We start from the raw sequence: 288,358 nt of genomic DNA, 5'->3' as shown, positions 1-288,358 counted from the left end.
ATTTAACTTAGAATTTTTTTCTCTCCTTCTTTAAAGAGACTTACTTATTGTTTATGCTCTCTTATCTTTGTTTATGTGGAGTATTTACCATATTAATGGAATTTGAAATATATAAACTTTTGAATTTACATTGGTGTCTTCTTCTTCTCGAAGGAAAAGTGCTTAATTGTTTATGTTCCCTTTCCATTTGTTGGCATTGAGTTGTCAGCTTAGTAGTGGAAATCAGAACATAAAACCTTGGATTCTACCAAAGAATTTTTCACATAGTGACATAAATTGAAGATAAAACCTTTGAATCTGCCTGAGAGTTATCTCCATAATAATGGAAATGGAACATAAAACCTTTGAAACTTGAATTTACCCAGGTGAACTCTTATATCCACTGCCATGTTGCAGTGAGAAAAATCACAACATTGCATGATCTGAGTCTTGAGATTGCACAAAACGAGGGTGTACAAAGTTTCGAGGACTTGGGTCTTGGTCCAATCTCATTATTGCCACTAGTTGGTCAATATTTTGCTCCTGCGGGTGGTCCAGAAGTCCACAAAATAACTACAGAGGATGTTCTCAATTATCTAGCGGAGTATACTAACAAATGTAATGGCAAAGTAGATGTGGAAGCCTTTCTATCTTTCATATCAAATTCGCGTTCCATCCCATCACCACAACACTTGTGTGTGCGTATGCAGAACTTTGGGTACGTAATATGTATAGATGCATTTACCTTGAACGTTGTGATATGGATATGCAGAGATGCAAATTTATGCCTATCCTCAGAAGGGAATGGTGTTCAGCATTAGGAAACCACTCGTGCTATTAAAAGAGACAATCTGGTTTACAGTTCTCCTCCATGTTAATCAACGTTCTTTGTCATAATAGCATGTGCTATACCCAAACAATCATCATCTTTAGCCAAGTTTTCATGTTGAATTTGCTTCTCAGCTAATATGTTGGTATATTAAAAAAAGAAAAAAGAAATCTGTTTATTGGTAAATTCATGCATTACATGCCATGGAGGTTTTGAGAAGTACTGCAAGAACATATACTACATGATTCATATTTCTATATATAAAAACTCTCATATATGCATATATTATATGTAGATACATGCAATATATTTTCAGGCTCCAATGCAAGTCCATGTCACATAAAATTCGAATTACACATCGCATCACATAAAGTTCATATGAAAGGATTAGTTTAAGAATCTGTATTGTTCCCACTTGTTTTGCTGCAAATTAAGATTAATGTACCGTGGATCTTGTTAGGGTATATGTTTCTTATATTCGCCGCGAGAAGAATGCAGAAAGGGAAATGGCAAGTCAGAGAGCACATTTGACTGCTCTCAAGGAATCTGCAGCCAAACAAAACATTCAAGACTCTAATATTACAAATAGAATTGATGCATTTCTAGCATCAGCCAGGAATGATAATACTCCAAATTTCCCCCTTAGCTCAGCTGCTCAATCTTTGAAGGACATTACGACCCTAAAACCTGATACCAATATGAAGAAAGCTGCTTCTTTGTGTAATAAATTAAAAATTAATAGCTGTCCATATCCTTCAGCAGCAGAGGAACAACAGCGTGTCCGATCACACAAGGAATTACCTCTTGATGAGTACACATTGTCACGCAAAGAACTAAGTGATTTTGTCTCTTCTTGGAGAGGCATTTGCCAGAAGTCCTCCATGTTAGAGGTATAGCTTCTACCGCATGTTGATTTTCTGGAAAAGATGAATGCAAGAATATGTTTCAGTTCATCAATCATGATTTCTGTAAGTGATCGCATTTGTTTCTTTTGGTTCATCTGGTTGGACATTCAGGTGCTTACGCAAATGCTCTCTGAACATGAGTTGAAGCTGAATGCAAATCTGAAGAAGAAAAGGAAGTTAATGAAGCTTTTCAAGATTCGCCCTGTCATTGGTCTGCTGAATGTTGCGGTAGAAATGTCATCTCAATTTTGATAAACTATGCAATGTTGTCTCTATTGACTAAGATCTTATTTATTGTGTGTGTATTTGATCATCATAGTTGGCTGCCAGTGTGAAAATCTTTTCCGCTGTTTCTAGTGTTCTTTTGCTGGTTCAGTTTATAAATTTAATCCACCTACTATAAATTCTATCTTCATAATATAACAAACATATTTTACTATATGGAAAACTAGAAGGTAATGGGTTCTTTCCAGGTTTTGATGTGGACACGAAACAGAATATTTAATTCAGTAAAAAATTAAACATATTTATAGCATTATGACTATATATCAGAGTCTCCTCTATGACGCATTAATAACTACATTGAAATAGAAAGAAAATATTATCATTCTTTCAAAATTTACATTACTTTGACTACACATGTTGCAATTTACACTGTATATACTTTATTGTCCGATTTCATAAGACTTGTAAGAGAAGCAGCATGTAAGAGAACCAAACATAATTTCATAAGATTTCTAAAACCAAAGTAAATTTAAACCTAGTAAAAGTAAGGGGACTACCAAAATAAGAGAAAAAGGAAAAAGTCTTAAAAATCAATCAAGAGTCGAAATATGTATATAAATACATGAAGAAAAGTGGCTGCATCAAGGATAAAACCATGACAGCAACCTCAATTGTGTATTGCTTTTTGCTGTTTATTGTTTGGTATCATTCAGTAATCATTTTTTAAAGCTACTTCTCCTTTGGATTTGAATTAAATACAGGTGCTATCTATGAAGGCTGGGCATTGGACGAGCCTTTATGATGCCCTCGAAGCTGCTGCTACTAAAGATGTCCATGAGAATAAAGGTGTATATTCTATAGAAGCAGTTGACAGAATAGAGGTGACAACGAGTGAATCTAAACCAGAAGCACTTAAAGTGGTCAGTGAAACAGGTATGAAGATACTGTGAAGCTTCCATATTTATGTGGAGTTTGTGAAAACTTTGCTAATTGATTCCATGAACTTGCCTTCATCTTGCCTTTTTCCATCCATCATAGGAGTTAGTGCCAATATGTAAATAACTAAATCACATGATTGTTAAAAAAGTATTGTTTTAACTGTTGAGTTTTGACAGACAACGTCCAATTTTCCTGGCCACACTCCAACATATTAATCATCATGGTTACACATGTCTGTGATAAATTGTAGCATTATTGAACTTATTTTTAATCTTGCATTTTGTTTGGAAACTTGAGCTTCTATAAAATCATTATCTGCTCACATATATATATTTAAACCTTGATTGTTGAATTATAATAATATATGTTCACTGCTCATCCATTATTCTTCTCGATCAAGTCCTATGAACTGTGCCACATTTAAGTTTGTATTGAATATCTGGTTCTATTATCTGCAAAGCTCCATGCAGTTAAGCAAATTAAGTACTGGAGTAACTCTGTTAAAACTCTTTAATAATCCTCAAACTTTGATGCATCAAATTGGATTTAATTTGTATTCATTGTTCAATCATCTTTCTTCCAGATCAAATGTCTCCAGGCTTAGAGAAGTTCCTCGAAACAGTTCTTGAGATTTTGAATAAAGTCTACAAAGATCTCAATGACAGGCCACGAAACAACTCAACAGAACTCTCTGGAAAGGAAACAGTTGATTTTGTAGTGAGTAAAATACTGCAATGTGAAAAGACATTATTGGAGCGGCTTATTTCTAAAGAATCAAAAAGTTCTAATTTTGTAGAGCAGTACTTGGCTAAGCTTTCAAAAATTTTCTCTGGCATGACAGACAATCTTCAAAATAATTGTGTAACACCTTTTCCTGAATCAAGGATGCAAGCATTTATTTCCCAGACAGTCATGGCTGTCGAGGATGTCAGTAAGCTGTCTGAAAATTATGTTTTCCAGTTATTACTTAGGCAGTTTCCTTCAGAAAGTATTAGTGAATGGTATTTCCATTTGGTAAAAAAATATATGATCTCATGCTCAGAAGAAAAAGTACCTAATCACTCAATCTATTATTCGTGTGCTCTTCTGGCAACCAAGGCCGATAAATCACGAACATCTGGGTTGAGGGTTTATGATAACTCTATGATCAAGGAAGATTCTGAAATGCAGGCAGTACACAAAGTTGGCTTACTTGGGAGTATGACGAGTGCAGATGCAACAAAGTGTCTCTTAAAAGCACCCATGCTTTGCAATCTCCTTGAATGGTCACATTGGGATGCCATATTTTCCCCTTCTTTGGGTGAGTTCTTGGATTGGATGGAAAAGGATGCGTCTGTGAAGGACTTAGCATGTTTGGTAACTGGTGAAGGAACGATACTACGGATCGACGGCTCAGCTACGGTTGACAGCTTTTTGGCTGTGGCTGCCAAGGGCTTAGGAAAACAGGCAGCTCTGCAACTAGTCTCACTTATAGCCAATTATGGTGGTGTTGATCGTGTCCCTCAATCTCTTCTTAGGTCTTATTCTTTAAAGGCTTTAGAGGTACTTGCAGGGAGATCCCATATGGCTGGAAAAAAGAGAAAGACTCTTCAAGGAAACCACCCTAATAAAAGGTCTAAGTGTCAGATGATTGGCTCTGCTTCAATGTTGATACACAATCAAGCTGAAATTGATAAGTCCTCTGATATATACATTTGTGTCCTGGAGTTTGTTTTGGAATTCTTGTCATCTATGCCCTCTGAATTCCTCATATATGGTGCATCTACAGTCATCCCAGTTCTTATGGAAATTGTTCCCAATGCTGCTGTGGCACTGCTTGAACTCTGTAGTACTACTGAGTATCGCATGATGCTACATAAGATTGGAGTTTCTTTAGGGATTGGTGAATGGATGAAGGACCTGAAATCATTATGCTTTGAGCGTCACACTCTAGTGATTGATTCGCTACCACAATCCCCTGTACAGCAGATACATGAACTGGCTATCCCAGAAATTTCCCATCTTGGCAATTCTGAAAGTGTTCTTCTGGATCCTTTTGATCATAAGATGCTGGATACACAGAAAGATGAAATGCCTCTTATGTCCATTCATATTGAATCAAGGACGCAAAAGGATACACACGCTTTAAGTGAAACTGAGAATAAAGTTCCACAAACTCAAATAAACCTTGAAATTGCAGCAAGGGATGTGATTTCTAGTATACGTAAGGAAGAGTTTGGGATGGACTTGGATTTGTCAAGTGATGAGCAGAGACTTCTTGTCAAACAGCATGAGCGTATTGGCAGAGCGTTGAACTGCCTTTCCCGAGAATTATATTCACAAGATTCTCACTTTGTCCTGGAGCTGGTATGCATGTAAAACATCAATGTAATTAACCTTTACTTAATGGAATAACGTTTTTAAATACTTGGTGGCCCTTTGTTCATCAGGTTCAAAATGCTGATGATAATGAATATTTGCCGGATGTGGATGCTATGCTTGTTTTTATTTTACAACAAAATAGAGTGGTTGTGGTGAATAACGAGGCCGGCTTTACTCCTGCAAACATGAAGGCATTGTGTGATGTGGGAAACTCTACAAAGTCTGGATCTGGAGCTGGCTATATTGGGCACAAAGGCATAGGATTCAAGTCAGTTTTTCGAGTAAGTTTTGTAAATTCGACTTTCAAAACTACCGTGTTATCTTTTTGTTTTATGATGTTGATCTGATGCTTATTTTCTACCTGATGTAAAAATTGATTTTTATACTGAATATGTTTGAGAATATGTGGTCCTATATTTAAATACCTAAATTGAAAGGAAATCTTTCATGGGGTATGTAAGAAGCAGAGAATTTTGATTTGGTATGGCTATATGCTAACTTACTATAGATTTACTGAGATCGCCTCCTCTGCATTTTCATTAGAACACTAATCAACTCCACAAGTTCACTCTATGGATAGTGACAAATACAGTTGATAGAATAGCCATTAGTTGAGTGACAATTTACCTCTTTGGCTTCTTTTTATTCCCATCTCATTATTGGGTTCTTGTTTAGGATATTCCTGAATTGTTCTCCAATACCAATAAAACTCCCTTGAAGCATGACTGCTCCATCCAACGATTGCTTGTTCAAGGGGTACTTTACCAACGATCAAACAGTACAAAGGCTCTCCCCAACGTTGTTTTGTCCAGCCTCTTGTTTGTGCGATGTTGGAACTTTGTAGATGAATCTACCAGTTAGTCAGAGACCTCCCTCTGAACTACGACTCACATCTGATACAGCTTTCCATATGATTGAATAGAAACATTGTACTTTGAGCTATTATTGCGGAAGGTAGTAAGGAATGTATGGTACATTCAATCCCCATGCAGAAGATTAATCATCTGTCAAATATCATCAAATTGGATATGAATGGCACACTGCACAAGGTGACCCATTACCAGTCCCAATATGGTCTTGCTCTCTGGATGACCTTACGAGCAAAGCTTGCACACCCCACATTCAGTAAAGTTAAGAGGAACATCACATTTATCATTTCTCAGTCTACACGAGATCAGAGAGTAAGAAAGAGTTGGATCTCTTTGTAGAATGATTGAGTACAGAGGTATACGGTTTCTAGAAGTGATAGTACTGGAGTTATTATGTAAATAGGTTTAATGAAAATATTATCATAACATTGTTGAGAACCAGCCATACACTCCATGGAGTCTATCCTCATTGGCATAGATTGTCTGTGAAATGTAGCAATGGTTTGAGGCAGGGAGTATCAAAGAAGTATCTGAGTGTCAGGATACTGCCTCACAAAGCTTGCAAAACTCACCAGGAAAAGATTACCATCTGGCAGTAAGTCATTGCTTTTGCCGCACATGTTATCTATGGTGGCTCGTATCTCCCCATGTGGGCTTTTTACATCCGGAATCAGATAAGAGATAGCATCCCCAGCGATAGTCACAAACCTTATCACCTACAGAAAACATAAAAATCTTAAGTTTATTAAATCTCTAAACTTCTTAATTATGTCCTAAACCTTAGTAAGGTTGTGGTCTTATACCTCTAGCATTTGAACTTTAGATCTGGGCCCACAGCACATGCACTTGAACTTCTCACTAAATCAGCTTACCGCTTGCCCATCCCAACTCCCTCTCTCAACTCAGTCCTCTCACCCTCCAGCTCAGCCAACAATGGGAATTGCCCAAGTTTTCTATAACACATTTCAGCCATGACTTTGGTTAATCTATAACTGGTCTTTTGATGTTGTTACTGACTATTCCCACTCAGGCTACATGTGCCATATCCCCATGCTAGTTTTCTGATTGCCGTTAGGATTCCTTTTGTCGTGTTCTGTTCCCATTCCCTGGTTTCTCTGGCCCAGGTAATTGAGATGCCTTAGAAAGAAGAAAGAAAGATACATTAATATCTTTGTAAGAGGCCAAAATGGTCTATAAGCACAAACAAGAGATTACATCTCAAAATATTGTCTTGTCTTTGGGAAAAAACCAAGATAAATGTAAATAATTAAAAAATAAAATATAACAAAAATGTGACTAAAGAATCTCATTATCGATACATGTTAGACATGGTCATATGAACTTTATTTCGACTTCTTCTTCATTGGCAATTGTCTTTTTGCTGGTCGTGGATTGAGAGAACCTGGGCTGTTTGTAAAAGTTCCAATAGTGTTATCTCTTAAATGTGCACAGCCTTACATGGATGTCTTTTATAATCTGGAACCTTATAATCTATGTTATGTATCTGTATGTCTATATATATGCACTGAACACACACACAGAAATAAAAATTAACATAACTTGATCTGAATTTCAGGTTACTGACTCGCCAGAGATACATTCAAGAGGTTTTCATGTCAAATTTGATATTTCTGAGGGGAACATTGGTTTCATTTTGCCAACCATGATACCACCTTTCAAAGACTGGGATTTAATAGAAGAAGTGCTCACACAGGTAGAAAATTCAACAAATCATGGAAAGCAGATGTGGAATACCTGCATGGCTCTACCTCTGAAATCGTCAATTATGAATGGGCCTGATGTGCAGATGTTGTCATTGAAACTCAATGATGTTCATCCATCTCTTCTGTTGTTTCTACACCGACTATGCTGTATTACAGTCAAAGATGAGATGACTGGTTCGATCCACATCATGCAGCGGTACAATTTATCTGATGGTTTTGTGAGAGTGTCAGATAATGGGCACAATTCCCATTGGCTTGTTGTGAAGGAACAACTGAATGCTATTCTGGAGAGGCCAGGAGTAGAAAGAACTGAAATTGCTCTGGCTTTTCCTTTGCAGGAAGTTTCCAGTGGAGTCTTTGACGCTTGCCATGAGCATCAGCAAGTATTTTCTTTTCTTCCTCTTCGTTCATATGGCTTGAGGTTTATTATTCAGGGGGACTTTATTTTGCCATCTTCTCGTGAAGAAATAGATGCTGATAGTGCATGGAACCAGTGGTTGCTCTCAGAGATACCAAATGTCTGTTTGAAGGCAGTTGAAGTTATGAAGGAAGCATCATGTTTCAAGCAGAATAAAGGGAAAGCAACTTCTGTTTTCATGAGTTTTGTTCCACTCGAAGGTGAAGTGCAGGGATTCTTTTATCCGTTACCGCGCATGTTACTTTCTTCTCTACGTTCAAGCCAGTGTTTACCCACAGAAGATAAGGACAACCAATGGGCATTGCCTTGTACAGTTCTTGGTGGCTGGGATGAATCAATTAGGCGTTTATTACCCGATGGTCTCTTACAGATGCTACTTGGCCTTCATTATCTGCATACGGATGTTGTTATATCGCCTGCACTAGCAGCTGAACTCGGCGTACAGATGTATGGATTGAAAGTGCTAATAGATTTCATGGAATGCTTGTGTACAAGAAATGCTATTTTAACAGAATTGGGCCCAGAGTGGATAAGGTCCTGGTTAATTGCTCTTCATGATTGTGTTGTAAATGAATCTCAGAAAAGGTTGCACTTTTTTCAGAGAAAAACTGAAGTTGAAGATCTGAGAAGAGTCAAACGGCTTCCTTTCATCCCTTTATCAAATGGCAGCTATACATCGATATCAGAGAGTCCCATTTGGTTACCATGTGTTGACAGAACTAGTGCCAATGAGATAACCACACTTCTTGAATGTTTCCCATTGGTTTACTCTGAGTTGAGAACCGTGCATCCTTTGCTAGTCAATCCTTTAGGTGGTAATAGTGGCACTCATTTAATGCAGGCAGAGAACACAAGTGTAGTATGTTTAATGCTTGGGGAACTTGGGGTGGGCCGGATGTCAGGGCACCAGGTAGTCAAAACACATATCCTACCAGTTATGTTCTCTAATGGTATCTTGTTAAAGTCAAAACCACTGGTAATGCAGTACTTGGCTTTTATCATGCTACACCTTGAATCTAATTGTAAGGAATGCCATACTGAAGATTGGAATATGATGGGAGAGCTGCAAAAGAATGCTATTATAGCTACTAATAATGGTTACAAAAGGGTCAGCAAAGAGCCAGTGCATTTTGGTGTTGATTTTGGCTGTCCTGTGAACGCCAAACATATTTTGAAGGATCTTTCCATAGACTGGAATGAAGTGGATCCCACGTATATTAAAGTATTCCAAGGATGGACGCAAGATGTTGCTTGCATGAAATGGCGAACATTTCTAAAAGGTCTTGGAGTAACTGATTTTGTTAGTTTAGAAAATGTCAACAAGAATCTAACCGATTCTCGTTTTGAAGTTAAGAACACTCCTATTGATATTAAACATATAACAGATTGGGAATCCCCAGAACTGGTCAAAATTCTTGAGAACCTATGTAGTTCCAGTCTTAGTCTGCCAGATAAGTGTCGTGTGTCATCGCAATTATTATCAGCTTTTGATCTCTTCTGGGATGAATATTATTCTAAATGCACTTTAAGTTCTGGTAAAGTAATATCAGAAGACTGTAACCCACCCTCTTTTATATTGTGCTTGAGGTCATTTCCATGGGTACAATCAAGCTTTGATCAGAAGCTTTATCATCCAACTGAACTATTTTATCAATGTCCAGCAGTTGAATTAGTTTTGGGATCAAATGCACCATATGCCACTCCCCAGGTACTTATCATCAATGACAATTCATGAAAGAATTTTACTATACTATTGTTGACTTTAAAGTGTACGCAAAATGAAACTTAGTCTATTAGGTTGAGACCATGTGTAGAACAAGGTATGATTATCTTATTTATCAATTGACTGAGGTTGTTGCCAGGTGCTTATCATTGATGACAATTCATGAAAGCATTTTCCTGGATCCATAGGGTTGGTTGATCAATTCCTTGGTTATAAATTTTCATTTATAGGATAAGTAACATAGCTATGAAGATTATGAAACAAAGTAATACATACTTGTAACAAACTATTGGGATTGGTCAAGTCAGGCGTGCTTTGTTGGATTTTTGAAATTGTTCTGTTTTTTCATACCTAGTTCATGGCGAAGCATGTTTTCGTTCCAGACTGCTTCAGCCTAACATACCCTACATTTCTCTACCTGGTTTTGTTAAAACAAAGCTATAAAAATAAAGCATTTAGATATTTATGTCATTGTGATGGCTTGGGATACATGTTTGCAGCATCAAGACTCATATTTTCACGGCAGATAGACATTCCCAAAGTAAACATATTATGTTTTAAGATCAAGACTTGCATTTCTCTAAATATGTTTTGATCGATAGGTACAAACCATGTTCTCTACTGCACTCGGCCTCCAGAATTCTTTATCTGTTTCAGTTGTGCTTGATGTGATGAGGGTTTGGAATCAACGACCGATTGACTTAAGGTTATGCGTCCATGTTTTCGGCAGATATAATTATAATTTTGTACCTCTAAAAATAGTTTAATATAATGATTATGTGAAACTTCAATTTGCAGTCTTGCACAAATTACAAGACTCTATAGTTTCTTGTGGAGTGAGATGAGCAGTGATGGAGAAAAGATTCTGAACTTTTTTCAGAGTCAGGCATCTATTTTTGTGCCTGAGGTGATGAGTACAGATATTCATGCTCCTGTTTCCGGGCAATTCCTTTTCCAAAAGGATGTGATTTGGAAAGATGAAACAGGATGCCTTGATTTATTATTCCAGGCAGCTTCTGCTAATTCTGATGTCAAAAGAGCACCACAATACCGAGCTTTAAAAATCATCTACCCTAGTTTGCAAGGTTTCTTTTTGGAGGAATGTAATGTTCAGGATGTATTGAAGTTCTATGATTATTACAATGTCTTAAAACTTCTGTCGAATGCATTTTCTCCTTGTGAAATACTTGACCAGGTATCCTTCACATTGTCTGCCTCGAGTTTTGGTTTTTTACTACTCCGATCATATAATTACATAATTATGGATACTAATATGACTCTTCCCTTCAGGTATTGAAAGTGTTTGCAATCTGGTCAAACAGTATAAAGGCAGGTGAGATGTCCCAAAATGATATTTTAAAATTGAAGGAGTTGCTGAGCAAAAGAGAGGATCAAGTGCTACCAACTCTACAGGACAAGTGGGTTTCACTTCATGAAAGTGAGGGTATTGTTTGTTGGTGTGATGATGAAACCCTTGGCCAACAGTTTATGAAGTCAGGCAGCGTTTTCTATGTTTGTGTTAGTCCACATGTTTCTAGTCCTTGTATGAAGAATTGTCACAAGGGGGCTGATAAGTTGAGCTGTTTTTTGCAAGCTATGGGAATTTCTCCACTTTCCAAGGTACATCATCCATTTTTATCTTCTTATTTCTTCCTAGTAATTAACTAAAAGAGATTATAACTAAAATGAATTTATGCAAGAATTATTGTGAAGGATTGTGTGACTCTTGAGAAATGTCTCTTAAGAAAGGCTTTTAGGACCTAGTGACTTATATTTAACCAAATATACCTGGCGTCATTTATCTTGGGCAATTTGGTATTCCTTCGTGAATTAAAAAACGATTCCTTTCAAAAGATGGACATAAAGATCTAGAATACCAGTGATTCTTCGTTTGGCTAATTAGGAGGGAAGAAATTGGGTTGGTCCCTTAACAATGAGATTAGGGGCCTTATTTTTATAGGTTTCATAAACAAACCAGAACTTAGAGATGAAAAAGGGGAAAATTTAATGATGATAGAGGTCATTTGAATATGGAATGGACTGACATAACCAGCATATCACATGAGTCCACATTGTTGAGGCATATCCAAAACCTTGAATTTTTTTCATTCTCTGCAATATGTATTAGAATGTTGGACAAAATGTCTGCTCAATCGTAAGTTAATCTATACACCTTCTCTTCATATTGTATAGCAAAGTGTATTATGTGCTACATGTAAACCCTAAATATGTAAGGCATCATTATTGAGATCTATGCTAAAAGTAAGATTGCACACTTTGTTTTGAAGGTAGTAGAACGCGAACCTATTGTATATGGTGCCCAGAACAGTGAAGAGCTACTGAACCTCTTGAATTGGGTATTACCCTATGTGCAACGGTACTTACAAAAATGGCATTTAGATACCTATGAGAATCTACAACAGCCTGTATTTCATGGAAGACTGAACAATTTTCAGTGCATTACTTGTGAACAATTATTTTATCGGTATAAGCTACCTGGGAGGGCCACTGGTACTGGAACTGAGAGATTTGAATGTACCTGTCTATTTGAGGTGCTTTCTTAATCTCTTTTTTTTTGTATTTTTATAGTTTGAAAACTTATCTTATTAGGTTTTTCACCTATATGAACCATTTTAATTTGGCCATTTCGTTGCAGAATGATATTTTTTATACAATTGAAATGGATGATCTGAGCACCGTTTTTCTGGAGTTTTCAAAGTTATTTTTTAACGGGATCCCCAATCTGCAGCTTGCAAATTTCTTGCATTTGATAACTTTGTCTGTACAATCTGGATCTCAGGAGTCTGAAATTGAGACCATACTCTCTTCACAAGGAATCAGGTCTTTTCCAGAGGATGATAAGAGATGGACATTGATCAATCCTAAAGATTCTCAAGTGGTACATGAGAAGTCTGAGAAAATTGCTGAAGATGTTTCCATTCAGGGAGTTTCTAAAACTAGGAAGTCAGAGAGAAGTAATGAATGGCCTCCTAGGTCGTTTCAGCAAAAGCCTAAGATTATGCAGACAAGGCCAGAAAGGATTGCGGCATGCCAGCAATCACTTGATTCTATTCTCAAAGAGATAGAGACAAAGAAAAAGTCAAAAGTTCAAAGGGAACCTGGGAAAGAAATCTCACATTCTAACGATCCTCGTAATAGTATTCTTAGTTCTACGAGCTCCTTAACTGAGGTTTTCCACCAGATCAATTATGCCGAGGCTAAAATTGAAAATTCGAATCTGATTTCATTGGGGTGTACCACGACGGGCAGCCATTTCTCATTTTCAGATAGAGAGCAGCTCTCTCTAGGGGCGCCGAATGAGCAACAACAAGTTTTGACTGGCCGTCTTGGGGAGGCAGTTGTATATAACCACCTTCTAGAGAAGCATGGGCCAGAGAATGTGAAATGGATGAACGCTGAGGCGGAGACTGGTTTCCCTTATGATATTGTTATAGATGGAAATGATGGACAAAAGGTGTTAGTGGAGGTGAAGACAACATGGTCTGAGGACAAAGATTGGTTTGAGATTAGTAGCAATGAGTGGGAGCTGGCTTGCAAGGTACGGGAGAGATATATTATAATCAGAGTTTTCCTTGGGTCCAATTCTGGCTCGCCTCGGTTTCTTTGGCTTCCTAACCTCTCAAAGCTTTGCCAAGAGCACGTTATTAAGCTTGCTCTCGTTCTTCCTCAAAATTATTGAAGGAAAGCATTTTTAATCTATGTGATGATGCGAGCACAGATTCATGTGCTAGATCCAGGTCCAGAAGCTGACTATGTATGACCTTCAGATACAGTTTTTGTAAATGTAAATTTACTGAAGCAAGTTCTCTGATTGCCAATATATTTTGAGAAACCTCAGATTATTGTAAACAAAATTTGGATGTAATTGGTGTGAATGTAAAAATCCATTTAAAAAAAAATTTAATTGCTTATTTTTCCTTTGTATCGATGACTGAAAGTACATAGTCTGTACTTGCTCCGGTGTACACATTCAACAGTAGCTATAATTGGATGAGAATCACACTTGAAGTATTTATTTCCTTAAGTCATTGTGTTCAAATACCATCCAACTTTGAATAAATGCGCATGAAAAGCTGGAATTAGTTTTCCCCAAACATTATGCGGATCTTTCCAGAGGATCTTAGCTTTGGTTGATAATGTGGGCTCCTTACGTAACCATTCATTGTTGTGATGTGTCCAGTTGGAGTGTAGGGGGCTGAAACCTAAGAAAGTTATGCGATGATGAAAGAAAGAAAGAAAGAAATATTAATGTCTTTTAAGAGGCCAAAATGGCCTCTAAGACCAAACAAAAGATTTCATCTTAATTGTTTGTCTCATCTTTGAGAACAACAAATCAAAATAAAATAAATATTGCTAAGTAAATAAGATAAAAAGAGACTAAAGAATTTGGTTTTCAACACATGAGATTCTCAAGTTAAATGTATTATAAATTTTGACTTCGAAAGATTTCTAACATAGGCCGATCCAAGATGGAGAGGTCTTTGACGTGAGGGAAGCACCTATGATGGTGGGAGATAATGGCCTTTATCTATCGATGACAAGGGTGTTGGGGTCGTGGTCCGTGGGGCCAAGGCCTACATGTACGAAAAATTGCTATTGCCCGATCTATTGTAATCTCTTTGTTATGTTCTAGTTATAGGAGAAGAAACAAAATTCGAGGGGACAAGGGGAATTGTCGTAGATTGACTAATTTTCGAAGTTAACTGGATCTAGAAAAGTGAAAGAGAAGACGAGGTTCGTAAATTACCAAAGTTTAACGCTAGTCAAATCACGGACTAAAGTGAGTGTGAGTTGGTTGGAGTTATTCCAATGGAGGACAATACATGACAAATAGAGATTTTGAAGTGTTTGTAACTTTTGTTCATTCTCAAACTAATCCCAAAGTGCATCTAATCCTTGATGTAAAGAATCAAGAGATGGATTCTTGTGGAGCGGAATAGGTGTGAACTGTGTGTGTGTATAAGATAGAGAGAGAGAGACACACACACACACACACAGAGTATATGCAAGGTTTAGTATATTAACAAAGGAGAAAGACACGACATGATACAAGGTGGGAGGAGGGTGCTTTATGTAGTCACCCTCTTTCTTCATTAACTACAAGACTCATGGAGCATGGGGAATGTGAAAGCTCATAAGTTATGTGTCATAGAATATGATTCTATGACTCACACTAAATGCTAGAATACAAAGTGGTGACATAATGGTGACTCTTGACCGTTGGAGTGTCTATTCACTCTCAAGGTGAGTTCACACACTAGACCAAGTTGAGCTTGATTCTCAACACGCCCCCTCAAGCTCAAGTCGGGTCGGTTTCAGATGGTATCCGAAATCCGCTTCAACTCATGTTCCGGAGTCAGCGTCGACTCGCTTTATGCTGAGTTGCGGAATCTGTGCTCCAGCTTGCGTTGTGCGAAGTTACGAAGTTTGTGCTTCGGCTTGCGTGCATAGTTGCGAAGTCTGTACTTCGGCTTGTGTCTTTCTTCGCGGCTTTGCGCGGTAGATTAGCTCTTCGCTGCTTCGTTGTGTGGTTGCGGAATCCACACGTTATCGTGTAGTGCGCGGTTGCGGAATCTACGCGTTATTGCGTAGTGTCTTCAGTACTCCCCCTCAAGCTTGGCAGGTCAGGGATCGTCAATTCGAGATCGGTCATGAATTGCCATAGCTTGTCGGCTCCTAAGGCTTTAGTGAAGATGTCGGCCGTTTGAAGATTGGTGCTAATGTGTTGTAGGTCGACATCGCCAGCCAGAACGCGCTCTCGGATGAAGTGATAGTGCACTTCGATGTGCTTTGTCCGCGCGTGGAACACCGGGTTTCGAGCTAGATAGATACTGCTCATGTTGTCACAGTAAAGGGAAGTCGGATCCTTGATGGGTACGCCCAGATCCTTCAAAATCCTCTTGAGCCATACGGCTTCACACGCAGCTACGGCTGCGCCCTTGTATTCCGCCTCCGTACTCGAAAGAGCGACGATAGGCTGCTTCTTGCTACTCCAGGATATTGCTCCGCTGCCAAGGGAGAAAACAAATCCAGAGGTTGATCTTCTATCAGCTTTGTAGCCGGCCCAATCGGCGTCTGTGTACCCCTCGAGTCGTATTGGCATTGCGGTCTTGTAGAGGATGCCACAATCCATTGTGCCGCTTACGTAGCGTAGAACTCGCTTAGCGCAATCCAAGTGAGTATCACACGGTGTTTGCATGAATTGGTTGAGGGGGGCGTGTTGAGAACCAAGCTCAACTTGGTCTAGTGTGTGAACTCACCTTGAGAGTGAAGAGACACTCCAACGGTCAAGAGTCACCATTATGTCACCACTTTGTATTCTAGCATTTAGTGTGAGTCATAGAATCATATTCTATGACACATAACTTATGAGCTTTCACATTCCCCATGCTCCATGAGTCTTGTAGTTAATGAAGAAAGAGGGTGACTACATAAAGCACCCTCCTCCCACCTTGTATCATGTCGTGTCTTTCTCCTTTGTTAATATACTAAACCTTGCATATACTCTGTGTTTCTCTCTCTCTCTCACTCTCTCTTACACACACACACAACTCACATCTCTTCCGCTTCACAAGAATCCATCTCTTGATTCTTTACATGGTATTAGAGCGATTTGGTAGCTCGATCTAGCCCATTCGCCTCATCGTGATCGTGTGTTGTGCTCTACGCCGACGACCAAGAACCGGCTCATAGCTATCGTAGCTTCGCTACATAGCTCGCATTCGAAGAGAGAAGAAGAAGAAGAAGAAGAAGAATCGATATAATGAATACTCAAATGGGGAGCACTCTCCCTACCGAGAAGTTGGATCGAAACAACTTCGCATCTTGGGAGTACAAGATGCACCAATACCTTGTCGGACAAGGCTATTGGAGCTACATCAAAGGAGCGCATGAAGACCGACCCGCCGAAGCGGCTCTTGGATACGCGACATGGGAGCAAGCCGCAAGCCGCAAGCCGCGTGATGTATTGTTTGGCGACATGTGTTCACGACCACATGCTCGGTTACATTCGAGAAGCCAAGACGCCGAAGGAAGCGTGGGAAAATCTACGAAAGATTTTTGCCGACAACACGACCGCTGTCGTGAAGAATTTCGGCCAGAGGCGGAAACCGGGAAACATTGGCTACATCGGCAGGGTGCAGCGTGTGTACGCACCCATGTACATTTGGTGTGAATATCGGGGGCGCCTTTATGGCGCCGAAGAGTAGTTAAGTCGGGACAGACAATCCCATGTAAGTCGGGATTTGTCCCACATTGTAACGCATCCCTTTCCTTGTTCTATAAAAGGAAGGGAACGCCCTTTGGGAAAGGGTTGCCCATTTTGCATTAGAGGGTATACCGTTAAGTTTAGAGTTAGGTTTTCTTCTTCTCCTTCTTCTTCCCCCTCGTGTTTGCTTAGGGTTTGCTTTGGTTCGGCCTCCTGTGCAAGACCCCGCTTAGCGCGACGAGCTGAGAGCTCCCCGACGGCGGCTTGGCAGCTGACGACTACTGTAACCTACCTCAGTCCGGCTCGACGCCGGGAATGTATCCTTCCCTTTATATATACATATATATACGTTTGTTTGTGTATATTCGCGTCGTTGTTGGCGTCGGGTGCTTAACCTCTCCTGCGTTTTCTGTACATAAGGCGTGAGTCGGGTTGGGCTGTGTGTGCGTGTGTGTGCGTGAGTCGGTGTTAAGCTCTCTCTCTCCCTTCGGGTGCTTCCGGGATGCCCCAGAAACAGTGAAGCACGACTTCCTACGCTCTCTCTCTCTCCCTAGTCCAAGACCCTCGTGGTCCCGCCTTTCTCCACGCACGCGCGTAACAACGCGACATATTTGGTGAACCCGACGTGAAAGGCGGCAAGGGAGCATGGAGATGGAAGAAGACTTTGACTTCAAGGAGATGATGGCAAAGATCGTGATGGAAGCTGGATGAAAGATGGTGAAGCGAGATGCGGCTCAACAAGCCGTCGAAAGGGTGGTCGATCGAGTCGGCCGGTTCAATGGGAATGAGGTCCTAAAAATTTTGGGAGCCTAGAAGGCCGAGATGGCGAAAGGGGGCGTGGACGAGGCGATGCGACTAGAGTATTTTCCGCGAGTGGCGGCCGTATAGGTGCAGAAGGATGTCAAGGAGCTACGAGAAGCTCACGAGTCATGGGAGTCCTTCGAGGGAGCTTTATTGGAAGCGTACGGATACGCGAAACCGGAGTGGGTATGCGGGCAACCCGATGGGGAGCGGTCGGCAACAACATGGCCCACGAACGGCGGAGAAGAGAGAGCGGCGAGTGAGTATGCACTACCGCCGGAAGAGAGCTCAACGCAAAACGGTTCGGAGGAGCTTGACCTAGAAGCGCTAATACGGGAGGCATGCGAGCTTGTGAAGGGGAAAATCGAAGCCGAAGAAGGGCTTATTATGGAGTCAGGCCAGAGGCGATCGGAGGATGAGGAGGCCGAAAGAGAATGGTACATCGGTACCACGGGAGAGGGTGCGGAGCGAGCCACCCTCTCGACATGCGGAGAAAGATCGACCGAGGACGAGGTCGGGGACGGTGAGGCGGCGATCGCCGATTCGAGCGGACATGAGGGAGGTCGGGCATGGAGGCCCGAAACATCGAGCGGGGAGAAGACGGGCGGTGGTGCTGCGACCTTACGCACACCGGGCCTAGAGACTCTGGCAACCGGCCCGAGAGCCGTTGTGAGACCTAGAGTGACGGGCGGTGGCGGCAGCAAGGCGGGCGACCACGATGGCGACGATGTGGGAGAGGGTGCGGAGCGAGCGACCCTCTCGACTTGTGGAAAGAGGACGGCCATGGATGAGGCCGATATCTACGGAGCAATGGATGCCACTTCGAGAGTGGGCAAAAGTTTCGGGACGCGGTTGCCCGAAACGTTCTACGAGAATTTCGCGAGCATACTTGAGGCTTGCGAAGTCGAGGAAGAAGAGGAGACGAGCGGCGGTGCCGCGACCTTCCACACACCGGTCCTAGGGACTCCGGCAACCAGCCCAAGAGCCGGTGTGAGACCTAGAGAGACGGATGGTGGCGGCAGCAAGGCGGGCAACCGAAATGACGAAGAGGAGGTTTGTAGCGGACGGAGGTGAGATCCCTCGACACCGGGGCCGGAGACTTCGGCGGTTGCGTCTGAGCGCGGACATAAGACCGAGGAGATGGGCGGTGGCCGTGAGGATGAGAGGCCCGGAGTGGGCACGTGCGAAAAGACCGAAGGAGCGGTCCGGAGCGGCATCGAGGAGCGAGTCGGGAACCGACCCGACCGAAAGATGAGGCGGTCGGTAATCCGACCCGACCGGGAGGCGGAGCGGAAGAAGAGTGAAGCGGGGGCCGGTCAACCGGGCATGAACCGAAGGAAGCCGGCAAGACTGGGATTGTTTGATCGATTCGTAGCTGGCCGGGCACGGTTACGGTGGGAGCCGGTGAGAGCGAGAAGGAGGCCTAGTGGGCACGGTGATCACGGCTTGCTAGAAGACTGAGAGCGAGAGGGACCTTCCACAACCATTCTAGAGACTTCGGCGGTTGTGGATCAACGTGAGACCGGAGAGACAACGGGTGGCGGCGAGGAGTCGGAGGCCGAAGCGGACAGAGATATCAGAGTGGGTATCCGGTATGAGATGATGGACGAGAGGGTCCAAAATGGCGAGCTCGGGTCGGAACGGGCTACGGTGACAAAGGAAGAAGTGGCCGACGCGGAGGTCAGGTCTACGGTGGATGAAGGGTGTAACACGAAGCATGCACTATGGTTGGTGAAGGGCCCAAGAACGAGCATGCATCCGAGAGAGCGTCAACAAGTGACCGGAAACGGTGGACCGATTGAGCCTTTGAGAGGCGAGGACTCGGTGGTGAACCGAGAGTGGGAGGAACCCTCCACACCTACCCGTGAGGCATCGGCGGTCGCGGATCGAAAGGAGAACAAAGAAGCGGTGGGTGGCGGCGAGGAGTTGGAGACCGACGCGGAGGTCGGGTCTACGGCAGAAGCACGACACGAGACGCATGTAATACGGACGATGGAGGGCCAAGACACAAGCATGCATACGGCGGATGGGCGACAACAATTGACCGACGATGACGGTCGGGTCAAGCCTTCGAGAGGCAAGCGCGGGACGAAGGACGGCACGACGAACCACCAAGATCGACGACATGGGCCGAGCGTGATCGGCATGAGCGGAGAGTCGTATCTAGGAAAACGGAGGAGATGTGCGGAGAACAACGGGGTACACACCGGGAAGAGAAAGCGCGGCGGCTTCCCGGAGGGCATACAAGGCCAAGCGGGCCAAGAGGGCGCAAGTCGAGGTGAGGCGATAACGAGAGCCTCGAGGGACACCGACACAGAGGTCGGGATGACGATACACTGTACTACGAGAGAGCACGACGAAAAAGGGGAAAGCGAAAAACGCGTGATGGGGTCATCGAAGGACCGAAGCACGAGCACGCATTCGGAGGGCAACATCGACATACGGGGAAAGCCTACGGAAGGCAAGCGCGGAGCGGAGAGAGTCGGCACACCGAGGTGTGCGGCATGCAAAGGGCGGAATCCGGCATGCGACCGGGAGCGCATCCAGAGGATATACAAGGCGGACAAAGGAAGAGCAACCGAGTCGGCGACGACGTTCGGGAGGACCGAACGGGGAGGAAAACACGGGCATCGGATACGGCGGGTTGGATGTAGTCGGTGGTTCAAGGACCCACGGTGGACATGGCGGATCGGGTGGAGGCAACGACTCGGCAAACATCGTCGAGTGTGGCGGATCGGATGGTGCCGACGGTTTGAGACCATTCGGCGAGGATGGTGGGACGGAAGTCGGCGGTGGTTCGTGTGGACGGGGTGGTCTTACTCGAAGTGGAAGACAAAGCCGGGCGGGCCCACGAGGACGCTAAGGACTCGTCGGTCGTCGTGGCCGAAAATCTCGTGTTCTCTCCCGTATGTTTTGGCACATACCGGAGGATGTGCGGTTAGGTGGGGGCAGATGTTGTGAAGATTTTCGTCCACAAGCGGAAACCTGAGCAACGAGAGCCAAAGAGCAATGTGCAACGTTGCACACGTACATAATGTATTTGTAATAGTAATAAAGGTATAAAGGTGATGTGGTTGTACGCACATCCACGCGAGAGAGAGAGGTACTATGCGGTACATAGGTACCTAGTTGTTTGTGAGGAGGTGGGAGTTAAGGGGGCCATCAATCTCACCCTCCCCCAAATCAAGGCAAATATTCCCTTTGAATGAAAGGGGGATATTTTAGTCTCACTTTTGTAGACGGTCTTCCCTCCTTGTGCTATAAAAGGAGAGAGAAGGAACCATTGTGGGGGTTGCCTATTTTGTGTGAGTAAGGTATACCACTTAGTCGAGGGTTCTCCTTCTTCCCATTTCGTTTTAGGGTTAGGGTTTTGGTTAGGGTTTTCTTCTTGGGTTTTCCTTTAGGGTTTTTCATATAGTCGTTTGGTGCGGCCATGGCGGCCACCATTGTTGTAATCATTCATTTCTTAATAGAACTTTTTGTTGAGTATCTTGATTGCATCTTCTTCTTCTTCTATCATAATGTCATATTCGTTCTCTTCTCCTCTTGAGCTAATCTTTCTCCTTCACTCCCTAGTCCAAGACCCCCGTGGTCCCGCCTTTCTCCACGCACGCGCGTATCAACACGACATATTTGGTGAACCCGACGTGAAAGGCGGCAAGGGAGGATGGAGTCGGAAGACGACGGCCTTGCGGAGATGGTGGCTGAAGTGGTGTTGGAATCGGCACGAGTGGTGATGAGGCGAGAAGCAGCGCAACAAGCGGTTGAGCGAGTGGTCGATAGAGTCGGCCGTTTCAACGGGGACAAAGTCCCATCATACTTGGAAGCCTACAACGCGGAAATGGAGGAGTGTGGCGTAGACGAGGCATTGAGGCTGGAGTTCTTCTGCCGGGTCGTAGCTGTCCGGATGCATGCGGAAGTAAAGGAGCTCCGTGAGGCCTTCGAAGAGGCGCTCCTGAAGGCATACTGAGGACGGCGGAAGAGCCGGGGAGGGCACGACTTCGACCAGTGGGTAGCATCGGCAAAGACCCATCGGGGTGCGACGAAGGCGTTCTGAGAGTTCGAGCGACAGCTTGCTCGGCTCCCAGAGTGGGAACAAGGTTTGGTGGGGGCGGACAAGGTCCTATTGTTCGTCAGGTCGATCGACCGAGCGGAACGGGAGGCCATCGGGATTGAGCTTGAAGACGATGACGGAGCGAATGGGCTTACGGAGGACTGGTCAAAGGTCGGAAGGGTGTGCCAACGGTTAGACAAAGAGCGAGCCGAGAAGGCTAAGAGGAAGGGACGCGACGGCGTGCCATCACAGCGGGAAGAGGCCGAATGACAAAAAGAGTCGGCAAGGGTTGGCGTTGAGGCCAGGATTGCGGAGGTGTACGCAGCTCTCGAGGCGATGCTCGAGGAAGAGGAAAGACGGGAGCCACAAGCCGAGATTGAGAAGACGGACTTGCGCCACGTGACGGCGGAAGATAGGTACGACGGTACCACGGGAGAGGGTGTGGAACGAAACGCCCTCTCGACTTGCGGAGAAAGAACGGCCAAGGACGAGGCCGAGATACAGATCGCGGAACCGGAACGTTGGGACCGGCGGTTTCGGGCGTGTCAGCCCGAGACCCCGGTCGTTGGAGAAGCGAGCCAAGACGGGGCTTGTGTGATCGGTAAGAAGACGACCGCCGACCACGAAGAGTCGGTGGCTACGAACAAGGGCGTAAAACGGACGAGCGATTCTTTGTGTCTTCCCACATTTTCTCCCGAGATGATGGCAGTTGGGCCCGAGTGCCCACGTAAGTCCCAAGCGGAGGAAGGCGGCGGCGATAGACCAAGAATCACCGGCGAGATGATACGGGGAAGGAACGGACGAAAGCCCACGGACCCGATTCCGGAGATCTCGGCATTCGGGCCCGTATGCCCATGTAAGACCGAGGAGATGGACAGCGGTACCGAGGAGTCCTGGCACGATGCCAGCGAAGTCGGATGGGGAATGGCCTGCGAGGAGTCTGAGGACGGAAGCGGCACGAGGAGATCGGCATTCCGATACGTGTGGAGCGTAACCCGGTCGTGGACCGTTCGATCGAAGTCGGATTCGGCATAGAGGTGCCGATACGGGAGAGGGTGCGGGACGAGCCGCCCTCTTTTACATGGGGAGAAAGACCGACCGGGCGAAGGTCGAGATATGGAAAGAGAATGAAAACTGGTCCTATCGGATTCCTTACACCGATCCGGCTGCAGGCCCGAGCGCCGGCGTGAGTCTGACAAGAGAGGATGGTGGCGACAGGGGAACGGGACTCGGCAATCCGGGGGAAGACGAACGAACCCGAGTGAGAACCGGGCGGAGCGGACTCCCGGATGACCATTCCGGGAGGGAGGAAGAGAGCAGGCCTACGAAGAGGCCGAGGACACGGTACGTCGGTACCATGGGAGAGGGTGCGGAGTAAACCACCCTCTCGGCATGCGGAGAAGGACGACCCGGGACAGGGTCGGGAAGACGGCGGTCTACGGAGGATCCTTCACACCGGTTCTAGAGACTTCGGCAGTCGGCAACGCGCTCGACGTAAGACCAAGATACTGATGGTGGCGGCGAGGTGACGAAGGCAAGGAAGGGAAATCGGCGGTCTACGGAAGATCCTTCACACCGGTTCTAGAGACTCTGGCAGTCGGCAACGCGGTCGACGTAAGACCAAGATACTGACGGTGGCGGCGAGGTGATGAAGGCTATGGGCGTAAGGAAGTCTGGTCCTACGGGATCCCCACACTTAACCAGAGACTCCGGCTGTTCGGCCAACGTGGCGACGTAAGACCGAGGGAGAAGGAAGGTGGCGGCGGGAAACGGGACCCGGCTACGAGGAAGACACGAGGAGAGTCCGGGAGGGACTCAAACAAAAGTCACACGAATTTCGGCAAGCATAGAAACGGAGTCCGGTCCTATGGGACCCTCACACCGATCAGGAAACTCCGGCTGTTCGGCCAACGTGGCAACGTAAGACCGAGGGAGAAGGACGGTGGCGGCAAGGAACAGGACCCGACGACACAAGGGAGGTGCCGGGAACGAGGGGACAAGTGCCTAGTGGACTGCACAAGGTCGGAGTCAAGGGATGGCAAGAGAGGCCGGAGGAGGATCCTCCGCACTCGCTTCGTAGATCTCGGTAGCTCCGTCGAAGTAGCGAAGACTGACACGGCAAGCCGGGGGTGACAAGCTGGTGGGGCGAGGGGACGACGGCAAGCGGAAGACTCAAGACCTATCGCCACAGCACGAAGATGGGAAGGGCCAAGCGGGCTACTACGGGGTGTTCCTCGGATGCAAAGGACACCGATATGCGGGTGAGCGGCGATGCACGATCTGGCCGGGAAAGGGGCCGACGAGGCGTGCAATGAACCGGGGTACGGCACAGGCAGTGCCAAACAACGGTCGAGGGTATGTGGCACACTGAGGTGCCGGAGCGGGAAGGCAAGCGCGGAGAAGACCGGAAAAGGGACCCTCCACACCGTTCCGGAGACCATGGCGGTTCGAGCCGACGCGGCGATGTAAGACTATGGAGAAGGAAGGTGGCGGCGAAAGGACGAAGCCAACTCGAAACAACATCAGGACATCACGGTTGGTCAACGGAGGCCAAGCGGGCCACTACGGGCATGCCTCAAGTGGAGGACATTGGGCCTACGACGGGAAGCGGGGCGTTCATACGGCCGAACAAGGGCCAACGGAAGTACGCGTACTACGGAGATCGCGGCAGAGGACCTATCGACGGGTCGAACGAGCCTACGGGGAGGCGAGCGCGAAGGAAGACTCGGAGCCGACGGATCAAACCGGCAGCGAGCCGAGATGCGGATCACGGGAGACCGATTTCTCACCGGCCGAAATCTCTCACCCTTCAACCAGATTTGGCACATACCGGTGGACGTGCAGTTAGGTGGGGGCGGATGTCATGAAGAATTTCGGCCAGAGGCGGAAACCGGAAAACATTGGCTACATCGGCAGGGTGCAGCGTGTGTACGCACCCATGTACATTTGGTGTGAATATCGGGGGCGCCTTTATGGCGCCGAAGAGTAGTTAAGCCGGGACAGACAATCCCATGTAAGTCAGGATTTGTCCCACATTGTAACGCATCCCTTTCCTTGTTCTATAAAAGGAAATGAACGCCCTTTGTGAAAGGGTTGCCCATTTTGTATTAGAGGGTATACCGTTAAGTTTAGAGTTAGGTTTTCTTCTTCTCCTTCTTCTTCCCCCTCGTGTTTGCTTAGGGTTTGCTTTGGTTCGGCCTCCTGTGCAAGACCCCGCTCGGCGCGACGAGCTGAGAGCTCCCCGATGGCGGCTTGGCAGCTGACGACTACTGTAACCTACCTGCAGTCCGGCTCGACGCCGGGAATGTATCCTTCCCTTTATATATACATATATATACGTTTGTCTGTGTATATTCGCATCGTTGTTGGCGTCGGGTGCTTAACCTCTCCTGTGTTTTCTGTACATAAGGCGTGAGTCGGCTTGGGCTGTGTGTGCGTGTGTGTGCGTGAGTCGGTGTTAAGCTCTCTCTCTCTCCCTTCGGGTGCTTCCGGGATGCCCCAGAAACAGTGAAGCACGACTTCCTACGCTCTCTCTCTCCCTAGTCCAAGACCCCCGTGGTCCCGCCTTTCTCCACGCACGCGCGTAACAACGCGACACCGCGAGGAAGCTTCAACTCCGCCAAGAGTTGAACAACATTCCACAAAGGGACATGTCCATCACGACATACACCTTGAAGATCAAGGAGCTTTGTGACTCGCTCGGCTCAATAAGCATAAGTATAGATGATGATGAGATGGTGCAAATATGCCTCGGTGGCCTCGCACCACGGTTCGGCGCGATGCGAACCGCCGTTCTAGCACGGGAGAAATCTCCCTCCTTCTTCAAGCTCCAATCAATGCTATTGGTCGAAGAAAGCCACGTGCGTACAAGGAGCAATGAGTCGGAAGGCCACATGCTCTACACGCACTCTAATGGAGGAAGAGGACGCGTACGAGTGAGAGGCCGATTCGGCCAAAGACAAGGCGGACGAGGTCCGACCTACGACAACAACTCCCAATTTCGGCCGCAAAACGGAGGCCAACGAGGAACCTTCGCAAGAAGGGGGAGCTTCCAATCCGGCCCGAGCCGTCAAAACGCAACCGAATGCGGATATTGCGGAAAGCTTGGCCATCGCGAATAAGAGTGCCGAAAGAAGATGCGTGAATCGGCTTCCACAAGCTGACAACTCACGAATTACGCACACAATTCCAACTACGAGGAGTATAGTGCAATGTACGGGAACAACTCCGACTACGAAGATTGTGGCGGAATGTATGCATGGAACTCTGACCGTGGCGGAATGTTCATGATGAAACATAGAGCAAACTCTATGTCGGCCCCTACCTCAACTAGTGCCCTCAATCCGGAGGACGTATGGTTTGTAGACTCCGAAGCCTCAAACCATATGACATCCCATAAAGAAATTAGTACTAAGACAGAGAAGGAATTAGTACTAAAAGAAGTATTAGTACTAAGAGAGGTGAAGAACTCTCGAGAGAAGGAAAGAGTGAGTGAGAGGGAGGGAGAGAGAGATCGAGAGAGAGAGAGAGAGTGATGATAAGAAAAGACATATATTATGTGAAGAAAATGTACAGTAGCTAGGAGGCTTAAGACTGGCGTTGAACCGATTTGGTTCGAAATAATGCCTTGTGCCTCCTTTTATAGTGTTCTAAGGAATACTCCTGAAGTTTCTAGAATGTTCCAGAGAAATCTAGAATATACATCAATTTTCTATAATAAAACATAAATGAAAATAATATTCTATGTATTACAATGTATAGTTTAATGGTCAAGAGCTCGACCCATGTAGTATAAGGTCATGGGTTCGAGTCTTGCCATATCATGACACTATCCCCCCTTTAAAATGACGAGTGTAATGAGTCGTTTTGGATTGAGGACCCGGTTTGTCTGGATATTGACGATGGAAGTCTTCAAGAAGAGCACGAGCATTGGTGACATTCTCTATCGGTTCCCAAGTACGCTCGCTGGGACTATATCCTAGCCAATCGACTAGATAGTAGAGCTTGTTGCGAACAAGCTTGGAATCAAGGATGGCGACAACCTCGTACTCAAGTCCATCTTCAAGCTCAATCGGGGGTGGAGGCTGTGTAATACATCCTGGGATGGTGCTTTCTTGATAGGGTTCGAGGAGAGAACTATGAAACACCGGATGTATCCGAAGTTGTGGAGGTAGATCAAGACGAAAAGCGACATCATTAATCTTTCCAATAATACGGAAAGGACCTAATCACCGATAATCCAACTTCTCGCATGGGCGAGTAGTCTTGATGTGTCGTCGGAGTAGCCATACCCGATCTCCAATGTTAAAACTAGATGGGAGTCGATGACGATCCGCATAAACCTTGTGTGTTTGTTGAGCTTGTTGGAGATGAGTAGATAAATCCGCCTGTATCTTGCGTAACCTCTCCAAACGATCCTCTGCGCAAGGATTTGTGGACACCTCTGGGGTTTCAAGTACACACCACCGGGGGTGACATCCCTTATAAGCATAAAATGGCGTAACTTTCGTGGATGCGTGGATAGAGTTGTTATAGGCAAATTCGGCGAAGTGGTGAATATCTGCCCAGTCATCCTGATGATAGCTGAGAAAGCACCGCAGATATTGCTCCAGCGTTTGATTGGTTCGTTCGACATGGCCGTCGGTTTGTGGGTGGTAGCCGGAGGAGAGGTTACAAGTGACCTTGAGCATGTTAAAAAGGTGCTTCTAGAATTTTGACACGAACTGGGGTCCGCGGTCGCTGATGATACTATCGGGAAGTCCATGATGCCGACATACTTCACGCATGACAATTTCGGCAGTGTCTTCACTGGAGATCTCCTTAGTACATGGCAAGAAATGAGCCATCTTCGTATATTGATCGACCACCGTTAGAATCGCATTGAACCCCTTAGAGACTGGAAGATCTGTGATGAAGTTTAGAGCAATGGATTGTCATGGCTTGCTTGGAATTGGTAATGGTTCTAATAAACCATATGGATGATGCCTTGGCATTTTTGCTTTGCAACATGTATCACAAGTTCGAACAAAATCCTCGACAAATTGTCGCATACAGGGCCACCAGAATGATCGTTGTACTAAATGTAATGTTTTAGTACTACCAAAATGCCCAACTGTATATGTGTCATGACAGTTTTGTACTACTTGAAGGCGGCAAGAACCATTAGGAACATACAAAAGTTCTTTAAAGAAGAGTAATCCATCATGGTATTTGAATTGCCGATAGTCCGTACCTGGTGGTTGCGATTGTGAACACGACGCTCGAGAGGGATCAATTTGTGCTAGTATAGCTTGGGCGAACGCATCTGTCTTCAAGTCTTCGCGTATGGTATCAATAACGCGGGAATCCATGGGCATGTCAAAGATCTTTGTTGCTTGTAGTCGTGCCGGTCCCAAGATGACTTGTTTTTGGTTATCGAAAGCTGGCTCGCCGGGACGGGGTGCTAGGTACGAACGCCATGATAATGCATCGGCCTTCCCTTGGTGCTTCCCCGGATGATATGTAATTTTGAAGTCGAAACGCGTGAGGAAGTGGGCCCACCGAGCTTGATGTCGATTCAACACACGAGCATCCTGAAAGTAGGCAAGGTTCTTGTGGTCACGAAATACGGTGACCGGATGAGAGGATCCCTCTAGAAAATACCTCCATTGCATAAAAGAATCCACTATTGCCAATAGCTCCTTATCATGAATTTCGTAGTTGATTTCGGCGGCGTCAAACTTGCGTGAGTGAAACGCCACAGGATGTAGCTTCTCATCATTCCCTTGTTGTGACAGAATGCTCCCCAATGCAAAATCCGATGCGTCAGCTTCGATAATAAATGGTTTTTCCGAATCGAAATGAGCTAGAATTGGAGCTGATGTAAATGCCTTTTTAAGACTCTCGAAAGCCACGTCCGTTTCTTTAGACCAAATGAACGGTTGTCCCTTCCTGGTAAGTTGTGATCTTTGAGTAATCTTGTATGAACTTCCGGTAAAAATTGGCAAAGCCTAGGAAGCATTGCACATCCCGCACCGAACGTGGAGTCTGCCATTCTACCACCGTTTTGACCTTAGCTGGGTCCATGGAGATGCCTTCTGACGAAATGATGTAGTTGAGAAATTCCACTTGGTTGCACCCGAAACTACATTTTTCCAGCTTTGCATACAGACCATGTTCTCGAAGTCGTTTTAGTACTAATAGTACATGAGAATCATGTTCTTCTTGGGTCGTTGAATAAACCAGTAGATCATCCAAATAGATGATCAAACAATCATCCAATAGATCTCGGAATATATCTTTAGCCATGTGCTGGAAGACTGCCGGTGCATTAGTGAGGCCGAACGACATGATTGTATACTCGAAGTGCCCATATCTGGTGCGAAACGCGGTCTTCCATTCGTCTCCTGGTTGAATCCGTACGCGGTTATATGCTCCCCCTAAGTCGATCTTCGTGAAGAACCTGGCACCATTGATCCGTTCTAAAAGACTTGAGATAAGGGGAAGAGCATACCTATTCCTGATTGTAACCTTATTCAGGCCACGGTAATGTACAACAAGACGAAGCGATCCATCCTTTTTCTTGACGAAGAAAATGGGCGCGCCGGCTGGAGATTTCGAGTGCCGGATGAAACCATTTTCCAAATTCTCCTCTATATAGGCCCGAAGGACTTCCAGCTCGGTTGGTGACAAATTGTAGATCGGTCCCCATGGCAGCTCTTTTACCGGTTGTAAATCGATGGGGCAATCGTACGGTCGATGATGAGGAAGTGTGTTGGCTTGTACTTTATCGAACACATCGGCGTAATGACGATACTTCTCGGGAAGTTGAACGGTGGATCCTTCTTTAGTGGTGCTGGAGGGGTTTACTGATATTGCAAAGAGGAACATTTCCTCCTTGTGCCCTTCTTTACGCAACTGACGTAGCGAAATGGTTGCCATCTTCTGAGTTGACCCTTGGGTTTGTCTACACCGGATTTCTCTTGTTCTCCAATCTATGTCTGGGTTATGTAACTCGAACCACAGTAATCCTAAAACTATGGGATGTTCTGGGATACTAATAATATTAAATGATACTACACATGCTAAGTTATCTAGGACAATATTAATGGGCTCTGACTCTTCTATGATATTTCCGGAAGCAATGGGACGTCCATCAATGACTACTAGAGAGGCTGGACACTGGAGTTTTCTTAGGGATATCTTATGAGCTTGAGCAAATTTATTATCCATAAAGCAAGAGTTAGCTCCGGAATCTAGGAGTGCTAGGACATGTACTGGAGGGGTACTTTTAGTACTAACTATTACTTGGGCTACGAACACATCACTAACTTGCTTAGAGGGAATGGAACCACTAATGGGTTGCACAGATCTAGGGCTGTCCAACCAAACGGCTCCTATTTTGGCTGGACTTAGTTGTTTAACTCTTCTTCTAACTGACTAAGGACATCAAATCTGTTTGCTAGATCTGGGCTATTAGTACTATTAGGACTATCAGATATCCCTACTGAAATAGGCTCGGGTTTAGTACAATTAGAACTAGCGACTATTTGGTTTACCTGTCTTCTTGGCCTATGGGGGCAATTTATTGCAATATGTCCTGGTCCACCGCAGTAAAGACATAGTCGATTTGTACGGCGTCACTGCTTTTCTTCTTCGGATAATGGGCCTCGACGACGTGTAGTGTCAATCTCCATCAGAGTCGGAGTATTCGCTGGAGGCGCATTATATGACTCCCTCGGAAAAGGTCTTGCTACCACTGAGGCGTAGGTGGGCTCTGATCTTGCCCTCGGCATCTGTAGTTGTCGTTCCGAACGTCGCTCAAAGAGGCGGTTGTCACATCTCACCGCGCGACTGATTTCTTCTGTTAAGGACTTTGGCTCTTCGGGGAAGGTCAAGAGTAAATCCTTGACGTTGTTGCGTAAACCATAATGGAATTGCTCCATCAACGCTTGATCATCCCAAGGGATATCAGCGGCGAGTAGGCGAAAATCTACAGCATATGCGGAGGCTGGACGGTCACCTTGGCGTAATCGCCAAATTTTGTTGATTGCGGTCCTGATGCTATCAGTATCTCCGAAACATGCTTTAAACTCACCTAGAAACTCTTCAAAATTGTTGAGTAACGGGGATTCCTTTTCTAATAGTGGAGCGAACCATGCCAACGCTGAGCCACTTAACAAAGTGCCTACTAAACCCACTCGTGATGCATTGGTGGGATACCGGGAAGGATGCATTTGAATAACTAATCGTACCTGGTTAAGGAACCCTCTAAACTGCGATCACGTTCCATCAAACTTCGTGGGAAGGCCAATCTTGGGTTCTTTATGAATCCCTTGTGTTCCGGGCCCTTGTTGTTGCATCGCTATGATGGTTGCTTCGAGTTGTTGCACGCGTAACGCAAGTTCCCCATGCTGTTGTTGCGTTTGCTACTTTTCTAAGGAGATTTACTGAAGATCCCCCAGCAACCGTTGGTTTTCTTGTTCCAAAGCATGGAACTTCTCTTTGAAGCATTGAAATTCTGAGAAAACAGATTGATATTCTTCAGTGCTAACAGTGGCCATGGACTGAAAGAAAAGAGGAATAAGAGATTAGTAGGAAATGAGAGAGACAGAAGGTAGCAAATCGGTTCAAACTGTCAGGAACAGTACTAAGACAGAGAAGGAATTAGTACTAAAAGAAGTATTAGTACTAAGAGAGGTGAAGAACTCTCGAGAGAAGGAAAGAGTGAGTGAGAGGGAGGGAGAGAGAGATCGAGAGAGAGAGAGAGAATGATGATAAGAAAATATATATATTATGTGAAGAAAATGTACAGTAGCTAGGAGGCTTAAGACTGGCGTTGAACCGATTTGGTTCGAAATAATGCCTTGTGCCTCCTTTTATAGTGTTCTAAGGAATACTCCTGAAGTTTCTAGAATGTTCCAGAGAAATCTAGAATATACATCAATTTTCTATAATAAAACATAAATGAAAATAATATTCTATGTATTACAATGTATAGTTTAATGGTCAAGAGCTCGACCCATGTAGTATAAGGTCATGGGTTCGAGTCTTGCCATATCATGACATCGGCAATGTTCTGTTCGGCGAAAGAGGTAAGCAAACATACATTAAAAATGTCTTGCATGTTCCCACCATCACAAAGAATTTGGTCTCGGTCGGCCAAATGATTGAGCAAGGGATGCAAGTACGATTCGACCAAGAAGGGTGCTTCATCGAAAAAGAAGGCCGAATCATTGCACGCGGAAGAAGAGAGGGTCAGATTTTCATTCTCGATTCGCACGAGATTAAATCCGCCATGTTCGCGAAAAGCACGAAAGCCGACTCCGACATAGAGCTATGGCAGAAGCGAATCGGCCACATCAATCTCAACAAACTCAAAGCAATGAAATTGAAAGGAGTCGTTATCGGACTCCCGACATTCAAAGAGAAGGAGATTGAAGGTGTATGCGAAGCGTGCCAATTCGGCAAGCAACATCGACACCCATTCCCGAAGGAGCGAAATGTGAGCAAAGGCGTACTCGACGTAATTCATTCCGATGTATGGGGTCTGGCCCAAACGGCGACATTCGGCGGATGCCGATATTACGTGCTCTTCATCGACGACGTTTCTAGGCACACTTGGATCTATCCGATGCGGCAACAAAGCGAAGTGTTCGGACACTTCCAAAAGTTCAAGAATGAGGTCGAGAAAGCCACGGGCCGACATGTACGATGCCTTCGATCGGATGGCGGCAAGGAGTACTTCTCGGATGATTTCACGGCGTATCTCCGAAAGGAAGGAATTCGGCGAGAATTCACTTGCTGACACACTCCGCAACAAAACGGAGTAGCCGAGCGCAAAAATCAGCATATCCTCAAAGTAGCACGGGGCATGATGAACGAGAAGCATATGCCCAAGTCATATTGGGCCGAAGTGGCAAATACGGCCGTCTACCTAATGAACCGGTGCACAACATCTGGCGTGCACGAGGTCACTCCGCACGAAAAATTCTTCGGAAAGAAGCCAAACCTATCACATGTTCGGATATTCGGCTCCATTGCGTACGTGCACATCCCCGACGAGAAGCGTGAAAAGCTCGATCCGAAGTCGGAGAAATGTATCCTCGTAGGATACTCACTAGAGCAAAAGGGGTACAAGTGCTACAACCCCTCAACTCGAAAATCTTGGGTAAGTCGAGACGTCGTCTTTGACGAGTCCGCATCCTGGTACGCACCAGAGACAACTCTGACTCCGACTCCACTCGACCCAGAATCCGCTGAACAAGAGATAGAGGATGAAGATCATTCTACGGGCATGTTCAAAGAAAGTCCGATCACGACCCGACTAAGCGGACCACAAGAGCCTTTGAGCGATCAAAGCACATCACGGCCTAGCCCGAAGATGGACAAAGGCAAGGCGAAAATGACGGAATACGAAGACGATCGCTTCACCGACGATGAGTCAACTCACTCACTCGACAGTGAGTTTAGCGGTTTTGAGGTACCAATCGGAGCAAAGAAAGCCCTCATCTCTGCAAATGAAAAGCTCCGCCGATCCACTTGTGAAAAGAACCCCGTAAGTCGATTCGGCTACAACGATTACATGGCGTACCATTACGCCTTTATGATGAAGGTAGCAACAGTACGGGAGCCGGAAACCTTTTCGGAAGTTGCGAAGGACCCGCGATGGATCGAAGCAATGAGCGATGAGATGGAGGCATTACGGAAGAACGAGACATGGGATCTCGTTCCCACCTCACCACACAAAAAGGCGATCGGATGCAGATGGATCTACAAAGTGAAGTACAACGCGGACGTTTCCGTCAACCGCTACAAAGCTCGACTCGTAGGGAAAGGATACACTCAGACACATGGCGTCAACTACGAAGAGACCTTTGCCCCGGTGGCAAAGATGACAACGGTGCGGACTGTAATTGCGCTTGCCGCGGCGAAAGGGTGGCACCTCCATCAAAGGGACGTCAAGAATGCCTTTCTACAAGGCAAATTAGAAGAGGAGGTGTACATGATCCAACCACCCGGCTTCAACTCGAGCACTCATCCAAAAGCCGTATGCCGACTCAAGAAGCCACTCTACGGCCTAAGGCAAGCACCGCGTGCCTGGCATTCGAAGATAACACAATATCTTCATCAAATCGGCTTCCGTATGTCCAAATCGGACAACTCCCTCTACATACGAAGCGATTCCGCAAGTCTGATCGTCATCATCTTATATGTGGATGACCTAGTCATTGGAGGTGAGCATCTCGTCGAAATCACTAAGGTCAAATCCCTCCTTTCCGACAAGTTCGAGATGACGGACATGAAGGAGCTCCACTACTTCCTCGGCATCGAGGTAATTCGGACTCCAGCCGGAATCATGATTTCTCAACATCACTACATCCTCAACTTACTGTACAAGTTTAGGATGGCTGAGTGCAAATCCGTGGCAACCCCGCTCGATCGTAATCTCAAACTAGATGCGAACTCCGGCACCAAAGCGTGTGAGCTGACTCAGTATCGTCAACTCATCGGGAGTCTCATCTACCTCACGATCACTCGACCCAATCTTAGTTATCCGGTCGGTCTCCTTAGTCAATTCATGCAAACACCGCGTGATACTCACTTGGATTGCGCTAAGAGAGTTCGACGATACGTGAGCGGCACAATGGATTGCGGCATCCTCTACAAGACCGAAATGCCAATATGACTCGAGGGGTACACAGATGCCGATTGGGCCGGCTACAAAGCCGATAGAAGATCAACCTCCGGATTTGTTTTCTCCCTCGGCAGTGGAGCAATATCCTGGAGTAGCAAGAAGCAGCCTACCGTCGCTCTCTCGAGTACGGAGGCAGAATATAGGGGCGCAACCGTAGCTGCATGTGAAGCCGTATGGCTTAAGAGGATTTTGAAGGATTTGGGCGTTCCCATCAAGGATCCGACTCCCCTTTACTGCGACAACATGAGAAGTATTTATCTGGCTCAGAACCCGGTGTTCCACGCATGGACAAAGCACATCGAAGTGCACTATCACTTCATCCGAGAGCGCGTTCTAGCTGGCGATATCGACCTACAACACATAAGCACCAATCTTCAAACGGCCGACATCTTCACTAAAGCCTTAGGCGCCGACAAGCTATGGAAATTCATGACCGATCTCGGATTGACGATCCCTGATCTGCCAAGCTTGAGGGGGAGTACTAAAGACACTACGCAATAACGTGTGGATTCCGCAACCACGCAAGCCGAAGCACAGACTTCGCAACTACGCACGCAAGCTGAAGCACAGACTTCGCAACTACGCACGCAAGCCGAAGCACAGACTTCGTAACTACGCACAACGCAAGCTGGAGCACGGATTCCGCAACTCCGCATACATGCGAGTCGACCCGAGTCGACGCGGACTCCAGAACGCGAGTTGAAGTGGATTTCGGATACCGTCTGAAACCGACCCGACTTGAGCTTGAGGGGGCGTGTTGAGAATCAAGCTCAACTTGGTCTAGTGTGTGAACTCACCTTGAGAGTGAAGAGACACTCCAACGGTCAAGAGTCAACATTATGTCACCACTTTGTATTCTAGCATTTAGTATGAGTCATAGAATCATATTCTATGACACATAACTTATGAGCTTTCACATTCCCCATGCTCCATGAGGCTTGTAGTTAATGAAGAGAGAGGGTGACTGCATAAAGCACCCTCCTCCCACCTTGTAATATGTTGAGTCTTTCTCCTTTGTCAATATACTCTTACCTTGCGTATTCTCTGTGTTTCTCTCTCTCTCTCTCTCTCACTCTCTCTTACACACACACACAACTCACATCTCTTCCGCTTCACAAGAATCCATCTCTTGATTCTTTACATGGTATCGACCGGATAACTGAGATCAGGTCGTGTGATCGTGAGGTAGATGAGACTCCCGATGAGTTGCCGATACTGAGTTGGCTCACACGCTTTGGTGCCGGAGTTCGCATCTAGTTTCAGATTGCGATCCAGCGAGGTTGTTGCGGATTTGCACTCAGCCATCCCGAACCTGTATAACAAGTTGAGGATGTAGTGCCGTTGAGAGATCATGATTCCGGTCGGAGTTCGAATTACCTCGATGCCGAGGAAGTAGTGGAGCTCCTTCATGTCCGTCATCTCGAACTTGTCGGAAAGGAGGGATTTGACTTTATTGATTTCGACGAGATGCTCACCTCCAATGACTAGGTCATCCACATATAACATGATGACAATCGGACTTGTGGAATCGCTTCGTATGTAGAGGGAGTTGTCCGATTTTGACATACGAAAACCGATTTGATGAAGATATTGCGTTATCTTCGAATGCCAAGGACGCGGTGCTTGCTTGAGGCCGTAGAATGGCTTCTTGAGTCGGCAAACAGCCTTCGGATGGGTGCTCGAGTTGAAGCCGGGTGGTTGGATCATGTACACCTCCTCTTCTAATTCGTCTTGTAGAAAGGCGTTCTTGACGTCCATTTGATGGAGGTGCCACCCTTTTGCCGCGGCAATCGCAATTACGGTCCGCACCGTCGTCATCTTTTCCACCGGGGCAAAGGTCTCTTCGTAGTCAACACCATGCGTCTGAGCGTATCCTTTCGCTACAAGTTGAGCTTTGTAGCGGTTTACGGAGCCATCAGTGTTATACTTCACTTTGTAGATCCATCTGCATCCGATCACCTTTTTGTGTGGTGAGGTGGGAACGAGATCCCACGTCTCGTTCTTCCGTAGTGCCTGCATCTCCTCGTTCATTGCTTCGATCCATCGCGGGTCCTTCGCGGCTTCTGAAAAGGTTTCCGGCTCCCGTACTGTTGCTACCTTCATCATAAAGGCGTAATGGTACACCATATAATCGTTGTAGCCGAATCGGCTTACGAGGTTCTTTTCACGAGTGGATCGGCGGAGCTTTTCATTTGTAGAGATGAGGGCTTTCTTAGCTCCGATTGGTACCTCGAAACCGCCGAACTCATATTCATTGTCGATTCATATCGAGTGAGTGAGTCGATTCATCGTCGTCAAAGAGATCGTCTTCATATTCAGCCATTTTCGCCTTGCCTTTGTCCATCTTCGGGCTAGGCCGTGATGTGCTTTGATCGCTCAAAGGCTCTCGTGGTCCGCTTAGTCGGGTCATGATCGAACTTTCTTCGAATATGCGCATAAGGCGATCTTCATCCTCGATCTCTTGTTCGGTGAATTCTGGGTCGAGCGGTGTCGGAGTTGGAGTTGTCTCTGGTGCGTACCAGGATGTGGACTCGTCAAAAACGACGTCTCGACTTACTCGAGATTTTCGAGTTGAGGGGTTGTAGCACTTGTACCCCTTTTGCTCCAATGAGTATCCTATGAGGATACATTTCTCGGACTTCGGGTCAAGCTTTTGACGCTTCTCGTTGGGGATGTGGACGTACGCTATCACGCCGAATATCCGGATGTGCAATAAGTCCGGCTTCTTTCCGAAGTATTTTTCGTGCGGAGTAACCTCGTGCACGCCGGATGTTGTGCACCGGTTCATTAGGTAGACGGCCGTATTTGCAGCTTTGGCCCAATATGACTTGGGCATATGCTTCTCGTTCATCATGGCCCGCACTACTTCGAGGATGTGCCGATTTTTGCGCTCGGCTACTCCGTTTTGTTGCAGAGTGTGTCGGCAAGTGAATTCTCGCCGAATTCCTTCCTTTTGGAGATACGCCGTGAAATCGTTCAAGTACTCCTTGCCGCCATCCGATCGAAGGCATCGTACATGTCAGCCCGTGGCTTTCTCAACTTCATTCTTGAAATTTTGGAAGTGGTCGAACACTTCGCTCTTTTGCCGCATCGGGTAGATCCAAGTGTGCCTAGAGAAGTGGTCGATGAAGAGCACGTAATATCGGCATCCGCCGAATGTAGCCATCTGCGCCGGTCCCCATACGTCAGAATGGACTACGTCGAGTAGACCTTTGCTCACATTCCGCTCTTTACGGAATGGGTGTCAGTGTTACTTGCCGAATTGGCACGCTTCGCATACACCTTCAATCTCCTTTTCTTTGAATGTCGGGAGTCCGATGACGACTCCTTTCGATTACATTGCTTTGAGTTTGTTGAGATTGATGTGGCCGATTCGCTTGTGCCACAACTCTATGTCGGAGTCGGCTTTCATGCCCTTTGCGAACATGGCCGATTTCATCTCGTGTGGTTCAAGAATGAACATTCGGCCCTCTTTTTCGATGAAGCAACCGCCTTGATTAAATCGAACTTGCATCCCTTGCTCTACAATTTGGCTGACGAAGACCAAATTTTTCGTAATGGTCGGTACATGCAAGACATTTTTAATGTAATTTTGCTTACTTTCTTTTCCGAACGGAACATTGCCGATGTGCCGAATCGGGTGCGTAGTGTCATCTCCGGTTTCGACATAACCGGGTCGCTCCGGCTCTCAAAGTTCTCGGAACCATTCTTGATGCGATGTCATATGGTTCGAGGCACCGGAATCGACGAACCATACGTCTTCCAGACCGAAGGCACTAGTTGAGGTAGCGGCCGACATAGAGTTTGCTCTATGTTCCATCATGAACATTCCGCCACGGTCGGAGTTGTGCGCATACATTCCGCCACGATCTTCGTAGTCGGAGTTGTGCCCGTACATTTCGTCACGGTCGGAGTTGTGTGCATACATTCCGCCACGATCTTCGTAGTCGGAGTTGTGTGCGTAATTCGTGAGTTGTCGGCTTGTGGAAGCCGATTCACACATCTTCTTTCGGCACTCTTCTTCGTGGTGACCGAGCTTTCCGCAATATCCGCATTCGGTTGCATTTTGACGGCTCGGGCCGGATTGGAAGCTCCCCCTTCTTGCGAAGGTTCCTCGTTGGCCTCCATTTTGCGGCTGAAATTGGGAGTTGTTGTCGTAGGTCGGACCTCATCCGCCTTGTCCTTGGCCGAATCGGCCTCTTGCTCGTCCGCGTCCTCTTCCTCCATTAGAGTGCGTGTAGAGCATGTGGCCTTCCGACTCATTGCTCCTTGTACGCACGTGGCTTTCTTCGACCAATAGCATTGATTGGAGCTCGAAGAAGGAGGGAGATTTCTCCCATGCTAGAATGGCGGTTCGCATCGCGCCGAACCGTGGTGCGAGGCCGCCGAGACATATTTGCACCATCTCATCATCATCTATACTTACGCTTATTGAGCCGAGTGAGTCGCAAAGCTCCTTGATCTTGAAGGTGTATGTCGTGATGGACATGTCCCTTTGTGGAATGTTGTTCAACTCTTGGCGGAGTTGAAGCTTCCTCGCGGTTGTGTTGGCGACGAAAATCTTTCGTAGATTTTCCCACGCTTCCTTCGGCGTCTTGGCTTCTCGAATGTAACCGAGCATGTGGTCGTGAACACATGTTGCCAAACAATACATCACGCGGCTTGCGGCTTGTTCCCATGTCGCGTATCCAGGAGCCGCTTCGGCGGGTCGGTCTTCATGCGCTCCTTTGATGTAGCTCCAATAGCCTTGTCCGACAAGGTATTGGTGCATCTTGTACTCCCAAGATGCGAAGTTGTTTCGATCCAACTTCTCGGTAGGGAGAGTGCTCCCCATTTGAGTATTCATTATGTCGATTCTTCTTGTTCTTCTTCTCTCTTCGAATGCGAGCTATGTAGCGAAGCTACGATAGTTATGAGCCGGTTCTTGGTCATCGGCATAGAGCACAACACACGATCACGATGAGGCGAATGGGCTAGATCGAGCTACCAAACACACACACACACACACACACACAGAGAGAGTATACGCAAGGTTTAGTATATTAACAAAGGAGAAAGACACGACATGATACAAGGTGGGAGGAGGGTGCTTTATGTAGTCACCCTCTCTCTTCATTAACTACAAGACTCATGGAGCATGGGGAATGTGAAAGCTCATAAGTTATGTGTCATAGAATATGATTCTATGACTCACACTAAATGCTAGAATACAAAGTGGTGACATAATGCCGACTCTTGACTGTTGGAGTGTCTATTCACTCTCAAGGTGAGTTCACACACTAGACCAAGTTGAGCTTTATTCTCAACACTTGATAATGCTCTTGATAATGCAGAAGCATTTGAGCGTGATGCTCTTAAAGTAAAAAAAAATTTCCCGGCAAATGTCACATCATGGAAGCAATCAATGGATATGGGAATTGTTGTAGCTTTGAAAAAGAGGTACAAATAGCATTTGATAAGAGAATTTTGGGCATATCATGATAGTTCAGATTAAAAGTTGGTAACGGCTCGAATCAAGCCTATATCGAGTTGTTATACCATTTTAAAATGGTTTGGCGATTTGACTCCGCTAGGTTTCGGCTTGAGGTTCCCAAACTGGTTTGAGCTTGGTTTGGCAAGGTTCAAGCTGAAGCGAATCGTTTTGGGCCAAATCGGTTCCCAAACTAGTTAAGGCTTAATTGGTTTAGCAAAACCGGTTACTACCAGTTTAGGTCCTGGTTCGGCCCAAGTTTGAAAACTTCTAAACTGGTTAAGGCTTAACCGATTTGGTTTGGACAAGGCCAAACCAAACTGTTTTCGATTCCTCGTCTAGATTATGTTAAGATTCGTTTGGAGGATGTAACTAAACGTATGAGAAGAGGTTCTATTGGTTTAGCTTTTGGAATGTCGGCACATTTGCTAGATTCAACCAATCTCGTTGTTATTGTTGGGAATGAGATCAAGCATGAGATACTTTTTAATTGCTATAGAAAGGCGGATATTATTCTATCCTTTCATATTAATGATGTTGAAGTTGTTTAAAAGGAAGTTCAATGCATTGATGGTCTTGTTGCTTTCTTATTCAATTGCAGATTGCTTGAGACTGCATATAATGTAGATTGAATCATGGGATGTGTAAATGCAGATGCAAATGAATAAAAAAAACTTATTCAAAATCTCTTGAAGAGATAGATGAAGTTATAGCACAAGCTTCCAACACCAATGAACCAATTGCATATGGGATAAGAATTCAGATTCTAAGTTTGTTGAGATGCAAGATATGCATGAAAGCAGAAAGGAAGAAGATACTATTATTCCGGAACTATTGCAACATAGTGTTGATTAGTGAGCTCATGCTCAATTTGATCATGACAACAACTTATTTGCGTCTAAAGAAAGCAAAGCAAGTAAAATCAATTTTAATGGGTGCTTGTAGAATTATTCAAGAAGCAAATTCTGCGATTGTTTCTATGCATATATCTAAAAGTAGGCAAATGACCTTACATGAGTTTGTTATGAAATAGAGAAAGACGTAATAATCTTATTTTTGTTTATGAGTTTGTTGTTTTTTGAATGTTTGGAACATAGTTTCAATTTGTCTTGATGCTATTTTTTCATGAAAAAATGTTATTTGTTTGATTTGGATTTTGACCTCAATAGAAGCATACTTAATATATGACACATTTAAGAGGACACACACTTAACCAAATGGTTACTATATTTACAAGTACAAGTTCAGGTAAGAGAATCTGCCTCTTCACAAGGTTTACATTATCCCATAGTTGTCAAGGGAGTGTTCACAAGCATTTCCTTTATTGTTTCACCTTCTTCACTTTCTCAAAGTCATTCCATTTACCTTTCAACGTGCTCTAGCCCTAGACCTTGCAAGTTATCTAGTCATCTTTGCATTTTAATTCACATATATTATTTTTTATCTATTTGACTTTGAGCTGTCATTCTTGTGCATCATTTTCATTTTGTCTTTTGGGTTTTAACTTACAGTAATTTACTAATTTAGACAATGTTTACTTGACACAAGTTTCATATTAGATGGAGGCATTGAGCATGGTGACTACACATGAGAATGATATAACATCATCTAACATATAAGATCATCATGTTCCCAAATTCGGTCTATGGCCCTCCTAGTTGTATGGTAGTAACATGTTGTACTTGGTTAATGCATTTTTTGATAATGTGAGCATCCATGGGTCACCTCAAAATTTTGAATAATGGGGATAAAATGTTGTGAGAAGCCTACATTGCTTTTTCACGTAATGAACATGTTTATAGAGGCTTGCTACTTCGTTATAATATTGACGATGTATTTCAAGCATGTCTATGCATTCTTGAAGGCCTCTTCTAGGGAGGTTGTCAGAAGTTTTCTTGAATTCCTTGAAGCAACACTAAAAGCCATTGACCTTTGAACCAACTCTCTTTTGTGATGAAATTTAGTGGAGTGATCTTTGGTCTATGTGAAACTAAGTTTGGTCTCTTTCCCTTCTTCATTTGCCATCTACTTATCTACTTTCTCACAATTGCACCATAAATAAACAAAGCCTCCTTGTACAGTCTCTAGGTTCAAGAAAATGAGACTAGTTACATCGCCTTTCGACTGGCTATTTAATGTAAGTACCTATAGCTAAAAACGGTGCCCTTCAGTGATGGTTAGTACGAGACACCTCCTGGGGTCGACAACGAAGGGAGGGTGTGTTGTCCATTTAATTTGAATGGACTTATGAACAATTGCTATCCACTTATGAAGTCCAGATGTCATGTAGAATTAGTCAAGAAAAAAGGAAACCTTTGTATCTTGTTTTTGGAGCATTTTAATATGACTTGGAAGATGTGGCCTAAATGATACATATTATAGTGGTATAATGATAGCCCCTTTTTTGCAATAAGCACTCATACAACATTCATGGTTGGTTTGGAACTTAAATTTTCTAGTAGTGTAGGAAAATGAGGCTTTTGCTTGCAAGGCATTAATGGAAAATGTTGCATTTTGTGAGGAATTGGGGAGTTGCAACCTTACTTCATCATCATTTCTCAATCCAATGTCAATATCGAAGCACCAAGAAATGGCTAAGTTTTACACATTTGCCATGGATCTAAAACCAATATGAGACATTTTGTATAAGCTACTTACCACTAAAAATAAAATAAAAAGGTAGGGCATTGTTTCTTGTAGTGTTAACAACTTACCACTAAAAAAAGAAAAAAGGTAGGGCATTGTTTCTACTCTTCACCATTCATAGATGCATCCTCATATTTATTGGTACTAATAGTTGAACTTGACAATTTGGTGTTGTGCACATGGACCTTTAGGAATGGATTTGATGTGTTAAATTCGCTCCCCTTGAGTTAGGTTCATTAGATTTAGAAAAAATGCATTCAAGTTTTTCTTCCTCCACCAATGCCCTTGGGTTTTCCTTATCTCCTTGAATGCATTTGATGTGTTAAATCCAATCATTGATTTGGTTTATTAGGTTTAAGAAAAAACCTGGCATACACTCATATTTTTCATTATTCCCCTAATCCCGTTGACGTTTCCTTATTTCATTGAATGCGTTTGGTTTGAGAATGAGAGTAGGTTTCATCTCATTGGGTGTAACCATGGTTGAATATAATCATATTATGCATGCATGTAGGTGATCATCCCTTCAAAGAAACAAACTCATGCCCATCTCTAGGAGGAGAAAAAAGGCATGCATCCATTGATGCAATCATTCATCTACTAATCTATAAGCCAACTCAGTTTGTAATTGCTTGTTCAAGAGCCATCACGTTTTGTAAATATGAAAATATTTCTTGGCGTGTACAAAATCTAAGGAGGTGCATCTTTGTTTTAATAAGATTAATTAAGTAGTAAAAATTTAGTCACATTGGTGTTTCCATGGATATTTTAGAGCCCTCTTGATGTTTCATGATTCCATTGATGGATTATATCACTTTTAATCATGATTAGGTGATACCTAGTTTTATGTGGGTGCAAGACTAAAGTATAAAAGAAAAATGAAGCCAATGGTTAACTAGAGAGATGTTATGAACGAGGTTTTATACTTTAATCACAAAATTTTAGTTTTGTGACAGCGAGTTTATAGCAACTATCGAGGAAACATCGAGCGAATATTGGCCTCACCTTTGGGTCACATAAAAAATTCCAAGCTACCATATACAGAGAGAACCAAGCAATAAAGTAAATTGAATTCTACTTTTTCATTCGAGAAAGTAGAATTAGGAGAATGTACCATATGATAAAATACATTGAACAATGCCATTTTTCAAGTAAAACATCCTAATATCAACAAGTTTTATTGCTTAAAGTCAATGTGGGATATTGTTTAATCTATGCATATGCATAGACACTAATTAGTGTGTGTTGATAATATTCTAATATTTAAAAAACAAAGACTAGATTAGATCTAATAATACAAATATGTATGCAATGAATTAATATCGTTTGGATGATCGAAGATTGTTAGACCCAATAATTAGTATTACAATTTAAGTATCAAATAGTGTATATGAACTATAACCCCGAGATTACTGAGTGACAAGACACACAAAATAACAAAATACATTTTAAGAGGTAGTGGAAATGGTATGGAGAAAGAGTAAAAAGACAAAAAGAAAGAGATATGAGGTGAGAGGACTCTACTCAGGCTTTGTATGGCCATAGACGGAATCTCCACTTTATCCCTCTATTGTGAGGTGTTCTCTCTCTTGTTTTTTGGGTGAAAACAAATAAGAACATTAATAAATATGTGGGAAAAACACTAGAATGGTACCACAACGGAGTACGTCACCAATACATGGGTAGTGGAACAGGTTGAATTGCCGTTAAGCAAGACAATCCATTGAGGAAATAATTTCTACTTGCTCCAATAAACAAATTTGTCATTTTTGTACTCCCTTCAACTTACAAAGATATGCTTTGACTTCATGCCTACAATCAAATTGAAAAGAATTATGCATATTTGAATTGCGCCGCAATCCGTAATATCTTAGAAATAGGAAACTGATGTCCATCTCTAATTTTGGGTCAAGCTGTGTGAATTGTGCAAACACCTACTATCTTGATGTCAAATAATACGATGACAAAACTTGCCAAATTTGAGAAATGTAATTCCAAATTTGACAAGCAATTTTACATTGTATGAAGCAATCAGTACTATATTCCACCTGAACAATGCAAAAGACGCAACTATTTGTTGATAGTCCATGTCGCTTTATAGATAATCCCAAAGGTAAACCCCCAATCAAAACTGTCAAAATGAAGACCTTTGCTACAAGTGACAATTTAGAATCCCAATTACGTTTCAATATCTACCACCATCAGAGTTATTTACTTTCCATTCTTGTTCATCCTTAGATTGTAGTTGCCATCGAAGAGACTCTCAATGGAGAGATACTAGAGATTAATAGTCTCTTGTAAAAACGGTGTTTGTCATGATTGCTCTTCAATTTGTCGAGGTAAAGGACCTTGCATCAATGTCATATTTTGTAGTTGTTGCAATATAAACCCATAATTGGGTGTGCATACTAGTTGTTGAGGTCCTTTGCGATTGAGCATTAATGACATCTCCCACTTCTTTATTCCGCCAAAAATGAAACAAGTGATTCAAATGAGAGCACAATCTCTCCTTTCGAACCCAACATAATACCCGAGAAGACATGCAACGAATTACAATGCTCTCTCTAGATGATAGTTTCAATACAAATAATGGGAGCGCTTCACACAATTAGACAATCATATATTGAACACATGGAGAACGAAAAATCGTAAGTGGAATACATTAATTCTGTAATTGCTACCATGATGCCTTAATCATTGTCCTCCCATATGTTATACACTTCTTCTTAATGAAATATTGGACAATAGATATTCATGGTTGTGAGTCTAAGCACATGTCTTGCAATGATGAAAATTTACGAGCCATGATATGCATAGATACTTCCAACATTGTGACTCCCAATAAGCACGTAGAGCTTGCTAGATGGTTCCATGCAACCAATGTGATTACCATATTATTCCTCATTCTCCACAACAAACATCAAAGAGGTTGCAAAATGGAATATAAAGCTTTCTTTGTCCATAGTAACAATGGGAAGTAATATAATATCATGGATTCCATAATACATTGTACAACCTTTAGGCATATGTATATGAAATGGCCAAGATTATGTCTTCCAATGCATGAAATGTGTTCTCTCTCTAATATGTACTATGTGAAAATGTTATATTTTTTGTCTCATAGGTCATATTTGACCTCCTAAGATCATAATAAAATCTACCTATCTATCTCTCTATTTTGATGTGTTTCATACTCCTTTTATAAATTCTTATTCATTATCGTGTTTTCTTTGTGCTTCTCACTCATGTATGAGTTTTTCTATTTCCTCATATGTATATGTGTTATTCACACATCTAGACTCGGTGCTTTGAAGTATGAATATCCATTTTTTAGGAAGGAGACACACAATAAGAAAACTTTTGTGCTTAGGTCCCATGAGTCAATATTGGCCTATATGGACCCTAAAAACATCTATTTATCTATCTATTTTGCTTTTGTTTTAGCAGTTTGTTTGATCTCTTATGTCTCTCTCTCACGTTTTCTTTTTCTATAGATTCTGACTAGCTCTAAACTTAAGAAGATAGAAGTTAGTAAATAAAACTAAGGAGTTGTATAATGGAAAATGTTTCTTGTTACATGTTTGCATACACTTTTGATATGCTATTTGATTTCTAATTCATGATACTTGTAGCTAGGAACCTACATTGTAAAACTACAATCAAAAGTCATGAGTGCTCATTATATACTCATGAAATGTAATATGTTATCTTATGATTTGAAAGTGCATCTTACAATGTTACTTGTCTACAAATGAGGAATATATCCCCCCCTTCTCCTTTGTCCATGCTGATAGGTAAAACATCTTCATCCTAGTCCTATGACTTTTTCAAAAGACATCTATATGTCATGTGATGTTTTTAGAACCCTTATATGGGTGGCAGACGTCAAATCTTAACATTGTTTGGAAGGTATTCCTCACTCAAATTTGTAGGATCCCTAAAAAGCTGAACTATAATGAGAATATAGGTAGAATATTCACTTACTTAAGGGATGAATTATAAGTATATTGGAGAACTCATTTCATTTTCGCCAATTGGTCATATGTTTGATGGATATTGTTGTGGACACAACAAGGATATCTTCCAAACAATGTTAAGATTTGACGTCTGCCACCCATATAAGGGTTCTAAAAACATCACATGACATATAGATGTCTTTTGAAAAAGTCATAGGACTGGGATGAAGATGTTTTACCTATCAGCATGGACAAGGGAGAAGGGGGGGATACATTCCTCATTTGTAGACAAGTAACATTGGAAGATGCACTTTCAAATCATAAGATAACATATTACATTTCATGATTATATAAGGAGCACTCATGACTTTCGATTGTAGTTTTACAATGTAGGTTCCTAGCTACGAGTATCATGAGTTAGAAATCAAATAGCATATCAAAAGTGTATGCAAACATGTAATGAGAAAATTTTCCATCATACAACTCCTTAGTTCTATTTACTAACATCTATCTATCTATCAATGCATAGGGCAAGACTTAGGAACACCTTCTCAACCCATTTTATCCAAAAGACATCTATATTGCTTTGGATAAAATAGGTTGAGAAGGTGTTCCCAAGTCTTGCCCCTATGCATTGAGAGAAAAAATTAGATTACAATTTTGAGTATTATGGAGCACGTCTCTATGCTTGACTTTGCAAGATGCCCCTGCATATTGGTGGGCTCAAGAACTAAGACCCCATACTAGCCTTACTTAAAAGTGCGATGAATAATGGGAACATGGGAGCGATTTTCCATCATTGGAGAGGCATCTCATGCAAACAAACAAACAAAAGTATATAAAATATTGCATTAGAGAGGTGGCCAACTTTAGTTTTGTTGTATGTTGATAATGGAAGCACAACTATGTTAGCACATTCACACACAGACACATGTAATGCCTACATTCCTTTAAATTCTGTTATATATTGATAAACAATCTACTCGTCAAGATACAGACATGGACCCCACTACATAGCATGCATTATGCACACACATCGATTTACGTAAAAGTAATATTTTCTCTTGTTTCGAAAAATAAGTACCACAACTAAATATGTCTGTCTCATATACAGGAAACTAACATCTTGTCATGATTGATCCTACTTGCATGAGTGTTTGACATTATTACACATTGATGTGATGTAGGTGTCTCATGAATCAATGGCCAAGCCATGATGAGATAATAAAATATACTAAAGAAAGATTCATTTGACATGTTGCATTGTGACGATTAACATTACATCTTCGATGGCAAATGCATAGGACTATTGCTCACTTTCTAAACGATTCTCATGAAAGTTTAGAGGTGTGAATCTAATGAGACATTTAGGAGTAGGGTATACATAGATCCATTAACTTTAACTTGTCCTTTATGGAACACACATGTGTCCATGCACACACACAATGATACGATGAACCACAACCACCCACTTAAGCCCATATAGAGTATATGGTGTGCACACATGGCGTCATCCATGAAAGGAATTTCTCTGTGGAGAGCCAAATAACTTAGGTTTAGAGTGGATACACTCAAGATCACATGAGAGAAGAGGGAAGACACAAACACATCATAAACATGTAACAAACAAGGGGTCGGAACCATCCTTAACCACAAATGGAATGGTTGAGATGATCATGAAGCATCTCCCGTGAGTTTTGGATATGGTTCAAACATGGGCAATCTTTGTGTTGCTCGGAGGGTGGGATGAAAGAGGTTTCGAATGATGCCAAGGGTATATACCGAAACAATGGGCATAGTTTGCGGCTAGAGATGGGAGAGACGCACAAGGTTTACGTGTCACACATACGTACATACATACATACATACATACATACATACATTGCAAATCGATTCCAAAGGTTAGTCCATGACAAGTTTCATTGCCGGTAAAAATTATAGTCACGGGTGGTTCCGATGGTGTGGCCATGGTCGGGAGAGCATGTATGCATTGTCGTGTTCACACAAGGGGGGGGGGGGGGGGTTGGGACAAGGGACCACATAGAGTTAGAGACAAAACCATTGGGGCCAATGTAAAAAAATGAAGAAGGGCTTCTTCATTGATTGGAAGGAACGATAATTACCCACTAATTACTCTGCTAATTACACCTAGATAATTCCTTTTCCTCTCTTGCTTTATCTTCTTCATCCAAAAATGCATTTCATGGAAAAACCCAAGAATGAATGCGATCATCTTAGGCGACACACACATATATAATATGTTTATCGCCAATTGAATCAAATTTTATGCTTTCTTTATATGTGGGGCAACTATGTATTGATTAGCAGTGAAAAAGGAAACATGGTACTTGCTACTAATGCGCCTCGTTATGGACCATCCAATCGATTAATAATAATGCTTAGTCTCATGATTAAGAGTAGAGGGGTGGTCATCGTGGATTAATAATGCTTATAGTCATCTTCAAGACAGGCACACTGATATTAAACTTAGTAATTACTTAATCAGCTGGAAACATATGGTGTATATGTATATATATATATATATATATATATATATGTATGTATTATTATTATTATGTTAAAACATTTGAACAGGTCTTATATTTTGCAGCATAAATGGCAAACAGTAATGTAGAGATGACTTAATAAATGGTGTTTAATGATGGTGATTCTTCTCAGGAAGAATGAAGTGCAGAGAGCAGGGCGGAATTGAAGAGAAGAGGAGATGAAATCTGAGGGAAATGCCCACCACATTCTGTATCCAGAATGCAAAGAGATCCAACAATCCTATCCTTATCTTTATGATTCACATAATGATATGTTGTTAATGGATCGGTCCTACAGGCATCCATTATAGAATCTGTCATGTTGCCGTACTTATTCAATCTTTCTTCTCTGCATACAACTGATTGTGAGGGGCCCATGAACCCCATTAATCTCTCCTTCAAGTACACATTCACTTCCTGCGGAACCGCCATGTCCGTGCGCGATTGCACAATGTGAAGCTCCAATGGCTGCATTAATTTGATGAGATTATGGTGATTAGGGAAGGTCCTTTTGTGGTAACCATTACCAATTTTATGATCCAGATTGCTATTATAATGCATAGCATCACCATTACCATTACCATCACCATCACTATCACTATCACCATCATCACCATCACCATCACCATCACCATCAATAGGATTGCTAAAATTAGTGTTATTGTAACTGGCTATGGAGGCCATGAGATTGTCGAGGATTTGCCTGTTGTCGGTCTCGAAGATACATTTGGCCATCTCTATGGCTACCTCTTTCCTCATCCCTGACAAGCTCCTAAGGAACCAGTTTGCTGTTTCATGGTTCCCGGGACCTGCCGCGACCGGAGCGAATGATGCCGCCCACCCGTTGAAATCCGATTCCATCGCCTCATACATCATCTTCATGCCCTTCGGATCGAAACCCCCTATGTAATCTGTCCCAGGGTCATTTAAGTACCTATACAAATCATAATTAGGGTGCAGCTTAGCATATATGTTCTCATGAATGCTTACTAGCATATATGATCCCATGAATTTATTAGCATATTATCCCATCATTCAATGCTTAGCATATGATCCCATGAATGCTTAGACTGCATATGATCCCATGAATTTGAGAGCCATGTAATGTATCAAGGGAGGTTTTAATACAAAACCATGGATCAAAAGAAAAATACCAAAATGGAATATAGATTGGGAGGCTATATCAAAATGGCCTAAGATAAATCTGTGGATTAAAAAAGAAAAGGAAATGGCAGCTACTACTAGGTCAGAAGAATGTAGTTAGTAGTTAGTAGTTACACTTAATGTCACTTGAGTAGTGTGCAAATTCAAATATACATACATTGGAGATGAGGCCACGAGGACGAGTTTGCGGAAGAGGGACGGGCGGAGTTGGGCGGCCACGCATCCGATGAGGGCGGACATGGAATGGCCAACGAAGAATACATTGGAGTGGATACCGAGCCGAGAGAGGAGGGCCAAGAGGATGCGAGGGAAGGAGTGGAAGACATCGGAGAAGATGGATGCGCCACCATGTCCATCATGACAACTAGGGGGGTCGGCATTGCCATCAATGTCCGCAAGATCACGCATCGTGAGCCCATCGAGATGGCACGCAGTGGACGCCCCCCCGGGCCAATCGAAAAGCACGACCCGGAAATTCGGAGAGCTCGGTGGCTCACTAGGATGTGACAAGTTATTGGTATTTGCATGATGAGAGAGTAATGAGGGGTAGACTTCATCCCAAAGTGATTGTGTGGAACCAAACCCATGGGCTAAGACCACCACAGAACCACCCCCTCTTCCCACCACCCTTGTGTTCAATGCCTCCACTAGATCTAGCATCCCCATCCTCAAACTCACTAGTTCACACCAACAAACTCACTATCACTACTCTGGCTACTACTTCTAAGAGTAGCACTTGTGTTGTATGTGTTTTTTTTATGTTTGTGTGTTCTCTAGATGTGGATGTGTGCTTGTGTATATATACACTTCTTGTGTGTGTGTTTTGGGTTGGGTTGGGGCCAGGGTGGCTTTGGTGACCAAAGGTTGTGTGGAACTATACTCTCTTCCCATTGTTGTTTGTCCTACTTGTCTTTTTTACACCATCCCAAGCTTATACCTCATATGCATCGTCCCCGCATACTCACATGTTGGTTAACATGATCTCCATGGGACCTGTTGCACTATTGCATCACATTGTGATTCATACTTTTCCCCCTTGTTATGATATCCCAACATCAATCGAGCTACCTTGAGTTTGTTCCCATGTCATCGGTGGTATAATGCTACAACCCCTACCCATTAGCACAATAACAACCAACATATTCGATCATATTCCCTAATTCTTTTACGAGAAACATTAGTTAATCATGTAGGATTATTGATTCTATTCTTTCTAATGCGGGAGTGGTAGCGATTCAAAGTCACAATGTATGTTCATTTATGTCCCCAAAGTTAAAATTACAAATGACACAACAACCCCCCAATGTGGTCCAAACAACCTTGTTCGTAATGTGACTTGTTTGAGACACCATCACATATATGCAAATTTACATCTATCTAGGGTGTTACACCTTTATTCGTACGTAAACATACCATTATTTTACAGAGACACATAAATAACCTATTCTTTGATTACAATGCCTTGTTTTTCTAAATTAATTCTACAACATTTGCTTTGGCTAATTAGTTGATCTTGTAATTAAGACTACAATCGGATGTCTCTTGGCCTCTACTTAAATATTTCATTCCTCGTATCTCTAGATATTTTTCCTTTTGGATAATTCTATGCCATTCAAAGTTGTTGTCTTTCATTCTATATTTTTCTATTTATTTATTTGATTTGACCTTACAGAGGTTGATTAATCCAAGAATATTAGATACATGCCAATAATCATGGCGAAAGAGCCTTATATCTTACAATATAAAGCTCATGTAAAGGCAAGGAATCAAAGCTAGGCCCATGATTGTGCATGTCATTACTAAAGGATCTTGAAAGCAACCTTCAAATATGTCTTTGACGTTTGACGAATAAGAAGAAATGTAATTAATACTCAAAAGATTACAAATATTGATTGCAAATTGCTTCATGAGTACCGCTGCTTTGGAATCTCGGCCATTGAAACTTTGAAGGAGCAATTTGGCCTAACCATTTGTCAAATAATACCCTACTTTTAGGTGTAGTTATCATATCACTAAAATGGAACTGCAACCAATATTTCCCGTCACTTGTAATGTTCCCTCTCCCTTTCTAATTTTCACGCTCATAACAAACATCATTTCTAGTGAGGCCAACTAAGAAGTACATCCAAGTCAATGGTTGCCCACCATTCCATATCATCATGCAAGCATGTATAAGCCAAAGCAGAGGGAAACCAAAGTAATAAAATTTACCAAGGTTACCTCCAATCATATGCATTAGTGAGCTCAGTATATATGTCAACGTTTTGACATATTCATAGGGACAAACGATCACACTAAGATCCTTGTGAAGTCTTCATCGGTTACAATGTGTTCCCTTAAGAGTGTTCAACATCAATAAGCTTATCTAGGCAAGGTGGAAAAATTACACGAAAAGCGTTGGCTATGGATTTTACGTTTCGAAAAAACCAAATCCCAAAGTGGGGGGACAAAAAGGTAAATTGAAGCATCTTTTTTTAAGGGGAGGGGGCTACATTCCAAACACGACCTTTTCTACATTTCTCGCTTTTTGTCAAGATTGTCCATTCTTGATGTATAGATTGCTCACGTCTTTGAATTGTTTTTACACCATTAAAAAGGAAGGGGCCAAAACGACGAAACTTGTCTTTATGATAGTCACACATGGAAATACTTTACAGCAAATTACTCCTCCTTTATGAGTCATCAAAATTTGTACAATATGGAAGAAATAAATTACAACAAAATGCTGGGGCCCAAATATACACACATCACATGTCACATTATATTATAACAATACCAATAATAACTTTAATAAGTGTAGTTTATATTTGAATGAGTCTCAAAATCAATATCATTTTAGGATAGAAGTTTGCATCATCTTTTTAAGAGGGAGTACATTATCCCTTTCATTTGATGCTTTATGAAACTATGCTCATCTCTCCTTGACACGTTTCTTTTGACCATTGACAAATGAGAAAGTTTGGTTACATGGCACTTTGTCTAGCTACCAAAAATCTTAAGATGGCTTGATGACTAGCCAAAAAGGAAAACGTTAGATTATAGGGGTAGTTTATAAGGAAAATTGTAGGTTATAGATGCACCTCATTTACCCATGGATAAAAGCATAAACTCGCACTAGCTTTTTATATGGCTTTGTAGTACCATAGTGGTATGATGTTTGACCAATCAATATTTGTTAATATTCATATACATATTATCTTGCTTCCATTCCCTAAAAACGTTCTTTGCTAAAATTTACCCCATTGTTGGCTTTGTTAGCATTCTACCATCAGCAATAAGTGCTTTCGATTTGATTCGAAACTAGGATGGACTAGTTCAAAGTTTAGGTAGGATATCCAGAGGTTGTTTAAACTATGCATGGATATAGTTAGATGGAAATCATAACAATGGTGTATTATATGGTGTTGGTTTTGAGTCACATATTTGTACAACATCAATCTATATACACTTTATTCATATCTTGTCCATTTGTATAAGCCAGACAAAACCAACCTTTTCCCTTTGTTGCCTATCTTATTTTCACATATATTTCATACACTATGAATCACTTCTCTTAAACAACGTGTGGTTACATCTTTGTTAAACCATATATCACTTCTCTTAAACTACATGTCTTATTTGGTTATCGAAATAACAACCCCACTAGAGGGTTGACATTATCATATTAATTATGGCTTCTACAAATCATTACACAATATAGCACATCTCTTAAACTATATACCACATTAAATTTTGTTAGCCTCGTAGGTCACATGGTATCTCCAAGGATGATGGTAAAATCTCTCTCTTAAAATCAAACAATTATATTAATTGTATGTAAAATCCACTTAGTTACAACACTTCTTAGTCTCCTCTACCTATCATATGCCTATGTAGGGAGAGGGACGTCTTGTAATGCCATTAAAAAACCTGAATATGCATTTGAGGAAATAATCCTCACATGCTCTAACATCCAAAAATTCCACATAAGAATACCTTTCAACTTCTTTATATAGGCTTTCACCCCATGTCTATTATCAAACATGAAAGTATTACGCATATTCCAATTGTGTTGTAGTCCCCAATAACATAAAAATTGGAATAATATCTCCATCTCATCATTTGAACCATTTTGAACATATTGAGAAAAAACCCATTGTTGAGGTCTCAAACAACAATGGGTTAAAACTTGCCAAATGTCTGATTAGTACTTTCAAATGGTACACGCTATAGGACATTTAATGAACCTATGTGTACTATCCTCCAATGGAACAATGCAAAAGAAACATGTGCTAAACCCTAGTCCTCGTCTCTTTAAGGCCAAACCTAATGGGAGCCCACCAATCATGACCCTCCATATGAATACCTTTGCACGAAATGGTATATGGGAATGCCAACAATGTTGTAATATTTTTCACCACCTTGCATTTGACTTACATACATTCCAAAACTCCGCTGCTTTAGGTGATAACCAAGATAATGATGCCATTGCATGCTGATACAATATATTTGTAGTGACTTGTAACAAGTGTGTACCATCTTGTAACCGCCAAGCCACCCAAGGTATAAAATTTGTTTTCAATGGCAAAGATCCTTGCAACAATGATATATCTTTTAATTTCTCCCAAATAAATCCATAATTTGGGGGAATACATAACCATCGCTTGGCATCTTCAAATTCCGACAACCTTTGAGATTCATTATCAACCACATCTTCCAAATGTACAATCCCCAATCGAAATAAACGATTGAATTGAGATCTCAACTTCTCTTTCCCATGCCAAAACAACACTTGAGAAGAAACAAGCAATTCATTTTGTAATGAATTACAAGATTCTAGATCACTTGATGATCCCCATTCAAAAAGAGATTCTCTCTCTCTCTCTCTCTCTCTCTCATTTTTTTTTAAAGATTCATCCTGGTATTAATGGAAAGATGCCCAAAGGCTACAATGAACTCATACATGAAAACACAACCACCATACCCACATCAACCAACATGTCGAATAGCAAAAGCCTGCACGTAGCTACCTTAGAAATTGTATTTACACATCTAAAATTCGGATCCTTCCATACTGGGGGGCAAAAAAAGTCACACTTGGTGGAGCATAAGAGACATCTAATACTTGCCTTCCATTAGAGAGAAGAAGAAAATCAACACACTCCTTTTCATAATTCTATATTTCTTTGGCAAGCCTTCCCCATCTCACAAAACCCCACATGTACATTTGTTTACCATAAACAAGATATAGAATCCTCAACACAATTTTCCAAACTACTCTAGCAATAGGACATATCCATAATACATTTCTCTCTGTCTCTCGAGTTATGTCTCTCATCATTGTTTAGAGACCATTCTAATATTCTTTGTGTTATTCTAATTCTATCACATGTCCTCTAAGCATCTCTCTCTCTCTCTCTCTCTCTCATAGGTCATATTTGAGCTTTGAAGTCGATATATATATATATATTGACTTCAAAGCACTTGCTCTATTAATAATTAAACTACTATTACATGTAGCTCTCTTGGGCATAAATAAGAGGCTTTTGTAGGGATGACCCCTTAATTACATGCATGATGTGCCTCCATTGTCATACCTTGTGAAATCATGTCTCCTATATTGCTTTGAGGACCCACAAGGATGGTGCTAGGGAGCATCATAATCAATATTTTTTGTTCCTTCAATTGATGCAACACATATTAGAATATTATTGTTTGTTGTAGGTTGTATTAATATCATGTATAGTCACAATGTACAAATATAAAGTTGTTTCCAAACATTTTCTGTTATTAATATTTGGCAAGATACCTTCAAAGCTTGCAACACATGCTAAAAAATCATCAGTCAATACCCGTTCCACTATATGGTACTCATGACATGGTATTTAATTAACCTCCCATATACGATGATTCTAGTTTACGTTAATAGTATTAAGAAATAATTCCACCTTGTTCTACACATAAATGAAACAACACAAATTGGCTGTGGGTGTAAGTAGGGTTTGTCTTTTGCCTAGAAAGTGGGCTTACAACATGCAAATCAACAATCACACACAAAGGCTCTTGAGAATGAGATTCTCTTCCTTGCTCTCACATAAAAAAATGTCTAAAACATATCCGAGTACACTGAACCTCTAATACCCTCAAACAACGAGCTAATTAGGTTGATTTCAAATCCTCGATTGTGGATGCTTCTTGGTGTATTTGATCTCCACAAATCATGGGTTCTAGAATGTTTTTTGTCACCAAGTGCAAGCTCTCATGAATGTACCTTGTTTCTTCACCAATATTGTTATTATGTTGTAAACACGACAACAACTTCCAACTCCAAGATAGAAAATAGTTGCAATGTCACATTTGTACACATTATCATCGTAGTTACGATTAGCCTAATCATTTGGTTGAAAAGATAGCTTAGGCAGTTGTTTGCATGTAGCTTAACTTTCAAAGTGTGTAAGTATAAATATTATGGTTATGTTTACATTAAACATTCTTTAGCACGCAATGGATAATATTTTCTTAAGATATAATATCTAAGAGGGCCTTGACTAAAGTAGTAAGCTTATAGTCTATATAAAAAAGATCATATAACAAGATCAGGTGTGGTATCTTAACTATCTAGATTGTTGTGTACAAGATATAAATACCAAATTAACCTTAGAACCCCACAAACTAGTTTCAAAGGCAATATCATGGTTATAATATAACATGTCTCAAAAATATTTCCTCGCAACAAATATGGTCAACATGATTGCGAACCATGAATTAAAGTTTATTGGCTAAAGTTTTACGTCACCTATATTGCCTATTTGAAAAGAAAAACTAGGTATCTATGAGTTGGTTAACATATGCACATATTCTCCTATGGCCAATTCATTTTTAATTAGAGCAATCTATTAAATTCTCTTTTACAACTTCACAAAAATAAAAAAATGGCATTGCTTTCCCTTTGTGTTGTGTTTGTATAAGTAGTATTAAAAGAGAAACGTATTTGACATTAGAGAGATGCTGATAAAAAAACTATTATTATGGTCATGTTTGATATTTCTAATTTAAATTCATCAAATAGAGACATGTGGCTTTCTAATTAGGGAAAAGTACCAGGATGCCCCTAGAAGTTTGCCTATTTACCTGAATGCCCCTTTAAGTTACAAATTTACCAGAATGCCCCTTTAATATATGGGAAAAATACCAGGATACCCCTGGAAGTTTGCTTATTTACCAAAATGCCCCCTAAACATAGAGAAATGACCACATATAAACACACACACACACACACACACACACACACACACACACACACACACACACACACACACACACACACACACACACACAGAGTACTAACCTTCTATGGATCCTGATGATGAAGACGATTGATCAACCCAATGAACAAGAAAGAAAAAAAAGACTACACTGTTAGGTACAAAGGACCCAAAGAATCGTTGAAGTAAAGAAATTTGTGTTTGAAGGGTATTTTGGTAAATAGGGCTTGTAGATTTGAGTGTATAATTACTTTATAAAATGTATTTTTTTGGACATCTAGGTAGTTTGGTAAATTTGGAACTTAGAGGGGCATTTTGGTAAATAGGCGAACTTCTAGGGGTATCCTGGTACTTTTCCCTTCTAATTATTGGTGAAAAACATGCTATATATGCATGCACTTGATATATTTAGACAATATTAAATGTTAGCAAATGATTTATTTTAGATGGAACTGATGATGAGCAAAAGGGAAAGAGATAAATCATAAAGGAGAATACATAATGGATTAAGGGTGCACACACACACACACACACACACACACACACACACACACACACCCCACCACCACCTCGTTTCTATATCACCACCCCTTGAACATAAAATACCATTAGTGTTCTATATCACCAGTAATTACCTTATGTTATACTTTGGTTCTTGAATCCAAAGAATAGTGCTGAGCCGCACCAATAGAATCTCAACAATGTTTCAAGATGTTGTAATGAACGGGGTAGCTAGTACCCAAGCATTTAGCTTCACCAATAGAATCTCAACAATGTCTCGAGATGTTGTAACGAACGAGGTAGCTAGTACCCTTTATATATCTCAACACCTAAGGCTCCTAGACCACCATGTGTCATAGGTCAAGCTCCTAAGGTAATTGGTTTCCTGACTATCTTATTCTTAATCCATTATAATTAACTATATCTAATTGGTTCATAAAGTTATTGTTATGCACACATAATGTAGGTGAGGGTAGGTCATTAATATTTACAAAGGATAAGTGAAGGGTATATTCAATAATGATAGAAAGGGACTAATGTGTTTTGATAGAAGGAATGATAGGTGCATGCACTATCATGATATTGAGAACCAATGAATTATGATATTCAAGGAGCCTAGGAAGAAATATAAATATGAGGCCTAACTACCCTCATAAGGCATATTATGTGAGAAGGTAGAAGTCTTGAGATACCAGTGCTACAGACTAGGCTTTCATCTTGAGAAGGTATTAGTCATCCTAATATACGTTGGGACGTTGGTGGTAAGCTGGCAAAGTCTTGATTATAAGCCTCGGGTGGTTGAGAGGAATGGGTTTGTTTATCCAATCTATCTACCTTTCGATTACTTTAATTTGGTGTTTTAATTAGTAATGGTCTTAAAAGTGGTATCAAAGCGAACTTACTAACAATATTTTTTTGTGTTTTTTTTATGTTTTTGTGTGAGCAATGGGGATCTAACATGGTTTGTAATGCTCTTTTTTTTTTCCAAAAACAAATGAGTAGAAAAAATCCTCACCTTCTCATAATAATCTCTGACAACCCCCACTAACATCAGTTATTCTGATCACAAAAACAGAAAACCAACTTCCTCATGTCCACATCCACCCTCTCGATGTCTCCAATTATCACAGGAATTCCGCCTCTTACCAATAAAATCCTTCTTATACTACTCTGCTTCAGCACCCACAACATCATCCCACATCCTCATGTCTTCATCCACCATATGGCTATGTTCACTTGTCATCACCACCTTATACATTAAAATAGCCTTCGTACCTGCCGCAATTGTCTCCTCCATGTTGTCTCATGTTGTTCGCAATAAGAATGGTACCGGTGGCGGGAACAACCAACGAGGTGGTACATAGTTCCACCTAACCTCAGTGCCTACATCTAACATTATAGGAATAACTGACCAAACTCGTCATAATCTCCTTTTTCTAATAGATGTGTTTCCAGAGCCCCTATAACTGTCATACTCACCTTTAACTGTATGTACTAATAAGTTCCAAAAAGACTTTACCTAATCCACAACGTGATTGTCTTCATCATTGTATAACTTGGAACACCTAGCTTTCCAAAGAACCCATAGAGACAACGAGGAGAAAATATGCCAAACATAACTCTGCGAGAAGAACTTGATTCCCTGCAAGGAGCTTGAAGTAGAATATACCCGAAAACTTCTTACATGTAAAGACAAGAAAGAATGATTATAATGATAAAATGCCCTGTGTTGATCCAACATTCCCCAGAAGTCTGCACCCCACGTAAAAATAGCAGATCTATACTTATGACCTAGAAGCCTAAGAATTCGACACCAAAAACTTTTTGCGGAAACACATTCCCAAAAACATAAAATTCTTACCAAATGCCACTGAATATTTGAAGAAAGGAAGGACCTTAGTCGAAGAGTCAGACATGGACAATTTCCAACCATAATCCACTGGATCCCACTGCAGGTCATCAATTGGTTTAGAGTCTAACACCGAAATATGAGATGAGAAATTAGTGATTAGTGGACTAGGATTGATATATATATATTTATCTAATCTAACAATTACTCGCATTGGCAATTGCTTCACAACGGACATGATTGGAGACTCCTCATCCACTAGTATCAACCTACCATTGTCCAAAACTTCATAAAAATAGAGGTTGCCATTTTGATGATATAACCGAGCTCCTATAAGTATATTGAGTGTCGAGAACATACCGTACCAACTCTGAAAATGATCGAATTGCAATGTTGGCACTGTGACCTGATACACCGTGGACAATTGTAATAACATGATTTGAGCCCCTCTTAAGTTAGATAACCTATTACTTTGATCCTGCGTAGAGGATTGCATAAACTTTATCCAATCCGCAACCGTACGAGCTGGTCCACTTTCCATTGCAGCCCATGATAACCTAGGGCGTAAACCCAAAACACATGAAGCTTCATCAGTAAATAAAGGATTCCATATCAATGGTTGACGCATAAATTGATGATAGCTTTTCGGTGGCAAGAAAACAAGTGCTTGCCGAAGAGTTTCCCATGCCTGAAAAATTCCATTGAAGAAACGCAACAATCCTTCATTGGACTTAGGTAGCTGAAAATCTGCATTAAAGAACCATCTAAGACTATCCTTCCATTGACCACCTACTGAAGGCTTGACCTTATGTAAATGTTGCATCCATAGCTTTTTCCATAACTCCTCTCCTGGCAATAAACTCCTAACAACATGTTTAGTAAGTAAAGCTTTGCTTTGCATAAATGGATCAATCAAACCTAAACCTCCTTTTTGTTTAGATTATATCAGAACAGACCAAGCTACCTTTGCTACAAAATTGTCTGACCTATTGTTCCCCCAAATAAAATTTCGTACTAAACGTTGAACTTTCAACATTATTGACCTAGAAAACAACCATGTAGATGCTATATACCAAATTGAGGACAACAACACCGAATTAGCTACAACTACCCGTCCAGCTAAGGATAATTTTTCCTTATTCCAATATACTAATTTATTTCTTAATCTTAACAATAAGGGCGCAATCATATCTTCTGTCTTTAATCCCACACCCACTCGACAACCTAGATACCTAATAGACTGACCTTGAGGTATCCATGTGAATCCTAAGGAAGGTACATTAACTGGCGGATCTCCTAAAGCCCCAAAAACCTGATGATTTATCCCAATTTATCAATGCACCCGATGCATATGAGAAATCATCCATAGCCTTTTGCACCTGTCATATGAGAAATCATCCAGTGAAACAAATTACAATGTGAGGCCTGAACATATAAAGCTGTATCATCAGCGAATTCGCTATTCACACCAGCATTTGCCAATGGTAGTGCTAAACCTTTAATATTTACATATTGAGAATTTAAATGTATAGAGAATGCTTTAGATACTAGCAAAAACAGGAAAGGAGCAAGTGGGCATCCCTGCCGTACAGATCTTGAAATAGAAAACCGCTTACCAATGTCCCCTGCAAATAAGAGAGAACTATTTGCATTACGATAAAATGCTGAAACTCCTCGTATCCATTTGCTTGGGAAACCCATCCTGAAGAGTGTTCCCTCCATAAAATCCCAGTCCACTCTATCGTAAGCTTTTTCAAAATCAAGAAATAACACCGCCAGATCTTGCTTTTGCACTTCAACGAAGGTCACCATTTCCCAAAAGAGAATAATATTATGAAAGATACTTTGCTCTTGCAAAAAACTAGTCTGGGTATCATGAATCAACTCCGAAAGATAAGGTTGTAACCGTCTAGCTATCGTTTTTGCTAATATCTTATAAATAACATTCAACAAGGTGATTGGTCTCAAATGGCTAAGCTCTTCTAACTGTCCACTTGTTTTAGGAATCATATAGATTAAACCCTCCTTCCATTCTTGTGGCATATTTCCAGAATCTAAAATCTCTCGGCTTTGGTCAGCCCATCACCTATCAAATCCCAATACTGGATATACCATTGAACTCCCAACCCATCCAAACCAAGACAAACATCCTTTGCAAGGGGTTTTACTGCTTTAAAAACCTCTTGAGTACTTAATGGTTGTAAAAGACAACGTAAAATATTTCTAGAAACCCTATTATGAATCCTAGACCATATGATGTCCCTCTTAACCAGATCAGCCTCAGAAAAGGGTCTAGCTTTTAACAAAGCTTCATAATAATCAGAGGCTATTTGTTGCATCTGACTAGGATCCGTGGTATAGGAGCCATCAAGACATTTTAATCTAGAAATCCTAGCTGATGACTTATGATGATTATGCACTGCAAAGAACAACTTATTGACTTTATCTCCCGATTCTGCCCATGTGGATGATATATTGGGATAATTAAAATCAACAGAAATCTTTTCTAAGTCCAATATTTGATTCCCTACTTGAACCACTCGAGAACTTATATAACTCGAATGTGCTCTTCTTTCTTGCAAATGTTGTAGGGATTTCAATCCCCTACGAAGCCTACCTATTTTAGTTAAAGATGCATAAAATACTTGTTTAGCCTTCCCGTTAACAAATTGTTGTGTTTCACTTATAGCCTTCTTGACACTAGATAATGCATAATCAAAGGAGTAGTCATACTTATTCCAAATATTATGCAGAGTAGGAGAACAATCTGGGCTAAGAAACACATGATTCAGAATTCTAAACCTTGAGTTCTTATATTGCTCCTGTAAGACTATAACTAACTGAAGCGGTGCATGATCAGAAAAGGAAAATGAAGGTATGATCTTGAATACTCTAAGGAATCTTGTATCCTTGCAAAAGAAGACACATGCCACAAGTCCAATAAACCTAAAGAAAAAATAAAACGTTCCCATTCATATAGTTCTAAACCAGATATTGTTTGTGATGTGCCTCCTAACTATCACACCCCCCTCCCACATATTAAAATCACCCGCAATTGCCTAGTGGTCAACAACCGGTAATTGTGCCATTAGGCTCTTCCAAAATATCGTTCTATCTTTAGTATGATTCGGTGCATATATATTCAACAAACCCCATTTTTTCAAACCAATTTGTAAAATTACATATTCTCTACCACAAGTCAAGACTCCATAATGTAAGAAAGCAGAACACCAAATGTCATTTATTGCAATGCAAAGTCTTGCCTTCAGATTATTATCCCCAGTTGCAGGCACCCAGAACTGTCTCCACTGGCCTGGCAACAAATTTCCATATTTTTGTATCCTTTGTTCATTTAAATGATGCTCTTGAATAAGAAGAACATCAATTCTACCTATGCAAGACTTCCTTAACTGACGACGGAAAACACTCCTTATTTTAAGGTAATGTTTGCCTCCCAAGCCCCGTACATTCCATGAAATAATATTTAACCTATCCATCATTCATGTTTTGCACTCCTACTCTCATTTCGGCAAGTGCAACGTCTCTACCGTTCCTTCCATCCTTCGAGGCCCGTAATTGTCTCTTATTTGACCAAATGTCTTTCCCAATCAACTTATGTGCACGCACTGGCATATGTTTATCTATAATAGAAACCCTATTAGATGACTTATCAATTGTAGTAAAAGCAACTATATTGCCACAATTCATCTTAGCATGTGTGAGGTCAACCTTGACCACTTCATTTTTTTTCTTTTTAAAATCTTGCAAAGCTACGGATGTATCAATTTGTCATACTTGATCTAAAAATAGTTGTTTATCGTTACTAAATTGATTATTAATCTTAAAAACAGATTCTACATCTTGTACCTTCGAAATTGTGTCTTTCGAATTATGTTGCTCCTTTGTGAAAACTGGGAGGGAAAAACTGCCATCCACTTTACTAATCCCCACCTCCTTTTCCGTTTCCTGCAAAGAGTGATAAGGGTTAGCTTCAAGTAATAACACTGGATTAACCAACTTACTAGTCGGTTTAAAAACATGTTTAGCAGCAACTGTAGACCAGCCCTCATTATTAACATTCGGTTGAGTAGGTGCATGTGCTTCAACATTCGGCTGACGCTTCTGATAATCTCGACCTAAATGACCAAACTATCGACACACAAAACATTGATTAGGTAAACCTTAACAATATACCTTTTGTACAACCGGTGATTTATTTATAATTAAGTTAGGTAAAGCAATCGTTGATGGCAACCGAACAGATCTTGGTGCAATCAACCGAACAACAGATACCCCACCCACCTATCCCTGATGCGTAGCAATGACTTTACCTAACAAGGTCCCAATACGAGGAAGAACATTCCTCCATTCCTTCCTTAATTTGGGGAATACTGCTGTAAACACCATACTAGACTCTTGATCCTGTAATATGTCATCTACCTTAACATTATGAGACCATTTATGAAAAGATACCCATGCACCTTCCACGCCCGCCTCCTTAATTGCTAGTAGCCTTGTGACGGCCTCCTCGCTTGCAAATTCCACATGGTAACATCCCCGAGACATGAATTGAATATCGATTATTTTATCCACTTCCTCCGAGAAAGCCACGTACAAAGTATGCTGAAGTTCTGATCGATTTAATCTCAAACCCTGTACCTGCACTACCAAGGAGTAAGCTTCCAACCTTTGTACCTCACCCAAAACTACAGCTCGATCCTCCTCCGATAACACTAGGTCGACTGTCTCATCACTAAAATGAGGCGAAAATTGGGGGGGGGTGCACTGGACTCCCTTGCTCGCGTATGCAGTCCAACCGCAGATGAAGTAAGAGGTTGGTCCGCAATCGACCTCCTGATTGTGTTGGGATCACCTGTTTCGGTGGTCGCGCTGGTCGCGCCATACACGACCTATTCTTTTCCCGTCTGTTGCATCGTTTCCTATTCTTACGAAAAAAGAAAAGAAAAGAACATCAAAGTTCAGCCATAATCAACAAAACTCACACTACTCCACACAAAACTAAGCATAATCCCCATCCTACTATTTACAACAAAAGTATCCCGCTAACTCTTTTTACATGGTAACCACATAATTACATCTTCTGTCCACTAATGGAAGCCAATGACGGAAACAACCATCTCGGTGCTTGGTAGTTCCATTTAGGCCCTGACACTGAATTTACCATCATAGGAGAACGACCTCATTTCAGCAAAAACTTTGACCGAGCCCTTTCTGCTTCATCCGAGTTCCCTTCAATTGAGTAGGCACTGGTTTGTAATGCTCTTCTCAGGCTCAAAACAACATTCCAAACCCAATAGTTTTCTTTCTCGATCTCTTCTTTTCTATGATTCCTTATTCTTGGTCGAATGAAAGTTAATATTATGATTTCTTTTCTTTCTTTCGTTCTTCTTTATGTTTGCATGACATATTTTATATTGTTGGGAAATTATGGTAACAATAATAATTATCATTGTGCATGGGGTTGAGCATGGTTGCACTAATCACACATTGTCAACTCATGACCCTTTTACATATTGCATGTGTATACCACTCTCCCCACTATTGAGCCATCTCTTGGCCAATTTAATGGGACATAGTTGTCATCACGAGGTGCATATCTACCACAATAGGGCTTCTTACTATAGGGTAGGCTTAATGTTACACACACACAAACACCTATTTTATTATTATTAATTTTTCTAATTACATAGTTTGTCTTCCCACTTCCTTATGATTTTCTTATAATTGTCATTTGCTCATCCACACTTAACTCTATTTTTTACCCTTAATTCCATGTTTAACCCTATATACTATTCACATGTGTTTACCTATGAGTATAACGATACTATGTAGAGCCATTCTTAAGAAAATTTTGGCTAGAATTTAGGAATAGAGAGTAGGCATCGTGTCATCTTTTGAGCACTTGTTTCAAATTGTCATCTAGGTTAAGTAATTTAATTGAGCCTTAAGACTCTATTAAAAACACATGAGTTGAGTTATCTTATTCTTGACATTGATTTGAGTAATCTATCTTTGCACACAAAAACACCACTACTTGCATCAATTCGTGGCCTTACGTCCATAATTATGCAAATCACCATCACAAATTTTTTATGGATATGTGTGTACATCACACCATCCATTTAGATACTTGTGGCATTCTTCCTTTTATTTGGTAACAAATGTTTATTTTTAAAACCTAGTTTTCATCACTTGTTGTGTAAGGTTGCTAATTTAATATAGGAGTATCTAGGTTCTTGTAGCTAAAAATACCATAGCTAATTAGCTATTGTTTTAGGTATTATTTAGTTGGAAAATTTTAAAGATACATATAATTTATTATGTGAATGCCCAAAAATTTGAATATGGGCAAACACATAATAAAGCGGTCTACTACTATGAGAATAGCATCAAAACCCTTGGAAGGTGGGAGATTTGTAATGAAGTCCAATAAAATAGATTTCCATGGGATCTCAGGAATAGGCATTGATTGTAATAATCCATATGGGTGGTGTTGAGGGTTTTTTGATCGGCAACATGTATCAGAACTATGAACATAATCGGTAACAAAATGACGAAGTCATGGCCACCAATATTTTCTAGAAACTAGCTCAAAAGTCTTGTGGATGTCGAAATGTCTAGCCATTGGTGTGTCATGGCAGTGTTGCAAGACTTGTAGTCATGGAGGGCCATTCGGAACATACAATAGGTTTCGTTGAAACAATAACCCACCATGCCAATGGAATTGATGATAGTCCTTACGAGGATTCTTTGATTGCGAGCAAGATGCACGATCTGGGACGATATGATCCAAAACATCTTTGACGGATTCATCAATGGCCATGTGCTCTTGAATGGCATCAAGAAGACAAGAATCTCTAGCTATTGTTATGGCATTAGCTACCATTAATTGTAAACGAGCAGGACCCAAAATGACTTGTTTTTGATGCTCAAATGCTGGTTCTCCTGGACAAAGTTCCATATAAGAACGTCGAGAAAGAGCATTTGTTTTTCCTTGCTGCATCCTAGGGCGACATATGATTACAAAGTCAACATGAGTTAAAATTTGTGCCCAACAAGCTTGTCACCGGACTCAAGTCTCGATCATCGTGGAAATACGCCAGCTTCTTATGATCGTTGTAGACAATGATCTGCTAAGAAGAACCTTCCGGAAAATGTCGCCACTGTTGAAAAGAATCCACAATTGTGAGAAGTTCTTTCTCGTGGATCTCGTAGTTGATCTCTGCAGCTTAAAATTTTCGGGAATGGAAGGCGATAGGGTGTAGCTATTCATCATCTCCAGTTTGCGATAAAACACTACCTCGTGCAAAGTTAGATGCATTAGCTTCAAGGAGGAAGCATTGTCATAGTGTATTTCGTACACTATGTGAAAAACGTATAAAGTACCCGATTTAATAAATATGAAGAAAAAGAAAGAAATATTAAAATATATATTACATACATAGGGTAAGATTCAAACTTTGTCCCTCCATGTTAATACTTTGGAGCCTTACCATTATACTAACACATCATGAGTGTTGAAAAAGTAGATGTCTCATATAGAAAGGTAAGTTCACGCATATTTTCTAGGAAAAAGCTTTAGTTAGAAGAAAAACGCATGATAGAAAAAAGCTACATGTGCACATCTAGCGTGCATAAACACTATAGTCGATAAAAAATGCATGAGGTTAGAAAAAGCATGTTAGAGAAAGCATATAGTCTATAGATAGAGAAAGCATGGAGTCCATAGTTACAGAAAAAGCATGGATTGCTAAGACTCTCTCATCACTATATAAGGATGGGGAGCATAATGTAATGGGAGAGAAAATTATGGATGAAAAATCATTAAGGTTCAAAAATAATGATTAATAAAATAAATTATGCTTGTGGGATTCACAAGTTTTCTGTATCTCTCTCTTCCAATCTATTTTAATTTATTATTAAGGTTTTAAATATTAATAAAATAAATAAACTATACTCATGGGATTCACGAGGTTTCTATATCCTTCTCATTCAATCTAAATTCATATTCTTTTCTAAATATTGATTAATAAAATACATTATACTTGTGGAATTCACAAGTTTCTATCTCTCTTTCTTATAATTTACTCATAACTAGATTGCCTCAAATTCTTCCCCCTAGTCCAAAACCCCAGTGGTTCCCACCCGACTCATGCAACGATCCGACGCCGAAAGGCACGACAACGCTTTGTTGGGTTGCCATGTGCCAAAATAGGTGTCGTTGTAAACGCTCGTTTTAAATTGTCAAATGCCTCGGTTGTCAGAACCAAGGATAAAAGATAGAGTGATGGAAGAAGGATATTAGAGAACACAAGAAGAAAGGAACGAATAACTAAGAGAAGAATGGATGTATAAGATAGAGAAAGAAAGAGAATGGATACAAGATATGTAATGAGAGCTAAAGACTGGTGTTGATTCGAATTGATTTGAGAGTACATGTATGCCCTTATTTATAGGTTCCTATACAATAACTTAGAGATTTCTAGAATGTTCTAGAATGTTCTAGACCTAGAATGCTCTAGGACATTCTAGAACATTCTTGAATAATCTAGAGGTTTTACAATAATCAATGTAATACAAGAAGTAGCTTTTATTGTTTCATATAACAATAAGCTATCTTAATGGTTGAGGTTTTCAAGTATGGGTTACAAGGTTCAAGGTTCAAGTCAGGGTGATGCCATAATGGTCGTGTGTTCATGACACTATCCCTCCTTCGAGAACGCCGAGTGAAAGTCGGCGTTAACATTGTTGGGCCGGGCTTGTTTGGATAATGACGATGGAAGTCGTTGACTAGAGCTTCAACATTACAAACGTTATCAATGGGTTCCCAAGTGCGATCACTCGGAGGATAGCCAAGCCAATCAACTAGATAATAAAGCTTATTGCGCACAATCTTAGAATCAAGAATAGCAGCTACCTCATATTCGGGGCCGTCCACAAGTTGTACAGAAGGCGATGGTGGCATGACACGATTAGGAATTAAAGAGGTGCGGCAAGGTTCCAAAAGAGAGCTATGAAAGACAGGGTGAAGCCGCATATGCGCAGGAAGGTTAAGACGAAATGTTGCATCATTAATCTGCGCCATGATGACAAAAGGACCTAAGCGTTGATAGTCAAGCTTAGCACACGGTCGGGTAGTCTTGATGTGACGACGAAGAAACCATACACGGTCACCAACCTTAAACGGAGACTTAAGACGATGTTGATCGACATTGGTCTTATGGTGTGCTTGCACTTTCTGAAGATGTGACGATAACTCGAACTGGATTTGTTGTAGTTAGTGGAGGTGATGTGCCGCACTAGGGTTTCGTGACACCTCGGGAAGATCCAGTATACACCATCGAGGGTGGTTGCCAGTGTAGGCAAAGAAAGGTGTAACTTTGGTAGAAGAGTGGACCGTGTTGTTGTATGCAAACTCGGCAAGATGTAAAATATTACTCCAATCATCTTGTTGATAACTAATGAAACATCGAAGATATTGCTCGAGCGTTTGATTTGTGCGCTCTGTTTGTCCGTCAGTTTGGGGATGATAAGCCGAAGAGAGTTTGCAAGAGATTTTGAGGCCTACCCATAGGTGCTTCCAAAAGTGTGAGATAAATTGAGGACCTCGATTGCTAATAATATCATTCGGGAGACCATGATGGCGAAACACTTCACACATAATGAGATCTGCAGTTTCTTCACTATTGATGGTCTTTACACATGGTACAAAATGTGCCATCTTGGTGAACCGATCCACTACTATTAAAATAGTATCAAAGCCTTTGGAAGGTGGCAGATCCATAATGAAATCCATAGAAATAGACTGCCATGGCTTGTTGGGAGGGGGTAATGGTTGTAGTAAGCCATAAGGGTGATGCCGAGGTATTTTGGCGTGACAACAAGTGTCACAAGTGCAAACATAATCTTCGACAAATTTTTGCAAGTGAGGCCACCAAAACGAACGTTTCACCAGCTCAATGGTCTTGGAAATACCAAAATGTCCAACCATGGGGGCATCATGACAATGTTCCAACACTTGAAGTCGGGGTGATCCGTCGGGGACATAAAGGAGATTCTTGTAGAAGAGTAAGCCATCTTGCCACTTGAAGTCCTGATAATGTTGGGATGACCCTGGCAATGTGGAGCAAGATGGACGACTTGAACCACAGTGGGCTAAGACATCCTTAGCGAAATCATCTGAATGAAGTTGTTGCCGAATAGTGTCAAGAAGGGTAGAATCAAGTGGCGTGGCATAAATTGTTGTTACCTGTAGCTTTGATGGCCCGAGGAGAATTTGCTTTTGATTGTCAAAGGCCGGATCTCCAGGTCGAAGTGCTAGATACGAACGCCGAGACAAAGCATCTCCTTTCCCTTGTTGTTTTCCGGGGCGAAAAATGATCTTGAAATCGAAACGCGTTAGAAATTGGGCCCATCAAGCTTGGCGTCTATTTAATACTCGAGCTGTTTGAAAATATGTGAGATTTTTGTGATCACTATAAATGATAATCTGATGAGGTGATCCTTCTAGAAAATGACGCCATTGCTCGAATAAGTCGACCACAGCTAGTAACTCCTTGTCATGCACCTCATAGTTTATCTCCGAAACAATAAATTTTCTCGAGTGAAACGCGACTGGATGTGTCTGCCCGTCCTCGCTTGGTTGCGATAGGATACTCCCCAATGCAAAGTCTGATGCATCTGCCTCAATAGTAAATGGCTTTTCAGGATCAATATGTGCTAGGATGGGTGCTGATGTGAATGCCTCTTTCAGCTGCATAAAAGCCTTGTCCGCTTCGATACTCCAAAACAATGCTTGATTTTTCTTGGTGAATTGAGTAAGGGGCAACACAATGCTTGAATAATTATGTATGAATTTGCGATAGAAGTTCGCAAATCCGAGGAAACACTGGACATCCCAAACTGAGCATGGGGGTTTCCATTCCAATATTGTTTGGACTTTTGCTGGGTCCATGAAAACACCTTGGGATGAAATAGTGTATCCCAAAAATTCGACTTGTTTGCAATCAAAATTGCATTTCTCAACTTTGGCATAAAGATCATACTTCCTTAGGCGTTCAAGTACTTGCCGCACATGTATATCATGCTCCCCCTGTGTTTTAGAGTAAATCAATAGATCATCTAGGTAGATGATTAGAAAAATATCCAAGAAATCCCGGAAGATGTCATTTGCCATATGTTGGAATACTGCAGGTGCATTTGTGAGCCCGAAAGGCATGACTGTATACTCGAAATGACCATACCAAGTACGAAATGCTATTTTCCACTCATCTCCCGTCCGAATTCGAACAAGATTATATGCACCCCTTAGATCAATTTTTGTAAAATGCTTTGCCCCACCAATGCGTTCTAAGAGATTGGAGATTAAAGGTAAAGCATACCTATTCCTTATAGTGACTTTATTTAAGCCTCGATAGTCCACGACCAAACAAAGGGAGCCGTCCTTTTTCTTCACAAAAAAGATAGGAGCACCAGCTGGAGACTTTGAATGTCGAATAAACCCATGTGCAAGATTTTCCTCGATGTATTCTCGAAGAACCTCAAGATCAGTGGGTAATAAATTGTAAATCGGACCCCACGGTGGCTCTTTTCCTGGTTGGAGATCAATAGGATAGTCGTACGACCGATGCTTTGGAAGAACACTAGCTTTGACTTTGTCGAAAACATCAGCATAGTCTTGATATTTTTTGGGAATTTGGATGTCTGAATTCCCTTGAGTGACACTAGAAGGTGTCATTGATAATGCAAATAAGAAGAGCTCCTCCTTGCCTCCCACTTGGCACAATTGTTGCAATGTGATAGCTGAAATTTGATGAGAAGGATATGGTGCATCGGTAGAACTATATACTTTAGGAGGATAATCCCGAGTTCGATCCTTGACAATGATATTTTCCACTAAAGGGCACCTAATTTCTCGCTTCCTCCAATCGATTCTAGGGTTATGTAGCTCGAACCATGGCAAACCGAGGGCAATTGGATGCTCAAGACTACGGATTATGTTAAAGGAAACTACACATCCTAAATCACCCAAGAGTATGTGTATTGGCTCAGACTCTTCAAATATCTTCCCGGAAGCTATGGGGCGTCCATCAATCACTACTACGGAAACTGGACAAGGAAGTGTATGCAAGGATATTTGGTGTTTTTGGGCAAAATCTCTATCCATGAAACAAGAATTGGCTCCAGTATCTAAGAGGGCTTGGACTTGAATTTGACAACTGGGTGTCCTAACTTGTACTAGGGCTGAGAAGACTCTACTGACATGCTTGGAAGAAATGGAACCCACACTAGGTTGTACATATCTAGGGTTGTCCAACCAAATGGCTCCTATTTTGGCCGGACTTATTCGTTTGACTCCTCTTCTAATTGGCTTAGGACTTCAAATTTATTGGACAAGGGTGGATTATTCATAATATTAGATTCACTAACTACTTCTAAAATGTTGGACTCATTTTTATTGTCATAGTGAATTTGATTTACCTGACGTCTCGGCCTACGGGAGCAATGAATGGCTATATGTCCTGGACCTCCGCAATATAAGCATAGATGGTTTGCTCGACGACGTTGCTTCTCTTCGTCTGACAACGGTCCTCGTCGTTGAGTCATATTGATCTCCATGGGTGCAGGACTATCCATTGGGACTGGACTACATGTTTGCCTTGGAGATGGAGCAGGGCTATACATTTGCCTTGGGGATGATTGCGCAGTTACTGATGCATAAGTTGGTGTGAATCTTGATCTTGTTATTTGTTGTCGCTCACATCGACGCTCAAAAAGGCGATTATCACACCATATTGCTCGATTAATAGCTTCTGTAAGTGACCTTGGATCCTCGGGGAAGGTAAGAAGTAAGTCTTTGACATCACTACGAAGGCCTGAACGGAATTGTTCCATTAGGGCTTGTTCATCCCAAGGAATATCGCTTGCGATGAGACGGAAATTGGCAGCATATGTCGAAGCTGGTTGATCACCTTGACGAAGTGTATGAATCTTGTTGATAGTTGTTCTCGCCCCATCAGTATCTCCAAAACAAGCCTTAAATTCCTTGATAAATTCCTCGAAATTATTCAATAGAGGAGAATTGGTCTCTAGCAATGGAGCAAACCACGACAACGCTATGCCAGTCAATAAGGTGCCCACTAGCTCGACTCGTGATGCATTTGTTGGATAACGCGCGGGATGCATTTGAATCACCAACCGTACTTGATTCAAGGAACCTCGGAAATGCGCCCTCAACCCATCAAATTTAGCTGGGAGGCTAATTTTGGGCTCCTTGATAAGTCCCTGACCTTCAATCCTTTGTTGTTGTAACACTACGATTGTCGACTCTAACTGTTGCACTCGTCGCGTGAACTCCTCTTGTTGTTGTTGCTTCTCTATAGTAACCTTTTGTAGATCCCCAAGTAGACGTTGATTCTCTACTTCAAGAGATGCGAACTTGGATTTAAGGCTCTCCATTTCTGCAACAAGGGTGAGATATTCTTCTGAGTTAATGGCAACCATGGTTTCAAGATGGTTACAAAGGAGGATGAGAGAGAGAGAGAGAGAGAGAGAGAGAGAGAGAGAGAGAGAGAGAGAGAGAGAATTCAAATCAAACTGTCAGAACCAAGGATAAAAGATAGAGTGATGGAAGAAGGATATTAGAGAACACGAGAAGAAAGGAACGAAATACTAAGAGAAGAATGGATGTATAAGATAGAGAAAGAAAGAGAATGGATACAAGATATGTAATGAGAGCTAAAGACTGGTGTTGATTGGAATTGATTTGAGAATACATGTATGCCCTTATTTATAGGTTCCTATAGAATAGCTTAGAGATTTCTAGAATGTTCTAGAATGTTCTAGACCTAGAATGCTCTAGGACATTCTAGAACATTCTTGAATAATCTAGAGGTTTTACAATAATCAATGTAATACAAGAAGTAGCTTTTATTGTTTCATATAACAATAAGCTATCTTAATGGTTGAGGTTTTCAAGTATGGATTACAAGGTTCGAGGTTCAAGTCCGGGTGACGCCATAATGGTCATGTGTTCATGACATCGGTTGCATTTGAACTTCATATGAATGGTTGATTTTTGTGTGTGAGTTGAGTGATCGGAATCACGACCTTGGAATAATTTTTAATAAACTTCTGGTAAAAATTTGCAAACCCGAGAAAACATTGCACATCATGTACTACCAACCTAAAATTGTTTGGATCTTCGTGGGATCCATAGAGATACCATATGATAGAACATACCCCAAAAATTCCACTTGATTCTGGTTGAAACTACACTTTTCTAATTTTTGCATAGAGACCATATTCTCGTAGTCGACGTAGTACTTGACGAACATGTTAACATGCTCCTCTTGGGTCTTTGAGTAGATCAAAATGTCATCTAGGTAAATTATAATGAAGATAATTTAGAAAATCTTGAAAAATATCATTCACCATATGTTAGAAAACTACAGGTGCATTCGTGAGACCGAATGGCATCACGATATATTAAAAATGTCCATAGCGAGTGCGAAAAGCAGTCTTCCATTCATCCCCTGGATGAATCCGAACTAGATTATATGCACCACGAAGGTCCAACTTTGTGAAATATTTTGCTCTACTGAGACGTTCCAAAAGGTTTGAGATTAATGGTAGAGCATATCTATTCTGGATAGTCACTTTGTTTAACCCTCAATAATCCATGACCAACCGAAGAGACCCATTTTTTTCTTAACGAAGAAGATGGGTGCACCAATAGAGGATCTAGAATGTTGAATAAATCCATTTGCCAAATTCTCGTTGATATATTCCCAAAGAGTCTCTAGCTCTATAGGTGAGAGATTATAAATTGGCCCCCAGGGAGGTTCTTTCCCTGGTTGTGTGTGTTAGGAAACAGGTCCCTCCAGATGGGAAGAGAAGAGCTGAGTTGATGAGGAACTCGGCTGAGGCCAAGGCCGAAACCGAAACCGTGTAGACAACCAACTCGGAAGACTATACTTGTAAATAGTCTAAATATGCCCTTATGGGCTACACTTGTAAATAACCCAAAAGGTGTACTAGTATATAAGTACTTAGGGCAATCATAATAGTAAGTGGAGCGATTGTCAAAAGGTAATTAGAAGGTCGTTGCCTCTATAACTGTGTAACAGTAAGCGAGTGAGAGTGGTATCAGAGCGAACAACAAAGGAAATGGAAGAATCGTTCGGCGGCATGTTCAAGCTCACCGGCTCCAACTACTCAGTGTGGAAGTCGAAGATGAGGGATATGCGGGTGGTTAAAGATCTTTGGTTGCTGGTTCAGTTCGGGGACAAGAGACCAAATAAGATTGACGCCACAGTGTGGGAGGTGATGCACATGAAGACAACGACATACATCCGGTGCTTCATCGACATGAGCCTATGCAACAACTTCAATGAAGAAAGTAAGGCTCATGAACTCTAGGAGAAGATCGGCATCATGTCCCAGAACAAGAATGTTGTTAATCAGGTTTCGGTATTCAGGAAGCTAGTGAGGCTCCGATACCAAGACGACTCTAGTATGGCGGAGCACATGAATGCCTTCTAGGAATTGATAAACCGGGTAACCTCGTTGGAAGTACCTCTCGCCAATGAGGTACTCACATTACTCCTGCTTGGTTCCCTCCCGGATAGTTGGGAGACGCTAGTTGTCACGCTGGGTAATGCCGGGCCGGAAGGAAAACAATTGTCCCTAGCAAGAGTCAAATCAAGCTTGCTAGATGAAGAAGCTCGCCAAAAGGACCGGGAGTCCGGAACCGATCCGAAGGCCTTGGTTACGGAAGATGACCACAACCAGGGAAGAGGCTAGTATCGGAGTCCCCAAAACCGGGAGAAATCGAGGACGGGGTCGAAGTTGAGAGGAAGGCCGACGTGCTTCTATTGCGGGAAGTTGGGGCACTTTCAAAAGAATTGCTGACATTTCCGAAAGGAAAAAGGGGGAGCTGATGGTGTGCAACCGAAAAAAAATTCGGAAAGCAGGAACACGTCGGCGATCGCAACAAGTGAGGAGTTGTTGCTCATTAGTGAGCAGAACAAAGTGAACCTTGTCGGCCATGAATCGACATGGGTGGTCGATTTGGGTGCATCATTTCACCTAACCCTTGACCGGAAATGCTTCTCATCATACAGGGCTGATGATCTCGGATCCGTAAAGATGGGAAATGAAGGAGCATGCCGAATCGTCGGCATTGGAGACGTGTGTTTGGTGACCTCAACTGGCTGGAGACTCGTGTTGAGAGATGTTCGACACGTTCTGGAGGTTCGATTGAACTTTATATTAGCCGGTCCGTTGGAGGATGAAGGCTACACGGGTAGCATCTGGAATGGTGTCATGACGTTCTGCAAGGGGAGTCTAATCGTGGCTCGAGCACAGAAAACCAACACAATGTACGTAATGAATGCTCGATTATGTTGTGGGGAAGTGAATGTGGTAGCCGAAACAATCAGTGAACTGTGGCATAGGAGGTTGTGCCACATGAGCCAAAAGGGGATGCAGAAGCTTGCCGAGGATAACCTCATTCCGGAGGTGAAGAAAGTGCAACTTGAGAAATGCATGGACTGCTTGGCCGGTAAGCAAAACCGAACATCCTTCCGAACAAGGCCCCCAATGAGGAAGAGAATACCGCTGGAACTCGTGTATACGGATGTATGCTACGTGGACACGAAGTCGCATAGTGGTTCAGAATATTTCGTGACCTTTATAGACGACTATAGTTGGAAGTTGTGGGCTTTCGTGCTGGAAATGAAGGATAAAGTGTTATCCATGTTCAAAGAGTTCCAGACGAGGGCCGAGAGAGAAACTGGCCATAAGTTGAAGGTAGTTTGAGCGGACAATGATGGAGAGCACTGCGGACCGTTCGAAGAATATTGCCAGAAAGAAGGAATCTGGCTTGAGTATACCGTGCCAAAAACGCCAGAGCTGAATGGGTTGGCCAAGAGAATGAATCAGACCATAATGGAGAGAGTCCGAAGCATTCTTGCACATGCGAAATTACCGAAAACATTCTGAGCTGAGGCGCTAATGACAGCAGCTATGTGATAAATCGATCACCCTCAGTACCCTTGGACGGTGATATTCCACAACGAGTGTGGAGTGGCAAAGACGTGTCATACCGACATTTGAGGGTGTTCGGTTGTCTTTCTTTTGTGCATGTGGCAAAGGGCCAGAGGGGGAAATTAGACCCGAAATCTCGGCTGTGCATATTTCTCGGTTACGACGATGATGAGTTAGGCTATCAACTATGGGACTTAGTTGAGAAGAAGGTGATTAGGAGCTAAGACATTATTTTCATGGAAGAGAAGACAATGATTGATTGGGAGAATGAGAAAAAGTCTCCAACCACTGAATTGAGCCGAGTCGATGCTCGGCTGGATCGTGTAGATGACGGTTTGATCGAAATCGAACCCGTACCAGTCGATCATTCTAATACTCGGCAAAATCGAGAGACGACTGATGATCAAGGGGAGTTGGCTGAATGAGGAACCGAAATCGACTCGGACGAAGAGGCTGAAGACGAACTATCCGTACCGAACGTAGGCCGAAGATACCCCCTAAGAGAGTGAAGAGCCCCTCGAAGATTTCTGGATGAAGAATGCGTACTGCTAACCGATGAGGGGGAGCCGGAAAGCTACGAAGAAGCTAAGAAAGATACCCACAACTGAGAGTGGTTATGTGCCATGCAAGAGGAGATGGATTCCTTGCATGAGAACCACACATACGAACTGACCAACTTGCCGAAGGGGAAGAAGGCACTTTGAAATAAATGGGTATACAAGTTGAAACCGGGAGATGGCCGAAATCCACCCAGATACAAAGCACGAATTGTCGTAAAAGGGTTTCAACAAAAGAAGGCGTGGATTTTGACGAAATATTTTCCCCGGTAGTGAAGATGATATCCATCCGAACCGTGCTGAGCATTGCGGCCAACATCGATCTCGAAGTCGAACAATTGGATGTCAAGATGATGTTTCTGCATGGAGATCTCGAAGAGGAGATATATATGGAGCAATTGGAAGGATTCGGAATGAAAGGTAAAGAAAACCTGGTATGCCGATTGAGGAACAACTTGTACGGGTTGAAGCAGGCTCCATGGCAATGGTACCGGAAATTCGAATCCTTCATGACCGAAAACGGGTACCACAAAACTCAGGACGAGCACTGCGTATTTGTGAAGAAGTTCGATGGAGGAGATTTCCTCATCCTTTTGTTGTACGTGGACGACATGCTAATTGTCGAATGGGACCATATGAAGATCCGAGCATTGAAGAAGGCCTTGAAAGGGTCATTCTCGATGAAGGATATGGGTTCGACAAAGCAAATCTTGGGTATGCACATTGTTCGGGACAGAACAAAGAAATTGCGTATTTGTGAAGAAGTTCGATGGAGGAGATTTCCTCATCCTTTTGTTGTACGTGGACGACATGCTAATTGTCGGATGGGACCATATGAAGATCCGAGCATTGAAGAAGGCCTTGAAAGGGTCATTCTCGATGAAGGATATGGGTTCGACAAAGCAAATCTTGGGTATACACATTGTTCGGGACAGAACAAAGAAATTGCTATGGCTATCACAGGAGAAATATGTGACAAAGGTGCTATAGAGATTCGGCATGGAAGGCGCGAAACCGGTCGGCTCGACATTGCCGACGAACTGCAAGCTGAGTAAAGATCAATGTCCGAAATCGAAAACCGAAAAGGCCGAGATGTCAAAAGTCCCCCATGCCTCGGCGGTTGGAAGCCTGATGTACGGAATGGTGTGTACCAAGCCGGACATTGGATATGCCGTCGGAGTGGTCAATTGATATATGAGCAATCCCAGGAAAGAGCATTGGGCCACCTCAAGCGTGTGTCTTCGTTTTGGCTCAGGTAACTCCACATTGGAAGGTTACACGGATTCAGACATGTCGGCTGATGTAGATACCAACCGATCCACGTTCGGATACGTAATGACGTATGTAGGGGGAGCCGTCTCGTGGCAATCGAGGTTGTAGAAGGCCATGGTGTTATCGACCACGGAAGCCGAGTACATGGCCGCAACGGAAGCCGACAAGGAAATCGTATGGATGAAGGAGTTTATCAATGAGTTGGGAATTCGGCAGGAAGAATTTTGACTCTATTGCGATAATCAAAGTGCCATCCACCTTGCGAAAAATGTTGCCTACCACTCGAGGAGAGTAGAAGATAGCGAGTTTGCTCTAGTGAAGGTCCACATGGCCGAAAATGGATAAGATATGTTGACTAAAGTGTTACCAGCTGAAAAGCTGAGCACGTGCTAACGGAAGATTGGATTGGTGCAGTACCCCATGCCGGAGTGAAGGGGGAGTTTGTTAGGAAACGGGTCCCTCCGGATGGGAAGAGAAGAGTCGAGTTGATGAGAAAGTTGGCCGAGGCCGAAACCGAAATCGTGTAGACAACCAACTTGGAAGACTATATTTGTAAATAGTCTAAATATGCCCTTTGGGCTACACTTGTAAATAACCCAAAAGGTGTACTAGTATATAAGTACCTAGGGAAATCATAATAGTAAGAGGAGCGATTGTCAAAAGGTTAATCAGAAGGTCGTTGCCTCTGTAAATGTGTAACAGTAAGCGAGTGAGAGTGAGAGTGAGAGTGTGTGTAACTCTGTAGCCGTCTGTTGACAAAGTAGAATCTCGAGGTTTTTGCCTCGGAGCTTCTAGTTGTACTCCTCCTATTCGCATAGTGATTCTGTCTCTTGTGCTATTTCTGTTTTGTACTCTGTCTGAGCGCATTCTATTTTACGTTGTCGTGTTGTTACACTCACGCGTATGAAATACGACGGGACCGCGGGGGCCTTGAATCGAGGACTGCGAGAGAGAAGAGGAAGAGAGATTCGCAGAAACTCAGAGAGACAGAAACGAAAGAATCAATTCCAATAACAATATAGATTACAGAGCTTGCAATGTTACAACCGGCAAGCCGGAGACAGACTCTACACAGACGAACACACGCACTAAAATATGTAGTGGAGCCTCTACCGGAAGCACATGGGCTTTCACGCAGTAGAGGCCACTAACCTAACCCAAAATCCCTGCAGAAACAACAATGATGGTGGAGGAGAGAGCTTGGTTCCCAATCCGGCAACACTTCGTCCTCTGAAAATGCGCGATCCCTAGTCAGGCCCTTTTCCTCTCCTTTTATAGCACCATGAGAGAGCCGTTTATAGACTGTTATTCTCTATCCTTTCGGATAGAGATCCTCTTCGATTCCCTACTTAATGAATTAGTGCTACCTAGGATAATTACATCGCCGGCTTGTACTTAACTATGTATGTAAATATATCAAAACATGTGCCCGTGAGTAAGGACCAGTTCACGCACACCATCCACCGATTCGTCCTAGGGACGATTTTCTCCACGACATTCTTCCCCACCTAACCGTGCATCCTTCGGTATGCGCTAGAATAGACTTCTACTGGAGAAGACCGGCCCACGATTATCTTTCGCTCTCCGGTTCGTCACCCGCTCCGAAATGGTCATCCTCGCCATCCATGCCCTCTAGGTCCGGTTCGTCCTCGTGCCGCTTCTTGAACGCCTTGATCCTCTTCCCGGCCACCGGCACAGCTATTCTCGTTTCGTCGAGCTCCGCGAGGTGGTAGGGGATGTTGTCGTTGGCGCTTGTCACCGCATAAGGCCCGAACCACCTCCTTGCAAACTTCCGCATCGCCTTGTGCTGGTTGTCGAGGCTGCTGTCATAGACCAGAACCCAATCGCCTTCCTCGATTTTCCTTGGTCGTAGCCGGTGAGTCTGGTCGAATCGCCCCTTGTTCTTTGTCCTTGCTGCACGCAGCTTCGCCGTTACTTCTTCCACCTCCTCCGGTCTTTGCTCGAGCTGTTGGATTCGCACCGCTAACAGCTCCTCCTAGCTCATCTCATCTCTCTAGTCCACCGCGGCCCACGAGGAGATCGTTCTCTCCATTGGCATGATCAGCTTCTGCCCGTACATCAGCTTCGCAGACATGAACCCAGTTACCGAGATGTGCATAGTTTTGTCTGCCCACAATGCATAGGGTAGGAGCCGCGGCCAATTCCCGACTTGGCCTCCGTAGGCCCGTACCAATGCCTTTACGATTGGCCTGTGTCCACGTTCCACCTTCCCATTTGCCTCTGGGTTGTATGCCGTAGTGAGCGAGAGTTTAACCCCTAACCATTTAAACAACTCCTCGGCCTCTTGTGCATCCAATTCTCCACGGTCTACTACGATCTTCCCTACGCACCCTTCCTTGCCACCACCCGGAGTAGGACTCTGTTTCGCTTCTTCGGGTGCTTCCAAATGCTTCCGTCCTACAGGAAGAATTGGTACGCTTTCTTCTGGATCCAGTTAGCCTCTTCCCTTGTCCACGCCGCCCCCGACACCATCTTCTTCAGGAACCCACCGATCTGGAGCCACTCCCCGTTGTACTTGCTCTCATCGAACTCGTTAAGCACCGGAGTGCTCCCAGCCCTCGCCGCTATGCGAGCCGTCTTGAAGAAGTCCTCACCAACTTCTTCATTCTCCGAAACCATGTTGTTTTCATCGTCGAACCGTGCTCTTGAAAGCATATCGGCCATGGTGTTGTCCTTACCGGAGATGTGTTGTATCTTCGGATTTAGAGACTTGATGTATGTGATACACCTAAGCATGGCCAAGTCCAGAGTCGCGCATCCGGAAACCATACCGAGAATTGAAAGGCAGTCCATCTCAATTATTACTTCCGTCCCGATTAGATAGTCCTTGTCGGCCTTGATTGTTGAAACGATACCCCACAGTTCGCGCGGGCGTATCCTCGTTGTCACTCGCTCAATACCTTCGCCCTGAACCAGATCGGGAACCGCACACCCCTCTTGTTAAGAGTCTATTACTAATCAATAGACCAAATCAAGTAAAAAGGAAGAAAATAGATTGGATAGAAGAACCCGTTCCACCCGACCACCCCCGAGCTATGATCTAGACATAACCAACCTACCACCGACGTCCCATACCGCCGGATATTAGGATGACTAATACCTTGGAAGAGATAAACACGATCGTCGAGACGAAAGCCTAGCCCGCACCACCGGTGTCTACGACAGCAGCCTTCCGACGTGATCCCTATGAGGGTAGCTAAGCCTCATATTTATACCTTTTCCTAGGCCCCTTGAATAGATGTGCCTTTCTAAACGGCTCTCTATTCATTGGTTGTCTAAATCATGATAGTGCATGCACATATCATTCATTCTATCCAATCATTAGTCCCCTTTTTAATAATAGTGAACATACCCTTCACTAATGTAAATATTAGTGACCTACCCTCACCAACGTTATGTGTACATAACACCTCTCGTCCTCCTGATTGATCACCCATCCGATCACGGTCGGGCTTGTGTCTACGGTTACGTAGACGGGGACCCCCTTGCCGTAGAACGCTTTTCGAAGAGCCGGCGCTGCGGTAAGCGCCTCTTTTAATCTCCGGACCGATTCCGTATGTTCGTCACTCCATTCGAATTTTTGCCCTCTCTTTAGCAACCCGTAGAGCGGTACTACGACGTGTGCATAGTGCAGGATCCAAATGTGACAGAACGTGCATGCCCCCAGGAACCTCCGCACCTCTGTAACCGACTTGCATTCTTCCTTCATCGCGGAGATGGCCTCTACCTTTGCTGGAGACGGTTTCCGACAGTAAGGCCCGCACAGGTGACCGATCACAAGGATCTTTGACTGCCCGAAAGCCGACTTCTCTCTGGAGAAGGTGAGTCGCGCACTCTCTAGCCTTTGTAGCACCTTTTCGTAGTCTTTGATGTGGTCTGCAACAAACCTCCGGCAACCATCCGGTGCAACCGACTCATCCTTATCCTCCACCAGACACCCTTTTATCAGTATGTCGTCCAAAAACGGCATGGTGATGTCCGGTATGCAGTCTCTCAGCACTTTGTTCATAGTGTCCACCATGTGCGCTACTGAGTTTGTCCCTCCCTGGGACAGGGTACACATCCGCACTAAACCGAGAGGTATCCGCATCATCGTGACATCCCTGCTCTCCTCGGCTAGTTGGAACTGGTCATACCCCAGGTATAGACCCCCGACCGAATAGATCGACCTCCCGGCGAAGGCCTCTACAAACTCATCGATCGTCGGTTCGACTCCTGCGTTCCGAATGGTCATTTTATAGACCGGTTGTAGGTCCTAAATGAAGCGCAACGTGCCGTTCTTCTTAGGCACGGTAAACCACCGATTCAAGTATGGGGCATTCGATGGTTCGAGGATGCCCATCTCCACCTTCAGCTTCAACAACTCCATGAGCTTCGAGATGTGAGATCTAGGTACTGGAATCAGTTTGAGATTCCACGGCACATGCGGTACCGTAAAAATAATCATCGGCTCAACGATTGTCGGGTCCACACACCCGATCTCTTCCACGACAATGCGAAGGCCTTCTTGTTGTTACCCGGCCGGCAAAGGTGCAGAGACCAGAATGTGAAAGGGATGGTTATTCGGAATATAGTTTAATGAAGTAAAGTAGATTATAATTATGTAGTGAATGGACGGACAAGAATCGGTATGCCGATCTGGATCCGGACCGGTTCTGAACAGGTGCCGGTTGGCACCGTTTTTGTAAGCAGCACTGGTGACCTATATAAAGGCCCGGTTACAATGTATAACGAATGGAGAATTAATATAAGCTTCTTGTTTTATCTTCATGTATTGATTATCGTTCTGTATTAATTGTTATATCTTACGCGTGTATTAAGTGTATGCCTTATTGCTAAGTAGCCAATTAAGTCGAATTAATCGTAGTGTCTTAAGTTATCTCACCGTAACACCCCTTTGGTGAAGTGTCTTCCGGAGACACCCTGTGTTAGGCCATTGTCCGGCCCTAAGGATTAACACAGTTTTTGGCGACCACGATTATTGCACAATCGCAACGAACATCGGCGGGCATGGATGACGTGACCAACGAATGACCCGGTTACGCAGCGAGCAAGGAGACTTCCTGAACGGCTGAGGAAGCGAGAGGCTTTCCAGCAAGCGGCAGAAGAAATCAGAGCGTATTGCTCATTTTCCAAGGTGATCCGGAGAGTGGCCAAGGAGTCACTTCGGTTACCACAAAACGCCTACCCGGACGAAGGAAGCAGCCTAAGCATCCTTCGGGAAGCGGAATCCCTTCTACAGGCATTGGCAGCGGGGGAAGGTGAATCCGAAGCATTTTCGACATTTGAATCGGGTTCGGACGGGGAATACAACGCGCAGACGAACTACCGCAGCAATAATGACACCCCAGGCGGACCAGAGGACAAGGAGTCAGATACCTTGCCGACACCGGAACCAAAATTGACAAGGCTGGAAACTCCGATACCGGAAGTTGAGCATACTCCGAAACCAGAAGTCGAGGACGAGAGACCTCTGACACCAGAAGTCCAGGAGGAGAAGCCTCCGACACCAAAGGAGCAGGAAAGATCTCCGACGGCGACAGAGGACCGGGAAAAACCTCCGACACCAAAAGAGGAGGAACGACCACTGACACCACCGGCCCGTGTACCGACACCAGACGACGATATGCCATTCCAATATCCCAGATACCGGGATGATCCGGATGCAGAAGCCCACGTCCATGTGTTTCAGCAGACCTGGGAAGCGAACCATGTGTCTCAACGCTTAAACGCGGCCGAAGAGGAACGCTCAACAAGGGCAGAGTTCGGAATAACCTTGGAGGGATCGGCCGCCAAATGGCACCGAACACAAGATCCCAGCACCATCCCCACGTTTGAAACATTAAAGACAAAAAATTTGCATTTCTTTTATAAGGAGATGGACCAACGGGAAATGGTAGGCTTATTTTATAGTATCCGGCAGGAACCAACGGAAAACATTCAGCAGTTCGTCATCCGGTTCCAGCGCATACACAGTCAACTCAGCCGGACACCACCGGAGGAAGAAACAAAGGCCATATTCTTAGCAGCCCTCCGGGAACCCTTACGTACGGTGTGCACTGTTATTAATTTCTGCACCAACAGCATAGATCAAGTGATCGACCGAGTACGGGAAATGGAAACCTCAAGTTCATGGCTAACCATGGGCGCACTTCAGCGGGCACTACCAACGGAAGAGGAGCTCTGTTTCCGGCAAGCAGTTCAATGTACGACATGCCTGAATGCCGGACATTCAGCGCTGGAATGCACCATGTGTTCCCAACGCTTGCTCTACCACTCCAGAAGTCACACAATGGAACGGTGTGAGTATAACTTGTTAAATCGGCAAGCACCACTGGTCCGGCAAATTGAACCACGGAGCAACCAGGAGGAAGAAGAAGAACACTGGCGGCGAGAGGAGCACTACCGACCGGGACAAGATGTCCGGTATAGCGATCGAAGAGACGCTTATGACTGGTATGACAGACAGGATAGATACCAGGACTATAATGGATGGTACGAGAGATACAACCGGGATCACTCCCCTGGTTACAACCACCGAAGGGACGACTATGGCAAGTATGAAGACCAACACCGTCAAGGTTACCGCAACAAAAAGAATTTCAGTAAGAAACGTCATTTCAACAAAAAGGGGGGTCATCCACGAGAACTGGAAAAGGGCGCTCCCAACAGCCAACCAGACCAAAACCAAGCACTTACCCCCGGTCCTCCACCAAGCACATACGCCAAATCCAGCAATGCACGGAAGCCGTACTGCTATTACTACCGGCAAGAAGGCCACTATAGTAATCAATGTTCGGCGAAGAGCTATGACAAGCGACCAACGGTGAACATGGTAGACGCGGAAGTCACGGACATACAACAAGTCATGACCAGATCAAAAGGCAAAGCCACGGAGTGGGAAATTCAAGAAGCCATCCGGAAGCAGGCAACCAAATGGGTGAAGAAGGCAAATGAGCAGAATGCGGCAGAGCTCGAACAACAAAAAGAGAATGCCGGAGAGCTCACTAGCCCAGGGCAGCCTGAAAACCCAACTCAACAGGCGTTACAAGAATGCCAAATAACGCTGCCGTTAGGCCGGCTATTGCAACTGGTACTACGCTTCACGGAAGGACTGAAGACCGGAAGGACAGCAGTTGACACACCACCGGCTCCGGCATTCTTTTCAAATCCGGCGGAAGGACCGGCAGTGGTGGACACAAGCAGTCCTGCAATCACAGCCATCGTGAAGGGAGAGGAGCTACCGGGTACGATTATCGATGGAGGATCCGGCGTGAACGTGATCAGCCTCCGAACGTGTAACACTCTAGGAATCCCTAACTAGGAACCGTGCCTGTTTTGGCTTCGGATGGTGGACACAAGCTCAATACGATGACCGGATTAATACGTGATCTGGAAGTGACCATTGGGGGTCACACATTTCGCATTTCCGCAGTAGTTCTCCAGCTACAGGATCAGGGAGCTTACCCACTATTGTTGGGACGCCCTTGGTTAAAAGCAACACACATAAAGCAAAACTGGAGGAAGAATATAATTACATTCCGGCGTGGAAAAGCGAAAGTACGAGTACCGACTCAATCATGACCCGGTACCGGCAAGGAGTCAACGCCGCTATATGCAGAAATCGACAAGTTGCTAAGAGTGGGCTTCATCCGACCGGTAAAGAAAGCTACATGGCTCAGCCCGATAGTGGTAGTACCCAAAAAGAACGGTAAGATCAGAGTGTGCGTCGACTACCAGAAATTGAATGTGGCTATGGTAACGGACGCCTTCCCACTTCCATTCACGGATGGAGTCCTGGATGCGGTCGCCGGTCATAAGGTGTACAGTTTTTTGGACGGTTTCAACGGCTATAATCAGATCTGGATGCACCCCGCCGACCAGGAGAAAACCGCTTTTGTCACCGAATGGGGAGTCTTTGTTGCCGTAGTGATGATGTTCGGACTGAAAACGGCGCCGACAACCTTCTAGCGGATCATCATGGAGATCTTCGGAGAATTCATTCCGGCATTCATGCAGGTGTTCTTGGACGACTTTGCTGTTTATAGCCAGGAAGGGGATCACCTTCAGCACCTCCGACTATGTCTGGAGAAATGTAGGGGTTACCGACTAAGCCTGAACCCGACAAAATGCGTGTTCGGAGTAACCAGCGGAGCGTTACTGGGTCACATAGTAAGCAAGGACGGTATCGCAGTGGATCCGGACAAAGTAAAGCAATCCTGGAGGCACCGGCACTAGCCACGACAACGAAACTAAGCCGGTTCTTAGGTCAAATTCGGTGGCATAGCAGAATGCTCCGGTATCTGGCAGACCTGGCTACACCATTGCATGCCGCAGTACATCGGACACCGTTCCGATGGACGGACACAGAAGACCAGGCTTACCGGGCACTAAAAGTACTGTTGTCACAAGCGCCGGTGGTGCAACCTCCAGATTGGTCCAAAGAGTTCCGTAGATCAAGCGCCGGTGGTGCAAGAAAGAAACACTAAGACACACACACACACACCAACAGAGACATGAATATGCACAACCAAATGTATATGTATTTACAAGACAACGAGATTCAACACCGACTTCGAGCCGGACCTAGGTAGCATAGGATACAACTGTTGTCTACTGCCAAGCCGCCGGTCGGGGAGCTCTCAGGCACACTCGTTCGACTTCCAACCAGTCCTCGGTAAGGCCATTTGTTCTGTCGTCATCCTCGAGCTCAATTCCAATGGCCTCCCGTTCCACTCGGTCGATCTACCTAACGAACAACAGGACCTTGTCCACCCCCACCGATCTTTGTTCCCGCTCTGGGAGTCGAGTGAAGCGTCACTCGAACTCCTTGAACGCCTTCATCGTTCCCCGGTGGGTCTTTGCTGACGATATCCATTGGTTGAAGTCACGCCTTCCCCGGCCTTTCGGCTGCCCTCCGTATACCTTCAGGAGCATCTCTTCAAAGGCCTCCCACGAACTATGAGCCTCACGGAGCTCCTTTACTTCCGCATGCATCCAAACAGCTACGACCCAACAGAAGAACTCCAACCTCAACGCCTCGTCTACGCCACGCACTTCCATTTCCGCGTTGTAGGCTTCCAATTAAAATGGGAGCTTTTCCCCATTGAAACGGCTGACTCTTTCGACCACTCACTCAATAGATTATTGCGCTGCTTCTCGCCTCATCATCACTCGTGCAGACTCCAACACCACTTCAGCCACCATCCACGCGAGGTCATCATCTTCCGACTCCATCCTCCCTTGCCGCCTTTCACGTCAGGTTCACAAAGATGTCGCGAAGTTTCGCGGGTATGTGTAGAATTCCAGGCGGGACCATGGGGGTCTTGGATTAGGGAGTGACGGAGCGTAGGATCACCATTTCCGGGGCATCCCAGAAGCACACCGGAAACAACCGAAGGGAGAGAGAGAGAGAGAGAGAGAGAGAACAAGCACGCAACATTGACTCTCACACACGCACACAACATCGACCCAACTCACGCCCTTATGTACATAAGCAAGAAAGAAATACTAAGACACACACACACACACACACACACACCAACAGAGACACGAATATGCACAACCAAATGTATATGTATTTACAAGACAATGCGATTCAACACTGACTTCGAGCCAGAACTAGGTAGCATAGGATACAACTGTTGTCTACTGCCAAGCCGTTGGTCGGGGAGCTCTTGGGCTTGTCGCGCTGAGCGGGGTCTTGCACAGAGAACATGGCAGGAAACAGAAACACTAGATGCCAAGGCTCGACACACAGAACGACGAAGAAGAAGCGGAGGAGAACAAGAAGAAACCCTAAAACCAGAGAAAAAAGAGAGGAAGAGAGAACATTTCTTCCTCTAATGGTATACCCTACTACCAAAAAAAAAGGGCAACCCCTTCACCAAGGGCGCTCCCTTCCTTTTATAGAACAAGGAGAGGGATCCGTAGCATTGTGGGATAAATCCCTTATTACATGGGATTCTTGTCCTGACTTGATTACTCTTCGGCGCCATAAAGGCGCCCTCGTTATTCACACTAAATGTACAAGGGTGAGCGCACATGCTGCACCCCACCGATGTAGCCAATATTTCCCGGTTTTCGCCTCTGGCCGAAATTCTTCGTGACACCGGCATACAACATGCGGTAGCAGACTATTTAAGCCAGTTAGATTCCGGCGAAACCGGTGACGGAGTCCCAGACGACTTTTCGGATGGAGAGTTGTTTAGAGTCACAGCAGAAACGGCATCGGATAGTACAGTCGCAGCGGAAGACAAGTGGCTTACCAGCATGCACCAATTTCTGAGCACCGCTTACCTCCGGAGGAGATGAAAAGAGACGAGAGGAAACGCGTAGTAGCTCACAGCCGGCACTTCTGTCTATTACAGGACACCCTATACCACAAAGACGCAGATGGCATATGGCGGCGTGCAGTGTGCACCGACGAAAAGGAAATAATATTGCACGAAGCACACTGCGGCGTGGTTGAAGGACATTATGCCGAAGACGCTACGGCAAGGAAAATATGGCAGAGTGGACTATGGTGGCCAACAACATTGAAGGATGCAGTCCTATACGCTAAAGAATGCGACTTATGTCAACAAATGGGCCAACCAACCGAACAAGCCAGAATGCCTCACCAGCCCGTGCTACCATTAGAACCATTTCAGAAATGGGGGCTAGATTTTGTCGGTCCGTTCAAACCACCAACAATGAGAACTGGCAACCGGTACGTGATCGTCGCTATGGATTACTGTACGAAATGGGTGGAAGCCAAAGCACTACGCGACAACACCGCGGCATCCATGGAAATTTAGTGGAAAGTTTGACGACATTTTATGCGGTGGTGCACAAATGGAGCACTCCCTATTATCCGCAAGCCAATGGATTAGCAGAGTCAACAAATAAAATACTACAGAATATCCTGCGGAAAATCGTTAATGAGAACCGGACGGATTCGGATACAAAGCTGCACAGTGCACTCTTGGCTTACCAAACGGCATATAAGACAAGTATCCGCACAACACCGTTCTGTCTAGCATTCGGATTGGAAGCAGTAATGTTGGTAGAATTCCAGGTACCGAGTTTACGAATACAGATTCGGGAACGCCTAAATGAGAAGGAATCAGAGGCTATCCGGTTGGAGGAATTGGAGGAACACCGGCTAGCCAGCATCATGCAGCTAGAACTAGAGCAGCGGCGAAGGAAAGCGTTCGTGGATCATCACCGAAAAGGGAACGAAAAGATGTTCGGAATCTGTAAGCCGGTACTCGTGTTCCAGACCCGTATGGGTAAGATTCTAGGAAAATTACAGTTTCGGTGGACCGGACCATACTGGATTATGCAGGAATTCAACGGTTCCTACCGATTAGGGACACTCGTCGGCGAGGTTCTGGGTAAATGGGTCAATGGACCGATGCCAAGAAACCCATTTGAACAAGTGAAGGGCGACACAGAACTGGACACCGGTAAGTCGGAAGCGACGACAAACGGACCAACGGCTGGCAAGGATCACAATCCGGATAGGGGTCCAGTGGGACCGGTTGCTAATTAGCAAAACCATTTACAAAAAGAAAAAGAAAAAAAAAGAAAAAGAAAAAGAAATCAAATCAAATCAAATCAAATCATGCAAAGGCGAGGGGTGAACGGACACATGCAAAAACAAGGAGTGAACAGGCACTTTGAAAATGTACGTAGTGGGCTATTAATAGGGTATTAAACCACCGCCACATGGCATGACATTCTATTTTAGTATACGACGTACACATGTGTGGGTAAGAAAAAAAAAAACAGGCGCCAACATGCAACAAGAAGACCCCCGCCACATAGAAACCCTCACATTTCGCGAACAGAGGAGCACAAACGTAGACAGGCGATTGAAGATCAGCAGACACGAGCCCACACACACAGAGAATCCTCACAAACAACCCTCACTAGCTCGCACCGACCTCGACGAAGCCATGGACTGCCCTGAAGTAGCCAAGAAGTGGCTAAGGCAACACGGCAGATGAGGGTTTCCTCACCATCATGGAGGCGCCACCGCACCAAGAAGCGGAGAAGATAGTCAAAGAAATCGACATGGAGCTGATTACTGAGGAGGCCATCCATGCGTTGATTGGCCTTCCAGAAGGGGGAATCTTCAATATCGACAACCCTACCCCGGAACAACTCCGAAAATATTTTGGGGAATACTCTTTGGCAAGCAAGGCCTACTGGACATAGGGCGTCGAAGATCCTCTCTTTCGAGAGATTGCTCGGGTGCTCCATGAATTTGGACACGTATACCCTCGACCCCCGTGCATGCCCCAGAACCGGGCCGGCTTTCTCATAGCCACCTATGAAGACGTGAAGGTGGACTGGGCGGTACTGATTGCGGATGGCCTCTGGGCGGCCATCGACTCTGTCAGAGGAAAGGAGGGTCGGAAGATATGGACGGCGGTGGCGCAATGGCTCACCCTATTGGCGCCACCTATCGAGCCCATCAAGACCACAAAGAGGGGAAGAACAATCGAAGGCACCCCGAAAACGGCCTCGAAATGGCAACTACTGCTGGCTTCTAAGACAACTAAAGGGAAGGCGGCCGACATGGACCAGGCGGCAAAGGAGCGCCAGTAGGAAACGGCAGGCGGAAACGTAGGAGGAGCCACTAGTACGGCCAATCAAGATCACGCTTAGCCGACCGGTTCAACAAGCACTGGACCCCTTGGCAACGAAAATCAACATCGAGACTCAGGAGGAGGAAGCAGAGGAGGAACCGTTAGAGCACCTCCAGCGGCGCCAGAAGGCAAGCACCTCTGAACATGCCGAGGAGCGTTCGGACCCAAAGAAGGATGGAACGCATGTACCCCGCCCTGAGCAACCCACACCAAGGATGGAATCGGAACCGGTTCGGACAGAACTGGTCACAGAGCTGCCTGCACAACAACCGGTCACAGAGCGGCCGATGGGTCAACGTAAGACCGAAAGAGATGGAAGATTGAGGCAGGAACGCAGCAAGGAGAGCGACGGCAAGTTCAGGAGAAGTACGAGGGATGAAGAGGAGAATGAAGACCAGTCCCATGAGATCTTCACACCCATCCGGCTGTCGGCCCGAGTGCCGGCGTGAGTCCTATAGCAGAGGTCAGTGGCGACAGGAGAACGGGACCCGGCAATCCGGAGAATGACAAACGGACCCGGACGAGAACCGAGCGGAGCGGACTCCTGGATAACCATTTCGGGAGGGAGGAAGAGAGCAGGCCTACGAAGAGGCCGAGAACACGGTACGTCAGTACCACGAGAGAGGGTGTGGCGCGAGCCACCCTCTCGGCTTGCGAAGGAAGGAAGACCCAAGGTAAGGGTCAGAGATACGACGAGCTTGAGGAGGATCCTTCACACCGGATCCGGAGACTCCGGCGGTCGGCCTGAGAGCCGGTGTGAGACCTAGAATGATGATCGGTGGCGACGAGGGGACGAAGGCAAAGAACTACAGATGGGCGGTTTTGCGAAGATCCTCACACTGATCCAGCTGTCGACCCGAGTGATGGTGTGAGTCCTATAGGAAAAGGACGGTGGCGGCAGGTGAACGCGACCAGCCGAAGAGGCCGATGCGGAGGACGGAGGAGACAAGTGGCAGTGCCACGACCTTACACACACCGGCCCTAGAGGCTCCGGCGGTTGGCCTGAGTGCCGGCGCGAGGCCTAGAGCGACGACCGGTGGTGGAGGCAAGGCGGGCAAACCGAGGTCCCACGAAGATCCTCACACCGATCCGGCGGTCAGCCCGAGTGCTGGCGTGAGTCCTATAGGAGAGGTCAGTGGCGGCAGGTGAACGTGATCGGAAGACGGAAGCGGAGAAGGAAGGTATCAAGCTGGTTACGGTTTCGGAAGGAGCCAGTAGGGCCAAACACGGGGAGGTGTGTCGGGCCGGAAAGGCACACCTGGGACGGAACCAGAGTCTCGCAAGTGGTCATCGTGGGCCGGATCGAAGCGTGACTACGGGACAGTGTTCGGCACGGTCGGTGCCGAACAAAGGAAGCGGAAGACGGCACAAGGGAGGTGCCGGGAACGACGTGACGGGTGCATAGTGGACTGCACAGGGTCGAAGTCAAGGGATGACAAGGGAGTTCGGAGGAGGATCCTCCACACCCGCTTTGTAGATCTCGGCCAGACAGTGAGAGTAATGAAGATTGACATGGCAAGCCCAGGATAACAAGCTGGTGGGGGCGAAGGGACGACGGCAAGCGGAAGACTTAGGACCTGTTGCAGCAGCGCAAGACGGAAAGGGCCAAGCAAGCTACTACGGGGTGTTCCTCGGATGCGGAGGACACCGGTATGCAGATGAGCGGCGATCCACGATCTGACCGGGAAAGGGGCCGACAAGGATTGCAAAGAACCAGAGTGCGACACAGGCAGCGCCAAACGACGAGCGAATGGTCAACGGAGGCCAAGCGGGCCACTACGGGCGTTCCTCAAGCGGAGGACATCGGGCATACGGCGGAGAGCGGGGCGTGCATGCGGCCAAACAAGGGCCAGCGGAAGTACGCGTACTACGGAGATCGCGGCAAAGGACCCATCGGCGGGTCGAACGAGCCTACGGGGAGGTAAGCACGAAGGAAGAACCGAAGCCGACAGTTCAAACCGGTAGCGAGCTGGGATGCGGATTACGGAAGACCGGTTTCTCACCGGCCGAAATCTCTCACCCTTCACCGGATTTGGCACGTCCCGGTGGACGTGCGGTTTGGTGGGGGCGGATGTCGTGAAGAATTTCGGCCAGAGGCGGAAACCGGGAAATATTGGCTACATCGGCGGGGTGCACCATGTGCACTCACCCTCGTATAATTGTGTGAATAATAGGAGTTAAGTCGGGACGAAGAATCCCATGTAAATCGGGATTTATCCCACATTGTAACGCATCCCTCTCCTTGTTCTATAAAAGGAAGGGATGGTCCCTTGTAGAAGGGTTGCCCATTTTGTATTAGTAGGGTATACCGTTAGATGAAGAGACGTTCTCTGTTCCTCTTTCTCTCTTGTTTTAGGGTTTTTCTTCTTCTTCTTCTTCTCCTCGTCTGCTTCTTCTTCGTCACTCTATGAGTCTAGCTTGATACCTGCAGGCTCCGGATCTGCCCTGTCTGCTGTGCAAGACACCGCTCGGCCCGACGAGCCCGTGAGCTCCCCGACCGGCGGCTTGGCAGTAGACGACTATTGTATCTTGCTTTTTGTAAATACACTTATGGAAGATTTTGTGTTTTTGGTGTCTGCGTGGGTGTTTTAGTGTTTCCTTACTTCTGTTTCTGTACATAAGCGTGTGTGGGGTCGGCACTGTGTGTGTGCGTGTGTCGGCTAGGGGTGCGCGCGTGTTCTTCTCTCCCTCCTTTCAGTTGTTTCCGGCGTCCCGAAAATGGTGAATCACGACTTCCTACGCTCCGTCACTCCCTAGTCCAAGACCCCCGTGGTCCCGCCCTTCTACACGCATGCACGTAACAACGCGACAGTGGGCTGCTACTTCTTCCATCAAACTCTTCATTCCTCCCCGTCCGATATTCAGCACCCTCCCGTTCCATAGGTACACCACATTAGCCCTTATTGCTTTTGCGAAGTCCACGCAGTCCTTCCGAACGTGACCAACCGCGTCATACCACAAGCATTGATGTCCACCCCGAGGCCTTTGGTCACGAGGCTGCTCGCCGTCGTCCCTCCTCGCTTGTGCGATCTGGAGGTCTCGCACCATCTGCGTCAGTTCTTCCAGAGCCACTCTGCTGGATGGCCCCTTGACCACGTCAGACAAACCTGTCTCAAGCCAATCTCGGGTTTCCTCCTTACGCGCCGACGGGGGTCCCTCGAGGTTTCTTGCCACAACCGCTCCTCCCCCCACGAGTCTTTGTCAACCCACTCACACAGTTTGTCGAAACGGCCGTAGACCCCTTTTACCACGACCCAGTCGGCCGTCAGCCCATCGTCTGTCTCCAACAGGAGACCCACTTGCTCCCGATCCCACACGTCCACAACTTTGACAAATAAAAGAACACGGCTTGTGTCTAGTACGGTCATGTCCAGTGTTGAGAGGCGTGTGAAGCGTTCCTCAAACTCCCAGAGGAGTGCCAACGCATTCCTCCCCTTTTTTGGGGTCTCCACCCAATCCATAAAGTCCCACTTCGATAACCGAAGCATGTCATCAAGCCCGTACCATTCGAGGAGCCGAGCTTCAAATTCCCCCCAGGTCCGGCATCCAGCCTGCACCTTGAGCACCTCTGTGTGCATGCCCGGTGTCGCTACCCGAGGGAACCCGGCCAGACACCTCTCCTCCGGGATGTCCCTCATCACCATTTCGGCCAGGTAGGCCACCAAATAACTCGTGGCGTCCTTCCCATCGAACCGGCCTATTGTTCCAACAATTGCTTCGATGGCCCTATCAAGGGCGCCTATGCCCTCGCGAGCACTGACTATCTGATCAACTGCTGCCGCCATGGCTTCAGCAAGCTCTGATCCCCTCATTTCTTATTCCTCTGCCACCTTATTTCACGTCAGGTTCACCAATTTAAATGTCGTGTTGTTACGCTCATGCGTATGAAATAAGGCAGAACCGCAGGGGCCCTGAACTGAGTGCAAGAGAGAAGAGGAAGAGAGATTCGCAAAAACTCAAACAGATAAAAACGAAAGAATCAATTCCAATAATAGTATAGGTTACAGAGCTTGCAATGTTACAATCGCCAAGCTGGAGACAGACAAACACACGTACTGAAATACGTGGTGGAGCCTCTAACGGAAGCAAGCGGGCTTTCATGCAGCAGAGGCTACCAACCTAACCCAAAATCCCTGAAGAAACAACAACGATGGTGGAGGAGAGAGCTCGGTTCCCAATCTGGCAGCATTTCGTCCTCTCAAAACGCGCGATCCCTAGTCAGGCCCTTTTCCTCTCCTTTTATAGCACCAGGAGAGAGCCGTTTACAAGCTGTTATTCTCTGTCCTTTCGGACAGAGATCCTCTTCGATTCCCTACTTAATGAATTAGTGCTACCTAGGATAATTACATCGCCGGCTTGTACTTAACTATGTATGTAAATATATCAAAACATGTGCCCGTGAGTAAGGGCCGGTTCACGCACACCATCCACCAATTCGTCCTAGGGACGGTTTTCTCCACGACAATGTTCCATGCGCCCAAACATCAGAACGAGAAGCCAATTGTGGCCGGTCACGATTCTCGATAGTGTGGAAGAGTATATGTATAGATATGCATGGAAGAATATATGAGGACTTGCATTGATATGAACAACAAACAACACAGATGCGTGAGAAGAGGAGAAACAGAAGCTTAGACACATATTCGAGCTTCAACATAAGTTCTTCTTTTCTTTCTCTCTGTAACTCTTACACTCCGAGATTCAAGAACATTATCCTTACAATGTTAGGGTTGAGCTTATATACTCAAGCCCTAACTCCAAGATGTGTTCACACTAAAGATACAAAGTGGAAGGAGTCGGCCTTTGATGCCAACAAACTCCCCTGTAAAAGGACGACTTTATCTACATATAATGGTAAGGGGTTATCTCCCCCATAAACCTAGATTACAATTTTAATCTAAAGTTATATTTACAAGTCAGTTGGCATATAGCGAAAAAAGATTTTAGTGACTTTACAATGCTTGATAGCAAGATGAAACCTTTCTCTACCGACTCTTGATTTGAACCCTCAACTTCAACACCGAGAGAAAAGACACTTCCCCAAATGAGCTAGCTTCCTTGCTTGATAAATTATTTGATTTCTTACTTTCTCTTCATTCCCCTCTTATTTTCCTTGCCCCTCTTTATATAAGTATTGTCATGCATATGGTAATGTGTGGGAGGATGGCATGCATGCAATGCATGACTTTCATGTGATGCATGATCGCCATTTAACACACATGCATTACATGTGATGCATGATAGCCATCATGCTCATTTGAGCTCTCGTGTATGAAAATAGATATAGGATAAGTACAGTGATGGAAATATATATTAAAAAAAAAAAAACCTAGCTTAGTGGTGTATACCTTGTGCTTTGTATACACGGTTTTGAACTCTAAAATCCGATATCATACAAATAAGAAAATATGAGCTTTTTGAAGCATGTCGTCGCTCTTGTCGGTGTCTACCAGAATTGTGACACAACTTTACTTTTTCTTTCATGTCTGTCGCCCTTAATTTCAAAATTTAGATTTTATCATATCATATCATAGGCTACTTTGTTAGCTTTGTTTCACCTATTTGAACTCTAAAATTCGATATCATACGAAGAAGATATGAGCTTGCTGATGCATGCAGTCGCTCTTGTTTGCCTCTACCAGAATTGTGACACAACTTTAATTTTTCTTTCATGTCTATCGCCCTTAATTTCAAAATTTAGATTTTATCATATCATATCATAGGCTACTTTGTTAGCTTTGTTTCACCTATTTGAACTCTAAAATTCGATATCATACGAAGAAGATATGAGCTTGCTGATGCATGCAGTCGCTCTTGTTTGCCTCTACCAGAATTGTGACACAACTTTACTTTTTCTTTCATGTCTATCGCCCTTAATTTCAAAATTTAGATTTTATCATATCATATCATAGGCTACTTTGTTAGCTTTGTTTCACCTATTTGAACTCTAAAATTCGATATCATACAAAGAAGATATGAGCTTGCTGATGCATGCAGTCGCTCTTGTTTGCCTCTACCAGAATTGTGACACAACTTTACTTTTTCTTCCATGTCTCTCGCCAAAATTTCCAAATTTATGATAGCATATCATACGTTACTTCATTAGCTTTGATTCACCTATTTGAACTCTGAAATCCGATATCATACGAGGAAGATATGAGCTTTCTGATGCATGCGGTTGCTATAGTCTGTCTCTACCTGAATCATGACACAACTTTACTTTTTCTTTCATGTCTCTCACCCTGAATTTCCAAATTTATGATGTCATATCATAGTCTATTTCATTAGCTTTGATTCACCTATTTTGAACTCTGAAATCCGATATCATACGAAGAAGATATGAGCTTTTTGACGCATGTGGTTGCTATAGTCTGTCTCTACCTGAATCGTGACACAACTTTACTTTTTCTTTCATGTCTCTCACCCTGAATTTTAAATTTTAGATTTTATGATATCATATCATATGCTGCTTCATTAGGTCTGATTCACCTTTTTGAACTCTAAAATCCGATATCATACGAGGAAGATATGAGCTTTCTGATCCATGCGGTCGCTCTTGTCTGCTCTACATGAATCATGACACAACTTTACTTTTTCTTTCATGTCTCTCGCCCTGAATTTCCAAATTTAGATTTTATGATATGATATCATAGGCTACTTTATAACTTTGAGGGTTCAAGTCTCATTCTTATATCATGAGCATGTATAAGTATTTTTTACAATACTTTGAAAAATAAATAACTTAGCCTAGTGGTATGTTATTATACTTCGTATATAAGGGTGTGGGTTCAAATCTCTCAAATACTACTAAATGCAATGTTTAAGCTCATTTTTATATCGTGAAGCACATTCTTCATGACAACGGTGTTGGTGTTGGCTTCATGTTCTCCATGTTGAAGCGTTGTCATGAAGAATTCCGGCTATAGTGTGAAACTGGGGTGAAATAGGGCGAGTCGGTGGTATGCAACGTGTGCACATGTATAGTAGGAAACGGCGTATAGAATATATGGGAGTATTTATCCCACATTGTAATGCATCCCTCTCCTTGTTCTATAAAAGGAACGGAGCGCCTCTTGTGAAGGGGTTGCCCATTTTGAGTTAGGAGGGTATACCACTTAGGTCGAAGGTGTGTTAGTTCTTCTTCTTCTTACTTTAGAGTTCTTTGAGGTCTTCTTCTTCTTGTTTGTTTAGGGTTTTAGGCCGGTGAAGAGCTTGGATGTTCTGTGGAGGCTTACTTCTGCTCGGCCTCCTGTGCAAGACCCCGCTCGACGCAACGAGCCCAAGAGCTCCCCGACGGCGGCTTGGCGGCTTGGCGGCAGACTGCTGTTGTGACCTAGCCTACCTCAGTCCGGCTCGGAGCCGGAGTTGTATCTTTCTCTTGTACATACATATATATATATATAGTGAAGTTATGTGCATCTGTGTCTTTGTCGGTGTCTTTGGAGTTCCTTCTTTCTGGTTTCTGTACATAGGATGTGTGTGCCTAGTAAGTGTTGCATGCGCGCCCTTTTCCCTCTCCCATACGGTTGCTCCCTGTACGTATCCGGAAACGCTCTAGTTTGTGTCTTGGCCGGTCGCGGGAAGATGTAAGGCTCGACCTTCCATACTCCGTCTCTCTCTCGTCCGAGAACCCCGTGGTCCCGCCCCCTTCTACACACACGCGCATAACAACGCGACATATTTGGTGAACCCAACGTGAAGAGCGGCAAGGGAGAATGGAGTTGGAAGAAGATGACTTCTAGCAACTTTTTGTCGAAGCGGTGAGGGTGTTCGGACGAGCAACAACAAGACGAGGGTCGGCGCAGCAAGCGGTTGAGCGAGTGGTCGAAAGAGTCGGCCGTTTCAAAGGGGACAAGGTCCCATTCTACTTGGAAGCCTACAACGCGGAAATGGGGCAGCGAGACGTAGATGAGGAGTTGAGGCTGGAGTTCTTCTATCCGGTCGTCGTCGTCCATCACAGCGGGAAGAGGTTGAACGGCAAAGAGAGTCGGCAAGGCTTGGCTTTAGGGCCAGGATTGCGGAGGCGTACACAGCTCTCGAGGAAGAGGAAAGATCGAGCCCGCGAGCCGACTCCAAGGAGACGAACTTGCCCCACGAGATGGTAGAAGATCGGTACCACGGTACCCCAGGAGAGGGTGTGGAAATAAACGCCTTCTCGACTTGCGGAGATAGAACGACCGAGAACAAGACCGGGATACAGATTGCAGAATCGGAACACTGGGACCGGCGGTTTCGGGCACGATGGCAGTCGGGCCCGAGTGCCCACGTGAGTCCCAAGAGGAGGAAGGAGGTGGCGTGAGACCAAGAATCACCGGCGAGACGATATGGGGAAGGAACGAACAAGAGCCCTCGGGATCGATTTCGGAGAACTCGGCATTCGAGTCCTTGTGCCCATGTGAGACCGAGGACATGGATGACTATATCAAGGAGTCCTGGCACGATGCCAGCGAAGATGGATGGGAAATGGCCCGCGAGAAGGTTGACGCAGAGACCAAGAAACAACCCGACCGGGGACCGAACCGCGCGGCGCTCCGATTCAGATGGAGCGCGATCCGGTCGTGGATTGTTCGACCGAGGCCAGAATCGGCATGAGGGGACTGATATAGGAGAGGGTGTGGAACGAGCCGCCCTCTTTTACATGGGGAGGAAGACCGACCGGGCGAAGGTCGGGAATCAAAAGGAAGGTGATCAAGGGTTCGGGACGCGTCCGGCAGGATCGACATCGGAGCTGAAACTCCGAACATTGGAGAATGAAGCCTATGCGGGGCTTGATTGATCACAAAGCGGATGCTATCCACCGACACCACTAAAAGGGTCGGTGGCCCTGACAGAGTCGTCGCGAGCCGTTACGAAATTGGTGTCCCCACATCTTGACCGGAGACTTCGGTAGTTTGAGCCAACATGGCAACATGAGACCAAAAGAGATGGAAGATGGAGGCGGGAACACAGCAAGGCGAGTGATGACGAATCCGGTAAAAGTACAAGGGACAAAACGAAGAGCGAAGACCGGTCCTATGGGTCACCTCACACCAGGCTAGAGACTGTGGCGGTCGGCATCAGACCCGATGTAAGACCAAGATACTGACGGTGGCGGTAGGAGAACGGGACCCGACAATCCAGATACAGACGGACCCGGACGAGAACCAGGCGGAGCGGACTACCGAATAACCGATCCAGAAGGGAGGAAGTGGTAGGCCTACGGAGAGGCCGAGGGACACGGTACGTTGGTACCACGGGAGAGGGTGTGGAGCGAGCCACCCTCTTGACTTGCGGAGAAAGAAGACTCGGGATAAGGGTCCGAGATACGACGAGCCCGAGGAGGATCCTTCACACAGGTTCTAGAGACTCCAGCGGTTGGCCCGAGAGCCGGCGTGAGACCTAGAGTGACGAACGGTGACGCCGAAGGGGCGGAAGGCAAAGGATTGCGGATGGGCGGTCTACGGAGATCCTCACACCGATCCGACGGTCGGCCCGAGTGCCGGCGTGAGTCCTATACGAGAGATCGGTGGCGGCAGGTGAACCTGGCCAACAGAAGAGGACGGAAGAAAATGGCAAGCGGTGCTGCCACGACCTTACACACACCGGTTCTAGACACTCCGGCGGTCGGCCCGAGAGCCGGCATGAGACCTAGAGTAAGGAGCGGTGGCGGTGGCAAGCCAAGCAACCGAAGGCAGAAGGGGAGGTCCCACGAAGATCCTCACACCGATCTGGCGGTCAGCTGGAGTGCCGGCGTGTCCTATAGGAAGGGACAATGGCGGTAGGTGAACGTGATAGGACAACGAAAAGCAGAGCAAAAGGAGGTATGAGGCCGGTGAGGTGGCCACGAATCGGATACGGACCCGATCGGCAGAGTCGGCAAGACAAAGATCGGACGCGCTTGGTACGAGAGTCGATGACCCAACAAAACGGAGGCCCGAGAAGGATCCTTCATACCTGCCCGCAAATCGCGGTTGTTTGGCCGACGTGGCAACGTGAGACCGAGGGTAATGGAAGGTGGCGGCAAAGGGGATGAAGGCGATGGAGATCGGCGCAGGATGAGAACTGGGACGACGCGAAGGTCGACAGAGGCCAAGCAGGCCATCACGGGTGCTCCTCGGACGGAGAATACCGCGTAACCGAAGGAACAAGGGGCGTGCATACGGTCAAGAAAAGGGCCAACGGGGAAGCACTCGCACTACGGGATCGCAGCAGGGACCTATCGACGAGTCGAGTGAGCCTACGAAGAGGCAAGCACGAGGAGGAACCGGAGCCGACGGTTCATACCGACGAGGCCAACGCAGCAGCCGGAATGTGGATTACGGAAGACCGGGTCTCACTGGTCGGAATCTCTCCCCTTTTCTAAACTTGGCACGTACCGGTGGATGTGCGGTTTGGTGGGGGCGGATGTTGTGAAGGATTCCGGCTATAGTGTGAAACCGGGGTGAAATAGGTCGAGTCAGTGGTATGCAACGTGTGCACATGTATAGTAGGAAACGGTGTATAGAATAAGGGGAAGTATTTATCCCACATTGTAACGCATCCCTCTCCTTGTTCTATAAAAGGAAGGGAGCACCTCTTGTGAAGGGGTTGCCCATTTTGAGTTAGGAGGGTATACCACTTAGGTCGAAGGTGTGTTAGTTCTTCTTCTTCTTACTTTAGAGTTCTTTGAGGTCTTCTTCTTCGTGTTTGTTTAGGGTTTTAGGCCGGTGAAGAGCTTAGATGTTCTGTGGGGCCTTACTTCTGCTCGGCCTCTTGTGCAAGACCCCGCTCGGCGCGACAAGCTCGAGAGCTCCCCGATGGCGGCTTGGCGGCAGACTACTGTTGTGACCTAGCCTACCTCAGTCCGGCTCGGAGCCGGAGTTGTATCTTTCTCTTGTACATACATATATATATATATAGTGAAGTTATGTGCATCTGTGTCTTTGTCGGTGTCTTTGGAGTTCCTTCTTTCTGGTTTCTGTACATAGGATGTGTGTGCCTAGTAAGTGTTGCGTGCGCGCCCTTTTCCCTCTCCCATACGGTTGCTCCCTATACGTATCCGGAAATGCTCTAATTGGTGTCTTGGCCGGTCGCGAGAAGAAGTAAGGCTTGACCTTCCATACTCCGTCGCTCTCTCGTCCGAGACCCCCGTGGTCCCACCCCCTTCTACACGCACGCGCGTAACAACGCGACAGCGTCTCATCACCTTTCGGATGTAGTCAGATTAGGAGTCGGAGAGTCTTTGTCTTCGGATTTCGCCCGATCCTCATGCCCAGTATGTGTCGGGTTGGTCGGAGTTCCTTCATCACGAACTTGTCGTGAAGCCTCCACAATCAACATATTGTCAACATATAGGATCAGGTAGATCCGAGACTCGTTAGCCAGTTGCCGATCATACATACATGGGTCAGAGTCGGGTCGGCGGTAGCCAAGTTGTCGGATGTAAGTATCAAATTTTTGATACCACATTCTCGAGGCTTGTTTAAGCCGTAAATGCTTTTCTTCAATCGACATACGAGGTGACTTTCCTCCCCCATCGCCGTGAAGCTTGCCAGTTGAGATATATAGATGTCTTCTTCCAAGTGTCTGTGTAGGAATGTCGTCTTGACGTCCACCTGCTCGAGCTCTTGATCTTCATTCCCCACTACCTCGAGTAGGAGCCGAAGGGTGGTCATCTTGATTACTCGTGAGAATATCTCGTCGTAATCGATCCCATGTTCTTGTATGAATCCCTTTTCGACGAGCCGAGCTTTGTATTTGGGCTTCTTTGAGTCGGATACATATTTGTATCTGAAGACCCATTTCCAGGGCAAGGACTTCCTTCCAGCTGATAATTCAACTAGCTCCCATGTCTGATTCTGATGAATCGAGTCCATCTCGAATTTCATCTCTTGTAGCCATGTATCGGCGTCCGGTGTGGTTATGGCTTCCTCGTAGGAGCTCAATTCTCTTCTATCCATGAAGTTAACGTAGTCGAGGCCCGATTGATAAAACTTTGTCGGCCTTTTGACTCGTCTGGATCTCTTGGCTGCCGATTTTGTTTGTTTGATTACTTCAGTCGGCTCGGTCGGCCGACCAGTGTTATTTGAACCGTCTTCAGAAGTCTTGTTGGATGACTCGCCCCTGTAATAGGATTTCGGCGATGTCGAGTCATCGTCCCCTATTTCGGGATTGATTGACAAAGTGGCATTTGCCTTGGTCGGTTTAACTTTGTCCTTTTTGGCTCTTGGGAATCTCTTTGTCGAATCAATTTCGACTAGTGGACCTCTTGCCGATTCGGAGTCGGCAGGGGTGTCATTGGCTCAGTCGATTTCGATTGTTTGTCGAATCTCCAATTTGGCCCAGTGGGTCGTTCCTTCTACGATATTTCTGTCGGTATCGAAGGAGACCTTTTTACAAACTATTTTCTGCTGCTTCCTCTCAAAGAGAATCGAGTCTTCATTGAAGACTACGTCACTAGTTCGGATCAATTTCCAATTCTCTAGGTCCCACAACCCTGTAGCCAAATTCCACATCGGTTCCATAATAGAGAAATATACACTTTGTTGCTAGGGCACCAACTTGGTCCTTTTCTCCTTGGGGATAAAAGCATAGGCTTCACATCTGAATATACAAAGTATGTCATAGGTCGGCTCTTTGCCTGACCATAGTGCATGTGGCACTTTGAGTTGCATTGCCCTCAACGGTGATAGATTTATTAGATAGACTGCTGTCTACAGTGCCTCGGCCCAGAATTCTAGCTTCAGTCTAGATTGCTGGAGCATTGCCATCACCCTCTCTTGGATTGTTCGGTTGATCAGTTTTGCCACTCCATTCTGCATGGGTGTGTATGGAATGGTCTTTTGTTTGGTGGCGGATTTCTCTGTCAGACATGTATCGTTTGAAGGCTCTGGGGGTGTATTCACCTCTATTGTCGGATCTAAGTGTCTTCACTCTATATCCTGATCGGTTCTCCACTTCACTTGTCCGCTGAATGAAGACCTCGAGCGCTACGTCTTTCGACCTAATCGAGTAGGCCCAAACCTTCCGTGGCCAATCATCTACAAATGTGATGAAGTACCGGGAGCCTTCTAGTGATTGCTTGGGCATAGGCCCACATATATCTATGTGCACAAGCTCTAGGGACTATTGTATCGTCTCGTAGTGGAGAGAGTGCAGACTTCAGGTCTATTTCCCATATCGACAAGGCTCACCGAAGTCCTTCTTTGACTAGAGCTTCGGGATGTAGTCGATCACCATCAGCCCATCTAATCCGGCTTGAGACATATGGCCAAGTCGGCCATGCTGTAAGTTCGAGTCCCGCGATTTGACTATGTTCACTACCCCTTCTGGATTGCTTGCCATCAGTGGGTACAAATTATTGTACTTGTATCCGTTCCCGATTTTTAGATTGCCTTGGCTGATCTTCTATGTCGACTCACTGAGAGTCGTTCGGTACCCATCTTTGGCTAACATGCCGATGGAGACCAGACACCTTTTAAGCTCGGGTACATGCTTGTCTTGGTGCATGGTGGTCGTATTCCCATTCAGCAATTCGATGGGAACCTCTTTGATACTTGCAACTCAGACTATGCCGCTGGCACCAACCAAATAGTTCGAAAAACATTCGATATTTGAGGTCACGTGAAATGTGGCACCGGAGTCCAGTAGCCACGTTTGTGCGTCTTGCACACTCTAGAGGACTTCTCCGATCATCGAGTCCTCTAGAGAGGATTTCTTTTGATTGGGAGTCGGCAACTGGAGAGTGGTTCGAGTCGGATTGTCCTGAGTTCCGCTCGAATTGTCAACCACTCTCCTTTCTCTTGATCGACTAGTAGTCGGAAATATCGTGACTAGTTTTTCTGCAGTGTGTGCAGAAATCACTTGGTCGATTATTCCTGGACTTTGACCGCTATCAGTCTCCCCTCTTTCTCGGTCGACTAGTGTTCCAACCCGACTTTTTCTTTCGATCGGCTCGATCAATCGATCGACTCGTCGATGGTGAGTCCCATCGACTTTCGTCAAATGTCCTCTGTGAGGACTTGGACGATTGTCTTGTTCAAGTCAGCCTAGGAGAACTGTTGTGAAAGTAGTGCAAAATACCTCCCAACTCGTCGGCAAACTGGAAAGGAGGGCAAGGGCCTTAACTTTTTCTTCGAAGTTGATCCCTTGGGATATTTGAGGCATGAGAGTTTTGTGCTTTTGTTCTGGGACTCCTCAATTGTTCTTTTCATCCAATCAATCTTCGGGTTATGTAGTTCAAACAGAGGGAGACCTAGAACTAATGGGTGTTCTGGACTACGAGTAATGTTGAAAGAGATTATGCTTGCCAAATCACCAAGAACTACACGAATTGGTTCGGAGTCTTCAACTATATCACCTGATGCTATAGGGCAATCATCAATGACTCCTACGACTACTGGGTTCGGGATCTTATTCAAGAGGATGTTTTGTGTCTATGCAAACTCACGATCCATGAAACAAGAGTTGGTTCCAGAATCTAGGACGGCAGAGGCTAGGACTCGATGACATGTAGATGTGCTAAGCTCAACTTGTGCAGAAAAAACTCTACTAACTTGATTTGATGAAATGGAACCACGACTAGGAACTCACTCAACATATCTAGAATGGTCCAACCAAATGACTCCTATTTTGGTCGGAGTTACTCATTTACCACATCCTCTAATTGGCCCAAGACATCGAATCTATTCTCATGGCATGGACTATTAGGTTTACTTAGGTTATTAGAAGTAATCATTATAGAGCTCGAAGTAGGGTTATCATGTGCGCTTACTTCGTATACTTGACGTCTAGGTTTATGTGGACAATTCACGGCTATATGTCCCTGACTGCCACAATATAGGCATAGGTTGTGTGCTCGACGTCTGTCAGGAATAGTACTAAAACAAAGATGGAATTAGTACTAAGAAGAGTAGTACTATTAGTAATAAGAGGACGGGACTACGTAATATTCCCGAGAGAGAGGAAGTGAGAAGAGGAGAGAGAGAGATAAGATGATGACAATAGCTCTTATATTATATGAAAGATAAGTACAAATCGGCTAAGAGGCTTAAGACTGGTGTTGAACCAATTTGGTTCAACATAATGCCTAGTGCCCTCTTTTATAGTGTTCTCAGGAATAATCCTAAAGCTTCTAGAATGTTCTAGAGAGATCTGGAATATACATCAATTTTCTATGATAAAGCATAAATGAAAATAATATTCTACGTATTACAATTCATAGTCTAATGGTAAGAGCTCGACCCATGTAGCATAAGGTCATGGGTTCGAGTCTTGCCATATCATGACACTATCTCCCCCTTAAAGACGACGAGTGGAACGAGTCGGCGCTGATTGCGGACCGGGTTTGTCCGGATACTTCTGTTGGAAATCAGCAAGAAGTTCCTGAGCATTGGCAACATGCTCGACGGGTTCCCAAGTATGTTTGCTCGGACTATAACCGAGCCAATCGACCAAGTAATAAAGTTTGTTGCGAACAAGTTTGGAATCGAGGATGGCAGCAACTTCATACTCCGGGCCGGCGTCCAACTCCAGCGGGGGCGGCGGTGGTGTCACATGATCGGGAATGGTGTTGGCTTTATAAGGTTCAAGAAGAGAACAATGGAAAACTGGATGTATCTAAAGCTGCGGAAGGTGACATCATTAATCTTACCCGTAATACGGAAGGGACCGAGTCGTCAATAATCCAACTTGTCGCACGGTCGAGTAGTCTTGATGTGACGACGTGAGAGCCATACTCGATCTCCGATGGGAAAAGAGGAGGGAATCCGATGACGATCCGCATAAGTCTTTTGTGTGTGTTGAGCATGACGAAGGTGAGTAGAGAGATCCATCTGGATCTTGCGTAGCCTCTCCAAATGATCCTCGGCACGAGGGTTGGTAGGTAGCTCCGGAGTGTCGATCACCGACCAGCGAGGATGGAAACTGGTATAAGCGAAAAATGGGGAGACCCGAGTCGAGGAGTGAATAGCATTATTATACGCAAACTCCGCAAAGTGGAGAATCTCGGCCCAATCGTCCTGTTGATAACTCAGGAAACACCGGAGATATTGCTCGAGCGTTTGGTTTGTTCGTTCCGCCTGCCCGTCGGTCTGAGGATGGTAGCCGAAGGAGAGGTTGCAGGAGACCTTGAGCATCTTGAAGAGATGCTGCCAAAATTTGGAGACAAATTGCGGGCCTCGGTCACTGATAATATTGTCTGGGAGGCCATGATGCCGAAATACCTCACGCATAACAAGAGCGGCGGTTTCCTCGCTAGTGATGGCTTTAGTACATGGCACAAAATGTGCCATCTTCGTATATCGATCGACGACGGTTAGGATAGCATCGAACCCCTTCGAGACCGGCAGATCTGTGATAAAATCAAGACAAATAGACTACCACGGCTTACTTGGAATCGGTAAGGGTTCCAACAAGCCATATGGATGGTGTCGTGGCATCTTTGCTCGGCAGCAAGCATCACAGGTCCGAACGTAGTCGTCGACAAAACGGCGCATGTGGGGCCACCAAAAATATCGTTGCACTAGCTCCAACGTCTTAGTACTACCGAAATGTCCCGCCGTATGAGTGTCGTGACAATGTTGGACGATTTGAAGGCGACAGGAGCAATCGGGGATATATACGCGCTTTTTAAAGAATAACAAACCATCATGATATTCGAATTGTCGGTAGTCAATACCTGGTTGTTGAGACTGAGAACAGGATGCCCGAGAAGTATCAATGTGCGCCAGGATGTCTTGAGCAAAACTATCCGTCTTCAAGGTTGCACGTATGTCCTCGGTAATCCGTGAATCCATCGGGGTGTGAAAAATCCGCGTCGTGTGCAATCGTGTTGGTCCCAAGATTACTTGCTTTTGATTATCAAATGTTGCATCACCAGGACGAGGTGCGAGATATGAACGTCGTGATAGTGCATCTGCTTTTCCTTGCTGCTTCCCCAGTCGATATGTGATTTTGAAGTTGAAACGCGTGAGGAATTGCGCCCACCGAGCTTGCCGTCGATTTAGTACGCGAGCGTTCTGAAAATAAGCAAGATTTTTATGATCGCTAAAGACAATGACCTGATGTGGAGAGCCCTCTAAGAAATGCCGCCATTGTACAAATGAATCCATGATGGCTAATAACTCCTTGTCATGTATTTCGTAGTTGATTTCTGCGACATCGAATTTGCGCGAATGGAAAGCCACCGGATGCAACTCTTCTTTATCGCCTTGTTGAGAAAGGATGCTACCGAGGGCGAAATCTGATGCGTCGGCCTCCATGATGAATGGTTTTCTTGTATCCACATGAGCTAGAATCGGTGCTGATGTAAAGGCTTTCTTAAGATGCCGAAAAGCCATATCTGCTTCTATGGACCAAAGAAATGCTTGGCCCTTCTTCGTAAGTTGTGTGAGAGGTAAAATAATCTTCGAGTAATCCTGTATAAACTTAGGGTAGAAGTTAGCAAAACCTAGAAAACATTGTACATCTCGTACCAACCGTGGAATTTGCCACTCTAGTACAGTTTGGATTTTAGTTGGATCCATGGCGATGCCCTTTGAGGAGATGACGTAGCCTAGAAATTCCACTTGCTTGCAGTCAAAGCTACATTTTTCTAGCTTGGCATAAAGACCATTCTCGCGGAGTCGCTTTAGTACTAATAGTACATGAGAATCGTGCTCTTCCTGGGTCTTCGAATAAATCAATAGATCATCCAGATAAATGATCAAACAAATATCCAAGAGGTCTCTGAATATATCATTTGCCATGTGTTGGAAGACTGCGGGTGCATTGGTTAGGCCAAACGGCATAACAGTATACTCGAAATGCCCATACCGAGTGCGAAAGGCGGTCTTCCACTCATCTCCCGGTCGGATCCGCACGAGGTTATACGCTCCTCGTAGGTCGATTTTAGTAAAAACCTTGGCACCATTAACTCGCTCTAAAAGACTTGATATAAGAGGAAGTGCATACCTATTCTAGATGGTGACTTTATTCAATCCGCGGTAATCAACGACAAGACGAAGTGAGCCATCTTTCTTCTTGACAAAGAAGATGGGTGCACCGGCCGGAGATTTCGAATGGCGGATGAACCCGCTTGCCAAGTTCTCCTCTATGTAGGCTCGAAGGACTTCTAACTCGGTGGGTGACAAGTTGTAAATTGGTCCCCATGCTGGCTCGGTTCCTGGTTGTAAATCGATGGGACAGTCATAGGGACGGTGATGAGGAAGGGTACCGGCTTTTACCTTGTCAAATACATCGGCATAAGGATGATATTTTGCTGGAAGTTGTACTGAGGAGTCCTTCTTAATAGTGCTGGAAGGATGTACTAATATTGCAAATAGGAACATTGCCTCCTTGGGTCCTTCTTCGCGTAGTTGATGGAGTGAAATGGTTGAAACTTGGTGAGTTGATTCTTGGGGTGGTCGATATCGGACTTCTCTTGTTCTCCAATCTATGGCTGGATTATGTAATTCAAACCAAGGTAATCCTAGGACAATGGGATGCTCTAGACTACTAATTATATTAAATGATATTACACACACAAAACTACCTAGGACAACTTGAATGGGTTCTGATTCTTCTACAATATTCCCGGAAGCAATGGGACGACCATCAATGACTACTACAGATGCGGGACAAGGAAGTTTTCTTAAGGATATCTGAGAAGCTTGGGCAAAATTTCGATCCATGAAACGGGAATTAGCTCCGGAATCTAAAAGTGCTAGGACGGGTACTGGGGGAGTACTTTTAGTACTAACAATGACTTGGGCTAGGAACACATTGCTAACTTGCTTGGAAGGAATGGAACCACTAATGGGTTGTACAGATCTAGGGCTGTTGTCCAACCAAACGGCTCCTATTTTGGCTGGACTCAATCGTTTAACTCTTCATCTAATTGACTAAGGATTTCAAATTTATTTGAGATACTTGGGCTATTAGTACTATGAATACTATCAAACACTCTATTAGTACTATTAATACTATCAGACACTCCTAAGGGAAGAATTGACTCGGGTTTAGTACAGGCTACAATTTCATTTACCTGTCTTCTTGGCCTATGGGGACAATTGATTGTGATATGCCCTGGTCCACCGCAATAAAGACATAATCGATTTGCACGTTGTCGTTGCTTTTCTTCTTCCGATAACGGGCCGCGTCGACGCATGGTATCGATCTCCATCGGTGTCGAAGTATTTGCTTGAGGTATGTCTCGTGCAAACGGTCTAGCCGCGACTGCGGCGTAAGTGGGCTCCGGCCTAGCGCATGGTATCTGTAATTGACGTTCTGAACGCCGTTCGAAGAGGCGGTTGTCACATCGGACCGCTCGACTGATGGCCTCCGTAAGAGACTTTGGTTCTTCGGGGAAGGTTAGAAGTAGATCTTTGACATCATTTCACAGGCCATAGCGAAACTGCTCCATTAGTGCTTGATCATCCCAGGGTATGTCGGAAGCGAGTAGGCGGAAATCCACCGCGTAGGCAGAGGCTGGACGATCGCCTTGACGCAATCGCCGGATCTTGTTGATCATCGTCCTGATGTTGTCGGTGTCTCCAAAGCAGGCTTTGAACTCACTAATAAAATCTTCAAAGTTATTCAGCAAGGGCGATTGTTTTTCTAGAAGCGGAGCGAACCATGCTAAGGCTGAGCCGCTAAGCAACGTGCCTATTAAGCCGACTCGGGATGCATCAGTGGGGTATCGGGAAGGATGCATTTGGAGGACTAATCGTACCTGATTAAGGAATCCCCTGAATTGCAATCGCGTTCCATCAAATTTTACAGGAAGTCCAATCTTCAGCTCTTTATGAAATCCTTGGGGACTTGATCCTTGTTGTTGCAATGCAACTTCGAGTTGTTGCACCCGTAACGCTAACTCCCCATGTTGTTGCTGCGTTTGTTGCTTTTCTAGAGCGATTTGTTGCAAATCCCCTATCAGCCGTTGGTTTTCTTGTTCCAGGGCAACAAACTTTTCTTTTAGGAACTGTAACTCAGAGAAAACGGATTGATATTCTTGGGCGCTAACAGTAGCCATAGTAGAGGGAAAAGGGTAGGAGGATGAGGGAGAACGACAAGTAGGCTGGAGGAAAGAGGAAAATTGGTTCAAATTGTCAGGAATAGTACTAAAACAAAGATGGAATTAGTACTAAGAAGAGTAGTACTATTAGTACTAAGAGGACGGGACTGCGTAATATTCCCGAGAGAGAGGAAGTGAGAAGAGGAGAGAGAGATATAAGATGATGACAATAGCTCTTATATTATATGAAAGATAAGTACAAATCGGCTAAGAGTCTTAAGACTGGTGTTGAACCAATTTGGTTCAACATAATGCCTAGTGCCCTCTTTTATAGTGTTCTCAGGAATAATCCTAAAGCTTCTAGAATGTTCCAGAGAGATCTGGAATATACATCAATTTTCTATGATAAAGCATAAATGAAAATAATATCCTACGTATTACAATTCATAGTCTAATGGTAAGAGCTCGACCCATGTAGCATAAGGTCATGGGTTCGAGTCTTGCCATATCATGACAACGTCGTTGTTTCTCAACATCTAACAATGGCCTTCGACATTGTGTTGACTCTATTTCCATCGGAGTTGGGCTGTTCCTCGAAATGGGTCTGGGAACTTGTGGAGACGTTGCGGATACTGATGCAAATGTTTGTTCCGGTTGGCGGCGTAACATATCTTGGCGCTTCGCACGTCGCTCAAATAGGCAATTATCACATTGCACAGCTCAGCTAATTGCCTCTGTAAGAGACTTCGGATATTCGTGGAAAGTAAGAAGAAGATATTTGACATCGTTCTGCAAACCCTGTTGGAATTGATCCATTAATGTTGCCTCATCCCAAGGGATATCACATGCCAAGAGATGGAAATCTGTTGCGTAAGTTGAAGCGGGATGATCTCCTTGTCGAAGTCTTCGAATCTTGGTTATTGTCATCCTAGTGCTATTAGTGCCTCCAAAACTAGTTTGAAACTACTTAACAAACGCCTCAAAATCCTCCAAGAACAGTGATTTCTTCTCGAGAAGTGGTGCAAACCATGCTAACGTTGTACCATTTAACAAGGTGCCGACTAACCCCACATGAGCAGCTTCAGTTGGGTACCGATTGGGATGTAACTAAATCACCAAGTGTACTTGATTCAAAAAGCCTCGAAACAAAGATCTTGTACCATCAAACATGGCAGGGAGGCTAAACTTTGGTTCTCTAGGGGAGTTCTGAATCCCCATTGCTTGTTCTTGTAATGTCAATATAGTAGCCTCGATTGGTGAACCCGTTGTCGGAGTAGTTGTGGTTCGTGCGGCAAAGTCGCAAGGACTAAGTTAAAGGAAGTTGGCTACATATTTTATAAGGCTTGTGCGTTGATGTTAGAAAGATTGAGGATAAGAAGACAAAGTAATGTGTGTGAGAATGACATGCAAGCAATGCATGACTTTCATGTGATGCATGATTGCCATTTGGCCCATTTGCATTACATATGATGCATGATAGCCATCATGCTCATTTGAGCTCTCATGTATGAAAATAGATATATTAGGATAAGTACAATGATGGAACTATACTTTCTAAAATAAATAACCTTTAGCTTAGTGGTGTATACCTTGTGCTTGGTATACAAGGTTGAGGGTTTAAGTCTCTCAATTTTACTCAATACAATATTTAGCTTCATTGTTATATGATGAAGTATGTATTCTTTACAATACTTCTAAAAATAAATAGCCTACCTTAGTGGTATGTATATTGTACTTCATATATAAGGGTGTGGGTTCAAGTTTCTCGAATACTACTAAATACAATATTTAAGTTCATTGTTATATCGTGAAGCACATTCTTCACGACACCCACTGCCTTTGAACTTGCGCATTGGTTGTGTAGAGTTCATCCAACACTTATTCCAATTCTTTTAGTTCTTCTACTTCTTCATAAAATTAGGGCTCTAGTGGCTCCCTCCTTTTAAATATTTTAATCCTTTTTCTTGCAATTGGGATACGAATTTCTATCCCATCTAATTCATTGAGGAAATATGTGGCCTTATCTGTTATTTTCCTAACTTCATAAGGTCCAAACCATCTTTTTGTGAACTTCCGAATAGTACTGTATTGATTATCTAGGCTACTATCATATACTAATACCCAGTCTCCCTCTTGCACCTTCCTTGGTCGTATTCTATTTATCTTGTCAAATATGTCCTTATTCTTGATTCTTGCCTCTGTCAATCTAGTAGTTGATTTTTCTATGTCTTCTATCTTGGATTGAAGTTATCGTATCCGAATAGCAAGTAAATCTTCCCTACTCATTTAGGATTCCCAAGGCAACACAAGCCATGTAGTTATCTTTTCTTCAATTGGCATTATCAACTTTTGTTCTGCAATTAATTCTGCAGGCATATATCCGGTAACAATGTTGTGAGTTGTCTATCAGCCCACAATGCATAGGGTAATACTTTTGGCCAATCACTGACCCGTCCTTGACATGCCTTTGCTAAAGCTTTGACTATTGGTCCATGTCCCCTTTCTATCTTTCCATTAGCTTCTTGAGCTTTCTATCTTTCCATTAGCTTCCATTATCTTTTACTATTGGCCCATGTCCCCTTTCCATCTTTCTATCTTTTCATTGTCAAAGAAAGTTGAATCCCAATTTTATCGAAAAAATCTTGAGCTTCTGCAGAATTGAGCTCTCCCCTATCTGCCACTATCTTCCTGATACATCCATATCTACAAGCAATGTTCTCCAAGATGAATTGACATACTCCTAATGTCCCTTTTGTTCGCAATGCATGTCCTTCCACTTGATTTGTTAGATCTTCTCTTGCAAGAACCAAGTATCTCTTTTGTCCTACTCCAAGTGGCATTGTTACCAAATCTATCATCCACTTATAAGGCACCCCCGGTGAGTATGTTGGGTGTAACTCATCACAAAATTTTACATTTGAATAATATTGACAAGTGGGACAAGTTTCCACATACTTTTTTATTTCCTCATAGTATCGAGGCCACCAAAACCGTTCTTTAATTTTATTGAAACTAGCCCACACTCCTCGATGACCAACCCATTCTTTGTCATGCAACTCTCTCATTATGTCCTTTCTTTGCCCTTCAAAACCTATTACTCTTTGTAGGCTTCTTGCCTTGGTTTTTGGATGTCGCCACATATATCCTTCATGCAGGAAGAACTTATGGGCTTTCTTGCAAAACTGTGCGAATTCTTTTCCAGATCAACCTTTATACTTGTCAGGGATTTGCAGATATTTCACTATTTCCTTGAATTCTTCTTCATACTCCTGTTCTAGAAATTACATTCCTCCTTCCCCGCTAATGCTTGTGGTAAGTATTGAAAATATCGATGTGGAATAGATCACAATAAACGAACTACCCGCTGAAATACGAATCACAAGAATACACCAGAAAGACAAGATAAACAGATGTACACAGAGATTTACGTGGAAACCCTAAAACATGGAAAACCACGGGTGAACAGATTCTTCACTATGGATAGTGGATATACAATACCGAGAGGAATACAACACTCTGTTGAGTGTATCAGCTGCATAGGGCTCTTCGCGTCTACTGTTACTCACATAGCTATGGCGCAGCTCACGCTTCTCTCTCTCTGTTATACACTACAACTTCTATATATACACCTTTCTACACTCATAAAGTTTGCCCTAGTTGCGTATATACCTACACAACTTTTCTAGCTATTTACATACGTAGCCCTCATGGGGCGCACACTTAGACTATTTACAAATATAGTCTCCCGAGTTGGCTATTTACACGATTCCGGTTTCGGCCGAGGCCTTTCAGCTTGGGCCGAGTCCCTCATCAACTCGGCTCCTCGACTGTCGGCTTTCCGGACGGTTGGATCTTCCTCACACTAGAGGGACATATTTCCCAACAAACTCCCCCTTCACTCCTGTGGGAGAAAATTTGTCAATCCTGTATTTTGTCGACAAATTTTGAGTGTGTCCATAGGTAGGTTCTTCGTCAGCATGTCAGATCCATTGTCGTCAGTATGGATCTTCACAAGAGAAAAATCTCCATCTTCGACTCTCTCCCGCAACCAATGATACCTTCTTTGTATGTGCTTGGTTTGGGAGTGGTATGCCACGTTCTTGGCTAGATCTATGGCACTTTGGCTATCACAATGAAGCAAGAACTCCTTTTGCTTCATGCCGAGTTCGGTGAGAAAATGTCTCATCCAGATCAGCTCTTTTCCGGCTTCTACCGCTGCCATATACTTTGCCTTTGTAGTCGACAAGGCTACAGACTTCTGTAGTCGTGACTGCCACGACATTGCTCCCCCTGCATAGGTCATCACATACCCTGACGTGGATCGGCTCGAGTCGGTATCTCCAGACATGTCTGAATTAGTAAAAGCTTATATCACAGGTTTTCGAACACCATACCTTAGGCACACACCTGAGGTGCCCTTTAAGTACTTGAGTATCCATTTCACCGCTACCTAGTGTTCTCTCCCTGGATTACTCATATATCGGCTTACTGCTCCCACAACAAATGCTATGTCCGGTCTCGTACAGACCATAGCATACATTAGACTACCGACGACTGAGGCATATGATACCTTCTTCATCTCAGTCTTTTCCTTCTGCCCTTTCGGACACTGCTTCGCATTTAGTCTACAATTTGTCGGCAGCACTGAGCCGACCGGCTTTGCGTTCGACATGTTGAACCTCTCTAGGATCTTCGTCACATACTTTTGTTGTGACAACCATAGCACCTTTCGAGCTTTGTCTCGGGTTATGTGCATTCCTAGGATTTGCTTTGCTAGTCCAAGGTCTTTCATGGCAAATGATTTGCCGAGAGCTTTCTTCAAGCTTCCAATCTTCCTTGCATCTTGGCCGACTATCAACATATCATCAACATATAGCAAGAGAATCAAGAAATCACCTTCTTCGTACCTTTTGATGAACACACAATGATCGGCATGTGTTTTCTTGAACCGATGTTCCATCATGGAGGACTGAAACTTCTTGTACCATTGGTGTGGAGCTTGTTTCAGACCGTACAAGCTTTTCCTTAGTCGACACACCAGATTCTCTTTCCCTTTCTCCTCAAATCCTTCGAGTTGGTGCATGTAGATTTCTTCTTCTAGCTCCCCGTGCAAAAATGCGGTTTTCACATCCAATTGTTCGATCTCCAGATCCATGTTGGCCGCTATGCTCAGAACAATTCGAATCGATGTCATCTTCCCGACTGGTGCGAATATCTCATCAAAGACGACACCCTTCCTCTGTTGGAAACCCTTCACCACTATGCGGGCTTTATACTTGGGCTCGCTGTCAACTTCTCCAGTCTTCACCTTGTAGACCCATTTATTCCTGAGTGCTCTCTTACCTTTCGGCAGCTCTACTAGGTCGTAGGTGTAATTCACGTGCAAGGATTCCATCTCCTCTTGCATCGCGTTCAGCCATTTTTCTCTGCTCTCGTCAGCAATGGTTTCTTCATAGCACTCTGGTTCACCATCATCAGTCAAGAGGATGTATTGACTAGCATATGTAATCGGTGCCTTCCTTTCTCTGAGTGGGTATCTTCTTCCACTCGTTGTTGGCTCTATTTCGGATGTCTCGGCCAACTCTTCTCTTTGCTCGGGATTCTGCTCATCAATAGGCATCTCCAAGTTGGACAACTCCAACTCATATTCCTCAATTGATTTTAGCAGCTTTGTCGACTCCGACTCATAGTCTGTCAGTCTTTCCGAGTCGACCGACTCAGATTCGGCTCTGTCGGCCAACTGTCTCCTTACAGCTGTCGGTGATGACTCACTTGGCCTTAAGTCGATGGTAGTTGAGGTTGACTGGGGAGTCGGTTCCGACTTCTATTGCTTCCAGTCTTCAATTGTCTTGTCTTCTAGAAAGACTACATCTCGACTTCTCACTACCTTCTTGTCGACTAAGTCCCACAGCTTGTAGCCGAACTCATCTTCCGAGTATCCCATGAATACATTGCATGCTTTCGACTTGCTATCAAGCTTTGACCACTGATCCTTTGGTACATGCATGTACGCCAAGCATCCAAACACCCTCAGGTGTTGGTAGGAGACATCCTTCCCTGTCCACACCCTTTGTGGGACATCACCCTTTAATGGCACTGAGGGAGACCTGTTGATCAGATAAACAGTTGTGTACATCGCCTCAGCCCAATAGGATTTTGGCAGTTTCGCATGAGAGAGCATGTTCCTTACTCTCTCCATGATTGTTCGATTCATCCTCTCTGCAAGCCCGTTCAACTCTGGGGTCTTTGGCACTGTGTATTCGATCTGAATACCTTGGCACTTGTAGTATTCTTCGAACTGCCCTTTGTATTCGCCATCGTTGTCGGTTCAGACAACCTTCAGTTTCTGACCCGACTCTCTTTCGGTTCTTGCTTGGAACTCCTTGAAAACCGACAATACTTGATCCGTCAACTTCAATACGAAGGCCCATGTTTTCCGACTGTAGTCGCCAATAAACGTTACAAAGTATTGTCCTCCTCGATGCGATGGAGCATCCACATAGCACACATTCATGTGCACTAGTTCCAGTGCAACTTCTCTTCTTCTCGGTGGTCTCGTGTGGAATGTCGTCATGTTCTACTTTCTGGCTAAGCAGTTGACACACTTCTCCAGGTGTACTCCCATGACTTCTGGTAGAAGTTTTTGGTCGGCTAACAGGTGCATTCCCTTCTCACTCATGTGGCCTAGCCTCTTATGCCATATCTCCCCTACTGAGTCGGTTGCCACGTTTACTTCCAATTTGCACAGTCGGGCATGCATCATGTACCATGTGCCTTCTTTCTGTGCTCGGGCCACTATGAGATTTCCTCGGCAGAACTACCACTTGTAATTCCAAAAACTACCACTGTAGCCTTTGTCGTCAAGCCTTCCAATCGATATCAGATTCAATCTGATATCGGGGACATGTCGAACATCCTTCAACATTAGTCGACACCCTGTCAATGTCGTTAAGCACACACTTCCGACTCCGGTTATCTTGCACTCTCCACTATCACCCATCCTTACATAGCCATGATCCCTGGCTATGTAAGTCGAGAAATACTCTCTCGACAGAGTAAATAGAAGGATGCACCGGAATCAATCACCCCAGTGCACTCTTCACTTGCAAGATTCGCACTTGCCTGTTCACAGATGAACAAGAGTTCCTCATTGCTCGTAGCAATGGCCGAAGTGTTCTTGTCATCCGGAATCTTCCGGGGTTCAACATTGTTTCTGACACTCTTGTCTTTCTTCATGTGTCGGCAGTCCTTCTGGAACTGTCCAGGTTTTCCGCAATAAAAGCACATAGGCTTGCCTTTGGACTTCGATCTGGCATGGGATTTGTCTATTCGTTGCGGACTTCTTCTTCGCCGGTCTCTTCCTCTGTCCATATGGTGAGTCAGATTCGACTCCGTTTGGGACAGGACTCCTTTGTCTTTCCTCCTTGCCTCCCCGTTTAGGATGCTTGTCTTCATCGTCTGTAAAGACAAGTTCTCTTCTTGACAAGAGGTGCAGAGAGTAACCACCAGGTTCTCCCACCTTTCCAGCAGTGTGCACATCAGCAGGATGGCCTGCATTGCATCATCCAGGGATTGTAGCAAGTTGATTTACATACCCCATGAATGTGATGATGTGTTCGATGATGCTCTCACCGTCTCTGTATTTCAGTCGTACGATCTTTCTCATCAGTGAGGTTTAATTGAGGGTGTTCTTCCTCTCATATAGACCTGACAGCTTCTGCCACATCTCATGGGCATTTGTGTCCTTCGCCATATGCTGAAAGACACTTACATCGACACACTGTCAGATGGTGGCCACCGCCTTCTGTTAAGAAGTTTCCATTCCGACTCTAATACCCCCGTGGGTATTTCTGCTCTATCGATTGGCTCGTACAAGTCTTTGACTATGAGAAGGTCCTTCATCTTTATCTTCCAGTCTGCATAGTTCTGAGAGTTTATAACTATAATTCCTAAGAAACCACTCACACCTCCTTCCATGCTTGCACCTCAAGCTCTGGTGCTAGTTTGTTGAGCAACGAATCGTCAATCCACTAAGAAGAAATGCACTAAAATACACAGTTCGGAAACACAGAAAAAACAATGTACACAGATTTTATGTGGAAACCCTAAAGCGGGAGAAAACCACAGAGAACAAAGCTTCACTATACAATGGATATACAATGATGAGATTAGAGTACAACACTCTCTACACTGAGTGTATCAGCCACGCAGGGCTCTTGGCGTATGCTGTTCCAGAACACAACTATGGCACCGCTCACTCAGTCTCCATTCACATCTCTATCATTTTTCTACAATAGAGGATTACACACTTCTCTCTCTCTATTCTGTTTGCACTAGGTGTATTTATACTAATGCACAGAATGGGCTATTTACAATCTTGGCCATTATTATTATCCAATAATAATAGTAGTAGTAGTCTTACTAATCAACTGACTCATTTGTCGACTATCAGGTCGGTCCAACCAGTCGACCGGGTCATCGACCATCCAGTCGGCCTGACTAGTCGGTCGTGTCTTCAACCTCGATCAACTCTCTCTGAGTCGACTCCACAATCGTCGGCTCTCATCCAATCAGTCGGTTGCTCCCTATCTTTGACTGTCGGCTCTCTCCAAGCAGTCGGCTCCTCCCACTAGAGGGACATATTACTAACACGTCGACCCGTGCCGCACACGGATACGAAGGAGTCGAACGACGGAGACCTAGTTGTCTCCTCAAAGGCGAAGTTCGGGCCTATGCGGAGGCCAGAGGATGGTACATTGTTACCCGGCCGGCAAAGGAGTTAAAGACCAGAATGTGAAAGGGATTGTTTATTCGGAATAAATTATAATTAAGTAGTTTATGAGACGTGAACGGACGAACCGGAATCGGTATGCCAATCCGGATCCGGACCGGTTCCAAACAGGTGCCGGTTGGCACCGTTTTGTACTCAGCACCAGTGACCTATATAAAGGCTCGGTTACAATGTAAAACTTTGACGGATAATTAATAGAGCTTCTTCTTTGTCCTTAAGTGTTAATTACCATTCTGTGCTAATTGTTCTATCATACGCGTGTATCAAGTCTAATGCCATATTGCTAAGTAACCAATTAAAGTCTAAGTAATCGTTGTGTCCTAAGTTATCTCGCCGTAGCACCCTTTGGTGAAGTGTCTTCCGTAGACACCTTGTGTTAGGCCATTGTCCGGCCCTAAGGAATAACATACATCGGTACTACGAGAGAGGGTGCGGAGCGCGCCACCCTCTTGACTTGCGGAGAAAGAACGACTGACGACAAGGTTGGGGATGGTGAGGCGACGATTGCCAATTCGGGAGAGGACGAGTGTGTCCGGACACGGTTGTCTAAAATGTCAAAGCAAGAGCAAGGCAAGCACGATCGAAGCTTGCTCGAAAGGGATAGCCAAGGGCCAAGACGTCGAGGCGGAGGTGGCTAAGGACAAGTCGACGATGAGCGGTAGTGCCGAGACTTCCTCCACACCGGTTCTAGAGACCTCGGCAGTTCGGTAGCCGTGACAACGCAAGACCGAGGAGAAGGAAGGTGGCGGCGAGGAAGCAAAGGCTGAGCATAAGGCAAAACGACGATCCTCACACCAATCTGAAGACTTTGGCAGTTTGGGCCGAGAGCTGACGTGAGACCGAGAGAGATGGATGGTGGCGATACGTGAACGGGATCCGATGAATCAGGTCCAAAAAGAGCGGAAAGAGGTATAAGACTGTCGACGCGTGTTATGTACACATAACGTTGGTGAGGGTAGGTCACTAATATTTACATTAGTGAAGGGTATGTTCACTATTATTAAAAAGGGGACTAATGATTGGATAGAATGAATTATATGTGCATGCACTATCATGATTTAGACAACCAATGAATAGAGAGCCTTTTAGAAAGGCACATCTATTCAAGAGGCCTAGGAAAAGGTATAAATATGAGGCTTAGCTACCCTCATAAGGATCATCACGTCGGAAGGCTGCTGTCGTAGACACCGGTGGTGCGGGCTAGGCTTTCGTCTCGATGATCGTGTTTATCTCTTCCAAGGTATTAGTTATCCTAATATCCGGCGGTATGGGACGTCGGTGGTAGGTTGGCTATGTCTAGATCATAGCTCGGGGGTGGTCGGGTGGAACGGGTTCTTCTATCCAATCTATTTTCTTCCTTTTTACTTGATTTGGTCTATTGATTAGTAATAGACTCTTAACAGTGGTATCAGAGCTTTTACTAACAATTTTTTTGTTGTTTTGATGTTTTTTGCGTGTGAGCGAGGGGGATCTAACAAGGCTCGTCATGCTCTTCTCAGGATCAAAACAACACTCTAAACCCGGTATTCTTCTTTTTTGATCTCTTCTCTTTTGCTATTATGCGTTCTTTATGGTCGAATCAAATTGGTATTACGTTTTATTCTCTTTCTTTCTACCTCCTACTACGCTACGATTTTACTTATTATTATGCATCGGGCCGAGCGTGTTTGCACTAATCGCACACGCTCAACTCATGGCCTTTTGCATATTGCAATATATATCCCACTCTCTCCTCTCTTGAACTCTTACGATAATAATTATTCTTGTGCATTGGGTCGAGCGTGTTTGCTCTAATCGCACACGCTTATCTCATGGCCGTTTTGCATATGATGTTGAGTATACCACTCTTCCCCTCTATTGAGCCATCACTTGGCCGATTCTAAGGGATGATGTGGCCTTGACGAGGTGTATGTTGCCTACCTATGCCACTCTACTCTCTATTAAGCCATCAATTGGCCGATTCTATGGGATGATGTGGCCTTGACGAGGTATATGTAGCTTACATATGCCACTTTCCTTTTTAATTAGCCATCAATTGGCCGATTCTAAGGGATGATGTGGCCTTGACAAGGTATATGTCACTTACCTATGCCACTTTCCTCTTTAATTAGCCATTACTTGGCCGATTCTAGGGATAGGTGGTGGTCTTGAGGAGGTGCATGTCAACTAGCCTAGGGTTTCGTATCTTAGGGCATGTTTGATTCCATACACCTAATTGTTGATTATTCTAATTAAATTTTAATTTCATAAGTATTGTTTCACTTATATGATTTTCTAGTAATTATTATTTACCCGCCCACAATTAACTCTCCTTTTTCCACTTCCTTTTCATGTATAAAGTATTTACATCGTTTATTTTTAATGTAACCTTTACGTGTAGACTATTTTTTCGTATGGAGTGGCTTGTTGAACGATTTTTTTTCAACGGGTCATCTAGGTTTAACTCTTATCATCAAGCCTTAGAAAACGAGTAAAACCATATGAGTTCCCTTATTGATGTTTTACTCATGGATTTGAGTATTACATCTTTGCGCACAACACCGTCATCACTTGTATCAATTTGTGGCTTATGTCACAATTGTGCAAGTTATAACAATCATATTGGGATGTATATGTGCATACCTTGCACTTCCCATTTATTTGTGACATTGTTTTTTTCGTAGGTAACACATGGGTTCTTCTTTTTTTTACCCTTGTTTTCGACACTACTTAACTCTTATGAGTAGTGCCTTATTTTATCATTTTATCATCACGTTTGCTTATTGCTCGCAAGACTAGAATATTACTTGTGAGTGCACTTGTTTTTTCACGTAATACACTTTCTCGACCATATAATACATGATGGGTTGGCATTAATATAAGGCTATCTAGGAAATTTCATTGATGTAAGAACCATGGTTGAGCCTCGGGGAGCCGCCATGATTACTCAAGATAGAGATCCGAGAAATACATCTTAGCTATGTTTTCCCCCATGGTTTTTAAAACACCATAGTGTTACCATAGTTATCGGATCTCGAATCACATCTCATATGTCTAGAGGGGTAAAGACATGAGATACTTTCTTGGATAAAGTTCTTTCAATCAAAATTTCAAGCATTCATTTTGCTTGTGTATTTTTTGAACCTCCTTATTTTATTGCATACCCACAGCGTGCATCATGGAACAAGTTTTGAACGCAGTTGGAACGATCTCTCCAAATGAGACCTCTCAACCCCAATCCGCATCTCGCACACAAGCTGAGATCACTATTGAGCAATTGCTCACTACTACCTTGAATCAATTGGCCGAAATGAGACAGGCCAATATGGCATTGGAAAAGAAATTCCAAGAATTAACTATTGAGTCCAAGAAAGAAGGTGAACCTTCCTTCATAGTCACGCCTTTCAAGGGAGATAAGAAAGAAAGAACCGAGGAGGCCATTAGCACTTGGCTTGGTCGTTGGGAGTCTCACTTTGAGCTTCATCCCAAGCCCGATGCAATAAAAATTGGTTATGTCGGTCGTGAGTTAGGTGGCCGAGCTGCTGCTTGGTGGCGTGGCCTAAGGACCGCAAAAAACTTACCCACAACTTGGGAAGGTTTCGTTGATGTTTTTAAGAAACAATTCTTGCAGCCACCTTCTCAAACCGAACAAGCGCAACACTTGCTCACATTGTCTAGTAAGCCATTTACCTCTCTCGAGGATTATGTGCATCACGCTCGGACCCAGATCCAAAAATCGGGACTTACGGGTGAGAAATGGTTTGTCGCTTGTTTTTTGAATGGTATTCCCAATGGGGATTATCATTGGATTGTCCATGACAAGGACCCCACAACTTTCGAGGAAGTCGTCAACATTGTGCTGCGATACCATAGGACTTCCAAGAAAGACCACAATAAACCTGAGTTCGCCAAAACTCCGAATGTCAAGTTCATTGGGAAACGTAAGCAATCCAGTGACACTCTTGACCGCGACTCAAAGAAACCGAACCTCTTCTGTGCATATTGCAAGAAGCGGGGCCACACAAAGGATACCTGTCGTCGTCTTGAGAGGAAGTCAATGAACACCCCTCCTCAAGACAAATCTACGAGTCACACAGGTGAGTCTTTTGATATTGTTGAAGTTCATACCAATCACTTAAGTTTATGTGAATGCACTTTTCCTTCACATTTACTTGGACCTAATGATTTACTCCGAGCAGTCGGATATATCAATGGAACACAAGCACATTTCTTGTTTGATTCCGGTAGTTCTCACAATTTTCTTAATGATCACTTTGTGCAGCAAATGGAGCTCCACATAAACGCAAGTGATCATATCTATCAAGTTCACATGGCAAATGGAAACGTTCAATACATCAGTGGCATTGTTTGTCAACTGCCAATTCAAATAGATACTTATTTGGAGAAGCTTGACTTTCATGTTATGAAATTACAATCCGCAGATGTCATTTTAGGATATCCTTGGTTTTTTAATAAAAAACCCTTCTTTGTCCATTGATTGGGTTAATCACTCAATCACATTTGAACTTAATAATTGTAAACATTTTATTCAATGTTCCAAACTTCCTTCTCATTCACTTGTGTCTTCTAAATCTTTAAGTGAGTATTCTAGTTCATTAATTTATTCGTGTGTAATTGATCCTGCGGTTCAATTTTATTATTTTAATATTGACGCCACACAATTACCACATTTTGAGCAACGATTACTCGACTCTATTTTAGAGGATTTTCAAGATGTGTTTCCTACTGAATTACCGCTTACTTTACCACCTAAACGTAATGTGGACCATCAAATTGAACTCATCCCTGGGGCTGCTCCTGTGAGCATTCCACCTTACCGACTTAGTCGATTAGAAGAGGATGAGATCGCTAAACAACTTAAGGAATACTTGAGTATGGGCCACATTAGGTATAGTAAATCACCTTGGGGTGCGCCAGTTCTATTAGTCAAGAAGAAGGAAGGTTCGTGGCGAATGTGTATCAATTATCGCCGTTTGAATAAAATGACAATTAAGAATGCATATCCATTACCTCGTGCCGATGATTTGATTGATCGTTTGCACGGGGCTCGATATTTTACGAAAATTGACTTACGAACTGGTTATCATCAGATTCGCATCGCCGAGGATGATATTCCTAAAACCGCTTTTCGTACGCGCTATGGCCATTATGAGTTTTTAGTCATGCCGTTTGGGTTGACTAATGCTCCAGCCACATTCCAACAAGCGATGAATGATGTTTTCCGAGATCAACTCGGTGATTTTGTTGTCGTCTTCTTGGATGATATTTTGATATATAGCCGTACCTTGCAAGATCATGTTCAACATGTTCGATTTGTTTTGCGAAAGTTGCGTGACAACTCTTTCTATGCAAAACATTCAAAATGTGACTTCTTCCAAAAATCTATTGTGTACCTAGGTCATTTAATTACAGAAAATGGCGTTGAAATTGAACCTTCTCGTATTGAAAAGGTTAAACTTTGGCCCATTCCTCGTAATATTCGTGAACTTAGATCATTCTTAGGGTTTGTTGGATTTTTACGAAAATCAATTCGTAACTATTCCAAATTGACTACGCCATTAACTGACCTTTTAAAAGGTCATCCACGTAAGTCTGTCAAACCAATTTCATGGAATGAACAACTTGACAAATCATTTGAGACACTCAAGGAGCATGTGTGTCAGGCTCCCACTCTTCTATTACCAGACCCTTCTAAGCCTTTCTCAATTGAAACCGATGCTAGTGATTATGCTATTGGTGCCGTTCTTTATCAAGGTGGTCACCCTATTGCTTTTGAAAGTAAGAAGCTTGATGTTGCTCAATCTCGGTATTCGGTTCAAGAGAAAGAGTTGTTTGCGGTGATACACGCACTTAAAACATGGAGGCACTATCTGTATGGAAATAAATTTGTGGTTACAACAGACCATCAATCATTAAAGTATTTTTGTGACCAGCCCGATCTTGTTGGTCGTAAAGGTCGTTGGGCTGACCTTATGCAAGATTTTGATTTTTCCATACGATATCGCAAGGGTTCTATGAACACCGTTGCTGATGCTCTTAGTCGCATTAAAGAAGTTAACATGCTTAGCTTCACGGAAATAAAATCTGATCTTTTAGATCACCTTCGAGGGAAATACCTTGATGACAGTTATTTCTCAAAATACTGGACGAAAGCCGAATCTGGTTTAGATGCCGATACTAGCACCCTACCCTCGAAGGCGACCTTTCACATTACAAACGGTTTGCTCTACCGTAGTGGAAAGGTCTGTGTTCCAGATTTACCAAATGTTAAACAGAAAATTTTTCATGAATGTCATGATGCACCATCTGCTGGTCATCTTGGAATACAACGCACACTCGTTCTCATCTCGTGTACTTTTTTCTGGCCTAAGATGCGCTCTGACGTGCATAAATACGTAACTCAATGCTTACAATGTCAGATCAATAAGTCGGAACGACTTAAAGCTGCTGGTCTTTTACATCCCTTAGATATTCCCAACAATAAATGGGAAAGTATCTCGATGGATTTTATTGTTAGTTTACCTCGTACACAGAGGGGTCATGATGCCATATGGGTTGTCGTTGACAGGCTAACAAAATTAGCTAGATTTATTCCTACAAAAACCACGGTAACCGCTCAACAGTTGGCTTATCAATTTGTTGATGAGTTATTTCGTTTTTATGGATTACCGATGGATATTGTTAGTGATCGAGATTCCAAGTTTACTAGTGACTTTTGGACTCAGGTCTTTAAGAAACTAGAAACTACGTTGAGCATGAGTTCCGCAGATCATCCTCAGTCTGATGGACAAACTGAACGAGTTAATCAAATTATTGAGGACATGCTTCGAGCTTATGTAGCAAAAACCCCTTCTAAGTGGGAGCAATACCTTCCTATCTTAGAATTTGCCTATAATAGCTCTAAACATACATCCACTGGATATAGTCCTTTTATGTTGATGTATGGTTCTCAGCCACGTGCCCTAGTTGATGTCACGATTCATCGTGATACATTAGACAGTACACGCAATTTTTTGCAAGACATGAACCAAATGTTGCATATTGCCAAAGAAAATGTCAAGACAGCTCAAGATCGTGCTCGATTTTATGCTGATCAGGATAGACGTCCTCGTGCATTTACTATTGGTCAAAAAGTTTTTTTGCGTGTCCCGACTGATTCTACGTCATTATCTACGGGCAAGTGCGCTAAGTTAGCCCCACGATATTGTGGCCCATTTGAAATCCTTAAGCGAGTTGGGTCATCTGCTTATCACCTTGCCTTACCTCGTAACGTTGGTATTCATCCTGTTTTTCACGTCAGTCGTCTAAAACCATTTTTAGGCTCTGGTGATAACACCATCACAATCCAAGATCTTGTAACATTAGAGGATTTTTCTTACAAACCTCATGTTCCTGAACGAATTCTTGATTCTCGTACTAAACGTTTACGTTCTAAAGAGATTCGGCTATTCAAGATCAAATGGATGGATAAACCTATTGATGATGCCACATGGGAACGCGAGCATTCGCTTAAGGCACAATTTCCTCACTTTATATTGCAAGAGTGCAATCTTTTGAAGTAGGGGAGTATGTTATGTACACATAACGTTGGTGAGGGTAGGTCACTAATATTTACATTAGTGAAGGGTATGTTCACTATTATTAAAAAGGGGACTAATGATTGGATAGAATGAATGATATGTGCATGCACTATCATGATTTAGACAACCAATGAATAGAGAGCCTTTTAGAAAGGCACATCTATTTAAGGGGCCTAGGAAAAGATATAAATATGAGGCTTAGCTACCCTCATAAGGATCATCACGTCGGAAGGCTGCTGTCGTAGACACCGGTGGTGCGGGCTAGGCTTTCGTCTCGACGATCGTGTTTATCTCTTCCAAGGTATTAGTCATCCTAATATCCGGCGGTATGGGACGTCGGTGGTAGGTTGGCTATGTCTAGATCATAGCTCGGGGGTGGTCGGGTGGAACGGGTTCTTCTATCCAATCTATTTTCTTCCTTTTTACTTGATTTGGTCTATTGATTAGTAATAGACTCTTAACAATGCGGCCGTAAACCGAAACAAACCCAATCGGCAGGGTCCAAAGAACGAAGCGATGGGCGCACGAATAGCACGGGTTGGATGCGAAAAGGGCATCAAAGGCCAAAGAAGGATCCTCCGCACATGTACTAGATTCCCGGGGAGTTCAAGCCGTCATGGCAACGTGAGACCAAGGGAATGATCAGTGGAACGAAGGGGACGAAGGCAACAACGAGTGACGGCACCGAACCCAACCAGCGCGGCACAGAGATAATAGGGGCCAAGTGGGATGGAGAACATGGGTGATCCCCGTATGAGTAGCGACGTGAAAGGCTACCAAGGACACCCAAGTGGAGCACGGTGTCGCGGTATTCCGCGCGGATGCGTAGAAACGGGGCAAGACCACAGGGGTCTTGAACCAAGGAATCGAGAACAGAGGAAGAGGCCCGCGAGTTGTGTACACACAAACACCGTGAATCGGACAAAGAGGAGTAGGAAGGAGGTGGTCATAGGTTTCTGACTCAATGCAGTACGAGAGAATAGCAACGCGAGAACAGCACAAGGGGAAAAAAACAACATAAAGCAACGGAATAGATCATCAATAGTAGTTAGGATGCCCGCGTGAAGCGCAGGGAATACAACCGGTTAGAGCCAAGAACAGAGCTTCGAGCTCTAGAGCAAACACATAGAAAAAAGGGGACCTCTGGCCGAGAGCGTGCGGGCATCTGACGCGAGCCGAGGGTTCCTCCCAAGGTTTGGTCGTAGAGGGTCGGAAGAGAACGAGTGAGCGAGCTACTTCTTCCTGTTCGGTAGCGTCCTCTGCTTCTCAAGAAAAAAAAGGGATCCCTCAAACAGTCTGAGGCCGCACCTTTTATAGCACAAGGAGTAGTCATTACATCCGGTTTAATGACTCCTCGATATTCTCTCCTAGATTCTCTTCTTGATGTGCTCTCGCTATCTCACCTTTGTTTCCGCGCCCCTACCCACGCGATATTAAATCCTCTAATAGTGCCTAACTTCCTAGTAATCCACAAAACCTACCGACACCTAGCACTTACATAAATTAGTACAAAAGAAAGGGGGCGCACTTGTGCACACCCGCGTTCCCATGCATTTGGCAACGTTTCCCCGATGGCCTGGAATCTGCACGACAACGGCGTGCCCGCCTGAAAAGGGCATGCACTTAGGTGAATTGAAGGACATGCGTATGGCCACTAAGGGTCAAGGAACAAGCACGTAGGAGAGAACCAAAGTTCGGCATGGGATGGTGCTGAGCCGAGGAGGTGGTCGGACCGAGCCTTTCGAGAGGCGAGGTCGAGAAGGAGAGGACGACACACGGTAGTGCCGGGACGAGTGCGTGGACGTGAAGACAGATTGCATAGGTCAGTGGCGTCAAGAGAAGAAGGCCCGAGAGGGATCCTCCACACCGGTTCTAGAGACCTCCGCAGTTCAACCGACGCGGCAACGTAAGACCAAGGAGAAGGAAGGTGGTGGCGAGGGGACGACGGCACCGAACAAGCAATGAAGGCATTGCAGAGAACGATGGGGGGCAAGCGGGCCGGTGAAAGGAGGTGGTCCTCGGGCAGAGCAACGTATTGAACACTACGGAGGACACCGAAATGGACGACTGACACAGGTGTCGGGAAGGAAGTGTGCCTTCGTGGGAAGGCACACAAAGGACAGAGCAAGAGGCATGCATATGGTTGCTCAAGGACCAAAGGACAAGCATGCATTCGGAGGAGCCACGGTGAGTGACCGACAATGGAGGTTGGATTGAGCCTACGAAGAGGCAATTGCAAACCGAAAAGGAAGACAACCCGAAAGTTGACGGTTCAGGACCAATAGAGGCCAACAACACGACAAGCAGGTGTCGGAACGATGGAGAACCAGGTTGATCACCTTCGCTGGAATTCTCTCACCTTCTTTCCCTTTCTAGGCACATTCTAGTGGATGTGCGGTTTGGTGAGGGTGGATGTCGTGAACATTTCCAACTACGGTGAGAAAACCGGGTGGAATGGGCAAAGTCAGCAATGTGCACCGTGTGCACATAGACATTAAAAAATGTGTATAAAATAAAAGGGGATTTATCCCACATTGTAATGCCTTTCCCTCCTTGTGCTATAAAAGGAAGAGAGGGTCTCTTGTATGAGGTTTTCCCATTTCGAGTTAGGAGGGTATACCACTTAGATCTAGGGTATGTTAGTTCTCTCTTCTTCTTACTTTCTTTTAGGGTTCATTTAGGCCTTCTTCATCGTCATCATGTGGGTGGGGTTTCTCTTTTGAGTGAAGTCTTGTTAGTTTCCTCTATTAGGGTTTGTTGCTTCATCTCTGCTAGGGTTTGCCTAGTTCGTGTGCTCTGAGGTTCTGATTCGCAGTTTCGTCTTCTGTGCAAGACCCCATTTGCGTAGGCGAGCTCATGTGCTCCTTGATTAGTGTCTTGGCGGCTGACGGCTGCTATGTTTTCGGCGGGAAGGCCGTGTCCAGTGCAAGGCCCCACTCGCGTAGGTGAGCCTGTGTGCTCCCCGACTGGAGCTTGCTTGCGGATGATTCCCTTGCCTCTTTGGAATCGAACTAGCTCGTAACCGGCATTGTAATTTTTCTTGTAATATGGATACATACATATAAGAAAGCTTTTGTGTATCTATGTCAGCATCGGTGCCTTTAGTGTCTTTTATCCCACATCTGCATGTGTTGTGATGTGTGTGTGTTGGGTCGTTCTATGTCGCGACATGTCTCCTCTTTTGGTCTAGAGACTCGTCGATTTGTATATAAGAGGGTGCAAAGAGCCGGTGTGCGTGAGCGTGCTTTCCCTCTCTTCAATCTGGTTGCTTCTAGAACGCATCCGGACCCATCCGATCGCATACAAATCTCTCTGATTTGGTTGTTTCTGGCTTGCATCTGGAATCATCCCGGTTGGTGCTATAGCCGGTGTAACCGGCCTAGAGAAATCGGCCTTTCGGCAACCATCTCTCCCTGGTCTGTGACCCCAATGGTCCCGCCCGATCTAACACACACACGCGGATTTCCGCGACACCACGCTTTCACGAGCATTCACCATGTGGTTGACAGCCACCGCCATTGCTTTAGAAGCTCCCTCCCCCTCATCTTGAACTCCTTTGCCGCTCCCTTTCACGTCGGGTTCACCAAGAGATGTCGTAGTTTTCCGCGGGTGTGTGTTGAAACAAGGCGGGACCACCAGGGTCTCAAACCAAGGAGCAGTGAGAGAAGAAATGTTATCTGGATCGTTTCGGTATAACTTTTTCGCATCGGTTTTCGGACACGTTGTCGTGAAGAAAACCGTCCCTTGGTGCAATCGGTGAATAGCGCACATGAACCGGCCCTTCACGTGTGCGCGCTCTTAGTGTATATAATAGAGAAGTAGGTACAGGGAGAGATCCGGCCGGTAACAGTTACCTTATGCCTTGTGGGCGGACCGGACAACGCACAGTTCGGTAACTGGGTTCATGCCGTCAGAGCTCATGTTCGGACAAAAGTCGATCATGCCGATGGAATGGACGATCTCCTCCTGGGCGACAGTAGACTGGAGTGACGAAATGAGTCGGGAAGAACTTCTAGCGGCGCGTATACGGCAGCTCGAGCGGAGGCCAGAGGACGTGGAACGAGCGGCGGAGAGACTTCGGACGGCGAGGATGAAGAACAAAGCCCGGTTCGACCGAACGCACCGGCTCAGACCGAAGAGAATCGAGGAAGGCGTGCTAGTCTACGACAGCAGCCTCGACAACCAGCACCGAGCAGCACGGAAGTTTACAAAGCGGTGGTTCGGGCCTTACGTGGTAACGGGCGCCAACGACAACGGGACGTATCACCTGGCGGAACTCGACGGTACGAGGATGGCGATACCAATGGCGGGAAAGCGGATCAAAGCGTTCAAGAAGTGCCACGACGGCGAACCGGATCTAAGAGGCCTGGACAACGACTATGATCAGTCCGAGCCGGAGGACGAACAAATGGACAAGGAACCGGAACCCGGGCCGTTTTTCTCCAACCAGAACCCGATTTTGGCGCATACCGGTGGATGCGCGGTTAGGTGGGGGCGGATGTCATGAAGAAAACCGTCCCTTGGCGCAATCGGTGAATAGCGCACATGAACCGGCCCTTCACGTGTGCGCGCTCTTAGTGTATATAATAGAGAATTAGGTACAGGGAGAGATCCGGGGTAGTTAGATTCGGTAGGTAGGAAGTAAATGAGGGAGACGGCTCCCCTCTTGACGCTATAAAGGAGAGGGAGACGCAGGGGGAAGGGGATGGGGGAGGACGAAGTGATGTCGGACCGGAACCGAACGCTTCTCCTCTGTCTGTTCTCTGTTGCTCTTTTCTGCAGGTTTCGGGAGGCTCGCGCTGCTTCGAGGAACGCCCGTGTGCTTCCGGCAGCACCTCCATCCTATCCCCATTTCGTGCGCAGACGAACAGGCATCGGCATCTGTTCGCCGGCCTGTTCGGTCGTAGCCGCTCGCGTGTTCTGCTGTGTAATTATTATTCGTTAATATACAAACACTTGTCTCTCCCTGTCTCTGTGTCCATTCGCGTCTTTTTGTTGACGGGCCACGCCCCTGTGTTTCTTTGCTCATACGTGATCGGGCGTCTCTCTCCTTCTCTTTCCCCTTCTATCACCTGCCCTTCGGTTCAAGACCTCGGTGGTCCCGCCTCGTTTCTCCACGCACGCGCGTAATAACGCGACATTTTTAGTGAACCCGACATGAAACAGGCGGCAGAGGAGCAGAAGATGAGGGGGTCGGATCTTGCAGAGGCCATGGCTTCGGCCGTGGACCAGATAGTGAGCGCTCGCGAAGGCACCGGCGCCCTTGACAAGGCTATTGAGGCGATCGTCGGTACGATCGGCCGGTTCAGTGGAAAGGACGCCACGAGTTATTTGGCGTCCTACCGGGCGGAGATGTTGATGAGGGATATTCCGGAAGAGAGGCGTCTTGCCGGATTACCTCGAGTGGTGATGCCGGGCATCCATGCAGAGGTGCTCGAGGTCCGGGCGGAGAGCCGGACTTGGGAAGAGTTCGAAGGACGGCTCCTGGAGAAATACGGGCTGGATGACGCGCTTCGACTTTCGAAGCGGAGCTTCATGGAGTGGGTGGAGTCCCCCAACAAAGGAAGAAATGCGTCGGTACTCCTCCGGGAGTTTGAGGAACGCTTTGCGCGCCTTTTGGCGCTCGATCGGACTGTTCTGGACACAAATCGTGTCCTACTGTTTGTCAAATCGGTTGACACACGGGATCGGGGGCAAGTTGGCTCCTTACTGGAAACCGAAGACGGCCTGACAACCGACTAGGCCCCGGTAAAGAGAGTCTGCGGCCGTTTTGACAAACGGTGGGAGTGGACTGATACAAAGGCAACAGGGGCGGGACCTGTCGCAGCAAGGAAGCTCGAGCCGATACCGCAGGCACGAAGGGAAGAGACCCGGGAGTGGCTCGAAACCGGTTCGTCTTCGATCGGCATGATCAGAGGCTCGTCCGAGGGAATGGCTCTAGAGGAGTTGACACGAGCGGTAAAGGATCTCCAAATCGCCCAAGCTCGGAGGGAAGGCGGCGATTAGGCTCATGACCGACGGCCTCCGGCAGGGAGTAGGTGCATGTGGTGCAACGAGGTCGGCCACATCCAGAAAGACTGCAGGGACTTTATGGAGGCTTTGAGAAGCCAGGTAGTGTACCTGTGGGAAGGTCGGGTGCACGCCAGCGATACCCGGAGGGCCCTGAACCGAAACGACGAGAGAGGAGGAATGAAAAGGCTGATGGAAGAGGCGGCAGCCCGGCACGCGGAGACTGTCCACTACTCAGCGTCAGCCGGTATTCGGATCGGGGGCAGCGGGGCCCGAAAGGAGAGCAAAGCCGAATTCTGGCCGACGGTGTTGGAAGGCCTCGCCGGTGCCCGACTAAAGAGAGACGAGGTGGACCGCGCAGAGAAGCGGGTCCAGGAGGTAACCGGGTGGAGTGACCCGGTCGAAGAAAAGACGGGTTTCGTCGAAGCAGCTTGCCAGAACTACGAGGCTCTGGTTGAAGACAAACGGGTAGGTAAAAACGGAGGGGCCGGACCCTCACAGAGATACGAAACCCGATTCGGGCCGAAACAGAACGAGGCCGGCGAGTCCAGTGCCCGGGATAGCCACAAGAAGGGCGGATACCGATTGGGCACGGAGATCGAAAGGACCACGAACCTACGAAAGGTCCTGGAAGAACGAATCCTCGACAGCAAGGTGGAACTGTCTTTGCGAGAGGTGCTCGGGATAGCCAGGAAGGAATTCCACGACTCCATCGTGGACTTGGTGAAGAGAAAGAGGCTGTCGACGGAGGTAGAACCGGACAGGCCGGTGGAAGTGCGAACGGCGCACATAGAGGACATGGTGCTGGAAGACGAGTGGGCGGAGAGCCACTATTCAAGGCCACACTGGGCCCGAGCGACCACGGAAACCCCGGTGAAAATCGGAGATGTTCAGGAACCGGTGGTGGCACTAGTGGACCACGGTTCGGAAATAAACTTGATGTCCATGGACTTCTACAAAAAGGGGAAGTGGCCGATCAACACTAAGCACGGGTGGAAGATACGGGCGGCGACGCGCGCCACCGAGGAACTACACGGGGCCTGCCCAAACGTGCGAGTCAAGATCGGCGACGTCGAAATAGACCAGCACTTCTTTGTGCAGGAAACGTCCTCGCACCCAGTCATTCAAGGGATCCATACATTACGGCGGCGCGAATGGAGACCAAGGCGCTGGACAACGGGTCGGCTTACGCGAGGGTCAAGAGCCAGGACGGGCATCATTCGGTCCAGTTCCTGACGGTACGACCCAACCACGAGCGAAACCGCGAGTCCCTCGGTGGCGAGAACCGAGAGGATTTTTAGAGAGGGTTGCCAAGGCGTGGGGCCGCGACAGTCCGGACACTCCGGGAAAACCCCACAAATGTACGATAAAATCGAAAGCAAAGAATCCTTGTACCATAAGTAGGAAGTTTTGTTTCTCCGACAACGGAGGGTGTACGATAGTCGGCGTCGTAGGTCGAGAAAAGACAAGGGCGGAAGAGCGACTTCGGGCGTGCAGAGTTCTCGATTCCCAGCGAGGAAATCAACGGAGCCGTGGAGGCGGTCTCCTTCGACGATACCTTGGGAATACTGCGAGAGATGGTCGGAGAGGGCCTTAAAGAAGACCGGACGATACCGGTTTGTTCAGAAGAGATGTATGGAGTCATCGCGGACTTCAGTCGGGGGCTCGAGTCGGATCGGACGGCCTGGGTTAACACGAAGTACAAGACTGTGGACCGGAAGGTAAGGCCAGTCGCGGCAACCTTACCGGAGGGCAGCGAGTTGCGGATCGAAGGGGTCGCGTCAGACCGACCCCAGTTTACGTGATCCGGCCTGCATAGGACACACCTTCACCGACAGAACGCTACGGGAGCTCAAAATCGGTGGGGGCGGGTTCCTACTGCCGGCGGAAGAAGACCGGTTTCGGAGAATGCTCGAAAGGCACGGGAAAGCCTTCGCATTCTCGCCGGAAGAAATCGGGTGCATAGACCTGACAGTCGTGAAGCCGATGGTGATATTCACGGTACCGCATGTACCATGGAATCTGAAGCCAATTTCGGTACCAAGAGCTCACATCCCGAAGCTGATGGAGCTATTGAGGCAGAAAGTCGATATGGGCATCCTCGAACCGTCGAGTGCCCCGTACTCGAACCGGTGGTTTACTGTACCGAAGAAGAACAGGACGTTGCACTTCATTCAAGACCTGCAGCCGGTCAACAGAGTGACCATTCGGAACGCAGGAATCGGACCAACGATAGACGAGTTCGCGGAGGCCTTCGCCGGAAGGTCGATCTACTCGGTCGGTGATCTATACTCGGGGTACGATCAGTTCCAACTAGCCATAGAGAGCAGAGACATTACGACGATGCGGACTCCTCTCGGCCTAGTGCGGATGTGCACCCTGCCGCAAGGAGGGATGAACTTGGTGGCCCACATGGTGAATGCGATGAACAAGGTGTTGAGGGATTGTATCCCGGACGTCACCATGCCATTCTTGGACGACATCCCAATCAAGGGATGTCCGGTGGAGGAAAGGGACGAAACGATCAGACCGGACGGATGCCGGAAATTCGTGACGACACACACTGACGACTGCGAGAAGGTGTTGCAGAGGCTAGAGGACGCGAGGCTCACCTTCTCAGGGGAAAAATCGGCCTTTGGGCAATCAGAGATCATGGTCGTCGGACATCTATGCAGACCGTATGGCCGGAAACCGTCTCCAGCAAAGGTAGAAGCCATCTCCGCAATGAAGCCCGACTGTAACTCGGTCACCGAGGTACGAAGGTTCTTGGGAGCATGCGCGTTCTACCACATATGGATCCAGCATTATGCCCACGTTGTCGAGCCGCTATACGGGTTGCTAAAAAAGGGGCGAAAATTCGAGTGGCGAGACGAGCATACGGAGTCGGTACGAAAGATGAAGGAGGCTCTTGTTGCGGCTCCGGCACTCCGGAAGGCTGTCTACGAGAAAGGCACCCCCATCTACATAACGGTAGATACAAGTCCAACCGGGATCGGATGGGTCGTCAACCAAGAAGATGAGGACGGTATTCGGTTCCCGATCCGGTTCGGCGCGAAGGTCCTCAGCGAGCGACAGCGAGGATACGCCCAGGTTAAACGCGAACCCTGGGGTATCGTTTCGGCGGTAAAGGCCGATAAAGACTATCTGATCGGGACAGAGGTAATTATCGAGACGGACTGCCTGTCGATCCTCGGCATGGTTTCCGGATGCGCAACCCCGAACCTGGCAATGCTCAGGTGGATAGCGTACATCAAGTCCCTGGATCCGGAAATAAGACACATTTCCGGGAAAGACAATGCCATGGCCGACATGCTTTCGAGGGCGAGATTCAACGACGAGGGCGGCATGGTTTCGGAGGACAAGGAAGTCGGCGTAGACTTCTTCGAGGCGGCTTACGTAACAACCGAGGGGGGAAGCACTCCGGCGCTCAACGATTTCAACGAGAGCAAGTACGACGGGGAGTGGCTGCAGATTGGGGGATTCTTAAGGACAATGATGCCGGACGCATCGTGGACAAGGGACGAGGCCAACCGGATCCGGAAGAAAGCGTACCGGTTCTTTCTCCGAGACGGATACTTGTGGAAGCACCCGAAGAAGAGGGACGGCATCCCGCTCCGAGTAGTGGCGATGAAGGAGGAACAGGAGGAATTGTTGAAAGCCTACCACGACAGCCCCTGGGTTGGACACCGTGGGACGTGGGCCACGTTTGAGAAACTAAAGGGGAAGTACTGGTGGTCGGGACTGTACCGGGACGTGCATCGGTTCGTGACAACTTGTGAGAGCTGTCAGATGCACTCCATAGTCAGACATCGGGACGAGCTTCACCCCACTTACCCTCCGGCCATCCACTTCAAATGGATGGTAGATTTGGTGATGATGTCGATGGGCGTAGGGCAGATGCGATATCTGGTGCTGGCCCGAGAGGACCTGACGAATCAGGTGGAAGGCCGAGCCCTGCAGAACAAAACGACCACGGCCGTGTGTCGGTTCCTGATCGAGGACGTGATATGCCGGTACGGGTGCGTCGGAAAGATCGTGGCTGACCGCGGGGAGTTGGACGCCGCGAGGAGCTATTCAACCGGTTAGGGGTCAAGCTCTCGCTCACCACAGCGTACAATCCGGAGGAAAACGGGAAGGTAGAGCGCAGGCACGGGCCAATCGTCAAAGCACTAGTCCGGGCATGCGGAGGCCAGGTCGGGAACTGGCCACGGCTGTTACTGTTAACTCTTCGGGCCGGACAATGGCCTAACACAGGGTGTCTACGTGAGACACTTCACCAAAGGGTGTTACGGCAACCGGATTAGACTTCAACACTTAATCCGACTTAGTTAAGTTACTTATTAGGATCATCTTCATAACACGCGTAAGATATAACAATTAAGACAGAACGGCAATTGACACAGAGATATAACAACGCTTAAGCTTTCATTAATTAACCGTTAACTATTACATTGTATCCGGGCCTTTAAATAGGTTTCCGGTCTGTATTACAAAATGGTGCCATCCGCACCTGTTCGGGATCGGTCCGGATCCGGAACGGCATACCGATTCCGGTCCGTCCGTCCACACTCATAGCTTAATTACAACCACATTCCTACTACTTAATTAGCTCTCTGTTTCCCACTCTGGACTCCTTTGCCGGCCGGTAACAGTTACCTTATGCCTTGTGGGCGGACCGGACAACGCACAGTTCGGTAACCGGGTTCATGTCGTCAGAGCTCATGTTCGGACAGAAGCCGATCATGCCGATGGAACGGACGATCTCCTCCTAGGCGACAGTAGACTGGAGTGACGAAATGAGTCGGGAAGAACTTCTAGCGGCGCGTATACGGCAGCTCGAGCAGAGGCCAGAGGACGTGGAACGAGCGGCGGAGAGACTTCGGACGGCGAGGATGAAGAACAAAGCCCGGTTCGACCGAACGCACCGGCTCAGACCGAAGAGAATCGAGGAAGGCGACTGGGTGCTAGTCTACGACAGCAGCCTCGACAACCAGCACCGAGCAGCACGGAAGTTTGCAAAGCGGTGGTTCGGGCCTTACGTGGTAACGGGCGCCAACGACAACGGGACGTATCACCTGGCGGAACTCGACAGTACAAGGATGGCGATACCAGTGGCGGGAAAACGGATCAAAGCGTTCAAGAAGCGCCACGACGGCGAACCGAATCTAAGAGGCCTGGACAACGACTATGATCAGTCCGAGCCGGAGGACGAACAGATGGACAAGGAACCGGAACCCGGGCCGTTTTTCTCCAACCAGAACCCGATTTTGGCGCATATCGGTGGATGCGCGGTTAGGTGGGGGCGGATGTCATGAAGAAAACCGTCCCTTGGCGCAATCGGTGAATAGCGCACATGAACCGTCCCTTCACGTGTGCGCGCTCTTAGTGTATATAATAGAGAATTAGGTACAGGGAGAGATCCGGGGTAGTTAGATTCGGTAGGTAGGAAGTAAATGAGGGAGACGGCTCCCCTCTTGACGCTATAAATGAGAGGGAGACGCAAGGGGAAGGGGATGGGGGAGGACGAAGTGATGTCGGACCGGAACCGAACGCTTCTCCTCTGTCTGTTCTCTGTTGCTCTTTTCTGCAGGTTTCGGGAGGCTCGCGCTGCTTCGAGGAACGCCCGTGTGCTTCCGGCAGCACCTCCATCCTATCCCCATTTCGTGCGTAGACGAACAGGCATCGGCATCTGTTCGCCGGCCTGTTCGGTCGTAGCCGCTCGCGTGTTCTGCTGTGTACTTGTTATTCGTTAATATACAAACACTTGTCTCTCCCTGTCTCTGTGTCCATTCGCGTCTTTGTGTTGACGGGCCACGCCCCTGTGTTTCTTTGCTCATACGTGACCGGGCGTCTCTCTCCTTCTCTTTCCCCTTCTATCACCTGCCCTTCGGTTCAAGACCCCGGTGGTCCCGCCTCGTTTCTCCACGCACGCGCGTAATAACGCGACAACGTGTCCGATCTGAATCTATCCTCGGATGCCGGACAATGAGCACACAGGCTTGGAGATGTATATTGTTCCGGACCGGTTGCTGGATAGGAGCGAGGAGATCACAGGCTCACTCACTTGGATACACACACTCAAACAGGAATAGAACCAAGATAAGAACACGAGGATACCCAAACACACGGAGAGACTCATCAAAACTATTGATTAATAGAGGAAATAGATAGATTACAACCGGACGCGGCCGGCAATGGAGCTTCGAGCTCTACATGCACACACACAAACACAAAAAAATGGGCCTCTGGTTGGGAGCACACGTGCTTCCTACACGAGCAAAGGCCTCCACCTTCTTCCCAAACCCTAGCACAGAACTGAAACAGAGAGAACGACTGAGCTCGGAACTCAAACCGACAACACTTCATTCTCCAATTCCTAGATGCCCTACATAGTTCAAACCTCCCCACTTTTATAGTACAAACGGGGGGGCGTTACACCTTACATTGGGCGGTCGATTTTGCCTGTGATTCTCTCCTCGTTTTCCTTCCCCCTTACACGTTTCATTCCCCCCTTTATGTGGGACATCAAAGTACCCATCTAAATCATACTGCCTAGTACTTATTAATCTTCGGTTGTCCTAGCGAGACTGCCCGACATCCGGTCCGGAGGGGGAAATTATGATGTCGGTATTGTATGCACCAGTAGTTGGCTCCTTGATGTACGTGATGGTCACGACATGGCCTAACATCACTCCTGCCATAGGAGTCATCAGCAGATTTATGCACAATCCCGATCGATCGCATTGGAACATAGTAAAGCATGTGTTCAGATATTTGGTGGGCACAAAAGACTACAGCGTCCTATTCGGCCCGAACAACACTTCAGGTGTAGTTGGTTATATCGACTCATACATTGCCGACTATATAGACAATCGAAAGTCGACAACCGGATATTGCTTTAAATTCGGCAATGCAGCAATCTCGTGGAAGTCGAAACTTCAGGAGTGCACTACCACATCAATAACTAAGGCCGAATATGTTGCCGCATCCGATGCAGCGAAAGAGGCCTTATGGCTCGGTCGGCTTGCTCGCACATTTCAACACATCGATTCGGCCAATGCCTTGAAGCATATAGATGTGAGATATCACTTTGTTTGGGACTGCGTCATTTCAGGGAAAATTAGCCTCGAGAAGATACCTACATCCGATAATGTTGCAGATGGGATGACCAAGTGTCTTCCGGTGGATCAATTCCGATCCCTTCGGCACCATATGGGCGTAAAGAAGAATCAGTCCAATTGAGTCGGACATTCCGGATGGTTTCGGACAATCAGCATCAATAGTTTGACCCTAGCTGACTCAACCTTCTGTTCTCGGATTTTGTTGAATCCAATAAAACCGAATTGTTCGACAACCTTGTATATATCTGTAATTCTTGTTACAAATTCTCTATTGTATACACCCATTACAGGAGAGTGTCGAATACGAGTGTATAATGGACATATTCACATTGTCCCATTGGACACACTAGGTTTAGGCTATTCTTGTAAATAGTGGAAAGGGTAGTTTCCCTAAGTCGATTTGTATTTAAACTTACTCTTGTAACCTAGTGTTAATGTTGTTCATTTTTGTACATTGTGCTTTTGTAACTCTTTGAGAATAATATACTTACATTTTGCTTGTGTCTACTTTGTGGTCTCTCTTCCTTTTGTTCCGTTGTTGATCTTGTCTTATGTTTCAGTTATCCTATGTTATTAATATGTTTCCTTATACACACTGAGGATCTTCATCTCAAAGAGTGTTGAGATTGTTTCGCACCTAACGGTTGTTTACAATAGGTTCTTCTTTATTCGGTTGTTAGTGCTCAGCTCCTTTTGTCTCCTTTCACACCTTTGTCCCACCGGTCAACAAATGTTGAGATATGTCAGCAGCATTAAGGACTGTTGGTTGTTGTATCAGGCCGGTGTAGCCAAACAATTAGTCGGCTCACAGACGTTGATTGGGCCAGAAATTCCAGCAATCGTCGATCAACATCTGGCTATGCCTTCTCCTTGGGGAGTGCGGCGATCGCTTGGTACAGCAAAAAATAACTAACAGTAGCACTATCGAGTACTAAGGCCGAATATCGAGGAGCGGTTGTCGTTATGTGCAAGGCCATAAGGTTGAGGCTATTGAAGGATCTGCGGGTGGAGGTTGCCGATCCGACGACAATCTATTGTGACAACCTCAGCAACATCTAGATGGAAAAGAAAGGGTCTTCCATGCTCGCGCCAAGCACATAGAAGTGCATGATCACGTCGAGCGTGAGCGCGTTCTCAATGGTGAAGACAAACTGAAACATATTTGAACTGATCGGCAAGCGCCCGACATATTCACCAAGCCCCTTGGACTCAGCAAGTTATGACACTTCTTGGAGATGCTTGGTGTGCCGCATCTCGACATACCGCAGTTGAGGGGGAGAGCAAAAGAAGCTAATAAGGGGAGAACAGAAGGAAGTTGCTCAACTAGAGGGAGTCTAACTGACAAGGGGAGCAAAAAGAAGATGAACTGGAGTCGGAGCCAGTCAAAGGCAAGGGGAGAGCCGATGTAGAAGATGAATCGAAGACAATCGATTCAGATACATTCGATTCAGATAAAGGTGACAATTCAGACGAGCCGAAAAAGGATAACACCAAACAAGCGAGAGGGCATCCAATGCCAATACCAAGGCGAGAGAACTGACAGATCTAGGGGCGCCAAAGTCGTAGAGGTAGGAGGAAGGCTGACAAAGGCCTAAGGAGTAGACAAGCCAACTGAACGAGTTGAGGAGCGCGAGCTGGCAAGAGGAGCTGGAGCAAAGGGCAGGCTAAAGCAGACGAGGGGAGCCTCAAGTTGAGCCTGAGGGGGAGTGTTTAGTGCAAGCTCAAGTTGAGCTTAAGGAGGAGTGTTGAGTGCAAGCTCAACATGAACCGAACCGGCCAGAGGCCAAAAGGCTGAGTCAGCCGAAGAAGCCGAAAACCAAATCGATTGTGGAGAGTTGGCTGAAGAAGTCGAAAGTCAGATCAGTTGTAGAAGCCAACATGCCGTTAGGGCCTACTTTCCTATTTTAGTAATAGGAATATTATAGGCCATTTAGTTTTAGAGCTCATAAGTGAGCATTAAAGTACTAGTTAGTACTTGTGTTAGCCCATTGTCAAGGGCTTGTATATAAAGTGCACTATGAGCAGATTTGTACATGTATTGATCATCTTTTGTAATAGAAGTTTGTTGTTGTTGTCTGCTAACCCAATCTCTCTCTTAGTGTCTGTGTACTTCATTCTCTATGTATACCTAACTGTGTATTGGTGTCCGGTAGAGCTGGTTGTGTCTGGTGTGTACAAGCTTCCACATTATACTTTTTACAAGCATCAACTAGCAATGGCACCAAATGTGTATGGTTGTTCTCGATACACTTGATTTTTGATGGAGTACACCAAAGGCATTTGTCCAAGGTCATATTAATGCCTACTCTATCTCTACTCTGGGCAACACAAGTAGGAATGTGTATCAATTTTTCATAAGACCTCTAGCATTAATGTTAATCATCAATCATGTAAATCATAAGAACTCTCCAATAATGGTGTCAACTGTGTATGGTTTCTTTCCCAACACACTTATCTTTCGATAACGTTATATCTTTACCTTGAAATATTTCATGAGCATATATACAAAAGACCATAATCATCATGCCATGACATCACAAAAAGGTCATAGGGGAACATGATTTCATCAATATTATTATTTATTGTAATCTATCGTCGATAGTCTAGGCCATACACATAATATTATGAGATGTCTCCATCTCACACAAGTTAATGCATTAGCACCAAATGGCCTGCTTGCAAGAATATTAAGTGGCTATCATGCATGGATGTGAGGTGGCAAGCATGCATGTGTATAACCATGTTATATAAGTGTGTGATCTAGTTATTTCGGGCTCTTGTTCTTTTCTTGATTCAATATTGTTCTTGGTTACATCATTAACAAAATCATTCCTCAAAAGTAGGGTTGATGTCTACTCTATCGTAGACATCTCAAGAAGGAATGAGTGTCAATTGTTCTTGAGCCCTCTAGCCCTCTAACAGTATTGCTAATCTTTATTGGTTTAAATCTTTAACTTTCTACGTCAACTTAATCAAGAAATATATGCAAAAGACTTAATTATTAAATCCATGCATGTAATTAATAGAACATGAAAAGCATAGAAAGGCCCAAGACACTTTAATTAACATTCTTAAATCAATAGCCAACCGAATATTTAACGGGAGTTGTATAATAAGTTTGGCAAAACTATGTGCCAACAAATGGCTACCAACACAATTGGAAACTTAGCTAAACCCTCAAGTAGAGATAAGATGAGTGTCTCTATAGACAACTGCTTTGTTTTTATATAAATTGATATACATAATTGCTTCCATATGTATTAATACATTCGTAATGTAAGAAAATCACTATAATTTGGGATCACACTAGGTTAGCTCCTATCTACCACAAGTCTTCTGTACACTTTCTTCACTTATCTCCTAATTTAAAATCTTGATGGTTCCACACATAGATTCACAACACTGCTACATGATAATGGTAATTTTGTTGCATAGTTTATATCGAATGAAGATCAACATTCAGGAAGGAGAGGTGTTTGACCCATGCACATGGCGGTTTCTTTATCTTCCACATGGTACTCTTTCGAACACAAGTATATATGCATGTATGAGTTGTCAGTATTGCTCCAATATAAGTCAACTACATGTTCCTTAAATAATTACTTATTCTATTGTGTGTTCATTTATATGTCTAAATCTATAATTAGTCAAAATAAACCATGTGGTCTTTTTACATGTCCTAGTCAAAAACAACCGATAAACATGTTTTTTGTTGTCATATGAATGATTCTTTTTTAAGATTATATCCACCATAAAGAAAGATGAAGGGTTTACTTCTCTTCTTGCCATATTAAATTTCTTAATTTCAAGCCATAAAAATAAAATTTAAGCCACCTAAACATTTATAAAAAACAATATACTTATCAATTTTATGATGTTTTGATGGACCCTCTCTTTTCAAAAGTGACTTACAATGTCAACATTGCCAAGTAGGTTTGCCTTATATTTGCACTTTTTCTCCTATCCTATTGATAATGTTCATACTTAATTTATAGTTTTCAATTCATGAAGATGGTAAGTCTATTTCAATTTCTCAACAACATTGTTGAGGTTTTAGATGCGAGAATAATGGAGAGCATGTGCCTACATGAGAGCATTTTAGGGCCTTGGGAATGGACAAACAAGCTGCTGAATTTGGTATCGTCAAATGACATTAGCACTAATTAAAATTTAGTGGAATGTCAACACCTCTTGCATATCATGTCATGTGGGTCATGGTAATTTTAAGAAGTTTGAAGTTGTTGAAGGTGGTCCTTGGGGCTTTCTTTATTGGAGGTGCATAGTCTCCATCTTCATTCTAATTCGCCTTGAACCCTATAGATGGTATTGTCATTTGCATGCTATGTTGATGTTTCTTGGAAGAAAAATATTATCTCTATGCTTGCATTGCTAAAATACTAAACCTTCACTACTCAATGAAATCATCCTTTGAATAAAATTGATAGTTGTAGTTTTCCACTCTGTAGACTTGATCTTTACCTGCAAGCTAAAGAACACGTCATGTTGATGCATGTACATTTCAAGAACAAGTAAAAGGTATCTCACAAACAAAGCACTTCGATAAAATGCGTTGCCGCTTGGAAGGAAAATGACAATTCTAATTCAGAATTATTATAAATCTTGCATTGCCCTAAGGAAGACCATAAGCAAACATTGTGAAAAAATCCATCACATTGAAAGTATGCACAAGCATCTAGGAACAAAGAAAAAGCTCTTCTACAAAAGACAAGGGAAAGTTAGGCTCCTTGAAACGATATATTTGACAAAAAAGGTTATATATTATCATTAAGTTAATTGTAGCAAGAGGGGTTGAGAATGTATGATGGGTGCAAGTTACATTGATGAAGACGTGAGTGTACGCCACAATCATTGACAAACATAAAAATCCACTAGAAAAGCCATTGCTACCTTGTTATATGACCACTTATAACAAGCCATTGCTAGATCAAAACAAATCTCGAATGTTTCCACATCACAGGATAAGATCCTGTAATGCGGGCTCCCTCCCTCGTCATTATTTCTCATACATATATATACATATAGTTGCTAGCTGTAAAACAGCTAATGTCGAGCCCCCCCCCCCCCCCCCCCCCCCACATTATTCGAACAAAGTTTCTTCTCCTGTTTTTTTTATACGAGGATAAAGAATCGAACCAAACAAAAGACATCAAAATCTAATGCAAATATCAAGACAAAAAAAGGGTGTATTTCCAATATAAACATTGTCCTCTGCCCCACGTGCAACACGTTCGACCAACCCCCCCCCAAACCAATGAAAAACCTTAATCTATATAATAATATGTCTGATAGTGTCCAGTATCTATGTTAAGTGTGGTGAGATTGTCTTTGAATAATCCCTCATTTACTATCTCGTCCTTAATCTCCCGATTAGCGTGTAGTTAATACTCCTTAATCTCCCGATTAGAATGTAGTTAATACATAAACCTCTCTAGATTAATAATTGAATCTCGCTCGTTAGCCTCTCAATCAGACAAATACACATAATCTTACTTTTCATGATACCTTAATAAACTTAATAATCTCATATCCCGATTACCAAGCCCGTGATAAGCAACGGACATTTCTTGTTTATCCTCTTGATCGGCATGCGCATAATAATACAAGAAGTTTCTTTCTTAACCTCTTGATTAGTGTGACATTAGTACTTAATTGTCTTGATTAAGTGCTTGATTAGTGGGCAATTAAGATTTACTCTCCTGCTGTCTGTGTCGCTCTCTGTCTAGACGCGGTGAAGTCTTCATTATCTTCAGGGGCCATTCAATCTTTCTGCTACTGCTACTGCTATGGTTATGATAGGGGCTCGATCGATTCCGCAGAAGGATATCCAGAGGGGAAGTTTTTCATGGATTGCTTCTGACTATGTATTCTTTTGAAAAGGGAAGAATACTTAAAGATTAGGGTTTTGATCGATCCTTGGACCTATAAACAGGAAACGGCCAAGAACTCTGAACACTAGGGTTTACAGAAAAAAAAAAAAGACAAGACAAGACAAGACAAGACGGAGGAGAATCTATGGAAGCTAGCCATCGATCGGTAGCTTCTATCAGCCATAGTTTGGGTTTAGGGTTTCAATTGATCCACAGACTAATAACAGGAGAAACCGTATATTAATGCTGAACAATGCCGTGGAAAGGGAAGAAAACTGAAAATTAAAGCTTTACACTGACTGGCTGGAGAGGAAGCCATGCAACTTTGCGAATGATTAACCCTTTAAATCGAACTTTAGGCTAGGTTTTTCGTGGAAGAACAGGAAAAGTTGCCATATATTAATGCCTTGGAAAGAGAAGAAAACTGAAAGTGAAGGTGTTTTACTGACAAGAGTGAGAAGAAGCCTCGGACCAATACCAGAAAAGGAACAATTAATGCTTTTAAGAAGGGAAGAATCTTGAAGATTAGTATCTTATATAACACAAAATGGGGAAGATGGCATCGAATCTTCACTGATAATGGAATGTGCTGTACTGTTAGAACAGTAGAGGAGAGATGCATCAGGAATCAAGCGATGATAATCCTTCACAGAGTTCTAGTCTTTCTTCAGATCTTCTAGGAACAGTGGTAAGACCTCCTTCGATCAGAGTTCTTCCTGGATCTTATCAATCTACTCTCTCAGGAAGATTAACTCCCCGAAGCTCACCATCTTTCAGAAGGTCTCCATCTGTTCGAACTCCATCTTCTTCTTCTGCCTCTGCATCCCCTGCACGGGATTCTCGCTTCACTGCTTCCCTTCCACTTCCATGGTACAAAAAGCTTTTTATTCGTAATCGCTTGTTTCAATGGCTTCTTGTCTTTGTACTTTGGGCTTATATGGCCTTTGTGCTTCAGTCTCGTTGGACTGAACACACCGATGATGAACATAGAAATAGCTCACTGAACTCTCTATATAGTGCTGAAGATTGGGAAAATGGAAATCGTGTTATTTTCGAGGATCTTGAAGGTGAAGAGAAAAATTCTCTTAGGAATGTGTTTGATACTGATCAGGATACATCATCTTTGATGGTAGACGAAGGCCATTCTTATACAGATGCTGGTCTGATAAAGCCTCCTTTGATAGTAAAGAAGCAGATGAATGAGCAAAGATTTGAACCAAGTCATGATAATCCTTCTAAAACATCATGTAAAGAATCTTCGTGTGAATTGTTAGTACAGAAGAAGAGCAAAATGAGTTCTAACATCTCTTGGTATTTCCCTTCAATCGGAGAGGTGAATGGATCTATGGGATCTTTGGTAGGACCTTTTGATGAAACAGAAAGACTTGTGCTCGGTTCAGAGATTGAATGGATGAAGAAGTTCAGGTTTTGCTCTAATAATTCAACATTTGCAAAAGCAGTGACCGGAAAGAGCTTTTTGCTTGTTTTCCATGAGCTTTCCATGACAGGATCTCCTTTAGCAATGATGGAGCTTGCAAATGAGATTCTAAAATGTGGTGGAAAGGTTTCTGTTGTGGCTTTGAGTCAGAAAGGCGGCTTACTGCAGGAGATTTTAGCAAAAGGAATCAGGGTTTTGAAGAGCAAAGGACATGTGACATTCAAATTTGCTGCAAAGGTGGATATTCTTGTATCTGGATCTGCAGTTTGTGCTTCATGGATTGGTAAGCTTGATTTCATATTCCTTTGTTTTTGTTAAGAGTGTATGCATATATTATGTGTAATGTTTCTCACGTGAATATGAACAGTCTGTACAGTCTATTGAGTCTAGGATTTAAAACTTGAATCGTTAATTTAGCTATTGTATGTTCTGTAATGCAATCCATTGATTATGATATGGATCACATGAATTTCTTTGCTAGATGGTATGAATGTATGCATATATACATCTATGCTCTGTGCTGATTTGAATGACCCATCTCATGGAGCAATTGGACACATAGTCTATTGAATCTATGACTCATAACAAAGATCAAGAAACTATGATTTGGTAGTGATTCATCATCCAGCACTGAAATGATCAAACCAACAACTTTCAAGTTTCAATATTTTTCTGATACTTGAAATAAAAATTATTTTCTAAAACCCAAAGTTCTAAAAGGCTCAAAGATCCTTGGAACATTTTGATCACACTAGTGGGATGAATCGAAGTAATAAATTATCTTTTTGCGATCAGTAAACTTTAAATCATTCCATAGGGATATCTTTGTACAGCAAAACACAAAAGCCCAGAATTTTTTCTGCTTGCATATTTTCTTTTCTTATGGCCACTAGTATGACATGATTTATGTTGGAGAAAGTTCAGTGTTAAATGTAATGAAGAATGTCCTGACTAATAACATGTTTAGCTGATATAATGCAGAAGAAAGGTACCAGGAGATTAGTATGGTGGATAATGGAGAATAGACGAGAGTATTTTGAGAGATCAAAACATGTGCTACACTTTGCAAAGGCTTTGATTTTTCTCTCAGACTCACAGTTGAAACGGTGGAAAGTTTGGAGTGAAGCTGAGCATATAATCTTACCCGATATGATCAAGGTCATCTCTCTTTCTGTAAATGAGGGTCTGGCTGTGAAATCTGGACTTGGTCAGGAAGCAAGTGCTATAGAAAAGAGAAGAGACCTACGGAATCATGTAAGAGCAGAAATGGGATTAAGCCCTCATGACATACTATTTACTACGTTGAGTAGTATAAATCCTGGGAAGGGCCAACTGAAGCTTCTTCAGGCTGTGGCCATGGCAGTCGAGGGATTTGAAGAGCATGTAGAGAGTAACATAAGTATAAACAACACAATAAGAGACACCAGATATATTCAAAACAGTAGGAATCAAGGAAGGATGAGGTTATTGATTGGTTCAGTGGGATCCAAAAGTAACAAAGTCGATTATGTGCAGAAAATGATGGAATTCATAAGTGATCATCCATGCCTCGCAGATGTGATACTGTGGACTCCTACAACTGTTCAGGTGGCTTCACTATATGCAGCATCAGATGTATACGTGATGAACTCACAGGTTTGTACATAGATCCTTCTATAAACCCATATAGTTCTATGGAGGTATGGATGTGTATAAATATATGAATGTATGTATGTATGTATGTGTGTGTAAATGAATGAATGTATTTGTATGGACACACTTGCCCTATTTTCATCCAAATTAGAACTATACAAACACCCTTCAAACAATTATGGAAAACTGGAAGAAACAAATACTGTTGAGTATGCAACGAGACTTTTGGGAACAAATATGTTTATTGATGCCACTTGCAACCAATGATTATTTTTGTGTGGTATAGACCAGAGGTTTTGTCCATGGTTCACAGCCGACTAGCAATGCCATATTGTGGATAGTCAATGGGATTTTGTTCTTCATCTTATCCAAATTTCCTAGAAATTTTAACCATTCTTTGCTACATTTCCAAGTAAGACATTATAATTGGTTGATGCTGACTAGAAACTATTTAAAGTTGGTCTATGAATTGAAGTTGCTATTATGTGAGCTTACGGATTATGCTTCTGTAATGTCTCCTTTCAAATTCAGTATCCTTGAACATATGTGACAATGAGTACATGGACACTGTGTTGAAGTTCCTGCTACTTAAGGGTTGCCAGAGGGATCCATTATTTTAGACGCTAATGTTAAACCAGGTTAAAAATATCCATCAGAACAGTGAGGGCAGGGCATCTTTTGCAATAATAGCTGTATAGAATGTGTCCATTTCCGCTTGAAAAGACTCTGGTACAGTAATATAATACATGTCACTGTACTTGATACAATTTTGTTGTATATGAGGCCATATGCTGAATACTATGGATTCGGTTAATTTTGTCCAGTGTTGGTTCTGCACATATACTTTGGGTTTTAGGGGTTTCTTTTTCTTGGGTTGAGTAACAATAGAAGCAATGGCCTTCTCTTTACCGGTATGTTTTTTTTGACAAATTTCTGTTTGTCCATATCTACATTCAAAATATGAATTTATTAGGATCTAAAAAGGGTAACTGTTAAATTGAAGGCTTCTTATTAATACTACTGTATTATAACGGAAATCTAATGAGAGCCCAACTACACTCCAAAGTTACCTCTTAGCAAACCCTATTGTGTATCATTAATTTGTCTCCTTTGCATTATGTAACATTTCTATTATGTTTTCTATCTTTATTTGTAGATATTGGGAACAAACGCGGGAGGAACACCTGAAATAGTTGATGATGATGTCGAAGGGATGCTTCATCCAGTTGGAGTTGATGGTATTCCAGTTCTTGCTCAACATATCAACATTATGATGAGAAATGGAACATTGAGGGAGAAGATGGGTTTAAATGCTAGTCACAAGGTCCGAAAATATTACCTGAAAGAAAAAATGTACGAAAATCTTTCAAGCGTTTTTTCTGGTTGAATAAAGAGAGTTCCTGGAATGTCCCTGAACCATTTTTATATTCTGTGTACTATCTTGTTCTTCTAAAAAATTACCTGTGACTTCGTTATTAGAAAAAATTACTCGGCAAGGCAGTAGAAGTGAAGCAAGGAAGTTGGTTTTAATGAGCATCATTGAACGAATTATGATGTATTTGTGGATTCGAAGTACCGATAGAAGCAGTCAAATATTTTCTGGAATTATTCCCGTTCAATTTGAAAGGCAAATAGTATAATTTCTTTTTCCCATTCTGGAATGAAGAATGTCATTAACGTTTAGAGTCTTGTTCATGCCTCTCATATCATGTATCTGTCATTACCTGGTGTAAGTGTCAAGAAGTTGTTCCATTGATAGATTTTGTCGATTTGCAAGGCAAAAAATGTTTTTAATTTACTAGGTCAAAATGTTTATACAGATTGGAGTCTTACCTTGGTAGTAAGTGGTGGTGTGATTCATTTTGAGGTAGTTTTTGTCTCTATGCATTTTCATAAGTTTTGCCAATGAGTAGTAATTGACAATAATGTGGTTCATGGTCTCAAACCAAACCATTTTAAGATTTTGAAGCTTAAATTGAACCAAACTGAACCATGAAATTGTTTACACAACTGTTTAAGGGCTTTCCAAGCTCAAACCAGACAGATTAAAAGCTTTACGAGTTATTGGGCTATTGCATGGCATCTTTGTGGTTTGCTGCAAACCAATATTTTTAGTAAAGTTTTGTACAATTCTTTAACAAAGAGTTTTCCAACCAAAATCTCCTACCTATAAACTAAGCAAAGAAGTAAATATTGGATCTCAAATGTTACAACTTATTATGTTACAGGATATAGATCTTACCTTTATAAATTTATTTGATGGATTCTCTCAAGAGTGGTAACATAGATTGGGTATTGCCTTTGTATTGTGACATTTTCCTTGACACACCATACTACTACAAGAACTTTTTCAAATTCTTCAACTAGCACTCTATGAACTTGCCCATTACAAACCCAAATATTTTTATTTGTTGTTTAGGTTTGTGCCTTGCCCTTACAGATTTAATGGATTTGTGCAAGAGTGGGTAACATAAATTGGGTGTTGCCGTTATATTGTAACATTTTCCTTGACACACCATACTACTACTACTTCAAGAACATTTTCAAATTCTTCAACTAGCACTCTATGGACTTGCCTGTTACAAACCCAAATTTTTTTATCTGTTTAGGTTTGTGCCTTGCCCTAACAAAATTGATGGATTCTTGCAAAGAGTGGGTAACATGAATTGGGTGTTGCCTTTGTATTGTAGCATTTTCCTTGACACATACTACTTCAAGAACTTTTTCAAATTCTTCAACTAGCACTCTATTGATTTTTACCCATTCATGTCTTTTTAAACTTACTCTTTACCCATTTAAGAAGTGTGTTAGAGGGTGGGTTTAATTCATGTACTTGTTACCCACTATACTCTTGTGCCTTTTTCATGGTGCAATTGTACTTCCTTGAGAACAACTCTTGAGATTATCTTTCAATATTGAGGTATTACATTGTTTCTTTACTCATCTTGTTAGGATCTCCCACTAACAATTCTTGTTTTAGGTTGTCGAGGGTATTTAAAAAGATTGTTTAAGTACTCATTGCAATCATGCATTCAATCTTTTCACATTAACCTTTTTCTACAATGCATGCTCATTCAAGTATGCTTGGGAGCATAACCCTCATGTATACCATGGTTTCCCCCCAATATGTTCATACCTCACATGGGAATATTGTTGGATAGGAGGTCTAAGTGCCGTTGAAACTTGCCAACTTGTCTTGGCAATATTGAAGCTTAAGATAGTGTTGGTCAAGTGAGCTCTCGAAAGATAGCATTGTCTCACTAGAATCCATGTTAACCAAAAGTATAATAGTTTGTTCATTGATTTGACATGGAGGTAAAGGAGCTCAACTTTTACTGTGTTGCAAGACATGTTATTGACTCATAAGTTTTTTAACCCCATCGTAGTGTTGGTTGTTTAGGTTGGGTGAGACATATGGGAAGACTATATGTTGGGTTGTCTACTTATTCTCATAGCGCTCGCGCTCTATGTTGTTAGTGACACTCACTCTAATCGCCTTGAGTGATTTGTTTGTAACTTATGTTCATGAGGAAGCCTCAAATAGACGTGATCAACCTCTTTCAAAGTATTTGTAAGCTCATGTTCTAGAAATTTCACCTTTATTAGTTGGCCATCTTAATCCGAGCCCTTTTTTCTCATTCATGAGATCCTACTAATATGTCATGGGCTCCTTTCATGGCCTCACAGTTGAGTTCAATTCCTTCATGAGATAGGCTCATTCATGACATCTCTCAGAGCTCATTCTCATTCATGAGATCATTCTTGTTCATGAGCTTCTTCTCATTCATGAGATCATCTTTTTGTTCGTGGCCTACTTTTCTGAGTTTGGTTTGTCAATGAGGAGTCTTTTATATGGAGCTATTTTTAAAAGTGAGAGAAGTAATTCTCTATGAGTCAAACGGAAGACATTGAATCTTCAAGGTGGTCTCTTTTTCCTTGAGACTTTGGAAAGTTCGAACATGAGCAAATGCATTACACAAATTATATAGATAAATGTGTGCTGAGAGTGGATGTCATTAAAAGTAATGTTATACCTACATCTTCCAAGTGTTGCAACCAAGGAGCTACATGGTGCTTGCCCAAATGTAAGGGTGAAGGTTGGGGATGTGGAAATATACCAAAATTTCTTTGTCTAATAGACATCCTCTCACCCTATAATATTGGGGGAACCATACATCACAACAGCTCGAATGGAGACAAACGTACTTGACAATGGGTTAGCATATGCAAGAGTCAAGAGCCTAGACATGAAGAGTTCGATCAAGTTATTGATAGCCAGGCCAAACCATGAGCGCAACCCCAACGCAACAAGGACTCCCTCATAGGTGAAAGTTGGGGAGGTGGCACCTTCTCTCTATAAAAAGAGGTGAAGAGGCTCATATTGGGGATTTTTGGCATTTTTGGGAGGACTATTTTTTTAAATTTAGAATTTCTTCATTTCAGTTCTTTTCCTTACTTTGGTGAATGGAGAGTGGAGTTGGACCATCTCTCCTCCACCATCTCTATTCCATTTCTATTAGGGTTTGCATTGAGTGAGAAGAAGGTTTCGTCTCGGGTCGAAGAGGTATAAAGCAAGAGAGAAAGCAGAGTTCGGTTCAACAATCAAGGTAACTTGAAGTGGCACTGAGCACCCACATCAACAAGAGGCAACGTAGTTGTTGATCGTAAGGGGGCCCATCAAATTCCACGAAGTTTGGACGGATCCTCATCGATTAGTCAATGGCTACTTTAATTGGCATTCTTTCGTCTTGGTCGGAGAGGCATAAAGGAAGAGAGAAAGTGAGTTTGGTTCAACGATCAAGGAAGGTAACTCAAAGTGGCATGAAGCACCCCACATCAACAAGAGGCAACATAGTTGTTGATCATAGGGGGGGACCGTCAAAAGTCCACAAAGTTTAGACAGATCCCCATCAATTTGTCAATGGTCACTTTAACGACCACATTTTGTTAATTTCTTGTAAACACCATTGTAATAATTTTGATAACTATTGTAAACCCTAGAGCTCGATCTAACTTCGAGTCTCAACTAAGCTCGAGTCAAGGCTTAGCCCAAATCCAAGATAATCTTGAGTTCGGCTAAGCCCGAGCTTAAGTTATCCTCGAGTCCACACTTTGGGTCCATGCCTAGCTCAACAAGAAGCCCCTAGCTCCAACGACCCAATTTAAAGCGAGTGTAAATCTTCACTAAAAAGAGGGAATTTCATGAGGCCACCACAAAAGGGGTTTTTGAAGGTTTCCTCACATGGCATCATATCCTTCTTGGTTTAGGTCCCACCCATGGTCCCACTCTAGTAGTACACACACATGTTTATGTGACAACACAACTACTCAAATCCAACCTTCCATATCGACCAAGGTGTACCAACACTTTGTAGACATGTTCAAGACATGCATGCACTATGAGAAAACTAGATATGATCGAGAGGGTGGGTGGCCCAACAATCATCTTGATAACTAGTGCGCTACCCCATCTTGATGCAACTCAATTTCTACACACACCACCCATCCTAACTCTCTTATTTGCATATTATCCAAAATGTAAGACCATAGACAATGCCAACATCCTCTTGTAACCCCAACTCGAGGCTATTATCATGACATCCAAGACACACTCACAAAACCACTTAGAGCTTAATCCCCTAGCACACACCTTATCTCAACAACCCTAGCTTTGGACACTAACACCCATCCTCCATCCACACCAACCCTACATTCTTCCCACTCCCTCCCTCACTAATGGCCATTGCTAGAGTTCTTCCTAAGCCAAAGACTTCTCTAAGACACATTTTTGTTATTTTCCAATGTTTCCTTCACTTTCCCTAGCGTGGCCCACTGAAGAATTTTAATCAACCTATCTACATGCCTATGAAACCATGGTTGACATCAAGTGTGTTCCCAGGTATGCAGAATTCATGTGAAATCCAGCTTCCTTTGCATATTAAACAACAATCTATTACCTTTATGCCAACGATGCCTCAAATTTCTTATGGATCACCATAGTCCTACAAGTAAAACTCATTGTTTATTCAACCCTTCTTTGTCTACACCACAACTCCCCTTATAACTATCCCAACCCCACACCCGAAACACCCACCTCATCCAACCTTATCTCCACCTTATTCATTCCTCACTTACCCCAAAACTTATTCTCCCACCTCTTTGTGCCCTTACTTGGAGCCTATCAATTACAACTAGCTCTTCACCCCTTGGTGTCATGCACCCATTAGGTCAAGCCTTTCAAGGGGATACTAACATTGGCCCAAGGTATAAACAAGGAGGAGAATCACTAAGCAAGAGTGGACAATTTTGTAAATATCAAATTGTAATAGAAGTATAAAAGGAAAAGTATAAGCTTTTTACTTAGGCTACTTCTATTTTCATTATCTTGACCTATAGCTTAGTTTTTCTCTCTTTGTCTATCTAACTCTCTCAATGCCTTGACCCTCATCATTCTCTTGATTCTTATTTTCACATTCATTTTTATTAAGTAATTAAGTGAATATATTAAGTTGGGTGAGACTCTAAGGGGATTTATCCTTTATTAATTAGTATAATGTAAGGCAAGATTGGAAAGATGACTCATCACATGAACTAGTTCACTTCATCGACATGTTCAAGACCAAGTGACGCCCTCTTCCACCTACCATACCATCAACCCATCAATAGGGTGTTACCCCAAGTGTGACATGATTAATTTAAGGTAGACTGATGAAGAATATAACAATGCCATCCTATATTACCACTATATTGGTGGAGGTGCCAATGTACTCATTAGTGCCTTGATATGCACAAGCACAATACCCACATTCTTATCCATTGCAGATATACCCTTTATATACATGGAGTCAAGCATGTTAATTTTTGCATGTTTGCCAAGTTTTTACATACTGAAACTCTCTTTTACCATTTCCTACAGATGAAGTCTCTTGCTCAACTTTCCAATATCAACCTACAAAGACTAATTTCTAGATTTTGAGTATACATATGCATGACTACATAACGTTGTCCCCTCCTCCATCACCAACTTCCATGTGGCGCATATTTGTGTGGGTAATGGAGATGAAAATTATAAACTACCTTTGGAGCATTAGTCAAGTGATTTGTGGGTTCCCATATGGCTTCTGAGAATTAGTTTAACCTTTCCATAAGCACAAGGTAATGTAATTTCCATTGCAAAATTTTCGAGTCGCGAATATCCGCCACTTCATACTCATCCTTGATCTCAAACTCCACAAAAGGTGTAGAAGACATCATGGATTTTGTAGTGGGACGGGAGATCAATCCTAAATGTCATAGGATTTATTTGCTCTATAATGTGGGAAGGACCTCATTTCTCGTAATCGAGTTTAGAGCAAGGCCACTTTGTGATAATAGGTTGGGCTAGTAGTGAAACCATATCACCAACTTTACAATGAAATTTGGCTACTCACCATTTGTTGGCCAAATCCTTGTGCAATTTCTAGGCAAGATTGAGTTTGGGGGGCTAGATCATGGTGAAAATCTTTCAAAACGACCCGCCCTTTCTTCAATAGAAGGATTCACAGACTCGATAGGGATAGACACACTAAAGTGGGGATGGAGCCCATAGTTGGTAAAGAAGGGATTGGTGCCAATTGTAGGCAAACTCAACTAACATGATAGATTTAAGCAGACAAATTTTTGATAACTCACCATACATCGAGGTATTGCGTTCAAGGACCTGGTGTACCCATTTGGTTTGCTCATCTAGTTTGTCGAATTATCCCTCTTGTTTTAGCTTATTATTCTCATTTTATAATCTTGTTCTTGGCCCTCTAATCTGTATCCATGATAGTTTGATCTCCTTGATTTCAACAAGGGAGAGATCAACTATAATTTATATACATGGAGTCAAGCATGTTAATTCTTGCATGATTGTCGAGTCTTTACATACTCAGTCTCTCTTTTACTAATTCCTATATACCAAGTCTCTCCCTTACTCAATCTCCCCATATAATCAACTTTCCAATATCAACACACAATGACTAATGTCTAGGATTCGAGTATGCATATGCATGGCTATGACACCCTATTGGTAGTGAACGAGGAAGGAGTGGTTGTCAATCACTCTTGAGCCTCTAGCTATGCAATCCAAAACATGCAAACTCTCACCCACATTTCCTAGTGTTAAAACTTAATTAAGAGACTAATTAAGTCCTAAAAAAACTTAAAAAGTAAGTACATAGATATAAGGAAAGGTAAACAATGTTTGTGTTGATTCAACCTCATCTTGATTAGTATAAGAGTTCCCAACCCACGTACAAACGGAGTGATCAAAGTATTGCTACTTAGTGATTTAACTTTAATCACTCTACTCATTCAAGTTAAAGATTAAGGGAATGGGGCATGAGATCTCAAAGTCAGGTTATAGGAAGAGAGAAAACTCAAGGTGGAAGAAGAGCTACAAAAGTCACCACAAGTGACTTTTCTAACTTTTTGCAATGAGGTTTGACCTCTTTCATATTGGGGTGCCCCTTTGGCCCTAGAGATTTGAAGGGAGTTTTGTTCTATTCCCTTTTGTCTAATGTTCCGTTGAGCTCGATGCTAATGTCAGTGTTGATGCCTGCATGAATCATGTAACACACAACAGGTACTTAAAGCTCCCAAAACTCACCATTGGAGGTCCCCCATTACCAAGTGATCTCTCGATCATATGACTACCCATCCATCAAGAGAAGCATTGACAATCCACCATAAGGCCCACTTCTCTGGTAGGTTCTTCAGACAAAGAGGACATATCACTTGAACATGGGTCTTAATGGCATAAATGTGATTACCAAGGTTTTCATGAACGAAAAGAGCAACATGCCCATCAAAGGAATCATGACCATGAATCAAAGCATGCACATTATAGTAAAATTGATCCACATACCTTCCCTCACCAAAGGATGTTTACGCCCAACTACCCTTGAGCCCCTTTGTCACCTAGTTTGCAAACAACAAGTCTAGACTTTTTAGCAACCAATGTGTTATACAACACTCATAAGCTATGATGAAGGGCACAAGCACTGATATCATTGTGGCCATTAATTGTTCACTTGTTACAAATATGCACCAAGAAAGAAATGAGTATAGTTAACCCCTATGTGTCTTAAGAGGGAGTTTGATAGTAGACACAAACATGGGTAGAGACACACAAACGTGAAGAATGCTTCCCACATGGATGTTAATAATAGCTGACAAACTTCCATTGTGGAAGTGGGCAAGAAATACATGTAGAGCTCTCTCTCCATGACCCATCCATTGATTGCTACTAACAAGTGTCACACCTATGGGTCATTCTAACTCTCAATTTGCTTTTATGTCTCACGTTATGTTTTCACATACAACTAAATTAGTTGTAGAGTGTCACACCTATGGTGTTCTAGATCAAGTTGAAGGATGTTTCTGTGGATGTGGCATTCACAAACCTCATTACCAACCCCTAGTTTTCAATGAGCATTGTTGTATATTGAATCTCCAGCCATTCAAATGATAGTGTGATAAGAGAACATACATGATGTCAAAACTTGGGCTTAACGACTTGAAGGGCTTGTCCATCCCGCCTTTGGATGGCATATGGACACTCACATTAAGTGCTCATCCTCATTAAGGACATCGTCATCAATATTGGAGGGTACCTTTCCAACATGTTGGTTGTAATGATTCTTGATTAACACTAATGTCAACTTAACACTCTTGGGTATACCATGGTTCCATACAACAAAGATCAAGCATGACTCGAATATTGAATCTAGTATCCTATTGGTGGGATAGAACCAAAGTAACGGTATCTATCTTGTTGAGCCTTGGACTTACCTCATTGACCACTTTGTTGCATGATGAGATTGTCTAATATGTTGGATGGACTAGAGGACATGGATGTGGAATACAAGCATAAATGGAAAAGCATCCCTAAGTAATTTGGTTATTTGAGGTCATTATGTTGCTCAATACTTAATACCTTTAATGGTTGTTGCTAAAGGAGTGAGCCTTAAATGCCATGATCATTGCTTATGTAGATGTTCTTCCAACATTTCTGATAGTAGACTTGTATCTTGAATCCCTAGCACACATCAACCCCTACCTCAACTTCACCACCAACGATGGCTCATCCATATTAGCGAAGCCTTGGCGAAATATCACATTGGCTCCTTATCGAGCTTCCTAAGAACATGGTGGTAGCCAACATCATAGAGGATATAATTAGGGATATTATCTCTACTAGCTCCCTCTAGGGATACCATTATTATAATTTGCTTGACCCTAACAATATTCAATGCAAGAATTATGCATGCCACTTCATCTTTACATGCATTAAGACTATACAACCTAAATTTATTTGCAAGCTCTTTTCCATGCATTGTGATTCATGGAATTCCATTACACTATATTTACGTTATTTTCCATGCATTGTTACTTGTGGAACTCCTCCCCAAAGGAAGGGATGACTTGGAGGACTTGACCCATGGGCGATGACCACCTTGATGCATACCTTCCACTTTAGAGAACATGCTACCCTTGTATATATATTGTAGTTATAACTTATGTTTCCAACACTATATTCAATTGACATAATTGATTGTATCGTGCACAACAAGAGTTGTAACTCGTAGTCTATAGGGATTGGGAAGTTGTTTCTCACTCTATTATTGAAGATGGTTGGGTAAACATCAAATGGATTTGACGCGTCAAATGGATACATGTTGAAGGTGTTATTAATGATGACAACAATGGAGTATGTATATGTATATATAATCAAACAATTTTATACTAATTTTGATGGTGAGACATAGTGTGTATTTATGAGAATTGACCTATAATATGTTCCATCATTTTCAATATATATTCGATATTCAAACTCTATGATTTTAATAGTAATATATATGCCAAACAAAAGTGTGCTCTTAGCCTCTTTACATTGCAGCATTAAATTTAGGAGACAAGATAAAGGGAACGATAAAAAAGGAGAAATATGGATCTTTGTAAGTAGAGATTTTGTTTCTTGTTTTTTTCTTAAAATGTGCTTTCTTAATGTACAATAATTTATTCAAACTAATATGAAGTATGCTTTGGTTTTGTTTTTTCTGAATTATACGTCTCTTTGATGGTTTCCCTCCCATCGATGACCTCAAAGTGTTGGAGATCTTTTGAAGGAAGAAGTAGGTCTAATCTAAGCTCGGAATGTTAAGCATGTAGCTTAACATGTTTACTACTCTAGTGATACACACATTTGACCTCTTGTTCTAAAATATGAGTCATATACAATTTAAGATGTAATATCTCTTTCGACATATTTCCTAATATCTAATTATGTGCACAATTGCTTATATATATGATTCTCTAATTTGGTATTAATTTGATTAAATGATTACTTGTTTTTCGAATTGTTCTCTCTCTCTCTCTCTCTCTCTCTCTCTCTCTCTCTCTCTCTCTCTCTCTCTATATATATATATATATATATATATATATATATATATATATTCATTCCTCTTTAAGTAATTAATGTCATGTAATAAGGCTTCTCATAATCTTTCCTCAAAAGTGAAACATGGCCACCTTTTTCTTTATAGCTTTTTGTTCTTTTGCTAAAACATCTTGAACTTTAATGTCTCACCACATGCATGCTTCTTAAATTTTATCCATAACAAATGTTTTGTTTTTAAGGCTACCACCACTTAAAAAAACCTACCCATAAGTTATTAACATTCCATTCCACAACAACCTTATTGTCAAACTTAAACAATCTTGAGGGGTATAATAAATACGTGCATGTTGACATCTTGTCCTCCAGTTCACAACATTTGATTTTCTTATAAATTTGTCAACTTATGGTCAAAATTATTTGTTGCAAGGTCACTATACTTTTCACATTTAATTTAAACTTTGATAGCTGGTTTTAAATTTAGCGAAGACCATCCTTTGCACAAGTTGCCACTTGTGAATGGGGGAATAGTTCCACATGTGATTGTTCATTCCCACTGGAACAAGCTTATTTACCTAAAAGTTTAAAAGAGCACAACAATTCACAAGGGTATTGGATTGAAAATCCTATTGTGCAAGCCTCTTTTCTATTCAATGGGGAATGGTTTTCCATCAAGTAAGACCATATGTCTCAAAAATAGGAATCATGCTTTAGTAGTGTTGCCTTTTATTAGCCCACATCTTTAAAGGTCAATATAGTTATAGAAAAATACCAATCTCATTGTTATAAAGCCACATTTAGAAGCGAACAATCCGTGTGTCATGCTCTCAAACTAATATTATGAAGACTTCTTATAATGATCGCATGATCTAAACCCATTGCTCGAGATGTTAACCCCATGAACTAGGTGCTACAAAGCACAAACTTTACTACCAAACCATCACGTTCACAATATGTTTAAGTTTTGAATTTCAATAAGGTAACCGTCTGAATCTCTAAACAATATTTTGTACGGATATCTAAAGATTATTTTGTAAATTAACTTATGAAGGGAATACATTTTCTTGTGCATTTCAAGATGTTTTTACAATCCCATGTGTGGCAAATGTTTAAAATGTCACTTTGTTGTTGCTACAAATTACATACACATCAAAATATAATTAAACCAAATTTACATGAGCTAACCAAAGCATATGTGTTGCATGGCACCGTCATCAATCATAACTAGGTGGCATGATTAACAAACAAATGATCGTTTACCAAGAATAGTCATTGGGAGAGTTTGTTCGCATGCACAATGGCAAATCTACATTTCAAGTTGAGAAACTTTCCATAAATTGATGTGTGCCATTGGAACTTGAGAGCACATACACAAAGTGAGACACAATCGATAAACTTTTGACAAGTTGAGGAGGAGGAGGTTTCCTGAAGAACGAGTCAACACTAGCACCAAAGACACAAAACAAGCACAAGAGGCACACAAGAGAGAGCACATACACAAAGTGAGATACAATCGTTAAACTTTTGACAAGCTAAGGAGGATGAGGTTTCCTAAAGAATGAGTCAACACTAGCACTAAGACACAAAACAAGCACAAGAGGCACATACACACACACAAGAGAGAGAGAGAGAGAGAGAGAGAGAGAGAGAGATTGGTTTTATTATCATCTTCAAAGGTAAAATATGACCTATGAGTTTTTCACACAATACATGTGTAAGTGAGGAACAACTCTTAATGTTCGAGAACTTTACAAATGAATGTCGCAATCGAGAGAGCACAATGTGACTAGGAGAGAAAAATTAGAGCACGGATTGGTTTTTGGTTGAAGATGTGTGTGGAAAGCAAAATCGGGTGAGGTCAAAGGCAGGGAACATTGTATCAAAGTGTGATGCGCAAAACTCTTGAACTTGTTTAGGGGCAAAGTGTGCATAGTCAATCAGTCTCATCACTTTATGCCCGAATGCCCATTCTCACATTATAGTGTGAGTTGAGAGAGAGAGAGAGAGAGAGCGCCCAGATGGATGTAGCTCAGTTGGTAAGGTTGCCCGATGGAGACCAGGTTAGGGGTCATGGGTTCAACCCCCACATTCCACAATGGCTTCTAGTGAATTAAGAGATATGTATGAAGTATATAATAGTAATAGAGAGGTTAGTAAAATCGGGTTTCAAACCCACTACATAGTGGTTTGTGGTGTAACAACTTATCACTAGGGTAAGTTAATTACGATAAAAGAGAGAGATTCTAGACATTCTATTATTGTCGTCGGAGGTCAAATATGACCTATCAGACCAAAAATATTACATTTCACGCGAGTTAAGTGTGTGTGCGAGTGAGAGAGAGAGAGTAGGAGTAGGGTTTTCCTTTCATTGTATTGTCTTGTGACGAAGCATGGGCATCGGAGGCACATGTGCAAAACACATAACAAAGGCACATGGGTGGCGAAGTTGTGACGAGCGAGAGCTTTGTGAGGAGGTTAGGTTTTTCTGTGTATGTATGTGTACATGTGCGCTTGTTTGTGTCCATGTCCGTGTTGTGTCCATGTCTCTGGCTGTGTCCATTGTTTGCCCATGTCTTTGGATGTGTCTATCAATGAAACAACCAACATGCCCATGCCCATGCCCATGCCCATGCCCATGCCCATCCCATGCCCATGCCCATGCCCATGCCCATCCCATGAAGGATTTGAGTGATATGGGGTGTGTGTACATATGTGGGGCTCCTTCTCCTTCTCCTTCTCTCTGTCTCTGTCTCTGTCTCTGTCTCTCTTGTACATACATACATATTTAATTATCCTCTCTGTGCTGGGCCTGCTCTGTTTCTTTTTTCCCCTCCTCGACGCGCGTGAAGAAGCCATTAATCAACAGAGAGATTTGCCTTTTAGATCTGAAAATCCATCATCAGAAAAGCTCAGTCTGTTCTTCTGTTTCTCTGTCTCTCTCAAATGATCATTTACAAGGAGACAGTAGTGCTGAGACAGCACAGAGACAGAGACAGAGAGAAAGGAAGCTCTTAGCTCTGAGCTCTCTCTCTCTCTCTCTTCAGGTCTTTAGTTAACTCATTACCCTGTACCTCTCTCTCTCTCTCTCTCATATTTCTTTCTTTCTCTCTCTCGTTTGGCTTGAAGTCTGTGCTCTCTTCATGTTCCCCTGTTTTCTAAGCAAAGTTTTTTTTTCTTTGGTCTGCTTCGTGGGCACACAATTGCCTGATTTCTCTGTCTCTCTGTCTCCCTCCATGGCCCTCCATGGCTCATGTTGAAGAGACATTACTCAACGAGTCTGTGCTCCCATGTTGGAAAGCCCCATGGAGATAGATAACTCTGTGTTTCTGTCTTTATCTCATATAAAAACCCGGGTGTTTTTGAACTGATATATATAACAAGCTTCAGCATCGGTCTTCATATATACATAATTCATCCTCATCCTCATCTTCTTCTTCGTTTCTCTCCCTCTCAGAACTCACACACAAAATGAAACCTGCCATGTTACCGCGAAGAAGCACATCATCACAGTTATCTCTATCCAACATTCAAGAGGATGAATATATACCATGTCCTGCTTTGAAACCTGCTGACCAATTAGAAGCTCCTGCAACACCTCACGAGCCAATGGAATTTCTCTCAAGATCGTGGAGCCTCTCTTCTTTAGAAGTCGCAAAAGCTATCAACAATAACCATAATTTGGTTGTAGATCATGCTTCAGGGGACAGAAGGATCCATTATAATGGAAAAGATAGTGTGATCAACGATATGGTTAGTAATACTAAAGAGGTGGAATGTAATACTATTGCTGGTCCACCCTTCTCATTTGCTTCCTCGACAACTGCCCACATTGTTTCTGAGATGGTATCCGACAAGATTATGGCACGATCGGTGAGTTCTTTAATGATGGTGAACCTTAATTTCTCGATATTGGGTATTTTCTTTAGTGATTCCATGGTGTCAGACCAAAAAATAGTAGCTCTATACGAGCTCTTAATACAAAGAAGTTTGATTAGATATGTTTTTTCATTATGATTCCATGGTAGTAGACCAGATAATAGATTGATCGTTGAGTTTTCCCATAGTTAACCTCAACTATAAGATGTTTTCCCAGCTCCATATTGCGGATTTGGACCTAACTTATGAGCTTGCTCTACTCACATAACAAAAGATAACAATGTTGGCTGTTATAGGAGAAACCGGATTCTTTCTGGTCACAAATTTTTAGTAAAAATCGCTTTGTGAGCTAGAGGTGTCATTGTGCTGTGGGGAAATGTCTAAGAAAAACATCCGTGTGAGCTAGAAATATGATGATCCTGATCACTGTAAAGGTAAAGAAGCAGGATATGAGAGTGTGAGGGTTCTTTCTGGTCACATTTGAGGATATGTAAACCTGATTTTTTGTGAACAACAAGTGATAGTACCTGGTTTTATGATTTATTTTTTACACGCAGGATATTTCTTCCTTCACTTCAAGAAGAAATTCTCACAGCAGTGGCACACTAGGCTTTATGGGAAGTGGACCTTTAATAGGCAGCCCCCCTTTTTCCACTCAACCGCCAGATGATCTCACAGTAAGTATTTTCTGATCTTCAATTTCTATTTATTAAGTCTTTTGTTTGTGCTATGGTATTCACTACTATATTTTGTTTTTGTGCTTCTTCCTCAGACTTGGCTCCTCTTACAGCAAAGAATTCATCCAGAAATGAGCAATCTCGATTGCAGCAACAAGGTATGGAGAGAGTCCATTAAAGACAAGGTTAAATCAAGATTGGGGAGATGGTTTTTTCTTGTCTTCTATTTGTGTAATCAGGACTCCGATTCTAACCTAATTAAATCTGAACCCTTTGTTTGTGACTTGGATTTTCTAATCTGCAAACTTTAACGCTTGAAGCTTTCACCGTAAACCCTAAAGTTTAAACCATTCGTTTGTGCATTGGGTTTCCAGACCCTAACCATAAAATATCTGTTTTTTGTTTGGTGCTCTGCCAGGTCTCTCGGAGCTTTCGGAAGGGTAATTCATTGCGGGGGATTTCAATGAAGAGATGGTTGATAGAGATGAGAGAGACAAAGAAGGAGGCATTGCGAGTACACAATTCTCAAGTGCATGCTGCCATGTCAGTAGCAGGTGTGGCAGCAGCAGTGGCTGCGATCGCAGCTTCTACTGCTACTGCCTCCAGTGATGATAATTTCGGGCAAAACAAGACATTAAGCATTGCAGTGGCTTCTGCTGCCGCCCTTGTAGCTGCCCAATGTGTGGAACTAGCCGAGAGTATGGGTGCTGATCATGACCATATCTCTTCTGTCATTAGTTCAGCAGTTAATGTGAAAACACCTGGAGATGTGACCACCCTTACAGCTGCGGCTGCAACAGGTAAAAAGGTGTTTCCCCACAAGAGGCTGTAAAAAGGGATTAAATTAAACCAGCGTTGCTATTTTTGCTATTTTTCCGGAAAAGCTGGCACTATGATTGAGTTTGTTTTTGTTCTTCAATATTGCCTTCAGTGGGCAATTTCATCTGGCCCAAGTTTGCCATATTTTCTGTACAAATTAGTCTCGCAAATGAAAAGCTCCAAAATAGCTATGGAGCAAACTGGCAAGGATAGCCAGCTTTGCCAAAGATTTGAGGATTTTGTTTCTCTTTTTTGCTTGCTTAGGGGCAATCATGGGGGAGTATACGTCTAGGGATAACTCAATTGTGAAAGATTTTGGGTTATTAGTATAAGGGTGTTAATTGGATTGCAAAGTTTCTTTTGTAGATAAAGCCTAATTTCCATTTTATGTGCAGCATTGCGTGGAGCAACAGCTTTGAAGGCGAGGGCCTCGAGAAGTAGTCATAGTTATGCGACAGTGATCCCTTATGAAAATGGTTGTGCTAGTGCTACAAATTTCAGTGGGGAGCTCACTTCAGAGGGTAGTGAGGTCGAGTTTTGTACCCAAGATTTCCTGAAGAGAGGGTGTGAATTTCTCAAGCGCACAAGGAAAGGTAATTAATTGTGATTGGCAAAGTTAACAAGGAGATGGATCGTACTTTTCAAAAAAAATTCACCAAGTGAAAAATGCATATTAAGCAACTCTTAAATCTAATATATACTTGGATCACAGGAGATCTACATTGGAGACTAATATTTGTCTACATTAATAAAGATGGTCAGGTGAGTGAGCATTTATTGTTTAAAGTAGAACTTAAGTAGTACGATCATCTGTAAGCCTCATATTATAATCTCTTTACTACTTCATGTGGATTGTCTAGGTGGTCGTGAAGTCCCAGAGCAAATGTATGCGTGGAGCTATCACTAAAAACAAACGACGTAAAGATTTTACCTTGAATGATGAGTTTTAATTGAAGTTTTATCCCTTTATTGTGTATTTCTTTTTTTTTATCAATATGTTAGACGTGTCTTTTGCTACTCCTGATTGTTTGTATTTGTGAAATTTCGTTTTGTATGGGCACAGGTCTGATTATGGGTGTCATCACTGAAATTCCATCATGGCCAGGTAGAGAACTTCTTGAAGGTGGAGATAAAAAAAGGTATTTCGGCATAAAAACTGATCAAGGAGTGATGGAATTGGAGTGTAGAAACGAAACTGAGCATAGATTATGGACTGAGGGCATAGCACAACTCCTCTCTCAAGCTCGATGTCAGAGAATGTCAAAGTAGACACTGTGCATAGTTGAGATGATGAATGACATGCAGCAAGCACTTTTATATATATACATTTATCTTGATGGCTCTCTCGTGCTCCATGACAAAAGAATGGCAAAGTAGAGATGTCAATTATATACTTGTATGAATGGCATATATGCAGGAATGTATGCATATGGGAAATATTTTGGTAGTTTGAATAAGAAGAGTTTGTACATCTTTTGTTCGTAATTTTTCTGTTCTGTTTTCTTGTGGAGCTTGAACTTATTAACTCATGTTTGCATTCGATTGCACTGTTAGTAACCACCTCGCAAAGTATTTGATATGGAAATGTAGGTTTCTTAATAGAGAAATATTATATTGGTGTCTCTAAAGAGGGCCTAGAATGGATTATGAGAAAACCAAATATGTTATGCGATTGTGTAGTATCTCATTGTGAACATGGCTACATTTCTTGATTGTATCTATATAACTTCAGGATGGTATTGATGTACAATACCATCCTCAGAAAACAAAAGACTGAACACATCTTGGAGAACTTTGCTTAGTTGATAAATGTTCCACCAAACCCTGATTTGAGGTCCTACACCAAATTGAAGGAAATCATAAAAGACTGGTGGTACCAGAGTTTACTCTAAAATTGGTAGCAGTGGTATTATATCAAATTCTTCTCGAGGATCAGGGTCTCACCTTTGGTCTTGTTGAGTTGGGAGGAGTGGGTATAGTTGAATTAGAGGCTTTGTGGAATTGCACTATTACAAAGATAGTTTATTTTGCAAGATTTGTGGGGTGAATCATGTTCTCTTTTTTAGTTTGTTTTTGTACAGCCATGAGCCTGCATTCTTTTTCTTTTCCCAGCTTACCAATTTTTAAGAAGAAAAGCTCCACAAAAGCTTGTATGACAGCTCACCAATTTTATTTCTCTAATTGATTATGGCATGCAATCCTCTACATACGCAAGGAATATTTCTTCATGTTATTAAGTATAATGCTAATGTTTTATGAATTCTATTGATAATGTATCCCACGAATGATTTGTAAGGCTCCTCGAGATTGCTAACGATAAATCCCAAAATATCCATGTCATTATTCCATGCACTCTAATCTACATTGGTTAATGTTTTGAGCACAAACTTTCAAAGTCAAGCACAAGTGTTAAAGGTAGAACCATGATTATAGAATATCGAGAATACAAATAAATATAACCTCGTGACATTTTTAATTTGCATAGACAAAAGGAGGTGCACTCAGTTTCTTTTTGTTTCTGTCCCTCTCTCTCTCATTAGTTGAGGACAATCCCATTGAAAATCGAGTTTTGTGGGAATTAATTATGTGGAAAAATCATTATACAATGCCATCTTGTACGAGACAATGCTATTGAAATCGTGAACCCTTCATGAAACTATCGGAATACGATCCTTGAATCCTTGGTAATACAATGTTCAAAGTTCAATTATCCCAAGTTTCGATAAAAACCCATTGATTGAATAAATAAACCATTAACAAAGTAATGAACTCGATAAAATATGAACGTGACCATTGACAACACAAGCACGTTGTAACCCACTTGTTGCCTAATTTATACTTATATGTGAATACTTACACTTATGTATAGTGATAACTAACTCTACTCATTCTTTTCCCCATGTAGATCATGCACCATTAAATTGTGTATTGTATTCCAATTTGATAGCGTAGAAGAATCAATTACCATTGGCAACCATGCATCACCTTATGTGACCTACGATTGAATTCTTTTTATCAACAATTACAATTGAAATATCTCCTCATAATGGTAGTTCTAAGTGTCACTACACAAGAAAGAGATTTACATATCCCATTGTCTTGTTAGTTGCATGCTTAACCTATTTTTGATCAAATTTGACACTTCATTATAGCATGAAAACCGAAGTCATCATTTGGCTTATTTGATCCCCACGACAATTGTCTATGGGATTCATAAACATTAGAACAAATGCCATGAAGAGAAAACGTGTGATTGCTCTACTTATCACTAGTCCTCCATTTCTGGACAAGTTTATAGAAGCCAACCTGCATAGTTGATTAGGGAGCATTTCATGTAGGAATGTTGTCGAATGCCAACAAATCGGGCTATCCCAAACATATTTGACTATCTATCTATTGATATGGAATTGCAAATTGCCATGACACATGACACAATGCACATAGAACCCCCCACCCCAAAAGATGGCATCGCCTCATGCAAGTTGAAGCTGAAATTTACGTGATTGCAATGGGAGCTCACCATTTTCCTAGAGGGAATGACCTCTCACAAATGCCGAAATCCTCGCAATAACTCTCAAAGAAAGTCAAAGTTTGTCCAACGGAAGATATTTCTTATAACACGACCATGATGCAACGTAGGCATTTCTTGAAGACACTAACTAAGGCCTAGAGAGGAAGTGTTATAAAGTTTGGCCAAAGGGAAGATCTGTAACAAGAACATGCTTATCACGCATTTCTAGCCATGAAACAATAACCAGAATCTATGGGGGGGGGGGGATCAAGAATTTTGCCAAGTATGAAAGATCCTCAACAACAAAATACCTGCCATCGAACAAAGACAAAGATGTACAAGTATCATTGACCAGAGGCTATTGAGGGAAAGAACCAAAGCGGATCAAGGGGAAGGTCTCGGAGGGAGCATACATGGATGGCATACGTGTAGAGATAGACATAAGGAGGAGGCTGTCCAAAGAAAGATGACCCACCCCCACCCCCACCCCCACCCCCGGACCAAAAGAGATTGGCCAACGCCGATGCCCATCCATCGGTACTTTGAACTGGCTCGGGCTCTGTACGATTTTCGCTCTCGCTCTCGCTCTCACGACTGGGCTCTAGCTCTAGCATTGGCTTTGGCTCTCTGGCTCCAGTTCTGGCTCCACCATAACCTCTGTTTCTTGTTGGGTTTGGGTTTGGGTTCGGCTCTAGCTTTAGCTTGTGGGCTCAGTCAGGCTCTCCGGCTCGGCTCCTGCTTCAGCTCCACCATAACCTCTGTTTCTTGTGTGTAACCAAAATACAGTCTTTTTCTTGTTCTTCCGTATTAGGCTTCGCCCACCCTCCTCTCTCTGCTGCACGAACGCCTAAGAAACGCAGAGCTCCAAATCCCCACATGGGCCGCGACGGCGATGGCGACGGCGATGGCGCAGCCCTGCTTCATCAGCTCGACTCCCTGTTATCTTGGGATCCTCTCATGTAATAAATAATAATACCAAAACGCTTTCCCTTCGATCTCATCTTTGCTTCCTTTATTTTTTGCTTTTCTTGTGTCTTCAATGATTGCCTATGGATGGATGTACAGAGATGAGGTGGATTTTGTTCATCCTTCTCAGTTAGCGACTTTGCACGAGCAAGGCAGTAGTGTGGATCTTCCAACTGTAGTGGATCAATCTGCTTTCTGGTGTGAACACCACAAGCTAGCTATCTCAGCATCAAATCTCGGCTCTCTCTATAGAGCTGCTAAATCAGCTTTTCTCATCACCTTTAAAGAGTATGAAGCACTCTTGATGGATCCCAAACGAGTTCACAGCAATCAGGATTTGGTGAAAAATCTTCTTTCGTACACACGGTCCGTCATCGTGCTCAACTCATCTTATAAGACTGCATGGGATACCAGGTTCGTGGCCATGAATTAGCTATAAAATCTTACAAACGTAATTTCTTACAACTTTCCTAATATGTGTATTTGAGTGATGATTTCTAAACCATGCTAAAATGCTATTGTATGCACGTGAGATCCAGTTCTCTAAGGTATTCCAATTATTAGTATTTGAATGATGATTTCACTAGTCTTATTGCCTCATACAGCTTTGCTAGCCTAAGCATTTAAATGCTGCTTTCTGTCATCATGCTCAACATGTTGTTTTGGTAGATTCTACTATTGATCTTGAAATGCTTCTTATTGTCTTCTCCATTTGTGGGACATATTGAATCGGGATCATCTCACATCCTAATGATAATCCTTTAGAACAGAGAGGCCAAATTGTGTATGCCTATTGATTTGAATATGCAAATTTAAAAAAAAAGTGATGAGTACAGAGGAAAGCATGTAGGGGAAAGTGGACAATCCATGAAAATGGAACAAAACTAATATCTCTGAAGAACCAACAAGACTCTGGGATTAACAAACATGTGTGCCGATGCTTTTGTACATAGTATATTGGTTCATGATTTTTGACAGTTTGGAGCTCACCAAGAAAAAGAACATTTTTGGTACAATTTTGAATCAAAAGAATAATGGTAGATGTGGTATTTGTAGTATTTGTTCCTGATAAACGAGAAGATTAGGTCTTGAGCTACAGATTCTCCTCTCTGTATTGAGAGTGAGGTGGAGAATGGAAGGTTTTAGAGCATATAAGAGATATAACCACACAGGTGTGGAACGATGGATCCACGTATCTGCCATTCTATAATGTGCCTACGAAATTCAAACAGGATTTGGGAGGGATTCTTTAGCTTGATTTGAGTCTTTATCCTCCTTTTTCTTGTACTCGAAGGACAACTGTAACAAGGTTCTAAAGAAAAAGAAAAGAGGAGGGGAAGGTAGCTGCAAAGGGAGGATTCAGAAGGTAAAAGTTGATCAAACATATGCGATTTCTCGTCATAGTGAATGCAAAGTTACTGCAGTTGAAGCTCTATGTAATATAAGACTAAATCTCGTCATAGTGGATGCAAAGTTACTGCAGTTAAAGCTCTATGTAAAATAAGACTAAAGAAAGCCTGACTTGAGCTCATTAATGCAGGTTTAATTTGATGTTTTAGTTACTACCTTTGGTCGCATGTTTGCATATGAATTACTGGGTAGATAAGGCTGTGGCTTTTGCGTTCCTCTCAGCAATCGTAACTGTCGTAGAATTGAAATTATCTCAATTTTGTTTCATATTTTTTGTTCTAATCATCTGGTAGACCAGATGTTTTATTGCTAGAATGAAACTTAGCACATGCTGTTCATTCTTTCATCATGTCAAAATCTGTCTCTAGGTTAATTCTTGAATGAAGAGTTGTCTTGTTCTCATTTTACATGTGACTTCTGCGTTTTGTTAAGTCATGTATGAAAGTTCCAAACTGTATCTCATACTCTAGCTAGATGGCCTTAATTGAAAATTTTCCCATCAATTCACTAGGTATGCTGCATATTCATGAATGGATACAGATGAATGGCATTTCCTTAGTGAGTGATGTATCTTTTCTTTTTCTAATTTCTCTTAGACTTGCAACTAATGATCGAGTGGTTCAACTTTTACTTTTACTTCATTCTATCCTAGTTGTAAGACTCTTTGGAGCATTATTTTGTACCACAAAGTTATGTGTTATTAGCTAGTTGTAACTAACAGTCGGCAATGGTTCGGTTTGAACCAAACTAAACCGAACTGCGAAACTGCGGCTTAACGGTTTAAATGGTTCGGTTCAAGTTCAGTTTTTTTTAAACAGTTCGGTTCGGTTTCAACAGTTAGAAACCACGGTTTAAACGGTCTAACAGTTTTTTAATTTTGTAATTTTTTTAAACAAACTTTTCATTTTCAAGCCTTATTCTCACATATTAGGAAAATCTTTAAAATTTTGAAAAATTAAAAATTAAAAAAATAAAATATTTTAAAATTTTAAAATTTAATTTTGAGCTAAGCTGAAAACTGAAACCGAATCATGAAATCGTGATTTTAACGGTTTTGTGGTTCAGTTTGGTTCAAGTTTCAAAATCTTTAAATGGTTCAGTTTTGACACTCTCAAACCAAACCAACCCGTTGCCGATTGTTAGATGTAACAGGCTCTCTTCCCTTATATATAAGAAGACCCACTCTTTTGTAATTAGTACTCTCAATTAAGTTCTCTTTTAATTGTCTGAATTGAGACCAGTAAATGCTTTATTGAGCCAATATTATTGATGGTTAAGCCTTTAATGGATGGCATTGTATACTTTCTATTTCTAGACTTAATCTGTTTTATGAAGACAAGCGTTTGATGTCCTATGACTCTAAAATATTTGTGTTTTATAAATCTTTCTGCTATGTGTCTTGAATTGGTTTATCTTCTTCAACAGAAAGAAAATATTCAGCAATGCATTAACTGAAGTACCTCTTACAGAATTGGGGCTTTCGAGCTTGGCTTTGTCATTCAACCCGAAATGTGAGGATGCTTGGGCACATAGGTTTGGTGACAGAAAACCATCTTACACATAATTTTTTGGTGAACATTTATCTCAGAACATTTGAATGCACTTGTCTTATGTTTGAGATTAACTGCTTTCATTACATTTATTTTCATGAAAAAAGCATTTGCCTTTCTTGTGTCAACTGGGAAATGTTGATGTCCTATTTTTAGCTTGTATAATGGGAAGAACAGAAGAATCCTCAAGTGTCAGAATAGAATACACCTTAAGAACATCCGGTCGCAAGATGATTAGTACAAAAAAATATGAAACAAAATTGAAGATTCAAACTCAGTTTAAAGCTGCCATTCTAGCTGTGTAAATTATGTCAAAACCTTCATAAAAGCATTTGCATGACAAGGCTTTGAGTTCAAGAGGAAGTGGTGGATTTCAGCGAAAGGATTGTTATCTTTTCTGAATTTGTCATTACTGGGAGACAGTCAAACTATCATAGTCTGTACACAAGCACTTCCATGAAACTTCACCCGATGACATGATTATGTATTCTACTTGTGCTTTGAGGTTTAATTCTGATTAAACAATATTTCGAAATGGTCAAGACCTGTGGGATATTCCCCTACACTACTGTATTAGCCAGTATTGACAAATAAATAATTATTATTTGCCTGCAAAGTTATTTAAACATGGAAGAAAAAATGTGTAGATCTAGTCACCTTTTTTATATATACATTTTTAACTACTATAATGGAATAATTGTAGGAGATGGGTGATTAATAATCATATACAACAACTCCTTTCAAGGCAAATTCCTGAGGATATACTCCAAGGCGAATTCAAACTTGTAGAAATGGTTGCCGAAGTATGTATTCCTTTTAATTTATTTATGAAAATAGAAGTAGATTTTATGCGTCTCTAATATATAGCCATCCTATATCTGGTTATGTGAATGTGCTAAACTATGGTGCTGCCAATAATGGACTTCATTCATTCTGCAGAAGTGATGAATAGAATTTACTCAATGGTCTATCATAAGTCATCTAATTACTTACCCATGTGCAAATCATCCGTCTCTTCGTGGGATGCCATACATAACAATCTTATGGCAACTTCTTCTGGCAAAAAAACTTTGTGCTGACACTAGAGGAGATCTAGAGTGTTTGCATGTAATCAGATGCCAAGAGTAATGAACTATGAGCTAATGAGAAATATTTTCTGAACCAACACTGATACTTACCTTAGGATGCTGTTGTGAAATACCTGTACTCTTTCTGGGTATTTTCTACTTTGGAAATAAAGATGGCATAGATAACTCAGTAGGATGGTGGAGAACTACTAACAGGGTCAAAAGCTGCATGAAAGTCCCATGTCATTAAGCTATGTGCAAATGGCAAGGTTTTATTTGAAATGCTCTGACAGAATGAGCTGGGTAGTAAAACATACAATAAGAATGGGCAACATGAGACTTTTCAAAGGACCCCTCTGGTTGTTTTGACCAACGGTTCTGTAGGTGCAGCAGTATATAGAGCTGAAAGAGCTAATAATCAATGCAGGAAATATTTGTGCTACAATTATGTGCCCTTAGTTTCCCCAAGAACTAAGAGTAACTCTGTGGTAAGCGTTCTGAATGAAAAATAATTAAGTTCTTTGCTACTATCCACAAAGTTAGCAATATTAGAGTAACAAAGATGAGCAATAAATATTGATGGCTTTCATGAAGCTTAATTTATCCCTTCAGGTTTGTGTGTATCCTAGCGTTTTAAAGATAATTTATGTATTCAACACTTCTTATTAAAGATTCTTCCCATGTTATTTCTGTTTTGTGTCATAGAGATCCCGGATGAACTATCGTGCATGGTGCTACTGTTGTTGGCTTGTACCATTAATGTCTCTTTCACAGGTTTGTGGAGATGATGCCCCACATCTCTAGAATCTCCTATATAACCTCATGTTACTTTTTTAACATCTCAATTCTTACAGGTATTGCATGGACTGCAGAAGTGGAAGAGATGGGCAGAGCTGCATGTAGCAGATAATAGCTGTTTTCACTTTCGCCAGGTACTCAGCATTATATGCCCTTTTGTGAAAATCAAGCTATGGATTGGGGGGTTAAGTATAATAAACCTTCTAAGATCTTTTCACATAAATTGCTTGGTAATGGGATGGGATAAGCTAGGTTGGGTTGAGGTGAAACATCATGATACAAATGGAAGATATATATGAAACTAAATGAACCTGTTATCCGGAGGAGTGCTTTATCAGGTGTATGTCACCCTATAAACTCTTAGAGATCTTTGTATGATTGCAACAATGTCCCCAATGCTAACCAATTGTGGACAATGGTGCCATGTAGCATCATTGTCTTGTAGATTATGTCCAATATTTTAATGTACACAGGACATGTTGTAATCCCAAATGCATGCACACAAATTGTAGTATGGTTTCTCTGTGATGCAAGAATCCAACGTAAGATTTTCGAATGCAGTGGATTAGTGCATTGAATGTTAAATTTCAAAGCTCACATCCCAAATCCCATCATGGTCAATTATGTTATAGAACTTTGTTTTTCTTACTTTGTACATCATGGTGTGGAGAACCTACCCTATACATCTTAAACTACAAGTGGCAACATTCCAAGTCATCCATAAATTGTATTATTGTAGGATCCCTCCAATATTATAATGCACATACAAGTTGTCATCCCTCTGTAGATAAACCGGCTTTCCTATGAGAGTATGCACATACTCTTATTTAAAGTGACCTAGCCAGAGTGCCATATCAAGTAGTAACCCTTGTGTAGAACTCAGGAGGCAACGGATGTGCTGTGACTAGATTGTTCTGAGTGGTACCTCCATAAAAATTTGTAGGCTGTCTCTGCAAAAATCTATTGTGCACTTACTTCTACATGAGAGCATCACTATTTCAGCCATTTGTAACGATCTGTCACTATCTCTGGCTGGTTCAATGAAAAATGTGTATGATAATTTGCTTGTGATTTATGGCAGTGTTTATTTCAGCGATTATTTGTGGATGAGGAAGCTGGAAGTGTTTGGCAGGTATTGAAGTTTATGATTTATTTACCTATTAACATGTGGCATCCATTTTCCCTTTTGTGAATCATAATGCTTTTCTCCCTCTTTGCAACCACTTCTCTTTTGCATCTTCTCTCTACACTGCATGGCATGCAGAAATTTCTTTTTATCTTGATGGTTGTTCATTGCATTCACTACGTGCATAACTAAATCTGGTTATAAAGTTTATATTTACTTGAATTGTGACGTCACCCCATACTTAATGTGCGGTTGATGTAAATTTAGCAATATAAGTTCCACAAACTAGAAACGCATATTAATTATGGTTCGAGTCACATGGCATGAGTATAGATGCACTACACCCGTTCCAATATAGCTTGGACAGTCCCCATCTAAATATGACCAAAGTGGAAAAAGAATAGATTGATCTGAACTGATATTATTAACTTGGAAAACAAGATAACATGGATTGGCCCCAAAACATCACTTGGTATGAAGATGGCCCACTATAAGACACTTCTTACACACATTGGAGGATGGAGTCATCATCAGGCCACCTTATATGGACATATATATATCCTATGCGTTGCGTAGTGTGATAGGGCAGCTGCGAACTTCATCACATCAGTTAGAGATTGAGGGAGGCAGATATACACGAATACCTCTAGAAGAAAGAATTTTCCAATTGTGTCATCAAGGAGTGGAGTCTGAAGAACACTATGTTTGTCACTGTAGTGTCTTTTATGAAATCAGAGGGAGATACCATTGCCTCTTTAAACAAGGCTTTGGCCCGCTACGCAAGCTAATAGAATACGAGGACCAATAGTGCCTAGGGCTTTTCTTGCGAGAGCCAAAGAGACATCGGGAAAAGTTGTTGAAGAATACAGCCACACAAACTCATCCACGCAAAACAATCACAACTCTCTTTAGTCCCATCACTTTGACTAATGCTACAAGTCAATCAAGGGATACACAAATGGGCTCCTGACCAAGACATAACAAAAGGGTTACAATTGATCGGGCAATAGCAATTTGTCGTGCACGTAGGCCCCGGCCCCATGGACCACAACCTCAACACCCTTGTCATTGACAGATAAAAGCCATTATCTCCTGCCATCGCAGGTGCTTCCCTCGCATCGGAGACCTTTCCATTCTGGATCGACCTATGCTAGAGGTCTTTCGAAGACAAAAGTTACAATACATCTAACTTAAGAATCTCACATGTGTCGAAAACCAGTTTCCCTTGTCTCTTTTTATCTTATTTACTTTTATATTTAGGGAGTAATATTTATTTTATTTTGATTTGTTGATTTGTTGTTCTCAAAGAGGAGACAACACTTGTTTTCGGAGCATCCTAATGGTTACACAAAATGGTCAAAACCTTAAAGACTTTGGGATTATTAGAAACGAATACTTCCCACACGTGTTCTCTAGGAGAGATTAGTCTCCTGCGGGTGCCTAAAGAATAGACAATCGACACTTTCTTTTTCAACGAAGGGAGTCCTTCTATCTTATTTACTTTTATATTTAGGGAGTAATATTTATTTTATTTTGGTTAGTTGATTTGTTGTTCTCAAAGAGGAGACAACACTTGTTTTCGGAGCATCCTAATGGTTACAGAAAATGGTCAAAACCTTAAAGACTTTGGGATTATTAGAAACGAATACTTCCCACACGTGTTCTCTAGGAGAGATTAGTCTCCCGTGGGTGCCTAAAGAATAGACAATCGACACTTTCTTTTTCAACGAAGGGAGTCCTTCACATTCCCATAGCCCTTTCTCTCTAACTTTCTCTTGCTATACCGTCACAGCAATCAATTTCTGCGATGCCATAAAATGTGAACCAACGACAACGATTTTGGCCAAAATAAGAATTAGTGATTGAAAAAGACCCACAGCTTGCTTGTGAAGCCGACCAGCATACTGCCAACACGACAACACGGCTTGTTTATGCCTATTAAAGAACCTTTTAATGCTAATTCACAGAAAACTAGAGATACAATCAACTGTCCATCCAGAAAAGTAGAAAATCACACATACTGAAAGAGGTCATGAATATGGTTAATCCAAGTAACATAACGAAAGCATAATGATAGTAGGGTCAAGGTCACCCTGCCCTCCGAACCGGACGTGAAGGTCTCCCTTCATCCGGCTCTCTGCAGCAAGCAAGCAAGCAAATGGCCTCTTAAAAGACGTTAATATATCTTTCTTTCTTTCTTTCTACTGGATCTATATGTCATGTTTCTGGAATGGGGCGAGTATAGTATTGAGGATGTTACCTTAGCAATGCAATTGAGTAGAAGCTGAGAAAGGGCTGTCCAGTAACTTCTCTGGAGCAAGGAATAGTTCAGAAAAGCCACTTTCGAAAGAGCTTAATATTTTATCATTTTTTATGCAGTTTGTCCTCTTTATCAGACACGATCCATTCACTATACAAATATGGGACTAGATTAGGATATGAGTTTTTTATTATCTAATGGCATGCAATAAGATAATGGAGCTGTGTTTTAGTAGATAAGGTTATGTCTTCCTCAAATATGCTCATTATAGTCATAATGATATGCTGCATGCTCTTATGCATTTCTATTTAGTCAGTTTCATGTCATGCAGGATGAGATTGAATGGAACAATAAATTGATCAAGTCATACATTGGAAGAGAGGTATGCCATTCCTCTAGGAATTGTTTCTGAAATGTGAAATGAAATCTCTTTTTTCGAAACATTCATTGTTTACACAATGTTTTCTTGTGCATTTTAACAACCCATGTGAAGGATATCTCATAGTTGACTTCACAATAGCCAGTACTCTGGATTCATCCAATATGTTTCCAGTTTTCTATAGGCTCATGTGTGTGTGCATCCCCCAAAGACTTTTTAAAGTATCAGTTCTTTTCTGATTAATTGTAGTTTATGCTTAATATGTGTGGTAAATGATGTGGGTTTGGATCCCGCTGCCCACTAAAAATACATGCCTCAAACAACTATGTACGGTGATATTAATAATTGTTGGTTGTTGAGGCTCATACTATGAAGCTGAATCTTGATCGATTCTTCTTTGAAGAATAAAAAAATCTCTTGAGTTATCAGGCATGTGAGTACATCAAGAGAAATTTAGATATTATGGTGGTGGAAAGAGAGATTAAGAAATGATAAGAGGATGCTCTATCTACCCTTTCAGTTAAAGCATGAGTAGTTTTTGTTTCAAATTCCTCTAAATTATTCAAACATTTTTCTGTTGATGTTAGTCGCTTTGGATGCATCGAAGATTCCTATTCTTCATCCGGAATAAATGTTTAAATCATGATGATAACATTCTTTCTGACCAAAAGTATGTGGAAAGGGAGATAGAGTTTACGGACATATGTATTGCAAGCTGTAGCACAGATGGTGATGAAGATGATGAAAGACAGATTTCATATGCCTCATCATATAAGCTATGGATCCTCCTGGTATGAATATGCAATCAGAATATTCTACCCTGATTGCTTCCTTGATAGTTGTGTTGGTTGATAAAAATGTCATCATTGAATCTTTGATAAAAATGCAGATATCCGCAGAAAATTTGACGTCTCACTTACGGAAACAAGAACTATACAGAGCTCAAGAACTACTAGGCAAATTTGCTGCACATCATAAACGACTTTGGGATGGTCTATTCCAGAATCTATGAGAATATTATCTCTCCCGGTATCTTAAGGCGAACTTATGTGTTTGCAGAGTATGGATTTCCACAAATGAAAGAAATGCTGTTACTTGGATGACATATGGAGCGGGAAATGGGTAGAGAATATAAATGTGTGTATGGCATACACCCACAACTGGAATATAGTGACCTTGATGAATCCAGCACATACATCGAGGTAGATATAAGAAATGATAGAGGTCTCATAAACATACAAAAAAATAGCATAACAATGCTATACATGCGTATCTTAAATACTCTGCATTTTAGAGGTCTCAATGTAAAAGCTCTACGTGCTGATCAGAATGGTACAAGAGATCAATACAAACAGTGATGATGATGAAAATTGTTGAAGGAGAAACTCAATTGCAATCTGTATATATGTTGTATTAGTGGCGTATGTATTTGACTGATACACACAATTTGTCTCCACATCCTTGTAACACAAGTTTTTTGTAAACTGTCAAAGAAAATCAGTCATTTCTGTTGGTGTTTGGTCACAGTTCTTTTGCAACACATCATGAAGTTTGCCAATGATTATCCCAGTCAATGAGTAAAGACAAGTTTGTGGCAAGATCCAAGTAAGAATGCATAAATGTTAAAGAATATATAATTTATGAGCATAGCATACCATGTAAGAGCCAACCACTTTTCATCGAGTCTAAATATATTCACTTCAAATAAGTCTTTTGATTAAATATTTTGAACCACGAAAAAACAATACACAAATATCCCTAAAAAATTGCTTTGAAGATCTTGAAGTGCAAATGGTGCTGCAGTTTTCATGCATAATGTGAAACACCATTATGTTTGATTGTGCACCACAGAATCATGGCCTTGATTGTATTATGTCCTTCACTAATCCCCTATAACTCCTAGAGCCTTGCCCTTCTACCTCCACCCTCTTAGCCTCATACAAGATTGAGAAGGCATTTACCACCTTCAATATGGAGGATAGTTTAATGGCACGAGACTACAATGTGATGCTTGCTAGGTCTAACCATAGTGTGCACTTGTGCCATCAAACATCATGACAACAATCACATCATATATGTGGCAAGCGTACTTGCCTCTATCTATGCACATGTTCAATAAAACCTTGGTAGAGGACTTTCCCAACACTTTGACAATGCACAAAAGTATGCATCTCCATACATCAAGAGGGCCCCCTCCAACTAGGGCCTTACATGACTGGCCACACATTTGCCAAACTTTTTGGATCAATGCTTGAAGTGGAGTTCAACGCTAATGTTGAGATCAGAGAGACACAAACCCCACAAGACAAGAAGGAATTAGGCAACGTTTCTCTAATGTTGATCACCATGTTGCTTAGTGGATAAATAAAAGGCACAAACCAAAATATTTTAGGGTCGCACTATAAAATCTTGAAAGACCTTTGACATTGAACCGTGTGAGCATCTTTTGTAGAGACTCTATGCATGATGTGGGGAATATATGCTTTGTATGATTGTTGGGATGAGTCAAGTTTCCAACGGGTATATAATAGGTCATTACAAGTAGCATCAATGTAAACCAAGAATTATCTCTCTTCCCAACATTGTTCGAACTCTACATCGATGACGTAGTGGATTAAATCACATATAAAGATGACAAGGGAATCAAAATATCAGGTACACTCATCCACATTCAACCTTACCTTGATGAAATAATCTTGATATCTAAATCTGATACATGTCTATGACGGTTTTTTGAGACAAAAATATCTCAAAGTGAACCTAGGAAGGAGGCCATGTTTTTCTCACATCCACTCAGGGCTATGGAGCTTTAGCCAATGAAACTTAAGACTTGGGTGTTTAAATTGAATTAATCAATGGAGTTTATGGATAGGTAGATATCTTTTTCGCGAAAGACCGATTAGGATCTATGAGACAAGGGAGAGATAGATAGATATCTTTTTAAGATCCATAAAAGACCAAATGGGATCTATGAGCCAAGGGAGAGATAGATAGATATCTTTTTAATGTCCACGGGAGATTGATTGTGAGCTATGAGATGGAACCCAACCCATGGCAAGTATCAAATGTAGTTTCTCTCAATTTTGACTTTGATGCTATGGTCAATGACAACAACCACATATGCACTCAGTGAACTTGTCACAACCTCACTTCAACACGACAAACCAAGAGTGTGTATCATGTCAGCCGCGCCACTAAAGTCATCATGCCCATGCAAATCAAGGATGTGGTGTGGTAGTTTTCATGTGTCGGAAGACCCCACACGTGAAGGCACATTTGTGGGGCACATAAAGGTATTATCAACTTTGGATTTGTGGATGAAACCCTCCTAGGAAAGTTGAAATAGCCGTTTTTGAAATAATTGTAGATCTATGTGAAGAAGAATTACGAATCACTTGATGAAAAAAAATGGTTGGTTCTATCACTGGTAGTATCCATTGGTTTTGGTAAAGTGAGTTGTTGACCCATCTCAAATGGATATCCAATATTCGCACAATGAAAACCCTGAGTATGTACATAATACTTTTACTCCCGAGTTACAAAATAATTCTTGATTGTGAGAAATATGTGTCGAAAGTGGAGGCATCGATCATAAGGCAATCGAGAGCTCCACCCACGATCGATCGACCGATACAATCAAAGTAGAGCTCTACCCACAATCAATCAATCGATACGATCAACCCAAAGCTCTACCCATAATCGATCGGTCGATTTGATCAACTTAGAGCTCTATCCACAATCGATCGATCGATACGATAAACCTAGAGTGCTACCCACGATCCATCGACATGATCAACCTAGAACTCTACCCACAATTGATCAATCGATACGATCGAGCTAGAGCTCTACCCACAATCGATCGATCGATATGATAAACCTAGAGCTTTAAGACCCACGATCAATCGATTGATCGATAAGTTGATCGATGGATGGATCTACGATGTAGGAGGAGGAGATGGGTTTTGAAATCACCCATTATATAATTTATGATGAACCCCCCTGTTTTTCAAACTCTCTCGGAGAAAAACCTCCTCCTTTCTTTGAAGAATATACATACCTAACAAATACAATACATATACTTAACTGCCCTAAAAAGTCCTCTGTTTCTCCTTCTTCTTCATCTTCTGTTTCTTCTTCTGTCTCTGACTGTCTCTGTGTTTCTGTCTGTGTCCATGGCGGAGAGGCAAGTCTCTGCTCTCATCCGTCTGACAGTCATGGCGGGGCAAGCCAAAGCCGTGGCCCCCGTGGGGCCGGCCCTGGGGCAGCACCGCCTCAACATAATGGCCTTCTGCAAGGACTTCAATGCCCGCACGCAGCACATCAAACCTGATGTCCCCATGTCCGTCATCATCACCGCCTACAAAGACAACAGCTTCGAGTTCACTGTCAAGTCCCCCACCGTCTCTTACTTCCTCAAGAAAGCCGCCGGCCTCCAGCTCGCCAGTCGCAAGCCTGGCCACCAGCTTGTCGGTCAAGTCACCATGAAACATGTCTTCGAGATCGCCAAGATCAAGCAGGCTGACCCCCTCGCCCAGTACCTCTCCCTCGAAGCCATCTGTAAATCCATCATGGGAACTGCCCGCTCCATGGGTATCGAGGTCGTCAAAGTGCTCCAGAAATGAAGGAGTGATAGCTTGCTCAAGCAATATTTTCTACACTCTCCCTTCTCCTGCATCGGTAACTGTCAGATCTTTCCTTTTTTTTCTTTTCTTTTTGCCTTTTCCTTGCTCAAATCAAACCCCTTTCTGTTTAATAACTTGTCAAGAATTACCCATCCTTTGTATGCTGAAAAACCATGGAAATTCTGGAATTTACATACAGACAACTGTAAAAACTCTTCATCGCCTCCCCTTGCCGAATTGGTCCTCGTCTGCTCATACATTAGCTGAAAAAGACTTGTTTTCTGTGTTAAATGAGGTTTTGGGAGGATTTATACACTGGTTATTTTGCTTCTTCATCATCTTTTGTGTAGTAACTTTCATATCATGTTTTTCTTTCTTTCCTTTGCTGAATCAATCCTTTGCTTTTTAGTGCCAAAATGAAAGAGATTAAGGCAATTCATACACTTGTTTCTTCTTCTTTTGACGCATACTAACTCTTGTGACCTTTTACTTCTCCTGTCGGAAAGTTTCTGTTGTTTTATTCCTTTCGCTTTGATTATAGGTGAAAAACAAGTATTGTTTTTATTTGAAAGTACGTCATGTTTAGGGAAATGACCCAAATATTCCCAATTTTGATTAAGGCTTTGTATAGTTCTCCACCATATCAGATATATCTTTATCAGCAATGCCTTTTTCTTCTTTAATTCCTTTGTACTCTTAAGACTCGGAAAGCATATCATCTTGTGTGGGATTAGGAGAAATATTGTTTTCTTGGAAAAAATATAGTACGCTAATAGTTACAAATGGTAATCATCTTGTGAAAATCTGCGTTGGGAATGGTAATCATCTTGTGAAAGTCTGTGTTGCTTTCCATTCACAGGATAACCTTGAACTTTTTCAAGCATTTTCATGAGGTCAGGAAAAATGAGCAAGCTCTCCTACACATTACAGCAAGTGAACTCTGAACTTAGTGCCAATGCATTGTTTGATTACTATCTATTTGCAATTATTTATGTCATTACAGCAAGAGTACTTCCCAGATGAGTGCCTTTGCATTGTCTGATTACTATCTAGTTGCAATTACTAGTGCTATTAAATTCTGGCCATGGAAATCTTTTATCAACTTGTAAAGCCTTAGAGAAACTAACAAAGATATCATGTTTAGGATTAGAATAATTGTTTTGTTCCTGAAAATGAATGAGAATTTACAGCTCCTTCCTTACTTTTTCAATGCCGCAGTGTTTTGTGCTCATATCTTATAAGATTGTTTGCCTGTGAAATTCAGAATCATCATTTGAAATTCTAGCGATGCATTCTGGCATTCAGATGATTTGGCTAGCATGTTATGCTGATATTATGGAAATGTGCTGATGTTACACATTTTCAAACGTGGAAGGCTTCTTATAGCCTCTTTGTGGTACATAGATACAGTAATTCTATATTGAATGTTTTTATACTCGGCTTTGTGTTTAATATCTAGCCAAATTACTTATTTTGTGTAAGAAATTGGAATGTTCTTTTGAAAATCTGTCCCAACAATAGCGTTCTTTCACTTGCAAAGTGAAGTGCGATTATCTAACAAGCATATGATGTTTAGGATCAGGGGAAATCATGTTATCATAAATGGGTTGGTTCCTTAATGGTTACATATTTGAAACTCCCTTTTTGAAATCGATGACAAGCGTCGAAGCTGATATGATAGTTGTTTCCAATTCTAACCCTAAACCAATATGTAGCTCGACCAGTTTTAACCTAACCTGGTGTGCAGATGTCAACCCTAAACTAACTTGTGCTTAGAGTCTTTACCCAGTGAACATCTTTTATCATCATATAACCTGGTAGCCAGACTAGGTGAAGCAATTGATACTATTACATTTGTGTTAGGAATGTTTCCCAACAAAATGTGATAATGGGTTAATGACCCACATCAATTTTTCAAGTGTGTCCGAGGTCTTATGGGTCATAAAAACTGGCATGTGTATAGCTTTAGAGAGATGATTTAAATTACACAGGTTTGTTTGGAAGGCTGAAATTGAGCAACATTATTTCAAGAAGCATGGGCTTAGGCAAAAATGTAGGAGGGTTTAAGGTAGAAGATACAGAGCAGTTTTTTAGAAGGGAAAGCTTGTTATCAACCCATTTTGTTTTCAATAAACACTATTATTGGTAATGACCTTTCATTGCTTCTTTCATCACAAAAGGTGTTTGGTTTCTCTATATATCTCAAATGTAATAGTGTGATACTGTTTTAAAACTAAATAAATAAAACATGGATATCAAAATTGCCTTAACCAATCATTCAAATTCATAAAAAAACCTATTGTTGGATTAGAAGCGAATTCTTTTTTATGAATATGTTCCATCTTGATGTGCATTGTCTGATTCTGAACTCTCGAATGCCTTTGTCAAAGATATGTTATTATTACTTTCATCTAAGTACATGTGATGCCCCTATCATTGAGACCTCCCATCTTCCTTGTTCTCTTGCTTCTGAAACCCCTCAATGTTAAATGTCTACATTATCATATTCACATGAAAAAGTGAAGAGAGGATGCATGCATCTAGAATGTGAGAGAGATGTACTTGTTTAGAAGAGGAGAATTGGAGTTGCATATATTTCTTCAAACCCTACACATGGTGTCTGTAGGTCAGAGCTTTGAAGAATAGATAAATTATGATGTGAGCTGTGTACTTGATACAAATCCTTGAAGAAGGGATGCAATTGCTCATACAAGAGTAGAAATGTTAACAGGTCTACATTGATCTACGGATGCAGATTGCAGCCGAATGCAGAAGCATGCTCTAAACCTTCCATTTAACAGATCTCCTTGCTACCCTTAATTCTTGTTTGGTTGAAGATAGACACGAGGTGTACCTTTGGCATTTTGTTATCTTCCTCGGTTTGCTTGCTAATTCTAGTTTCAAGGATCATGGCAACAACAAAGAATCAATATAAATTGGGCCAAAAATAGAGAAAATGAAGATATTGCCATTTAATTAGAAGAAAATAAAATTAGCAGCTCTAGCTTCATAATTAGTTATGTAGAGCGTATATATTTTGGTGGACGCCTTCATTAATCAAATGCAGCTTGCATTGTGCCTCTTTGATACCATTCACATTGGCTCTTTTATTCTTTTGAATTAGGATTGGTAAATGAGTGTAACAATCAGCAAGGGTTCACCAAACCGCGAAATCGTGGTTTAATGGCTTGGTTCAGGTTTAGGTTTTTATTAACAGTTCGGTTTGGTTTCAACAGTCAAACCCCGCGGTTTAAACGGTTAAACAGTTTTTTGTTTTTTTTTTCTAAAATTTCCAAAATATCTAAAATTTTAAAATTTTGTTTTTAAACAATCTTTTCATTTTTAGACCTTATTCTCACATTTTAGGAACATCTTTAAATTTAAAATAAAATATTATAAATTTTAGAAAATTAAAATTTTGACCTATGTTGAAAACCGAAACCGAACCATGAAACTGCGGTTTTTATGGTTTAATGGTTTAACGTTTTGAATAATGTTTACCGGTTTGGTTTAACGGTTTCGTGGTTCAGTTCAGTTCAAGTTTTAAAACATTTAAACAGTTTGGACCCTCTCAAACCAAACTGAACCGTTGCCGATTGTTAAATGAGTGGTTTATAATGTGTTGGACGAAAGTGAAGAGGCAGGATTTTCGTTTTTTAATTACTTATGTTTTGATTATTCGCTGTTGACATGAGTTTCATCGACTTTGAAAGTCACAATTTTCATGCTCTTGATATATTAATTGCCCTTGTGTTATCTGTAGTTTATTTTTCACTCTTCAAATGTTGTCGACAATACTAGTGGACAAACTGCAAAGTTTGACTGATTCGACCATAACATCATGGTTGTCATGTAATGCCTTAACACCTATTGTTTAAAAACCTATCAAACTTGATATGCATTAAGATTTATTAAGAACAGTAAAGTCAAATACAATTGTTTGTATATTAAAATCTGCAAAAATTTATCTTAGTTTATCACATCTTCCCTTCTCAATCATCATCTTGTGGAACATAACCCCAATGGTTCACCCACACACATATATCTGCCGCACTACCATGTGACTGTTTTGCTCAAACCTATTGTTAGTCTCAATGTTAAGTTTCTCTTCTATAACCCTTACATAAACATAAGAAAACATAGTAGTACATCCTGGTTGATCATGCATAGTAGCTCTATTGAAAATAACTGTTACTGATGTGTTGAAGTACATTGAAACCATATCACAATTCTGACATGATTGAAGTTCGCAATTTTGATGAATCTTGCAATTCCACAGATATTGTTGGGTAAACTTAAATTTCACGCACTTATCTATGATATTCAACTTAATTAAAGCTCATTTTGGCAGGCAGTAAACACAATACAGAAGCACCCCATTAGTATTTATTGTTCTAGACAGATGGATCCATTTATGAAATACAACATTCCACCTTGATAATGTATAATTCTTTTACAAGAAACTGCAATTGGATACAAGGTATAACCTAAATAATCATATTCTCCAATTTCAGACCTCCCTCTTGCATGCCCTGTACTTCAATAAAAATATTCCATCACATTCCCCAAACATCCAATACAGCAGTTGCAGTTACTTCAGTAACATGGCATTCTGAGGACATCAATACAGAAGTAAAAACTGCTTCTACAACGCAGTTGATCACTAAGGCCATGATTACACAATTTCAACCAACAGTTGTCATATCATAGATGATCGTCTAGCACCGGAAGGTTTCAGGCCTTCATCTTAAGATACCTCTAAAATATAATTTTCCCTCTGAAAGTGTACTGATAATCAAATCTCCTGAGCAAATGCTAGCTCACATGAAATAGGCAGATGATCACTTCCCCACAACTGATACAAGTACAGAAATCACCTTACTTGTAGGCCTATATATGCAAAATCTATAACTACATTAGAAAGAGTTCTAACCTTTAGAGGAAGACCCTTATTTCTTGCAAATATATTTGATGGAACTGTGTCTAGCACCTTCATTGTCTTCAGTCCATCACTGCGCCTGAAAATGTTCCAACAGTGTTATCTAAAAACACAATTTTATGGAAATTCTGATGATAAAATTTGTTCATATCATGTAGATAACCAGAGTTGAATATCATCCTGTTAAAAACATTGTAATCTTTCTCCATTTCACTCAGTATCCATCTTTATTCTGCATTTTTCTTCACATATACTACATAATAGTTCAGGGTGAACATTAAAACCCATGACAAGAGAATCAGGCATCTGCAACCCAGACATCACCACATAGATAACACTCCCTGCTTATCTCTACTTCAACAAGACAGCATCACGAGTACACTCTCATGGCATGCCTTTGTAAAGGCTATCAGAATGATCTACCATCCAACGTCTATGATGATATCAATTTATTATATCAGTAAGTCATCACTAATACCAGGATACCTTAAAAATCGCGCATTTCACATTCTGGGCATCATTTGACTATACTTTTTCCATGCTACAAAAGAAGATTACATGTTCAAACATTAAGACATCACCACTTAACAAGTTACATATATCCATCTACAATCACATACATTGAGAAATGCTTGCAATGGCCTATCAATGGCCAAAAATTTAGAACCTACTTCAATCATGCCCATACACATTTCTATTTGCATGTAAGGAGCTCACATATGAACATGTGCACATGAGAAGTTTCATAACAAGGGGACACCAAGAAGAGCCCATAAGCCAAAGGTTCTCAAGAGATGTATAGGAGACATGCAAAAACTGTTCTATACCTATTTAAGAAGACATTTGAAGCTTGTACAAACATGCCACAAAAAATATTCATGTGGACTTGTGGCCATTAGCAGAAACAATTATCTAACTTGGCTTGAAGTTGATATCACAAAAAAAAAACTACCCGGAGTTTACTTACCAAATGTAGTCCACAGTTCCTGTAAACTCCTTATGGCAAGTAGTTAGGAGGGGTTCCCCAATGGCATCACGTGTATTAGGTTGCCCCTATATGATTCATTGATCATAACAAAAGGAAAGAATATCAAATAAAATTACATACAAGCAATCTAAGAAAAGAAACCCAAATACATATATATATATACCGGAACTTCTGAGTACACACTGCAAAGGTTCAGATTATGATGCATCACTGTGCAATCAATCTTTCCAGTGGCCACCCTCAACTCTTCCAATTCCCATTTGGGTTTTTCTTGAACCCTTACATCATCCTCGGAAACTCCAGATGCAAGAGAACAATATTTATTATCTGTGGAGTGTGTATCTGTATAATCAGACGTCGCCCATTGACTACATTTTCCTTGTTGAATGTTTGATTCGGTAATTGATAGGTTGCATCTTCCTGCTACAAGATGTTCTGAACCACTTGATGCAGAGTAATGTGATTCTTCCAATTTTATCTCTGTATGCTTTACAGAGGATTTCATTGATCTACCCTCGCTCTGATTACAGTTCTCCAAGTTACCATCTGAGACGTCCAATTCTTCTGAGTTATATTATGTACTAGAACACTTAGGTTAGCACAATAGTAGCTACGTCAACAAATAGGGTGTCACTAAAATTTATCTAACAATACCTCTTCCTGATTTGGCAGACAGTGTGGAAGCTACACTTGTAAACCATTCACCAGCCCTCTATCAAAAGAAGAATCAAGATGCTACCTTTAGATTTTTCAAATACAGTAATCTTAAGTACATTTACATCCGTAAAAAGAACCCACCTCGTTCTGTATTGAGAGCTCGTTTTCTTCGATTTGTGTGGTTCCATGAGATCTTAAAGAAATTTCATGTGACTCTTTCAAGTGTTCATGTTGCAATGACGCCTTCCTAAGGTTAAAAACACAAATAGTTTTAAAACTTACACCAACAAGTAAGAGATACACCTGGGGACAATTTTAGTTCACTACAAATGGAAAAACGAGATATAAAGTTACCGTAACAGCTTGTAATCAACTGCTGTCTCCACAGCTTGCCCTGATAGATATCTACGATCCAAATTTGACAAATCTAGCTGTAACACTAGCTAGCAAGAATTATAAAGAGTGTAACACTAGCTTGCCAAATAAATCTGTGGATAGCTTTATGTTGGTAAATTGTACCGTAGATGTTGCAAGAAATTTGTACACTGCACTCTGTGCATTAAATGGAAAACAAATCAATCACAAACTTTAACTTTAGATTTGAGGATGAATGTGAGCACTTAAAAAGTAGCTACCCAGACCACAACAAGCATGCTATTATGTATCTACAGACATTTAGGCATATAAGAGAGGTACTACCAATGTCAGTTAGGGGCAGTTACATTCAGGAGGTATTTCATCTGGTTAATATGGAGAAAACTTGACTTGGAAATTCGTCTTGATCAAACTCCGCCATTTAAAACTAATTGAATGTCTATAGGGAACTTTCCAATCACATGTACTCATTTAGCTAATGTCAAACCCAACATTTAAAACTAGTTAGAAAGTCTACAGGGAACTTTCCAATCACATGTACTCATTTCGCTAATGTCAAACTTTATTTCAGAGAGACACTCTACACAAATTGTCGATGTCCATATATATTCACCACAAAGGAATATGAGGGCCCTATGTTCCAATTCACAAAGACAGTATTATTTGATCATAGAGGATTAAAAGACCTACTGATGGTGTGCTGTTGAAATCACCACCAATAACAACAGGAGCCCCTTGCCAGACACTGGACATGTTATGAACTTGCTCCAAAAAGGCACGACACTGTTCAACAAAGAAAAAAGTTTGAATAAGAAATCTTGAATCGCATTATGCAGTATCCATACAGAGAATGAAGACATATACTGCATCAGGGATGCAATTAGAGTTTAAAAAATTTCACCTGACCAAGTTTTATTTCACCTCTCTTGGGATTGAAAAGTACATGTATGTTTCCAACTATCAGACGACGATTATGGATGCTCTCTGCCATCCTGAGTACAGAGCTTTGGGCATTTATAATCCCAGGCTTAACCAGCTGGAAAATGAATGAATATATATTTAATTGGTGAAACCAAGTAGATGATAATCAAGAAAATAATAATTGGCTTACCTCTAGAACACACAATTGTGCAACATTGTTCCTCATGCCCAGCATAGAAAATTCAAAACTCCTCTCTTGTAGCAACTGAAACCTGAAATTATATCAAGGGTATACGATTACAAAATACTGCAGTTCTTTATTCACATTATCCTGACCCTAAATACTGCATTTCCTAATTGCAAACAATCCTAAGCTTCCACATGTCAAAAACTTTCATATCTTCAGTTTATATGACAAAGATATCTTGTCCTTCAGAACAGTAAAGATGCAAAATCTAAGCCCCAACATTGAACTACACAGATCTTATCTATCAATGCTAAAGAAGAGAAGAGTAAACATCATTGTCAACATCATAACAGACCAATTATGCATTATTATCACTATGCATTCCAATAGTGGCAAATATTTATAACCACAGTTATGCTAAGTAATGACAAAGTCAAAATACTGAACGCAAATAAGTGCTCCAGTCAGATAGCAAATTTCGCTCATCCTCCTGATCTACTCTTCAGAAATGTTACCTCGCTTTCCTCCAAAATATAGCACAGCCATCTGGCATGGCTCCAGTTCGCAACTGCATTAAATACTAAAGTCAAGACTATGAACTTCTGATACTCTCCATAGTGTGGACTACATCTTTATAAGAGAGAGAGAGAGAGAGAGAGAGAGAGAGAGAGAGGAAAAACAACTAAACTAAAACAATTTGGACTTCCTCTGTTTGGGTCAAATGGGAATGCAAACCTTGAACAATCCAACATATCCTCTTGATGTTAATTCTTCTGCCAAATCTCTAAATCTGTCAACTTCCTACCCAGCAAATGATAAACCTGATGTCAATAATTGATATAGTGAAAGACAGACGACAGTAGAAAAATTATCATTGCACCTGCAGGCAAATTATATCTGGGGAAGCAAAATCCAATTCCTGAAGAATTCTCATCTTCCTGCTACCCCAGGAAAGAAGAACATCCGGAACATATGGATATAGTGATCTATGTTGATTAGCATAAGTTGAAGCTAGAACATTGAATGATGTGATGACAAAACTTTCTGTATAATAAAAAGGCTCATCAACTAAGCGTTTAGAACATTGAAGCTGATCCAAGAATATTTCCACCGATGAATCTTAACATCAAACAAATGAACACAAAAGTTATTACTCTATAAAACATTACTCTCCTTAGATTTATTGCATTGCATCTCTAAAATTGTATTTTTTTACTATCCTATAGTCTTTGGAGGTTTCCTGAAGCAATTGCTAAACATTTCTTACATAGCCCAGAAAACACCCCTAGCCAGACAATTATGAGTGATGATTAGAGCCCACAATACTACTCACAATAATATTATTGTAAGTCATAATGATTAGAGTATTTGCCTGAGTTAATTGAAAACGGTAATATTTTGGCCAATTTTTAAACACTCCAGAGTGTTGTTTTTTCAAATGTCATAGGGATATTCTGGTCATTATGGGTATCTTGGTGTTTTTCCTAGAAATATCTATACAATAAATCAAAGTTCTCTAACAATTATTGCTGCTTAGATGAATGCATAAACTTGAATGCAAAAATGGTAGCTAGCCTTGAGAAGCACACTTTCTCTGCATGGAGATATTTATTATCATTGAAATGAACATGTACCCAATGACAATTCAGACAATATAAACCCGAGAGAACAAAAAAAGACAACTGTCTGATGGATCAAACTTATTCTCCACAACTTCCAAAGAGAAGGCATGAAGAAATATCTAAATTTTTCAATGCAAATGAATTGTTAGCTAACCTTGACAATTTTCTGTCTGAAGTGCTCGTTTCCAAACGCGGGGATGAGAAGGAAGGTCACGAGAAACTACAGAATCAGAATCAATAGAACGATTTGCTTGAGAATCTTGAAGACTCTGTCTGGTTCTCTCTCTGTTTCTTATCTTAGGAGAAGGGTCGTGCAGTACTGATGGCCGAGTCTTCTTGATATTCGTCCATGTCCTCGAGAAGAAGTTTTCTGTCTCTTCTTTACCATGAGATTGAGCAGAATATGACAGAGAAGAAGTTGAAGTTGAAGACGATGATGAAGATGATGACAATTTGTTTGAAACGGTTGAAGGAGAAGATGAAGGTGATGGGGATGATGAACCAGAGACTTGAATGTAATCTTGGAGTTCAAAATCGATTTGTTGGCTGCGTTTCTGGGCTAGTCCCTGCATACATTCTGTTGCCGAGAAACTGGGGTTCCTCAGATCATCGCCATCATCAGCTGCGGAGGAGGAATAGGATGAGAAATCGCTCCGCATCCTCTTGGATAGAGCCGACTGCACGGACAGACGGTGAAAACAGATGTGAGTAAAAAAATTTAGAAAACTAAAATGAAAACCCTAAAATGCAGGTCCTACAGCACAGAGATAGAGATGGAGACTGAGTAGTTGGCACCATTTGGCGAGCTTGGCCATCCTTAGAGATGACGATGACGGCGATGGTGGATCGAAGCCACATCCTCTCTTTCTCTGATCTCTGTTCCCACAGCTTGACTTTAAACAGTGAGGCCCCTGAAACCCTAGGATCATATAAAACCCTAAACCCTTAGGAACACATAAAACCCTAAACCCTTAGGAACACATAAAACCCTAAACCCTTAGGAACACATCAAACCCTAAACCCCTGCCATGAACCCTAAAACCCTTTGGTCAATGGTAACATATAGCCAACAGGTAGGAGTAGGCAATGGTTTGGTTCGGTTCAGGTTTGAGCATCCTTAACCGGTTTGATCTCGGTTTGGGATGGCTCAAGCTTAACCAAACCGTTTTGGGCCAAATTGGTCAACCGGAAGCCGAACCGTTGGTGATTCCTTAACCAGTTTGAGCTCGGTTTGGGATGGCTCGAGCTTAACCAACCCGTTTTCGGCCAAACCGGTAAAGCAAAAACTGAATTGTTGCTAATTCCTAGGCAACGGACAAACAAGAAGAAGGAGAAGAAGAAGGCAATTATTGGCTATACACCGACAAATAAGATGGTAGTGGGGCCAATGACTAATGGTCGTGCTCCCCTCCACCGCTCAACATCTCAATCATTTGTCCGTCCATAAAACAAAGCAAAACAACCTCTCGGAGCCTTCTTTGAACCAACCTCTCCCACCTCGAATTGATAGTTTGCTTGAAGCCCCGACGCTCTTCTTCAAGAAAGCTAAACTTTTGGCACTTTCGGACCTTCAAAACTGCCCACAAAAGCGTTGCCAGTAGAAAACCCTCTGCATGAAGCCTCCAAGCTATGAACAAAGCCTTTCTCTAGCCAATAAACATTCGAAGCAAGGTTGTGGGTGCCATGTGCATGTTGAAGGTGCATTTGCGTGCATCGTGGAAGAGAATTAGACATTTTGTCCAACCAACGATGACATGGATAAACATGTTGGTGGTATCCAGGCTTCGGTTCCTTGCTTTTTAAGACCTTGCCCAATTCCTTTCAAATTTAGACTTTCAAGCAAAAAACTAATCAAATCTTGCATGTAACAATACTAAACTAAATATACATCAAATCATATTTCTCCTCGACTTTGAACTTACTCATTATAACATGGATAATGCCAATTTACCATTTTTTTGGGATGCAATCAACAAGCATCAAAAAAAATAAAAATTATAAATACATATATATTGTTTTTTACAAAAAATAGAAGCTAAAGGTTAACAACTAGAAGAACGTGTGTGTGTGTGTGTGTGTTGAAAACCATATTGCCCTCTGGCCAATCCTAAAAATGTCAACAAGCCATGGTCGCTAGATTTTGTTTGGTAGGTCTTTTGCATTTAGGCACTTCATATAATGTATGTATATATAGTACATGGTATCTTGCCATTGCTAATTGGTCAACTTTATGTTTGCTTAAACCTATCATTTGTGTTACGACACATCACATGGTTGCAAGTGGACCACATTGTCATTTCACTTACAAATATCTCTCTTCTATTCTCAAATTGGGATGGAATTACTCTTGGACTCCCAACTCTACTAATCCTCATTGATTGACATGGAAAGTGGTGATGGTGATCCCATCCTTTAGGTTACGTATTCGAAAGTAAAGCAATTTGAACCTCTAAATGATTGACACGTTTATAGGCCCTTTTCAGTTGTTTTATGACAAAGAAAAAGGTGTTGTTTTATTTAATAGTTCGAGGCGTGTTTTCTAGTGCTTCTCTGTGAACCAATGGTCACTTGTTTGTAATTCCTCTTGGTATATGATTGTCGTGCTACAGGGATGAGCTATGAATGGTGGGTATAAAGGTTTGTGGGTGGGTGTGAAAAGGCTCATCGCTTGGTGTGGAGCCAAGCACAACCTCCAACCAATTGGGAAAACGTGTAATATCAAATTCAAAGTGGTCCTCAAATGATTGCCAAATAATTGTGGAAGAAAATGGTCCTCAAAGTGCCCTATAGAGCACGAGAGAATTATTTAGATTTGACTACAACTTGTTAAATGCTTCGAACATCATCAACTTTATGACCCAATGTTTGCCACAAGTTGTCATTTTCCACACAATTTGGGTTGGACCATCTAACCCTTCACCTAGAGCCAACTTTTTTTTGAGTTCGAAGTCTACATGAATCAACATGCACACTACATATTGATCAAATTCTTTGATGCACAACATCTTGGATTCTACATCACACAAGAGATATACACCAGTTCACGTATTTTTCATGATAGTAAAACGACGAGAATAGGCGAGGATTTTATCTTAAACCTTACTTTTGACTTTCATTAAAAAAATTATGTTATATCACAGCAAAACTTACAAAGCATACACTACACATTGATTGGTAGCCGTTGATGACAGTTGTAATAAGGTCAAACAAATGTCAATACGCTAATTAGCAAAGTTCAATATGCATTAAGGAGATGATAACCCTCTTGTTAGGCATTATTTTCAAAGGTCTTATGCAACATCTAGAAAACATTCACGAGGGTCTAAGTGTCATGGGCATTGTTTCGATGTGCCAGATTCAAAAGGCAACGAATCACTAAGTGCTTTGAAAGCGAGGGACTGTCCTAGAGACACGCGATGCACAAAAGGGTCACACACACAGCGAGTCCACAAAAGGCTCGACTTCATCGAGCATGTCCCGATCAATTGAAGCATGTGACGGAAGAAAAAGGCATGGGTCAAAAGAAGATCGAAGAAGACACTCCGAAAAGTCCGTGTTCCGACGAATCAATGCTTCGGGTGTTAAAGCGATTCAACAACAGAAGGAGTTTATAGGATGGTTTCACTGCGCTCGTCAGACTATTCTCTGCTAGCAAGCGATTAGGTCATCGGTAAAAAAAAAAAAACATAGTGCGATGATTTTCGATTTCTTACCGGAGTCTGTCCTAATCGATTGCAGTTAGGTTATAGGTTATATCAGTCAATTAATTAGTCATAAGTTCATAACAGAGAGAAATCAAAGAGCGCCCCCCCCCCCCCCCCCCAAAAGAAAGGAAAAACAAATGATTCAATGGATCGGGCCAGATGTGTTGTTTTTCTGAATAGTTTGAGATGATTCACTAGCTAGCTCCTTGCTGCTATATAGTCCAGTCCATCCCCCCCCTCTGTCTCTGTCTCTGTCTCTGTCTCTGTAATGGGTCTTCTCTGCCTTCTCACCAAAGCTTTCTATCACTATGCTTTAATTCACCCACAAGGTATGCATCTTCTTCCCCTTCTTCTCACTTCCTTATTTCCATCAAGCAAATCCATGGAAATTGTATTGTGTAATCTATCCATCCATCCATCCATCCATCCATCCATCCATCCATCCATCCATCTATTTATCCTCTGTCTCTCTTTGCATATATGTGTATGTTTCTGATTCCTGTTGTATCTCCTTTTCCTTCTTCTTTTTTTTGTGTGTTTTTCTCAGACACATAGCAAGACACGATAAAAGAAAAGGTCCAAAAAATTTATGCAAGCCATGGAAGCTGAAGATGGTAAATCAGAAAAGAAGGATATTTTTGTTCAAGGAGGAGTCCCTTGGTTGGGCCTGCAACAGAGATTGAGCCATTTGTATGTAGAAAATCACAGTAATGCTATTTCTTCCATTGGAGGTCCATTTCGATTTGTCCATGCCAATCAAATTCATCAAAATCTAGCCACTCAAGAAGGTAATTGTTTCCATTCTACTGTTCGAGATAGAGAGAGGGAGGGAGGTAGGTAAAGAGGGAGAGCTCAGTTGATAACATTGTTGGGCGAGGCCATGTTTTCAATCACAACATCTATACATTCCACAATGGCGCCTAGTAATTTGCTGCAGATAATGTGAAATTCGAATCTGAATGCATGGGTTAATGAAAAAATTGGGTTATGACTAGGGTACAAGCCGGGGGGAGAGAGAGAGAGAGAGGATGAAACTAAAATATAGGAATATGCTAACCCTATGCAGGGATAGTAGATAATTTGTTGTTAACAGCTAGCTCCATCCATGTGAAACTTGTGGGCATCAGAGTATATAGTACATAGCTGGCTAAGGCGCGAACATCTCTCTGGAAATGAGAGTTCATGTCTGTCACTCTCTCCGCATTGCCTTTCTCGGTAGCGGGTGCAGGTGGTATCTGGTTCTCTGACACACTAGAGCATCTACCTGATTTGTTTGTGACTGTGCCTCTGGGAGAGTTAGCTCCAGCTGCTGCTGGGTCAGGGGGGCTGCCGGTTTCCTAGAGATCGAGGGTAAGCTCCATGAACAATATGAGTGATCTAAAGTTTCCATACTCTCTGTGATGGGCCTAAAGCTTCTCTGCATCCCCTTGTCTCTGCAAGGGGATCACCCAAATTTGAATTGGTTGCTAACCTCCATGAGTTTGTTGAAGCTAAGATTTCTGAAGCACTAAACTACCTTATCATATCTACCGCTTATATCTTAATATCCAAGGCATCTACGAACATAGTGCACCCCACTCTCCACCTCTATATGCCAGAGTCTGAATACACACTCCCCTTAGGCTCTCTGTCTGCATGACGGTCTTAATCTCTAGCTGATACAAAGAAAGTCTAAGCTGGTCAATTGCAACTCTTATAGAATGTGCCTGTACAAGCCCAGTAATTAGTTCTAATCATAATACTGAAATTGTAAGGTATAATCATAGAACCTAGTCTCTTGCAAGGAATGATAGTCGTGCCATCTTTCCTCATTTGTTTCTCTTAATAAAGTTTGTGATACCATTTTTCCTGCAATTGATATTTTATGTGATATGTCAATTGCATGATTATCCATACAATTAAGATGAGTGTAAGCATCGAGAGTTTTTTCGTTTGTGAATCTGTGATTATTTTGTGTGTAGGGGAATTTCCAGTCTAGCAATTTCTTGTGTAAGTACGTGTTTGAATCTAGGGCCTGCATATCACATTCATGTTTTCTGGACAAATGTCGGAAATGATGATGCTTGTCACATTTGGAAGATCCAGTTAAAAATTGAAGCAGATGGGTGTGAACCTGAGTGACATTAATATCAAGGGTGTTTACATAAATAATTAGGTGTGTGAATGATGGTAGAACTTTGACACCTCACTATAGCTCATGGAAGAAAACTTCTGTTACTTCTGTAGTTCTAGAATTTCGAAGAGGTTTGGGGTCCAATTAGGGCTTTCTTTACGGAGTAAAATGTCTATGATGGATGCGCCAGCCTCTATCATGTCTCTTACCGTAGAACACATAATTAAGGGTTTCTAATGTGCTATATTTATAAGGAATGAGGATTCTGATGTGTTTCAGAAACGAGGGTTTCTAATAACTCTTTTTAGAATAATCTACATCAACAATCTCTCTGATAGCCTATCAATGTACAACAGTAAGGATACTATATGAAACAAGAAAGTTAGGCATGTTGCCACCTAACATGGCTAGAGAATTGAGAACCAGTTAATTGTTTAACATTGTAAAAAAGAAAACATCATCTGGTAATCATCATACATCACTTTGGTGATATGAATTCAGATCACCTTGATGAATGCCTTGAACCTTAACCAATAGGCCATAGTATATTCATGATAATTATTAGAGCATTACTCTTGTCACATGTTATTGTTGTATTCATTAGTACAATGCCATTGTTTGGTACAGCCCCGTACTCTTGTTCCTTTATATAAATAAGGATTCCTTTTTTCTTTGCTTTTCCGATTCAGCATTATTTTTGGCTTGAGTTCTGACATGTCGACTAACTACAATCAATCAAAATACAGGAGGAGATAAGACAGCTAAAGAATGTTGAGATAAGTTTGGCATGAATAGAGAGTGAGCACATAAGCCTACTAATCTTCTATTTATTTATTCACAAGATGGCCAATCAGTGTATTATGTCGAATTATTGACAGGTTAGTGAAATCTAATTGTGGGTAAAAATGTTAATCACTGCGCTTGAATTATATTTGGGCCAGTTTCACCTTTTCCAAGCAATTCCACACTCTCTCCATGGAGACGATGTTGATATTGAATACTGGTGTTTCGAAAGGGATTAATAACAATATAATAAACACAAAATCCAGCTAATTTCTTAAAATACTCATAGGTAAAGAGCTAATGTGGTGTTACTTATAGAGGATAATATCACATGAGCCCTATCATGGTGACTGTTTTCTATTTATTCTAAGAGGATGTTTGAACCCCATGTATTTGCACTGCACTATGTTAGTTCTGTTGTTCACCCTGACAATTATGTACTTGCCTCTGATTGAGTTTCTCAAAGGCTCAAGTTTATGTGGTGATCTCGAAATGCTTCATAAAGGTAGTAATTTGCAAACTCTAATTTCTCATTACAATGAATTAGCTATCTCAAAGCCTTGAAATTTTGATGGTTTGGCATTCCAAATCAACTCAAACTTTGTATCCAGTCCTCTCTCAATTTGAGCATTCCATAAGATAAAACTCTCTATGTAGAGTTGAACATTGTTCAAGCTAATCTATCTCTACCTGAGTGCACTTGTCTCTTAATAACATCTTGCTGTCTATTAGAGGGGTGGAGCCATGAAGGTTTACATTCCACCAATGGGGCTTGCGAAGAATGAAATACCAAGAAGTAAGAGAGTTTAGGGCTCTGCCATATAGTCTGAAAAATTCTGATACATTAGAAAAACATGACAGCTGAGGAGAGTAAAGAAGATCCATAATAGCAAAGGTTGGCCCAAACTTTAGAAATTCCTAAACCATTTCCCAAGGATTGGTGGAAACGTTAATGTTTACCAAAGCCCAGACTGGATTGTAATGGATTCCCAACTAACTTTACCCAAAGCATTCCAAGTTATCTGGCAAATTTAAAATAAATAAATAAAAGGGAAAAATGTGTGAAATAACACTAAGCAAGGCTTTAGGTCGTGCATTGATTGAGGACTTATCTGAATAAGCTTTACAAGGACACACAATCAGCTGGTCTCCAATTTTAGTGCTACTATTTACACCTTAGTGTTTGTTTGATGGACATGCTTGCTCAACAATCATTATACTCTCTATAAATTTGATCAGGATAAGAGTGTGATATGCAGGGAAATACATGCTTAATGCCATTTCTCCTTTCTTTCTTTTTGGAAACTCGACAGGTGGGGATGGTATAAGTAAGCCGAGTCCACCACAAACAGTGCTCCCATCAGCTGTTACTGACTACATAATGCCATCTCAAACACAAGCTGAACTCAGGCATTTTTCTCTGGTATTGGACACTGCATCATAACTTTGAAAAATTGAAATAACTGCTTACAACTTTCTAATTTTATAATTTGTTATCTCTATCAGACTCCCAGTCCCTATGCATGTGTTGACCCCTACTATGGTATAGTTGCTGCATATGGTGGTCAGGCAATGGTCAGGGACTAGATGTTATTTATTTTGACCCATTTCGAGAAGGTTTTTTTCTATGTTATACCTTATATGTATGTTTGTATGTATACATGTTTTTCTAGTTTTCAGGTTCATCCTGAGATTGTTGGATTTCGGATGCCCTTGCCTTCTGAGATTGTCGAGGAACCTGTGTATGTTAATGCCAAACAGTATAAGCGCATCATGCGACGTCGGGAATGTCGTGCAAAAGCAGAATCTGAAAAAAAGATTGTGAAATCGCGCAAAGTATGAATCCATAACATTGGTTTCCATTCCTCATAAAATGAAATGCATTTTCATTTTAAATGGTCTCAATATTTGAGAGGTAATGGTTATAATAAACTTAGAAACTATCTATCTGAACTATCACCAATAAGCTCTGAGTTTGTATAGTCGATCAAAACTTCATCCTTTCATTGGCAAGACATTTTGTGCATACCACGGTTTTGAGGCACGGCCTCTTATTTGTGAATATTATATTCCTGAATTATGAATTAAGGTATTAGAAATGGTGTGAAACACAAGGAGATTAGTAGTTAACAGGTTGATGAGGAATTCTGGAAATTCTAAATATGTTTGTTTCGAGGTTTAGATACAGCTATCTATATGCAAGATTACTGACATAGGAGAACATATTTGTTCTTTTTGTAAGAAAAAACATCACTATTAAAGCGTCCAGTAATTCTTAATAATAATAAAGAACATTTAACTACTTCAACCTGATATTAGACTTCATTGAACGCTTTTCAAACTAGACAAGGCAGTGTTAACAAACATTGGAAGGCTGTGTAAACAATTCTTTTGATATGTTTTGTTTCAGCCTTACTTACACGAATCACGACATCTCCATGCAATGAGGAGAGCGAGAGGCTGTGGAGGACGTTTCATGAACAAGAAAGAAGTCAATGTAAGGAACAACTCAGATGGATCTGAAGGGAAAACTTCGCAAGGATATGAGGTTGAGCAGAATACTAGTTTTGGTGAGATAGATGATTGTATCGGGGATTTAAATGCTAAAGCACCAGAGTATCATCCACCACCACCATCACAAGGTCATGAAAAAATTGAAGGGGATCATAATAATAAAGCATTGCATTCAGTGGCAGCTCTTGAATTGAGTATTGGGATCGTAGTAAAGGAAGACAATCTTGGTCAACAAAACCGAAGCAACATTGCTGTTGCAATGTATTGAAAAGGGTTCTTTTGTGGTTCTTTGTTTCTTTTTGTGAAGAGGAGCTATCAAAGTGTTATCTTAGACTAATGATATGGACTCTTACAGGGCATAGTGGCTGTATTTGTCTTGTCTGATTAACCAGGTGGCCTTTACAACTGGAACAAGACACAAAAAGGAACCAAATGGGCATGGCAAGGGTGTTTACCTATGTTATGTTTCATGTGGTGAAATAATGAGGCAATTCATTCTTGGCTTTAGAACTTGTTTGCAATGCATTTTCTGCCATTTCAACAGCAGAGAATTGACTGCAACAAAAACTGTAACTCCAAACTATTTGTTTGCAACTACTTTTGTATCTACTTTTTAACAAGCGTTCCCCTGTTTTAATTTTTTAAATTAGTCTATTATTTGCAATAGTGGCATGCACCCCCAAACACATACAATATTAGAAACTTCTATTTGATTAGTGAGTGTTCATATTCTTTTCATTTGATTCATATGAATCACATTGTCATTGTCAGGTGACATGAGATTCTGTTTCTCTCTGATTCATCGTCACCGTCATATGAATAATGGTTCATTGTCATGCTACATGATTCTATTAGCTTTTATGTTCAATGCACATGTTTTGTAAGACCACAATGCATGCCTAGATGCCGGTCAAAAAAATAAAAGGAAAGAATGGAGATTAGCCCTTCATATCTCTCCCCACAAACAAATAGAAGTCCTCTACCTAAAGACTTCTATTACAAGTAGAAGTCTTTATGAAGATGCAGGATGCAATCGCCATGTCAATGGAAATGTTTGAATGGATTCTTCGTTAAAAATGAAAAGCAAAATAGAAATAGAATTACCGCTCACCCACATGAATGAGAATAATTTTTTCTGATGTTTAGAGAATATTTTCTTTTTATTAACACTATTAGTGTGTTGTTTTGGTTGATAGCTAGATTAAACTACTTGGGTCTTGTGGGATTTAAAGCTGGGTAGCAATTTGGGATGTAATTAAGTTTTCATTGGAATTTGGAAGGCTAGAGCAATAAATGTGAAGATATATAATTGAGAATGATGTTCACAATGGTGATACCATGTGATCGTGGGAGTAAATGAGCTAGTTTACATTTGGACTATTCAGGGAAGATGTGAAAGATCATTCAACTAGCTTGGTCAAACTTATGTTTCATTTGTGGCAATTTATTTGATATCACATATATTGATGGATGTGAGCACATTAAAAAACTAGTCATCATATTGATATCATGTATGATAAAAGCACAATTATCAATGCCACATGAGATCATTGTAATAGCATTATGGGCAACATACATGGTAGTTGAAGTTCTCCTATGAGCAATGAATTGCATAAAAAGATCTTGGAGCCTTCCCTTGGATAGTACTCAATCATATATTCATTTGTTTTATGGAGTTGGCGGTCGCTAGACATAAACAACATTGGTACACTCAATTAAGTAATTCAAATGAACAAATGATGGATTATCTTATTCACAAGATCTCCATATTGAAACTATTACATTGAAACTCATAAACATGGTGATGTGTGAATATCTCATCCAAGCACACATTCACAAGGGAGGATGAGATATTCAAGGTGAAAAAATCTAGGGGTTTCCTAAAATTGCTCTTGGATGACTTGTCGTTGGCTGTTGAATTCGTAGATCAATATCAATTGTTGTGTGTGATCTTAATAATTACGCAAACAATTGTTGGTTGTATGGTGGTCATTCGTGTTTGTCTTTGGTTGACCAAGGCTACTTTTGTAAATAAGTTGTAAAGAGTGCATTGATACTTAGCCACTTACTCTAGAAGGTTAAAAGCCTTAGATAAGAAAGGAACACTAAGTTAGGAGGTCCCCAATGATTAAGAAGAAAAGAGGTTTTGTGAGAAGTAATGTATGTTGCTTGATTGCACTTCAAACCTTATCTATAGAGACCATGTAAAAATGCTTGTAAGGGCAAAAAAGAAAATAAATGAACCATAGAATATAATTGGTTTGTTGCTTTTGCTAGCCTATATGTGAGTGAATACGAAAATAAGTGACATGTTCGAAAGGTTGAGCTTGATTGACATGTTTTCCCCTTGCTCATTGAATCAACATCAATGATGTCGATTCCACTGCATGCTCATCCTATACACAAATCTTAATTGGGACTACATGTGATTAATTTGTAGGTGCGGTTAATTTTGGTAAACATGTGTGATGGAGGGCATGGTAGTAAGAGTGCTCTAAGGTATCTATTTGACGAATGGGCACTCTAGAGTTATTTATTCTCATTGGTGTCTTGGATTCACATTAGTAAGATAGGCATTGGCTATGAAAAATGTCACTGAAACGCACATGGGGAAAACAAACAATGACAATAGATATGGCACATATTCAGGATTGTACCAAGAAATTTTTGATACAAGCCTCTTCACCTTCAATGTTAAGACATTGAATCACAAGGAGAGGAGGGGAGTTGCACATCTGGCGATAAGCCAAACAACTATTGAGATGGTTCCAATGGATTCATACAACCATTTCCTTAATTCTTATCCATGCATTCCTAGAGTAACATATGCACACATTTTAATAGCTTCTTCTTTCATGACCAAGAGACATGAAGCAAGTGATCGAAACACATTCATGTCCGAGTAAAGCGACCAATGCAATCCCAAGCAAAACGCAAAAATGGATTTGTAGACAGGGGAGATTAGGTCAGGCAAGGATACGATGGGAAGTGAAGGTGCAAACCACAGGCAAAAAGGATAAAAAATCCGATACATGGGGTGGACGGGCGGCCAAATAATGGGCGCGTCCAAGAGTGTTCGACTGGCCGGGCGGACCCAAGCCCGCAAACATAGCATAGCAATGGTGTGAGAAAGTCTAATTAGGTTTAGGTTTAGGTTTAGGTCAGGTGGGTGTGTGATTAGGGTTTAGGTCAGATGGTGGGAATGATGAAGTGAGTCCAGGAAGAAGAAGAAAGAAGAAGAAAGAAGAAGAAGAAGAAACAGAGTGGTGGGGTTTTTACCTTTGTGTGTGTGTTAAGGAAAAAGAGAGTAAGAAGAAGTTAAAAAGAGGAAATTGGATTCACACTCTTCTTCGTTTTCTCGAGTCTCCCCTGCAGTTTTAGTCTTCTGATCCTGCTACCTCCTCATCACCTGCTATCATCCTCTCAGGTATTTTTGCCTCAATGGATCTCCTCCTCCCTTTCTCTTCCATCTTGCTTTTGTTATGGCCCTTCAAGTTTACTTGCACCGTTTTCGTTTTCTTGTTCCTTTTCCTCCCCACAAGTGCTTTGGTACATGTTCAGATCTGCACACTGGTTTTTGTATCCTGGTAAATGACTAGAAACAAAAATGAAACACACATATGCACAGTCTTTCCTCCCACTCTAATTCCTGTGCAGAAGTGTAAGATCAAACTAGCAAAACATATCATTTTGTGGGCATCATTTATAGGGTTTGGAATTGGACGACTTTTATCCAAGTTATCACCTATTTGGGTGTGTTCGATCAGATATTCTATCGCGTTTTTTGTTACTCCTCTTTAGTGAGTGATTGATGAGATATGACATCAGAAACGCTCAAAGTAACAGTAACATACCTTATTTGTGGAAGGATCTTTCATTGTTCCAAAAATAGAGCTGGTTTTTGTGATTTTATCAACTTCTATTAGTACGTTAATGAAATTCCATTAACGATCGATGGCATCCCAATCACCAAGTTTGGCCACAATTCACATGGTTTTTGCTTTTTCCTGCCACACCGACAAGGTTAATCAAAATATATATGATTTGATGCTTCCAAGAATTGGTATTGCTCTATAATGAAGAGAGTACCCATTTTTCCTTCACAGTGACATTGACCATGTCCTAAGCCTGTGCTCAAGGCAATGGTATAAAACTTCATTTTCTTCCATGAATTCCTAATTCCTAGAATCCTCAATCCAAACTTTCCTCATGTAATGAGGTACTTTTTATATGAAACATTTTCTAAGTATAATTGCCCACATTTTCTACTATGCTTAAAAAGATTCATGTACAATGGCTAGATTCATTATTTACTACAGGCAAACGATTTCTATTCTCTATTCTCTATTCTCTATCTAGAATTATTGGCCACATCTTTTGACAATGTCATGCCCACAATTGATATTGCTGGACCAAACCATATGAGCTATTCCGACAATTTGATTATCTTTAGACTAAGCAATTGTTTCAAACTAATCTTCTTGAAATTTTCAATGCATATGGATGGTTATATTGGGTTTACCCTCTCTCTCTAAATGCACTATGCCTGTTCCAATATAGCTTGGATTGTCCCCATCTAAATATGACCAAAGTGGAAAAAGAATAGAGTGATCCGAACTGATATTATTAACTTGGAAAACAAGATAACATGGATCAACCCCAAAATATCACTTGGTATGAAGATGGTTCACTACAAGACACATTTTTTACACATATCGGAGGATGGATTCATCATTAGGCCACATTATGTGGACATAAATCTATCCTATGCGTTGCGCAATGTGACAGGGCAGCTGCAAACTTCATCACATCAGTTAGAGATTGAGGTAGGCAGATATACAAGGAGTGGAGCCTAAAGAACACTATGTTTGTCATTATAGTGTCTTTTATGAAATAAGAGGGAGATACCATTGCCTCTTTAAACAACGCTTTGGCCCAATATGAGGACCAATGATGCTTAGGACTTTTCTTGCTAGAACTCAAGTGAAATAGGGGAAAGTTGTTGACAATAGTACAACCACACAAGCTCATCCACAAAGCACAATCACAACTTTCTTTAGCCCCATCACTTTGACTAATGCTACAAGTCAATCTAGGGATACATAGATGAGCTCCCGACCAGGACATAACAAAGGGGTTACAATAGATCGGGCTATAGCAATTTGTCGAGCACGTAGGCCCCAGCCCCATGGATCACGACCTCAACGCCCTTGTCATCGACAAATAAAGGCCATTATCTCCCGCCATCGCAGGTGCTTCTTTTGCTTTGGAGACCTCTCCATTCTGAATCGACCTATGCTAGAGATCTTTCGATTACAAACGTTATAATATATATAACTTGAGAATCTCACATGTGCCGAAAACCAGTTTCCTTAGTCTTTTTTAGTTTATTTACTTAGTAAATTTTATTTTATTTTGATTTGTTGTTCTCAAAGACGAGACAACACTTAAGATGTAATCTCTTGTTTGGTCTTATTGACCATTTTGGCCTCTTAAAAGACATTAATATATCTTTCTTTCTTTCTTTCTCTATTCATTTTTTTCCCTTGGAATTTTGTTTATTTCGTATCATTTTTTATCAAATGCTTAAATTCCTACTGTCTGCCATTTATTACTGTCGATTTTGGATAAATTCCTTAACAATGAACCCAAATTTTGTTCTTTGCACTGTCAACTTGTTATTTTCCTCTACATCAAAGGCTTGCATCATACATGGAGGTTGCACACTTGACAGTAGCTATCGTTATAGGCTATATTATGTATCTATGTCAGTTCTCTTTCACATTGGAATATCACTGCTACATGTCTCCAAGTTAGTTAACTCATAGCAGGTTGGTATGAGCAAAAAGTTGTCATTGAGGAAGTCAAAAGAAAATACTTCACAAGCATGTTAGGATAAATAAACTTTGCAAAATCACTTCCTTGCATTGATCTATGAAATCTATTTTCACTTTCTATAATTTCACTCCACAGCCTGTGCTCACTGGACAACATGCTTCTGTGTCTTTTTGAGGCATATAAATTTGAATGATTTCATCATGGATCTATTAAATTTCATGCTAATGATGCCTTTCATGGTCGCAAAATTCGGGAATATCTTTATGCTGCTGAAAATGATTAGAATGCTGTTTGATAATAATATCACACTTGCTACATATTTATGCTTGACTTTTGCCTATACTTGTCAAATTCTTCTGACAGTTTATCTTAAAATTGGATATGAATGTACCTGGAGCTGGCTCTTCTGGTGATAATGGGGGACCTCCAGCTGTGAAGAAAGATTCAAAGCGGCCAAAAAGTTAATCTTTTTCTTTTTAATCTGATCTTTTGAAATTAATTGCTTCTGAATTGTGCTAATTTTGTTAGTATGCAAGATGTTTGTAATCTCTTTAAAAGCACTAGACTCAAGTTTCTTTGTTAAAAGAAAGGTTGATGTAATCATACTATCATAATATGAAGCGTAAATTGCATATGCCGGTGCTAGCACATATTCCATAGAAAACTTTTGCTCTCTATGCATAGAAGATAAGATCTCATTCAGACCATAGTGGAACTCCCACAGTTGACTGTTGGATAAGTCTATGCCCATGTCTCTGTCTATATTTTCTTCATCCAACGGGATGATCTTCTGCTCTCTCCTATTGTGGATCATGTTTTCTGTAGAATTTCAAAGATGCTGATTTGTTGGATGAAAGTCTTTAGTCTTTCCCTTGATTGGGTTGTGATATCTCTACCAACTTGAAGGGATGCCCCTAAGTTGAAGAGAACCCTACTTCTTATTCCCATTAAGGACCATTTGTAGTACTTTTGAAGACATCGTGGGAAGAAAATCTAATTTGGACACAGTAAATGTATTGTCAATAAGTCAACTTCTGGACGAGCACTTGTAAATGATGGTTTCAAATATGATAAAGGTTCATTTACATGTGTAATGCAATTTTTACATTAATATAAGTGAAGAATCTGAAGAGAATGTCTAAATCTCCCCATGGTCTGTTGGGAAGATTGTTACTGGTTTATAAGGGCATTATTGGTGTGTCACTTTTCATTTGTAGTAAATCATGATGATGCAGTACATATATGTAAAGAGTTCTGAAAGTCTTGTAGACTGTCTATCTATATAAATGAAGAGTTAAAATTTGCTCTTGCTCTAGTTTGAATCCTGTATCTATGAAGAGTTAAAATTTGGACAAGTGCATTTGTTGATCCAGTTCTTCGTTTATTGTGCCTTTCTTCATATGTTTAAGAGTTCATATTATGTTGCAGGTTCTGCATTCACACAGCAGGAATTGCCTGCCTGCAAGCCTTTGTTGACCCCAGGATGGGTTAGTTTTTCCTTCTCCTTATATATTGAAGTATAAGATTTAAAATAAAAAAGTATACCTAAGCAAATACCTATTCTTTTAATTTCAGGTTATCACAATTTTCATGTTGGTTGGAGTCGTGTTCATACCTATAGGCGTTGCAGCTTTACTTGCTTCAAGGAGTGTAAGCTTGTATACCTTATAAAAGTCCATCAAGAAACATGTGCATTGCCTACATGGCAAAATAAGTATGCATGCTGCAATGTGTCTGAAAATTTGGATGGGTTGAGCTGAACCTGCATGTTTGTAGGCGTAGAGAAACATGTTGTTTTGGATAATGCAAGTTGGCTAGAGCTTTATTATTCATTTTAGTGGCAGATTATTGGCGCATGAGCTTTTGACAACATGTGTTATAATAAACTATTCAGTGCTGACAGATGATTTACTGCAGGTGGTTGAAATAATAGATGAGTATCAGACTGTGTGTGTTCCTGAGAATTACACAGACAATGAACACAGAGTTCAGTTTATCCAAGATATAAACACAAACAAAAGTTGTATCAGAACCCTAGTTGTGAGTTTTCTTATCTGTTTCATACCTTTTTGTACAATCTTGTGCACTAGATAACATAATATTTTGTGCTTCATACATACGTCAGGTTCCAAAAGCTATGAAGAGCCCTGTGTATGTATATTACCAGCTGGATAATTTTTATCAAAATCATCGACGGTATTAATCTGACAGAGACTTGCGCATTTGAGGTTTCATGTCTACCATGTATTGATAAAATAGCTTATTACCGAATCATTAGTAGCGATGGGCCCATTTCGGTTTCGGTTCGATTTGGTTTCTTTGCCTTGAAACCAAACCGAACTGAACCAAACCATTTATATAAAGCAAAAACCAAACCAAACCGTTTATGAACTTTCAAGCCATTAAACCAAACCATTTAAGAAAAGGTAGCCTAACCACATTTAAACCAAACTAATTAAAAAATTAAATAAATAAAAATACACTAAATTAAATAAGCATTTATGTTTAATTAATTAATTAAATAAATAAGTATCAATTAAGCCATTAGATTAAATAAACATTTAAGTTAAGTGAATTAAATCAATAAAAAACATTAATTAAACCATCAAATTACATAAACATTTAAGGGATAAAAAAAGTTAGCCCAAAAACTTATAAACCTTTAAACCAAACCTCTTAAACCTATAAACCGATCAACACCAGTTTCAGAACCAAACCGAACTAAAACCAAACCGTTTATTAATAATTAAAACCAAACCAAACCATTTAATTATTTTGGAACTTATAAACCTTTAAACCATGGCTTAACGGTTTGGTTTGGTTTGAGCCAAAACCGGGCTCATTGCTAATCGTTAGCATGTATAACTACTTGAAAAAAACCAAAAGAACCCGTAAAGTTTTGGAAATTTTGCACAATAGCTCTAAAAAACTACCAAGATACCCCCTGTTGTAAAACTTTAGAGGTATTCTGGTAAATGTCCAAAACTTTAGAGGTATTTTAGGAATATTCTCATATATAGCAGCATTTTAAAACTAAACACTACTGTCAAACACTGCCAGTTATTTAGAATGAAAAGGTGTGGTAGTCGCTATCTAAATGGCCGTATGAATTTCAGTGAGAGTCCTAATTAACTTTTACTCGTGCAGATATGTAAAAAGTAGGAGTGATGCTCAGTTATTAGATGCAAATGCTACTGAAACAAGTGCTTGTAAACCAGAGCAAACATTGGGAGGCAATCCTATTGTGCCTTGTGGTTTGATAGCATGGAGCTTGTTTAATGATACTTACAACTTGACAACCGGTGGCGAGCAACTTGCTATAAATAAGAAGGATATTTCCTGGAAAAGTGATCGTGAACACAAGTTTGGAAAGAATGTTTATCCTCAGAATTTCCCTAACAATCTCAATCCTTCGGAGAATGGAACTTTGATTGGTGGTGCCAGTTTGGATCCTAATATACCAGTATGTTTTTGAAATGGAAATTTGTTTTTTCTGGAACTTTTTCTTGGTCAATGTCTGATGTTTGTAGAGATCAAGACTGAGAGATTGCCGAATAATCTGTTAAATGGAACTAGGTGGCCAAGTCTTGAACTTCTGTTGATAATATATATATATAATACTTGCACACATAATATGTGCATGCACTAAATGGTTGTCCGTCTTCCCCAGTTGAGTGAAGATGAAGATCTCATTGTATGGATGAGGACTGCAGCGCTACCAACTTTTAGAAAGCTTTATGGCAGGATTGAGCAAGATTTAGCTGCTAATACTCAATTGAATGTAGTAATCAACAATGTCTACAACACATACAGCTTTGGTGGAAAAAAAAAGCTAGTGTTGTCCACTACTAGCTGGTTGGGTGGAAAGAATGACTTTTTGGGTATAGCATATATTGCAGTTGGGTCGATTTGTTTCTTTTTAGCGTTTGTATTTTTCCTTGCCCATTGGAAAAATCCGAGGTAAAACTCCTGTCTTGATCTGTCTGCATCACATGCAAATTTTTTTGTTTTGCCATTTTGGATTACTGTTGGCATTTTTATGTGACAGGCCACTTGGTGACACGTCTTACCTCTCTTGGAATCGGAAACCTTCTCATGGTTGAAAGCACAAGTTATTGCTGTAATAGATGGAAGAGCTTGGATAAAGCACACACTATTGCTATAATAGATGGAAGAGCTTCGACAACAGCTGCAATATCTACAGATAAATTGCAATTAGATGAACAATGAAAAAAACATTGTATGCATTCATCTATGTAATTTCGCGTCTAGTGAATGGTTGTGTTATACTCAGATCGTTCCCCAGTATTTAATATGAGTGAAATTGATATAATGGAAACTTATCATGATATTGGGAAGTATTGTGGTTTTTCTTTGATGTGAGGAAATTGATAAGAAATCTGTAAAAAGTGGAAACTATATCATGTAATATTGTGTATGTATTTAATTCAAGAGGCACTGAAATCTTCGGCAGTATCAATATGACTTGAGGTGGTTTTTCCACAGTGAGATATTCTTGTAGGCGACAGTCTGTCACCATTCAAACTACAGATTCCAATGTCATGACCAAAATAAAATTGTGACCATATAATGTAACAAGATTGAAGAAATGCATATCTGGACATCACCACATAACATATATTGATAATGAGGTTTTGCAAAGGGCAAGCTTGCTAACCATGCTATGCAATAAGAACATTAATCATGTGATCATTGTGCCATGATATTATACAAGAAAGTTTGCTCACTTCTACAAAGGACGAAATGTGGTGTGCACCAAACATACAAATCATGACTTCCGATCCAATCTTAGTAGAACATTCTTACACTAAGCCTAGTAGGGTCAAATGTACCTAAAAAAATTTGAGATGGTTGAACAAGGAGCAATGATAAGAGATGTAAGTAGAAACTAGGTGAGTGCCAATTACTCTGATTTATCTCAACAAGCAATAACTTTTGAAGCCCACATAGGGTTAAGCAATTCTTTGAAGTACCAACATTAATTCATGTCAAAATCAGTTGGGGAATCCTGCAGAACATCTGATCAAGTACTAATGTAGTTGTCATACCATGATTTATATCATGGTTGCAATTGAATCAACAGAAATGTGTTTTATTCTGTTCATTCAACTCTATATTATCTACACCATGTCTAAAGATGCAAATCTTGAACAGAAATATATAGCCTAAAGCAAGGAAAAAGCATTCATGTGAATCATGACAAGTGATGATAAATAGTTGGACCAAGAATTTGGAGAGTGCTTCAGGTTATGATTTTTTTTAGTAACACTTTTATTAGTAGTGGGAAACCTCAAAGTGAGGTGAAAACCCACAAAGAATAAAGAGAAGTACACAAGGGTTGAATAGACACTAAAGAGCTTAGAAGCACTCAAAGTAAAGTAAAGAGTGTAAATTTGCAAGGGTGACGTCTCTAAGTTGCAAAAAATCAAATAGTGATTGCCTGAGGGATTGCTTTAGGTTATGATTACCTACACGTATTCCAAATACAAGTTCAATCGGATAATCCTACATAACATCGGATCAAGTATTAATGTCATCGTATCCTGATTAATATCATCCTTGCAGTTGAATCTACATACATATGTTGTATACCCTCAATTCAACTCTATATTGTCTACACAATGTCTAAATATGTAAAAACTTGAACAGAAATGTATAACCTAAAACACAGAGCAATAAGACACAATTGGACCAAGAAGTTGCAGAATACTTTGGGTCGAGATTACCAAAACATATTATTCCAAATACCACTTCAAATTTTTTGAATACAATGTTCTGCATTTGAATCCTCTGAGATCCAAGGCTCCAAGATGCAACCATCACGATTTTTATTTAAAATTTGTATCCACTGAATGTAGTGTTTTGAGGTTTGTGCACATCAAACTGTTTCCACTACAAGTTCTATTCTGTATATATGTGTATACTTTTTCCTTCACTATGATTGGAAGGAGTATGCTTCACTAGAGAAAAAAAGTTATGATATGAAAAACAGAGATTTGTGTGGGTTTGCCACAATCAAATAGTTTGTGACCAATTGGCTTCACTCCCCACTCTTGACATGGGAACAAAGCCCTTGTGGTTAGAATCAACCTTAAACAGAGCACCCAATGCATTCCCCTTACTATCAACTCGTGGTACCGGCTTCAATTTCCGGGATGGATGCTCATAGCTTTGAAGGCCCATTTTACTAGTAAAGTAACAACCTGAGGGCACAAAAAAATTAATCACTATTAGAACTCAAAAAGTAAAACAAAACAAAAGGGTCAACTAATTTATTGGAACATACCTGGAGGGAATGGAGCAAATGATTTTCCACAACCATGCTTAAGAAGGTCGGGAGAATCAGAGAAGACAAGGGAACCATCTGATGTGGTGCCCCAAAACCAAGGGATTGTCACACCTTCAGAATCCTACAAAAAAATAAAACAAGAGTACAAAAAAATGTTATTAGCTGATTTGTAAGGGGCCAAAAACAAAAAAAAAACAAGGAAAAGGAAAAGGAAAGCTTACATGTGCTACGAAAACACTTTGATTTTTGGTGTCGAAGAGGACAAATGCAAAGTGTCCATCGAGGTCGGCCACGACTCGATTGGGTGGGATGGGACCTCGGTCACGAAGGGCCATGTAGGCATGAATGATCAATGAAACCTCGGATGCGTTGGTCTTGGCAATGCCATAATCTTGTCGAAGGGCAACCAAGTTGTTGAGCCGGCCCTCAAAGAGGCAGAAAACTCCATCAAATGATGCAAAGGATCTGCAGTAATCACAATGAAATTTTATGTCAATATAATTATGTGATTGAAGGTGTATACACACACACACACACACACTCATCATATGTGTTTACTGTATTCATTGTGAAGATATATGCAATTCCTCTTTCTTTTGTGTGCATTTCTTGGAACTGCTTAAGGAGGAGGGAATCGATTAGGGTTTAGGGTGTTCATAGACGGAAGATTTTTCAACAACCTTGTGTGCTGATGGGAAGCAGAGGGGGAGTAAGCCATGGAAGCTCCACCATTGGGGAAGGAGACACGGAGCACATCGGAGAAGCTGGAGGAGAAAGCATCCAACAGCAGGTGCTGTGCAGAGATGGGGCTAACATCAGCATTCAAAGGAGGAGGGGGGAAGGATCCATGGGTAGTGCCGCCGCCGGAGGAGCTAGGGCTGAGGAGCTCCTGGGGAGCAGAGGCGACAGAGCTTCGGAAGACGGCCAACATTGTCGGTATGGATTCCTCTTAAGAGCTTCTTCTTGGGGATGGTTCCGATTCTGATTCTGGGGTGAGATGGGCAAGCAGCAGCAGCAGGAAAAAGCCAAAGAAACAGGGGAGAGAGAGAGAGAGAGAGAGCAGAAGAAGCAGAGGAAGGAAGATGGATTTGTCTCTAAATTTAGTTACAGTTGATTTTAGCAGCAGCAGAGATAGATAGATAGATAGACAGAGAAATGAATGCCTTCTTCTTCTTCTCTCTGTTTTTATAGTTTTGGGGGGGGGGGATATGGGCCGATGACGTGGATCCGGATATGGCCGTTGACCAGCTGACGTGGATCTGGATTTGGTCGTTGACCAGCTGACGTGGCGCCCACACGTGTCCAGTCGTGGAGAATCCAAAGGGTTTACTCAGAAGTTTCCGGATAAATACTCGTCGCCCGGCCATGGAGAATCCAAAGGGTTTCCGTTAGAAGTTTCCGGATAAACACCTGCCCGCGGTCACCGACCAATGACATCCCTGTCTCTCTCTCTCTCTCTTCGGATAAACACTCAAGTCACCCAACCATGGAGAATACAAAGGGTTTCGTTAGAAGTTTCCAGATAAACACCCGCCGCCTAGTCATGGAGAATCCAAAGGGCTTCATTAGAAGTTTCCGGATAAACACCTAGCTGCTTGTCCCTGTGGCTCCGAATGTCACCGACCAATGACCTCCCGTCTCTCTCTCTCTCTCTCTCTATGAATGGGTAAATACCCCGTGTTATTTTTATTTTTTACTTTCGATGAATGGGTAAATACCCCATTTTTGTTGTAAACCAATTGTCTCATGGGCCAATTTTGGTCTTAGAAGACGTTAATATATCTTTCTTTCTTTCTTTGTCTCTTTTATCGTAATTAGCTTACCTTAGTGGTAAGTTGTTACACTACAACCACACTATGTTATGGGTTTGAAACCTAATTTTCTCACATCTCTATTACATACTTCATACATAGCTCTTAATTCACTAGATCCCACGGTGGATTCTAGAATGTAGGGGTTGAACCCATGACCCCCTTTTGTCTTCAGTTGCAGAATAGTGGCACATATGTAGATATTACTGACACAACTGCACATCGTTCATCCTATTACGATGCGAAATTTGGGAGCCATGCTACGGTTTACCATGGAATATTTGGTGAAAGTGGAACACAAAAAATAATACTCCATGCACTCAAACAATCACACACACTCACGATATATGCTACTAGGAGGAGAATGTGAGAGGATTTCTTGTGTACAAATTTCTCTATGACAAGCTAGAGCATTGTTTTCACGCTTTAACCATGAATATGGCACACGTGCGTATGCACACACACATGCTTGGTTAACGAAATGGAGAATTCCCACATGACCTTGGCTTTGTTCGGTAAGTGATCAAGTGTGTTGGGGAATGAGGCACATGTTATTGGATTGTGTCCTATGTGTACAATGATCAGACCAAATTGTATTAGCTAGGATTCCTTCGTTAGTCTTTTGATCTTTCTGACTTTCATATACATAATACAAGTATGCAATTTTTAAGATACTTGAATATAAGGCCCCAAATCTAAACATCAAAATGTAAATTGAGGTAGAGTTGGAGGATACAAATGTAATGTTCTTTAAACAATAGGCTTTTCATGATCTCATAGATTGAAGTTTAAAGAGTAGGCTCTAATTTCATTTCTCTCTACCTCTCTCATCAATTTATGACATTGGGTCATTTATTATAAGAGGAGTTATTCTATTTCAAGTCTTAAAGAGGGAAGATATATCCTTATCCATTGAGGTTATGGAAGTAAAATGTGAAAGCATTGCCTAATAGATGATAGCTTATGCATACAAGATTTTAAAAAAATAAAATGATAAATTCAAATTTCCAATGTAGAAACATGTTGCATATTCATAAAGAACATGCTTTGCAACGTGATGGGTGTGAGTTTGACTCGACAAAGGATTTGATGTTGTCACCATTCAAAAAATTCTTCATAATCCACAATACAAAGAGCAAAAACACTAGTTGTTTGAGTTCATGCACATTTGCGATTTTATTCTAAAGAAGTGACACAACAACGAAAATGAGCGCAACGCTTTTAGAAAGTCAATACTTATCCATATAATTATCCACATGTTGTTGGCATTACAATTTCCTCAACTTTCCCTTGTTGCATTTCTATCACATGAAAACAAATGATTTGTCATTCATAGCCTCCTTCCTTGCAACCTCTTTCACGTAGTGCAAACCAAACACCCAATTCATTAGATTTCTAAATATGTTCTTCATGAAATACAATGTCATATCGTATATTTACGATGCCGTTTCACTATAAGATTCTACCAAAGTTATTGTTATTGATATTTCTTTCGAATCACAAGAAGCAAACTATCCAGGTCCTCGGAATTTTAGTATGATTTAGTTTAAATCTATCATTATAAGTGTTTGTATATATATGTGTGTGTGTATATAGATATACATATACATGTATGTATGTATGTATATACACATATATACATACATACATACATACATATATATATATATATATGAGCAAAAAATATTATTTGAACATGGAAAGCTACACAATATACTGTCGACAACACATACTTTTTCCCCAACTCATATGTTTTGAGATAGGCATCATGGTTGATGTATCACATTGTATGTTATTTAAACACACACACACACACACACACACAAATATGAGCCAAACATATTATTTGAACATGGAAAGCTACAATATACTATTGTCAACACTTACTTTTTCTCCACCTCATCTCAATGTGTTGTGATATGGGCATCATTCTTGACGTATCAAATTGTAGGTTATTTAAGTTGTTTTCCAACCTCGGGTTAGTGGAATTTTGTCCATCTTTTCAATATAGAAGAACTTAGAACTTGACCTTAACATCTTGAATGATGTTATAAATAACTAGTGCAAAGAACGTGTCATGGTTTGAGTATTCAAAACTTGGATTCTCCATTGTTTTCTAACTAAAAATTAAAATTAGGTCATTTCATAATCAAGCATAAGATATTAGTGTTAAATATAGATGTAACTTGTAAGTATGGTAAAAATGAACAAGAAACCCGATAAAAGGGCATTTTTGGGAAATTTCAAAATATAGCATCAATGATTTCTCTTTGGTATAGTTATGATGGGATCAATTAGTGCATGACACTTGTGCCATTTGTAAGCAGAATTATGCAAGGAAGAAAAAATATTTCTTTGAGAAAGGGGAGGACGTGGATGTACCATAAATATAAGATACAAAAGGGCATTTTTGGGAGATTTGGAAATATATAGCCTTTAGGATTTCCCTTTGGTAAGAGTTATTATGGGATCAATTAGTGTCCTCTATAAATAGAATTAAGTAGGAAAGAAAAATTATTTCTTTAAGAAAGGGCAGGTTGTGGATGTAGCTAGCTGTCGTCTATAAATCTTTTTTAAAAGCCGGAGGAGGCAACAAAGAGAAATATTTTCATTGTTGTAGATTATCATGATGCCCCTTTATTTATATTTTTCCAAAAAAGAATAACTCCATTAGTTAAAATATACACAACTCCGATCCTTTTCCCGGGTAGGCCTTGCCTAAACTATCCTATCATTCATGAGTGATCTCACTTATTTATATTACACTTTCGGATGTGTCTCTAGCCAACCTTTTATACGCATCACCTGCATTCAATATCTCACAAGACATCTTGTTCACACCCCTCTTTCAACCAATGAGAGGGGGGAACAACCATCTGGGTACTACATACTGTCATCGTATATCCATTCCATTTGTTGTGGCCATTGGTGTAGTACACCAATGTTTTTTGAAATACAACCTCATTAATTGTGAACATCATCAGTACCATCAATCTGTTCATATTGAGCTCTCAGTACAATATACTACCATCGTATATCCATTCCATTTGTTGTGACCATTGGTGTAGTACACCAACGTTTTTTGAAATTCAACCTCATTAATTTTGAAGCATCATCAGTACCATCAATCTGCTCATATTGAGCTCTCAATATAGTTATTAGTGTGTGTCATGTTAGCTGAATCAATTCAGCTGGAGAGCGTTTGTTTGTTGAAAATACCTTGGTACACACTTGTCGTCCATATGGTAATAAGTGCAAGCAACGTCCATAGATCTCCAAATTTTTGCTTCTGCTCAATAACTGCAAGTACATTATTGTTAATGATAAGTTGAACAGTTCCATTCTCCCCTTTGTACATAGCTTTGCATGTGCTATCGTATTTCGTCACATCATCCTCAAGACAGTTCCAGTAAGCATGTAGTCACGACACAATGACATCAATTACGTAGTTCATCACATCATCCTCAAGACAATTCTAGTAAACATTTAGTCACGACACAATGACACGACACAATGACATCAAATACGTAGTTAGTGAGGATTGAACCTACAACCTCACATCTACAAGACGTCATGCTCAACCATCTGGATATGAGCATGTATTTGTATATAATAGAGTATTGTATATTCTAGAATATTTTAGAGCCTTTAGTGTATTCTAGAAATATTCTTATGGTGTATTCTAGACGGGTATATTCTAGAGATATTTGTCAGGTATATTCTAGAGATACTCAATCTCAGAACTTGTATAAATACTTATCGGTCGTAGCTTCGTCATCCGTGCTCCGTAGTAGTCCGTGGTTGGTGTGTCTGTGAGACATGTCCCCAGTTGAGGGTGAACGAACTAGAGGTATGGCAAAGCAAACGTAATGCCCTTCCCCATACAGCCGCTGCCTCGTGACATTCCCATAAAGAATGAGAAATGCTTTCTAATTGTCCACATGTAGTACATCTAGGGTCTACATTGGGGCCTTTACCCCACGTCCCTACCGGAAAGGCTCTATGCACAATAAGCCATAAACACATCATTATCTTGCAGTCATTATTGTCATGCCATATCATTTTCTAGAATTTATCTAGTCTCCTTTCACTTATGCCCTCCTATATCAAAAATTTGTTTGTTGCAATCTTGTCGTGTTCTTGTTCTAGAATAATCTACCTCCCAATTTTCGTGTTGTACCTGAAAAATTGAACCAACTTTGCCCCCTCAGTTCGTCTTTGAGTTCTCCAGAAATACATCACTAGGCCCCATGATAGCTGATCTAAATGCCCTTCTATTGGCCAACACACTGTCGTCAGTGTGATCTCCCTTGGTTTAGGGTCAATAATCATATCCTTTCCCTTTTTTGCAATCAGCCTAATCGGTCTTTCGCTTTCATAGGTTGGTTGCTCACCTTTTGCCATTCCGTGCTCTATTTTGTAGTAGCATGCCTCATTGGATTCTGATTTCATTCCCTTAATTCCAATTAAACAATTCTCAACATCTATATGTCCTATCCACACAATTTCAGAGGTAATTATATCTTACTCTTCCAAGGTATGTCTGTTGCATGCAATGGCATATGTAATTCTCTTGAGCATGCCTTTACCCCTGCTTATTCTCCATACTTTAGCCTTTTGAGTGCTCACATCATAGGACAGAAATCTCGTCCACTCCACTAATGCATTCCCTTGGACATTGATTAAGTCGGCCCATTTGAAGCCTGCTTTTGTTCCTATCATGAGCCCATCCACATCTCTAATTAGTGGGTTCCACACAATTGGCATGTACATATGAGCATATGCATCATTTCTCCACCTACATGTGATCCCCTTTCTGATTTCTCTTCTCTCTCTTACTTAAATTGTGCCATGTGTTGGGCCTTGGCCAACACCTTGTAAACAAAATCCAGAAGTGTAAGATATTTTTTGGGTTTTTGGTTGAATTATTTACTCTCCCAATGCTTCCAAATTGAAAATTAATACTAGCTTGTGTCACTCATCTCCATAATTGCCACTTCATCAAACACAACTTTGAGAGTTGTTAGAGCTCATACATCATGTTAGAAACCCCATTTGCCACTCTCATCTGTACTTCACTTCCAATGGAGAAGACGAGGAGCTAAGAACTACGATGACCATGCCCCAATAGACCTTACTCCATCGCTGCCTCGTGACACATTAATAACCCAATACATAGATCACAACTATTTTTAGGATTTCGGTTCCTATAAACCCATTGTAGTCATTGTTCACTTTCCTTCTCTTTTTCTTCACCAATGACAACATGTTAATCATGTATGCAAATAATTACGATAATAATGAGGCATAGTTGCACATCACCTTCTTCCTTATGATATGACAATGAAATGTTTGAGATGCAAGGGGTCAGGGGTTACATGATGATCAATTTATCCACATTTAGATTATCCATTGGGGATTGATGTTGCGTATGTTCAAGTGATTGACTAGATTGATCGTAAATTGAAGGACAATTTTATGTATTGGAAGTCTCAATTATGCTCATTTAATGTACGACTCAAAGTGATGCAATGTATCATGATACTAAATGCTATCATATTTTTTACCTTTGTGCCCTTTAACTAAGAAGGCATTACAAACATTGTTGCAACCTATTTGGTTCATGATGTGGTGGAAGGGAGAAAACATATGGGATCATTTGGTTACTTCCGGAAGGTTAGGTGGTGTGCAAATATCGAGTTTGAGAATGCAAATATTTGATGCCTTATCAATTTGCAATAGTACGAGATATGTGTCACCAAGATCAACCATGGATATCTATGATGTAATATTTTATTGAGCATGAATGATTGGTGCATGTGAAAATTAAGATTCAAGCATCGTGGTGGCCATTTGTCAATGGATGTATTTCTCTAAAGATTCAACATTATGTATGTGTGCAACAATTGGTAAGGTCATGGTAAGATGCCTTAACTTTTTTTGAGTGGGCACCATCAAGTAATTGGGAACTATATAATTCATTACAAAATAAATTGCTCATTTCTTCTCCATTGTTGCATTGGCATGGAAAAGAGAAGTGGAGATCTCAGTTCAATCATTTATTTCGATGGGGGGTTGTAGACTTGGGGAATGTGGTTGATAATGAATCTCAAAGGTTGTCGGAATTTGACAATTCCCCCATATTATGGATTTATTTGGGAGATGGAAACAAATGGTGTGCCTTGGCTTAATTAACGATTAAAGGATGACACACGCTTGTTACAGGTCGCCACAAATATATTTTACCATCATACAATGTCATCATTATTCTTGGCTATCACATAAATTAGAAAATGTGTGGAATGTACGTTAGTCAAATGCAAGGTGGTGCCAATATTGCAATGTGATTGGCAATCCCATTTGCCATTGTAGGTATGTGCTTCTTTTGCACCATTCCATTGGAGGGCAATACACATAGGTCCGTTAAATGCCTTATAGTACATACAATAAAAAGTAATTATTAGAGATTTGGCAAGTTTTAACCTATTGTTGAGTTATTGTTTGAGATCTCAACAATAGGTTTTTGTGTAGTATGTTCAAAACGGTTCAAATGACGAGTTGGAAGTATTTTTCTTGTTTTTATGATATTGGGGACTACAGCACAATTGGAATATGCGTAATGCTTGGGTGGAAGCCTATGTAAAGAAGTTGAAAGGCATTCTCGTGTGGAAATTTTGGATGTTAGAGCATATGGTATCATTTCCTCAATGCTACATAGGTAGATAGACAATACTACTAAATTGTTACAAAAGGGTTTTACATACTCTTAATTTAATTGTGTGCTTTTACAAAAAATGAGAGAGAGAGAGTAGCCTAAATATTAAAGATCAAGAAGACGACCTAAAGACCTTTATAATGTTGTGATGGGAAACAATCTTCATTCGCAACGAATAGTGTACCTTTGAGGTACACCCAATTACTTTTGGGGAAAATCCTCCTCTTTTTATCATTGGCCATTGTGCATACAATAGTCCTTTATCCTGAAAGAGCAATACGTGTGTACACGACACCAAGACATGTCTATGAACTGACAGAGTTCTACCTCCACGTTGATATCGATGAGCCAAAATATCTAGCCCAACATTTACCCTATAAGTTAGGAATCAACAACAGTTCGGTTCCGTCTTAACCGGTTTGGGAGTTTCCAAAACTTGAACCAAACCAGTTCCTAAACCGGTTTAGCCAAGTTGATTAAGCGTTAACCAGTTTGGCCCAAATCAGCTCGGCTCGGCTTGGGCCATCCCAAACCGAGCTCAAACAGGTTAAGGCTGCTCAAGCCTAAACTAAACCGAACCAAACTACCAAACAGTTTAAAAACAATTTAACAACTCAGTTCAAGCTTGAGCCAAGCCATTGTTGATTCCTACTATTAGTTGTGAACCTGGCAAGTGAGGTTGATTTTTCTTCTCTTCTAAATGTATTGATTTGTAGGGAGTGCATTGTTATTAAGGGAGCCTATTAGGAATCAACAACAATTTGGTTTCGGCTTAACTAGTTTGGCCTTGTCCTAGCCAAACTGTTTAAGATTTAATCAGTTTAGGAATTTTCGAACTTGAACCAAATTGATCCCTAAATTGGTTTGGCAAGGCTCAAGTCGATTGAATTGAGCTCAAATTAGTTAAGGAAGCTCAAGCTTGAACCTTGCAGTCATGGTGAATTTTAAAATAAGGTGTATTGTTATGTGCTAAATAAAGGCCACATTTTTATAAATCGTGTTTTATTTCATTCAATAGATAAGAGTTTGGTGCATTTGGGGATATAAAATTGATTTGACTATGCAATGTGCATATGGTGTGGATAATATTTTTTATATAAATTGTCTATCACTTTCTACAACTTCCGTGATGTCCTAGAAAGTTATTTGACTTAGAATAGCTCAATTGTGGAACTTACCTATTTATTACAAGAGAAGCATATTTCTACATTTCATGGGACTTTCATTGGATTGTTTACATAAGGGTTGGCTTGGTCAATAGATTGTGTAAAATAGTACTTGTTTGAGAGAGAGAGAGATGGATATCAGATAGATATTGTTTAGCGTCCATAGAGAGGCCAATAATGACCCATATGACCTAAGTACAAAAGTGATCTTGATGTGCATCTCCTTCCTAAGAAGGGATATTCATACTTTGAAGCATAGTATGTAAAATTCATGTTCGTCTAGCATAACATTTGTTTTCCTACATTGGAAAACGAATGCAAATGTTATTTAAACATTCTTGTGTTTTTTTTTTCCCCCCCTTTTTAAAAGTTTTTTTTTCCCTTTTTTAGGTTTATTTTCATAATAAATAGTTAATCCAAAAGCATGGTATTTACCATTCTTTGAGGGTGCTTACCATACTCGAATGATTGAAGCATTCACGAATGCGAATGCGAATGCACATATGGTTCATACTATGCTTTGAAGCACCAAGTCTCGACGTGTGAATAAGGCATACACATATGAGCTCAACCTTCTAGGTGTTCTCTTTACTGTGATACTCAAGTCATCACCCCCTCTTAATATATCATCTTAGCTTTCACAAATTGCACTATATGAAGAACATGTAAAAAGCAAGTGATATTCATCCTATACTAGCCTTTCCTTGCATACCTTATATGTCTTTATATTTGGCTAATTTTGATTCCATATGCAGACAGAGAGAGAGAGGTCAATATTGACCCATGAGACCTAAGTACAAAAGTTTTATTGATGTATGAATAAGGCATACACATTTGAGCTCAACCTTCTAGGTGTTAGGGATCTACGAGAGTTGATACTCATGTTAGTAATGAGGTAAGGATGAATACTATATATGAGAGAGAGAGAGAGAGAGAGAATTAATGTTTTCAAAGGTTAAATATGACATATTGGCCAGAAGTGAAACTTTTCATGATATGTAGAGTTGAGTTGTGACTCCATGTTCAAGAATTTTACTAATAAGTCTCACAATTGAGAGCCCACATCATGATTTCGTGAGAAAAACGTGCATAGTGATTGAACCAGATTGACAATGTGTGGAAAGAAAACTCAAATGTGGTCTGAGGTAGAGTATTGTAACAAGGTGTGATACTCAAGGCTCACAAACTTGTTTAGGGCAGAATATGCATAGTTGATGATCTCCTTCCCTAGAATCTCACATTCTCTCCTCTCTTTGATGTGAGACGGATCATTGGGACATAGATGAGGAGACTAGTCAATTGTGCATATTTTTTCATATACAAGTTTGTGAATCTCTGAAGAAACAAGTTTGCAAGGTGAGGGAGAAAACTAGAACAATCTCATAAGGACATCTCGAAAAATATTGTTCAATAGAAAGTTATATATTACAAGTTGACATCAAATAAAAGAATTAGCATAAAAGAATAGAGAATCCTAGAATCCTAAACACACCTCCTCTAACTTGAACTAACTAAGATATGCAAATTATGTTGCTCCATACCTGGATCAGACAACAAAGGTTCTTTTGAAATCACGGTGGCATCTTTAGCTACCATATCTAGCCGCATAAGGCTACGTGTGGCGATAATTGCTTCAGGGAGTACATCATGGAAAGCTCTCGAGTGTAATGCTTTAATGGCCACTGATGCTGCATTTCTCACTTCTTTTGCGTTCAGAGGACCCAACAAACAATGGCCAAGAATTTTGACAAGAGGCCGAAAAAGCTCCCATGTAAGTGGTACTCCAGTGGCGCCATCATTCAATTCCTTCTTGAGTGGCAGTTCTAACTTTGATTTTGTATTGATGTCAACAAGTGTTTCACTAGGAATCCTCTCTTGTGAAGCCTCTCCAAACGTGAACCTAAGAGAAGTGAACCTCTTGAGGCTTGAACGCACATCGGTGATCTTGTTTCGATTATGGTCGTATCTTGCTGAACCGGAACGGGACGTGCTTATTTTGCTCCCAAGAAAGGGTGTCACTCTGTCTGTTTCTGAAAGATGCTGAAGAGGAGAAGGAAGTGTAAGGAAGTGAGTCGAGTTGAGAATCGTCTCCACATCAATAGGCATCATCGAGTTTTCAACTGAAGAAAGACTGGCCCATTTTAATGCATATTGGCATGCCTCAATCTTGGATCTCTCTGGCATGGAGGCAATATTTGAGAAAAAGAGATCTAATGCAACACTAATAACACATGCTCTCTTTGTGGCCTTGATAGTGTCTTGAGGTTCCAAAGATGATGAAAGTTGCCCTTGTCGAGGGACCGATGGAGAAGCAGAAACTTTTAGAGGAATGTGATAAAGACTACTTTGAGAAAGATCAGGAATATTGACAATGATGGGACTAGACTTGGTCTGGGATGCAAAAATAGCAAGTAAGACAGCCTCGAACCCTGCTACAGACTTGTCTCCTTGTCTGGTTACTCGAGGAAGATAGACCCCACACAATACTGGCATATACCTGATCAAGAAGAAAAAATCAAAATCTAGAGACCAGTATTATAAGATTATTTTCATGCATGGTGCAGCAGAGGGAGCCTAAATGTGAGCACCACTATTTACATTCTGGAGGCAAAGAAATGAAATATTGCCAAATTTCTAAACACATCCAAGGCATGATCCAAATGCCAGATAAAAGGAATGAAGAAAACAGTAATGTGACATATGCTAGATAAGAAGGTTGAAGAAACCAATAGGCGCGTGTAAGGTCAAAAGGTTGTCTAGCATCCAATAGACGACACACTATGTCCAACACAAAATGATCAAGAAAAAACTAGCAATGTGCTGAATAACTAAGGAAACATATTTGAAATATATAACTTACATACCTAGATCATGAAAAAAAAGTCAATCTTATTAAAAAGACCATCAATTGCTTCACCGTGTTATCACTCTCATATTTTGGTTATAGTTATTTATTGTGAAATTATGTGCGTTATAGTATAACTTTCTCTGTGATAGTGTTTAGATGGTGATTGCATATTCAAAAGAAAACAATGAAGGGGGAAAACAGTGCATTGTTTCTAAACATATCATATGTATCCTTTCACTTACAAGTGAAATTCTGCCATCTACTAATGATGCATTCTTTGTAAAACATATCCTTTCACTTAGAACTGAATCCTGACAGCTAAAAAATGCTAGCAAGCATCTACTAAATGACTACCATACGATGCATTATTTACAAATGGATCACTTGGCTTACAAGTGAATTCTGACTTATGCAATGATGCATTGTTTGTAAACCAGTCTTTTCAGTCATGATCTCCAGTTTTGACACCTGTTAACGACACATCAACACATCTTTTGACTTGCAAGTTATCTTTGAGATCTAAAAATGCTGCATCAGTGTATACTTCCACATAGAACTATATCCAATCACTTCTATTTGAAATCTTAAAATGATGCATTGTTTGTTAAAAACACAACTTTTCATGGAGAAGTCAAATTTAAATCAAGACAAATTTGGGGATCAAATAAGATGCACCAACCTCAAGACGACATTTTGGAGGTCAGGATCAAAGGTTTGAAATGTGTCGTAGAGCCACCGACATACAACATCATGGCTATGACCAGACGAGGGTTTGATCAAACGGCCAACAATTTCGGTTGCCAGGTTATCATCTTGCAAGAGAGATTGTGATGGATTCGGAGACTCAAGCATAGCTTCCAACGAAGGAAGAATTAGAGGTTTCATGGCTTCAATGAGGGCATCAATCCGATCGCGAGCTAACTCTATGCCTTGTTGTTGTTGCTGCTGTTGTTGTATTGAGGCCCAAGCTGGTGATGGTGATGACGATGGTAATGGTGATGGTGTTCTTGATGGTAATGGTGATACTAACAACGGAGAAGGCACATCCATCTCTCTCTCTCCCTCTAGAGGCAGAGCTGTACCTATGTTTTTTTTCTTCTGACTCCCCTGTTTCCAGATGCAGATCTCTCTCTTTTTCTCTCTGATCTAGATTGTGGGCTTGAATCTTCTCATGTCTTAAAACCTTCATTCATTCATTCCATCCGAAATCATGACTTTTTTCGGTCTTTTCCCGACAACTTTTTTTCGACATTTTCCGGTCGCCTTCCTGATGAGAGAGTTATCCTTTTTACCGGTCAAGCAGTTTCTGGTGGGAAAGTTATTACTTAACACGGCACCTTCCCGATCAGAAAATTTGGCTTTCGCTTCTCGGCCTTCTTTTGGTGGGAAATTTGTCTTTTAGCGTTTCAAATGTAGACCTTGCTTTTCAACACTCTTTGCATCGGGAAGTTATTTCCCAATCATCATTTGGTTTCATACACACACACTCTCTCTCTCTCTCTCTCTCTCTCTCTCTCTCTCTCTCTCTCTCTCTCTCTCTTTGTGGAGAAGCACTTTGTAAACAACCTTTTCTCTCTTTAGAACACAATAGAGGCTCCGTGTACTCACTTCACTCCTTTACAATTCAATGAGATAATAACTACTCTTAATTTATGTTGGTATATCAGTAGTACCTTTAATCTTACCAACTTGTCATATCCATAAATAATGTTTCTTCCAACCCAAGGGTTTTTCTAATAGAGGTTGGAAGGTCATTTATGGCTGATCCTCGACTTATTGTGAATGGGTCTTTTGAAATGAGAGTTGCCTCAAACAAATGCATATATTTATGAGAATGTAATGTGAACCTAATCAATGAAATAATGTGAATGGGCCTTTTGAAATGAGAGTTGCCTCAAACAAATGCATATCCTCAAGACAATGTAATATGAACCTAATCAACGAAATAGATGTTCAACTTGTTACATCATTGAATCTTGATCATTTGACTAGGAGTGGTGTGGCATGTAGTCTTTAACAAATTGCATATGTAACTAACTAAATACACAATTTGCAACCAACAAGCTACACATGTACGTAGACAAACCATTTGTGACCATAAAGAAGATTTAGACTTATTAAATCCAAGTAAGTACACTCTTTGACCATGGAGCAAGCGTAGATAAAAAATAATATATTGATTGGGGGACTTGAGGTTGATCTTGACTTGTTAGTCATGTGCTTGGAATTGATAGACCCCTACTCATTTGACAAATATTGTGTTACAACATTTGGATAGGCCACCGATCAAATATTTAGAATATTTAGACTCCTGGCATTCCATAGATAATGCATGTATTGACTAAAAGTTTCATATATTATATGCAATAGCATGTCTTTCCATGCAAATCAACAAACTTTATCTTTGTTAGATAGGTCAGGGATCCAATACCACAATAAAAAGGTGGGTAAGAACATTGAAAAAAACACCACTACGACTAATAAAAAGACAGTCATCTATAGAATAGATGAAGCATCTTTACATTCAGAATACCAGTGATTAGATACAAAATGTTAGTAATGTTACAAAAATTGTAATGCTATGGTTACAGAAAAATCACAAACATGCTTGGGCAATATACGATGATTTCCTGTTGTCAGTGATTCCCACTTCCTAAGAAAGTAGGATTCATCAAAGGTATGAACTGTCATTGGAGTTGCATTGATGATTTGTAATCACATGAATCAAGTTTAAAGGTATGAACCATATCAAAGACGACACGGATCATGCCTGACATTGTCATAAATTGTTTCATTGTATTCCCCTCACAATCTGACATCTACCCTTGTGAATTATCAAAGTTTCAGATTCAGTAATCCATGGCACAAGTGTTGTGTTTCTCTATGTTATCACTGCTAATTCTTTGTTTTCTTGCGACTCCATTGCATTCTCGTCAAGGGCATATGTTTCTAGGGATTGCAAAAACCACTTTTCATTCAGTTTCATACCAGACGCACCCATTCTCTCCATCAAACTCTCTGCCTTGTCAAAGTATTTCCCCTTCAAATAGCTCTTGTAAAGGATGAGGTACGACAAGCTTGTGGGTTCTACGTCCAAGTCATTTGCTTTGTCTAATAGATCTTCAGCCTCCCTTATCATACCACTGGAGCAGTAAATCTCCATCAACATATTCAAGGTAGAACTTTCTGGTTTGATACCGGCTTGACGCATTTGGTTGAGGCAACTTTTCATCTTGCTCATGCATTGGGATTTTCCATATCCTTTCAGCAAGACCTCATATGTTACTAACCGAGGAGATATACCCATTTCAGACATATTTCTAAATACCAGTTCCATCTCATTCACGCGTTTCGCAGACCCATAGTTGTTGATAAGTGAATTAAAAGTAGACAGTTGAGGCGCTATCTTCTGCTCTGCCATACTCTTTAAGGCTTCTTCCATTTTTACTATTATCCCTGCTTTCCCATATGCATCTATAAGGGTATTGAAGGTGATGAAATCAGGTTTTACTCTGTGATGTCTCATTTGTCTCAAGACCAACTCCATGTCCAGGAATTCACCAGCTTTACCATATGCATCCAGAATACCATTAAAAGTGTAAGCATCAGGTTTGATTCCAGCATCACCCATTTCTTTGAAGAGTTCTTCCATTTTCTTAGTTTGCTTAGCTTGAGCACATGCTCTTAGGATGGTGTTATACGTGACCAGATTCGGTTTGCAAAGGATTTTCTTCTTCATCTCCTCAAGGTAATCAAAGGCTTTGATTAAAGCAGTTTCCTTGTTTTTATTATTTCTCAAGTGGGCATTGATGAGGGCATTATACACAGAGGAATCTGGGCGACACCCATGTTTTTTCATCTCTCTAAAAAGCCAGATTGCAAGGCGAAGCTGACCTTTCTTTCCTAAGATTGAAATAAGTTTGGCATAGAATCCATCATCTGGTTTGTACCATTTCTGCTGTTGCATCCACCTGAAGACCTGGAAATATATATATTGAATCAAAATATCGCACGCATGTCTGTATGATTTCGACATTCATCCAAATGCAGATTCAATTCTCATACATGAAAGAGCATTGGGATTCCATGATTCTATACGATGATATATTGTAACTTAACACTTCACAGAAAAGATAGCTTTTAATCAAAAGTTTGAATAAGCACATGAAATTACATCATTGCGGCAAATACATCCTTCTGATGCATCCAAGCAAATATGCAACATCATTGACAGTTGACTTAAATGATTCACATTGTACACTGTTTATGCACATGCACTTCCAAATGTAACTTTGGTGTGTATCTCCACTTAGTTGGATTAACAAGTATACTTGTAGTACGTCCCTAGACATCCAGATGGCTGCAGTGAGAGAAGCATAATAACTTGATGGGCCTAATGTGTGCGTGCATGCATGTGGGCGTGTGTGCACACATGTGTGTGAATTGCACACCCTTTGTCGAACAGAGTTTGAGTAGTCACACATAATAGGATTTATCATCTATGGGTAGGTTGTGAGTCAACAATACAAATTGGTGCCAAAAAAAAACACAACTCATTAAAAAGAACTTTAATGTTTGGTTTCAAGAAGAAATGTACTTGGACAAGTACACTGAAGCAGTGCATACAGGATATGTGACTATTCAGGTGGAAAACAAGACACCCCAAAACAATAACAAGCGTAAATGAGAGAGAAAGAGAGGGAGAGGAGATAAGAAACCTACGTCCAGTGTGAGAAGCCATCGATCCATTTTGCCAAGCTCTTCGAAGAGAGTGAACCATTCGGTGAGGGCCATGGACTTGCCGTAGAACTCAAGAGCGGCGCTGATGTTTGAGTCATCTCTCAGGAGAGCAGAGATGAGAGGTTTGATAGGGTTTTGGAAGGGGAGGGGGGTGTGCCTCTTGTTCTTCAACGTCTTCCGAGCCTTGAAGGAACAGACGATGATCAGGGAAGGAGGAAGAGGAATCCGGTTTTGCGTGGCGGCTTCGGAGCTCTGCCATTTCTTCTGGACGTCTAGGAGCGACATGGTCGAAGCTAACGCCATCGCGTCAAGCTGCTGCTTCCTCTGCAGAGCTAGCTTTCTTCCTACGGTGGGCAGGGAGGAAGAGGAGGAGGGGCATCTCTGGGAATACTAAAAACCGGGCCAGGGGGCATTTCAGGAAATACTAAAAATTGGTAAGCTAGGGGCATTCTCGAGAAATAAATAAAAATGCAAGCTTTCTCTTTTATTTTCGAGCCATTGACTCTTGAGGAATGTATGTAATAATGTATGTATGTATGTATGTATGTATGTTTCAGTCTCCTCTCCTTCTCCTTCTTCTCGCATCCTTCCTTGTCTCGGTCGGTCGTGCAGACGTAATTGTATCGAAAAAAAAGAAGCAGAAAAAAAGGGCCTAAATGTCTTTATTTAGTAGGGACGGTAAGGTAGGTATACAATGTACATACGTATGACAGGCACATCGACGCATTCATCCAAGAACATCATCAAATATCTTCTCTTCGGGTGCTCGACAACTCTCTCTCTCTCTCTCTCTCTCTCTCTCTCTCTCTCTCTCTCTCTCTCTCTCTCTCTCTCTCTCTCTCTCTCTCTCTCAATTATGATGATGATCAATAACAACTTTCCTAGCACCATATCGGCAAACATCCAGGGCCCCAAAAACGGTTTGGGGGGGGCTACATTATGAGATTTAGAAGACCATATGGTGGCTCGAAGATTCAATCTTTTAAAGGTATGTGTGTAGGTACCCAACCTTGGGTAGAAATAATTGGTTATTTTGTGGACAAAGGTTGGTATATTCCATGGGAAAATGAGAATTATAACCTCGTGGTGGCATGTTGTTAATAGTACTCGTTCATTTAAATGTTCACAATATATTATGGTTCAACAATTAGTGCTTTCTTGGCAACTATGTTTGAAATTGTTTGATCGGAGACCCTTTGTGTGTAGAAAAGAGAGTAATTCTTTGGTAACAAAGGTGTTGGCTACTTCAAGGATATTACATTGGGATGGAAAAGAAAGTCTAAACTCATAGTTCAATTGAATGACAAAGTTGGACTTGGTAACTTTGGAAGATGCTATCTATCTTAGAGTCGCATAGGAAAATGATGGCATTTTAGATAGTTAGAAATAAGTTTCATATACCATGTGGGTATGGGTATATTTGGCAATCAATACTGGCATTGCCTAGTTTAGTTTTCCCGACTCCAGAGGTGATGGTCGAGGAACCATGGAAAGATTAGTCGTTTGGTATTGGAAAATCAGTATTTGTTGTGCACGCTAATGATGTATACCATAAGTTGGTTGACGATAGAGCTTGGTTAGCCAATACGGATTTTGATACATGGTACAGTACTCGACATGTAAAGTGGTGGCATCGAGTTTTAGATGTAGGATGGAAATCTCACATTCCATTTTGTGCAAACGTGTTTCTTTAATGCGTGACGTCGGTGGGTTGCCTTTAGTGATGGCTTTAAAACGAAGACATCTTTTTGAATGTGACATGTTTTTCTGTATAGTGGTTGACGAAGATGCTAGACATAGGTTCATTATAAGTCCGGTTGCTAAAGCCATTTGGGTGTTTATATCAGAAAATTAGGCATTGATAACATGAAGTATTTTGTCACCTTTTAAGTGGGTTTTAACAAATGATGATAAGCTATACCCACACCATTATATCAAGTTGTGTTTAACTATCTTAGGTATTTGGGGATGTGGTTTAATTGGACCATGAGAAATAGGTTCTTGTTTGATGGACTTCGTGAGGTAACACAACCACTCCATAGGATGAAAGGGAAGTTGATTCCGTGATTCTCACAACTATGTTGGATGGAGATGTTGTCCCAAGATGAGGTAGAGTTATGTGATCTAGTATATTATAACACTTGGAGAGGGTTTACCTAGTAGAGATAACAATCGGCAACGGTTCGGTTCGGTTTGAGAGTGTCAAAACTAAACCATTTGAAAATTTTGAAACTTAAATTGAACTAAACCGAACCACGAAATCATTTAAACCAAAACAGTTTAAACTGAACCATTAAAAAAAATCCAAACAGTTAAACCATTAAACCGTTAAAAATGTGGTTTCGTGGTTCGGTTTTGGTTTTCAAGTTATAGGTCAAAATGCAAGTTTAAAATTTTAAAATTTTCATTATTTCAAATTATAATTTTTCAAAATTTTAAAATTTTTCCTAAAATGTGAGAGTTAGGCTCATAGGTTGCTTAAAAAAATATTTAAAAGAAAACTAAACTCGCAACCCTAAACCATCAAACCGTTTTTACCTGTAAAGAATCAATGGTGATTCTTGTGTAGCAAAAGAGATGTGTGTTATGTGTATGTGTGAGAGGAAAGAGGAGAGGAGAGAAACACAAGATGGATAAGAGACAAAATGAAGTACTCAAGAAGAAGGAGATGTATATTAACAAGGAGAATATGATAAATGAAAATGTAGCATTACAAGGAGTCACAACCGACTTAGTATAAAGTATGAGCAGGGTGCTTTATATAGAGTCACCCTCTCTCTTCATTAACTTACAACAACCACTCTCTCTTTTGGGGAATGTGAAGACTCATAGTCATGGGGAATATGTAACTCATTAGTTATGTGTCATAGAATATGATTCTATGACACATAGTTAATCTGTAGAGATTAGTGGTGTGACTCTTGACATTTGAGTAATCATAGATTCTCAAAAGGTGTGTTCACACGTTGTGCTATGTTGAGCTTGATTCTCAACAAAACCGAACCAAATCGTTTAAATTGTTAAGTCGTGGTTTTGCGGTTCGGTTCAATTCAAACCATTGCCGAATGTTAAAGTGGAGATAGCAATGGTTGTATTATCATCTTGTTTGAGTAACAAACATACATTTACGAAACAAATAAACAAACAAACACACAAGCATAACATTGCGTGCATTGAAGAAGTTTTATGGCACAAACCAAAACCGAAGTTTAAACTAAATTGTTTAAACTGTTAAGCCGTGGGTTCACAGTTTGGTTCCGTTCAAACTGTTGCCGAATGTTAAAGTGGAGATAGCAATGGTTGTACATATTATCTTATTGTTTGAATAACAAACATACATTTACGAAACAAACAAACAAACAAACAAACACACAAACATAGCATTGTGTGCACCGAAGAAGTTTTATGGCACAAACCAAAACCGAACCGAACCGAACCGAACCAAACCGAGCTGACCTATTCCTTGAAGGACCGCTTGGCAGGATTCACCATCACCATCACCATCGCACCATCTCTGTCTCCGTCTCCGTCTCCGTCTCCATCTCCATCACTCCATCACTCCATCTGTATCAACCCTCATCTTATTGTATGGAAAGCATAAATCGTCTCAAAATCGCAACATACTCTGCTGAGCTCTGAGAGGAACCATGGTGAGCTTGCTTTGGTGCGTCTTCTCCTTCCTCGTAGGAGCCGTCGTGGCCGTGTTGTCTCTGCACAGGAAGTCTCTCTCACCTTCCGGTGCTATCGCTGGTTTCCTTGTCCTCTCACTCTCCTTCCTTGGTGGCTTCAGGTACTCAAATCCTTCTCTTCCTAACTCATGCTGCTCATCTTCGTTCTTCATCCTTCCTCTTTGTGCAACAAATTCCTCCTTGAAGATCTATTCTCCATTCGGTCTATTTCTCTCATATGCGATTCTCTTGTCTTGTCTTGTCCTACTCTCCTCTCCTCTCTCTATTTCAGATGTTTCTCCATGCTCTCTCCATATACGTTCGTATCTTCTCTCATATGCAATCCTGTTGTGTCTAGATCTCTGTATTGGGATCGTTTTGATGGAATAAAATTTTCCTTTTCCTTTTTTTTTTTTCCCGAACCCGTAATATTTTCTTGTTTAGTCCTATGCTTCAGAGATCTTTATTGATTAGAAAAGATTTTCTTTTCTTTTCTTTGTCTGAATTTCGTGACTGTATCTCTTGATTAAGAGGTCGGATCAGTTAGCAGAACTTTTGTTTTCTTTCATTACCAATACCACTTAAGTATTTTGTTTTTAATTTTAAGAGATCATGTTTGTTGAAAACGATTTTGTCTGAATTTCTAGGCTACCTGATTAGTTAAATTTCAGAGTTTGTTTTAATTTTCTAGAAAAGCATTTTGTTTTTTCCTGTCTGAATCTGTAGCATTTTGCTTTTGTGATTTAACATTTTGTTTAGTGATTGCTTGTAGTAACAAATATTAGCTTTCTTTCTTTGGTGGACGTTTAAGATTCCTGATTGAATCTGATGTTTCAAAGTTTTTTTGTTTTATTTGTCTGAATTCCAAAGCTTTGTGATGAAGTCTATGCTTCGAAGATAACATGTGATCAAAACTCAGTTTATTCAATTGAAACTCAAGTTCGAAAACAATCATATTTGCTTCAATTCCGTAGATTCCTATTTAAACCTCACAGTTCAAAGATCTGTGTTAATTAACAAAGTTTTTGCTTTCTTCGTTTCAATCCTGCAGTATTCCTGAGTATATAATATGTTTTCTCATCTATTATATCCATTCCATTTACAGATTTGGTGCCTTGATGCTTGGATTTTTTATTAGCTCTTCCAAGCTCAGTAAATGTGGAGCAGAAACAAAGAGGCTGTTGGAAGGATCTGAATACAAACATGGAGGACAACGTGATTGGTATTAATCTATTGCAGTCATTTGACTTAAACTCCTCATTCATTCTTGACAGGGGAAAAAATGGAATATATTGATGTTCTGGTTATGCAAAGTTTAACATCGAGAAATTAGCCTAATGTGACGTTACTTTCAGGTCTTCACAAGTAATAAATTTGCCGAACAATATATAGTCAGTGAGTTGTTGAGGTTTTTATTGCATTTACCTAGAACCTGTAGGAACATATACAACTAAAGCACAAATAGTGACTGGGTGTGTGATCATGTGAGTACTGAAGTATGCCCTTAAATGTACTATTTGTTGTGACATTTTGGCAGGTTGCAAGTCTCCGTTAACAGTTCTATCGCCACCACTTTGGTATTGTTCTTAGTCTACCATACGAACTGGGAAGACAAATGTCTGGATGCAAAGGCATCTTCATTGGTCACAGGGCTTTTAGGCGGGATCTTGGGACATTATTCATGTTGTAATGGAGATACATGGTCTTCTGAAATTGGAGTTCTAAGTACTAGTCAACCCCGCCTGATAACCACTATGAGAGTATGTGCACTTTAACTTATAATATTGGTTGATTGTTTTGGCAGTTTCAACACCATAGTAGTTTGTGTTTTTATTGGAGAAAGAAAGTATGGTTTCTGGGGTGAAAGAAAATTTAAGTGTTCCATTTATTGTTGAGAAATGATATAGATAAATAACTCCAGCGCCATGGCTTGTAAAAACACAAGGTTTGGGACATTCTTTAAAACCTCATTCAGAAACAAAGCTTGTAAAATTACCATGTGTCATTTTATTTTACAAATTTAGCATCATTGTAAAAAGATTGAGTTTGCAAACATTAGGTTCTGATCATGAAGGGTTCATATTACTGAATGTGCTGACGTCCAACACTTGTTGAAGCATAGGACCATGTGAAACAGGGTCTCAGTTATGAAAGAAACTTTTTCTCCTTTTGTTTCATTCAATTTGCAGGATGCTTCACTACTACAATGTTTGACTTAGTACAAAATATGAATTTGAGGGGTAAAAATGAATTTGAGTTTGGTTTCTCTCTTTGCCCTCTACTGACCAGCTCAAGCTGCAAGCAACCGAGTATGTACGAATAAACTTCACCTAGACCTTGGCCTGGATATCATCACCTTTATTTGTATGAAAAAAGGAAACCAAATTTACAATCATACCTGTCTTCTGTATTCACACTTTCCATGATGTAGCTATTATATTTGAAGGACACTAAGCTAGAAATTTCTCAGCTTGTATATGATGTTTCTGCAGATAGTTCAACATGGTGTGAATGGGGGTATTACTTCACTTGGTTTACTTGCAGCAACAGGAGGTGGAGCTCTGATAGGGCTCATTTGTTTTCTTGCTGGACTAGTGACTGCCAAATGTGAAGGCACGATTGCATTGAAGCAGTTACTATTACTCCCCATGGGTGCCTTTGCTGGTTTATTTGGCAGTCTTTGTGACTCCCTATTGGGTGCAACCATGCAATACAGTGGATATTGTGTAGTAAGAAAGAAAGTATAGATCTTAATCCTGTTTGTAATACTTCTTGGTGTCATTTGTTGCTTGCAAATGATAAGTAATTCATAAATTGTCGCCTAGGTAGTAGACAAGCCAGGGCCTACAGTGAAGAGGATATGTGGGCAAGATATTCTCAACAATAATGGAGTCAACTTTGTTTCAGTTTTGATAACAACAATAAGCACTGCTGCAATCTGCTTGTATGTATTTTGAAGGTAAAGCATGAGGTCTTTGACGCTCCAATACAAAAAAAGTTTACTTTTGGTTGTTGAAATTATTAGACTTTCCCAATTCTACACAATAGCATAAATATATAGCGATAGCATTTAACTGTTTTGGCTTGGTGTATATCTTGATTCAGGTGAACAGGTTGACAGGCATAATGAAGAAGTTCAATTTAAAGCCAAAAGTTGAAAGGCTGTTATTATTGAAGCAGGATTTTAGAGGAGATGCCATGTAAACTAACAAGTAGTGTTGATGGTTAAGGATGTGAAGAAAAAGAATAGCAATATTCTTTGGTACCTTTTTCACCGTCTTTCATATTGACAACAGGGATGATCTCTCTCCTGAAGGATATTATCTGGCTTCAAGGTGGTATGTGATGAAAATTAGTTCCCACCAACCTTGGGAAGCTGCTTAGTACATTCATTAGTATATGAATGTGAATATTACGCACTCATACTATTAAAAAAGGATCATTTGATTACTTAAATCTTAAAATCTTATTGGATCACATGAGTGTTATCCATTCATATCGTGGCAATGATAATTTCGGAATGGAGATGATATTTATGATCTCATCCAATTGATCAACCTTTCTATGGATGATATATGGCATAGATATTATCTATTTATTGTTGTAATAGAAGTCTCAGATGATGCTATGATAAATTATCTTGTTCTAGTTTCTAAGCTGGTTAATCCAATCTCTTTCTCCATGGTGTTTCTACTCCGACCCATGGGAGCTGCTCGAGCACAAGAGAAGAGACACAACACAAAATGCCTACTTAGGGTAGATGGCTATGTTATAAAATCCATATGGCCTCACACCAAAGGAAAGGTAACGGTGAATAGGGATACCACAGGGATAACACGCATCTCTTATGATAGCTTAGATAATTTTAATTAAAAATATATAGATATGAAAATATAAAATACCTATGGATAGAGGTTATATTGGAAATAAAGAAGTTTTATATGGTTCCTTGCTAAGAGTCAAATTATTATAGTATGCATGTTTCAGTTGGAGACGATCCTTTCATAGACCAAGATCTTTCATTTGAGAAGCTTGCAAATAGAACATAATAGACTAGATGTTCTATTTGTGAGGAGGCCAATTTTGACCCATGGAACCAAATCAATAGAACATCTTGGATGTGACTCATTTGTAAACCTTCGTAAAAAGGGAGATTCCTATATAGTAAGAACTCTCTATATGAAAATAATGCACACCTTTCTTAGTGGATGTTCAAATATCATACATCCATTATCATGTTGGTCTATGAAGGCATCTTATTTCTCACAAATTACCTTATAGATTGAGCACATGATAAATTGTGGGAGATTTCAATGCTAGAGTTGAAAATTATAAAAAATGAAGAAACATGAGAAGAAAAGTTAATGGATTCTTGCTTATTACATGACTCAAAAGGATTGTCTTGCATTTGGCTATAGAAACCTTTGTAAACACGTTGAATTGCACAAACTTGAATATTTTAAATGGTTATTCATTACCCAATCATCAAGAAAACCTTATCCAAGATGGTTGGCTCATGACTTAACCCAATTTATTTGTTTATGGTGGGTGAGCTCCACCATTGCTAAATGCATGTCATCATCACGGAATAGAAACTAAGTGAATGGGTTGAAAAACAAAGTAGATTAGCACTTGGGCAAACAGGTGTCGACCAAAACACTTCATAATGGATTGTTTGGTTACATAAGGAGATAAAAATTAAAGTATCAAATTATCGCACAAGCATGGTGATCTCAACAATTGCTAAATTTATATCATTATAATGGAACAAAAGCTAAGCACATGGGTTGAAAGAAGTAGTTGAGCACTTGGGCAAACAAGTAGTTGACCATAACAATTCATAATGGATCATTTGGTTACATTATGAGTAATTATGAAGAACAATCAACTCCACGAAAATATTTATTGTTGTTTTGTTCATTTTAGTATATAGTCCAAGATGCGAGCTTTAGAATATGATGGTTGAGGTAATAACCAAACATGTATGAGTAAGTTAGATGCCAATTAAAAACCAATTGTGGATTTTCTGAAAACATAGTAAGTAACACAATCTCACCTACACTCTTTGGTGTATGCATTAACAAATTGAAGGAATTAGTGAATAAGGTTGCAAGAGAAGAAAGATTGATGCCCCAAAACTTATGCAACAGTTTATTCTACTAGTTTCATATGTAGATGATATGGTTCTTGGTATTTTGCCAAAGTAGTGGACTAACTATTATTGTGGATAAGCCAAAAGTAATGGTAGTGAGGACTATGGCATATGCAACGCCATCGATACCCCACCTCTATGTAATTGAGAATCCATACAATTCCAGCAAAGATTTAAATATATTGGCATTAATGCACATGCCACAAATAAATGGAGAGCATGTTTTGAGTCTAGGCTTCAAATTGGTTGGACAAGTTATTACATTTACATGTGAAAGAATCAATTCAACCAAATAGACACTCATTGATGGGCAGTTAAGCTGATGTTATTTAATGCCTTGGAGTCCGAAGTCTTGCTCTATCTCATTAAACATTGGGGATGAGATTGAGAAGATTAAAAAAATGTTCATGAGGAGACAATTGACAATTATTTTCATTACTATGTACTAGGTTATGCTATTGGTTTGACATTATAAAGAATATATAGGTGCATTACAATAGGTAGAATTTGTCAAACCATAGATTACCAAAATAAAAGCAAAATTCTCTCATCCAAATGGTTGACATAAAGAAATAGTTCACAAGGTGGGGTATGGAAGACCTATTAGAGCTTTTAACTGACTTCGTGCAATCTATGGTTATTGAGAAAAGACTACTAGTAAATGTAAGAATGAAATGGCCCTAATTGGAACATTACATTACAAACATTAAGCATGAATGTTGAATTAAAAAATGCTAGAATGCCTATTGATCATATTTAACTATACCTTATAACCCTCACAAAGCCCTTATAATACTTCACACTTGGTGGTACAAGCTAAATGTTGAAGATGTATCATGGCATCAAAACACATGAAGTATGAAGATATGTAATGTATGCAATAAAGACCTACTAGAGGATGAATATCATTTGATTTACATAAGCTCAACATATAATGCAGCTCACTGGATGACTAATCAAGAGGGTGTTATAAATTGCGTGTCATCTATAACTTGGTTTGAGCTTGTATATGTGCATTTTTCACACAAACACTTCTTGCTCTAAAGCACAAATATCCCTTCTTAGGAAGGAGACACATCTATAAAAAATTCATTTAGGTTCCATGGGGCAAGGTTGGCCTCTATGGATGTAAAAATTTACATAATTAATGAGCTATTGCAATGAATTAACTTTTTGACAAATTCAACCACCGTTTGAAACAGTTAGAACGAACATAAACATTTTTGTGAAATACACAAGCAATTTGTCTATATCAAACATGATCAACAAATTTGTAAAAGGTCATCTTGTGTTGTGTGGATATAACAATGGGAGGCAATTGTCTATATTATTAAAAAGGGAAAAGTACCAGGATACCCCTGGAAGTTTGTCTATTTACCAAAATCCCCCTGGAAGTTCCAAATTTACCAAACTACCCCTGTGTCCAAAAAATTACACTTTCTTCCATCTTTGGTAAATAGGGCTTGTAGATTTGAGTGTATAATTATTTTATAAAGTGTAATTTTTTGGACATATGGGTAGTTTGGTAAATTTGGAACTTCCAAGGGCATTCTAGTAAATAGACGAAGTTCCAAGGGTATCCTGGTACTTTTCCCTATTAAAAATTGGAAGATATTTATCCATATCACACAAACATTCCAAGATTGCACAACAATGTTTAGTGTCTTATCAATTTGCTTAATCACAATTAAAATGGCCTCAAATGTTTATAATCCTTAAATAAAAATACATCCTTTCACCATGTAAAAAGCTGCGTAAAAAGTCTAGTATCATGTAAAAAGCTGCGTAAACATTCAATAATACAGCATACTACAACCAAAGTGAGTAAAAGTCTAGTATCATGTAAAAAGATTGCAGTATCTTGCGTTCTTGGAAGTGTCTTCTGTTTGTCTTGTGTATACAAAGATCTTTATCTGCTTAATATAAGTCTATCTAATTTTTCTACTCCCAGAAACTTGACTTCTAAGGTAGTGATAAACAGTTTCTCAGACCATTTAATAAAAGACGGAATATAGAATGCTCTTGAGGGATCACAATATCAGCCAACTGTTCTACAAAACCTGCAACCACAGAAATCTGATAATTAGATAGCTGTGATGCTCAAAAAGAGGATGTACAAGAGTAAGGCCCTTGAAAACCTCTATAACTTGGATGCAGCAGGGGTAATATTTCGTCCATCAGAAATAAAGGGTTCTCACTAGCAAAATAGTGTTAATGTTATTGCGTGACAGATATTTTGCAGCGTCAATTACGTAAGGCGGATAAGAATCAGCTGGTTTGCTCATTCTTCTTCTTCACTATCTGATCCATAGGCTACCAACCCCTGAATTGGAACTTTGGATACTGTACTTCCATCATTAGACAATGTCATATCTTTCTCAAGCTTGGCTTTTTTTGGTTGTGGCTTTATTTTCACCGAGAATGGAAATGATCTAGCAGTTGTGACCTTTTTGTCTTTCTGAGATGATGGAGCTACCTGTTGTTACATACAATAAATATGTTAAGGCAAATATGCATACTGACAAGCAATTCAGAAATCCATAAGGAATCATTCTCATCTTGTCTTTTGCCAAACTTGCAATGCTAATAGCAAAGCCCCACCAAAACCTTTTTGGCTTTGACATGATAAGAGCAGGCTGAAATAAGAGGGGAAAGACAGAGAGCTGAGACTGAAGTCATACAACCAGAGAGAGATGTGTGTAAAGGTGCTACGAAATAGAGAAGTATATCGAGAAAAGAAAGAATATAGAGAATTAAATAAAATACTAAATGAGACAATTCTCAGACCCATAAGCCTTGATAGAGAATACACAATGCAAATGCAACACAAGACCTTGATTCCTGAAGCTTAAATGATAACATCAAAATTTCCCTTACATATTATATAAAGTTGATGAAAGATAAAATATTCATATAGGTACAGCTCAAAACCTCAAGAAACGTGGGAAAATGTGAAAAATGTTTATTTCGAAAACTGTGGGAAAACTCTGCTTGATGATGAAAACCCAGGGCACCTCATCAGAAGCATCTGAAAAGCTTATTTTTTCCCTCTCTTTTTAGCTTGTTCTCCCACAACGTGAGAATGTTCTGCTTCAAAAAAGTGCGGAAACTTTCAAAGAAATTGGAATATGAAATCTTGAGGCCATTCAAAAGGACCATTTTTGCCCTCTTTCATGGAGACCTTAAGTCCCCGAGCACTTGAACAAGCTGCCTTTAGACGAGCCTTCTCTACTATTGACCATATCTTCACTCATGCTTAATTGACCAAACGAAGGCTCACAAGATGAAATTATATTGTTGTTTTGTGGACTTCTGCAAAGCCTTTGACATAATCCCTAGAGAGCGGTTGTTTGATAGGCTTAAAAGCCTAGAGATACCAGATGACATAATTTGGGCCATCTATGCTTTATATGAGCAAGACTCTAGGTGCGTATGATGCCCAAGTGGCCTATCTAAGGTTGCCCCCTATCATCGACTCTTTTTGGGATCTACATTGATGAGATCATTGATTTTATTGTTTGTAAGGGACGCAACGGAGCAGTCCTTGGGGGTATGCAAGTTAGTTAGTCTCTTGCTCTATACAGACGACATAGTTTTGCTCTTCGAGTCTAAACACGAAGAAATGTGTCTTATAGTGGGCCATCTTTGTACGAAGTGGTATTTTGGGGCTGATCCATGTTATCTTGTTTTCCAAGTTAATAATATCAGTTATTGTTTTCCACTTTGCTCATATTTCAATGGGGACAGTCCAAGCTATATTGGAATGGCGGTAATGCATTTATACTCATGCCATGTGACTCGAACCATTGCTGCTTTTCAGCATACCAACAATGAATGCCTCCATTTTCAACCAGTTGTCTTGATGACATAAGTGCCAACCTTGGGTACCTCCATTTAGGGAGCTCCCAAAGACGTTGGATAAATGTCACTGATCGGAACAATGCTCGGTGATTATAGGTGTTGCTCCCATCTCTGCCCGGATTATATCGTGGGGCATCGATGCTTTGCTCCTTATCATGCGAGCAATCATTGACACTAAAGGTTTCTCTAAATCTTTCCAATGATTTGCCTTGTTAAGACTCGGTCCCCATGTTTCTACTTCATAGAGAAGAGTTGATGTAACAAGTGTATCAAATAACCATAGCTTAGTTCATGGCTCTCGAGAGCACCAAGGGCTACATATCCACGAGAAAGTCGGGCACAAGCAGCCTCCTATAAGGAGAACCTAGGCCCTGTAAATGTTACTCCTAGGTATGTGTAAATGTTACTCCTAGTTATGTGTAGGAGCATGTGTATTACACTTTTTCTTCTCCCAAGAAGAATTCTGGTTCTGATCTTGTTATCCATGCTAGAGTGGTGTTAAACACTAGCACATTAGTTTTATCCATGTTGATTGACAAACCTTTGTCCGTACAAAATAGTTTTAAGGCAGTTAGATGTATTTGTAGTCCCTCCGGAGAGTCAGATATCAGTACAATATCATCAGCATATAGTAATATTTGTATAGCTATACCTGCTAGGCATGGTCCCGAACCCCCGAATCTCTCTATATAATGTGATACCTCATCTATATAGAAACCGACGAGAGTGGGTGATAGTGGGCATCCTTGCTTCACTCCAATTGTGCTAGCCACAGCCTGTGACAAGCCCTTGGAAGACCGCACTTTTCCTGACACGGATTTATAGAGTGCATAGATTCCCCATTGCATATCTGTAGGAACCCCAAGGGCTTCTAGCTGCTACATAAGCTGAGCACATGGCACAGTGTCAAAGGCTTTTCGGAAATCCACAAAGCAGCAATAAAACCTCTTATTATGGGCTCTACCCTCCTCAATAAGGGCCCGGAGGGTCAATATGTGACCCAAAGTTGTGAATCCCTTCCGAAAGACTGCCGGTCCAACTGAACGGCAGCCATTCCGCTCTACCCATATACTCAAATTTGATTCTAGAATCAACCCATATAGTTTAGCCAAGTAATGGCCAATCATGATTGTCCTATAGTTGCTTGGCATCATGGGGTCTCCACTCTTGAGGGTTGGCACAATGGTATGCTAAGTCCATCTTGTAGGGAAACCTTCACACATGGCTCTATTAAAGATGTGTGCTAGCAATGGGGGCAAGGTCTCACAGGCATAGATAAAGTGCTCACCCACCAATCTATCATGATCTTGGGCCTTCCCAAATTGTAGCCGATCAATGGCATTTCTTATATTTTGTGGAGTAAAAAAGGTTGAGTCATGTGGGCAAGCGTTGTGTGGTTGGGGAAGAGGAGGTTGCCTTGGGATATCATATAGAACCTTTGCATATTCATGCCACACTTGAGGTGAGGTCAGTTGTGTGGTAGGTTGGCTCTCATTAAACATTTTCCTTGCTCTTTTACTTTCTTGTCCTAGAAACAAGCGATACAAATTATCTTTAAATTTAGCCAAATACAATCTCTTCTTCTTCCTTACGAAGCGTTGGAAGGTTGCTCTCGTTTGTTTGTTTGTATAAATGCCCTGAGTTACATCACGTTGCAAGCATCTCCTTGTATCACGACATTCCTCATAATACCAAGTATTTTATATTACTCTACCAAGTTTGGGGGGATTGGCCGTTGTATGAGGAAAGGCATTTGTGGCTGCTTTATGCAATGATTTTGGCAATCCTTGGGTAAGGTCTTCAAGGGGTGCGAATGTACTCGAGGGGAAAGAACGTTGCTCTTAGACCAATGCACATTCATGACTCAGATCCAAATCCTAGACGTGAGGTAACTACATTAGAAATTGAATCAAACAATAATCTAAATTTACCTATTGCTATTAGAAAAGGATCTAGAGAATGCACTAAACGTCCATTATATTCTCTCTCTAATTATGTTACATTCCATAAATTTTCACCAGCCCATAAAAACTTTCTATAGCATTACTATACCTAAAAATGTGTCTAAGGCATCATATGATGAGAATTGGAAGCAAGCGATGAATGTTAAGATGAAGGCATTGGAGCAAAACAGAACATGGAGATGGTCAGCCTACATAAAGGAAAAAAGACAGTAGTTTGCAAATGGGTGTTCTCTGTGAGATATAAAGAAGATGGTACACTTGAAAGGTATAAGGCAAGATTAGTGGCAAAAGGCTACACTCAAACATATGGTGTAGATTATTCAGAGACATTTTCTCCAGTTGCAAAGATGGGTACAGTGAGAACAATTTTGGCCTTAGCTGCACATTTCCGTTGGGACATACAACAATATGATGTTAAAAATGCATTCCTCCATGGGGATCTTGAAGAGGAAATATACATGGAGGTTCCCCTCGGGTTCAAAGGGGAAGTCCCTGAAAATACAGTCCCTGTACGGTCTCAAGCAATCCCCAAGGGCATGGTTTGGGAGAGTTACAAAGGCTATGACATCAAAAGAGTACCAACAAAGTCAAGCTGATCCAACTCTTTTGATTAAACATTCAACAACAAGAAAAATATCGTTATTGTTGGTCTATGTTGATGATATCTTAATCACAGGAGATGACGAAGAAGGAAAGCAATCTCCAGGAAGACACCTTGACAAAGAATTTGAGATAAAAAGATTAGGAAGGTTAAAATACTTCCTTGGCATTGAAGTTGCCCACTCCAAGCATGGTATTTTTATTTCCCAACAAAAGTATGTTACAGACTTATCCAATGATACAAGGAAGTTAGCCTGCAAACCAGCTATTACACCAATTGATTCAAATCACAGATTGGCAGAATCAAAAGAAGATGAAATGGTTGATAAAGACACGGCTTGACATTGCTTATGCCGTTAGCATAGTGAGCCAATTTTTGCATAGTCCAAGGAAAGCCCATTTACAAGCTGTACATCAGATCTTACAATACCTCAAGGGTAGTCTAGGGAATGGAATTCTTTTAAAAAGAGATACAGGGCTGCACATAGAAGCATACACAGATGCAGATTATGCTGGATCAAGTATAGACAGAAGATCAACTTTTGGGTATTGTGTTCTTATTGGCGGAAACCTAATAACATGGAGAAGCAAAAAACAAAATATAGTATCGGGCAATGGCACTTGGCATATGTGAACTACTATGGCTAGAAATTCTGATGGATGACTTGAAGATCAAATGGCAAGGAACCATGCAGTTGTATTGCGACAACAAAGCTGCCATTAACATTGCAAATAATGCAATACAAAATGACAAGACAAGGCATATAGAAGTAGATAGATATTTCATTAAAGAAAAGATAGATGGAGGGCTGATTTGTACCCCTTACATTCCCTCACAACAAAAGTTGGCAGACATACTCACAAAAGGATTCAGAAATCCGACATGTCAAACAATTCTATCCAAGCTAGGATTGGAAAATACCTACTCACCAACTTGAGGGGGAGTGTTATAGAGTACCGTTTTAGCTAAAATGATTAAATATTAAACTGTTTAATATTTATGTATTAAATGATGTAACAGTCTCTAGTGTAACAGTTTCTAAAAATAGACACTCACCACTTGTATAAAAAGGGGGGCAATTCCCTATGTAAAGTGAATAAACGTAGTTTTCCTTTTTTCATTCGATTTAATAAAAGGCAAGGCTGAAGTGACTTGTTATCAATGTGGTAGGAAAGGTCATAAGAAACCTAATTGCAATTACTAGTAGAAAGAAGAAGATAGCTGAATTAGAAAGAAAGAAGAACGCAGGTGACAAGAAGAAAATGGACAGTGAGAATGAAGCACATAACAGCTTTAAGGACAAGGACAAAGAAAAGGCCAATGTGGCCTCTAGTGTCATCATTGAGGAGCCATCAAATGCAGATATTCTTTGTGCAGAAGAAAAATGGACAGCGAGAATGAAGCACATAACAGCTTTAATGACAAGGGCAAAGAAAAGGCCAATGTGGCCTCTAGTGTCATCTTGAGGAGCCATCAGATGCAGATCATGCTAAAGTTAATGATGTTTCTGTTTATATTCATGCACAAGATATGCAGATTACAAAGAGCGATCTAATTGATGCCTTGCTTACTCTGAATGATGCTTTGACACAAGCATGGATTGTGGATTCAGGTGCGTCATTCCATGTTACTCCTATTAAGGAGTGTTTTACTACCTTTCATGCAAGCAACCATGGACATGTATACCTTGGTGATAACCATGCTTGTTCTATTGAAGGTATTGGCACAATGCATCTAACAGTGGATGGTACTAATGAGTTGGTTTTGCATGATGTACAATATGTACCAAGCGTTAAACAAATGGATATGCATGGATATGGTACCATCTTTGAGAAAGGGTCATGGAAGTTCATCAAGGACTCTAGGCTAATTGTTAAAGGTACAAAGAAAGGGACTCTGTATTGCTTGCATGGTAAAGCTTTGATGGGCAAGATTATTGCTTTAGCTGAAATCCATCCGTGTAGGGAATTTTGGCATAAAAGGCTTGGCCACATAAGCCAAAAAGGCCTTGATAAAATATGTAATTTGGACAAGTTTAAGGCTGAAGGCTCAAATTTTTCATTTTTGTAATGAATGTCGATATGGTAAGCAAGTAAAGAATTCCTACTACTTTGGTGTCTCTCATAAGCCTAATTGCTTGATCGAGTTCATTCTAAAATATGTAATTTGGACAAGTTTAAGGCTGAAGGCTCAAAATTTTCATTTTTGTAATGAATGTCGATATGGTAAGCAAGTAAAGAATTCCTACTACTCTGGTGTCTCTCATAAGCCTAATTTGCTTGATCGAGTTCATTCTAATGTTTGCAACATGCCCACCAAATCTATGGGGGGCGCTCTTTATTTTATTTCAGGATGAAGCCTTTGCTGCATTTAAGAAATTTCATGCATTTGTGACCACCCAAACAGGTCGAAAGCTGAAATGCTTACTCACAGATAGTGGGGGTGAGTTTGCAAGTGTTGAATTTAATAGATTTTGTGAAAATCTTGGTATTAAAAGGGAGCTAATAGTCCCATACAACCTTTCTTCCAATGGTGTGGGTGAAAGGTATAACAAAACTTTATTGAGAGGGTGAGATGCATGTTGTCCACAGCTAATCTCCCTCATGGATTTTAAGGAGGTTTGCAATTCATGAAAACTGCAATTCATGTTTGCAATAGATCCCCTCATATGTCCTTAAAAGATGGCATTCCCAAAGAGGTTTGGTTTAGCAAACCAGCTTCATATGAACACCTATGCATCTTTGGTTGTGATGCTTTTGTGCATATAAGGCCTGAGTTAAGAAGCAAGTTAGATGCAAAGTCCATGAAATGAATCTTTATGGGTTATGGAGATGAAGGTGAAATGGGCTACAAGATTTGGCTACCTCAACTCAAGAAAGTAATACACAGCCAAAATGTTGTATTTAATGAGGCAAGTCTACTTAGAAAAGATTGTGTCTATAAGTGTGACCATAAAAGAGTTAAATTTCCGCATGTACATCCACAAGTTAAATCTGATACGAGCCCTCAGGATGCAATTCCGTGAATTTGTTGTACCTTTTGGCTACTAAACAAGGCTTATACTTGGTTTTACCTTCTAGAGTCTTTACCTTGTACACCCACTTGTTATTCTCATGGAGTGCTTTGATCTCCTCTTGAATAGAGAGCTCCCACGTGTTAGAATGCTCATACCTTTGGGTTGGATTGGATGCTTTAACCGTGTTGATCTCCTAACTCAGTGATCTACATTATCTGGAATTGGTTCCAAATCTAATGGAATATCTTCTTGCTGTGGTTCAACAGTTATTTCTTCATTTGTAGATGGATGTATTTGATCATCATCGTTAGGGTTTAAAATCTGTGTTTTGTTGTCCATCTTCTGGCAATAGAACTGGTTTGTAGATCCTTACTTGTTCATCATCACCCTGAGATGTTATTCTTGAGTCAATGGTTGGTTGTTGCTAAAATTCACTCTTTTTGTTGATTCTAATGAGGTACAATTGCTTTTGAGAAACTTTGCTTCATTGAATACAACATTACGACTTCTGATTACCTTTCACTGATGAGGTAACCAAATTTTGTGAACTATCTCTCATCTTTTGCACCCTATCCCAAAAAGACATCTTTGATGCATTTTGCATCCAACCTATTTCTTAGCTCGTGTCTGCTTCACAGCCAAAAATATGCAGATGAGCATACGAGGCTGATTTGCCAGACCAAATCTCCTCAACTATGCCACCTTTGAGTGAATTGTGTGGGGATCGATTAATAATGTGCATTGCAGTTTGTAAAGCCTCTCCCAAATAGCATTAGGGAAATTAGTTGTTGACAACATACATCGAACCCTTTCACATAATGTCCTATTGTATCGTTCAGCCACTCCATTAGATGTTGGATTGTATAGAGTTATAAGCTCTCTCTTGATTCCATTTTCTGCACAAATATCTGTAAATTGGTTGCTGATATACTCTCCTCCATTGTTTGCCCTTAGGACATTTCAGTTTCAAGCCTGTTTGAGTAGTAGTGATAAAGGCATGAAAGTTTCTGAAAAAAGTAAACATTTCAGTCTTATCCTTTAGCAAATATGCCCAACACTTTCTGGAGTAATCATCAATGAAATTACAAATGTAAGAAGCCTCCTAAGGATTTAGTAACCATAATACATAAATTAGAGTGTATGAGCTCAAGTGGTGTTGTTTTCCTTGAAGCCAGTGTTATAAGAACTCTTTACTTGTTTTTCATAAAGGTAGATTTTTAGAATATGTGAAAACCTGGAAAATGGCAGTTCTAAGACGTAGAATATGTGTAGAATACTTCAGAGTATTCTAAAACATATTCTAAACATAGAATATGCGTTTTTTAATAACTATGCTTTTCGCTCATATGACCTAATTTTTAGTGCCACAATTTGACTCCGTTTTCTACATTCGCAACTACAATAAATTGACCAAGAAGAGCTTGACCTGAGAGGCAATAGAGTGTACCCCTCTTGCTTCCTTGGGCAATGAGTCTTGTTCCACGTACAATCTTCCATGCTCCACCTGTGAAGATTGTAGAATATCCTTGTAAATTAAGTTGTTCCACAAACAACAAGTTCTTCTTAATCCCTGGAACCAACCAAACTTGGTCTAATGTTAGCTCTTGACCATTCTCCATGGCCACTAGGACAACGCCAACTCCTTCAACATTGCAATCATGGTTATTACAAGGTAAACCTTCCCAAAGTTGCCTATAGAAAATGAGAGAAAGCACTCCTTAGGAGTACAATGAAATGAACCACCAGAAAGAAAGAAAGAAAGAAAGAAAGAAAGATATATCAACGTCTTCTAAGAGGCCAAAATTGCCTATAAGCCCAAACAAGAGATAAATAAGTAAATAATGGCATATAATCAAAAGTCCTAGGCACCGTTGGTACTCATATTCCATTACCTTGCACAGTGGGCCAAAGCCTTGTTTAAAGAGGCAATGGTATCTCCCTCTTATTTCATAAAAGACACTACAGTGACAAACATAGTGTTCTTCGAATTCCACTCCTTGATGACACAATTGGCAAATTCTCTCATCTAGAGGTAGTCGTGTATGTCTGCCGACCTCAATTTGTAGCTGATGTGATGAAGTTCGCAGTTGCCCTATCACACTACGCAGCGCATAGGATAGATGTATGTCCATATACGGTGGCCTCATGATGAATCCATTCTCGGATGTGTGTAAGAAGTGTCTTATAGTGGTCCATCTTTGTACGAAGTGGTATTTTGGGGCTGATCCATGTTATCTTGTTTTCCAAGTTAATAATATCAGTTTGTATCACTCTATTCTTTTCCACTTTCCTCATATTTAGATGGGAACAGTCCAAGCTATATTGGAATGGTGGTAATGCATTTATACTCATGCCATGTGACTCGAACCATTGTTGCTTTTCAACATACCAACAATGAATGCCTCCATTTTCGGCCAGTTGTCTTGATCACATAAGTGCCAACCTTGGATACCTTCGTTTAGGGAGCTCCCAAAGACATTGGGTAAATGTCACTGATCGGAACAATGATTCGGTGATTATAGGTGCTGCTCCCATCTCGGCCCGGATTATATCGTGGGGCACCGATGCTTTGCTCCTTATCATGCAAGCAATCATTGACACTAAAGGTATCTCTAAATCTTTCCAATGATTTGCCTTGTCAAGACTCTCATGCCATGTGACTCAAACCATTACTGCATTTCAGCATACCAACAATGAATGCCTCCATTTTCAGCCAGTTTTCTTGATGACATAAGTGCCAACTTTGGGTACCTTCGTTTAGGGAGCTCCCAAAGACGTTGGATAAATGTCACTGATCGGAACAATGCCTCGGTGATTATAGGTGCTGCTCCCATCTCTGCCCGGATTATATCGTGGGGCACCGATGCTTTGCTCCTTATCATGTGAGCAATCTAAATCTTTCCAATGATTTGCCTTGTTAAGACTCGGTCCCCATATTTCTACTCCATAGAGAAGAGTTGGTGTGACAAGTGTATCAAATAACCACAGCTTAGTTCGTGGCTCTTGGCACTGCAAATGTGCACATTGTCTCTCGAGAGCACCAAGGGCTGCATATCCACAAGAAAGTCGGGCACAAGCAGCCTCATGTAAGGAGAACCTAGGCCCTATGTAATGTGATACCTCATCTATATAGAGACCGAAGAGAGTGGGTGATAGTGGACATCCTGTGACAAGCCCTTGGAAGACCGCACTTTTCCTAACACGGATTTATAGAGTGCATAGATTCCCCATTGCATATCTGTAGGAACACCAAGGGCTTCTAGCTGCTGCATAAGTCGAGCACGTGGCACAATGTCAAAAGCTTTTCGGAAATCCACAAAGCAGCAATAAAACCTTTTATTATGGGCTCTACCCTCCTCAATAAGGGCCCGGAGGGTCAATATGTGATCCAAAGTTGTGAATCCCTTCCGAAAGCCTACCTGTCCAACTAAACGGCAGCCATTCTGCTCTGCCCATATACTCAAATTTGATTCTAGAATCAACCCATATAGTTTAGCCAAGTAATGGCCAATCATGATTGTCCTATAGTTGCTTGGCATCATGGGGTCTCCATTTTTGTGAATTGGCACAATGGTATGCTGAGTCCACTCTCCTTAGCATGTACATCCTTTGTGCATCCGTCCTTTACCTCGGAGCGTAGATATTCATGATCTACTACCAAACCAATAGGTCTACCCGATATAGTGAACACTTTTTTTCAGGTATAAGAGATGGAGATCCCATTAGATAGTCCACTGTGCTTGGACCCCCTTTTGGGTTCCAACATGTCAAAGCATCTGATCCAGGCCATTGTGACAAGCCATTAAATAGCACAAATCCATGCGCATTTCCCAAGGCTAGAAAGTGTTTTCTATATTCAGTTATAGCACTCATATCTTGAGCTTGTCGCTTTAGACCAACCTCTTCTGCCATAACTTCTCCATAAACAGCCTCGTTGGTGTTAAACATAGTTGTTTGTTCATCCTTGGTTCGTGCATTAAAATCTCCTAATAGTATAATGTCCCCCATAGTAGCAAATCTTATGATATCATCATATAGAGGTAGATATGGTGATTCACCTAGAGGTGCAAACCTTGAGTAAGCAGGTGGAAAGTAGCAAATTGCAATATATAACACCCTAAGATCCCCTCTTTTTATTCGTATCCACATGTAGCATGCATCTACATCCTTATGGACAACATGCACTCTATCATGGAACTCCTTTTTGTATAGCACAGCCACTCCTCCCGAACCTCTAGTGTTTCCTCGTGTCCGAGGTTGGGGGCGACATATTGACTCCCATCTATATCCTGGTACCTCGAGTTTGCTAGCCATGCATTGGTGAGTCTCTGTATACATAGCAATATCTGTGTTTTTCAATGTATCTTCAAAATATCCGACATCTGTCCGGAGAGAGCCATTGCAATTCCATATGGTCATGCGTAGGGTCTCATAGGCCATATATCGTCATGTGGTTCTCTTCTCTGTAATAAGGACCTTGCCATCTCTATGTACGGCCCATTTTCCTTTCTTTCTTGCATCAAGCACTCAAGGCATGTTTTCTTTGCGGTGTGCCACTTGGGCTGGAGTGAGATCGTCATCTAAGTATATTTTTTCACCCTTGAGTGCCTTTCTTTTAGAGCGGAAAGCTTTTTTCTTGTTAATATCCATGAAGTGGATGATAAGGGCTTTCGCTCTAGACTCATCTCTTCCCACCCTCCACGCCAAAGCAAAAGGAATATCTAATGCTCCAATCTTTGTTCCGAAATTCTTGGCATCTTCTTGTGGACTTCCTTTTTTGGCCCAACCAACCACTCGTACATGCAACGCACGAGCTTTCCTCTTGGCTTCTTCTTCTAATGTAGCATTCATCACTCCTAATAATGCTACAAGTCAATCACGGGATACACAAATGGGCTCCAGACCAGGATATAACAAAGGGGTTTCAATTGATGGGGCAATAGCAATTTGCTGTGCACGTAGGCTCCGGCCCCATGGACCACGACCTCGACACCCTTGTCATCGACAAATAAAAGCCATTATCTCCTGCCATTGTAGGTGCTTCCCTCACTTCGGAGACATTTCCATTCTGGATCGACGTATGCTAGAGATCTTTTGAAGACAAAAGCTACAATATACCTAACTTGAGAATCTCTCATGTGCCAAAAACCAAATTCCCTCATTTCTTTTCTTTTCATCTTATTACTTTATATTTACTGTGTAATATTTATTTTATTTTGATTTGTTCTCAAAGACGAGACAACACTTAAGATGTAATCTCTTATTTGGTCTTATAGGCCATTTTGGCCTCTTAAAAGACGTTAATATTTCTTCCTTTCTTTCTTTCTGCGTTGAACAATGGCCATGTCTCTCTACATTTTCTGCAATAACTCACCCTTTGTGTTTTTTGCAATGTCTGATCCTCTACATTTTCTGCCAAATCTAATTCTTTGTGTTTTCTTCCAACTCGGATCCTTTACGTTTTCTGCAATGTCTAATTAACATGTGTCCTCTTTGCTTAATCTCTACATTCCTAGATTCTACATTGCTCTCTCTACCCTCTGCATTTCTCCAATCATACCTTGTACTTGTTGTCCTAAGACACCATGGATTCTAAATGGACAGAAAATCAAGGTATGGATACCAACATGCACAAATTGGGTCCAAATCTATGGAAGACCCCAAGAAGATACCATAGAAGAAAAGGACAGGGGGATGGCAGCACTCGAATAGCGTTAGAAAGGCGCACAAGGCACCCAAAATGCAAGCTCCATCTGACGTTCCATTTGATGTCGAAGAGGGGGAACATGATCTATTATGCCATTTGGTTACGCAAGAGATCAATCTTATCAAAGAGGATATAGAAAGAGCAGTAAAAGAGGAGAGGATAGAGAAACAAAAAATAGAGTTGTATGCCTCTTTCGAGATTGAGTTATTAGAAGAGATACGAAAAGACATCACAAGCTACCTCAAGAAATCAACTTAGAGTTCAAGTATAACATCACGTAATGCCATAAGGATGAAATGTCCTCCAATACGGTTGAGTTAGTAGCTATAAAAGTTGATTTACAAAAAGGAAAAGTGGTGGGAAAATGTGTCTCTACAGTTGAAGCCAATGTAACTAAGGAAATGCAAACATGGTAGAGATTGCCAAAGATGCTAAAACTCAAGCTGAGCATGCCCAAAAAGAAATTAAAGCAAACACTCCTTGGATAGACGTAGTGAAAAAGCAAAAGGGAACATCAGTGGATAGGATGGAAATGATGAACACTACATTAGAAAAAGAAGCCAAGAGGAAATTAGAATTAGAATTAGAATTTTTATCATTCATAAAGAGGCCAGTTTTGACCTATGGGACCAGAGTATACATGTGTTCTTGATATGTATCTCCTTCCTAAGAAGGGGTATTCATACATTGAAGCACAAAGTCTCTATGTGTGAATAAAGCATACACATATGAGCTCAACCTTCTCAGTGGTGTCTTAAGTATGGCACTTAAGTTATCACTCCCTCTTAGTACATCAGCATATCTTGAACGAATTGCACTATATTTCGAGCATGTGAAGAGCAAGAGACATTCATCCTCAACCATGCCTTCATTGCATACTTTACATGTCTTCAGATTCATTACATTTTGATACCATGATGCAACTTCAATACCTAACTTGTACGATAGAGTGCGAAGTAGTGTAAGGGCTCTACGAGCATTACTACCCATATTGATAATGAGATAAGGTTGGATACGATCAATAGGCCTTCTTGATTTATATTGAGACCAAATTCAGAGTTGACATTTGCAATGTAGTATTCTAGCTTTGTCCTCTTAGCATCTTCCCACTTCATCCTTAATGATTCCACCAACCTTTCCTCAATCATTACATAATGGATAGCATCGCCCGAAAGCTCTAAAAGATCATCCACACCCCATCTTCTAAACCATTTCCTTGTTTCAACAACCCAACCGAATGAGAGAATCTTACATCCAACATTCCAAGCAAGATGTGGTAGCTCGCGCAGTAGATGTACGAGTGGTTGGTTGGACTAAAAAAGGAAGCCCACAAGATACCAAGAATCTCAAAACAAAGATTGGGGCATCCGATATTCCAATTGCTTCAATGTGGAGGGAGGGAAGAGATGAGTTTGGATCTAAAGCCTTGATCCTCTGCTTCACGGATATGGAAAACAAAAAAGCTTTCCGATCCAAAAGAAGGGCACTCAAGGGTGACAAAATGAGACCTCACACTTGACTATATGGAATTGCAATGGCTCTCTAAGCACAGATGTCGGGTCTTTTGAAGATAACTTCAAGAACATAGATATTGTTATGTATATAGAGACCCACCAATGCCTAGCGCTATTAACAACCTAATATACAAGGATATAGATGAGCATCAATATCTCATCCCTAACAACAGATACCAAGAAGCACTAGAGGCTCTAGAGGCGTGGTTGTGCGTGCAAAAAGGAGCTCCATCATAGAGTGCATGTTGTGCCTAAGCATGTAGATATGTTTTATATGTGGATACAAATCAAAAGAGCATCTTACAGAACTATATATTGTGATTTGCTACTTTCCAGGTGCCTATTCAAGGTTTACACCACTTGGAGAATCACCATATCTTCCATTGTATGATGATATCATAAGATTTGCTAATATGGGGGACATAATACTATTAGGAGACTTCAATGCACAAACTAAGGATGAACAAATAACTATGTTTGACACCAACGAGACTGTTTATGGAGAAGCTATGGATGAAGAGGTTGTTCTAAAGCGACAAGCTCAAGATGCTAAATTTGGAGTATACAATGGCATGCTAAATTTGGATCCTTTCGTACCCCTAGATGAAGTTACCCAAGGATTGTCAAAATCATTGCATAAAGCAGCCACAAATGTCTCTCCTCACACAATGGCCTATCCCCACAAACTTGGTAGAGTCGGTATGATGAGGAATGTCGTAATACAAGGAGATGCTTGCAGTGTGAAGTAACTCAGGGCATTTATACACACAAACAAGCAAGAGCAACCTTCCAACACCTCATAAGGAAGAAGAAGAGATTGTATTTAGCTAAATTTGAAGATCATTTGTATCACTTCTTTCTAGGACAAGAAAGTAAAAGAGCATGGAAAATGTTTAATGAGAGGCAACCTACCACACAAGTGACCTCACCTCAAGTGTGGCATGAATATGCAAAGGTCCTATATGATATCCCAGGGAAACCTCCTCTTCCCCACCCACATGGCTCACACCCACACGAATCCACTTTTTTAACTCTACAAAATGTAAGAAATGTCATTGATCGGTTACAATTTGGGAAGGCCCAGGATCATGATGTATTGGTTGGTGAGCACTTTATCTATACCCATGACATCTTGCTCTCATTGCTAGCACACATCTTTAATAGAGCCATGTGTGAAGGTTTCCCTACAAGATGGACTTACCATACCATTGTGCCAATCCTCAAGAGTGGAGACCCCATGATGCCAAGAAACTATAGGACCATCATGATTGGCCATTACTTGGCTAAACTGTATGGCTCGATTCTAGAGTCAGAATTGAGTATAGGGGCAGAGCGGAATGGCTGCCATTCAGCTGGACAGGCAGGCTTTCAGAAGGCATTCACAACTTTGGATCACAACTCTGGACAGGCAAAGCCCATAATAAGAGGATTTATTGCTGCTTTTGTTACACTTATGTGTATCCTATGAAAGCTTTGGTGTGAACAAAGTTATAATAGTGTGAACCTAGTTAAGTAACAGTTGGGTGTGAACATACTTAGATATATCATGATTTTGTCTGCATTACAAAGGACTACAAAGTGTTCACCACATTTGGTTACTTTGCGCATATCTTGAGATCATTACAACATCCCCATGTATGGTCTCTTGTATCAAATAAAGTTGTTAGTTCATCCTTAGTACATGCATTGGAGTCTTCAACAGCATTATATCCCCATATCAATGAAATCTTACGAAATCATTGTGCAAAAATAAATATGGTGATTCTCTGAGAGATGCTAATTGCAATTAGACAAGTCAAAAGTAGCAAATTGCAATTTGTAACTCTCAACAATCCCCTTTTGGATTTGTATCCACATAAAGCATTCATCTACATCCTGGTGCAGAATACATACTCTATCATGAAGCTCTTCTTTGTACAACACTACCACTCCATCAAAGCCTCTAGTTCTTCTTAGCATGTGTGGTCAAAGACCACATACCGACTTCCATCTATATCCCTATACATTGGGGGATTTACAGTCGGACATTTATGGGTCTCTATACACTTAGGAATATTTATGTTCTTGTATAACACAACCACTCCATCAAAGCCTCTAATGCTTCCTAGGAGACATTATTCCATCTATATCCCTGTATACCAGGGTGTTTATGGCCAATGCATTTATGGGTCTTTGTATGCATAACAATATCTATTTTCTTGAAGATATCTTTCTTGGAGAGCCATTGCAATTCCATATAGTCATGTATAAGGCCTCATTAGCCATAAATTGTCATGCTGCTCTCTTTTGACCTTACCATCTCTGTAGGCAGCCCATTTTCCATCTTTTCATGCACAAGGAGTTGTAGCATGTTATTTCCAGAGTGTTCTAGTTGAGTTGTCAAAAGATCTCCATCTAAATATACTTTCTCTTGGATAGGAAAGCTTTTTAATTTTCTAAATCCATGAGTCTGATGATTAGTCTTAGGTCTATACTCATCTCTATCTACTCTCCATGCCAAAGTAAATGGGATATTTGATGCCCTGATTCGTAATCCAAGATTCCTAACATTTCATTGTGGTCTTCTTTTTTTGCCCATCCAACAACTCCTACATGAAATGCACGAAATTTTCTTTTGGCTTTATCTTCTAATAATGATGTGTTCATCACCTCTACTTATGTATGGGTGCCTCTTTTTGCTTTTCACTAGCTCAAACCAATGAGCATTTGCTTTTCTTTCTTTCTGAGCATGCTAGCTTGGGTTTGGCATTGTTTGCTAGCTCTGCCCAAGTTTATTATACTGTCTTTTATTGCAAAGGTGCATTTTTCAACTGCTGCTTTACCTTCTAATAATGTGTTCATCGCCTCTACTTATGTGTGGGTGCCTCTTTTTGCTTTTCACTAGCTCAAACCAATGAGCATTTGCTTTTCTTTCTTTCTGAGCATGCTAGCTTGGGTTTGGCATTGTTTGCTAGCTCTGTCCAAGTTTATTTCAATGTCTTTTATTGCAAAGGTGCATTTTTCAACGGCTTCTTTACCTTTCTTTATGTCTACTTTAATGGCTTGGTTCATTAGGACTAGTTCATTCTGCCTTATTTGATGATATTTGAGTTGTAAGTGCTTTAGTATGCCATCTTTAACCTCTAAATTCAATTGTCTTACGATGCAGGATTAGCATGGGGGAAATGTCTAAGATTTATTGTTTAAAGCATTTCTGGTTCTTTCACATTTCAACACAACCCCATCATTTTTTCTTGTGACCTATGATAAATTTAATAAAAAGAACTGAAACAGTCGTCAATGCATATAACCTAAGAATAGCAAGAAATCTCCACCATCATAGTTTGAAAAAAATATGAAATCACTAAGAAGATTCTTAATTTATCTTGGAAAAACTTGTATATTCACTATTTCAATGTTTCAAGGAATGTAGTGGTTACCTCCTTTGGAGGTTGGAACGTTAACTTGGATTCTCCAGATGCTAGTGTGATTGTCCTATTCGCTATCGCTGCCTACATCCATCAGATCCTCAGGATTAAATTGAGCATTGCCCCAAGATATTATCAGTGAGTAGATTTCACATACAAAAATCATATGCAATAGAAGACTGGAGTTGTACTCTGTGACTAACAGAGATACATACTAACCATATTTTAATTGTAAAGAGCATGTGTCCCTTTTTTATCTCCTTAATGAATACCAATAAGTAGAAAGAGTTTAAATAAGTAAGAGGAAAAAACAAGAGGTATTCTTTCAATTTCAAAATACGCGATAAGAGACCATTACAACAGCTAGTATTGGTTGCTTTCCTCAATGGCTAGTAATCTTCTTCATTTAATACCTGGAAATTTAGCAACTCCTGCGCTTCTTCATTCGCCAACTGTGTATCTTGTTCTTTTTTGTACTGTATTACCATACTACATCATCAACACGTGCTTCAAGTAAAGTGCTCCAAATATACATATATATATCTATATTTGTCGTTGTGGTTTTCTAACCCCCAATGTAAAGTTTCCCTCCATCAATAATATATAGGAATTTCTGTAAATCTCACCGCCTCCAAGCTTTCTAAGAATTCGGTCTCATCCTCATCAAGAGCCTTTGGTGGTCCTACAGAGCACAGGTACGTATTGTTAAATTGGGACTATGAAATAAATCATAGAACTATCCAAACAAAACTCAAAGGACCTACAGATTGCCACAGAATGAAAGTACACTTTTCAACCATATTAAAAAAAGTCAATTCTCCAGATAAATCTCATTTACGGGGAGTGCTTCAAAAGCACTTAATTGAAACATCCCTCACTCCAAGGTATCATTGATGCACTGTTTCAGCAATACCAAAGAGTTATTACATACAAATACCTACATAATCTTACTTTATAGTAAGCTGTAATTTTCCCGGCTTTAGTGAAACCTGGCATACTGCAACATTTGTTAGATATGCCCACCATGCCTTTATTCATTTCCTATGATTATTAATGATCTTGACACACATAAGCATACAGTTGGCTAATGAGGCCCCCAGTCAGGTGTATTCAGTTCGGAGGAGAGTGCTTACTCTAGCATTTTCCCATACGAGGCATATAGACAATCAGCATGAACCACAGGACTGGGTTGTGCACTTAAAAGGACATAGCTGGCCACAAAAATCATCACTAAGTAAAAACTATGCAGAAGGGTGACTTACCTTTTATATACTGAAACCCTAAATTCTCATTAAACTATAGCAATCCAGACTACTGAGGAGCCAAAAGCCACTCCATCTGTTAATTGGGTTTCAACTCTTGCATCAACTTGTCTCCTAGTGCATTGTTATTTCATAGATACAGTACCCTCATAGATATAGTGTCTTACGATGTTTGAAACGTTCATTGAACTCAGCTTGGTGTTTATCTTTATTCTCTTTTAAAATCTGGAAAAACAAGAAATTAAATCAATCAGCCACAAGGAAAAGAAAAGTTAGAGAAATAGCAATCAGCCGTGAGAAAATCAATATAAGTACTGTGACTCAATACAAAGATAAACCATGGAATATGGCCTCAATGTTGGACCTCCTATTATTGCGAAATTCAAAAGCATTGGGGAAGAGGATAAAATTTCCTTTGTAGCTTTCTCATGTCAAGTAGTTACCAGTTCACATCCAACATGGGAGAAGAGGATAAAATTTCCTAGTGGCAGAGAGCTACTTCTTTTCTCTTGTATGTAGTGAAATGAGAGCAAACAACAATGCATGTATCACATGCAGTATTTAGTATGTATATATCAGTCTATGAATTCCAAAAAACTGTTATTTTCTTTAGTAGTTACCATCCAACTAGTCTTTTTCATAGCATATCTTCTTGCAAAACTTTTAAGTTATGTGTATTGCTGCCACATGTGGTGAAGAACTGTAATATGTAGAAAATAGTTTCGAGTGTGGTTATCTTTGCTCATGAAATAATAACACAGTACTGCCTAGCAAATAGACACTAAAAAAGGTTTGATAGTAAGGGCATCCATTGATAGTGAGCGCAACAGTAGATTTGACATATTGTCATGTCTCTTGTATCCCAAGACACACATACACAAAGAGGAGCATCTTTTATGGCACTTCCAATGAAAATACCTGAATTTTCATGTCAGGATGTTTATACAACAAAGTCCTTTAAGATAAACAAGGATTAATTTGTACCAACCAAACAAAGCTCAATATTGCTAGAAAGCAAGTAGATTTTATTGATATTCAATGAAAACACAAGCTTTTCATAAAGTTCTTCAAGATTTTCTCACACCTTTATACTGTTATACCAATTTTGACTCATGATTGTCTCATAATCTTTAGAATAAGTACCCACTTCATAAATTGTGTGACACTCAGGCACTCAAAAGAGCTTCACCAACTTAGATTTCAACAGTAAAATCAGACCTATCAAACTAGACTCAGTTTTCGGACAATTTTATGTACTGATTAATCAAATTTCCTTCTCATATATAAAGTACTGAGAAGTTGTAAGAAATTCCAGAGATTTGTAGGTATTTATTACAGACACTGTTGATCCTCTAGTGTTTTCAACCAACAAGCTTAAAAAAATTCAAACCAATGAATGAGGCACACCATTTTTTCAAATACTAAGTACCCAGATAGGGAAGGGAGTGAAATGTTCTCTGACATATTTTGTATGCTAACTCGTTATAAATGATATCCAATCCAAAGACATGAGTTCTCATTCTTCCAGTGTTTGAAGGAGTGATTCCATATAGGGAATATCTGGTCAAGTTTCCCTTTCATGCCTGCCTCAAAAATAGGAAATCGACAAAGAAATACCAATGCAGCAGAGAATTTATATATTGCTATTGGGTGTTGTATCTTTTATCAATATTTAAAAAAATCAACTCAAGATTCAGTGAAGGAGAGTTTTTGCAGCAGATTTTCATGAAGTTCTGCCTGACAGTTTGTACCCTTCATAAGTTTTTACAATCAACTAATTTCAAAAAGTTGAACCAGCATTGTAATGGGAGAAAGGAAGTTTTACCAATGCACTCTATGGTTTTGAAGTTTCCATTTATCAGGACAACAATTAAGCATGAAAGCAGCGATGAATCAAAAGGAAAAAAAGGTAAAAGGGACAGAAATAAAAACACCAAAGACAAAGATGATGCAAAAAAATAGAATAAAAAGAACATCAAATGAGAATGAGAGCGAAAGGAAGAGAAGAATACCTCGAACAAAGGTCTGTCTGGGACAGTGGATTTTCCTTCATCATCACGCTCACCTCTGTTCTTTCGAATCTCAGCGACCTGTGCAGAAACAAAACCCCAGCTTTGTGTGTTTAAGGGGGGGGGTCCGGCAAGTCACTGAGAGAAGGGGGATTTACTGCATCTGTTCCAAGAAGACGGAAAGAAAAGGAAAAAAGGAGGAAGATGGAGTACCTCTTGCTCGGAGATGAACTGGAGTAGACGAACAGCGGGGGGGCTCGCCATGGCTAAGCTCGCGCACAGGCAGGCATACGTATACGGTCGGTATACGTGAGGAGGGTATATACGGTATACGTATAAAAATATCCGTATAGCCACGCCGGAGTGCATTCATGTGTTAGTGTGTGTTTATACATTATGTGTGTGTTTAATTTGTGTACAGAAGGGGTGTGTTTTTTCTGTATGTGTTTTGTGTAGGGGTTTGTCTTCGTTTACTTGACACACACAAATGTGGAGGCTCACGCTTCACACATTATACTACACATGTTGCACCTAACTACAAAACCATATTCTTTGCGGAACGGGGAAATCGTACACATCCATACATGTTAGAGCCCATACCGTTATCTGCCATTCGAACCATTGCTTCCATGCGACTTAGCTCACATGCATTGCGATGTGAAACATGGCGTTGGGGTACAAGTGATGAGAGTGGTCGGCTATGCACACTTTGCCCTAAACAAGTTCGCGAGTCTGAGTATCACACTTTGATACAATGCTCTGCCTTTGATCATATTCGACCATGCTTTCCACATCTCTTCGATCGAGCCCAATCTTTGCATGAATTCCTCTCACAACCACAATGTGCACTCTCGATTGCAACATTCATTGGTAAAGTTCTTGAACATCGAGAGTCACTACTCACTTTCACACGTATCACGTGAAATGTAATATTTTTGGTCTCATAGGTCATATTTGATCTCCGAAGACGATAATATAATCTATCTATCTATCTATCTATCTATCTCTCTCTTTTCGTAAATAATGGCTTTCATTACGAAAGAAAAAACACCACCATGACTAACTTACAACAAACTATAGAACCCCTTCTATCTAGGGATCTAAAGAAAACTACGACACCAAACTCAATGCCACCCTACACACCAATTCAAATGGCGAATATGATGATATGTGACCTTGCAGAGTTCTCTCTCTTCTTGGTTGAGATTTTGTGACTTCTCTAGCACTGTCAATTGCCACAAAAGAAGTCCTTTTAACTTAAGAACATATTTTCTCACCCCAACTTGTGAATAAAAAATGAAGGCATTCCGCATATTCCAATTGAACCATAGCCCCCAATATCTCAAGAACTCAAAAATAATTTGAAAATGAGGCATCGGTTCATTGTTCTCCATATGTGCAAAAACCCAACTGAAGGAAGATAGACTTACTCCTGTTAGAGACATCCACACTAAACTGATACACCTCCAAACCATCCTTGCCATCGGGCATGAAATAAATCGATGCCTACTATGTTCCAATTCCACCGAACAAAAGAAACACAATCCTTTAGTAATGTTTCTTCTTTTAATGCATCCCCTAATGGTAAAGCTTCAACCATAACTCTCCAAATAAATACATTGGCTCGTAGCATCAATCGAGAACACCAACCTGCCTTGATCACATGAAACCACCAAGTAATGGGCTTATGAAAACCCCATATCTTTATAACCCTTTCTTCCAACCACTTATGTTTGTCAATCAACTTGTGATAAGCAACATTCGTTGAGATCATAGTCAATCTCTTATTTCCAACAAACCTCCAATCAAGCTCTTGAGATCGCCCATCTAAATCAGGAATTGGCTCATGCGAAGATAGTATTTGTTGCAACTTATCCCAAATAAAGTTATAACCTTTTGGAATACGAAATGTTGATCTTATTGTTCGAAAAGCCATTAATCTTCTTTGTGAAACCAACATAGCATCCTTAACTCTTACCAAACCCAATCTAGCCATCCGATTAAATTGAAGGTTAAGAATTTGTTTACCTTCCCACCTCAACAACCTTGATGTTGCCAAAACCTCCATTTGTAATGAATTGGCACATTCCCTTTCTTGTGGGGGATGCCATTCCACAAAATCCAACATACTTTGCCAAGATGTCAACAAATGATTAACTATCATAGACCCTGTACATTTGACATCCCTGTCAGAATTAATTACATTCCACCAATTCGCTTCAACCTTCATGTTTCTAAGCTTTATTCCGTTCTTCTCTATAAAGTATGCCACCATTTCTGTCCAAGGTTGTACACCTTCAAACATGAATCGAATGAAAGTAAATCGACGAGCCACCATATGCTCATATAGATTCAATATTGATGCCCCACCAAGACGCTTCAGAGTACAAACATGATCCCATGCCAACCATGACAAGGCACTTTTCCCTTTTCTTTTCCATAACAACATTCGCATCGAGCGTGACAACATTTCAAGAGCTTTCTTTGACCATGGGAGCAAAGGAAGATAATAAGATACCATAGAGATCATAATCGATTGGACCACCTTAAGTCGTACATGAAAAGGCCAAAATTGAGACCTCCAATACATAAACTTATCCTCCAACCTTTTGGATACCCACTCAATAAGTTTCACATGAGAAACTTCCACCCCAATTGGATATCCAAGATGACGACAAATCATACCACGATGTACTATCCTTCCTGACCACCCCAACCCTAACACATCTTGTTCTGTACATGAAATGAGGACAGATTTATGTATATTAATTCTCAACCCCGAAGCATTTGAATACAATTCCCACACATCTCTTGTCTTACTAATATTTTCCCGATTAGGTGCCAAAAACATAATATGGTCATCTGCGAGAGCTTGAACAATACATGGCTTCCCTGATGGCAACCTTAGTCCAAGCAATTCTTCCCCCATAGCCATATTGTGTAACTTAACAAGAATAGGATGTGTCACAATAGTGAATAGTAAAGGACTTACCGGGCATCCTTGTCTAACTAACCTCCGAATAGAAATCGGTTGGGTTACTCCTCCATTAAACATCACATGTGAAACCGAACCCTCCCCTAATGTGTATATCAACTTAGACATACGATCACCAAAACCCATATGAGACATCAATTGATTTATAAATGACCAATCCACATTATCATAGGCTTTCTCAATATCCAATTGTAGCAACACTAATTCTTGTTTAGACTCCTTTGCATAGTCAATTGCCATTTGAACATTTAAAATATTATGTAAAATGTCTCTTTTTGCTAAAAACCCATATTGAGCATTATGAATAATAGAAGGTAAAACCTTATGCAACCTATTGGCCATCACTTTTGCAAAAATCTTGTACATTCCCCCCATCAATGAAATAGGCCTCCATTGAGCAAAGGAAGATGGAGATGGAGAAGGCACCTTCGGCAAAAGCTTGATCAAACCAATCTTCCAAGAATGAGGCATTTCCCCTGATGTCCACACCTTCTGAAATAAAATCGTAAAAGGCCCCTTTAACTTAATCACGTATTTCTTAAAGAGTTCATGTGTTAATCCATCCCACCCAGGACTCTTATCATTAGCAAGATGTGACATGACACGTTGTCGTGAAGAATGTGCTTCACGATATAAAAATGAGCTTAAATGTTGTATTTAATAATATTTGAGAGACTTGAACCCACATCCTTATATACGATGTACAATGTACATACCACTAGGCTAGGCTATTTATTTGTAAAAGTGTGTAATAAATGTGCTTCATGATATAAGAATGAAGCTATATATTGTATTAAGTAAAATTGAGGGACTTGAACCCTCAACCTTGTATACCAAGCACCAAGCATACACCACTAAGCTAGGTTAGTTATTTTAGAATGCATTTTCATCATTATAATTATCTCATATCTATTTTCATACATAGCCATCATTCATCACATGCAATGCATGTGCGCCAAATGGCGATCATGCATTACATGTAACTCATGCATTGCATGCATGCCATGCTCCCATACATTACCATATGCATGGCAACACTTATATAAAGAGGGGAAAGGGAAAACAAGGAGGGGAATCAAGAGAAAGTTAGAGAAATAAGATAATAAAAAAAACAAACAAGTTAGCTTGTTGGTGAAGAGGCTCGTGTTTCCAAGTTGGAGTCAAGAGTTCGAATCAAGGGTCGGTAGAGAAAGGGTTCATCTTGCTGCCAAACATTGTAAAGTTGGTAAAATCTTGTATTCGTAATACACATCATGTTCATATCATATACTTTTTTGTCTTAAATCATACTTTGTCTCTATCTTGCGTCTTGAATCATACATTGCCTCTATCTTTTATCTATACTAGTCTCTCTCTCACACATATTACTTTAAACTATTATTCTTCATATCCTTTATCTTCCTAACATTTGAGCGCAAGCCTTATAAAAGTTCCTTCAACTCCCCTTGACCTTAGTCCCTGCGACTTCGCCACACGAACCACAACTACCCCGACAACGTTCCACCTCATCCTCTGAAATATTAGCATCTAATGATTGTGCCACATCATGCGATACATGATTTTTCACTCCATTAAAAAATGCATCTCTATCCTTTTTAACATTATCATCGATACACACTTGTACATCCAACAATTGTGTATAATATTCTATGCATTTCTTCACAATTTCTTGAGGATCGGAACACATGATACCATTTTCCTCTAACCTTACCACATTATGTCGTGCATGTGATTCATGAAGGTCATGGAAAAACTTATGTGATTGACAATTAGCATCATCCACTTCTTGTCTTAGACGATGTAGTCTAGCATGTTGATAATTTTTTGCCGTTAGGTCATGCATCGCAGAAATTAATACCTCTTGATATCCCATCAACTCTACATCCGTTGGCCAATAAGTTAACAATGAGTTGCATTTATCAAGCAAATTAACTAGGAGACTTAATTTCTTTCTCCTTTTAAAAGCATAGTGAATTCCATAATATCTAGTTAACCTCTGAACATTTGCAACAAATACTTCCCACGCTTCATACCCATCAAATTGAACGTGATAGGCAAATGCATCAATCAATTGACACATATAGGCATGGAAGACCTCATGATCCAAAAATGATGAATTAAAAATCAACGGTGGTTTTCCTAAAAACTCATGAAAACCTCTAATTGAGTGGTGATTGAACTCAAAAATTAATGGGAAATGATATGATATAATTGACCCATAAGACACTGAAATATCCAAAATCTCTAGTAAAAAACCTTCGGTATGCATTACATACATTCAATCCAACCTACTCCAAGTATCCTTATATTGAGCCGATTGAAAGGTATAACCAGGATCATCTCCCTTGATCCATTTCCATACATCCCTTAACATAACTTCAATCTCAAAATCTCCCCATTCTTGAGCCTCTAGTCCATCCATAATAGAGTGGATAGATGTTGATTGATCTGTCTCACAACAAACATTAAAATCTCCCATCAATAAACCCGGTCTACCATTATGAAGCACTGAGTTTAGAGATCTCCATAACAACTTTCGTTCTTGTGAAACATTTGATGCATACACACCAACTAACCAAATAGCTTGCCCTTCATAACATATCTCTACCACAATAAATCTTCCAAATTCATCTGAAACAATTACTTTTGGGTGAAATTTATCTCTTATAAACATGACAATCCCAAAATAATCCCCATGAACCTTGTCAGCATAACATAATGTATAACCCTTAGAATAACTAATTAAACCATCATTCCGATGATCTTTATGCTCTACTGCACATAAAACATCCCATTGCTCACTTAACACAATCCTCCAAACCTCATACATTCTAAATCTAGAACACAATCCCCTCATATTCCATGTGGTGATCTTCATACTTTATTTTTTCCTTTTATTCAAGAAATCTCCTTCTCCTTCACTGCTAATGTTTTTGCCATATCCTGAAATAAATCCCCTAAGATTGCATATGAATTACTATGGGAATGCAAAACTCCAGACCCCGATGGCTCCTCCTGTGAACGAGGCACCGATTTCCGTTTATTCCAAGGAACATACAAATTACCTTTATTATCAAAAGATAATTTCTTTGGATAGTCCTCTTGACGAGCCCGTGGTTTATTCCGCATGGGATGTGTCGGTGTGACCTTCTCCATAGATACATTATGCCCAACTTTTTTATTAGACTTCTTCATCTTTCCAGAAACTATTGACCATTGTCCTTCATCCTCTAGAGTCTTTCCATCCTTCTCATTCACAATTTGTGGTTCCTTTGTTTGCTCTAAAATTGTCAAATCTTGAATCTGATCATGAGTTGTAGGCTCTTCATGTACCACTTCTACTACATTATTTCTTTTTTGAGGACATTCAGCCATAAAATGCCCCAACACACCACAATGGAAACAATGTCCTGCAAATGTACCCCATTTAAGCCGAAAATACATAGGTGGCATACCAGAACATGCAATCTGTAAACAACTTGGCCTCTTTTTAGTAGTATTCCAAAGAATACACATCCGATATCAATTTTGAGCATTAGCACTAGGAGGCACCAAGATCTTTCCCAACTTTTCCATCGTTGACCGTAATATTGGCCAAACCACTGAATATGTGCACTCTACCTCAACCCATACGAGACACTCTTGCTTTAATATATCTTGATATTCCACTAATGGTCTCCACGGAACAATATGAACCAAACTTTTTTCATAAAAAACTGGCAATTTATTGAGTAATTTCTCTTTATACTCTTGTGATACCAAAACAACCTCATAAAATCCACGAGGACCAGCATAAACATCTTGAACACAATCAACTTGTAAAATCCCACGTAACCATTGTTTGACCCTCCAAAGGAAAGGTATCTTTCCCGTGAAAAACAATATGACCCCTTTATCACAAAAATTAGCAAATGAGCCCAAAAACTCCTTATTGTCTATTTTTACCTTAGCCACTTCATCATCAACAAACTCCTCAGCAACTTTCACATTCTCCCTTATACAATCTTCCATTAATATATTTTCCATGCATCTTAAATGTTCCCAATGACTATCATCTTTCTCAATATCATCTTGTCGCATTGCATCAGCATAAGACATGTCATTACTATTATCTCCAATACATCGTTTTCTTTTACCATCCCCTCTTGGGCTTGATACTGACTCAACCATGCACGCATCCTTTGAAGAATTTGGAGACTCATCCATATTCATGAAAACACTACCATCCATATGACAAGAAATAGGAGAGAGTTCACTTACAAGTAATTGTGTTGGAGAAGGAATCAAAGCAAGCAATCATGAGATGCATGCAGTCGAATGGAATTTTTACTCGTAACGTTCTACCAAGACCTCCAAATGATACGTGCAGATACTCTTTAGAAAGCTCTATGTGCAGGCTTCGAAACGAGCTAAAGAACAAAGCAAACGGACACCGTAGCAAGAAGATACATCAAAATTAGTGTTTGCCCTTCTCCAACATCTCCGAACTTTGCGTTCTCTCTCTCTCTCTCTCTCTCTCTCTCATATGTAACAGTCCAATAGAGCCTCCTTCTATGAACACACACCCCCGTCCATTTCTCATCATTCAACATACCTTAAGTTGGTGTCAGGGTCTTGAACATCCGTAAGGGTCCTGCTGGTGTAAAGCTTAAGTTTGTGAAATTTTTATTACTTTCATCAACCCCATACATAACTAGAAGCTAGGTGTTCTTCATGTGAATGACAAGAACTTTCTTGTAGTTCATAAGCTTCCCTGTTGATTGCAAGGCTAGAAAATTATTGTAGCTAGACATGTATGCATGGTATAGTGTTCGTATAGTAGCAAGCAACTTATTCAAGCCATTGAAGTTCGCTCTTCTCCACCATGTACCACCATATACATGCCAAAGAATTAGGGGCTATTGTGTTTGACTTAGAGAAGTTGTGTGATGTTGGTGCACATGGTCATTGATGGCGGAAAGTAGTGGTAGATGGTCATGAGTGTTTTAAATAGTAGCATTAGATGCTCCTCTCCATAATCCACAAGCAAAATGTGTGCTCTAGCTAGTCCTCTAGAGCTTCACTTTGAAATTCAAGATCATGGGTATGGATGACGAGGAGGGGGATTAGCCTTTTTATTAATGGTGATATATAGTTAGGCAAATCCCATCATTTCCTTAAAATATTCATAAAAAAATTTGTATACATGCGCTCGAGTGCATTTATTGGGGAGTAATTTAGATATGAGTACATCTACAAGGCATTGCTTGATGTCCATTGTGAGAATATCATCTATGGAGAACGTAAGTATTGTTGCCACATTCCATCGCTTAAACCATTTGTAGGAGTCGTGTGCTTAACTAGGATATGACATTGTTGCCTTGACCCAAATGCAACATTGTACAAGCATATGTTCTTTATTCATGGTGTTTCTTGATCAACACGTTACATTGGAGTTGCAATCCTAGGTATTTCATGTAAATTCATTCAACGTTCATCATCTTAATCCAATTAATCCTCTTTAGGCTCAACTTGGCAATAATTGTAATTTGTATACATACATTTATAAGGTTTAATTTGCAAACTCTATTTATGGGCCGATTAAGATTAATTATGGGTGATTTTAACATGTGTTGATTCATCACAACTCTTGTCACAAAATTCAATCATGAATGATCTTAGACGAAATGCTTAGTTCAATGTATGGACTTTTTTGCATTGGAATAATTCATGTTTTACCTTCCATTTTGTGCAACATAGATAGGCTTAGAGTCGACTTGATACAATGTATGTGGTGGATGATGATTCTAATTTTTTATGGGCTTCACTTCATATGTCAATTGTACATTATGTGAGGCCTTCAAACCACTTCTCTATTTGTCTAGAGGTTTGCAAAATTTCAATTGCCAAGTCCCCCATTTTGCTATAGGCCTCTTCTCTTGCTTTGATTTCGCTTTAATCTCTCATGGAACAATATTTGGTGTACTTATGTATGATCTATCTATTATGGTATGCGTGAACAAGGGGGATGTTTTTTTTTCCATAAAAATGATCCTCCATTGGTATTAGAATTAAAGTAAACAACATACATATATTGTCTTGCATCTATTCAAAACTAATACATCACCTCCTCGGCATATCCATAGTCTATAACCTCTTTTGAGTGCATTCCATGAGACGATACTTGAAACCATAATTGTGCTTAAATGTATTTTTGTACAATTTCTCTGTTTCAAGCATATCCCAAACTTAAGCTAGTCCATTCAATAAGACTTCTTGCTTGTCTTATGGCAAAGACTTGTCAAGCTTCAAGCATACTTCCACATTTTGCATACACCGAGCGACCAAAGCACGTCGTGGCCGAGTCCAAAACAGGACAAAGGAAAGATCAAACTATTGAAGTACGAAGACTCAGATGGAAACGAATTGGATCACTCACCCGACAGTGAGTATGGTGGATTGGATGTGCCTAGCATGAGGACACTACGGGCACCACATCACTCCACCCAAGAAAATAACGTAGTCAACCGATTCGGCTACAATGACTACATGGCATATCATTATGCATTCATGATGAAGGTGGTGATAGTCCGAGACCCGAAACATTTTTCGAAGTTGCAAAAAACCCGCAATGGGTCGAAGTGACGAATGAGGAGATGCAAGAACTCTCCAAAAACGAGACATGGGATCTCATTCCCTCTTCATCCCATGAAAAGGGAATCGGTTGTTGATGGATATTCAAGGTGAAGCACAATGCTGACGGCACCGTTAATCGGTATAAGGCCTGGCTTGTGGTAAAAGGGTATGCACAGACACACGATGTCGATTATGAAGAAACCTTTTCCCCAGTGACAAAGATGACAACTGTTCGAACCATGATCACGCTTGTAGTAGCCGAAGGGTGGCACCTCCACCAAATGGACGTGAAGAACGTCTTTCTCCAATATGAGTTAGAAGAGGAGGTGTACATGGTACAACCAACCGAATTCGAGTCGAGTACACATCCGACTGCTATTTTCCGACTCGAAAAATCTGTTTATGGTCTCAAGCAGACACCGAGAGCATGACATTCAAAGATAACCCAATATCTTCACCAAATTGGCTTCAAAATGTTCAAGTCTAACAATTCTTTGTTCATCGGGAACGACTCTAGAGGACAACTATTCATCATAATTTATATGGACGACTCGCTCATTGGAGGAGAGCACATCAGGGCTATCAAACATACCAATAAGCTGCTCTCTGGCTTATTTGAAATGACAGACATGAAGGAGCTCCATTACTTTCTAGGGATAGAAGTAGTTTGGACTCCAGACGACATCATGATATCCCAACAACACTATATCCTCAATCTTCTTTACAAGTTTGGGATGATAAAGTGTAAGCTCATCACTACTCCTCTTGATCGAAACCTAAAGCTAGAAGTCGAGTATGGCACAAAAGAGTGTGAGCTGACTCTCTACCGTTAGCTAGTCAGAAGCCTAATCTATCTCACCATCACCCAACCCAATCTCAGTTACTCGATCGGCCTCCTTGGCCATTTCATGCAGACTACATGTGACATTCATCTCGATTGTGCTATTAAGAGAGTATTAAGGTATGTGAGTGGTACCATGTGGCATGGATTATGACATCCTCTACAAATCTATCACACTGATTCAACTCGAAGGGTACACTGATGATGACTAGACCTACTACAAAGCCGACAAACGATGAACATCAGGATTTTTCTTCTCCCTCGGGAGCGGATCCATATCGTGGAGTAGTAAGAAGCAACCGACAGTTTCACTGTCAAGCACAGAAGTTGAATACAAGGGGGCGGTCGTCGCCATATGTGAAGTCATTTGGCGCAAGAGAATTTTGAAGGATCTGATTCTCATGTATTGGGACAACATGAGCAACATCCACCTAGCCCACAACCCAATATTCCATGCTCGGACTAAGCACATTGAGGTGCATTATCACTTTATTCGAGAGCGTGTCCTGGCCGGTGATGTCGACCTGCAACACATCAACACGAACCCGTAGATGGTCGACATCTTCACAAAGGCCCTAGGTACCGACAATCTGCGACAATTCACAACGAACCTAGGTCTCTTGACCACCAACTAGCCAAGCTTGAGGGGGAGGAATAAGGAACATAACGATGAGCCGAAGCCGACCCAAAGACCAGTCCAAACCAACTACTCATCGACCAAAAGTTGCGTTTGAAGGGGCATGTTGAGAATCAAACTCAACTTCCCTAGTGTGGGAACACACCTTAGTATACTCAAGTGTGTGAACACCACACCTCCTATTATAGTAACTAGTGTGTCATAAAACTTAAAGTTCTATGACACATATTTAGTGTAGTTAAGTCTCCACCTCTTTTTTGTAAGTGGTGGTTGTAAAAAGAGAATATAGATAGAAGGTGACTACATAAGCACATGTCTCCTCCTCCTTGTAATTGTTGGTTGTCTTATTCTTGTTAATACAAATTTTTGGTTTTTTCTATATATCTGTATTTCCTCTCTCTCTCTCTCTCTCTCAACTACACAGACCTTCCCCTGCGCAAAATCACTCCTGTTTAGAATCAAGCTCAACCTAGTCTAGTGTCTGAACACACCCTTGAGAATGTGCACTCAAAGGTCAAAATTCACCACTCTTAATTACACATCAAATATGTGTCATATAATCATATTCTATGACACATAACTAATGACTTTTCACATTCCCCATGACCCATGAACTTCGGTACTTAATAAAGAGAGAGAGTGGCTATATAAAGTACTCACCTCCTACTTTGTAATTAGGTCGATTAATCTCCTTTGTAATATACTTCTTGACGGGAACCCAACGTTCCTTAAGCGCAATGCTTGGCCACAACCGAGATTCTTCTCATACACAGAAAAACGGGAAATACAACACGATACAAAGGAGAGGAAGATACACACACACACTACACAGGAGGTTAACGTGGAAAACCCCAAACTGGAGGAAAAACCACGGCAGCCCACAGGCTGCAAACTGTCACTATGTATGAATGTACAAAATAGTGAGTTCTCGGAGGCAACGACCTCGGACTCACGCTCTTCGCCACAGGTGGCGGTTACAACAGAGGCAACGACCTTGTTCTCTCTCTCTCTCTCTCTCTCTCTGTACAGTTACGCGCTCTCTCTTCTTCTTGCACCAACAAGGAAGAATAACGACCTACTAATATTAGTTTGCCCTAAGTCATATTTATACTAATATGACTTTTCGGCTATTTACAAATATAGCCACAATGGGCTCTCAGAAACATATTTACGAATATGTCTCTTCCCCCGGTTCATACCGGGCCTGCGCCATCCGGCTCTCCGTAGCCGAGTACTCCTCATCCGGTTCATACCGGGCCTGCACCATCCAGCTCTCCGTAGCCGGGTACTCCTCATCCGGTTCATACCGGGCTTGCACCATCCGACTCTCCGTAGCCGAGTACTCCTCATCCGGTTCATACCGGGCTTGCACCATCCGGCTCTCCGTAGCCGAGTACTCCTCATCCGGTTCACACCGGGTCTGTATCATCCGGCTCTCCGTAGCCGGGTACTCCTCATACCGTTTCGGCCTCGGCCGAGTTTGTTCGTCGGCACTGTTCTTCTTCCTTCCCATCCGGAGGGACCTGTCTCCCAACACTTCTTCTTGAGTATTCTATTGTCTCTCTAATCTATCTTTTGTTTCTCTCCGCTATCTCTCTCTCTCACACACACACACACACATAACGCACATCTCTAACCTATTCCGCTGCACAAGGATCACCATCGATTCTTTACATGGTATCAGAGCGGTTTGGTAGCTTGATCTCGCCCATCCGCATGTTTTGAGCTCTACGCCGATCTTCAAGAAGAACCGGTTCATCGCTATCGTAGTGCGACTACATAGCACGTATTCAAGAGAGAAGAAGAAGGGAGAAATCTACATCGAACACCATGAATACTCAAATGGGGAGCGCTCTCCCTAGGCAGAAGTTGGACCGAAACCACTTCGCATCTTGGGAGTACAAGATGCATCAATACCTTGTCGGTCAAGGCTATTGGAGCTACATCAAAGAAGCACAAGAAAACTGGCTCGACCCGGAAGACGCTGACTATGCAACATGGGAGCAAGTGGCAAGTCGAGTAATGTATTGCTTGGCGACATGTGTTCACGACCACATGCTCGGTTACATTCGAGAAGCCGAGACGCGGAAGGAAGCATGGGAAAATCTACGAAAGATTTTCGCTGCCAACACGACCGCAAGGAAGCTTCAACTCCGCCAAGACTTGAACAACATCCAACAAAGGGATATGTCCATCACAAGTTACACCTTGAAGATCAAGGAGCTTTGTGATGCACTCGGCTCAATCAGTGTCAATGTGGAGGATGACAAAATGGTGCAAATATGCCTCAACGACTTGCACCACGATTTGGCGTGATGCGGACCGCTGTATTAACATGGGAGAATCCACCCTCGTTCTTCGATTTTCAATCTATGTTATTGGTCGAAGAGAATCATGTTCGAACAAGGCGCAATGCCTTGGAAGGCCACATGCTCTACACACATTCGAATGGAGGAAGAGGACGTGGCCGAGCAAGAGGCCGATTTGGCCAAGGACTAGGCGGCGGACGAGGTTCGACTTACGACAACAACTCCCAATTTTGGAAACAAGACAGAAGCCATCAAGGAACCTTCGGAAGAAGTAGGAGCTTCCATTCCGGTTTGAGTTGACAAAACTCGATCGAATGCGGATATTGCGGAAAAATCGGCCATCATGAAGAAGAGTGCCGGAAGAAGAAGCATGAGTCGGCTTCCACAATCCGACAACTCACAAATTATGCCACTAACTTCGATTATGAAGACCTTGCCGGAATGTTCGTGATGAGACATAGAGAAAATTCTATGTCGGCCTCTACTTCGATTAATGCCTCCAATCCGGAAGATGTATGTTCGTTGACTCCGGTGCTTCGAACCATATGACATCTCATCAATAATGGTTCCGAGACATACGAGAGCCGGATCGACCCGGTTATGTCGAGACCGGAGATGACACCACTCATCCTATTTGACATATTGGCAATGTCCCATTCGGGGAAGACAGCAAACAAACTTGCATCAAAAATGTATTACATGTACCCACCATAATGAAGAATTTGGTCTCGGTCGGCCAAATAGTGGAGCAAGGGATGCAAGTTCAATTCAACCAAGGTGGTTGCTTCATCGAGAAGGAAGGCCGACTCATCGCTCGGGGTCAAACAGAAGGTAGAATGTTTATCCTCAAGTCAAATGAGGTGAAATCGGCCATGTACGCAAAGGGCCTCAAATCCGACACCAATATAGAGCCATGGCATAAAAGAATCGACCATATCAATCTCAACAAACTCAAGGCGATGCAATCGAAAGGAGTCGTCACCAGGCTTCCGACCTTCAAAGAGAAAGAGATTGGAGTATGTGAAGCATGTTGTTAAGGATTAGGTAATTAATTAAGGAAGAATTATTACCTAATTATGTGATTAAGTTAAGCGATTACGTAGTGGAAGATTAAGTGATATGTGCGTGTATGTGTGCGAGACGAAGAGAGAGAGAGAGAGAGAGAGAGAGAGACTTATGAACAACACAAGATGGGGGATGAGTAAGTATATTAAATTAGCTTCAACATCATCATCTATCATCAAATACAAAAATACCTTCAATGAGGTATATATAGGTTTCATGTGCAAGGGTGCACATGTGGTAGGAGAATATAGGTACAACGTGTAAGTTCTATATTAAATGAGCATGGAGTGGTGGATCTACAATGTATCCCACTCGAGTACAAAATCCTATTTAAGGCTTTATGGTCAACACACTAACTAGATTCTATCTAGGTAACTACTAAGTTACATGTGTTGACTAACTAACTAAGCTAAGTTGAGCTTGATCTCTCAACACGCCCCCTCAAGCTCAAGTGTGAGGCGTCTGACATCTGGCGTTGTTTTCGGCGTTGTCCGACTTTCAATGTCGTCTTCTGTGTGGCTTCCGTCCGGCCATCGGCTTTGTTCGCCGTGGCAATCTCGAGTCCTCCCCCTCAAGCCGGCGACGAAGGCTTGTAGCGTGTGGGTGAAGGTCAACTACTTCCACCCATCGTAGGTTACGAGCTACTTCGGTGGAGCTCTTGGGCTCTTGTTCGGCCACTACCTTCATCGCGAAGGCGTAATGATGGGCCATATACTCGTTGTAGCCGAGCCGAGCGACATGATTCTTCTCTCTAGAAGAGCGTCGAAGTTTTTCATTCACCGATGTGAGCGCCTTCTTTACTCCGAGTGTTCGCATGATGGGTACACCGAACTCACTGTCTAGTGAGGGAACCGATCCATCCGAATCATTGTCGTCGGGGTGGTCAACTTCGTATTCGAGCATCTTACCTTTGCCTTTCTCCAAGTTCGTACTTGGCCGTGACGTCCTTGGGTTGTGTGGGGGCTCTTGTGGCCCACCAAGCCTTGCCATAATTGGACATTCTTCGAACATGTGTTCGAAGTGATCTCCATCTTCTACCTCTTGTTCGGCGGATTCCGGATCGAGCGTAGTCAGAGTCGAAGTTGTATCTTGTGCGTACCAACATGCGGACTCGTCGAAGACTACGTCTCGACTTACCCGAACCACTCGGGTAGAAGGGTTGTAGCACTTGTACGCCTTCTTCTCGGACGAGTATCCTATGAGGATACATTCCTCCGTCTTCGCGTCAGGCTTTGGTCGTTGTTTGTTCAGGATGCATACATTCGCAATGCTTCCGAACACCTTGAGGTGCGACAGGATCGGCTTCCTTCTGACGAGGACCTCGTATGGAGTTAGCTCATGGACTCCATTGGTGGTGCACCGGTTCATGAGATAGACGACCGTGGATGCCGCTTTGGCCCAATAGAAGTTCGGCATGTGCTTCTCATGCATCATGGCGCGTGCTACCTCGAGTATTTGCCGATTCTTCCTTTCGGCTACTCCATTTTGTTGGGGCGTATGTCTGCACGAGAATTCTCTACGAATGCCTTCATTTTGGAGGTAGGAGGTGAATTCATCAGAGAAGTACTCCTTTCCCCCATCCAATCGTAGGCATTGAATGTGCCGACCGGTTTCTTTTTCGACTTTCCCCTTGAGCTTTTGGAAGTGGGAGAACACTTCACTCTTCTTCTTCATTAGGTAGATCCACGCGTAGCGTGAGTAGTCGTCGATGAAGGTTACGTAGTATCGGCATCCGCCGATCGTCGACGTTTAAGCCAGTCCCCATACATCCAAGTCTATGACGTCGAGGAGGCCTTTGCTCGCGTGGCTCTCCTTCGGGAATGGGAGTCGATGTTGTTTGCCGAGTTGACACGCTTCGCATACTCAGTTGACTCGTTTCAACTCGAATGTCGGAAGTCCGATGACGACTCCCTTTGTTTGTGTTGAGCGGCAAGCTCAAATGGAGCCGGATCGGCTGAATAAGCCTGAGCTGGCAAGCGAGACGGATTGGTAAGCCGTGAGCAACCGAGCCGGCAAGCAACAGAGCCGGTTAGTCGGATCCAATCAGTAACCGGAAGCCTAGTATTAGTTTAGACTACTAGGCAATTATAGTCTCGTAGTAAGTGTCAGAAGCTCGTGTGAGCATTGAAGTACGCGGTACTTTTGTCCGTCCCATGAGGACTTGTATAAATAGTGCTACTAAGCACAGTTGTAAAAAACAGAGTGATTATATCGTTTTGAATATAGCTCTTACATTCTGCTCTCTCTATCTCTCCCGTGTACTCCTTGTATTCCCTACTTTCTCTGTTTTCTAACGCTTCCGCAAGTAATCGTTCACATGGTATCAGAATGCGAGGGTTGAGAACCTCTTCAGCCGACAAACGCTTGAAAGCAAACCCTAACAGGTCGTAAGAACAGCAATCAGAGAAGTGATGGATAGAGGAATGGCTAGCTCGCTCCTTGTGGAGAAACTCGACAGATCCAACTATGTATCTTGGTCGTATACGATGCACCAGTACCTGCTTGGGCATGGCTATTGGAGTTTCGTCGAAGGAGCCAATGAAACAACACTTGATGTGGCACATAAGGACTTCCCAGTGTGGGAACAATCGGCAAGCAGAGTGATGTACTGCTTCGCGTCCAATGTCGGAGACCAGCTGTTGAGCCACATCCGAGACGCCAAGACGCCGAAGGAGGCTTGGGGGAACCTGAAGAAGGTTTTCACCGCGAGCACTACCGCCCGGAAGCTGCAACTCCGAGAGGAGTTGAGCAATGTCCGATAGAAGGACACGTCGGTGGTGGATTACACGGCCCGGATCAAAGAGATATGTGACTCCCTTGCCTCTATCAATGTTACCGTAGAGGAAGACGAGATGGTACAGGTCTGTCTTGGGGGTCTGGCATCTAAGTTCAGAGCATTCCGAACGGCGATGTGTACAAGGGAGAATACGCCGTCATTTTTCGACTTACAATCAATGCTCCTTGTAGAGGAGAACCACGCCGGTGCGTCAACTAGCGCACCCATTGACAGCCGGATGTTGTACACGGAGGTGGATCGGTCCCGAGGGCGTGGTGGACGAGGTGGGTCGGCACACAATGGAGGCGGCCGGTTAGAGCAAGAACGAAGGCACAGAGAACGTGCCGACAACAGTTCCGGGACTCCCACCGGTAGGGGGAGTCATGGCGACACCGGAAGACGGCAAGAGAAGTCAACAACGGAATGTTGGTACTGTAGCAAAAAGGGCCACAAAGAAAGCGAGTGCCGGAGAAAACGAACCGATTCGGACAAATCCGGATCCGGCAAGGATGGCCGGCAAAGCTCTCACTACGGAAAGGGATCGAGAGGATCCAAGAATGGTAACGGGCTAACCTTGGTGATGAAGCACGAGGCGAACTCGATGAAGAAGACCACTTCCAAATTGAAGGAAGTGTGGTATGTTGATTCTGGTGCGTCGAACCACATAACGAGCCACAAAGAGTGGTTCTCCTTTTTGGAGAAACCGGATCAACCAGGAGTAGTCGAAACCGGAGACGACACTCCTCACCCAATCATGCACGTCGGAGAAGTCCCTTTGAGCCAGGTCGGACAGAAGGGGAAGCTGATGAACATATTACACGTTTCGACAATCACGAAGAACCTGGTGTCAGTCGGACAAATCGTCGACCAGGGGATGCAGGTGCGGTTTACGCACTTTGGGTGCTTCATAGAGGAAGAGGGCCAGATTATTGCGCAAAGGCGCAGAGACGGGAGGATGTTTATCCTCAACACCAATGATGTTGGCACCGCTCTGTTTGCAAAAGGACAGAAGGTAGAATCGGACATCGACCTGTGGCACAAGCGGATAGGCCACGTCAATTACCGGAGGCTTCAAGACTTGCAAACGAAACAAGTTGTTTTCGGTTTGCCGAAGTTTAGCGGCCAGAAGGCCCAAGTATGTGAAGCATGCCAACTCGGGAAGCAACACCGGCTTCCATTCCCCACCGAACGTAACCGGAGCCGTAACAAGGTCGACCTTATCCATTCGGATGTGTGGGGACCAACACAGAATGTTAGTCTTGGCGGGAGTTGATATTTCGTCTCCTTCATTGACGACTATACGTGGCACACATGGATCTACCTCATTGAGCGGAAGAGTGAAGTCTTCAAGTGTTTCCAGAGTCTCCAAAGGATGGTGGAACGGGAAGTGGAAAGGAAGATCAAATGCATGCGGTCGGATGGCGGAAAAGAGTATTTTTTTGGCCAATTCAACAATTATCTGCAGCAAACGGGTATTCGGCGAGAGTTCAGCTACAGATACACACCGCAACAGAACGGTGTTGCCGAGAGGAAGAACCGGTCGCTTATCGATGCGGCAAGGACAATGCTGGAGGAGAAGAGCATGCCCAAATTCTACTGGGCGGAGGCAATCCGAACAGCTGTCTACATCCAGAACCGGATCGGTGACAAGGTGTCAGCTCACGAGCTGTATTTCGGGTGGAAGCCGAATTTGAGACACCTTAAGATCTTCGGTAGCATTGCATTTGTGCATGTACCGGATGAGAAGCGGAGGAAGCTAGATGCAAAATCGGGAAAATGCATCCTAGTCGGCTATGCTCAAGAGCAAAAGGGTTATAAGTGTTATAACCCCCGGACAAAGCAGGTCCAAGTTAGTCGAGATGTCGAGTTTGATGAATCGGCATCGTGGTACTCCTTACCGACTCTGACTTCCGAATCTGACCCAATGTTGGTGGATGAGGCTAGTGATCGTGAACCGGCCCAGGTAGAGGATGATGAAGCGTGGACTCAGGATGAGAGTCCGGAATCGTTCCGGTTGAGTGGGCCGAACGAGAGACTGAGTCAATCTGACCAGTCCGATGAGGAACCATCGAGTAGTGGAGACTCTGTCGTGCACTCCCCGCGCAAGGAACCGAGGCGACGGTTCACGCACAAAGAGAAGGGGAAGAAGAAGATGTCGGAATTCGAAACCGGCAACGATGAGTGGGATCAGTGTGTATCCGACTTCGGCAAGGAGAAAGGCGGATCTTCGGCAACGAAGACCGAATCGACCAAGAAGGGCCTCAAACCGGGTAACAATGAGTTACGTCAGTCCACCCGCCAGAAGGATCTCGTCAAGCGGTACGGGTACAATGAGTACATGGCGCATCACTATGTGTACATGACTAAGGTGGCAGAAGTGCGTGAGCCGGAGAGCTACGCATAAGCAACCAAGGACACCAATTGGCGTGTCGCTATGGAGGAAGAAATGCGGGCACTTGATGTCAACAAGACATGGGACTTGGTTGATCCTCTTCGTCACTGTAAACCAATCGGATGCAAGTGGATATACAAGGTAAAGTACAACGCTGACGGTTCTGTTAACCGATATAAAGCCCGGTTAGAGGCGAAGGTATACGCGCAGACCCACGGAATCGACTACGACGAGACCTTCGCTCCGGTAGCGAAGATGACGACGGTTCAAGTGGTGCTGGCGGTTGCTACAGCAAGGGGGTGGCATCTTCACCAGATGGATGTGAAGAATGTGTTTCTTTAGGGTGATCTTGAAGAAGAAGTCTTAATGTCTAAGCTCCCCGACTTTCAATCGGAGATGAACAAGTCCAGCACTCGCTTTCTCTGTGGCCCTTTTTGCCACAGTACCAGCATTCCGTTGTAGATTTGTCTTGCCAGTCCCGGCACCGCCTTGACTCCCCCTGCTTGTGGAGGTCCCGGAACTGCTGTCGGCACGTTCTCTGTGCCTTAGTTCTTGCTCTTGTCGGCCGCCTCCATTGTGTGCTGACCCGCCTTGTCCACCACGCACACGGGACCGATCCGCTTCCGTGTACAGCATCCGGCTGTCAATGGGTGCGCTAGTTGACGCACCGGCGTGGTTCTCCTCTACAAGGAGCGTCGACTGTAAGTCGAAAAATGACGGCGTAATCTCCCTTGTACACACCGCCATTCGGAACGCTCTGAACTTCGAAGTCAAGCCCCCAAGACAGACCTGTACCATCTCGTCTTCCTCTACGGTAATGTTGATAGAGGCAAGCGAGTCATAAATCTCTTTGATCCGGGCCATGTAATCCGCCACCGACATGTCCTTCTATCGGACATTGCTCAACTCTTGTCGGAGTTGCAGCTTCCGGGTTGTAGTGCTCGTGGCGAAAACCTTCTTCAGGTTCCCCCAAGCCTCCCTCGGCGTCTTGGCATCTCGGATGTGGCTCAGCAACTCGTCTCCGACACTGGACTCGAAGCAGTACATCACTTTGCTTGCCGATTGTTCCCACACTGGGAAGTCCTTATGTGTTGCATTAGGTGTTGTTTCGTTGGCTCCTTCGATGAAACTCCAATAGCCATGCCCAAGCAGGTACTAGTGCATCTTATACGACCAAGATGCATAGTTGGATTTGTCGAGTTTCTCCACAGGGAGCGAGCTAGCCATCCCTCTATCCATCACTTCTTTGTCTGTTGTTTTACGACCTGTTAGGGTTTGCTGTCAAGCGTTTGTCGATTGCAGAGGAAGTTCTCAACCCTCTCGCTCTGATACCATGTAAACGATTACTTGTGGAAGCGTTAGAAAAAACAGAAAAATTAGGGAATACACAGAGTACCCGGGAGATATAGAGAGAGCAGAACCTCAAAGTTATATTCAAAAATATATAAAACACTTTGTACTTACAATTGTGCTCAGTAGCACTATTTATACAAGTCCTCATGGGACTGACAAAAGTACCGCGTACTTCAATGCTCACACGAGCTTCTGACACTTACTACGAGACTATAATTGCCTAGTAGTCTAAACTAATACTAGGCTTCCGGTTACCGATTGGACCCAGCTAACCGGCTCCCCAGCTCACCGGCTCTGTTGCTTGCTGGCTTACCGATCCGTCTCGCTTGCCGGCTCAGGCTTATTAAGCCGATCCGGCTCCAGTTGAGCTTGCCGCTCAACAATATGGTCATGCCCATAACACCCACCCTCTCCAAACTATCAGATACCCCAGATGTAAAGAAACTAGGTAGATATATCTTAGAGCTACAAAAACATAGGGAGAATAAATTACAAAGTGTTAACCATAACCCTTTTACTATTCATCAACATGTAACTAGTGTAATTTTGCAGGAACAAGCTCTCTCTCTCTCTCTCTCTCTCTCTCTCTCTCTCTCTCGACTAACCCACGCCTTTTACAACTATGCTTTTGGAATTGCAATGGATACCCATGGAATGCGGGATTTGGCATACAGGAGTTCACCGATAACTCAGATATCACACTTCTTGTTGAAACATGGGAGCATGATACTCAAAGGATTCAAGGTTTAGGAAACTATAAGGTCCACTCGTTGATATGGAAGAAAAATACAAGACAAAGAAGAGAACGAGGGGTGGCATGTTTGATTAAGAAGGAAATAGAGAAATATGTGTCAATCATAAAAAATGATGAGCATAAATGCTACATATGGCTCAAAATAGAAACACCTAATGATTTGTCCACTTTTGTAGTTGGATGTTACATTCCTCATCAAGATTCTAACTTTTATGCTTATTTGGATAAAGATAAACCTTTTTCCAATCTAGAAGATGATATTGCTTATTTCAAATCCAAAGAGGAAGTTATTGTCTTTGGTGACATGAATGCTCGTACAAGAAGTTTACAACTTGATTCACAAGAATCTTTCATGCCACATATCTCAAGGATGCAAGAGGACATGCAAATGTATAGCCGCTCTTCTAGCGATGAAAAAGATCTAGACCAATTTGGGAAGTTACTCCTACAAATGTGCAATAGTACCGGATTGCTTATTGCAAATGGTATTTCCTTATGGCCCAACACTAATGTTTTTACATGTAGAAAACACAATGGAAATAGTGTGATTGACTATGTGCTGCTTTCCAAAGGTATTTTGGATCGTATACATAAATTCTCACTTGGTGAATGGACACCGGAATCCGATCATAGGCCTTTGTGTATTGATCTCAAATGTATGCATAGGTTTGATTGTGAGAAGGCTATTGAAGATAATCAACAACCGCACTTGACCATGAACCTTAAGCGAGCGCCCATGTATTCCAAGATGGTTGAGGATATGTTACAAATGACAAAGATACAACATGATGCCACACTGGAATGCAAATGGGAAGCTTTCAAGAAAGTCATTCTCTCTTGTACAAACAAATGTTTTTCGATCAACCGTACATCTTGGAAATGCACCCAGAAACTTAGGAAAAAATGATTTGATAAAGAATGTCGTGAAGCTCGAAATTGCCTTATGGTTTTGGATGTAGTTAAGGATAAAGAGAATTACCAAAAGCATTTATATGAATATAAAAGGCTTATTCAAAGAAAGAGAAGAATATGGGAAGTTACTCAACAATTTATCCAAACGCAAGAGAAAGCACATGCATGCGCTAAATTTTGGCGAAATCTAAAGGGGAAACATGTTGAGAATTATGGTGACTTAACTCTTCACAACTTGTCTATGCATTGTAAGAATTTATATGAGTTATCTCTTGCTGGAAAAATGATTTGTTATGGTTCTCTTTCACATATGTCTTCCTTCTTTACAATTGAAGATATATGCATAGGACTTAAGAAATTGGCCTCTCGGACAACCTGATCGTACTCCGGAATAGTGAGAACCGGTAGGTCGTTGGAGGCCTACGGTCCAAGCCTAATGGGTTATTTACAAATATAGTCCTAATGGGCACATCTAGGCTATTTACTAATATAGCCCAATCGGATTCATCCAATTCGGTTATTAGTCGAATTGGTTATCGATCGGTTATGGGTCAGTCAATTTATTCGGCCTCAACCGAGATACCAATCGACTCCATTCGATTCGGCTCATGCTCTTCCCATCCGGAGGAACCTGTTTCCCACCGTTTTCATTTGCATTTCCCACCTTCAACATGCCACATCACAAAAATGGCATAAATGTTAGGAAATGGGTCCCTCCAGATGGGAAGAGAAGAGCCAAGTTGATGAGGAACTCAGCCG

General features: G+C 41.7%; 14 protein-coding genes across 20 annotated transcripts in view; 8 read left to right on the top strand and 6 right to left on the bottom strand.

The window, feature by feature from the left end:
* NOV (Histidine kinase-, DNA gyrase B-, and HSP90-like ATPase family protein) overlaps positions 1–13,915 on the top strand; it is a 14,868-nt gene extending 953 nt beyond the window's left edge. Inside the window, exons 2-13 of one of the 2 annotated variants that reach the window (XM_087317668.1) lie at positions 366–697; positions 1,269–1,698; positions 1,825–1,941; positions 2,700–2,871; positions 3,461–5,223; positions 5,307–5,519; positions 7,684–9,957; positions 10,575–10,678; positions 10,771–11,167; positions 11,263–11,592; positions 12,261–12,524; positions 12,629–13,915. In XM_087317668.1, the coding sequence (XP_087173794.1) occupies positions 366–697; positions 1,269–1,698; positions 1,825–1,941; positions 2,700–2,871; positions 3,461–5,223; positions 5,307–5,519; positions 7,684–9,957; positions 10,575–10,678; positions 10,771–11,167; positions 11,263–11,592; positions 12,261–12,524; positions 12,629–13,672 (7,440 nt within the window). In that variant the 3' untranslated portion in view covers positions 13,673–13,915. The remainder of the gene's footprint in view (positions 1–365; positions 698–1,268; positions 1,699–1,824; positions 1,942–2,699; positions 2,872–3,460; positions 5,224–5,306; positions 5,520–7,683; positions 9,958–10,574; positions 10,679–10,770; positions 11,168–11,262; positions 11,593–12,260; positions 12,525–12,628) is intronic. The other variant, XM_087317669.1, reaches the window with a different exon arrangement.
* A 35,477-nt stretch (positions 13,916–49,392) lies between these two features.
* On the bottom strand, positions 49,393–51,259 carry LOC147864983 (uncharacterized). Its single transcript, XM_087317667.1, has 2 exons — positions 50,671–51,259; positions 49,393–50,283 (listed from the first exon to the last, which is right to left on the bottom strand). Exons 1-2 carry the CDS (start codon positions 51,177–51,179, stop codon positions 49,479–49,481), a joined length of 1,314 nt encoding a protein of 437 aa, XP_087173793.1. The 5' UTR covers positions 51,180–51,259; the 3' UTR covers positions 49,393–49,478.
* A 95,256-nt stretch (positions 51,260–146,515) lies between these two features.
* Positions 146,516–151,764, top strand: LOC147864982 (uncharacterized). The gene is made up of 4 exons (XM_087318588.1): positions 146,516–148,726; positions 149,411–150,082; positions 150,955–150,986; positions 151,232–151,764. The coding sequence occupies exons 1-4, from the start codon at positions 147,622–147,624 to the stop codon at positions 151,460–151,462; spliced, it is 2,040 nt and encodes a 679-aa protein (XP_087174714.1). The 5' UTR covers positions 146,516–147,621; the 3' UTR covers positions 151,463–151,764.
* A 13,168-nt stretch (positions 151,765–164,932) lies between these two features.
* Positions 164,933–168,354, top strand: LOC147864981 (VAN3-binding protein-like). The gene is made up of 8 exons (XM_087317665.1): positions 164,933–165,367; positions 165,931–166,050; positions 166,146–166,208; positions 166,469–166,850; positions 167,265–167,462; positions 167,582–167,631; positions 167,730–167,787; positions 167,933–168,354. The coding sequence occupies exons 1-8, from the start codon at positions 164,966–164,968 to the stop codon at positions 168,136–168,138; spliced, it is 1,479 nt and encodes a 492-aa protein (XP_087173791.1). The 5' UTR covers positions 164,933–164,965; the 3' UTR covers positions 168,139–168,354.
* A 2,837-nt stretch (positions 168,355–171,191) lies between these two features.
* LOC147864980 (uncharacterized) lies at positions 171,192–181,438 on the top strand. Of its 3 annotated transcripts, none has more exons than XM_087317664.1 (10): positions 171,192–171,339; positions 171,446–171,760; positions 174,182–174,289; positions 175,010–175,109; positions 176,079–176,147; positions 176,228–176,305; positions 177,253–177,303; positions 179,889–179,939; positions 180,524–180,727; positions 180,836–181,438. In XM_087317664.1, the coding sequence occupies exons 1-10, from the start codon at positions 171,257–171,259 to the stop codon at positions 180,842–180,844; spliced, it is 1,068 nt and encodes a 355-aa protein (XP_087173790.1). In that variant the 5' UTR covers positions 171,192–171,256; the 3' UTR covers positions 180,845–181,438. The 3 variants fall into 3 exon arrangements, with proteins under 3 accessions (XP_087173790.1, XP_087173788.1, XP_087173789.1); XM_087317662.1 differs by having other exon boundaries at positions 180,826–181,438; XM_087317663.1 differs by lacking the exon at positions 176,079–176,147 and having other exon boundaries at positions 180,826–181,438.
* Positions 181,439–184,054: 2,616 nt separating this feature from the next.
* On the top strand, positions 184,055–184,900 carry MRPL11 (mitochondrial ribosomal protein L11). The gene has a single exon (XM_087317661.1). It carries the CDS (start codon positions 184,109–184,111, stop codon positions 184,556–184,558), a length of 450 nt encoding a protein of 149 aa, XP_087173787.1. The 5' UTR covers positions 184,055–184,108; the 3' UTR covers positions 184,559–184,900.
* Positions 184,901–188,963: 4,063 nt separating this feature from the next.
* Positions 188,964–195,165, bottom strand: LOC147864978 (carbon catabolite repressor protein 4 homolog 5-like). Its single transcript, XM_087317660.1, has 16 exons — positions 195,043–195,165; positions 194,402–194,924; positions 193,506–193,669; positions 193,361–193,426; positions 193,141–193,193; positions 192,629–192,710; positions 192,419–192,553; positions 192,208–192,300; positions 191,662–191,694; positions 191,497–191,573; positions 191,284–191,389; positions 191,140–191,197; positions 190,649–191,031; positions 190,465–190,550; positions 189,492–189,576; positions 188,964–189,413 (listed from the first exon to the last, which is right to left on the bottom strand). Exons 1-16 carry the CDS (start codon positions 195,103–195,105, stop codon positions 189,354–189,356), a joined length of 2,067 nt encoding a protein of 688 aa, XP_087173786.1. The 5' UTR covers positions 195,106–195,165; the 3' UTR covers positions 188,964–189,353.
* Positions 195,166–198,141: 2,976 nt separating this feature from the next.
* On the top strand, positions 198,142–204,007 carry LOC147864977 (nuclear transcription factor Y subunit A-6-like). Its single transcript, XM_087317659.1, has 6 exons — positions 198,142–198,280; positions 198,499–198,739; positions 202,161–202,270; positions 202,354–202,422; positions 202,528–202,683; positions 203,258–204,007. The coding sequence occupies exons 2-6, from the start codon at positions 198,541–198,543 to the stop codon at positions 203,627–203,629; spliced, it is 906 nt and encodes a 301-aa protein (XP_087173785.1). The 5' UTR covers positions 198,142–198,280; positions 198,499–198,540; the 3' UTR covers positions 203,630–204,007.
* Positions 204,008–206,628: 2,621 nt separating this feature from the next.
* On the top strand, positions 206,629–213,679 carry LOC147864976 (ALA-interacting subunit 1-like). 2 transcript variants are annotated; one of them, XM_087317656.1, is made up of 10 exons: positions 206,629–206,788; positions 209,563–209,659; positions 210,628–210,686; positions 210,775–210,849; positions 211,117–211,239; positions 211,325–211,395; positions 212,347–212,662; positions 212,870–213,159; positions 213,248–213,344; positions 213,386–213,679. In XM_087317656.1, the coding sequence occupies exons 2-9, from the start codon at positions 209,581–209,583 to the stop codon at positions 213,300–213,302; spliced, it is 1,068 nt and encodes a 355-aa protein (XP_087173782.1). In that variant the 5' UTR covers positions 206,629–206,788; positions 209,563–209,580; the 3' UTR covers positions 213,303–213,344; positions 213,386–213,679. The 2 variants fall into 2 exon arrangements, with proteins under 2 accessions (XP_087173782.1, XP_087173781.1); XM_087317655.1 differs by having other exon boundaries at positions 213,248–213,679.
* Positions 213,680–214,938: 1,259 nt separating this feature from the next.
* On the bottom strand, positions 214,939–216,471 carry LOC147864975 (uncharacterized). Its single transcript, XM_087317657.1, has 4 exons — positions 216,190–216,471; positions 215,731–215,974; positions 215,507–215,630; positions 214,939–215,423 (listed from the first exon to the last, which is right to left on the bottom strand). Exons 1-4 carry the CDS (start codon positions 216,438–216,440, stop codon positions 215,236–215,238), a joined length of 807 nt encoding a protein of 268 aa, XP_087173783.1. The 5' UTR covers positions 216,441–216,471; the 3' UTR covers positions 214,939–215,235.
* A 10,121-nt stretch (positions 216,472–226,592) lies between these two features.
* Positions 226,593–229,208, bottom strand: LOC147864974 (uncharacterized). The gene is made up of 2 exons (XM_087317654.1): positions 228,729–229,208; positions 226,593–227,698 (listed from the first exon to the last, which is right to left on the bottom strand). Exons 1-2 carry the CDS (start codon positions 229,097–229,099, stop codon positions 226,699–226,701), a joined length of 1,371 nt encoding a protein of 456 aa, XP_087173780.1. The 5' UTR covers positions 229,100–229,208; the 3' UTR covers positions 226,593–226,698.
* A 1,338-nt stretch (positions 229,209–230,546) lies between these two features.
* On the bottom strand, positions 230,547–233,130 carry LOC147864973 (uncharacterized). Its single transcript, XM_087317653.1, has 2 exons — positions 232,772–233,130; positions 230,547–232,028 (listed from the first exon to the last, which is right to left on the bottom strand). Exons 1-2 carry the CDS (start codon positions 233,090–233,092, stop codon positions 230,931–230,933), a joined length of 1,419 nt encoding a protein of 472 aa, XP_087173779.1. The 5' UTR covers positions 233,093–233,130; the 3' UTR covers positions 230,547–230,930.
* A 3,206-nt stretch (positions 233,131–236,336) lies between these two features.
* Positions 236,337–240,113, top strand: LOC147864972 (integral membrane protein (Protein of unknown function DUF92, transmembrane)). Of its 2 annotated transcripts, XM_087317651.1 has the most exons (6): positions 236,339–236,579; positions 237,563–237,679; positions 237,995–238,217; positions 238,950–239,198; positions 239,283–239,416; positions 239,563–240,113. In XM_087317651.1, the coding sequence occupies exons 1-5, from the start codon at positions 236,437–236,439 to the stop codon at positions 239,412–239,414; spliced, it is 864 nt and encodes a 287-aa protein (XP_087173777.1). In that variant the 5' UTR covers positions 236,339–236,436; the 3' UTR covers positions 239,415–239,416; positions 239,563–240,113. The 2 variants fall into 2 exon arrangements, with proteins under 2 accessions (XP_087173778.1, XP_087173777.1); XM_087317652.1 differs by lacking the exon at positions 239,563–240,113 and having other exon boundaries at positions 236,337–236,579; positions 239,287–239,421.
* A 3,265-nt stretch (positions 240,114–243,378) lies between these two features.
* Positions 243,379–265,321, bottom strand: LOC147864971 (NEFA-interacting nuclear protein). 2 transcript variants are annotated; one of them, XR_015529604.1, is made up of 8 exons: positions 265,164–265,321; positions 264,954–265,031; positions 263,109–263,166; positions 262,306–262,361; positions 262,093–262,155; positions 261,692–261,763; positions 243,748–244,085; positions 243,379–243,669 (listed from the first exon to the last, which is right to left on the bottom strand). XR_015529604.1 is itself a non-coding variant. In XM_087317650.1 (7 exons), exons 1-7 carry the CDS (start codon positions 265,317–265,319, stop codon positions 243,891–243,893), a joined length of 678 nt encoding a protein of 225 aa, XP_087173776.1. In that variant the 5' UTR covers positions 265,320–265,321; the 3' UTR covers positions 243,379–243,890. The 2 variants fall into 2 exon arrangements, 1 of the variants encoding a protein (XP_087173776.1); XM_087317650.1 differs by having other exon boundaries at positions 243,379–244,085.
* Between the last annotated feature and the right edge of the window lie 23,037 nt (positions 265,322–288,358).

Source organism: Azolla caroliniana, unplaced genomic scaffold (assembly GCF_043228905.1).
Source record: "Azolla caroliniana isolate FFs.n. ecotype wild unplaced genomic scaffold, voAzoCaro1.0.p SCAF_4, whole genome shotgun sequence".
In the NCBI taxonomy this organism is placed as follows: domain Eukaryota; kingdom Viridiplantae; phylum Streptophyta; class Polypodiopsida; order Salviniales; family Salviniaceae; genus Azolla; species Azolla caroliniana.
Note: the sequence above shows the minus strand (reverse complement) of the source record. Positions and strands in the feature narration are given on the sequence as shown.

What these genes read in the sequence shown, in the direction of transcription:
- LOC147864981 (XM_087317665.1), top strand. Translation starts at nt 164,966, where the DNA reads ATGAAACCTGCCATGTTACCGCGAAGAAGCACATCATCACAGTTATCT. An exon ending in AACCGCCAGATGATCTCACA is followed by an intron (nt 166,051 to 166,145) that starts GTAAGTATTTTC and finishes CTTCTTCCTCAG; the next exon opens with ACTTGGCTCCTCTTACAGCA. An exon ending in TCTCAAGCGCACAAGGAAAG is followed by an intron (nt 167,463 to 167,581) that starts GTAATTAATTGT and finishes CTTGGATCACAG; the next exon opens with GAGATCTACATTGGAGACTA.
- LOC147864978 (XM_087317660.1), bottom strand. Translation starts at nt 195,105, where the DNA reads ATGTGGCTTCGATCCACCATCGCCGTCATCGTCATCTCTAAGGATGGC. An exon ending in ATGGCCAAGCTCGCCAAATG is followed by an intron (nt 194,925 to 195,042) that starts GTGCCAACTACT and finishes CTGTCCGTGCAG; the next exon opens with TCGGCTCTATCCAAGAGGAT. An exon ending in GATATGTTGGATTGTTCAAG is followed by an intron (nt 193,194 to 193,360) that starts GTTTGCATTCCC and finishes TATTTAATGCAG; the next exon opens with TTGCGAACTGGAGCCATGCC.
- LOC147864980 (XM_087317662.1), top strand. Translation starts at nt 171,257, where the DNA reads ATGGGCCGCGACGGCGATGGCGACGGCGATGGCGCAGCCCTGCTTCAT. An exon ending in TTATCTTGGGATCCTCTCAT is followed by an intron (nt 171,340 to 171,445) that starts GTAATAAATAAT and finishes ATGGATGTACAG; the next exon opens with AGATGAGGTGGATTTTGTTC. An exon ending in GCTGTTTTCACTTTCGCCAG is followed by an intron (nt 176,306 to 177,252) that starts GTACTCAGCATT and finishes GATTTATGGCAG; the next exon opens with TGTTTATTTCAGCGATTATT.
- LOC147864975 (XM_087317657.1), bottom strand. Translation starts at nt 216,440, where the DNA reads ATGTTGGCCGTCTTCCGAAGCTCTGTCGCCTCTGCTCCCCAGGAGCTC. An exon ending in GCTTCCCATCAGCACACAAG is followed by an intron (nt 215,975 to 216,189) that starts GTTGTTGAAAAA and finishes TGATTACTGCAG; the next exon opens with ATCCTTTGCATCATTTGATG. An exon ending in AAAGTGTTTTCGTAGCACAT is followed by an intron (nt 215,631 to 215,730) that starts GTAAGCTTTCCT and finishes ATTTTTTTGTAG; the next exon opens with GATTCTGAAGGTGTGACAAT.
- LOC147864976 (XM_087317656.1), top strand. Translation starts at nt 209,581, where the DNA reads ATGAATGTACCTGGAGCTGGCTCTTCTGGTGATAATGGGGGACCTCCA. An exon ending in TTTTATCAAAATCATCGACG is followed by an intron (nt 211,396 to 212,346) that starts GTATTAATCTGA and finishes TTACTCGTGCAG; the next exon opens with ATATGTAAAAAGTAGGAGTG. An exon ending in GCCCATTGGAAAAATCCGAG is followed by an intron (nt 213,160 to 213,247) that starts GTAAAACTCCTG and finishes TTTATGTGACAG; the next exon opens with GCCACTTGGTGACACGTCTT.
- LOC147864971 (XM_087317650.1), bottom strand. Translation starts at nt 265,319, where the DNA reads ATGCACTCCGGCGTGGCTATACGGATATTTTTATACGTATACCGTATA. An exon ending in TCTTAGAAAGCTTGGAGGCG is followed by an intron (nt 262,156 to 262,305) that starts GTGAGATTTACA and finishes ATGGTAATACAG; the next exon opens with TACAAAAAAGAACAAGATAC. An exon ending in CGTTCCAACCTCCAAAGGAG is followed by an intron (nt 244,086 to 261,691) that starts GTAACCACTACA and finishes ATGTAACAACAG; the next exon opens with GTAGCTCCATCATCTCAGAA.
- LOC147864973 (XM_087317653.1), bottom strand. Translation starts at nt 233,092, where the DNA reads ATGGCGTTAGCTTCGACCATGTCGCTCCTAGACGTCCAGAAGAAATGG. An exon ending in GATGGCTTCTCACACTGGAC is followed by an intron (nt 232,029 to 232,771) that starts GTAGGTTTCTTA and finishes ATATATTTCCAG; the next exon opens with GTCTTCAGGTGGATGCAACA.
- MRPL11 (XM_087317661.1), top strand. Translation starts at nt 184,109, where the DNA reads ATGGCGGAGAGGCAAGTCTCTGCTCTCATCCGTCTGACAGTCATGGCG.
- LOC147864977 (XM_087317659.1), top strand. Translation starts at nt 198,541, where the DNA reads ATGCAAGCCATGGAAGCTGAAGATGGTAAATCAGAAAAGAAGGATATT. An exon ending in AACTCAGGCATTTTTCTCTG is followed by an intron (nt 202,271 to 202,353) that starts GTATTGGACACT and finishes TATCTCTATCAG; the next exon opens with ACTCCCAGTCCCTATGCATG. An exon ending in CATATGGTGGTCAGGCAATG is followed by an intron (nt 202,423 to 202,527) that starts GTCAGGGACTAG and finishes TCTAGTTTTCAG; the next exon opens with GTTCATCCTGAGATTGTTGG.
- LOC147864974 (XM_087317654.1), bottom strand. Translation starts at nt 229,099, where the DNA reads ATGGATGTGCCTTCTCCGTTGTTAGTATCACCATTACCATCAAGAACA. An exon ending in CTCCAAAATGTCGTCTTGAG is followed by an intron (nt 227,699 to 228,728) that starts GTTGGTGCATCT and finishes CTTCTTGATCAG; the next exon opens with GTATATGCCAGTATTGTGTG.
- LOC147864982 (XM_087318588.1), top strand. Translation starts at nt 147,622, where the DNA reads ATGCATCAGGAATCAAGCGATGATAATCCTTCACAGAGTTCTAGTCTT. An exon ending in AGTTTGTGCTTCATGGATTG is followed by an intron (nt 148,727 to 149,410) that starts GTAAGCTTGATT and finishes TAACATGTTTAG; the next exon opens with CTGATATAATGCAGAAGAAA. An exon ending in CAATGGCCTTCTCTTTACCG is followed by an intron (nt 150,987 to 151,231) that starts GTATGTTTTTTT and finishes CTTTATTTGTAG; the next exon opens with ATATTGGGAACAAACGCGGG.
- LOC147864972 (XM_087317651.1), top strand. Translation starts at nt 236,437, where the DNA reads ATGGTGAGCTTGCTTTGGTGCGTCTTCTCCTTCCTCGTAGGAGCCGTC. An exon ending in TCCTTCCTTGGTGGCTTCAG is followed by an intron (nt 236,580 to 237,562) that starts GTACTCAAATCC and finishes TTCCATTTACAG; the next exon opens with ATTTGGTGCCTTGATGCTTG. An exon ending in CATGGAGGACAACGTGATTG is followed by an intron (nt 237,680 to 237,994) that starts GTATTAATCTAT and finishes ACATTTTGGCAG; the next exon opens with GTTGCAAGTCTCCGTTAACA.
- LOC147864983 (XM_087317667.1), bottom strand. Translation starts at nt 51,179, where the DNA reads ATGGGGATGCTAGATCTAGTGGAGGCATTGAACACAAGGGTGGTGGGA. An exon ending in CTCGTGGCCTCATCTCCAAT is followed by an intron (nt 50,284 to 50,670) that starts GTATGTATATTT and finishes TGATTTGTATAG; the next exon opens with GTACTTAAATGACCCTGGGA.